This window comes from Abramis brama (assembly GCF_963993115.1).
Source record: "Abramis brama genome assembly, chromosome: 8".
In the NCBI taxonomy this organism is placed as follows: domain Eukaryota; kingdom Metazoa; phylum Chordata; class Actinopteri; order Cypriniformes; family Leuciscidae; genus Abramis; species Abramis brama.
The window spans coordinates 23,780,689-24,069,046 of record NC_139970.1 but is presented as its reverse complement, the minus strand read 5'-3'; the positions used below and the strand labels follow the sequence as shown (position 1 = coordinate 24,069,046).

Sequence of the window (288,358 nt, the reverse complement as noted above, 5' to 3'; positions counted from 1 at the left end):
AGGGCAGGTCTGATGTGGTTAGCAGATGCATGTGCGTTATTGCAGAGCGGGGATTTGGACATTCTCCATATACTACGCTATAAATATCCTCCTGACGTTTATTACTCTCACAAGACTTCAGGTGCTAAAACACTTGGACACTAGTCAATTTTTCGTCCTGTTTTAGATTCTTAAATTGAAATTAAAACGTTATATTCCAATTTAAAACAAAAGAAAAGATTAATGACAGTGATAAATTCGCATCAATAAGTACTCAAATAGTGGGCCACAGGAAGTTTTTTTTTTTTAGCTTTTTTAATAAAACAGAGTAGAACGTTGTTGTTAATTTAATACAGCATACCAAAATGTGAGACAGATGCAAGAACGTGTCTTATGTGAAGGGCTCTGACTCACCCAAACTAGCTGTCTGTCCATTTTTATTTTACATATTTAAAAAAAGTAAAATTATTATACAGTAGCATATCAGTTTATATATCAGCTTTTTATTACAGAAAATATGTCATCTATGTCTAAATGTGCAGTCACATTTTCACAGGTGAAAGAAAGAGGGAACAGATGCAACCTGTCACGTTTTGGGTTTTGTTTCTTGTTCTTGTCATTGTCATGTTTCTGTGTCTTGTCATGTGATTCCATTTGTCATGTGATCCTGCCATGTGTCTTGTCATTAGGCTTGTTCGACTTCATGCAGCTCTGCGCAGACTGATCAGCGGCTGACTTGAAGCAGTGCATGCCGGTTAGAAATTGTCCGACTTGATACAGCGCCGACGCCACGTGACTGTGACGTATGCCATCAAAGTACCGCGAGAGCGATTCGAGAGTAGCCGGAGAACTCAGCCAGCGCAGCTTCTCAAGAGCGGCTGCACTGGGCTGCACGAGCTCTGATGACGACACAGCGGTTCCACGATTGGCCGGATTCCCCGAATGACAACGATCACGTGTGTTTCGTGTTTATTCGAACACCTTTAGTTCCTCTAAAGCTCACAAATCAGTTTTTTATAACAGTAAACACTCTTTTCATGTAGTTGCGATGTTATATTCTGCCATGTTTATCAAATTAAAAAAAAAAAAAAAAAAAAACGTAGACTCCACTTCATTGATAGTAGCTTATGTTGAACTTTATTCTTGTTCAAACAGACGCTGTATGAAGCAGTACATACAGTATTGAATGAAAATGTCTCTGAAACAAATAAATATTGCATTTATTTCACTTCAGCTGTGGTAAAGTATGCAAACACCACGTGAGCGGTCACTACGGGAACCAGAAAGTGTCCAACTTCACGTCTCCGTTTGCAGCTCCTCCCCGCCTGCACGCGGCTACTCTCGCCGATCGGTTACATCCAGCCGCAGCCGATGTCGAACACACCTATTGGTTAATCGACTGATCATTGTTCACAGGTGTTCATTGTCTTGTAATTAGTCTGTGATGATTTAGTCCACTGGAGGCAAGTTGAAGTGAGAACCCAAATGCAATTTATTGACAAAACGTGATCAAACATAAAACAAAGGCATGATGAGGCATGAAACTCAGAACAAGAACAAGAACAAGAACAAGAACAAGAACAAGAACAAGAACAAGAACAAGAACAAGAACAAGAACAAGAACAAGAACAAGAACAAGAACAAGAATAAGAACAAGAACAAGAACAAGAACATCGACAGGAAACAATCAATACTCGACAAAGACACAGGGCAAACATGAGGGCTTAAATATACAGACTAATTACAAGACAAGGAGCACCTGTGAACAATGATCAGACGATTAACCAATGACAAGACACATGGCAGGATCACATGACAAACAGGGAATCACATGACAAGACACAGAAACATGACAATGACAAGAACAAGAAACAAAACCCAAAATGTGGCACAACCAAATACCATGAATGAAGAAATGACAATGAAATTAACATCCAAAGTTATTCCGCCGGCTAGCAAATGAGCCAACCGTAAATAATGATTTTTATTTTTCATTACATTGCATTGTAGCGTTTACAAAACTGGCTTATTAGACACCTGAGTAAATAGAATGAGCGCCTCATCAGTTGTGGATCTTCAGTTTTATTTTGTTGCTGTTACGAACACCCACCCACACTAAGTTCACTGTCAGACCAAAAGGCTTTCTATATTGGACTGTCCTGCAAATTCATGTGTCAAATTTCACCAAACTTAACACTAAGTTTAACGCTACTAGAACCCAATGCAAAAACCATTGCGAAATTTGCATAGGGAAGTTTCTTTGCCACTGGAAATCCATCAGGAAAAATACTTCATTGTGGCAATTTCCATTAAAATTGCAAAATTTCACATTAAATGTGACCGCATTGTGATCTTTTTTAGTAAATCATTGCCATTGTTAATGAAATCCAGCATTGCTGGTCACCAGCATAAGGTATGTTTTTCATGCTGGGACCAGCATGGGATGCTGGTTGCTGGTTTTTTTGGTCACCAGCTAGACCAGCACTATACCAGCTCTAACCAGCATAAACCAGCCTGGACCAACATGGAATTCATGCAGGTTTATGTTGGATTTTCAGCTCTGTATACAGAGGCCTTTTTTTGCTGCTCTGATCATTGGCAAAAGTTGTATTTTCAGGTGGGCTGACATCTGTATCCAGGTGGTCTGCATGTGCTCAGGCTTTCTTAGAAACACATTCTTTTAAACAGGCTTCAGGCGTGACACCTCTGTCATCGGATGACTTTTATAAATTGTTTCATTTGTAGGCAGAGGGTGATGGTGGGAAACGTGGGTGATGGAGAAAGTGCCAAAAATGAATACATTCCATGCTATGCATTTTTTTTCTTCACGCTCGTTTTACTTCTTCTCCATTATCCTAAAGCTGCATGAAAAACAAAGTTCATGTGGTCAAGCACTGGGAATGTAAGCAGTTTGTTAGGTTAGTGGACTTTCTGGCCTGTCTGAATGGGGACACAGTTGATTAGAGGTTTGAATTGTATCGCAGCTGAAAATGAACTGAGACCACACGGAACCGACACGTAATTTTTGCTCGTACACGTTCTCGGGGGAGCCCTTACTAATACCTCTAGGTAATTTGGAGCAGCTGTCCACAGCTGGGTCGGCAAAAAAGAGAGACAAGAGAGATAGAAGAGGCAGATCTGGTGGGTTTTGTTTTCTGTGTCACTGCTATTTATCATGTACAAAGATATTACGCTATTTCAGTCTGTGTACAGATAGAAGAGAGTGTATATAACATTGAGATGACCAAATCATTGTACTCTACACCAATGATACACTGGTGTAAAGTACAATGATTTGGTCATCTCAATGTTATGATAATTAATCCACCATAGAGAGTCTGACATTTAACTAGTGTGTGACATGATTACAGTGAGTGAAATATTGTGAAAACACTAGTGCAGATGGTAAACTTTTTGCAAGAGAATATTGAATAGGACTTTCTGAGTCAGGCTAAGGATGTTAAAATATTTCTGAATGAAATGAAAACACAGGAAATATGAGGTAGAAACAAGTGGTTTGTTCAGACCTTCTGTCACCAGTGCACAAACAGTACAGTACCAGACTTCATTACTAGAGGCAGTGTTTAGGGGTAACTAACTAAAAGTAATGGCACTACTTAACGTTGAAAAGTCCGATTCATCATAGTGAAATGGATCATTCAAACCGTTCATGAACGGATTCAAAATATATACCGAAGAGTCTCTGTGTAGTGTGTTTAGTGAAATGTTTAGTAAACATTTGCTTTTCAGTCATGTTTTCTACTCAGAATAGAACTAGAATAAACACTAATATACCATTCAAAAGTTTGGGGTCAGTAAGATTTTTTATTTTTTTAAATGAATTAATACTTTTTATTCAGCAAGGGCACATTAAATTAAACACAATAAAGTGCCAGGTAAAGAAATGTATAATGTTGCTAATAATGTTAATAATGTAATTTATAATTTATATTTTAAATAAATGATGTTCTTTTTAACTCTCTATTCATCAAAGTATCCTGAGAAAAATGAATAACTGTTTCCACAAAAATATCAAGCAGCACAACTGTTTTTAACACTGATGAGAATAAGAAATGTTTCTTGAGCAGCAAGTCAGCATATTAGAATGATTTCTGAAGGATCATGTGACCCTGAAGACTGGAGTAGCCTAATTATGCTGAAAATTCAGATTTGCCAACACAGAAATAAATTACATTAATTATATTACAACAGAAAACTGTTATCTTACATTGTAATACTATGAATCATAATATATATGTTACCGGCAAAGTGTGTAATCCGGCATTCTATAGAATGCCTAGGTAATGTATAGAATTAGGTAATGTATTTTTTGCAAAAAACATCAGGAATTCTATACATTGCCTAGGCATTCTATACAATACCGGGATTTCACACTTTGCCGGTAACATATATATATATATATATATATATATATATATATATATATATATATATATATATATATATATATATATATATATATATATATATATATATATATTGTTTTCACTGTATTTGTGATCAAATAAATGCAGCCTTGTTGAGCATAAAAGACATCTTTCAAAAACATAAAAAAATATTACGACCCCAAACTTTTGAACAGTAATTAATGTATATATGCATTCTAGTAGCATTTGTGTTACTTTTTTCAGTTCAATTCTGTCACCCTAATTGGCATTGTTACTTTATTCAAAACCCCTCTTAATTGCATAGATATTTTAAAAAGATACTGCCCCTTAAGTAACTTATAGCTAACTGTTTAAAAGAGTAAATTATACGTAACTAAGCAAGCTACATTTTTACAGTAGCTCAACATGCACTATAGGTGATTTTCGTTGAATGTTGTGGCCTTTTAAGGTCAACATCAATCAAAATGTTCCCTTGATTACTTAAATGTGGCTCTGTTACTTAAATGTGCAATTTTACCCCACTAATGTCATTCTCCTTCTTAACTGCAGCATGTTGGAGAAGCTGAACTTCAGCCAGGCAACAGTTCTGCATGCATAGGACTCAGTATTGTGATGAGGGTGGGATTTAGGGTGGATGCCAGGGCCTGAGAGGGTCCAAAATGTAACAGACACCATAGGGTTTATGAGACTTGACGCACATCTCCAGTTGGATTTGGCCTCCGAGGTGCATGGCTGAAATTGAACTAGTGTTCTGAGAAGTGTCTTTCTAAGTCATCTTACTTTAGAATAAACACCGCTTAAGGATTATAAATAGACCTGGTCCATCTATTTATTTCATTCAGTGCCTGAAAGGGCTCAGTCTTATGGTCAGGTTTCAGATGGTTGAGAGGGGGGCGAATGGAACAGATATACAACCGCAAATGTGTGTGTAGGTGTGTGTGCGTATGTTAAACAGAGTTCAAGAGAGAGTCCTCAGTGCATGCACATCAGAAACTCAAGGTCATGGTTAATGCTTTTTTCCCTCTGGTGATCTCCCAGTGGATCAGGTATAGATGATCCCAGTCATATTTCATGTGTCACACACTTAAAAAGGGGAAAGTAGTCATTCGTCAGCATGGACGGCAGCTGCTGCCAGTCTACAAAACAACTTGTGTAAGCGGTCGCAAACAACAGCATCAAAGATCCTGCTGTCATAATAGTTGCTTCATTTGGCATAGTTCACCAAAATAAATGATGGTAACATTCTGTCATCATTCACTCAAATTCATGTCATTCCAAACCTGTATAACATGAGATATTTTGAAGAATTAATTAATTTGACTATTATTTATATATTTTTCTATTTTTATTTACATATAAATCTTTTGTTAATATTACAGTTTTCATATTAATTTTACTTTTAATAATGTGCTTCTGTCATTTTTAATTTTTTTATTTAAAAAATAGGCTACTTAAGTTTTAGTCATTTTAAAACTTATTTCCGTTAGTTGCCAAGGCATTTAAGTTTTTCATCTAATATTTATATTTTATTTCATTACAGCTTTATTTCAATTAATGAAAATTATTTTTAATAGTTTTAATTTTACTTTTTAATAGTTTTAGTTTCACTTTTAAATACAATTTTTAATAGTTTGTTTTACTTAGTTTTACACAATGAATTCACATTCATTGTGTGTGCAACAACAATTAAAACCAGTGTTAACAACAGCACAGGTTTCAATTGTTGTTGCACACACAATGAATGTCAATGGGGTCCAGAACAACAGAATTGGACCCCACTGACTTTCATTATATGTACAAAAAGACATTCTTCAGAATATTTTCTGCTGTGTTCAGTAGAAGAAAGAAGGAGTAAATAATGATTTTGAACTGTCCCTTTTAACATTGGAAGAGTGATCACAGTTCAGCTCTGTTGATCTTCTAGAAATATCTTGAATACTAGAAGATCTCTACGTTTCTTCTGATTTTTCAGAGTTCCAGAGTTCACTGCAGGGTAGAGAGGAGTCAATGTTGAGTTTATGGTCATGAAACAAACACAGGACAAGATGAAGAGAGGGTGATGGGCACTCTGGAGAAAGAGAACAGGAGAAAGCGGAAGCAACATTTAAAGGGCAAAAGGAATAGGTAATAATTTTAAATGCTTATCTAGGGAATAAGATATAACGATCTGAGCAGATCCACCATTCCCTGCTCGAACCGACCCCCTTTCCATCCCCTCCCAGAGCACGCTAGCCTCCCTCCATGAGGGGCGATGACGTCAGGCCCAGTATTTCACGGCCAGACACGGGCGATGACACAGGCAATTTGGCCTGTGAGTTCTCTCCTGTCTCGGACATGGTGTTACGATTACACGCTTCACTGAGGGTCCAACATGCCAAGGAAGGGGGGGGGGGGGGGGGGGGGGTGCTTTTAAACTAACTTTTATAGAGTACAGCTCTATCGATATCTCTCCTCATAAAAATACAGGGTGACTGATAGATGAGGCGAAACCTGGTCAGGTCAGCTGGAATGCCAGAGAGGTGCCCACAATACCTTACAGAGAGAGTTCGGCATCATTTCCTGTTTACAAAAGTGGTTCTTGGGTGGTTTTTGAGTTTGATCATGTAAGGTGGATGACAATAATTGAAACGGACAATTTTTTACTGGCAGTTTAAGTTTCATGGGCTCAGTGGGTGAAAAAGTGTGCCGGTTTGTGCCCTGTGCTCTACTGAATCACTCCACCATTCAGAGAGGATGTTGGAGGATGCAATTGTTGTTGCTGACCGGAGGATATGAAATACAATAAATACAGACGTAATATGGCACTATTATATAAACTATTCTGGACCATACCAGGTTTTGCTTTTGAACAAACCCCTAAAGGCTTGACCTGTACCATGAACGTACTATATGACACTCAACAGTTTTGACTGTCAACTGATTTTAATTTGAAACCAAATTTTCTATCAGTGAGATTGATAACTCAGTCGGACTGAAACTCCTTTGTGTAAACACCTTAATTGATCAATTAAGCTTGATCTGAATGAGATTTTAATCTGTAGACCTGAAATAATCAATAAGAAAAAATTAAGAATGTAAATGCTTGAAACTGGCTATTTTCTCAATCTGATTTAAAAAAAAAAAATACCTTGCTCACAAGCGTATGTGCTGTGATGCAAATGTTTATATGTGAATCTGATTGCAAAGTTCAGAGTTCATATAAACAGATAATCTGAAATCTGATTGGATTAATTCAGATTGATGATTCAGATTACTATTTTATTTTATCCCAATCGTTGATTGATTGTTACAGTTAAATTGTGTTGGTAAGTAAATCCAGCAAAATTTAACTGTTCTCTAAAATGCAGAAAGCACAAACATTGTACAATGGGGTCCACAATTCTGAGACCACTAGGGGAAATGCTTTAAATTTGTATTTTTAAAAAAAAAATTTTTTTTTCAAATTTTCATTACAGCTTTTATCACCAACATAAACAATTGAGTGAAAATGTTTTTGTTTTTTAAATCTGAATAAAAAAATAAAAAAAATCCCTCTTTTGATATAATATAATTCCACAAGTTTGTCAAACCTGATGATCATGTGATCCAGCATGATTTGAGAATGAGCATCTCTTGAGCTTCAATGGAAGAACATTGGGAATTTACATGATCAGCGTCACTTTATTGTATTAGTGACCTGAACATTTAAAATATTTTTAATCCTTTACATTTGAAATTTTCCATGTTTAAATGCAATATGTTTCCATGTTTAAATGCAAAAAACAGAGATTTTCAGACTTTTGAATTCCATTGTGTCTCCTAGTGTTTTAAAAAAACTGAATTGAAAAACACATTCATCTTGACTATCATGACATAAGCATACACTGACACAATTGCTGTCTTAAGCAATATTTCCATCTCACTCAATTCCAACCACAGCCAGGCTCATCCTGTAAGTGTTGCGCATTTTTTTCTGGTTGCATTATGGATCTTTTAGCACTAGTCAGTCAGATCCCCTGGAGATGGAAGAAGTACTAGTGTTAGACATGTCTAATTTTACTTGCTTCTGTTGTTCTCTCTCTCTCTCTCTCTCTCTCTCTCTCTCTCTCTCTCTCTCTCCTACTCATCACTCTGGGATAGAGGATTAATGTGTTGATGTACATTAACTCCTGGGCCAGATGGTTTCTTTCATCACCTTTTTCTTTGCTTGCTCAGAGCTCAGTGCTCTCTCTCTCTCTCTCTCTCTCTCTCTCTCTCTCTCTCTCTCTCTCCCTCTCTCTCTCTCTCTCTCCAATCTACTTGTGGTGAGAAAGCAAAACAAACTCAAGGTGCGTTAACACCTGACCATGAATCTTCATCTCGTGAAAGACAGCGTGGGTAGCTCTGTTGTTTGAGTTACTGTAACTGCCTCTTGGATCCTTAAGGAGGTATCGTTAAATGCCTGTTCCTTTATAAAACAACTGCCCTGACTCATTTCTATAGCATTTTTATATAGGACATTTTATATACATTTATGCATTTTTATAGCATAAATACTTTAATGAGTTGAACTTTTAGAGCACTTGTGTGATACTAGTATCACAGTATATGTAGTTTTTGGATTTGCTTGATAAACCAAGTGTGTAAAACCATACACACAAACCATAACTTGTGTGTTAGTAGCAGCAGTGATCACCCTGTAGCTCTCACCTGGTTTCCCACCGAAGTTTCAGTGATCACTAAAATCCCAAGGTATTTCTCAAAAAGTTTACTCACACTCTTGCAAACTGTTATAACTCAAACTTTCTAACTTGTAGGTTTTAAATAAACACTAAAAGAGTTTAGATCTTAGTGGTGGTGATGTTAAAGGTATAGTTCTCCCAAAAATTTAAATTCTGTTATTTACTCATGTCGTTTCAAACACAAATGAAGATATTTTAATGAAATCTGAGAGATTTTCTGTCCCTCCATTGATTGACAGTCCACTCAACTACAAATGATGCTTCGGAAAGTTCATAAAGAGATTGTAAAACTTATCCATTTGAATTGAGCTCAAGCATGCTTACTTGACGTGCAAAAAACAATGAGGTTCATTCTCATGTTACGCAGCACATTTGAGCTTCCGCAAGAACAAATGCGGTTTGTTCATACATATCAAGCAAATACGGTTGAGTTTCTGTTTATGTTCGCTGATCTGTAAATAAAATCCTAATTTCAATCTGTTTGTCATATAAAGCAATCCAGTCTGTTCGGAAAATTTGGACTAAACTGTTCGATTCATATGGATTAGTGTAACCACTCGTGTATTCACCGTGTATACATTGTCCTGCTGTAACCACTGAAACCTTTTGGCCAACGGCAGTCTATGATGTCATGAGTGGAGCACCTGCGAGTATAAGAGGGCGCCTGCAAAATACGTCATCAGTTTTTTTTTTCTTCAGGAGCCGTTTCCTTTAACACGTGGACAGCCAGATCTAAACGTGGCGAGCAGATCTAAGAGTTTTCGTCAGTGTGTTCCTCCATGTTGGCGCTTCCTTACACCAGAGGAATCACACAAGCTCTTTATTATCTGTCTCGGCCCAGAGCATCCACATGCAGATCTCGAGGGAACTGGATGTGACCACTGTGACACATTTTAAATTATCAGTTGACAAACTGATGACTGATCATGTTCTATGTTCAGTCTCATTTGTGCTTGATTATAACATGTATGACAGTGACGATATACATCGTCCTGCTGTCACCGTGGCCAGCTGTCGTGCTCAGTCTTCTGAAGGGTTGAGCACGCCTTTTGAAGCTTCCCTCTTTTTTGTAAAGGGTTGCTTCTGTAATGCCCTGAATGGGACAAGTGCTCCTGCAGTCTAGGGTCGATGCAGGGTGAATAGGGTTGGAGTTATTATTATTCTACAACTTGGTTTACTCTCTTCTTGACATCAGTTGGCTTAGCTTCCCTTCATGGGGATACACAGGTGCTCCACTTCTGGACAAATGTTTTTGGGGGCGAGGATTTGGGGCTTTCCAGGAGGAGAATAAGGTTGAAGCCTGTAATGTTGGCCCAAAAGCTAGCATTTTGCCAGCTCCCTTTTTATATCTGTTCTAGTGTTTTATAGGATAGAGCAAGGAGGTTAGGACTGGAATATAATATCCTTCCTTCCTCTCTCGTTTGTTTAATTTTTTTTCTCTCTAGGAAAGGATGCTGCTCTCCTATGGAAACTCTAAGAGCAATTTTGTAATTAAATCAGGCGTAAGCCACAGAAGCATCCTCCTCAGAGACCTAGATTATATTTGCTTTCATGGTGGTTAGCCGAAGTGATGTGTAGTAGGCACATGACTTGATGCCCTGCACTTATTCACCCTCCTTCCCCAGGAGTAAGGAGTAGTCTTCTCCTTGTATGGACAGCAATAGGAAGGTTGTAGCCTGGTGGCTAATTGCTAAGGCTTTGGCTCCTTGTAAGCTCGCTTCATGGTGTATGGGCTCCCTCCCTTCATCTGAAACACCCCTTAGAGTGGAGCAGGACACAGTAAATGGAACCATATGGATGAGCTCATAGATTTCATTTGTTTTTTTATTTGAGCTATTTCATATAGAGCTATTTTCCCCCAGTCATGTTGGGGTCTTAAAGTAGAATGTACTGTAAGCTCCCCTGTGGTCCCCTCTGAGTTTTTGAGTCTGGATGCTAGAGTTGTAGGCATCCTATTCAATGCCTTACTCTTGTTTCTCTTAGGCTCCTACTTGAAGGGCAGCAGCAATAAGGTGGTAGCCTGTAGACTAGTTAGCAGGCTCCCTTTCTTACCTCTTAGGGTAGAGCAAGAATAACAGAACTAGAAGGGGTGACTCACGTGTTTCCTTCACATGTTTCTTTTACTTCCCTCTTCATTAGTTGGAGCGTTAAAGAGGGATATCATTCCCCTTTGGGAGGGTGCTCTCTAGGTAGAGTGCATTTACCTTAGTCAGGGTATGAGCTGCACTTCCCCTGTTGTCTGGGGTCTTTAAGTAGGGCATGGCTCACTTGCGGCCTCATTCGGGTATAGAGCCTGGGTAGTGAGAATAATTAGTCCTATGCTCTCATGTTCCTCCTTCCCTAAGTTGGAGTAGCGAATGGCTCCCCCTTGGAAGAGCGGCATTATTAATAGTTAGGGTTGAAAGCTTCTTGTAAATATGTTGCCTATCGTTGCGCTGCTCTGACAATATCCTTTAGAGTACAGCAGGATAGACGGAATAGCAATTAATCCGATTCAGTCTGTTCCTTCCTAACAATGGTTGTATCCTGAAGTAGGACTTTGCGCTCCCCTGTAGTGGGTATCGCTCCTGACTCTGGTCGATCTATACTTAGAGGACCTGACAAGTTAGTGCGGCCGGCCTATGGCCTCCTCGCATGTTATAAAAGCACTTGCTCAATTAGTGCTTGTAAGTCTGAGAACAGGACCCTGAGATGACTTGGACAGGGTTGAGCTCTCTCCCCTATGTCTCTAGGGTAGGCAAGTTTTAGCTCTCCTGCAGTTTCCTTGGGGGTTAAGTTGAGTTGGCAAGAGTCCTTCCTCTATGCTTCTTGTGTATTTCATCTCTTTTTTGATGAAGCGAGAGCCTTCCACTACGGTGGATCAAAGGTTGTAGGTTAGTACTCCCTTTTGACAAGGTACTCCCTGAGGGCTTTGTCAATATACTGACATAGCTAGCGTCAGAAGCTTGCTCTTTGGGCATTTAGGTTTTTACCTGCCGTGCGAGGGAGGGAGGAAGGTTATAAGGCTGGGACTTCCCTTGCATTAGAGCATTGAAGCTGAAAATTTCTCTTGTTTTTGTGGCTCCACTAAGAAGTCTATGGCTCACAATTTTGCGCCTGGGTTTTGGCGTGCCTTGACTCTATCTGATTGACCTGTAGAGTCAGATTATTTTATGCCCACTATGGTTTACATACTCGGCGGGCCTCGTGAGGCAGGCACCTCCTCAGCATGGTGGAGTGGGTATTTGTTCCCCATAGCATCAACTCCAGATGCCGCGTCAAAGTTCCACTTCGAAAGGGAACGTCTCAGGTTACGATTGTTAACCTTGTTCCCTGAGAAAGGGAATGAGATGTGGCATCTCATTACCATGCATTGGGTTACTTGCCTGTGTCCTTCAGACAAAAGAGTTGATGACGTATTTTGCAGGCACCCTCTTATTCCAGCCCGTTCTCATCCTAGGGCGTCATATATTGACGCTTTTGACATTTCGTCGACATCGAACGCACATGGCACCCTTTAGCGTCAATATGAGACGCAGATAGAAATGGGCCAGAAGGCGCCTCCTAGTGGTCTAACCCTAACCCTACACTAGACCTAAACCTACCCATAACCGAACAAAGCTCTGTGCGTGTCATATTGACGCTAAAGGGTGCCATGTGCGTTCGATGTCGACGCAATGTCAAAAGTCAGTATATGACGCCCAAGGATGAGAATGCATTGCTTATTCTCACGTTCATGACGTCATAGACTACCGTCGGCCAACAGATTTTGTTCAGACAACGGTCACACTGAGGGCATTCCCCATAGCATTGACTCCAGACACAGCGTGTTGTTCCACTTCTCAGGGAACCAGGGTTACAGTAATAACCTGAGATGTTTTTCTTATCTTATCTCAAAATCTTTCAAAATCTACTATAAATAAATATTTCAGGTCATAGGGTGACAAAAAGGTTTGGGAAGGATATAATTATGTCAAGAATGGCAGTTACATTTTATTTGTGATTTCACTAGACCGGAAAGCAGGATGAGTAATACAGGTAATTGCAGGAGCTTTGCCTGTGCTGTTCTAGGTTAACATGTTGCCTCTTTGCTTCTATCTATCCAAGAAAGGAGAAATATGTTTCCAAACTTGCATTGGAGGAAGCAACTTTTGCTGATGTGATATATGAGGCACTTTCTCCCTGTCCATTCCAGCCCTGTAGGAGGCAGTTTCATCTCTCTCTGCTGGGGAGCTCAGATTTATGGAGCTGAAACTGTATGCCTGTATATATGCTTTTCAGCCTGTGCTCCCTCTCTATCAACATCAATGTAGTTTATATAAGGAAGCGAATCATATTTATTTCTTGAAGCAGTTCATTCAGCATGGACACATCGGGCAGTTGTCCAAGCAGGCGGGCCGCCTTTTACAGGCCGTATCTGTATTTCTCAATGGTTTACAGCGAGATTTCTCTATTTGTGTAACATTACCGACTGGGTGCCTCATTTGAACTCCGGATGTCTCACTGGCAGTATGGGATGGAAAAGCTGGCCAGCAAACATGATCATTGCAAGCGGCTCTGATCACCCAAACATATCTCTCTCTCCTGCGGTGCATCTGTTTCTGGCTGCATGCTTCTCTTGCAGCACTCACCCTCCTGTTGTTTAGTCATAAACGAATATAATATCTTTAGCATGCCCCGGGGCCGGGGGGCTACTGCCTCTCAAGGCTGCCGGTCGAGGATGTGTCTAACTGCATCCGTAAACAGACACCCGGCTGAGCGCACATCCTCGGTCCGGCATTGGCAATGTAAACACACTGGCACTGAACGCACTCACAGTGAAATGAGAACAGTACATAATCCCGCACACATGAGAGCAATCAAAAAATGTGTTTCTAACTAGTCGGCACTCACCTTCTCCCGCCCTTTTCCTTGTTCTATCCGTCACTGCTCCCCAAAGCTGTACATGAAATCCTTCACTCAATATCCATACTGTAACGCTTCGATTCTCAATTCGCTAATGTACGGTGGTACTCAATTCTGAACATGAAACCCATGGATAACAGGGTCCATCTGTAGCATACTTTGTGTGTGTGTGTGTGCTGGAGTGATTGTGAGTGCAGAATGTAAAGACATTGTTCTAGGCCTAATAAATCAAAAGGATTGCAATGCATTGCAACATCTAGAAGACATTTTTGATGTTGATGCAATGTATGTATCTGTGTGAGAATGAAAAGTATGTGGGATTTCTGTCTATAAGTGTGTCTTTTTGACCTGTTCACCACCCCTGCTGTGTGTGCATGGTATCCTCCCTCAATTTATCACTGTGCAATCCCCTGGGGAAATGAGAGGCAGGGAGCAGCTCCCTTGGTGCAGGGGAGATATACGGCTAGCTCTGCCCAGGCAGACAGCTTCCTCTTCTGACATATGGACAGAGGCAGGGGCCCCAGAGCCAGCCTGGACCGTCCACACAACCATATCCTACGTGGACCAGGCATTCACCTTTCAATTACTGGAAATTAAAGTCATTTCAAAATAAAGAAAACTTGTCTAAACCTGAGTAAGGCACGCTTTAAACCTGTGATAATGGATTAAATTAAATTAAAAATTCATTTTAAATTAAAGTGCAGGCAATATTTGCATACTTAAGTGCATAATTGCCAGTGTTATTTTAGTATTATTTAATATAGTATTTATTCATATTTAAAATTAGCTTTTTATTTTAATTTTAGGAATTTCATTTCATTTTGTCATTTTATTAGTTTTTATTTCATTTTATTAATTTTATTTAGCTTTAATTTAAACTCCTGTTTTAGTTTTAGTAATTTTAGTACTTCAACTTAAAATTATATTTATTTCAGTTAGTTGCCAACATTTCTAATTTTTACGTTTTTTTATCTAATATTTATATTTTATCTCAGCTTTATTTTAGTTTGTAATTTATTTAAATTTCTAATTGTTTTAGTTAACACAGCCAGCACTGATATTTGCATACTCCAAATTTACAAAAAATATATTATTTTGTTTATCACAGATGATATACTGTATATGTATATATATATATATATATATATATATATATTCCCTAAAATCAAAGGGAAATAAGGGAATAACACTGATGTAGAAGCACCTACCCCTAAACCTGACAGAAGCTGTAAACTTGTCCCTTAAATCTGACTGGTTGGTTGGAAAGTTATTTCAGTACCAACAAAGGTGTTGATCCAGGAACATGTTGTACTTGGTGAAATCACGTTCACAGCATCTGCACCTGAGTGATCTGTCAGTGTTTTGTTTCTCTCGGTGTCCCACCTCTCTCCTGTACCTCCCCCACACACTCTGTTGGTTCTCCTGTCCTGAGTTACTGCTTGTTTGATCACTTCTCTTGCCTTCCTGTCGCTCTCATTAATCTTGTACAGGAAGAGAAGACAAACTGCTCCAAGATCATGACGGTAACCTCACTGCTTTTCCCAGCTTTAGGTAATGGAGAGAATCATATACAGGTGTGAAGTGAATCTCTTTTATCCATCCACCTTCACTCCCTTAATAATGCTTCAAACCAATTACTGGGAAGAAATGCAAAGGTAAATGAAAAAAGGGAACAGGGAAAAAAGTTAAAGGTGATGTTTGTATAATGTTAAATTCTATGTTCAATACTTAGAAAAAAAGAAATCACCATTTTACACTTTTCGGTCTGATTTTTAAATATTTTCAAAGAAGTCTCTTATACTCACAAAGGCTGCATTTATTTGATCAAAAGTACAGTAATTTTGTGAAATATTATTACAATTTAAAATAACTGTTTTCTTTTTCAATGTATTTTAAAATGTAATTTACTCCTGTAATGGCAAAGCTGAATTTTCAGCATAATTACTTATTAGTCTTCAGTGTCACATGATCCTTCTGAAATCATTCTAATATGCTGCTCAAGAAACGTTTATTATTATTAGCAATGTTGAAAGCAGTTGCCCTGCTTAATATTTTCTTAGCAAACATGATGCATTATAAATACCTTTACTGTCATTTCAATTTAATACATCTTTGGTAAATAAAAATATTACTTTATTTCATTAAAAAAAACCTTACTGACCCCAAACATTTGAACAATAGTGTAAATATTTGCAGTGTATCTATTGATTGCAAAATGGCTGAGAAAGATGCCATTTGACTGCATAATGATGCACATCTTGCACAAGCCCCACATTCAGTATAAACATTGGATTTATAATTTGGGAAACCCTACAGTATTTGGAAAAGGTCATGCTATAGTGGTGTGAAAACTATACACCTCACCTTTAAAAGAACAAAGAATGACTGAACAAGAACGTTTTAGAGAGAAAGACCCCTGTGTAATGGTAAGGCGCCGTGATATGACATATCTGGCTGCAGATTCTTCTACGCTGCGGGCTGCTAATGATCTCTTAAATGTGAGCGGGAGAACTCTAGGGTGGTTACTGATGGTCACAGACCTGTCCGAGAGCATGGGGAACACATATTACTGATGATAGTCCCCTCACACCAGAAAGGCTCCAGATCACTTATGGGAGTCTGGGATTCTGGAGAATCCAGCATTCAGAATATGCTCGATGAGTATGGCAGAAATCATGACTTTTGGCCAGTCCAATACTGATGTCGAATGTCAGAATATAAAATGAGGCTCACGCAGAGTAATTTATTTCACATGCAGCCATTATTCCGAGATCATACTTTAAGTACAGTATTCACGAACACACACCCTTTGAAAGCTAATTAAACTCCCAGCTGTTTCATTCATTTCAGTAGGGTTTCCTTTTCTCCTCAGATTTCAGTATAATTTTAGCACTTAGCCACATTTGAACATATTTATTTAAATTCTAAATTATGCAACAAATGGTAGATTGTAGTGTAATTGTTTTAGAAAGGAAATTAAATGTCAAACATGAAATGTGTTAGAGCAGTTTTAGTAGCCTACATTTTTAATAGATTAATCTAATGGGCAAAAATCCCATTTCTATAATTTTACACACCGTATACAGGCAGTGTTCCTGTTGAGAGGGAAGAATGTTGGCAAAGCGAAACGTACAAGGGCTTATGATTGTTTTCTTTTGTGACATGCTGATCTCCTCCATTTAGTCTCATGTAAAAGCAGTCTAAGTTATGAATGGGTCACATTATCTGTGTGATACCGTTTATAATCATCATTCAAAGTGGAAGAGGGAATATGATACTCAATGCAAGCATTTTTTTTGGGGGGGGGTCACAGATACAGTACAGTTTTGGCAGGCCTGGATTAACTAATGCACTGTATGTGTACTGATTTATGGGAAACAGAAAGCGATGATGCCTCTCTCATATTCATGTGTCCACAATGCCCTGCACTGGGCTGCTTTTATGTGCCAGAGTGGGCAACTGTTGACCAGCTGTTTGAAGAAGTTGCAGTTGTGTCTAGCACTCACTGGCATCCCTCTGCCACAAAGAGACACCTGTAGATGCATCATGCAACAGATATTTGCACACACGGTGCACACGGGAAGTGTATAGAGGCAGGGTGTATAAAAATGCCAGCTCTGTAAATCATGTGTGCCGGTTCATTGATCATTAGTGGTTGGAACTTCAGTTGATTTGTGAATATCCTTGTGCACATGGGAACTTCATACAGTAAGATCTCACAGAGGGGAGATTTATATCCCCAGTCTGCCAGTTGGGGAACATGATTAACCAAAATTCCTTTATCCTTTGCCAGTCTCTCAGTCCCTCGCTTTCCCTATGTTTCAATTTTCTGTGTTTTATAGGCATGCCATATAATGGTTCGTTGTGTAATAGCATATTGGAAAAGTAGAATTGTGTGTAATAATAGTTAAGAAAGAAAACAATATAAATAATATACAGTAATAATGTCAATAAATGTTATTGTTATGAACTGCTCCGAGACAGGAAGGTTGAGGATCCAAATGCAGTTTATTAACGTAAATCAAAATCGTAATCAGAATCCAGGCAAAGGTCATACACAGGCAGGCAATCCAAACAAACAGACAAATCCAGAGGGTGAGGCAGGAACGGGAAAACCAGGACACGGGCAGAGATCAAGAACCAGGAACAATGACAACAAAGGACACGCTCAGAAATGCAGTGGAATAACGTACAAGACTTCGCAGGGAATGATGAGGTGAACCAGGCTTATATGGGGTGAACTAAACAATATAATGAGACACAGGTGAATGTGATAATCAGGGATGATGAGTCCGGGCAGTGAATTATGGGAAATGTAGTTGTGAGTGAATAATGATGTGGAGTGCCCTCAGGTGGTTCTCAAGGGCACTCCAGCTGATGACCGTTACAGTTATAATAGTTACTGATAGTGTAAAAAATTAGTAATGCATCATAAAACTATAACTATCTCTAAATATGTATATATTGAAAAGAACTTTAAAAAGTACTTATATGTTTTTGCAATATTCTAATTCTACTATAACTGATAGTAATAAAATATAAATAATATTCAATTTTAAAATAATTTTAAACAATATTAAATATTATAGTATGTTATATACAATGTTTATACATTTTAAATTTATAATGATACATATTTTAGTTTCTATGTAAGGAAGAGTTGTGTACAAAATGTGAAAAAAGTATTTTATTGGCAATGTTCTATGAGTGTGTTTAATACATAGAACACATGAAAAAAAAAATCTGAAAATGAAAAACAAAATAATGAGAAATATACGGTGGCCAAGAGAGCTCAAATCGCTGCAACTGAAGAAAACACATGCAAATAGAAAAACACCTGCAAATTAAGAAAAAACACACAACACACAACACACGTGTGCTCCAAATACTCACAACACAACCAAATACAGAAACGTGCTGCAAAAGTTCAAAACACAACCAAATACAGAAACGCGCTGCAAATAGAACAGACCACAATGGAAATGTTTCCAGGGGACCCCAATAAGTGATGAACCCAGTTGGGACATGCTTATCGCTCGTGAGTATCCCCAGAGCCCGTCTACGGAGAGCCTGGCCACTCCCTATTAAGTCCTATTGTACCGAATTTTGGTTGTAGTTCCAGCAGAGTTCCACTGGGGGCGATCACCCATGAGTGCAAAATGAATGGGAGTCTATGGGGCTAGACGGCTAAATTTGTCTCTTTCACCCGATTGCCATTGAGAAATCTCAGATTTCATTGAAGGTTTTGCAAGTTCAACATGGGTTATAGGTCGAAAGTTGAATGAACGAGTACTTATGTCCTTTCGATTTCTTACAGGTTGAGTTGTTGTTGCCCATAACACGCTAGCATTCTGCTAATGAACGCTAATTGGTCAGTGAAGGACTGATTACGACCAGAGATACCGCTTGATGGCATCGTGGCATCCGAAGCGGGACCAGAAACAAACGAAACAAAAACTCTTCTAGCATGTGTATTTACCTGTGTCAGCTGTGTTGTTGATGCCTCGAGAGAAAAGAAAGTGCAGAGCGCGAAAGCACCAAAGTGACTGAAGGATTGCCGTAAAGCAGTATCTCTGGTCGTACGATGTGTATGACGTCATTAACACTTTAAAAGACTTTTTAAAGCAAATAAGTGACTTGAAAAAATCGAACACCCAGCAATGTGTAATTTCTTTGCATCTCCTTTCGAATACAACATTCAAATTACTAGACAAAAAATTATATCCTGAGAAAAGTGGATTTTGAGGGGTATAGCGCATAGAGCTCCATTCATTCTGCACTCGTCCTGTGAGCGCCCTCATATGGAACCAGAGTGGAACTGCAACCAGTTTAGAAGCCGGAAGTGTACTGAGAGTGAAACTTCTCCCCTTATTAGACATTCTCTGGTATCCCTATGCCCTACTCCCTACTCCCTTCGAAGGGTAGACGGCAGAGCCCTTGAAGTGGGACTTTGGAGTGAGCAGGGCACTCGTGTGCCATTATGTAGCTGTTTGGATCGCACTTGGCGAAGGGAGCAACGAAAGAAAATGTAATTTCCACATTATTTTCACCTGGGATGTTCCCATGACAACGCAAAATTAAATATGCATTATATATCTGTGTGTGAGTGTCTCAACTTTAAAACTTGCCATCTCATCTTTGGACCCTGCATTACCTAACATTTCTTATGAAACTTATTTAAACATAGCATGACAAAATGTGTACAATGTAACTGATGTATAGAATAATATCTTACCCTCGTTTTATTATTTTTTTTAGCTTTGATTGTTAACTCTTCTTTTCTCATGACATTGAACATATTGTTAATACATTTTGTATATTGTATACAAAGTTATATGTCATAAACATTTCATCTCTGTATGTTTTGCACTCAAAAAAAAAAGAGTAGACTTTGAGTGCATGTTCCAGCCGGGTTTGTCACTTATTGGGGTCCTCTGGAAACATTTCCATTGTGGTCTGTTCTATTTGCAGCGCGTTTCTGTATTTGGTTGTGTTTTGAGTATTTGGAGCACGTGTTATAAAACTGATGATGTTTTCATAATTTGTGGGTGTTTTTTCTATTTGCTTGTGTTTTCTTCAGATGCAGCGCGTTGAGCTCTCTCGGCCACCGTAGTAATACAATTAGTAATAACAAATACTTTTTTTTTTAAAAGGGATAAATAATTGGATGACATGGATTCCATTTACAGTCTTCAAAGTTAAACTGTTAGATGGTGGTCTGACTCTGAATTCAGCAAAATGAAATGTATATATTTCCTTTTGTCTAATTCTAGCAGACAACTCACTTTCTCATTTTCCGGAGAAGGTACGTCAGGCAGGAATGCCTTAGCAGGTAAAGATCTACCTGTGTAATGTTTGTTATTATTAAATTATTTGAAATGATTCAGTTACAAAATTATTAAAATATGTGGTTATATGTCTCACATATAAATCTCAGGTTTTCCTGCTGCTTTCTTACCTTCAAAAAACTCTATCCATCTCAGTTCTGCCCATCTTCTCCCTGTTCATTTCCTCTCCAGCAGTTCTAGGTGTAGTTGTCTGGCAGTCTGATGTAGTCTTGCCACCATCACCTGCTGAATCCCTCTCTTCGTGTTCCCCAGCCCCCACAGGTTGAGTTACACCAGATGTGGAGCCTTGCTGTTGGGAAGGCTAATTGTTTTCCACTGCTACAATCTCATTGGAGTTTTTTTTCACATGTTCATAAATGCATTTAACATTAGTTTTCGGTCTTCTTTTTCAGACGTCCCAGGCCACAGTCATGTCTAGTGAGGAGAGCAGAGCTGAGAGAGGAATGACTTGCTCATTGAAGTACATGGAACATTTTCCTCTGCCAGCTTCAACCACTGGAGTGGAGCAAAGCCATAACCATGATAGATTGTCCCCATGTGAGCATGTGTGGGTTTGCGCAGGTTTGTACCTGTTTGTTTGTGAATATAGTGTCTATTTACACACACAAACACACTCTGTGCCTGGCTGAATGTGTGTCTGTGACAATTTCAGACAATTTGTGCAGCAGGGTGTATAGCTCTTCGCTTTGCTGAATGTGTGTATGTGAGCTTCGGTCTCTCGGGCCAGGCCATAACAGTGATGGATGGTCCGTGTGTGTGGAGGCCGTTATTATTTGTTATGTGAGCGGGTGTGTGTGACAGCCGTTGTGGGCCGTACACCTGCTGTGCGAGCTGAGAGGCCGAGCGGGAAGAACAGCTGTACGCATTGATTTAGCAGCTCACTCCACAGTCTGCAGGAACAAATCATGCAACAGCTAATAAAACCTGCCTTTATGATCATGGCCCAACTGCCCCCAAAACAACTGGCTACATCATGTGTTTCTCTAACACCCGCTATTGCTCAAAATTAAACCCTGGACTAAGGTGTCACTTCTGGCCTCGGCAGGTTTAAATGTCTGAGCTAGCGAGTTTTTGAAGTGGATGTGAAACCAAATGCAGATTTTTTTTATTATTTTTTTCACTTTTTGGAAAAAAAGTGTAACATTGTAGGTTGTGAAAGCAAGGTATTATATTTTACCTGTAGGGCTATCAATTGATTTAAAAAAAAAAAATCACATGACATGCTAATGAAATTATTTGCATATATCAATATTTGCTGAGAAAATTCTCTAAATGAAAATTTCATTCAGTTAAAATATTACATTATTACATTATTGTGGCAGATATTAAATAGGCCAGATGGTTATAAATTGGGGTCGCGAGAAAACTTTGAGAGACAAAAAAAGATTTTACAAAATTTGTTTTAGGGCTGTCAAAGTTAACGTGCACTTTAAGGGATAGTTCGCCCACAAATGAAAATTTGCTGTCAATTTGCTTACCCTCAGGACATCCAAGATGTAGGTGTCTTTTTTTCTTTAGTAGAAATGTAAAGAAGATTTTTAGCTGAAACCGTGGTCCTTGGTGATTCATAATATAATGCAAGTCAATGCCTTTGAGAGTCAAAAAACATAAAGGCAAAACAAAATCAATACTGGTGGTGTCTTGATTTGTGAAGGATCATGTGACACTGAAGACTAAAGTAATGGCTGCTGAAAATTCAGCTTTGCCATCGCAGGAATAATTACATTTTAAAATATATTATAACAGAAACCAGTTAAATTGTAATAATATTTCACAGTAGTACTGTTTTTACTGTATCTGTGATCAAATAAATGCAGCCTTTGTGAGATTAAGAGACTTTAAAAAAAAAAAAAAAAAAAATTAAACGTAATGTTTCCAAACTTTTGACTGGTAGATATATTTTATTACATATTTTGATGGTAGTTAAAAGTATTTCAAATTATTATTAATAATATATTTTTTATATAATTTTTTTTTGCAAATTGTAAATAAAAAGTATTAATAATTTCTTGACAATTTCATAAACACATAAAAGTAATTATTTATTTATTTATTTATTTTTTACATTTCTTTATAAATGGCATCAAAAAGTTTTGAAAACACCTGGAATACTGTATGCATTGTTGGCACTAGGCACTACAAATATTCACTATATTGTTTTATTTCTATATCATTAAACATAAGCCTTTTACTGGCTTCTAATCCACAGCCATACATTTTACCATTGAGTTTGTCCGTGTGCCCAACACGTTTTTGCGTGAAGTTTCTGGTAGTTTTTAAGTGTTTGGTCTTTACAAACATAGACATCTTTGGCTGTTGCATTGTGTCTTGCACCATGAGTGACTTTTTTCAAATGCGCTGTCAAATTTAAAACAGTTCAAAGCATCTCAAAACTTCTTCACTCTGTTCTATTCAGTCAAGAGCCGTCCAGCTGTTTGAACAGTGCGTGAACGGCTCCTTGCTCACTTTCTGCTGCCAACTCTCAGTGACTGTCCTGTTGGCAAGTGTCCTGTTGGTCAAGGGGCATAACTTATTTTTTTTTATTTTTTTTTTTATTAATTATTAAATTATTTGATATTATTATATCAGAAGGTTCATGTGCTGGTGTCGTCTCAAGAGTGTTGGCATTCCTGAAGGAGATTAGCTTTCTGATCCAGGCCTGTGTGTCTTTACACAGCTGTATGTTTGCTGTCTGGCCTGTGTTAGGCTGTGTCCCATAACAGTGCCCCCATTGTTAGTAACGGGAGCTATGGTGTGTAGACAGACAGAGAAAGGGGGACCAGCCGAATACCAGAAGATTGGACATGGCTCCTGTTTCAGTGAAATCGACATCTGACACACACACAAACACAAACTAGAATGACACATATACAATATATGGCCAATCAGTATGTTGACACCCAAAACACCACAGCCACAGCCTCAAAATGATGGGTGTTATTTGAGACGTATGCGACTAAAATACGCGGTTATATATCTCACACACGGAGATTCACAGCAAAAATTCCTTTCTAGATATTTTAAGGCCAATTCACCAATGAAGTCCAGGCATGAACATAAACAACCAAACATGTACAAACATTTTTTCAGCAGCCATTTGCTCCTCTATCCACACAGTATCTACAGCCTGGTGACAACTGGCCCATGGAGTGCTGGTGTGATGCTGTCATAGCTGGAGAGTCGGCCACCTGTTAAATGGCTGGGGTGCTACACTGTCAGAAGAACTGGAATATTTGACGCACAGGGTGCTACACTGTTATAAGAACCGTAATATTAAGCAAGCTGGGCGCGATGTTGTGATAGCCACTGGAACATTGTTAAAGAAATCACATGTTAAGCCCAGATGCTTTGGTCTGGGCTTAAGACCCCTGGTGCTTTGGTGTGAACGTGTGGACTGGCTGTGGCTTATTGTGCTCGACCAGTGGCTTGTTAGTAGTTGGTTATGTCTGGGTGATATAAATTATATATAGAATGATATATTGATGATATTAAAGTATACTATCAGATTAAATGAAAGTGATTAAATGATCAGGCACATTTCTGCTTCAGGGGTTGTTATTGTGATTTTTTTTTTTTTTTAAGGTGGTGGGGGTGGTGGTGTGTGTGTGTGTGGGGGGGGGGGCGTTTTTATGTATTTTGACTAAATTACATAAAATCAAATCAATCTATTGAATAATGAGCATACATTTATGAATAGTAAAAACTGTTCTTACAGTGCCTTCATTCACCTCAAACTAATGCTTGTCAGTGATTTTTGCAAAAATTGTGTGAACATCACTGAGCGTTGACAATTAGTATACGCTGAATTATGTAATGCAGTAAAATCGACAATAAATGACAATAATTGTTGCATGGATCTAATGAAATAAACTTAATTAACTAAAACCAAAATGAAACTAAAATGAAACTAAAAGATAAAAACAAATTAAAAACCTTTTGTTACTTGAAATAAAATAACCTTTGATTTATATATATATATATATATATATATATATATATATATACACTCACCTAAATGATTATTAGGAACACCATACTAATACTGTGTTTGACCCCCTTTCGCCTTCAGAACTGCCTTAATTCTACGTGGCATTGATTCAACAAAGTGCTGAAAGCATTCTTTAGAAATGTTGATAGGATAGCATCTTGCAGTTGATGGAGATTTGTGGGATGCACATCCAGGGCACGAAGCTCTCGTTCCACCACATCCCAAAGATGCTCTATTGGGTTGAGATCTGGTGACTGTGGGGGCCATTTTAGTACAGTGAACTCATTGTCATGTTCAAGAAAACAATTTGAAATGATTTGAGCTTTATGACATGGTGCATTATCCTGCTGGAAGTAGCCATCAGAGGATGGGTACATGGTGGTCATAAAGGGATGGACATGGTCAGAAACAATGCTCAGGTAGGCCGTGGCATTTAAACGATGCCCAATTGGCACTAAGGGGCCTAAAGTGTGCCAAGAAAACATCCCCCACACCATTACACCACCACCACCACCAACAGCCGGCACAGTGGTAACAAGGCATGATGGATCCATGTTCTCATTCTGTTTACGCCAAATTCTCACTCTACCATCTGAGTGTCTCAACAGAAATCGAGACTCATCAGACCAGGCAACATTTTTCCAGTCTTCAACTGTCCAATTTTGGTGAGCTCGTGCAAATTGTAGCCTCTTTTTCCTATTTGTAGTGGAGGTGAGTGGTACCCGGTGGGGTCTTCTGCTGTTGTAGCCCATCCGCCTCAAGGTTGTGCGTGTTGTGGCTTCACAAATGCTTTGCTGCATACCTCGGTTGTAACGAGTGGTTATTTCAGTCAAAGTTGCTCTTCTATCAGCTTGAATCAGTCGGCCCATTCTCCTCTGACCTCTAGCATCAACAAGGCATTTTTGCCCACAGGACTGCCGCATACTGGATGTTTTTCCCTTTTCACACCATTCTTTGTAAACCCTAGAAATGGTTGTGCGTGAAAATCCCAGTAACTGAGCAGATTGTGAAATACTCAGACCGGCCCGTCTGGCACCAACAACCATGCCACGCTCAAAATTGCTTAAATCACCTTTCTTTCCCATTCTGACATTCAGTTTGGAGTTCAGGAGATTGTCTTGACCAGGACCACACCCCTAAATGCATTGAAGCAACTGCCATGTGATTGGTTGATTAGATAATTGCATTAATGAGAAATTGAACAGGTGTTCCTAATAATCCTTTAGGTGAGTGTATATATATATATATATATATATTATTATTATTATTATTATTATTATTATTATTATTATTATTATTATTATTATTATTATTTATTTTTATTTATTCTTATTTTATTTAAGGCTAGTTGCCAAGACAGCATTTCTCATTTTCATTTAGTTTAGCATGATGTTGTCACAGGTTGCAGGAAGGCAGACAAAGAAGATCATTTCCAATACAATGTTTTAATAATAATAATAATAACAAAGACAGGTAAATAGGCTGAGCAACACACACTTACAAATAAAAATAAAAGTAAATAGATATAAAATAAATAAAATAAATTTTATATAAAAATATGTATAGACGTATTAAAAACTAATAAAATTGACAAAAACAAAACAAAATTACCGAAACTTTAAAATTAAGACAGAAATGTAAAAATAACTTATTCAAATTATTAATAAAAACTAGAATCTCAATGATACTTATATAATAATGGCTCTGATACATAAATTTGGTAATGATCATTTCTTATAAACAGGCTTTTTTCCTGTGGATTTGAATTATATTTATCAATCATTCATTTATTCAATTTAAAATGAGTTTCAAAGGCCAATAAAAGGCTGAATACTTCATGGAAAAAAGATGGTAGATATACTGACTGTAATGTAATGTAACAAGCCTTTTAAATCCCCTACAATATTTGAGGTGGCAGTTATGAAATGTGAATGAAGAATTTGAGTAAAACTGCAGTGCTGAGAGATTGACTTTGACAACTCAGTCTCACACACTCCGGCTGCCTATGATATCTGTTTCAGGAGTCCCGCAGGAAAGTTAGGAACCGATATGCTAAAATAATCATCCGTCCTTCTGTGTGTGTGTGTGTGTGTGTGTGTGTGTGTGTGTGTGTGTGTGTGTGTGTGTGTGTGTGTTAGAGTGGATTGTGTGAATGTATGTATATATTTTTAGAGGATATATGCTACGGCATGAGCATTGGCACACGTGTATTTCTGTGTATTCTGATCACTCTCAGTGTGTGTGTGTGTGTGTGTGTGTGTGTGTTAGAGTGGATTGTGTGAATGTATGTATATATTTTTAGAGGATATATGCTACGGCATGAGCATTGGCACACATGTGTATTTCTGTGTATTCTGATTACTCTCAGTGTGTGTGTGTGTGTGTGTGTGTGTGTGTGTGTGTGTGTGTGTGTGTGTGTGAGTGTGATAGAGTGGATTGTGTTAATGTATGTAAATATTTTTAGAGGATATATGCTACGGCATGAGCATTGGCACACATGTGTATTTCTGTGTATTCTGATCACTCTCAGTGTGTGTGTGTGTGTGTGTGTGTGTGTGTGTGTGTGTGTGTGTGTGTGTGTGTGTGTGTGTGTGTGTGTGTGTGTGTGTGTTGGCCTGCTATCCTTATGTTTTTTCCATAGACAGATCTGGAAAGGAAAACCTAACATTTCAAGAAGACCTACAGCTGCAGCATTTCATCACATTTTTATTACAGGTGCATATACAAATTACTAGCCACTGTTAAAGCAACGGACCTGAACATGATTAAAGCTACTCCTCACACGCCTCCCTGCATGATACTGTGACCTCTCCCATAATGCACTTTACAATATTTCTAAATCCTCTGTGAACAGGGTCCTGCAAGACAAAAAAAAAGGTATTTTAGCAAAGTATAAATTATAAGGAACCACAGTTTGCAAGTGTGGGTATCTGCAGGTTGGAGTAATGGGTGTGCCGAAAGGTAGGGGGTGTGGAGAAAGGTCTTTATCATTGGTCGCGAAAGCTGTCTGTCTGTCTCTTCAGTTTTTTTGTTGTTGTTGTTGTTGTTGTTATTGTTATTGTTGTTGTTGTTGTGATGATTCGATTATGTTGTGTCATACAACAAATTGATTATGTATTGCCTCACAAGACAAATATTGCCCAGATTGACTTTATTTCTTTCAGACATCTACAGTTCTGTTTGAGAATTAACAGAGGTTAAGATGTTGATGATTTATTGTTTCATTTGAAGTTACCATGATGGTGATCAGTGACTGCTTTAGTTGGGCTCTTGACCCTTGACTTTCTAACATTAGTTTATCTCTGGCTCCTGTAACTGTCGGTTATGTGTTGATGATGACGACATAATCATCATGTAGTGGCCTGATTCACTGAGCTCATATAGAGTCTTATCTTTGATTATATGGGTCATTAATTTTACATGATGGATTGTAGTAGCCCTATGATTCTACAGCATGTGATCCATCAGTGTTATGATAATCTGAAGAATTTAAATTGTGCACAATAAAGGTTTGAACTACTGCATCTTTCAGACACACACAGACATCAAGATTCAGCATATGAATCTCAAAAACGGTGATGATAAATGTTCAGTGCATGATGGGAGCCATCAATCAAATCTCATCAATATCTCCCAGCATGCATTGCAGCATAACTAAATTATGCTGAATTGCCTTAGTATTTTCTTTTATTATTATTATCTGCTTTTATTTTTGCTGTTGTTTTTGTTGCAACTTTTGGCTTTTTTGTGATGTTCAGAGTTTTATCTGATTATTCTGTTGACTGTCACCGTTGTTGAGATTAATACGCTGATTCTTGATGTCTGTGTTGGTCTAAATCGTACAGTAGTTCAAAACCTTTTTTGTACACCATGTGTTTTTAAAGTTCTTCAGATTATCTGTTTGTCACTGCTAGCTCGCATGCGGTATGGTCACAGAGCTATTGTACTCAGACGTGGGCACAAATACATCAAAAACTATTTTGTTACAAACTACAAATACTGGCTCATGAAATGTAACAAAATAAAATACAAAATACTGATGTGAAAAATGTATTTAAATAAAATACAAGTAATTAGTATTTTGAAAATACAAAAATACTCCCACAATAATCTTAAAGGGTTAGTTCACCCAAAAATGAAAATTCTGTCAGTAATTACACACCCTCATGTTGTTCCAACCCCGTAAGACCTTCGTTCATCTTCGGAACACAAATTAAGATATTTTTGATTAAATCTGAGAGCTGGATCACTCCTCCATAGGCATAAGGCATTATAACTTGCCGGCCCAGAAAATGTATTAAAGACATCGTTAATATAGTCCAAGTGACTACAATGGCTCAATCTTAAGTTTATAAAGCGACGAGAATACTTTTTATTATTATTATTAAAATTATTATTATTATTATTATTTTCAATAAAACATAAACGTCTAAACGTTCTCAATAATAACTTTTATGACAAATTGGTTTGTGATACAATATTTTTAAATTACAGGCAACCAAGATTTTTTTTTTTAATACCATAAACTGAAGTTAAACCTAAACTATTACTAACGTATTTTTTTACAGTAAAGCACTTGCAACCAGCTGTCAGTTTTTTACCGTAAACTTTAGTTCAGTGCCGTAAAACCTAAAATATTTCTACTGTATTTTTTACGCTAAAGTATTGGCTACTACAGCTGCCAGTTTTTTACCATAATCTTTAGATCACTGCCGTAAAACCTAAAATATTCCTACCATATTTCGCTTACAACCAGCTGCCAGTTTTTTGTTTTTTTTACCGAAAATTTTAGTTCAGTGATGTAAAATATAAAAATTGCTGCCGCATTTTTTACGGTAAGGTACCGTAAATGCAATGGTAAGTGTTTTTTTTTTTACAGTGTACTTCCAAAATCTGTACATTTAACAGTATTTTACTGAAATGTCCCGTGATAGTTATTACAGTTTTTCACTGTATAGCCTATATTAAGGGGACATACTGTTAAGCAATTAACATGTCTTTTCCATTGCTTTTTTACAGTTTTTTACCGTTACAATTCTGAACATTTTTTACACTCCCGGTCATTTGGCTGCAACATTGAAGGAATAAATATTTGAATTATAAGTGCCATTTCTGCACTTGAAAATAATGATAACAGACTATTTCAGAAGTGAACAGCATCTCTTGTGGCCGCTCCATGTATTTGCACAGTAATATAAAAAGTCAGGACCTGGGGGCCGATTCATACTTGTACCCAGGGCTCCTTAGGAACAGCCTTTAAATTATATGAAAGGAAAGGGCTGCCAGACAGAAAATTAAGGAGGAAAAAACTTTTCAAGTTGAAATATTCACTGGACACAACTTCTGGGCCCCAGACGTCCCTTTACGGCTCTCAGTCCCCTGCTCTCAGAATGAGTTTCCGCTCCATTTTTCCTACATCAAGGAACTGTCTGCACCCCAGTCCTTCTTACCCCCACAGCCCTCTCGATAGTTTAATTATTGCACAGCAATGTCAGCGGATCCATTTTAGGTCTCCGATTTACTGCAGGCTTCTCACTGATGTATTGAGCCCCAGTCACAGGTATGAAGGCTCGGCCTGTCGGCATCCAATGAACACTCGGGGATCCGGTGGGGGGCTCCATTTGTGAAAGCCATCATCCTGCTTTACGCCTGTGACCTTCACATGTCCAAATGCTGTAAATATCCCAGTGGCCTTTGCAGAAATGCACACAGGCCGCTAACCCAGCTCACAGAGCCCCCATAGTGTTTGAATATAATTAAACCTTAAAAGAAGGCCGCATGTCTGACCTCCTGTAATTATGGCCCTGTGTGATTTTTCACACCTTCACCTGTTGAGTCAGATTGATTTGACTGGCAGTATTTCACGTAAAAACTGAGGTAGGTCAAGAGTATGAAACAAATGATTCCTTGGTGTATCCTCTTTTTAAAATGTGATACTGTATGTATTACAATGGATGTGATACCAAAAACACAGAACTCTGTTAAAGCCATCACTGCCTCATTCTCTGTCTTCTCTAGATAGGCAGCGTTACAGCAGCAGTGGGGAAAGTCACGGCTTTGGGTTACATGAGTTGCTGTGGTCCTGAGCAAGAATGGCAATTTAAAGAGCTCTGTGAGTGCGGGTCCCTGAGAGCACTTCATCAAGACCCTGGACCCGGAGGAAGTGGACTTGACTGTCAGTTACTGCACAGGAAAGGACCCAGTGTAAGTTTTACAAGTGTGTGTCTCTATATAATTCTTCCGCTTGCTTTGTCAACCTCACACGTTCTGTTTCAGTTCTGTCTTTTTTTAAGGTGAACCTTTAATTTAAATGGAAAGAAAAAAAATTGCTGCATAAAATGAATAAGAAATGTTTTCTGCATAATTAAATGTAAGCAAATTAGTGACATTGAGCATGTGAAACTTTCTGTACAAAAGGTCAGATTTCCTTGCCTCTTGTGCTTCCACCACCAAATATTGTGACATTTTGAAATATAATACTAATAATAGTAGTGTTTTCTCAAACTGCAGATAATTAATTTGTAATACTTTAACTAAAAAATATAAACATTTTTAGTAATGGTTTGAGATAATTTGACTACATTTGTATGAATATATAAAATATACAAAAAATGTTTTAAACATTTACTGTATAATGTATTTTATAATGAATTTATCTGGATATTCATTTTATGAAAATGGCATCAAATTGACACCAGTGTCCTCAGGATCCAAAGGTAAAATCTGCAAATACACACATAAATCTGCAGTTTACTGCTCTGCTGCATGTCACGTACACATTATTTTAAACCATATTCTGCTTGTTCTTTTATCATTAATATGCATGCAGGTTAATTAATTGAGAAATCACATTTAATATTTGTCGTTTAAAAAAAATATTTGTCCATTTACAGTAAGTAAAATACTGTATATCATTTCCCTTATCTAAGATAGCACTTAAGATAGCCTTACCTGAAGATAGCATGGACATATTATGCATCAACTTCCCATCTGCATTGCACTTTCATTCTAGAATACTCTAATATCCAGCATACGCACCTCCACAGATACACTTTAAATATATATGGCAGTTATGTTAAATCTGTGTGTGGCATGTCCTACACATGTTGAAACATTTGCAGAGAAGGGTAAAATTTTGTGTGTTCATGACCGCCAGGTTTCTGTCAGGATTCATATCACTCCACAGCCTTTAGTGCCACGCGTCTGTCCAGGGGTGAATACGTCTCTCACCAGCACATCTGGCCAGCAGGAGAAGCCTACCAGAAAGTCCCTTCTACACACACATGCATGACCAGACAGAATATTTTGAAAACATACTATTAATTCATTACGCATTTAGAGAATGTCATATTTTACTTGGGACAGAGGTTAAGTGTGTATTTGTCATACAAATCTATCTAATAGTTTGAATGTGTTTTGACTTATCAAATTTCCCTAGGCCTATATAGGAGAATGAGTTTTTGTTGGGAGTGATTATAATATATGTATATATAATTATGTGGACTTTTAAATAGATCCTAAATAGATTTGTAAATATATCCTAATTAGAGGGAAAAGTCTCCTTTGTTTCACCATGTAATGGGTTTAAACTTGTTTGACCTATGACCTCTAAAACATGGGCTCACTTCAGGCTGTGTTTGAATGCTGAGACTGACAGGAAACGTAAATCATTTAAAGCTGATGAAAGCGGTGTGCTTTTGCCACTGAAAGGTTTGGAATGCTCTTAGACTTCTTACGAATGAAGAGAAGGAAATTACACATTACGCAAGATCACACAAACAAAATAGTTGTTCCAAATATCAGAGCAACACACAGGTAGTTTCATTAGCCTACTGAATGAATTAGTGTTTACGAACTAATTGGTTTAGTGACCAATTCAATGACTCACTCCTAAAGACAGTCAACTTGTTTCAGTATAGAATGAATCAGAATTTGAAACAAATCAATTGACTTAATGATTTAATTACTCCTAAAGACTGTGGCTGCATCCGAAATCACATACTCTCCTCTAAAAAAGTATATTCTATATAGTGTGAATGTGTGTAGTATGAATGATATACTCCATTCATCATGTTGTCATTATCATGTGACCATGGTATACCATGTGACCATGGTATACCATTATACCATGGTATTAACACTTCAGAATCTCGCCGGAAGTAGTAAGCCATCCAGATACTTTTTGCCTACTCTTTGATGTGTACTGTGAATTGAGTTATTCTACTCATCACAAACTGTTTTTCACTTATTGTATATGCTATTTCGGATGTAGCCAGTCACTCGTTTCAATCGACTGAATATTTAAATGACTCACTCAATCAGTTGTCGCCACCTACTGGCGTATGGATGTAAACACTGACACTGAAAAATCCGCACCACTAATGCACAATCCGCACCACTAATGCACAGACTATAACTAACACTGACAAGTGATACAGAGTTACAAACAGTGAAAAGTGCCTGTGCTGTTAAATATCAGCACTCTTGGAATATTATTTAATTTTTAATTAAAGGAGCAGAATAGATCTATTTCACGGCAGGGATGTAGTGGAGGCTAAACGCACGTAAACGCCGTTTACGCACCTCCAAAGTGCGTTTATCCACCTCTAAATTTCACGTTATTTGAGCGAACTTTGTTTTTCCAGTGCGTTATCGCCGATCGGTAGGCCTACATGATTCGAGCATTTGAGCCGTTAACGACAGAGCAGAACGCGTAGCACAAACACGGAGCAGAGAGCGCAGTGCGCCGACACACACGGAACAAAGAGAACGGCGCACACACGTAGCAGAAAACACACGCTCGTGAAGTTACTAAACAAGCTGCGCGAGAATGAAACTTGATCGCAGCCGCAACAGGAAATCATTAAAACAATGCAAAAAAGGGATTTTTTTAATTTCATTACAGGCAGCTGGTTTAATGTAGGGAGCATGTCAAAACCCAACTGTACAAGAGATTCAGAGGGAGTCAAGCCTGCACCAGGTTTAAGACTTTTCCCTCTACAGGGAAACACTGATCCACATTTTTCTGATAGACCAAAAAATTTATCAATTAATCGAGGAAATATTCAACAGATTAATCGACTATGAAAATAATCCCAAATCACTAATCATTATGCACAAGTGCATTGCATTGGAAGCCCTGGATATAAGCCTCCCTCTCGATCTCATAAATATTTTTGATCTCTCTGTTTTGTCATTTAGTAAACTTTATAGATTTCAACCATATTATTCCTTTTTGAGTCTCTTTAACAAGAACTTAGATTAATGTATGAATTGAATAGTGATTGTGTGACCTATGATGAGGGAACAACCAGTGATACCCATCAAATGATAGCCTATAGCAATGTCATCAGGATACACGTCGTGGTCCACCAGAATTTATAATTTGCCCACCTCTTTTTTTACCACTACACCACTGTTTCACTGATTGACAATTTTACAACCTGCAAAAATTAAGAACCACTGTGTTTCATGGGAACTAAGACTAATCAGTTGATTAACTCACATGCAGCCACCAGGCTACACTGTTCCGTCTGCGTGTGTATGCATGATCAGGACAGAATTTGATTACACTAGCTTGGCAAGTGAATTTGGAAATGCAGATTTGGCAAACAAGCTGTATATAAGGTGGCAGGTTGGAGAGGGGAAAGTTGCTGATGAAAACTAGGTGGGGGGAGAGCAAGGGTTGAGTATTAGTGTTTGAACTGAACTGGTAAGTTACATAAAAAAAATAAATAAAAAAAAATCTTCTCTGTATTTCTCTTCTATAGCTTGCTTTCTAAAGTTGTCAGATAAACCTGGCATCGTATATTATGAATGTTGTTGGCTCATTGATGAAGGATAAACTCTCTTGGATGAACGCGTCTGCTAAATACATAAATGTAAAAAACAAATCCATTTGAGTTATAAATTGACATGCCACACAATTAATAAGTTTCCCTTTTGAGAAGAATGGTGATGTTTAGCTCTGAATCTGCTCTGATCTCCTCTAATCTGAGACGTAGAGCTCTTTTAGTGTGAACAATGCATTCTGTTTTTGAACATTGTCACCCTTGCCATCACCTACTTGCAGTCCAATTTATTATATTTAGCTCCACGTCTCCTGCACCACTCTGCACCACATCTTCATCTGTCTTCGTTGGCCTGTCAGGCTCCTGCAGACAACCTTGGGTGTGAGGTAAACTTTCTGATAAGCTGTGAAAAATGTTGTTACATGTTAATGATTGATGCTGCAGAAAGATGACGGATGAGCGTCCAACCCCTCAACCTCTCTCACTCTTGTGATAAACCATGTGTCTCATCTGGTTGTACTATCATTAAAAGGGGTTAAAATGAGGAATCACATTTTCCTTGATCATTTAAGAGAGAAGGGTCAAAAGGTTTTGGCATTATAAGTAGGCCTTATGAGAAAAAAATAAATAATAGAAAAAGTTTGGTACGATTTTTTTAATTACCATTAAAATGATTTCGAAGCTGTTAAGGTACAAATCTTGCATAGTGTGCCTTTAATGTAAGAACTCTCTTCTCCTTCTCTGAAAGAGACAGCAGCCTGGCTAATAACTCACACACACTGATGTGTGGACAGGCAGACAGATGGAAAAGATGATCAAAAGAACTCCAGAACACAGATGAGGGTGTAGTTGTTTCATTCCAATAAGAGTTATTTATTTTGGTTGTTCTTTTTGAGTCATGACACAACTGAAAGCAGTTAATGTTGGCATGTATGAGCACAATAAACTCTTTTTTTAGTGTAAATGTGCATTAAACAGGTTTAGTGTTTCTTGTTTAATCTGTTTCTGCTTTGGGCATGTGCAGTAATGTTTCTTAGGAAAAACTGATGATGGTTAAAGTGTGATGTTGGATGTTGTTGGTTTAAAGCAGAGGTTTAATGTCTGTGTAGGCTTGACCTGAGTTAACTGTGCATTATGGGAGTGTGTATATGTACGGTTATGAACTGAGTCCTGAGGTGGTTTGTTTTCCCAGCTGTTAGGAGGGAAAGCCCAGTCCCATGTGACCTGTGTTTCTCCAGCTGTTCTCAGATCAGCCGCCTCAGCTGGGACCAGAGCAGGACCTCGATAAAAGGCTGTCTCTCACATGACTCAGTTTGTTTCTCTGATATTTAAACTCACATTCTCCTCGATTTTTGTCGCAGGATCTGATGGTTTACTCTAAGATTTCCTGAAGGAAGGAGAAAAAGTTTTGCTTTATTGACACTGTTTACACAACTATTTTCTTAATAAGCATTTTGTCGTATTTTAAACATTAAACGGTTAAACATTTTTTGCAAGGACATAAAAAATGGGCCAAACAGTAAAGTCATTTATAATGTTACAAAAGATTTTGTATTACAAATAAATGCTGTTCTTTTAAACTTTCTATTCATGTAAGATGGAAAAAAATCTATCACAGTGTCAGTTTCATCAGCATCAGCATAAAATAATGATTTCTGAAAGGATCATGTGATTTGCAGCTTTGCATCACAGGAATAAATGTTTTAAAACATATTAAAATAAATGAATATTCAATATAATATTCAAATCAAATTATTTTAAATTGTAATAATATTTTGTTTTTATCTTTAATGGTAAGCATTAGAGACTTCTTTCAAAAAATATTACTGACTCCAAACTTTTGAATACTGTATCTTGTTTTAAGAATGGTAAACTAGACAAAATATTCATTAATAAAATGATATTTTGCAGTGTTAATAATGACAACAGATGAAAAGTTAAGGATAATGTAGCACAAAATGGTTAAGGACATGCAGGAAAAAGCACCAGAAAAAGAGTATCATAAAAGTGTTATGACAAACATTGTACCCTTGAAAGTGTACCCATGAGGTTTTGACTGCTGTATGGAATATAAGTCCTCTGGTCTTAAAGGGTTAACATATTAGTGCGGACAGTCCCAGCTGGTCAGACACGTCTGTCAGCACAGCTATTACAATCCTTTCTGCCAAGGGAAGGGGAGCAGGGCCAGTGACCTTGGAACCAACTGAACATCATTTTCTGCCTGCCACCCAACACATTACTTTTAGAATTCGCTTGTGGACATATGTTTATGAATGTGTATTTGGATTTAATGTGAGCATGACTTATCCAGTGCTTGAACTCTTCAATGTCATGATAACACAAGTTCTTGTTCAGGAGAATGGTTTTCTGCTTTGACCCCTTAAACTTCATACAATGTGATAATGCAACAATGAGTCATATGCTGAGTGCAAATATGTGATGTCAGTGAGAGACCCTGAGAAGTCAAGGAGAGTGTTAATTTTACTACTCAACAAAGAAGCTTTGTGTCCTTTAGTTTAAAGCCCCATGTGGAGATTCAGGGAGATCTCATTTTTCTATTGTGAGTGATAATGAGGGCTTGCTCACTGCAATGCAGAAAGACCCATTGGCTAGGGTTAGTATGAGATCCATGGTCTACTTTTTTCCTGAAAGGGTCAAGAGGTTGGGCAGAGTAGACATGAATTCACTCATCTCGCGCTGCATGTTTGTCTGTGCTTTCAGCTCGAGAGGACAATAGAAAAACACACATGGATCTTCTCTCAAAGCATTGAGGAAGGTGAAGGTAGGGGAGAAGTGAAAGATGCGACCACGGCCCAGCGGCCCAGGATGGTATGGATTTCTAGGTTCTGGGTACAGCGTTTCCTTTTGATGTTGAGCCTCTAAAGGAGGTAGTGAGAGATGAAGTTGCTCGCTGAGCCGAAGTCGATGAGAGCTTGTGCTGGAACAGTAGTACTTGGAGTTATGATGTGTTCTGTGGTACGGGTGAGAGGAGCAATCTTAGGTGGAAGTTGGATGGTACTCACTGTTGGGCGTGGGGGTCGAATGGGACAGTTAGACATGATATGTCCTTCTCCCCCACAGTACAGACAAAGATGGTTCGATAATCTTCTTTGACGCTCCACATGAGTAAGATGGTAAGAGTCGACCTGCATTGGTTCTGGTGTTGGAAGGGCGACTGATGGTACCGAAGGCGGAGGACGCAGAGCGGGTTGGGGCAGTGAGCACGCTGAGAGGCATTGGGAGACTCGAATGGTCTTCTGGATGAAATTCTCTAATCCCATACTATCATCGTGGATTACCATATATTGACGAACATCGGTATTTAGACATGACGAAAGGCGGTGAGGAGGGCAGTCTCATTCCATCCACTTGCGGCTGCGAGAGTACGAAATTGTAATGAATAGGAACTGACCGATTGATTACCTTGACAAAGTTGAAAGAGTTGAACATGTACAGAGAGGGCGGATGTGGTTTCGCCGAAGTCTTCCTTGAAGTGAAGCAGGAAGGCAGACAATGAACTCGTGACTGGAGCGCTAGCTTGTCATAACGATTGAGCCAGGGACGTGCGGTCAGGGTAGGCAGGGTAGGCAGTGCCTCACCAAAGGAAATGTTGACATTACATTTATTAATTCCAAGAACTTTATTAATTCACCACATTATTAATTGCATTTATTTTATTCCAAATATTAATTTTTGTAACAAAAATTTTCAGGAATACACATATAATATACTCATTTTGCCATTGTTTGCTCCTAAAACCATTGTTTCATGCAGGAAATTCAAGGCCATGACCATTGAGGCAGAGGTTAGCAGTGCCTCTTTGGTCCATAGAACGTAGTTTACGTAGGTTTGCGCATGCGCAGTCAGTTCTCATGCTGTCTTGAATTATCAACATTGAGGCAGAGACCGAGCTTGCTTCATGTCACGTGATCCACTCGCTCTCACTCAATCCGCACTTCCCGATCTAGCGGCGCCTAGCGTTGGCTGTCAACAGGCCCGGGGTGGGTAATCGGGAGAATTCCCGGTGGGCCGCTTCACTTTTGGGCCGGTCGAGGATTTTTGTTTTTTCACATTTGTCACGTTAGTTACATTAGGCTACACACGTTCCGCATTCTGACACCGCAGCGCGCAGCCTCTGCATAGGTTGTACCATGTGAGGGAGTTCTCCCCTCCCCTCCTATAGAGTTGGTTGGGTCCATAGCCCGTCTTTTCCAAAACGTTTTCTCAGGAAGGCTACCGCGGCACCGCCGGCGCCTACCGATAGCTGGGCCGGCCCGGTAGCTACGCATCAGGGAGGATGGATGGATGGGAGGAAGAGGCCAGGAGGTATGGAAGCTTGTTTCCGCCACAGAATAAAACATTTTAAAAGATAATTGCGACTTTTTATCTCACAATTGCGAGTTTACATCTCGCAATTCTGTCATTATTTCTCAGAATTGCGTGAAATAAAGTCGCAATTGCGTGTTATAAAGTCAGAATTGCGAGATATAAAGTCAGAATTGCGAGATATAAAGTCAGAATTGCGTGAAATAAAGTCGCAATTGCATGTTATAAAGTCAGAATTGCAAGATATAAAGTCAGAATTGTGTGAAATAAAGTCGCAATTGCTTCTTATAAAGTCTAAGTGAATTATTATTTAACCTTTACATTATTTTTTGAACCATGGCATTAATACAAACTGCACAATAGTGACTAGGCTGCTTGTCGGTTCGCTGACACCGCGCCGCCTCCCTCTCTTACTGTGTCCCGCACAAAACATTTGTTTGTTGTATAATATATATCTATCATAAGATAGATGTGTCAATTAATTTGATTATTAGATTTGATTGTGCATTAGCCTCACATATGACTGCTGTATGCAGGCAGCGATGTGATGATGCCTGATATGAACTTGGGTTGCTTCATTAACTGAATGAATATGAACATATGCCACATTGATAGGTCACAGCCTACCCATGACAAGATTTCACCGCACGTTACTGGATTGAGCCCACTGAAGGGCACGTCCGGTGAGAAGGGAAATCACAAAGGTGACGCGTGCTCGATCAGTGGAAACTGGTGAAGACTTAGCTGACAGTAATGATGTATCTTTTTGCAGGTAGATGAAGAACGGGACTTCAGGTAAGTGTTTCGAATGAAGGAATCTCAGGTGAGTAGTTTGTGGCGTAAGTCATAGACGAGACCAGACACTGAGGAGAGGGGATCGGTGGAAGATAAAGGGTGAGTGATGATGAGGTGCAGGTGATCAAAATTCAGGTGATAGTGATCGAGTGGGCGGAGTGCAGTGATCTGGTGCTGATGGTTGGATTGGTGGTTCCGTTGACTCTGTGACAGTACTGTACATTTTTAATTTTCCATATTTTTATTTAAGATATTTCTTAGCAACTCAGTGAATTCAAATTGAATGATTTTACTCAGTTAGCCTATAGGAATTAAGTGATCTAACTCATGGATTTAGTGAATAATTAATTACAATAAATATTAATTGTAAAAATAATAACACTAGTATCATGCCACTCTGGGCCTTCTGTGCCAATTCTGTTGGTTGGGGGCTAATTTTACTTTTCACTTCAAAATAAAAACAAAATTGTTTTACTCCACAAATCTAAAAACACAAAAAGACAAAAACTTTGGTCATTGTGATATAATGTCACGGAGCACTTATTTTCTAGTGAAACAAAATTAGATCAATCAACCTCAAAAACCTGTTTATCTCACAATGTGGCTTTATATTTCACAATGTGACTATTTATTAAACTCACAATTACATTTTTATTTTTTACTCTCTAAAAGGCTACAGGCTTCCTGAGAGAAGACATGAGATGAAGGAGACTTGAGCGCTAAGGTGCCAACAGACAAGTGATGGACAGACGTGCCAGGGTTTAGAAAGATCCAACAAGTGGAGAGCTCATCACTTTCTCCTACTGCCTCAGCTCATGTCTCCAAGAGCACATCCAATCCCTTCATCTATATTTAACTCAAGGTCTTGAGAACTGTGAGAGCCTGGCCTGTCAGACCTCCTGTCACCATGCTCCACTCTTTTCACCAATACTTCTCATGAGCTGCTGGCTTCACACATTCTCACTCTTTATAGACTTTTTCGACTGTAGAAACTTATCAACAGGTATATATGCAAGCATCTCCAGCTTTTAGAGGTCTGTGGTTCTGCTCCAATACAAACTGCCACATAAATCAGGTGCTGTGCACAGGCATTGCGGGCCTGGCATGCTAAGTGAGTGTTTGAGTGAAGGTGAACAAGTGTGGGTAGTCACCATGTATCTGGCATGTTTCTGAGACAAACAGTACTATCGTGCGTTGCTCCATTAACATTTTTGCCATGGTGTTCCTCTTGAAGGTAAGTTTACACCACACTGGTTCAATAACAAGCTGGCAGAGAGGCTTAACATCTGAATAGTGTGGTACAAGATGTGCTTCTAGAATTAAAGTCATCATGAGAACATGTTTTAACCATGGTGCCTTGTTGCTGTTCCCATCCCTCAAATGACACAACGTTTTAACTGATTCAGGCCTCTATCCAAAAGACTATGTTGCCAATCATGGTTTAATGAATGAATGGTTTGAGGAAAACCAGTGCTTCAGATCCATAGTTATCAGCTGTGGCTTCAGTTTTTATGTGAAGTCATCATTGTCCTGAAATGGATGGAGGTTTTAAAACGTATTTAGAGATCAAGCTCAATGACTCGGTTAAGCCTTGGTCCTGGCTACCAGGTCATAAAAATGGCTCACCTCTGATCCAAAACGTGACAGAATGACAACACGCTGGAGGCCTCTGGTAATAAAATTGGCTCAAGTGTGATCCTGGCTATGGCATCTTAGTCTTAGCATCTCTGATCTGACAAGTTATCAGCAAGACTTTGCCTGCCAGGCTAATAAACATTACACTGGGATCTGTACATCACATGCTAATACCAGCTGAAAGGGTTTTGCACTTGGAAATAAGTTTATCAGCAATTTGCAATAAAGTTGTTTGCTACTGCTTTACATTTTGCAAAATGAATTGTTTCAGTGGCATATTTCAGTGGCAAAAATGTCATAACAATATGAATTTGGAAAATGTTTATACAATTTTCAGGAAAAGTTTAAATTCATTAATCATTTCATCTTAAAATTTATTGTGTTATAAGATTAAAGTAAAAAGTCATTTAAACATTTTTAAAAAAATATATTTTTAGAGACTTTTTTTTTTGCATGTTGGTTGGACCACATGACTTTGGTCTGGCAGACAAACATTTTTCAAATATTAATAAGCAGTGAAACATAATGTAAAGGTAATAAAAGATAAAGTCAAACTAAGGTTTTCTTGTCAAGAAGTTTTTTTTTTTTGGTTATAATATCAGAACACTCCAACTCAACCTGACATGAATTGACCCCAGAAATATCTAAATTAATTTTAATTCTGAAATTACAAACATGCTGATTATAGAAGAGGTGTATTCAAGTCAATATGAACTGCGTATTTTTTTATATGATATTATGACAAAATAATAGATAGAACAAAAAACTGTTATAGTAAACAAAGTGTGACATTAAGTTAAGAATAGAATGAAAGAGATGAAAATACATTAATGGCATGATCTTGATATCTGGAGTAGATCTTTTCTCACTAGTATCATATGACTGGACTCAGCTCTTTTGGTGTTTCTCTTTTTGGTTGGCATGGATGTGAGATTAGTTTCCAGCTGTCCTAGTGAACCTTATCGCACTTCAATATTCTGGTTTGTCAGAGAATGAAATAACTTTTCTGTCCCCGGAGGCAGAGTGAGAGCGGCTGGGACCACCTGACACTGGATCACCCCCATGGAATCCTGGGAATGGTGGTGTTCATTCTGTGGTGCCACACCACAGGAGATCTGGCATCCCTGAATTGTGTTTATTTGTTGGCACCCTGTCGTGAAAACCTTCCCATCAACTGCATATTAATCTTGTCAGCAAATCTCTAAAGGTCTTTCTTCCTTTGCATCCACACCTCTCCCAGCTCAAGCTTCTGATGAATTTATGGCCCTCTCCTCACCTCCTCACTCGCCTCAGCCTCGCTCCTGTTCTCCTCCAGTTTCTCTGCTCCTTTCCTTTCCGGTCCATATACATGTCCTCTACACACACATGCATAAATATACAGGGATCTTTGGTGACATGTAGCCATCGTAGAAGGTCACTAGGAGCTCCAGTGAAGAGAAACCTCTCAATCCTCCTGAGCACAGGCCCTTCTTTTGACTGAAGCAACGGCCACAACCATGATCTGACTGAATACTCCTACTAGAAAGTAATCACCACTGTAAACTGTTAAAAAAAATAATTGGTTTGAGTAGAGCAAACTTAAATTAAACATTAGTTCAATCAAATTAACTTTTATGAGTATTTAGAACTTTCTTTTTCTTTTGAGTTCACAAAACTGACACATTTTATGTAATCTGTATTGTTTCATTGTTTTGAGTTTTATGAACTTGTTTCTTTTAATTTAGACAAACTTTACTGAATTTACTAAATTTAACTGAAGCTGGGCTTTGTATTTCCTAATGTGCTTTGCCACGACACTCATTCAGCAATTACTATGTTGATGCTATCAAACCATTGTGGTACCATTTAGCAAGTTAGCATTTATTGAATTAGTTAAAGCTAGCCAAGTTTCCACTACTAAAAATATTAAGTTGAGATGATCATTTTAAGTTAAATGCATTATCTTATTAAAATATATTTCAAGTTGAGCAATTCAAATGTATGAGTTCAAAATAAAGAGCTGCAAGTTCTGCTTACTTAAACTTTGAATTTCTTAACTTAAAATGATGAAAAGTCTGCACATTCCATTTGGATTTGAGTCATTTAAGATTTGATTTGATAATATTTGGTTATGGACATTTGGTAATGGCCATTGTGTTTCCTTTTTTTTAAATAATACATTTAATATAATATATATATATATATATATACAGTATATATACAGTATATATATATATATACATATATATTATATATATTTTTTTTAATATTTTCTTATTTTACTCTGTCAAAATTTGACCATAAGAGAACATACAATTGAGGCCAAATTCTTGTATGTAAAGCATACCCATAAACCTCTTACAGTAGCTTCAAAACCTTTTGAAATCGGGTCAGTATATAAATTAGGACGTACACTAAAGGTGTCCAGTTCAACTCTGCACTTTTTCTGTTGCTTCCCATCCCATCAAATTATCAGGTGCTTAATATTTGTGTTTTACAGGCTTTAGGCTGAACATGTGTGTTGAGAATCAGGTTACAGGGGCAGTCTTGTGTTTTAGGGGTCCAGAGAGACCTATAGTCAGAATGAGAGCCGAGCATGTCCCCAGTACAGCGCAGTTACCACAAACACAAGACTGCCAGAGAAAACTGCGCTGACATCATCATAACAACAGTTAATCCTTGTTTTATTTTCAGAAAAGAGATCTTTGAATGATAAGCTTGAGTATTAGTTTCTCTATGATGATGCAGAATTGACAATGACCATATATGGCGACCCAGCAGACATATTTTCAGTCATGGCTAAAACAAATGATACATAAACACCTGCGGTGTAACACACACCCTTTGGAACACTATAGTAACAGTCTGGGGAGTTCGTGTGCCATACTGAAGCCCAAATGTCAGGCAGGGACCAGGGTTACAGAAGACCTTTAATGCCTGCTCACCCTAGATCCAAGCAGCTTAGATTTACTGAGATGTTGAAACATGGGAAGAAGATCTGGGCCTATCGGAATACAGCAGACTGAGCGAAAGAGAGAGGGAAGAAGGATCTGTCACAGTAATGAAGCAGTCTACACTTCTTAAAAAAAGAGGGTCAGGGTGCTTCAAAATGTCTGGGGTCATAACTCACACCAGGCTCTGAAAATAATAAAACACAAGACTGGATTTATAACAATTTATAGATCCTAGTCCAGTATGTTTACATTCTTTGCTTGCTATATTGAGAGAAACACTGCTCTGGAAAAGCACTGACTTTCAAAAAACTTGCAATATCATACAACTGTCACATGATCATCATTCTAATAAGCTGATTTGCTGCTCAATAAACATTTCTTATTATTATGAATGTTGAAAACAATTGTGCTGTTTAATACTTTTGTGGAAACCTTTTTTTCAGAATTCTTTGATGAAGTTCAAAATATCAGCATTTATTTGAAATGGAAACCTTTTTAACATTATAATGCCTTTACTGAGACTTTTGATTAATTGAATGTGTCTTTGCTAAATATAAAAATATTAATTTCTTTCAAAAATAATAACAAATCTTACAGACCCCAAACTGTTGAACAGTGGTGTACTCTGGTCTGCATCTCCATGAACACAAAGAAGAAGAGCTGTTATAATAAATATCAACAGTCTCAGGACGCTGTTCGGCCAGTCAGAGGAGGACTGGAAATAACAACTGTATAAATTCCATACTGGCACTGTGTAAGGGACTCAAAGCCATGGCTTCCTCCCTATCAGCTATCAGGACCTCAGCGAAGTGTGATCTTACATCCCTATGAGCATGAAGCTTAAGAGAGTGTGAGCCCCTTCAGTGTGGAAAGAGGGATCTCATTGTATAAATATTACACTGTATGCTGGTGTAATAATACGATTCAAAATGCATTTGAAATTAAATACTAGGTGCCACAATAAATATAAGACTCCATACTGTAAAATGTTCAATGATAGATTTAAACCATTTTCTGTTTTGTGGGGCATTGTAATAACGGCCATGGTGATGTAACTGAAGCGCACATAATATTTTATTGCCTAGAGAGATTTATGGCCCTGTGGCACTTTGGCCAGATAAAATGTAACTCAAGACACCAAAAAAAAAAACTTTTTCAGACTTCGCTCACTTTTGTCGACCCGAAAAGATTTTCTTCTCAACCAATTCTGGAGAAGATCTCTGGAGATCAGGTCTGGCTCTGTTTAGCCCGCGCTAAAAAGGTTATCTGTAGCGTACGAAGGTGCTAAGCAGAGATCTTTCAGTGCGATCGCGCCTCGGGGAGCGTCTGTATGTGTGTGCGTTCCGCTTGTTTGTGCAGAACTTCAGATGGGGATCACTCTTAATGGTTTTATTGAATTAATCACATGAGTGGGAGACCAAGCTTGGCCAGAGGCTGCAGGAGGCCCGGCGTCCTGCCCATCTCGGTGATGGCAGCCCATCGGAATGGCTTGTTGCTCCGCACACAGAGAGCGGGGGCCACTCTTTAACTTAATTAAATGCTAATATGAAGCAGTCAGTGCGTCTGCCTTTGTTGTACGGGGGTGTTGGGACGGATCTGGGCCTCTTAGTGTGTGCTGAAGCTGCTGAGATGTTATTAGTGCAGGATTACACCAAACCCCCAGGCTCTCAGAAGGGAGATGGTGGTGGAGGGGGTCCTGTGATGTGGGACCGGTTGAGGTGTGATCACTGGCCAAAAGATTAGAGCGAGATCTACATCTCAATCCTGTTGTGCTGACAGATGGAAGCGAAGCGGTGCGGAACCTTGAAGGCTCTCTGGTATAGGATGGTGGCAACGCTCCTTGACTTATTTTTTGTGCTGTGGTGAATGAAATATGAGAAAAATTAAACATTTTAGGCGAGCCGATGTGTTTATATCTCTTGTTATACCTTCACATCAGAAATGTGGGATCTTTAGTGCTAATTTGAGAAAGTTTTATTGCTTAGTCTATAAAAATGAAGGCATATGTTTGATGATTGACAGGTCACTCTGCGGTATGGGTGGTCTTTGCGGAGCTAGCGTGGGGGAAGGGATGGTTATGACAGCTTGCATGCCTTCAAGACATTTTTATTTTGTCCTCCTTTAAAAAAGAAAAACTTAAAAAGGGATTGACCATACCCATGTCAGGCATGAATATCGCATCCCCGTAGGCATTTCTGACATGTGGGGCTCCGAGTCCACATGTTCCCAGTAAAAAGAAAAACCATATAGTCTCTGATGAATACAACCTTTCACTGACTTTTTTTGTGTATAATTCTCTTTTTACGGCTCATTTTTGACTTGGTTTACTTTCAATTCTTCACAGACTGCAAAAATATATCAAGTCTCGATGCCAAAGGAACTTCACAGACGTACTTTAAACGTCCAACTGATGTGAGCCTCACAAATACAACAGTCTAAATACAGACTCTTAGCTGTGATCGCTGTTGTCCTCGCACACACACCGTCTGGTGGTCTTAGACGTCCATCGCGCAGGGATGTTTACATACCAGACCCTGGTGACCTTTACAAACATCCATTAATTGGAGATAATCACATCTGTTTCCAAAAGAGAGAAACAGCATACAAAATCTAAGCAGAGCAGTGGACAAAACAAAGAGATCCCTAGGACAGGAGATCCCATCATCCCCACTGATCCTCTGCTCGAAATCACGGATGTTGGATTTTCCTACCCACACCTGTTGCCAGACAGCTGAACCCAATGATATGCAGGGAAGGCCGGGGCTAGTTGTCACACTCTGTACTCCAGTAGGTTTGTTTCTGAGGGGCAGTTTCTGTATAGACACAAAGGGCTTGGCTATTAAGATTTACCTTTTGAATACTAAGAAAGTTGTCATAATTGTCAACCTAATAACCTAGAGGTTCTCAACTTTTTTGACTCCAAGGCCCTACATTTGGACAAGTATTAGGGATAATGATTTTCAAAAATATTTATTACTCACATTTTTTTTTTTTTTTTTTTGAGGGGGTGAGTTAACATAAGAAAGATCATAAGATGTCAGATCCGATTGCCTTTGAGATGATTGGGGCGACCCGAGATAGAATCCCGGATCGTGATCCTTTGTGATCCCACACCGCTCTCACTTTTGCACTGTAAAAAGTGATCAGTTGACTTAACTTAAAAAAAAAGTGAGGAAACCCGTTATACTTAAATTATTAAGTAATAAACTTTATGCGTAATTGAAAAAATTCGGTTATGTGAACTTGACAATTCTACATAACAATTATGTTAAATTACGCATGAAGTTTATTTATAATTTTAAGGCAATGGGTTTCCTCACTTTTTACAGCATGCCTATTTCGATAACAGCAAAAATGCCAAAAAAGGATAAATATCTTGATTTTTAGTTGTCTAGTTTAGTTTGTCTTATTTTAACCACTTTTAAGTCATAATGATGACCCCTTGGAAGTTTGCTGAGGCCCCCTGGTTGAGAACCTCTGTAGGCTATTCATGAAACAACAAATAGAAGGGAAATTAATTTTGGCCAATTAATAATATTAAAACAAATTTTATCAAAATGGTTTTGAAATAGAAACCACCATATAAATCTCATTGCTAAAATAAATAAAAAATGTGTGACAACTAGCCCCAATGTCCTTTTTGTTATACTTCAAAAATGCAGTATGTAGACTATAAATTTTCTGTAGACATGTCTTAAAAACCAAAGCAAGCACAACGGGTGAATAACACATGGGTGTGACAGCCTCTGTTGCATTCAACCATTTTATATTAGTTGGGAAGAAAGTCGGGTCCTTTTTCACCATGTGTCGGTTTGCGCGTCCGCTGTGTGTGCATCTATGACTGAAGTTACATTGACATCTGAAACAACATTTACTCACGTCAAGATCACTTCAGCTTCCTCTGACTAGCTCCGGCAGCTACTCCTGAATATTTGGATAAGATTGACATTCATAGTGTGTGTACCTGACTTGAAGAGATAAAATAAGCTATTACCATGAGTAAGACCACTACTGTGCTTTTCAAAGTTACTTTCTGTATATTTTACTTTTGAAAGCACATAATCACTATGAACCAATCGATTTTTTTTAGCAAAGCAGTGATCATTGTCAATACGCATGGGACGGAAAACTTTTACCGTCAAACGGAAGGTCACTTTGCTTGTGTAATGCAGATTTATGACTGGATATATTTAGATAATAATGTAGGCTAGATCAAACTTTGACAAACATGTCAAGGGCGTTTTTCATTCATCACCCCTACTATATGTGCATCGTAAATCTGAAAGATGTGTGCCATTAAAAGTGTTTTGGGAACAAATCTTGACATTGTGTCCATAATTGATTTGTATTTATTTTCCTTGTTTAATTGGACAAATTAACTGCATTCCTCTGCCACAGTATAGGAGCATTATTGTTGGGGAAGGATAAACAGACGGTGGTCCAGAACGGATTGTAAAAGACTAGGATAAACAGTGAACACTGAGGAAAGGATTGAATGTCTGTTTATAGGGAGTATTATGAAGTGCATGACTCTGAAATGACTAATTACATCAGCTGTGTGGATTTCTGGGGAGAGCTCTTAAAACTGTCTCTCGCTCTGTGGGTTCATGGTTGTAATGGGGTTCACATAGCATAGCAATGGGGCGCTTTCAAAAGCTCAATCGGTCTCCACACCTTTGGCGAATCAATGTGTAGTGGCTCAGAAAGGAGAACAAACAGGACCATCTGACACAAACATACCATTCTGAAACTGGATCTTGGTTGTTTTATCTCAATTTAAAATTAAATACTCTGGACCACAGGTCAACTGTTATTGCTTGAAATCATTTTCATAGGAGTGAATTCAGTGGTGACTGTTTGAATTGACTTTCAGCTTTGAGATGTGCATGCCAGCTGGGACTGATAGAAGAAAAATGTGAGAGAATGAATAAAATATGAGCAAGGTAAACAGACAGAGAAATATGTGTATGCAATTCACTGCACTGTTCTGTTTGCACCAGTTTGCTCTAGCAAAATGGAGGTTGATAATCAGATTTATGGTGATCTATCTAGCCTTTACTTTCACTAAAATGTTTGCAATTAATTACAAGTGATAAATCAGTTAATTTTGCGAACTATTTAACACGTTTCTAAGAAGCCAAATTGAGCACAAACATTATAACACCAAGTATTGCTCAATGAGCAGTGATGTAGCCTTTTTATGTTGATGTAAAAAACAAAAACACTTCCATCTACCCACTCAGTAAAACAATATCTCTTATCTTGAGATTTGTGAGAAAACATTGAGATGGACAGTCACTTTTTTCTTTTCTTTTTTTTTTTTGGTCAGAAAAACGTTTTTGGAAAAGCAATGCTGCCACCCAGTGGTCATTCAAGTTATAGTAATTAATAAAACACAAAACATTTTAATGCTAGCATTAGCCCAGTGGCTCCCAATCTTTTTTCCTTGAAGCACTGATTACTGAAAGGTTACCAGCCAAACACACGTACACGTCTCATGCCTAAACCATAAATCTCACTACTATGTTGCCCTACTCTTTTGTCCAATATCAAATGTCACAGTTATCTCTAATGTTTTTGTACATTTACACTGTTATTGTTTATTTATGTTGTACTGTTTGTAATGTTTACATATAAAGAGATATACTGTAAATCAAGAGATATAGCCAACCTGTACATCAGAATGACTCAAAACAGTCACCCACTCATTTTTTTTTAACTTTGAGTTACAGTCATTATTTTTTATTAAGGAGTGATACAATCACTGATCTCCAGTCAAAGTAATAAAGAGGAAAAATATGTTATGAGGTGAAAAGGGGGCAGTAGATGCTTTAAATCAGCCAGATGACTCAAGGATTGGGGAATTGTGGAGATGTCAGGAACATTTCATACACACTCTTTTCATGCTGTGGATGTTATGAGCGCTCTGTTATTGCTATGAAAAATATCAACCACAATATAAAACAAAATTATTTCTGGACTCAACTGTATAGAAATTGGTTCAGGCCTAGACCACTATTATTCTGTTGTGCTTACAACTAAAGCAGGAGGTTAAAAGGTTATGAGTTCAGACATCTGAGAGAGGGCCTGATGTCTCCAACATGCTAAATATTGAGTCATTATCAGTGATGGCCATGTTTAAATTAATTAGCTTTTCCATAAAAACACGGCTGTGTTTGATTAGTATGTCCTCTTCGATGAGGATTAACACAGAACGTGTTCTCAGGCGTTTAACTTTAAACTTTTTCTGAGGAATTTTTAATATTGGTAGGTGTGACATTTATAGCTTTGAGACCCAGACCGGTCCCATAAAATGCTGCAAGCCTTTTTACGGCTTTATAAATATACACTTCATTTGCTTTTTTCATTACTGTTAGATTGAACAAGTCTGAAAAATGGTGTCTTGAGGGATTTGTTTCATTATTTCCAAGACACTGATGATTAGGATGTTAACACACAGCAGGAACGCGAGGTGTGAGAGGTGGGTGAAAATCGCTGTTAAGACCGAGGAGCACTAAATAAGAGTGAAATTTGTTGCTGAAACCAGCGCCATCAGTTTCCAGGTGGTGAATTATGAATCCCACATACGTATGAGCTTGTAACTGTAAATTCAGGCCAGGTTATGAGCTCAGTAAAGTCAGTGTGGATCTCCCACCAGCTAAAAAAAACAAAAACAAAAAAAACACCACAGCCTAGCCAATACAGAAAGATTGAACTAATTTAATTATTTCTTCACTATTGACAGCTCTTGTGTTTTTATAGGCTTGCAGTGATCAGTGAGTGAGAATCTGTCTTGATGACTCACTTCCTTATCTTTTCCACCACATTAAGCATAACAGAAAACATATGGCCATTAATGTTGGGTGAATCAGGTTAATCTGGGACAGTGGGTAAAGGTGGAGCACCTAAGACTATATTCCCATCACAATACAAAAAGTTTACCAAAAATGTCCCGGAATACCCTAATTTAATCTTGACCTCAACAATTCATGTAAGGAACTATCATGATTCATATGCGGTCCTTGCCTTTAAAACGTCCTTTATGAAATGAACTGAATGCCAGTGCATCATATCATGTGCATGAAAGATTTCACAATAAAACAGCTGTGAAACGCCTCCTATTGTTCTTTTTTGGTTACACTTTATTTAAAGTGTCCATGTAACAGTGTAATCATATATTTAAGTAAAGCAATAATAATAATTAACTACATGTACTTACTATAGGGTTAAGGTGTGGTTTAGAGTTAGTTGCATTTAACTATGCTTATTTTATAGTACTTATATAGTAACTACATATAACGTGCAATAGGGACACTGTAAAATGACTGTAACCAGGTTTTAATTTAATCTTGTTTTTTGTTATTATCCTGTAAAAACATCTAAAATCCTTAAACTAGGTTACATTTACAATGTTGTTGTTACATTTACAAACATGTTTTCATAGAATGTGTTGTATGTTTTTCTTGTTTTAACAAAAATACGTTTTTTTAATTTGGATTTTTTAAAGAACACAACAGCCTCTGTGAATTAATTTGCGGAGAAATTCAACTTTATGGACTTTAGTTAGGCAGGTACAAATGACACATGAACTTATAAAAACATTAGCATGATGTTTCTTCAGGATTGTAAAAGCACAAAGCAATGGAGTCTGTTATAACAGTTGAAAAACGTCGGTTTTGTCATTGTTTCATGTGATTGTAAGAACGGCTCTTTCGCGTTTCCTCCTCTTTCTCCTCTTCTCTATAAAACGCTCTGTGGCATCAGCAAAGAACATCACGTCCTCTTTGCTCTCCATCTCACGCTGCAGGAACTGAAGACCGGCGCTGTTGAAACCCAGGACATCCTGAAAACACGGAAAAGCAAGAACACACATGCTTAAACAATCTGAGAGGTGTGTCAGGGTACTGTTCACTGGCACTGAGAGCGGGACTCACCCTGATCTCTCGCACTTTAGAGATCGTGTTGGCCCGTAACTCGTCTATGACTGACAGCAGCATCTGATTACTGGTGATCTGACCAAAATTGACTCTAGGATAATGGTAAATGAGAGAACTGTTAGTCAGGAGCAAAATCACATGGGCCTAGGAAAAAAAACTATGTTAATTGAGAGGACAAATCAACTTGAATAAATGTAAATGAAATTTAAATAAACAGTAATGTGTTAATGCAATATCTACAGATGAGTACCTGAGCAGGAAGAAGAGGCAGCGGCACACTAGCTCCACCTCCAGGCCCTGCTGTACGTAACCGTTGAAGAGCTGCAGCAGATCCGGGACATAGGGAAACGGCAGCACCAGCAGAGACAACTCCAGCTCACTATCAACACAGAGAGAGAGAGAGAGAGAGAGAATAACAGACTGACCCATGAAACATAACGGTACATAACAGATGGGAAAAAAATGCATGCGTTTTGTGTTAGAGTGCTTTTGACTGGGCTGATGAAGACCTCTTACCTGGACCGAACCTTCTTCATCACTTCCAGAACATATCGAGAGGGCTGCAGATATAAACAAAAATCATTGAAAATATGAAATATGAGTGATGAATCTTGCATTTTAAGAACATTTTCAATTTAAAAATAAATTCAGTTCTTTACTGTGATGTAATATTAAAAAGAAACCACTGATATCAAAATCATGTTGTTAAAATGATGTTATGGTCAATAACCGATAAATATATAATATTAAAATTCTCTTATGTAAAACAATAAATAAATACATGAATAAAAAAAAAGTACAAGATCTTATTTTATTTGCTGCAAGTGAATTCAGACATCACAACATCCAACAGTGTTATCAAGTTATCCGATATATACCTTTAAAAACAATAATATCGACTATTATCAAAAATGATATGACCAAATACGACAACCAAACAAAACACACACTCACAGAGATATTTCCAAAAGCCACAAGGATGGGGTTCATTTTAGGGGGTGGTAACTGAAAAAAAGCAACAAATAAATAAAGTAATTCACCTGCATCATTAGATTAAAATCCACATTTTATGATACTTTCAAGTTCCAGTCTTAATTATGTGCAGAATAAAAGAGAACTTAAATCCAATATTTAGTTTAATCTCTTAATGGAATTTGAGTGTGCTTTTCTCTAGAAAACATCATACCTCCTTCCCTGCTGCTTCACAAGCGTCTCTGTGCTCCTCCAGCTTTTTACTTTCCTCTCTATAGAGCTCAACGGCCTCCATTATTCGCTCAGCCTATAGAAACAGAACACGACTGTCATTTCTCCATTACTGTATTTAAAGGAGAGGAGCTCTTTATCTGTACAGTTCTGCAGACTCACAGCTTTCACTGTCTCAATGGTCTTCTTCCCAGCAGGCTCTGCTTCTCCTTTAGTCTCTCCAGGAACCTGCGAGATACACAAGGAAACACTGAGACCCGGCAGAAACTTAGGAGACATAACTGATCTCTAGGAGAACCACTTACCACGGGTTCACCACCTTTAGCCAACGACTCCTCATATTCTGCTTCCCTCTCCTGAGAAGAAAAATAGTAGAAAAATATTCTAATGTTATGTACAGAGTTTATTTTTTACATATGTACTTTTAAATGCTGATACACTTGGGTTTTTCAGGGGAACAAAAATACCAATGAAGTTTCTTCTGCTGTGCAGTAACCATACAATTGTTTTAGAAGAACCAGTGAGCATTTTACAGCATTAGGTGAAAGCATTAGGTCTCTGTGAAAGCGGCTCCAAATTATATTTTAAATACTACATATATCTATAAATTAGCATGTAGCAATATCTATTTTTAAAAATCTAGTGATCTACACCAAGTTTGTGATCGGTCTTAAGTCTCTTATCCTCACCAAAGCTGCATTTATTTGATCAAAAATATATAGAAAAATACAGTACAAACAGTAATATTATGAAATATTATTAGTTTAAAATAACTTTCTATTTTAATATATTTTAAAATGTCATTTATTCCTGTGATGCAAAGCTGAATTTTCAGTAGCCGTTACTCCAGTCTAACATGCTGATTTGGTGCTCAACAGTCCTTTCTTATTATGTTGAAAACAATTGCTTAATATTTCAGAAATTTTTGATGAATAGACAGTTCAAAAGAACAAAGTTTATTTGAAATAGAAATCTTTTGTAACATTATGAACATCTTTACTGTAATCTTTTGAGCAATTTAATGCGTCCTTGCTGATTAAAAAAATTATCAATTTCTGTCCGAAAAATCTTACTGACTCATTTAAAAATGACTTCAGCTAATTAGATTTTTAGGTCTTGATGGACCCAAATCAAAAGATAATATTATTCTTAACAAATTAATAATACATCTGGAATCAAATTATGTAACCCTAAAAGTTATAAACAAGATTAAAATCAGTAAAACATTAAAAATATAACTTGTTTGAAGTTTCTGTAAAATAGCTGAAAATATCTTGCACGCTTATGAAAAGCCACTGCATATCAGAAGCATTCTATATTAATGCACTACTTGAAGCTGACAGAAGTCTACCAGAGCTGTGAAGGTAGATCTTAAGATCATTATTTAATTCAGTGTGACATTTTGTTGAAAAACCAAGCACTCACCATTTCCTTCTCCTCCTCCAGGATGATGGGCTCCCTCGTTCTCTCCCACAGCCTGATGGACTTATCATGAGACGAGGAGACGATGTGGTCTCCATTGGGGCTGATGGCCAAGCACCAGACCTCACGATGATGACCCTGAGGAACATATACAGGGGGTCACGGGTATGAGAGGCTCTGTAATAATACAACAGTTCCAATACATCTTTGTCTGTGATTACATTGATTAGGGCTTAAGCAAAAGCAGACTGCGGCTTACGTAATGCAATCAGCCTCTGCTGCATATTGAGCGGACTCTTATTATAACTCTAATCCTTTCAATATAACAGCTACTTCCACCTCAGCGACCTTTGGAAAACTCATTTCGGCTATGGAAAAATGCCTATTGAACGCGGTCCAACTATCAGAGAAGGTCACCTCCAATGTCTGGATGTGCTCAAACTTGTCAGCGTCCCACTGCTTGATCCTTCTGTCCTTTCCCGCGGTGAAGAACAGATGGGTTTTAGGGACAAACTGAAGAAACATGACACTATAGAAGAAAAAACAACAGGGAAAAAAAACAGTGGATGACAAATAATGACCATCTGGGCTGATGTCATCCTGAGACTACAGCTCACAATCGCTGGAGAGTCGTCAACAGCATAGGTAGGTGACACCTGACCGAACACTGAAATCACTGTACTTGTCATCAACCGGTATCATAACTTTCACTAATATAACTGAAAAGCGTATAGGTAATGTGACAGGGAACAGACTGCGCCAGCAATGTGTCACTATACGAGCTGCAGAGTTTTTATTACCTGTCGTCATGTGCAAACATAGAGCGATGACAGTCTCCGAAATCCAAACCCCAGATCTTCACGTTTCTGTCTGCTGAGCCAGTGGCTATTAAAGCGCTGTCCTGCAAAACACGCACAGCAAGCCACAAACAACATTTGAGCACAATTACGCCATCCATCAAAAATGACTTGCGGGATGTGTAGTGTTAGTCAGTGCACTCACATGAGAAATGTCCAGGCACAGAACGGGCAGCTTGTGTCCATACAGCGACAGGAAAAACTAGAAGAAGTTGAGACAGAGGGCAAATATCTTATTAAGCACAGCTCACAGCCTTTCACTGTCTCGCCGTCCCGTTGTTTCGGTTAGAGTTGCTGAACAGTATGCATAATGACATCATATTACATTAGTGGCCTTTGGTTAGTTTATATTGTGCTGACATTTCTAAGACACTGTGGCCCCATTTAGCGGTTGGTATTATGAGTGTAGAATTGGAATTCAATTGCCTTTACTCAAAACAAAAGTTGAATTGAATTGACAGGAAGTGGAATTTACCGAATTGCAATTTCACAGGTAATGACAATGTCCTGACTCTATGGTCCATAAAATTAAAATCATTTTATTAAATATTTTATTTATGAGATATAAATTCAAATGAAAAGACATTTTAAACATCTTTTGCCACGAGTATGAGCATAGATGAATGAGGTAGTGGGTATAAAGCAATAATTTACTTTGAAAAAAAACAATACAGAAAAGTTTTTAGAAAAGAATTGCTATATTAATAATTATTTTATAGAAGAGTGTAATATAATTATAATAATAATTAAAATATAAAATAATTAAATAAAATTGTATCTATCCATCTGTTAATTTATCTATTCTTCCATCTATCCGTCCATCCATTTATCCATCAGGCCTATAAAAGCTTTTAAAATACGTTTTAAAACCATCAACATTCAGTGATGTATCATTGACAGCACAAACACATGAACTGAAATCAAATTACAATCAAATGCCAAGCATTCGGCTTGAAGCGTCTCCAATTCTCGTTTTTTGGGAGATTGAAATTTAACTATATTTTGGAGGAATTTTTTTTTCCACCACTTGATCAAAATGACATAGTGGGTGATGTAAGAGGCCATCAAATCAGAGACCCTTTCGTCCATGTAATCCAATCACAAGTAGCTCTGGAAATGCATTTGAGACATACAGTATGTAGTTACTAGGTGAAAATGGCAGTCTGTCTCAGCTAACGTGGTGAGATCCCCCGAGGTGGATGTTAATATAGTGTCAGTATCTTTACTGGTGGTGAAATGTAATCCCTCAGTAAATGTAATTAAAGTTTAACAGCAGTCTTTTGTTGGATACCGTTCAATCGTACGAATTTAACACAAGAGATGCCACGTTTTGCTGTGAAGTATTGTAATGCTATACCGGTGTTCTTGTGGTTTACCTTTAGTGTGTCCGTGTAAAAGATCTTGACCGTACAGTCGAGAAGAGAGACAGCCAGCAGTCTCTGGTCAGGACTGTAGCGCACACACAACACGTCCTCATCTAACTGCAGGGTGCGCGTATGCTTCACCGTCAGTTTCCTGTGGATTACACAAAACAATAATACATTAAAGCCAAGAAGAGAAACTTGGATGAGAGCCGTGATTTGTGATCACAGATAATAAACTCACTTGCTCATTCCTGAGTCCTGATCCTTTATGAGCTCAAAGTCCCAGAATTTCACAGTCTTGTCAGCACCCCCAGTTACAATCCCTCTCTGTATAAACACACACAAACCAATTGAAAAAAGCAGAATATGTTCACATAAAGCTGAAATCCTCAGGAAGTCACTGTGCTGTTTTATAGGGATGAGAAGTTAGTCCATTGAGAGATCGATATTATACCTGGTCTGGAGAGAGACACATGGACCAAAGAGCTCCATCATGAGCGTCAGTCGTCTCTAGAAGGCTTCCTGAAGCCAGGTCGAAAATCTGAATCTTCCCGCTCTGACAGAGGACAAATAAGGAACGAAATAAGGGATAAGCTACACAAGAAAAATTACAAATTACAAAAGAACGAGTTTTTGTAATAAAGGTCAGTATATACTGACTAAATGTTTTGCAGCAGAAAATTCAGGATCTTGTCTTAAAGGTCCCGTTTTATGCCCCTTTTCACAAGAGGTAAAATAAGTCTCTGATGTCCCCAGAGTGTGTATGTGAAGTTTTAGCTCAAAATACCCAACAGATCATTTTGGATCTCTTTAAACTTTCATTGATTGGCGTTAGAGAAGTAAATATTTAAATACCTTCGTTCCTAAGATAATCTGTCTGTCTCCAGGAACAAATAACGAGCAGAGAGCATATTCACATCCCATGGTACGAATGACCTGTAAGGTGGACCTGACAGAAGAAGATACTTCTGGTTAAGATTTTTGTCAATATCTATAAACCTATGCAAAAACGTAAAATATTTGACTTCATCACCTGTTCCACACTTTGACGGTCTCTCCAGAGGCGGAGAGGACGGCTATGTTATCTGAGCTGAAGGCCAGCGTTCTGACATCTGTACGATGACCACTCAGTGTGAGCCGAGAGGTTTTTGTGCCAGTAGGACTCTTCTCTTTGGTCTTCAGCGTATATGTCTCCACTGTGTTATTCTGCAGAAGAAGAGCAACCTTCATCTCTCCGTTAGGAACCATAAGGCAGTCCATTGATCTGCAGATGAAAAAAACATTACTATTATTACTTTAAAACACGTACAAAGTGCAACTATGCTTGCATCTAGGAGTACTCTCTGACCTGATCTTGGAAGACGCTTTTATGTTTGCCAGTTTTTGGATCTCATCACTCAACTTTCTCTCCACTACAGGCTTAGGTACATCCTCTTCTTCTTCTTCTTGAGAGCTGCAGAACATAACAGTTAATCAAAATACTATTCTTTAATTATTAGTAATGTATTAAGCAGAACTGAAGAAGAACTCAGTGACAGCTTCACATTGCAAAACAGAGGTCTCGCATACGTTGCTTTTTTCTTGGCTTTCTTTAGTTTTCTCTCCATTTTTTTCTTGACCTGCTCCTCCGTTAGTACAGTAAAGACTTCAAGTGTAGCATCCAGGCCCTGCGGAGATTTAAAAAAAAGTTATCATATGATACAGACTCAGGCCCGTACATTTTCATTTTAAAAATCTTTTTCTCTCCGTTTTGGCCTTCCGCCCACACTAAGACGATTTATTCCTGCAAAAACAGAGCTTTGTGAAAACACTTTCCCAAGTGGATAAATTTGAAAATGCCGTTTTCTTATTGTAGTGTGGACTGTGAAAATATTTGGAAGCATTGGAAAACAATGACGCATGTTTAGTCGTGACGCATATCGAACCGATAGATGTGCCTGTTATGTGCTAATCACTTTCACACTGTTGCTAAAGATATGTTACTTTGTACACTCTTCATATCACAGTCCTGCAAAGATGACAGAAATTTACTCGCAATTGCTGCCCTGCAGCAAAACAAGACTGCAGGTTTGCGTTTTAGACCAAACATATAATGGTGAATGGTGAGATATTTGCTAAATAAAATTATCCTGCCTGAAGAATAGCGTGTTTATGTCTGCTCTGTCTGTATCATCTCAGTGAGCTTTTATGAGGGTTTACGCATGAGCTATAAGGTGAAATTAGCGTTTTTCGATGTTTCAGTGTGGATGAGAAACTTTTGGAAAATGCTTGAAAACGCTAGTGTGGACAGAGAACATTTTGGAACGAAAACGCCATTATAAAATGTATCCGGATTAATGTAGACGTAGCCTCAATTCCTCATCGCTGAATATCTGTAAAGCTTTCCTACCTATAAACTACTCATACTCCGAAGAAGTTAAGCTACATTGCAAGCTGCTAACAAAACAGCAAACTAGATCTTCATATCTATCTTGATAATATCTCCATCTATAAATATAACACTACAAGATGTTAATTTAATTCTACGAATAGCTGTTATTATCTGGCACATAAATAACAAGCAACTCAATTAGGGTTATAGCAACAACTTAAATAGGTGAATTTACACTATAAACTATATAAACTAGAAACACCCTAATCTACAGCAGAATTAAAACATTTCTCCACAAAAAAAGACGCAAATGCTGCACAGGGCCCTGTGCGCAGAGACTCAAATGAATCATTGAAATATATTATGAATAGATTTATTTACGCACAATCCAAACAAGCATATTCACTAAAATAATCAAGACATCCCAGCACTACATATGAATCTGTGAATAACTTTTGTTTAAAAAAACTGATTCATGTGAGAGTTTGAATAGAACTAGAACTATAGAATTTAAATGTTTGCCTAATTATTGCGTAGCTGTGAAATTTACTATGAAACATACTTACATGGCATGCTAGCACATTAGCCTTGGCATCTGTGACCAAGGATACAACCCTGTCTCTGGCTTCCCTCAGAATAGAACCGACTTTCTTACAGCTGACTATCCGCTGTAGACAGAAAGCAGATATTTGGTAAACATATGAAAGAAACCATTTTAAACTATGTCATGTCAAGTCACTGGCATCCACTGAATACATGAACTGAATAGAAGAAACATTACTTCTTCTGGCTCTTCATCAAGTCCTTCCTCATCTTCCTCCTCATCCATAAGAGGAGTTCTGACTTTCTTTTCCTGTGGTTCCCCCACTTCTTTACACTGTGAAGACACTTTTGATGTTATTCAGAACACATTAAAATTAGATCAGAGTCAATTCTCTACACAAGACAAAAGATCACATTCAAGACTGTGCTGGAATGTAATTCAGCCTACATACACTGTAACCCAGCATGAGTGATATCTCTTTACCTCCTCGATGTACTGAATGTCCCAGGCTCTGAGCTCACTGTCAGCAGACCCTGTAAGCAACCTATTCTCCTGATTCAACAGGACCATTCCCCAAACCTACAGAGATCGGATAAGGTTGCACTGTATTACAACACTAACAGACAGTGTTGGAGATTTATTCTCCAAAAGTGAAGTAAGAAAACACCTTATGAGCAATTACACCGGCTTTAGGAGTCCAAAGCGGCTAAAAAGTTCATTTAGTGTGTTGTGTTAATTATTTCAGAAATATTGAGAAAGTCTCAACAGTGTACAGTGATCTTAATTACCTCACTGCGATGTCCCACCATGGTCTTGAAACAATGCTGTGTGTCCAAGTCCCACCACTTTACAAAACTGTCCTTGGAGCTGAGGAAACATGACACACACAGAATCAGATCAGGAGCTACACCAGCTCATTACTGCGTCTCCGCCCTGAGACCGATCCACACACTTTAGTAACAATCATTCATCTCAGCAAACAAAGCAGTAGGCTATTAAAATGTTTATTTTCCAGAAAATAGTTGCACCAGGTCAAAATTGTTGAGGGGGAAAAAAACACAGATAAGTTAAAGGGCACCTATTATGACTCTTTTCACAATATGTAAAATAAGTCTCTGATGTCCCCAGAGTGTGTATGTGAAGTTTTAGCTCAAAATACCCAACAGATCATTTTTTACAGCATGTTTAAATTGTAATTTTTTGGGACTCAGAAAAACGCGCTGTTTTAGTGTGTGCCCTTTAAATGCAAATTAACTGCTGCTGCACGGCACAGGGGGCGGAGCCTCACGAGCTCGCGCTTCAGTCAGGACAATCTCATCTGATAATATCAGAACAGAAACTCTCAGTTGCGGTGTTCATTTCGACTCGGAGTCGGACAATAATGCCCACAGAGCCAGAGAATATATGCTGTATGGACATAGAACAGGTATAGTTTAGTTTAATTATGGTTATAACTTATTTGTCATCTGCTTTTATCCACTAATACAAGCCTGCTGTAGCAAAACCCGTCCGAATGATGACCAAAATATACTGACGAGTTCAGTGAAGTTTATTGTACATCACACAAAAGATGAGCGTTAGTTTTACTCCAGAGAATCTCTGTAAGAGCTGAATAAACATAGTATAAGAAGTGCGCATTAAAGTCTTATCCATAAACTCTCTCTCTCCCTTTCATTATCAACAACATACACAGCGAAGTACACAAAACACTCGTTACAACTAACAGTAAACAAATATACACACCTTTTCAGTGGGTGCTTAATAAACTGGTAAACCTTATATCGTAAAATGACTCGATGAGCTGTCATAAAGAGCGCGCTCGCACTTTCATTTCTTCCGTGTCCAGTCACGTTAGGCCTGTTGCTCCGGAGAGTGTAAGCTTGATCACAAACAGTACAGATCCATCCTCGAGTAACAACGGGAGTAAATGAAGACTGCTATGTTCATTCTTACATCCATCAACAACACACCTCAATCGCTTAGGAGACATTCTTGTCTACAGCTGCTCAAGCATCGAACAATGGCGGACTCTGTGTCCAGCTCACTCAGGGCGGGTCTAGGCTCAAACTGAAGTGTCACTCAACAGTCATGGGAGGGGCCTGCTCAATTCTACGTCACATTGCGCCGAATCTTAGAACAGCTCATTCTGAGACAGTGCTTATGATTTACTGAGATTGTAAAAAAACCACTGGGTGGATTTTTATCATTCTAGGGTGGTTTTGCTCACACACTGCCAACACACATTTATGTTCAAACACCATGTAAAAGTGAATTTTGCATAATAGGTGCCCTTTAAATCAACATATACGTAAGCAATAAGGTACTATTAGATAAGGTACAGTAGATAAAATGCTATGTCTACTGTAAATGCAGGTACACTCGTTTACTCGATCTCTCACAATAGTTCGCGCAAAGCAGCATGGGGCGTAGGAATAATGTCGATAAGCTTCAATGAACAATATCAATGAGAACATATGTTTACGTTGCTAAGAGTGGTTGCTAGGGGTGTTGTGTAGCGATACATAGAAACGTTGGGTGAAGCGGTCATAGTCGTCTTTTATCGTGAATAAAGCACAGCTATTGACCAATCAGAATCAAGGACTGGAACTAACCGTTTTTATAAGCCATATTTTGTTATTACATTTAAGAATAATGTAAAATATTGGTATATAAAACAAAACATTTACAAATATTATAAACACTATAAAGGTTTTTAGTTCCCCTCACTCCACAACAAATCCTTTCAATTTTACAGTATTTATTTAGAAATTTAGTGATATAAGTATATATTCATTATAAACAACTTTTATAATAAATGCAAAGCATTACATTTACTTAAAGCAAATCTGAAACTACAGGTGTGTGTGAATTGGTAAATGTGCTATAGCTCTGTTTTGCAGGTCAAGGTTAATTGATATAATAATATATATAACATTCATGTCCATCACACAATAATATAAAGTTGCAAGTATTTTCAAGTGTTGAATTCATTCAAATGAAATGTAAAGGCTGATTATGATTTACCTTGTAATCAGCAGATTTTTGTTCTCCAAGAACAAAACTTGCGTGACTGCATCTTTGTGTCCTTTGAGTCTGTACAGACCGCACTCATTGATGATATCCCACACAATCACATCTGTGTCCTGCAACACAACATAGAAATTGACTTTAGTTCATGCAAAAATGTATGTGGTCAACAACCAAAAATTGTAGTCTTACTCTTGAGCCGGTGACAAGACGAGCACCCAGTGCATCATATTTAATGACCGAGACAGCTGATTTGTGTCCACTGAAGGAGATGTTGCTTTCACCGTTCAGCAGACTAAAGATGCGCACACCTCCATCCTCATAACCCACCGCTATGTGGACACCATCAGGAGAGGGACACAAGTACGTCACCTCATGCTTTTTACCTTCAAGTATAAGAACCTGAGAAATTAAAGGGGAGAGAAGGTGAGTACAACATTCAGAAGTTTATATAAACTGATAAGTCAATGTACTAAGTGATCTTTTAAAACATACCTTCTCAGCTTTGCGGACATCCCATATGAAGACATGTTCACAGGCTCCCACAGCAACATATCGACCTTTCTCACCCCCCTTGAGGGTCACAAACACGATGTTGGCCTTCTGACTGCCAATCACCCCGAATACAGCACTTGCCACATAGCGCAAGTACTGCTTAGTTAAACCCATGGCAAACCAGAGGCTGTAGACACAAAATAACAGTAGGGGATTCGGGTGAGATTTGTCACTACCTTAATCTAGCAAACTGTGCACAATTTGTCATGAAACACATATTTAGAAAAGGTCCGTCATACTGCGGCTCCATATCAAATTAAAATTTCTACATGGCAGGATAAATTAGTTTTATATCAAAGCAAATACATTTCATAATTGTTTGCTAATGTATGTAATGAATGTAGCAATCAGTGTAATAAATCTGTAACATACAAAAACATTTACATTATTTGTCTCAATATTAGCCAAGCCATGAATTTTCCCCCAAAATGGTAGTGTGTATCAGATGTTTCTCCTCCAAATACTATTATATTAAGCTTGTTGAACACTTATATTATTATATTGAACTTGTGGTGGCCAAAATAAATCTTTAGATTTCTATGTTGTAATCATTATGATCACAACTTGTAATAATTGCTAAGCGAGCTCACTGTTTATGCCTAAAATGAATACATATTAACTGACTGCATGAGTTATATTATCTTTGAACAGTTTGAAATACGGACGTTACTTGGACACAGTCACCTCTGATAACAAATAACCCTAAACTGTAATGTAGAAACATGCATTTTCTGTAAACCGGCTTTGAACCCGCGTATTGTGAAAAGCGCCATACGAATAATTATAAATTTATATGAAATTACATGGGGCAAGTGCCACTTCACTACTTTAATTAAATCATAGTTTTCATCTCGATGGCAGCATACATTAGTTTGACCTTATATCAACAGAGCTGTGGTTGTGACGTTGTCCAATGGTTTGGATCTTCGGCTGCACCAAATGAGGCTCATGCGCCTTCAAAAAGCTGCGATTGCCAGTTATAGTAAATTAATTAAACTAACAATCTATAAACGGAAGAAAGCTTAAACTAAAAAGTGAGCAACTATAACTAACACCACGTTTCAGGTCCATGCGACGACGAACACAGTCGGCAACGTGAACCACATGCAGTTCGTTCAATATATTCAGATATTAATATATGCTGATATTAGAAAGTTACAAAATAAGCCACTGTGTATATAAAATGTACTTACATGCTATATCAATTAGATGTCCTTTATGAAAATATTACTTCTGTGGATGTGTGGAGAACATGCTTCCAGTCGCAAGTGTGACATCCAGTAAAGACAAAAGTGGTAGATTACCGAGCAGAACTACGATGTCACTTCACAAAATGTTTCAGGAATTTACGTTTTTATGGACATTTATGTCATACTAAAATATATTAATAAATTAAATATTATAATCATTATTTCCACACCTTATGTGTTTTATTTATAAGTTCTTCTTATGAATTATGTGCACAATATCGATTACTTCGGTCTGTGAAGTCATGTTGCAGTCCATGAGGCGTACCAATGTGCTTATAAATTTTTTTTTAAATAATTTGTTTATTCATTATACTTTATTATGCTTATTTTAATTTTGTAGAACAGTAGAACGTCGATTAAAAGTAGATTAAAATCGATGATACAGTCTTGGACAGGTCTGTGCAACATGACGACTGTCCCTGCTGCAATTCCGGAAGTGATGAATTTTGTCCTCGTGAATCAGCTGATCAGGAAACTCGCTGAATGTTGCAAACACGATGTGTTAACCACAAGCAGCCAAAATCACATTTTAACAATGGTCTATTTAAAAGCGGAAGCACAGGAGGATGACAGTGGTAACCAGCTCAGTCTTTAACGGATTCATTTGAGCTAACGTGGTTTTGTTTTTGCAGTAGGCAGGACTGAATAGCTTCACCAGTGGACATCTGGTAGGTATCTGGTCATTGTGATTGATGGTGGTTGTAATTTGTTGCATTTTCATCAAGTCGATATGGTTAGAATTAGTATGAGGTGTTTGTTCCCCCTTTCTATCCTCCTTAAAGCAACATTGTGCTGCGTGGTTTGTATGTGCTTATTGCAGTCGAGTTGAGACTCTATTTGAACACCTAGCTTTGTTGTTGTCGATGGAATCTAATTTGGGGACTCGACCTTTATGCAGCTCATTTGCGTTGAATGTCTTATCTGTTCCTGGATTCCTGTCTGTCTTCACTGATAGAGCCTCTCTTTGTGCTTGAAACGTTCATAAACACTAACGTTACACTTCTCTCACTGCAGCTGCTACACCAGCCACAGAAATTATTGCTGACTACTTTTGCAACTTTTGTCACATTTTGAAAGATTGAAATGGCATTTCTTTTAAAGGTACAATATGTAGTTTTTTTGCTTTAAAAATAGCAAAAATCACTATATCTATGTTATATATTTTTTTTAGTCGTGTACTTACATTATCCCGACTGTTTCCAACAACTCTCAAACCAGGAGAAATTTGTACTGTAACTCTGTAATTTGGAAGAAAATTGCAATATCTTAAGTTCTTTGTAATGCCGAGTCATTTTGTGTTAAAATCTGGAATGTATATCTAGGTTTGAAAAACACAACACAACACTTTAACTGTACTGGTTCTCAGGAGGCCAGGGCCCACTAGGGGGCCTCAGCAAACTTCTGAGATGACTTAAAATGATTTAAATGGGTTATTTTAAAATAGCCAAACTAAAACTAAATGCTTACAAATTCTACATAACATTTAATAAACTTTTAACTTAACCTAAAGTGATTTCACAGCTTTTCTGTGCCTGAAATTTAATGAAGTCAGTCACTGCAACCACTCACTTACATGTTTAAACTGATGCTGATGCTGACTTCTCTGTGTCTTTCAGTTTCAAATTTGTCAGTGAAGCAACATCATGGATCCCTTGGGAGCTCGTTCCCAGTTTGTGGAGGTCCAGAGCCTCTACACATGGGACCAGTCTCAGGGAGTCCAAGATGAGGTGGATGGAGAAAACCACTTAAGGGAGGAGGAAGACAAGCTGACAAATCATGTCAACTCCTTAACGTCCCCTTTCCCCTTCAGACAAGACATCAACAGCAAGATTGTACTATTGTGAGTGTTGTTTACACTGCTATTGATATTCCTCACACCGTGTGTTTTTCTCCACAAACCTCTGCAGTTATTGCTTAATAGTTTTTTTTTTGTTTTGCTGTAATTCCAGCCTTAGCCCTGAAAGCCAAAGCATCAAACTCTTTTCTTTTGTTATCTTAGTTTAATAGATTAATAATTGAATAATTTAGAGCTACCCCTTTTTTTTTTCTCCACCCACTGTGCTCTTTGCATTAGTTATTTGCACCAGATCTTTACTGCTTTAGTCATTCCCTCGTGCGCACAAATCCCCTTTATAGCTCAGTCACATGCGGCCATCTGAGAAGTCCTTCTTGCTCTGCTGTCTGACAGATGTAGCTGTGTTAGGGCAGGATCAAATTCATAGTTTCTCTTTTTTAAGAAAGGGGAAATTTTTTGCACGTAACTTCTCTATGAAGTCTATGAACCAGTCCTTCTGGAAGTTCAGGCAGGAAAAGAATTCAGCAGTGCACATTGTTTTGTGCTTGCAGGATTTGTTCATAGTGACTTTATCCTTTCATTCATTGGATTTCCATGCAACTGCAAAGCATTATTTTTGTTGTTGTTGTTTGTTCATTTTTCTATTGAAAACAAAATGGTACAATAATAACACTTAGTAACGTTATAAAAAACAATGTTATTTATCAGTGTTGTTAGTATTATTTATACCCTTTTAGTATTTATTAAAGCTGCAGTCTGTAACTTTTTGGGGTTAAAAATTATCCAAAATAATTGTTTGAGCAAGTACATAACCAGCCAGTGTTTGAAACTATCTGCTTGCCTTAGCTCGATTCAAAATGGTAAGCTTGTAATAATGTTTTTAATTCCAGTGGTACTGGTGGATTTCCGTGGGAAATTCGAGCATGTCTGCGTCATTACGTCACGTCTGTGTACATAAAGAAGGTGTCTCGGCTAGTAGGCTATGTTGCGTGTGAGGATGTTGAAGATGGAGATTTATAGCCTGTTCTCACAGCACTTGATATAATTAAACTTATCAATTTGATGGCGGACCAGAAAGGTTCAAACAACAATCACCAGTGACAACTGGAGATTCACCCATTGTAAAATGCAAAAGACTTCGGAGTGGCTACAGAAAAAAAAGAGACTGCAACCGGGCCCATGCGAAAACAAGGATAAATATCGGAAGGGCATTAAATGTAGTCACGCAATGCTGATGTTGTTAACATTAACAATTTGAGAACAAAGTATAATTTGCACGGTTTGACGTGATATGATAAGCGATCGTTAGATTTAATCAGCGCGATTTACTGCAATGCTTTTTTTTTTCTTAGTTGGTCAGAACAAAAGTGGATGTTACTTGTTCAGACGACATATTACGGTGAAAATTCTTATGTTGGTCATACTTCCAAAAAGTAGAATCTGTGATTGCGAATGACAGTATCCACACCGGAGCGGTGACTGACAGCCGCACATTCTCCTCAAAACATTGGATTCATCCGCGCTGTGCCGTGCCGAGGCACAACCCACGTAAAGTTGATAATTCCGTGAATAACTGCAGATTTCGAACAGTGGTGACGACAAAGAGGAAAAACTACGGACTGCAGCTTTAATATTTTGAGCTTTTACTTTTAATTTTAAAGTATTAGTAATTTTATGATAATTTGTCATTTTTAGTTGTTCAGTTTTTTTAAATAATCTTGTTTCATTTAGTTTCCAGGGTATCATTTCTACTTTCTAATTTCTTTCCCCGGTTTCACAGATAAGGCTTAAGTCTAGTCCCAGACTAAAATGTATGTTTGAGCTGTTTTATTTGAAAGCAACTTGCACTGACATATCTTAAAATATGTCAGTACCATTGTTTTGTCTCAAGATGCACACCAGTAATGTTTTTTTTCCTAAGGCACGTTTATAAAAGCTACTTAAATGTCCTAATTAAACTAATGACTAATCCCAGCTTAATCTAAGCTCTGTTTGTGAAACCGGGCCTTAAGTTGAATTTTTTACATTTCAAAGTCTCTACATTTTTCATTTAATTTCAGCTCTATTTCAATAACCAAAAATGATTTTTAATGGTTTTAGAGTAGTTTACATTATATAACAAAACATTTTTTTGATGATATATATATTCGCTATATTTGTACTCATAGATTTTTCTCACCTTAAATGATTTTCTGGAGGTTCTTCTGTATGTGATATGTTGGGTTATATCATCCCCTCATTTTACAGTAATGGAGATGTGGCATTTTTAAACTGCACTGCAATCGTCAATACCAGCAATGAGACCCTAACGGACAAGAACCCTGTATCAGACAGTATCCACAGATATGCCGGACCTGAACTACGAGATGAACTACTCAAACTGAAAGGTAGAGGGCGCTACTTGTCTAGCAGATGAAGAACTGTTACATGTCATGCATCTAAATTTGATCTAACTATGATCTTAAAGGTATAGCGGAGGATCTTTCCGAATTTTAGATGAGACCCGCCCTCTCCACTTTTTGAAAAGTTTGATTGATTCACCAGAATGATTGACAATTAGGAGGACCAATAGTATAGGCATTCCACCCGGAAGTAAAAAAATCCTCCGCTATACCTTTAAACTTTTAATAATAAGTGATGTTTGTTAAACAGTTTTGGGACAGATCTTATCTAATAATTTTGTTGGAGTGTAAATGATATGGCTGTGCTAATATTTGTCTAGGATGTCGGACCGGTGAGGCAAAAATGACAGAGGGTTTCAACTTGGCTGCACGCTTTATAGTTCACACAGTTGGACCCAAATATAAAGCCAAGTACCGGACAGCTGCAGAGAGTTCTCTATACAGCTGTTACAGAAACGTCATGCAGTTTGCCAAGTAAGCTGCTTCATTGCAACACAATGACTTTTTTGATTCAAATGTCAGTCTGCTTACACAGACTGGATATTCTGACCTGATTATAATAAGTAAATGTGTTTAGTTTTCTGTCAGTCACTCTCTAAGATAAACACTAAAACAGTTCAGATACAGTCATTTTAGGATAAGCTTATCTTGAGTGGTGTAGCAGTTCCCATGGCAATAAGGCGTTTATGAAAATTCAATACCTGACGATTAAAAGAATAAACCTTCTGTGCTTGTGGAAGGAAAGGAAATGATCTAAGATCTAAGATTTAGATTCCAGCTCTGAGTACGTAAGATTTGGGGATTTTGAGCTCACCCTTGGGCCTTAGCTAAACGCCATTCATCTATTGTTTGGGAGTGAATGTGTGTGTCAAGTTTAACAGAAGGTGTTGATGACAGTAATGCTTGATTATGCAAACTACATGTCATCAAAGACACTGCGGTCTGCTGCTATATGGAAAACCTTTTTTTTTTTAACCAACTAACTGACTGATGAAGTCAATAGAACATATTTTTGTGTATGTTGATTGTGTTTCTGTCGCAGGGAACATGCCATGGTGTCTGTGGGTTTGTGTGTGGTCAGCACAGTCAAAAGGGCATATCCACTGGAGGACGCCACACATATAGCTTTAAGTAATTTACTTTTACTTGTCTTGTATTATATAAAGTAAGTACATCACATGTCCAAGAAATTCAGAAGGATCTTATCAAAATGTGTTTTTCCCAACATTTATGTTTCCAGGGACTGTTCGTAGATTTCTAGAGAACCATGGTGAAAACATTGAGACAGTGGTGTTTGCTGTTTCGGATGTTGAGGAGGTGTGTGCCGTTTCATTTTCACTGTTACGCAACAGAGTCCATCCTTTAATTCTCAACTGTGCTCTCTCATATTATTATGACATTTTTATTTCAAGACCAACTTATGTTGTGTTTGTGGGTGAAACTGCTGTGAGCTGAGTGTGAACTACAGCATAATGCAGTAGAGTTTCATGTCCCTTTTCAACAGCTGCTAAATGAAAAAAAAGTTCCTGCTTGTTTAGTATGTGCATGTATGATTGATTGACTCTGGATGTGTTTGTAATTGATTATGTTTTCCAGCCAGTGTACAGGAAGTTAATGCCGTTGTATTACCCACGCTCAAAGAAAGAGGAGAGAATCGCTCTGCCTCTCCTCCCTGCCGACATTGGCAATTCTGAGGGAGAGCCCGTGGTCCTAGAGAGACAGATCCGCATTGCTGAAAAGCCTGGAAATCTAGAGGGTGAGCTCAAATAATTGTTCGATGTAACATATTTTTAGATCTTTCAGATAAAATCTTTTTAATTTTTGAAAGAAGTCTCTTCTGCTCACCAAGGCTGTATTAATTTGATCAATTACAAAGTTTGGTGAACTTTGACCTTCGAATTCAGATCACGTGAAGACGTGACCAATAAAAGATCGATTAAGCCAAGGCTCATCTCGGCTGAATTAAAAACACACATTTTTGCAGTAAAGTACAGTAGATTGTATATTTTAATTTGTTTGATTTATTATTATTTGTTATGTTGAATTTATGTGATCATGGCTTTACTCGAGTCTTCAGTGTAACATGATCTTCCAGAAATAATTCTAATTTGATGATTTGGTGCTCAAGAAACATTTCTTATCATCAATGTTGAAACCATTAATATTAACATGTAATATTTTTGTGGAAACAGTGTTAAATGTTTTCAGGATTCTTTGAATGTAAAGTTTAAAAGAACAGCATTTGTTTGAAATACTAGAAATATTTTGTAATATTATACATTTCTTTACTCTAAATGTCTGTAATGGAAATGTCTCTATAATACTGTCACTTCCAGTATTATATTGCATCCTTAATAAAAATGATCTATTTATTATTATTATCTTACTGACCCAAACTTTTAAATGGTTGTGTATATTTCTTCAGACCAGTAGGAATACATGTTTGCCAAAAAGTTTGGAGAACATTCATCTGGACGACATGCATTTCTCAGAAACACTGTGTAATGTAAAGGATTTTTTTTTTTTTTTGCTGTTGCACAGAATATATTCTGCAGTAATTTATTTAATTTACAGCATGGAAAAACAATTGTCTCCCAATAGTGTGATAGATTAATGATTATAGGCAGCATGCAGCAGATAAAGCTGTTGAATGAGAGATTTTTTCCTTCCTGGCTATTCATCTTGTTCTGTTGTGGGTGTTTCATGAGTTCAGATCAGCTGGAACAGCCTCTTTGTCCCACAACAGGTGCTCTGACTATAGCAGAATCTTCTGCTTTCTGACAGGCCCAGTGTGGATACAGCTACAGTCAAGTGTGTGCGTGTATAGGCACCAATGTTAACATGCCTATATGAGAATGAGTGTATGTTTGGCTTGCTTGCCATAGCACTCCGAACACAAGTGTATATTTATTTGTTAGTGGGAGATTAAACATGTATATCTGTTGGCTTGCCATTATTTCAAGCCTATATCATGTGGACTGTGAGGCAGCTGTGTCAAGGTGATCAAGTCTCACTAGAGCTGTTGATCCAACTCAAACAGGCCACATAAGCCAGGTCCCATGTCAATAAACACTGCACTTTCCTGCCTGTCTTAGAATGCTTTAAACCAGGACATGGAAAGGCAGCCCGAGGTCTGTTAGCTTTTTCTAAGTTCATTTAATATTCTGCTTTATCAGTCTCGCTACTATATGTTTGCTTGAACTACTCAGAATGGCAGCAAGTTCTTATCTGAACAAACATAATCGCTTAACCAAACTTACCTCTGCATACTGAAGTGGCACAACAGCTTCCAGACTTCCTTGTTAATATGAAGTTTAGGGTGAATTGTGTTCCTTCTGTGCCACTGTGACACTGTGCCATCACAAGTGCCAACTTGATGAAAAGTTTCAAAGTGCTATTGCTCAGCTAGATATTAAGTCCAACACTAAACTCGCACCATTGGTTGAGCCACTGTTTCAGGCTTGTTGGGTTACTCAAACAAACAGAAACAGAACAATGTCTTTAAAGGTCCACAGTGTTTACACTTTATTTTAAAAACCTGATTCATTTATCTTCTGTATTAAATTTTTGAATGATAACTGTTTTCCTAGACACTTAACCTACAAAGCTGTTGGTTTAATGTCTCTTGCATCACTCCGTATTCTCTTATTCGCACATAACACAAGAGGTATAATGCTTACTTAGCTGGTCATTATAGCAAAATAAATCCCACATGGTGATCAGGAACCTGACCCAATCATTAAGCCCCTTACTCAACATACTTGGGAATGGAATACCACAAGGTTCGGTGTTGGGCCCTTTCTAAGGCAGATTATGTGCAGTACAGAAAGTTTAGTATGCTACTAAACTTTGTCACATCTGTTTTATCATGATTTATTTTATAAATGTCCTTTTACTTATTGCTATCTTGGGTTGGGCCAAACGTTTTTCATTTTTTTTTACGAGGATAAGAAGTGTTTGTTCTTATGCAGTCTTTCTGAAATACATTAAAGGACACATTTTTAATGTTTGTAAGCCAGCTTTGCCACACCCTTTCACTGATCTGACTGATCTCTTCAAACTCTTGTCCTCATACATGCCCTTTCATCATTGTGATGCAGGTCTGCTTGTCATTCTTAGAGTAATATTAAAGACAGCAGGTGACTTGGCCTTCACTAATGCAGCCCAGCTCTTATGGATTAGTCTATGAAGCCATGTAGAGGTCTCAAAGCATGCCTCAAAACCACCACACATTTCCCTAATCTGCCTTCTCCAGTTTTTCTTTTTCTGCCCAGTTCCCTTAATGCCTATTTAATTTTTTCTGTCTTTATGCTTTCTGTTATTCATGTTCTTATTACCCTCGCAAAAAGCTGTGCTGTATACCACGGAGCAGTGATGGATTCAGATGGTAATGCCATGATATTCATTGCTTTCTTCATTTACCATGGTGTTTACACTATAGTCCAATTTTCATCTTCCTTTCCTTCATTTGCTGTGCTATGGATATATTTCTATTTAATTGTTTACAATTTCCTTTTTTGATTAGATCATTGTCTGTCACAAAGTTTAATGTCACATTGCGGTGACGTGCTCCTGAAATCCAAATAAATTTCAGCTAGAAGCCAGCATTGGTGCTCTCTGGTTCAGTGAGGCAGATGATAAAAGGACCATAGGCTGCATTACAAAAACAAAATCTTATTCTTTCCTTCAACATACTGTAATGATTCTGGCCAAAGATAATCTTCAGGAGACATCTGTGTCTAATAAGTCCTGATGATGTCTCACTGTAGGTTTGCTAGCAGCTTACTGTTTGGCTGTGATCCTCTTATTTACTTGTTAGTGTCTCTACCATTCTGTCAAAGATGTTTCTTTAATTTCTGGCTAAAGAAATAAAGACTGACATGTGACCATGTGGTTGAGCTGAGGAAATAAGAAAAGTTTAGTTTGTTGTTCAGACTGGACTTTCTTTTCAAGTCTGTTCAGATATGTCTAAGGTTGGCCTGTATTGGAGATTTGGCATACACATGTAAACAAGAATAACAGATGAGGATTATTTTTATGTTTTGCCTGGCTGTGCATCACACACACACCACTGGCTTCCCGAGCTCTAATTGAGGGTGGGAGGCCATTCTGGTGCAATGTTCCACATTACAGTGCTCATTGAACCTGGTAATGTTCATTCCAAGTGTGTGAGATTTTTTGTGTGTGTTTATCACAGCAAATGCATTTGTGCTTCAGCACACTTTTATGGCGCATTGGTTTTGCTTTTCTTTTAATATCCAGAACTTTGTGTTGTGCACGAATACATGGTAATATTCGTGTAATACTGATATTAATCTAATTTCTGCAGATGACTCCGGGGATGATTCACTAGAATCCGACCTGGGGCTGGTAGGAAGTCATGCATTTGCTCGTATGGAAGGGGATGTGGATAAGCAGCGTAAACTCATCCTTCAGGGCCAAATTTCAGAAGCAGCTCAGCAGAAACAGCACCAAAGGAAGTAAGATGTCTTGTTGTCGCATTATAATGTTGCCTTTTACAACAACATATTTAACAAAACCCCTTACAAATATTGACCATATTAGGTTCTATGAAAATACTGTAGTTATTAACAGTACTTTACAGAAGTAGGGATGGGTGGTATGATGTGTTAAACATTTAAGATACATATTTGTTTTAATGCAAAAAACCCTGATATAAAATTATTCAAAATGTGATTGGTCATACTACCCACCCCTAGTAAGAAGCTTTTAAAAGCCTTCCTGTCATCATGTTTAATTACTTTTTTAATGAGTCACCACAGTTTTGCTGTACTACCCACAGTGAAACTTATCATGGCAAATGTTTGAGACACTGAAAGCTTGGCAGAACCAACAGCATCCTAAAAACTGTCTGCCATGTTTAGCTATATATACAAACTAAGGAAGCATTTATGTTTCATTAGACATATTTATATTAGATAACTATATACTCGTATGTTTGTTATTTGTACATCACTGCAAATTTCCTAGATGTGACGTCTTAGTTTTGGGTGTCTTTACAGCTATAACCGCTGGCTTTGCAGAGCTCGTGCAGAGGACCTCTCAGACATAGCAGCATTAAAGGCACTATATCAGACCGGTCAGTCTTTCTCTCTTTGAGTGTCTTATGTTTTAATTATGTGTGTTTTAATTGTAAAGCTGTCATTTTAACACAATAACTTAAGTACATTCAATTAAATGAATAAATAACATTGATAAATCAACTAATTTAATCATGCCCTCTGACCCATACGTACATTTCATAATAAGGGATTTTCTCAAAAGCAAAGCATGTTTTTTTATTATTTTGTAATTCATGCAAGGTTTTAAAAGGTGCATTTTTGAGTTTCTTAAAATTAAACATTTAGTTAAAGCTGCAGTCCGTAGTTTTTCCTCTGTCGCCATCTCTGTTCAACATCTGCAATTGTAGTTATTCGCGGAATTATCAACTTTACGTGGGTTGTGCCTCGGCACGGCACAGCGCGGATGAATCCAATGTTTTGAGGAGAATGTGTGGCTGTCAGTCACCGCTCCGGTGTGGATACTGTCATTCGGAATCACAGATCCTTCTTTTTAGAAGTATGACCAACATAAGAATTTTCACCGGAAAATGTCATCTGAACAAGTAACATCCACTTTTGTTCTGACCAACTAAGAAAAAAAAAAAGCATTGCAGTAAATCGCGCTGATTAAATCTAACGATCGCTCATCAAATCACGTCAAACCGTGCAAATTATACTTTGTTCTCAAATTGTTAATGTTAACAACATCAGCATTGCGTGACTACATTTAATGCCCTTCCGATATTCATCCTTGTTTTCGCATGGGCCCGGTTGCAGTCTCTTTTTTTTTCTGTAGCCACTCCGAAGTCTTTTGCATTTTACAATGGGTGAATCTCCAGTTGTCACTGGTGATTGTTGTTTAAATGTTTCTGGATCCGCCATCAAATTGCTAAGTTTAATTATATCAAGTGCTGTGAGAAAAGGCTATAAATCTCCATCTCCAACATCCTCACACGCAACATAGCCTCGAATTTCCCGCGGAAATCCACCAGTACCACTGGAATTAAAAACATTATTACAAGCTTACCATTTTGAATCGAGCTAAGGCAAGCAGATAGTTTCAAACACTGGCTGGTTATGTACTTGCTCAAATTATTTTGGATAATTTTTAACCCAAAAAAGTTAGACTGCAGCTTTAAATGGCATATCAATTAATTTGATTAAAATATTTAATCGTTTTACAGGCCTAGTTCATGTATGTCGGTGTTATTGTAGTAGTATGATATGGTCTTTGTTTGGTCACATGTTCTCTTTGTGTTGCTATATCTTTATGCATGTGGACTTTGTGTTCTCTCCATCTGTGTTTGCACTCTGGGCAGGAAACCTTTGTTCTGCCTCATTGAGCTCAACATCAGGGGTTCTGTAATCCATTTCTCTCGTTTCACAATTTCAGGATAAAAAATAACCACCAAAGTAACGGTTTCTGTGTTGATAAATATTCATCATCATCTATTTTTGTTGCTTACCTCAGATAGTGTCAAAGCTGACTTTCTGAGTTCAAAACTTCATGTGAAGTTTACCACAGACTGTTTGTCTTGCTAAATTTCTTCTTTTAAACTGCAGAGCAGTACTTCCTATATAACTGAATATCTAAATCACACTGACTTACTTGCCCAAAGGGGGGCAGACTTTCTCCAGCTGTACATCTAAACATGCATGTTCACTGTGTCATGTGAGGATGGACTATAATAAAACATCTGGCTATGCACATCCTGATGTTTCTCATAATAAAATGCAAAACATTGATTTCAATATATACATAACTCTTTCAGTTCTGCAGGATGAGTTCGTTAAACAGGGTGAGGCTGAAATGTCTAACGCATTTCTTCAGATATGCTGCATATGAGAATGCTGTCAGCAGAGGGAACAAACTAGGAAGCTGTGTCCCTCCTGACCATCTGCCCAGCCTTTGAGGCTCATTTAGGGTTAGGGACTCAGACACCTTTTACAATGGCTGTGAGGAAACATCCTTTTATAATATAGCTCTGTCATGAATCATGATGCATTTTTCTCATTTTCAGGTATTGATATGTGTGGTAGAACGGTCATGGTTATTGTCGGCAGGAATATTCCAGTTACGCTTATTGATATGGAGAAGGTAAAAGAGAAAATTATATATTGATATTTTGATTTTAATTTAAGACTTCTTTTTTCCCAGTTTAATTTAAGATTGTCTAATTAAATATTTACTACACTATAAATGCAGATGTGAAAAATTAGACTGCACATTTTAAAATGTTTATTTAAAGGATTAGTTCAAAAATATATTTTTTAAATCCTGTAATTTTTTTACTCACACTTCTATCAGACCTTTTTCTATGGAACACAAAATGAGAAATTGAAATGACATGTAGTCGAGTGAACTATTACTTAAAGTAAATCTTGTGAACATGGAATTTTTGTTGCTAAATCTGACATAATTATTGTGACAGTTTTTTACATTTGGTATTCCAAATTATATTGTGGCAGTTTCTCTGCATTGTTATGCTCTGTTTATACTATGGACACTACATACATAACCATATTTTGCAGACAAAAGTGAGCTAAATCTGACAAAAAGCCAGAAATTAGCTAAATCTAAGAAAACCACCTCCTGAGGATTTACTCTTAAAAACGGTGTTAAAAATAGATAGAATATAATTTGAAAAAGAAAAATGCAGAAAGATTTCTGTTGGGGTTAAGATCAGGGTGTGGATTAGGGTTAGGTTATAGAATAATATTTATTACTATATAAAGACAATGGAAGTCTGTGCAAAGTCCCCATTTACATAGGGTGTTAACGTGTGTGTTTGTGTTAGGCTTTGCTGTATTTCATCCACGTGATGGACCATATCACAGTGAAGGAGTATGTGATGGTGTATTTCCACACACTCACCGGTGAACACAACCACCTGGACACGGACTTTCTCAAGAAGCTCTATGACATTGTGGATGCCAAGTAAGAGTTATTTCTGTTCCATTTGAGATACTACAAACCACCCACGTTTCCTGCTCTCTACGAACTTAAAAAGTTTTCGAGATGACTTGACCCAGTTTTTGGCTGAGGTATTCTTTGAAACCATAACTCACAGACTCCCATGGAAAAGCTAATCACAGTTTCATATAAATTCTGGCTTGGTGACTTTGTTTTTATGAGCATCTTGTGCCAGACAGTAATGTCTCCTCATACCCCAAAACACCACATATGTTGTGGTAATTATAAGGTAATGTCTATATCTTGGGCTTCCTGTTCGATGAATGTCATGAAGATTTATACACAGACGCTCAACCCTTTTGTTGATTGTTACCAGCTTGGAAAGAAGTTCGAAGTAAATCCACACAACGCTGAGTCATGTTTTATCTGCTGTTTCTCTGAATTATCACTCTAATTTGGTGCTCAAATGTGGTGAGTTGATTGGTTTCACTAAGGAACGTGAAATAATATTCCTTTTGCTCAGAGCACTTTGGGAAATTTTGAGGGGGATTCTGGTTATCAAGGTTAGAACACTGAGAGCGATTGCAATGACTTTGACACCTTGTAAATCTGAGGTCTCAATGTTCTCCTCTCACCCATCGAGTGAGCATGGATGTAACACGACGGAATGGCGATTGTTCTTTTAGTCGAACAGACCTCATGATTGCGGTTTTCCTGGCTTAGCAGAGGAGTTTGAGTCTTTGTTGAAAGTCAAAACTGTGGGAGGTGATTGGTAGGTCAGGCATTCGTCATTTATTTGGGGGGACACTCTCAGCATGCAGGCAGAGGAAACCACAGTCTTGAAATAAAAAGCAGAAGTGCTCTCCAACTCCAGTCCCTCACACTTTCCGTACATGGTGGAGATCAGCGTGACTCATAACTCTGAGAGCCAGGCCAGTTTGACTTGTCATTTATAATGAGGTATCAGCAGAGCAGCGCAGATCATCATTGTATTATTTATATTTACAAGATATTGGTCTAAGAAAGTGTTTTACAGTCATAATTCATGAGCAAGAGTGATGAGGTTCTGTAAGCAATCACGGCCATATTTATAGCTGAGCTAGTCGGTGATGCTATCACTCCCTTGACCCCCTGCTCATGGGTTTTGGACTGGGTGGGCCATGTCCATCGTGGGAAAGGGTAAAGGTTGACAGACACGTCCCTCGCACTTTTCGAACACCCCTCCGATTTTGGCTGTCCATATCTCTATCCATCTGTGTGTTTTGGACAACGGCGTGCGGCTTGGACGTGGCTGCCCCACTGGACTTGATTCACCAACTTTTGCTCCTTCCTAAAAAATGCACTTTAGCTCTCTTTCTAATGGATTTATTGTTTTTGTTAAGGCTGTAATCCTTTCAAAGCCCAGTGCGCCAGAGGAATTCACTATTTGTGTAGTAAAAAGTAATTGATTGGATGTGTTGATAATGTTTCTAAAACCAGGTTTTCCTTTGTGTTTTCAGGTTTAAGAAAAACCTAAGGGCTTTCTACTTCGTTCACCCGACGTTCCGCTCCAAGGTAATTGTAATCAATTCATCAACTTGGATGTAAGTCCATTAAAGGCAGCACTAGATGTTCATCTCATTTTGAGCTTTTCTTTCCAAGCTTGTACGGGCCTATGGTCTGATTCACGGCAGTCAACTCCACATGTTTCGCATTGACTAAGAAAGACTGTTATGTGCCTGTGTGTAACTGAATCTGTTGAAAAGCGTTTTTGAGACCACATTGAGATTCATGATGTGTCTGCACTAAGTGTTCCATAGTGTTCCACAGAACCTATTCAGGTAATTGAAGTGCTTATGATGCACGTTGATTCTGCCAGGCTTTGCTTTCATTTGTGAAATTATTCAGCAATTATGCTTTGTGCACTCCAAATGTAGAGGAACCTCGGCAATTAAGTGTCAAATAATTGTTTAATTTAAAACGCATCCATTTCAGTCAGAGAATGCTCAAGCCTTGAAACAATTCCAGGTGTGAAATGTGTTCAAGCCTTATGGATGAGTCATTGGAGTAAATGCTGAAAACACAGACTACAGCAACAGCTTTAGGAGCTGCAGATTTTGCACTTAGCAATTAAACATAATTTTTTTGCACAACTTCACTAATTTTGTAATTGTCCATTTTAAAATGGTTTATTGTCTGTCATTTTCCTGTAGAGTTACATTTGAGGAAAAATGTATGAGGTGAATAAATTATTATAAATTATATTTGTTACAAAAGATTTGCATTTCAAATAAATGCTGTTCTTTTGAACTTTCTATTCATCAGTGAATCAAAGAATACAGAAATTAAAGAATTTAAAATTGTAATTTATTTATTTTACTCTTACTGTTTTTTTTATTACAGCCTTGGTGAGCAAAACTTTCTCTATACACACTATATATATATATATGTTCATATAAGTTTGACCTCCTGAGACTGACAATTAACCTTTTTTGCAGGTTAAGCAACACTTTTAATTGCCCATTTGTTACAAAAGAATAAGGGGGAAAAAGTGTCCTATTTTGTACCCTTTAGTTCCATCTCTGTCCATCTAAGGCTTTTATTTTGTGATTCCCATCAGGTCTCTACGTGGTTCTTCACGACTTTTAGTGTGTCAGGTCTTAAAGAGAAAGTCCATCACATAGAGAACCTGCAGCAGCTCTTCACCTGCATCCTTCCTGAGCAGATTGACATCCCTCCTTTTGTCATGGAGTATGACACACGGGTGAGTATTCAGTTCTTTCACACACACCTCAGTCTGATCCTCAAAAACCTTTACCACACTACAATTGTCCATTGAGGATGAACAGTTACACTTAGAAAAAGAGTTGTGTACATAATCTATCTGACCTTTACTTTCTCTATTTAATCTGTACAATTTAATTGATTTAATCTTCACAACAATGTTAAACTGCGTTTATGTTCCAAGTCTTCTGAAGCTATATAATAGCTTTGTGTGAGGAACAGACTGAAATTGAATTATGTTTGAGACCCATCTGCATGTTGGTAGCTTATGAAACGAACAGTGGCACGCTCCTTCCATGCGTAGTGCTAAGGTCTACTCCTTGGGCAAGAGTGATTAACCCTTAAGCGTCCCATACTAGGGTAACAGTTGTATATACATGGTATTGTAATTAGATCAGTTACTTTTATCGATACCTCCAGGAGGCGTTGGCTAAAGGTCAGTCAAGTCTAATAATAACAGAATTACATCTTGCTGTTTTTGAATCTCTAACAAATGATCACTCAGCACTAGATCTGCATGATTAATCGTTAAAAGAGTGTTATCTCGATTCAAACACCTACGCGATCCTAGTCCTAAATGATTTGGCTCAATTAAACCTTAAACCGAAGCCATTTTGATCACAGCGGAACATTCAAATCTGTGTTAACGCTGCCACTGATCCAGAGAGAGTAGTTGTCATGTATAGGTATGAAACAGCTTCTCAAAAAGTCATCAGCTTTCTCTGTCAACTCTTTGATACTGAGTTCATGGAGCGCATGCACATGAAAGTGTGACATCAGTAGCGAACAGCTAATCACATGCCTTGAAACTGCAATATACTTCTCGCAAGAGAATCTGTAAAATTATTTTCTCTCTTCTAAATTAATGTACACAGCAAGAAAAAAATATCTTGCTATATCAGTGCAAGTGAAAGTTGTGAAGTTTACATAGTTGATAATATACAGCCTAGGTTAGGTATGCAGAGACTCGGACATGTAAGCTCACATGTAGTAATTTTTAAAGCTTTATCTGCCGATTCCAAATCTTATTTATATTACATATTATCTGTATATCATTTTGTTCATTTAAACTAAATATTTGATAATAATTATTAAAATAAAATTGTTCATGTGTAATGGATAAGGGGTATAATAATTATATTAATAAAATAATTATAATAAATAATCATTGCTAAAAGCTGCCAGACAATTTTGTATTTAAAAATCTTTAACTATGTAGTGACCTTTAATTCGCCGCAAGAGTAGCTGGGGGAGTGACTTTATTGCATCAGAGATGTGTAACTTTGCTCTCAGCTAATTTGTCCAATTTCAGTTTGAGATCTCTTACCCAGAACATAACCTGGCCCGGAGCAGGTTAGCCGTGGACTTTAAGTTACTATGGTGATGAACATCGATAAAAGCAGAGCCACTTTCATGGTACCTACAGTGGGGGAAATAATTATTTGATCCCCTGCTGATTTTGTAAGTTCACCCACTTACAAAGAAATGAAGGGTCTATAATTTTTATGGTAGGTTTATTTTAATGGATAGAGACAGAATATCAGCCAAAAAATCCAGAAAAAACACTATATAATTATATAAAGGTTAGAAATTGATTTGCATTTCAGTGAGTGAAATCAGTATTTGATCCCCAAGCAAAACATAATTTAGTACAGAAAGTAGAAGATACAGATTCTGTGGACAGGTTAATTTTATGTACATAACGAGCTGACATTAGGAGTACTTTCTTAAAGTGACAGGACTTATCTGTGTTCCACATGAGCACATAACCAATCTGTGGGAGGCAGAAATCTTGCTGGTTGATAGGGGATCAAATACTTACTTCACTCGATCAAATGCTAGTTTACAACCTTTATATAATGTTTTTCTGGATTTTTTGGTTGATATTCTGTCTCTATCCGTTAAAATAAACCTACCATAAAAATTATAGACCCTTCTTTTCTTTGTAAGTGGGCGAACTTACAAAATCAGCAGGGGATCAAATAATTATTGCAAACTAAACTGACAGATCCGCTGCAGGCTTGGGTGTTTTTCCCTCCGTCTTCTAAAAGAATAGCTTTTTGTTCATGGTCCAGTTTGTTTTAAATTTCTTGTTGCCAGTTCTGTAGAACCGTTTAGCAAACAGTACTAGGCGCCAAGCCTAGTTGCAGCTAGGACACCGAACACTGGACGAAAGTTATTCTGTACTTCCGTGCTTAAATTCACGGTGGCAAAATCAGTGAAATATAAAGTGGTGTTTATGCACAAGTACAATAACAACGAGTTGGACAAATATCATGTAATTTAATGGAAAAAATGTGAGTGGCGCGGCAGGATTTTGAGCATGTCGTAGCTGGAAGCCGCCGGTGTGCGCACACTCATAGAAATAATGTGATCAAATTTTAGGACAGCTAATCTGTCAGACCCCCTTTAATAATCTCCAGTACTCAAATATTGTAGGACAGCTGTATAGTTAAGTAAATGTTAAACTGGTTTTAAAGTCAGTTGTCTATTAAGTTCTGTTTATTGTGGGAGGTTTCGTAACTATATCAACCCCTTCTCCATTGCCGCATTTTGCCAGAAATTCGAAATACTTGGTATAAACACTTGGGTAAGGGTGACGGATAAGACGTTTGTTGCAACGCTATTAAAGAAATCCCTTGCCTCAGGGATTTTAGTCAGACTACTTCAGAGGTATCATGCAACCGGGTCCAGAACTTTAACCCTCGTCCTCTCCTCCCGTAACTGTAACAAATCCTTCCCTTGCAGCCGGGTCAAAATTACCCGAAGCCCTAAAATTATAAATTTATTGTAAATGTGTTCAAATCTAACCACTTCGTGTCTGTGCGCAGTCTGCATTGTGACTGTCGATTTTAAATTGAAATCATAAAAAAAAACATGAAAACCCTTAGAACACAAAAAACTTTATGTTTTTTAATTTATTTTCAGCATACATACACTAAGCCAAACAGGACATTCTAGAATCGCACACAACCACTACGTTCCTCATGCCAGAGTCTGGAAAAATAGCCAAGGAAGCTGGCATGGCGCTAAAACACTTACCAACCAACCATATCTTTTAAAGTATCGTTTAATTATGTTTTAAGTCTGAATTATGTATTCATGAATTGGAGTGAAATTTCCAGTGCCCATTGCTTGTTGAAGAGGGACTAGTATAATCCTGGATAAATAATTTTTATTATTTAGGGTCACCTATTCCTTTAAGATAGTTCAACTTTTCATAAAATGGCGTTTTTAATTATTTAAGTCTCTGGCAACTTTTGCAGAGAACCGGCTCTTCTCTGTAATACAAATTCTCCCCACAATCTCACATCAACAATCATCCAGGGATCATGTGTTTCTATTTGAGAAAATGCATGTATAACCTCATGAAGGCTTCTTCATTTCTGTTTGTAGTGTGTGGTTTTGCATTTCAAGTCAAATACATTTTTAATAGCCCTATGTACTAGTACAATGAAGTTCTTGCTTGAATGCTTTTCCACAGACTGTATACAAATCAAATACAATATCCAATACTACTAAATACAGTGAGCTAATAAAAGTCAGTCCAAAGTCAAAAAGGTTCTGATGCATTTAAACACATCTTTAGGAAAATTATTCAGCTTAAACATGGTAATCGAAATGCACAACTTGTGACCCATTTTAGGCGCAATTTTACGCAAATTCTTTAAACAAGTTTCCCTGTATGACATGTTCTTTAAATGCAGCCTTTAGCACAGCTTTATTTTTGCTCAAGCTGCTATATAAAAATATTTACTTTTTTTAAGGCCTTAATGAGGTCCTTTTTGTTTTGAAATGGATTGCGTTTGGCTTGTGGAAAGGACATGCTAAAATAAGTCCCTAAGTATGGGTGGAGGAAAGTCTTTTCCTTCAGACTGAAAGAGGCCTCAGCCATGAGAAACTCAGCCGTCTGCGTGCTTTGCTGCCGCTCGCTCCGACTCAAAGGAACACATCACATTTTATTTCTTAAGATTACTCTTCAACATCTTATGTGGGATCGGCTGGCATATTTAAGGAAACGTGGAAACCAAAAAATCTAAGTTAGTTAACTCTGGAATATCGAGAAGACAAATTATGTCAGTAGTCATCTGGCATTGCAAAATCTCATTACTATTATTACGTGTCACTTAGCATGTTTTTCCCTCGACGTGGAAAACATTGTGGTCAGGTTTAAATTTTGCATTACCTTTGTTACCTCAGTTGAATCCAAGCAAATTGCTCACACTAATGTAATAAAAATATTTGCGTGCATTGATTCGATCCATCTGGACTGGACTGGATTATTTAGTTGATTTTTCAAGTCATTCCTTAGCTCTTAGTTTAGCAGTTTCAACTACTCCACATCATTTTATTTTATATTTGACTTTACCACACAGATATCTCATTTAAAACTCTGTGACCCTAAGAGTAGAAATGCCATCTGAAAAACTAAATTATATATCACTGTATGGTCATATAAGATTTTTCCATTCTGTATTTTAGATGTTGTTTTTTGTCCGTTTGTTTTGTTCCTGGGTTTAAAGGGCAGTGGATTAAAAGTAAATGAAAGCGAGAAGGAAGACACAAAGGTGAGGCAGCTGTGAAGAATCGATCATGCCACTAATGCGTTAAATGGATGGTCTTTCTCATGCCAGGTGCGTGTCGCACTGTATTTATCCGTTCGCTGAGCAAGAGTGCAGGCGCACAGACTTGATTAGGAAAAAATGTTTTCCTGCAGGCTGTGTGTGTATTTGATTTGCATGTCAGAAAGACATTTTGTACTTGCGCTTTAGTATGTTAATTCAGTCTCGATGACTCGATGCGGGGGCCTTAATAAGTATGTTGGGTTTTTGTTTTCATCCTGTGTTTGTAAATGTCAATTCAAAGTTTAGATCTTCAGATGATTCCAGAGAAATCATCTGTATCCTTGAACACAGTTAGATATGTAGCCCAATAGGGAATATTCCACATAATGTTTCTGTTGAAAGAAACTGAAGGCTTTAAATCTTTCCTCATACAGTTTTAATTGTAGCCTCACTTGGACGCTGGGGTTTTTCTTATTTCTGGAAACTGTGACTTTGGAGACTTTCTAGTGGTTATTTTCTTTAGGGAATATTCATGGCCATTTTATGAATGAATATGTGGGTCATTAGAATGGATAAACTCATTTTCTCTTAATGCGTCTTATTTTATGCCGGTATTGCGTTTGTTTTTAGTCTCCATGCCTTAGCCTTGGATTCACTCCTGGACTAGCTTGCTTAAGTGTTTCCTGTCATTCTTTGATTACCCGGGAAGTAAATGGGCAGGAGGGGAAATGGTAGAATGAGTAAGCTTTTAATGCCAATTTCACTCCGCTTTCTCTCTCTGCCCATATGAATAGATGCAGTTCCATGGAAAGTCCAGCCACAATCACCTCAAATAACCCTGTCAACTTTCCATAAAGCATTGAAAGGCTCCTGAAGGGGTTTTATTTTGGACTCTCACCTCTTTACTGTGTTGGGTAGTAGCGGGCTGTGTAATCTGGATTACATAATCAAATTGCAAAAAGTCTTGTAATTGCATGAAATCATTGTATCACAGGTATTGTTATGGATAGCATGATTGTATATTGATTATAATCAGACAACAGCAATAAAATAGTTTGGTAACACTTAACAGTAAGTTTCCATTTGTTAACTAGTTAACATGAACTAGTTAACATGGTGACTCGGGGTCATGGTGCTAAGGACCCTAGGATGAAATGACTTCAAACCATACCTTTAAATTTCATCATTTACTAATATATTGTGAAAAGCAAAACTTTTGTCTTGTTAATATTATTTAATAGATGAAGAAAGACAATTCAGTCCACACACTGAAATTGCAGCTCCAAAGAGTTTAAAAGGCGCAGCGTTTCGTTAAACTCATTGGAACTGCAATTTCAACTTAAATTGGTACATAAAGCACTTGAATATAATTTTTGCACGTTCTGATGAAACTCAGAAATTCTTTTTTTAATTTTATTTCTTTTTTTATTTCTTTGAGGCTCTTTGTCATAGAATATGTTCAATTTGTCAAATTAAAATGAGGCAAGATTTTTCTTGTGTGTGAATTTGAATAAATTAAAAAATCTGATTTAATTACCCCAAAAAAGTATAATGTGAAACATTAAGTTGCTTAATTTTATCTGTGTGAATTGTCAAAAGTACAAAATCAGATTTCAAAAGTGAGAGAAACCCTGCGCTGAGCGATTCTGGAGCTGGAGAAAACACAAACGCTCCAACTACCTCCTCATTTGAGCTAAAATCACACTGGTTTTTAATTTTTTTTTTTTTTTTTGAATTATTAGTAATTGCCTGTGCTCTTTGCAGAATCTCCTTTTGCATTCATTTGACCTGAAGGCCTAAAGCACTTCTGCTAGATTGACCTCACATCTTCAGGTTGTGAATCATCTGCTGTGCTCTGAGTCATACAGTAGAATTATTAATTCCCAGCACATCACTTTCCTGTGATTCCATGTGCTCTTTTGGCTATTGGAATCCTTGCATACATTCTTCTCCAGAATATCCACAACCCTTACCAAATACCTGCATAAAAATTTGCCTACTGGATATTTGTATTTCTATGGTAAATGCTACCTCTTGGGTTTGATAGTGCAGCTAGATTTAAATATCATATTTGTGCCAACAGGCTCTCTAGGAGGTGTGTCTTGAGCTTATGCTGTGTTAATAAGAAACCTCTCTCCGATTTGCCTTTTGGCTTTTTGGAGCGCATCAGTGCCTCTCAGCCAGACCCTGACCAAACGTAACCTTTACTACTGTTTATCTTCATTTGACTGTGCTCAGGAATATCCTCTCTGCTCTTCCAGGTTAACAGCCCCTATTACTCGGCTCAGTCCTCAGGCCTGTGATGGTGGTCAGATAAACCCAGCACTGAGGAGTTAGACTGAACCAGCCTCTTTTCACCGGGCAGACACTCAACCCGATGAACCCGAACTCAAGATCGAGTGCGTCTCTGCCGTTCCTGACTTGCTACATTTTCTCAGTGACAGTGAGAGACCAATGATCAATAATGCTGTATAAACACAACCTTCCGTGAAACCTGCTGAACGTGCCACAGACTTGTACCAAACCTAAATGTAATTGAAGGAACCTCTGGCTTGACCGAAGCTGTTCTTGGACAAGGTGTGGGTGTGTGTGGTGTGTGGAAGAAGAGACTGAATTTGACAAACGTACGAAACCAATATTTTGTACCAATGTGAAACACATACCAGTGCCTGCGTGAATAATGGCTGGAAATAGCAGAAACAATTCTGGTTTTAATTTCTCATGTCCCATCCAATAATTTAAAAGCTTCATAATTTGCCATCTGAAGAGTTGTGTAGATTCAGATCATTCCATGTCTGCACAGTCACCAGAAGGAGCGGCATTTTGCTTTTATCTTGAGTCTCTCTTTTTTTCAGTCGCAAGCACTTTTATGGCTATTAAACATACTTCACTACAGATTCTTGAGCTTTGACTACAAGCAACTTGTCCTCTTGTGTGAACAGATGTGATATCAGAAAGATTGCTTTGTGAAGCTCTACATCCAGGTTGGCCTGTTGAGATTTCAGTTACCCTATTAATAACAGTGCTTTTCTTCTGTTCCTGACAATATGGTACATCAGTGTTCTGGCGGGTTCACCTTAGGTACACTAAAAACGCTAGTATTTGGTGAAGCTGTTTTTCATGCATGACCAAAGGAATCTCGTAGCCTGAGAGCTGATCTAAGTAAAGCATTGTAAATAGGTATTTGTAGATACTGCAGATGCTGTCTGCTACTATTAATTCTGGTTTGTTTTAGTCAACCCTTACACAGCCCTCAGTGATTAATGTGCTAAATTTTGTACCGTTTTAAATTAAGTATGACGTATGAATCATGATTATGAAGAGAGCACTATTTGAATAAATGGAATATCAAAATGTGTTGTTATCATTAATTTTGAATGGGTGTCTTTATTGAATTATTTTCTGTAAAATGCATGATCAGTGTATTTTTAGATTGAAAGATGAAGTATGAAAATGGGTTTCAAATAAAAGCAGCCTTTTGTTTTCTAATGATGAAAGTGTTTTTCTTTGATGCTATATTTAAAACTGTAACTAATTTTATTTATTTTTTCATGTAAAAAAAAAAAGAGAGAGAGTGGTTAGTTTTATCATTTCTGTCAAATTGGGCTATTTTTAAAATAATTGCATAATCTCCCAGAATGCATCAGTTGTGCAAAAAAAAAACAAAAAAAAATCTAATTAATACACAAAAGATCATAGCTATCATTTTATTAAACACATGGGGACTATAAGATTTCAGACTTGGTAACGTTTTTTAATAGAAATGATATTGTTAAAGCTCTTTTTGTAACATTACAGTTTGTGTATGTTGGTTTAAGGCAAACAAAACTCTTACTTTGCAATTTCAAAGACTTGCATGGGATGCAAAATAATTTTTGTGGGATGAGGGGAAGCGGTGGTTTTGTCAGAAACCTTTGTTCACATGCAACAGATATTAATACTAAATGTTTTTGATGCATGATGTCCACTATAACCTGGATGGATCTTTAAAAAACATTTTTAACCATTCAAGCCAGGACGTGATGTTACATCCAAACCAGCAGGGGAAATAATATTATTTTTAATTTATGACACAATAAATTGAATATGACTGATGACAGTGAAGCACCTGGAGGTGTTACTATAATGGGTTACTCTTTTAATATTCATTATATTCTTGTTTTGAACAAAAAAAAAAAAAACTACCTCTATTACAGGATTTAATTACTACAAATTACTACTACAACCTTGAGATTACTACGTCACCTTTGCATTTCTGGCCACGTCAGTTCCTTCCCCAATCTTGTGTCTGGTCTAGTGGACAGCCCTTCTCAAGTCCATCCATATATCCTCGGTCGGATTGGTCAAATAGCGCATTGTACGCTTCAGTCATGCTGTTTGTTTTTAATCATGTAAGCACTGCTGGTAAAGCAGCAGTCCAGCAGAGAGCCAGTGTCTCTCTCTGTGTGGCACATGTGGTGAGGAAAATGAGTAAGTCTTTAACAGCTCTCACCATGTCTGAGGGGGTCAACGAAGCTGCTCTGAACTGTAACACCTGGACAAGATTGCTTTGGCTTTATACTGTGACTCAGAATGAGTATGACAACAACATCAGGAATCAGCAGGGGTATCTGGGAAATGGAGACATGACACTGTGCTTCTCATCATCATTGGCTGGTCTGCAGCCTCACATGAGCTGTCCTTAAATAACCCTCCTTATAGCAGTCCTTTTGTAAAATGCATTAATATATATTCATAAATTCAAGTAATTCAGCTAAACTCAGCAACAACAAAAAAAAGAGAAACATCCTTTTTTCAGGATATTGTATTTCAAAGGTAATTTTGTAAAATCTAAATCACAGATCTTTTTTGGAAAGTGTTTTTCATGCTTGGACATGATGCATCTGTGGACTAGTCTGTGAGACACTTACAGTTTACACACACTATAACAGTAATGTTATGTCTCAGTTTTTTAATCTTTTTATGCACATACAAATAATTACATGTTAAGATATTATAGACATAAAAGCAATTGAAAGTGAGTTTAGATTTATTCTACATTCTGTTCACAGTGTGTTTCAATCATCAGTTGTTTTGGAAGCCTGCCTAAAATGATAAAGGGGAAATTTAAAAAGATCTCATTACTCCTCTTTATGGCGTTTAAAACCTGTATGACTTGCTTTCTTCTGTGATGAAAAAAAGCTGTTATGAAGAATGTTGGTCTCCAAATAGTTTTGGTTCCCATTGACTTCAATTGTATTGTTTGTCTATACACGGAAGTCAGTGGGAACCATGGTAACCAACATTCTTCAAAATATCTTATTTTATGTCCTGCCGAATAGAACTATCCATTTAAATAGCATAGCTCTTTGAATGTAAATTATGATCTCATGGTTCTTTTCTTTATCACAATGTTTGCTGACGTCCACATTTATTAATGCACAACAAAAGCGATGCGATCCAGATTTAAATACACTGAAACGATCAAATGAAACTGATTGATTGCCAGCAGAGTCAGCAGAGTAATTAATATAGTGAATGAAGTCAGCAGAGTAATTAATATAGTGAATGAACATAGATCAGATACTAGGTCTGTTTGTTTTATCAGTGCTGGAACTGAAAATATATCATTGATTAGCGCAGAGCATCTGCTTATTGTACTGCTGTCGAAGAGGGCAGGAGCGGGTCACTGCTGCGAGTTTCACTGCTGCTCAGTGGGGGGCAGCAGTAGGCCTACACATAATTAAGCCTAGCCTACTACATTTCTGGTTTGTTGCCTCATAATGTAGCATATTACATTGTTTATCCACACGGATCCATTTATTGTAAAGTTCTGACTATAAATGTTTCTGGGAGAAGACTGGTCACGCAAGGAACGTTTTGGCGCGAAGATGTTTATTTGAAATGCGAGAGCAATATGAGGAAACTTCATGAAAGTGATGATGACAAAAGCAAACAGTAAGTCATTTTTACTGACTGACATTTATAAGGGGTCTAACTAAGGTTGTAACAGCACAAAAGCTAGGCAAAAAATTTTTTGTTTTGTTTTGTTTTCTTTCCATGCCTGCAGCACGATGAAGAGCTCATACTGTCAGTTCAAAAGTCTATGCAGGAAGTGGCTGCATGCAGGAATCTGTCGAGTAATTTATCAGTAGGCCTACTGTATTTAGTTGACAGAAATAGGCTTTATGTTTAATGTTAAAGCAAATTATACATTTAGTATTTTTTGGTTTACAATCAACAGCTTGCATTCTTACACTTTTCTCAAATTTTATCTTTTTTTTCTTCTCTCATTAAAATAGTCAAGGGGTTTGACAAAATTAATTATAAAAAAAACAAACAAAAAAAAATGAATATTGCCAATTTTGTTCTGACTATATAACCTCATAAACACTGCATGTAGGAGAGACCAGGGTCAGTTGTCACACTTTTAATCCAGTGAATACCCTGATATATTTTTAAGTTTATTTTTGAAAGTCAGTTTTGGCACATATCTTGAAGTCTTGACAGCAACTGAATATTTCCACTGTTAATGCCAAGGGAAAAAGATAAAGGTTACTGACCATATGGTAAGTTATCACTGACTGAACTAATAAAAAGCCTATACATGGCTTTTCAGCAAAACACAAACAAATGTAATGACCAATTCATGAAGCAGCACAAATATAAAAGTTAACAAAAAGCATTATATATACAAATGTTGCAAAAAATTACATTTTAAATTTTTTAGTTTGTTTTTGTTTTGTTCTGTTTGTAAACAGTTAACAAATTTTAGAACGATGTTTGAAAGCAACATTAATCTACTGGTCATTTGCATTTGACAAAACTAGCCCTGGCCTCCCCTATAATATACAAAAATTGCAGAAGATTAAGATTAAGAAGTTTATTATTATAGACTATTATTAGTAGATAATGTCACACAGTTGTCAATTTCACAATGTACTTTCACATTATAAAAATTGTCTTCCTGAAGACAATCACATGAAACAGGTGCAAAGTCAGTCTTGCTCAGTTAGTCTTGAAGACAGCTTGGATTTTGTGACTCAGCAGAGACTCTAAAAAAGAGAGAGCGTGTGGGGAACTTGAGGTTGCAGCTCAGGTTCCTGAACACCATCAAACCAGGGGGAGGTGCAGAGGAACTTACTGAGGTGTAATATGATTGTTTCTGAGATGTAATATAATTGTTTCTGAGAAATGCTATACACACAAGGTCAAATACCCAGCTTTAGTTTAGTTTACTCCCCCTTACCCCACCCCACATCTCTCATTCTCTCTGTTTCAGCCACAAGAACATCTGGCAACCCTCCCTCCATCTCTCACCTGTTTCTCAGGACCTTGAGTTCCTATAAATGGCACCTCTTGAAAGATGTTGATGCAGGCAGTTAGTGTTTGAGCAGCCTGCCCATTTCCTGGCCAGGAAAGACAGTTTGCTTAAGCTGCTTGATTTCTCAGAGGATTGATAAGTTTGCTGCTTGCACCAAAAGTATCACGCTGAACCCCCGTGAACCTCTACAGCTTTACAGGAGTGCCATGGGAATCTTTTTTACAGATACAGCTCAACATATCATCACAAAGAGGATGTCAAACACACAATAATGTGTTTATCTTTTCTTTTAACTGCCCCTGACACAATAGTTCATCACAAACATTATATATGAACTACTGTAACTACATACGATTTATAATCTGGGAAACAGACATTTTCATTGTTCCACATACAAATGATAGAACTATTATCTTCCTTTTGCCTCTGAAATGCAGTCTGTCCTGAAAACAACTCTCAACTTAGCAGTTTGATTAATAACTTTGTGGGAGCAAAGTCTCAGTATTCATCTTTTATAGTCTTGTATAACATTTAGGACTAATTAAAAGTTGATTTAACAATAGGCATAAAAGTTATGGAGAAACACATGCTCTCCCCAGCATAACAGAAACATATTTCATACAACACAAAAATGCTGCACTCTGCATGAATGCCCCTTATGCAGAAAGACTGATTATTTAAAGCAGGGAACTTTCTCTCGGCCATATGCCTCTTATAAATGATAGGACTGAAGAGAATGGAGAGGGAGGATTCTCTAGATATTGTACCGTACTGCTGTAAAGATTGTGCTGTGTGCTGTGCTTTCATTGTTTCCCTCTACATGTTTCTATCAGCACTGTTCCAGAAATCAGTCATTGTTGGCCAGCCATTTTCACTCATTATTGTTTTCCCAGTGGCCTCCAGTAACAGAACATTGGAACTTTGGCTGCGTCCAAAATCGCACACTCTCCTCAGTAGGTACTTATTTTGAATAAGTACTCCACAACCGCTAAAAAAAGTATGTTGTATAGTATGAATGTAATCTGGACATTCTACATTTGCTATGCTCTCATCATCATGTGATATACCAGCGCCAGTTACGTCGCTTCACTGTCATTCATAAATCCTCTCCCTTTGCCTCATAGGATTGTAAAGGAGTTCAGAATCTCACAGTTCAGAATCTCGCCAGAAATAGTAGGTCATCCGCGTACGTTTTGAGACGTGATATACTGTGTTTCGCCTACTATATATTTGGGAAGTATGCGATTTTAGATGCAGCCTAGTGTGAACTGTCCTGAGCCCTTACACACACCTGCATGTTTTTACCTTTCATTTTGAGTGCGTGGAATATGGGAGAGCTCCAGATGTTACCACGGGAACTGTAAAAACAATTCCTCCCACAACATTGTGTTAACGCGCACAATTAAATGCAACCATAGAAATGTTACTTAATAGGTTAACTTAATAGGTTACTTATTGTAATTAATGGGATTATTATTATTTCCACGAATTAGATCTTCGCTTTCATTGAAACCTATAGGTTGTGTGAAATCATAACATTTTATTTCACAATGTTTCTATGACGTATCTTCAATTAAAATATCGGCAATTAATATAACGTAAATATTTATATGCTTGTACATAAGTCAGAGAATAATTTTACCTTTCAGATAAATCTCTTTTACTGGTATTCTGAATTGTCTGTCATCGGTTATTCAAGTATTCGTATAAATTGTCAAATAAAATAAAAAATTGAAATGAAAGAGTTGATGAAAGTTGCCACTTTTAAAAATATATTAAAATTAAGAAGTATATCAAAAATAATGTATATAATTTAATTTAAGCAATCTTATCCCTTTTAATATTTGACATTTTGTGCTTTTTATTTCCTATATATTTAAACAAATTATTATACAATTCGTAATTAAATGCCATTAGAATGCCTAATTAATACTAACAGCGAAGCATTTATCAGTATGCTTGTTGAAACGTAACGCAAGAGAAGAAACCGGTTAGGGAATTTCACTACACACCTAGATAAGTTTTAACAAACCTCAAAACCCTTGTGCTACATTTGTCAAGTTTCTTGTTAACCAGTACAAACCTAAAGGTAAATGGAGACATGTTAAAGAATAGGAGGTAAACATGACTTTTCAAAGTTTCATTTAGCACATAATGTATAAGAAAAAGTGCAACCAAACCTTTTAATTTTTCGCCCGCTGTGACTGATATAGATCAGGACTATGTATATCAGCCACAGAGAGCAGCTCCAGCCTGCAGCAGAGACTGCTGATTCATACTTGTGCTTTTAAGGGCAGTGGAGCAACACAGCAGAGATGAACACCACATGGGCCAAAGAGCCCTTGGGAATAAACACCTCAGTGAACACCGATCATTCAAACACTTGAAACTATCAGTCTCCACTATTACGAGCAAACATTGTAATAAAGTGTCCCTCCATCTCAAACAGCAAATCTAAGTAAAATTCTCTTAATTTCTTTCGCAAGTTTTTAGATGCATATTTCACATATGGAATTAAGTTAAGTCTACTTACACCATGTACTGTATTAAATTACTTGGATGTTCTGACAACATACCTACATAAGTAATGTGATACCCACTCGAACACAGATCTTACAATACTTGGTACACAATAACGATCACATCCGTTGGATCATTTTTGATTATGAATAGAGAAGAAAATGAACTCCAGATGTCACAAAAAAAAAAAAAGCATGTTACTAAACCTAACAAAAACGATAAAACATTCTACCTTATTCATGCCCCAGTGCATGATGGGAACACTAGTATCAGAAAGTTGAGCAGGTTTTACTTGATTTTTATAACAGCATTTACGCTTTAATTTCCTTAAGCTTAAATTAGTTAGTTCAGGCAAGCATTTAAAAACCAACTTATTCAGGTAGACTTTACATTTGTAGAACAATTTTACAGAAAACGTTTTACTTTCAAAGAAAAGAGCATGAGAAAGAATGGGCTTTCAATACTTTATTTTTTCCCATTGATACACATTTTCCTTATTCTCAATTCCATCCAAAGGAAAATTATAGTGAGGTAAAAGTGCTTTGAAACAAAACGGCATAATGAATCTACATCATTAAATCACCACGCCGACATCAGAGAGCCGACATAACTACTTCAAAATAATAGTGCGACTTCTTCCATTTTTCACTTTTTTTTAAACTCACAATCATTAGCATCTTTACAGACAAACAAGACAAATAAAACAAAAAAAGTAAACAAAATGTGCTGAAATCCACAACTCCACTTGCAACATTGCAAAAGGGCTTCAAAAAGGCCTCAATCATCAAGACTTGCACTTTAGACAAGCATATCCAAATCCTATAAACCTCCCCTGCACACACAGTTACAGAAGCATTCAGAGCGGTTACAAAAGCTCCAACACCTTTGTCTAATGAATAAAGGTTAACACTGGGGAATATGGAATTACAGCAGACAGAGGGGACAAAGAAAATAAAAAGAACAATATGAATTCAATACACACAAAAGCATGTTTTCCCATTTTCAACACTCCCTTTCCATGAAACACACTTTACACAGACTTCAAACAGGAAATGAACCAAGCCTCATCACACCATGCCTTATCTAAGTGAAGTGCATCTGCACAAGATAAAGATTAAAAAAATAAATACCATGTTTCTTTTTGAATTTTTTTTTTTTCTGTGACTGTAATGCACATGATCAGTAAAGGACAGATTAAGGTGAGAATTATGTTGGCCAACAACTACAGATCATACAAGTGCCCTTTATACATCCAAAAAAAAAAAAAAAAAAGAGGAGGAAACCAGTTCTGAAACAGAAGTACTTGTTCCTGGTGCGCTGACATTTTACTTAATATCTCAGTTGTAAGACAAAGCATTTCAAACAGTTCAACTTTTACTTTCGCTGAACAGTTGTTGCCATCAAGACTGTAGCCCTTTATGTCCCTGAGACGACAAAAAAAGAAAAAGAAAAGAAAGACACCTTATAGCTTGTGTGTTCACAGGGCTTGAGTATGACAAGGCCTGTAAAGTGCATTTATTGAAATGGGTATTTTAATGATTTGGCCTTAAGATTTTTAAAGCGCTGTGTAGTGCACAGTACTTGCTTTGGTTAGGAGGATGAAGAAAAGACATTAAAATTACAGAACTGGAATGACTAGACAACTACACTCAGAAAAAGCAAGGTGTGACATGACTTAAGGTATAATTGGGACTAAATAAAAAAAAAAAAAAAAAACTTTGCATTCTTAGTTGTCCATGTCATTCATCCTCCTTCACCTTTATTAACCAAATTGTTTTGAAACCAGAAGATTGAGCTACAAGGTCTTTACTTGCAAGTCATAAGCTAAACCCAAATGGGTGACCACAAAAAAAAAAAAAAAAAAGCACGTGCTGTGTTGCTGGTTCAAACATTGGTCCAAAGTCTGCATGTCCCAAAATTATACGAAGGTGTAGGGGCCCAAAAAAAAAAAAAAAAACATCATAGGAGTAAAAACCATTCCAGCTTAATACACTTTGGGGTGTGACCCACTGAAAGGGAGGCTGTGTGACCCTTCTCATTACCCTAGAAGTCTGTGACGGCTGATAAGAGAAGGAACGTGGCTCTCATGGTTATCTTGTGCATGTGCTTGTACAAGCTGAAGCAGCAGGAGCTGAGGCGCGTGAGCAGAGACGAAGAGGGAACCTGAGGGGCAGGGGACAGCTGTCAGCCATTACGTAAGAGCAGCCAACGGAGTACTAGACTTCTCTGAATGGATGACTGTCGAAAGAGGAACTACACATGGGCATGATTGGGGGGGGGTGTGGGGACAGTAATAGGCAGTCACAATTTAATACTGTCTAACTTACAAAAAGCATGGAATTGATTTTACCCAACTGACACTTGCAATGTTCCTTGAAGCCATTACGTCAAATTCACTGACAAAGGACCAAGACAGGAGACACTGAAGCCCAATAAAGATCAAGAGCAGCAACCCCAGCAAAAATCGATTAGATCCAAACCTGGAAAGAAATCCACACCAATGTGTTTTTACATCCATTTGACTGAGCATTGGTCTATCCCCCGGTTACAGCGGTGAACCCTCCCACACCTCAACTATCAGAAGAGGCCTTGTGACATACCAGCATTCACATATACAGTGTCATCTACAGTGACGCAAATCAGAAGCACAGGAAAGACATTCGCCCCACTAGAAATTCCATCCCATATGCTGTCCATTCAAGGCAAATCCCGAGAGGGAAGGGACAATTTTAGAGCGCCGTGACACCATTTGGCTGGGCTGTTAGCTGGAGGTCTTGTTACACACAGCAATGCTAAGTCTGCTAATGGCTGCAAAAAGCTCAGGAGGACCCATCGTCCAACAGTTGATCCTTGTATGGACAACCATGACCTCTCTGTCCCATTTAAACATGTACACAATGTTAATGAGATATGAAGGGAAGATTAAACCACTAGATCCAAGGAGCCTTATTAATCTAGTTCATTAAAATGACTTTTTACGGCTCTCTAGCTATGGGAAGAGGACAAATTCTCTTTGTACACGCTGAAAACGATTTCAATTTCTCACCCTGGATGTAACTAGCAAGACCGAACAAGTTTACAAACTGCACAATTTCTCCAATGTACAGTGGAACACAATTCATCTGTATGCATTCACACAGCAAACTGAAGCGCATTGCTATGAATACTTCAACATGATTCTGCTAACATTTCTATTCATGAGAACAAAAAGAACTTTAGCTGCCCACTAGTGTACCAAAAAAAACAATCAAAATCTCCTGATAACTTGAGACCTAAAATACCTATTTCACCTGTGCTCACATTTTTCATCTTTTTCTCTCAATTTTATATCATTTTTTTTTCTCTGAATTTCTAAGAACATTTTTTATTTTTTTGGCCTTTATATTTTGTATCACAGGAAAAATATAATTTTGCCCCAATGTGCATTTCCTTCACTTTTAGGGTTACAATATATTAAGGCACTGTGGGAATTGTTTCTTTTCAACATGGAAAAAAAAAAAATGAATCTCTCAGAGCAAGGACAGCGACGAGAGCAAACAAATCTGAAACTTTAGAATATTAAGGTAAAAAAAAGAAAAAAAAAGAAAAGTAATTCATTCGCTAAAATATATCACTTTGAATCAAAAACATCTTGGCACCTCTGCAGAGAAGGAATTAAAAGAAAGAAAGAAAAAAAAAAGAAGAGGAAAGGAAACACTTGTCATTTTAAAGATCCTTTATGCCTACAGAGGGAAACATCCCTTATGGCCAAAAATCCAGCTTTTCTAGCCAACTCATGGATTTTGTTGAACAAGAATCATGTCTTAGTTACAAGGCAACCAAGTTGGAATGGACTGGTTACAAGAGGCCACATAGTAGTTGTTGAAGTTCAGGTCTCTGACGTACGGAGCCGGCTGGTAGTAACAGGTGACGTTGGACGCATCAGGTATGGCATTCTGCTCGGCGAGCACCCGAAACGCCGTCAGCGAGATGAGGTTGAGTGTCTGCCGCCTCTCGTGTCCCATGAGACACACGGTGCTCTCGTTCACAACCCGCCGCAGGATCATGAGGTAGTTGTACTTGTTCTTCTCCTCACCGACAAAGTGACTTTGCAGATAAGCCTCCAGTTTGCGCTGTTGCTCACCAATGTCGGGAAAGTCAATGAAGAAACGGGAGCACATATAACGCTCCAGGGCCTTAAATTCATCTTCGTCCGTAGGCCTGAAGTCCCTCACCAGGAGGTTGCAGTATTTGAGCAAACCACCTCCACGGATCTCCTCTGGCCGTTTGGTGGCAATCATCTTGTTCCTGAGGTGGTCCAGAGCCATGGCAAAGTCACCGTACACGCTCTCCCCGACCACGGTAGGGTGGAAGTGCCGAGACATGGCGTTTTCTGAGAAGTCATAGTACGACAGAACAGAGTCCAAAATGATCTGGAAGGAGTCCACGCTGAACTCGAACTGTCTCCGGATTGAATCCACAAACTTAAGTTCCACATTGCGGCCATTGTTATTGGACAGCGAGATGAGGGACCAGCGGTCCTGCTCAGTGTAGACTTTGACCAGCTTCTGGACGTAGGCCTCTTTCAGAGTCATAGGAGTGATCTTCTCTTTGTTTACCCCCTCGGGCAGAAAGTCTAACAAAGTGCTTAGAACCACATCTTTGATGAGCTGGAACTCCTCTTCCCGAGGAAGGTCTACCCTGAAGATGACGTCCAGGTCTTTGTAGCTCCAGCCAATGTCCTTTACCAGCACGTGGCTAGCAGTGGAGCCATTCAGACGCACATCTTTGACTGTAATGCCACTCAGCTCCAGACGGTTCCTCACCATCTGTACGATATCCTTTAGCCGGACCTCCAGGGTGGGAAAGTTGCCACGTCCGTGGACGGGCACAACCTCTGTCAGCACGTCGTTCAAACGGCACACTTGCTCCCAGGTAAGCACACTTTGCGACTCACTTTCGCTGCTGGATGAGGCTGAGGCCATGTTTGCCATCTATGCAGTTTCCTAGGACAAGTGCAAAAACAATTTCACTGATTTTCAATTTTCAAAAATCTCTTTATCTAGATAGTTAATATTTAGTTGGAATAATAAGCCCAAAGGGAAGTTAAGGAACTTTATTTATTTATTTATTTATTTATATATATATATATATATATATATATATATATATATATATATATATTTATATTTATATTTATATATATATATATAAAATATATAAATGGTCTAACAGAAAAGCTAACAATGATTCTCAGGCTTTCCAGAAGGCCAAACAGAACTGAAGCATTTATAATGGGTGACACTCAGCTGCTCCTCAACTAATTCATCAGGATTCCAATTAAAAAAAAAAAATAAAAAAAATCCAAACAAATCCCAAAAAAAGGATTAATAATTCATGCACACTGATTAACTTGACGAAATTTATGCAATTCATAAATTATGAATATGACTGACAGGGTTGAGCCAAACAACAAAGAATGTGAACAATATTCCCATCGTAATTTTAAAACAATCAGAAGAATTCTCTCAAATATACAAAATGGAATAAAATAAAATTACAAAAATTGGTACCAGTTTTTGTTATATGGTCCCTACAGGATACAATAATGTAACCGTGTTTTGTCTTAATCGTTAAATATTTTTTTTTTTTAATTCCCATTGATGTCTTACAGGGAATTGTATTCTGTTTGGTAACCACAATTGCCTTGAAAACAAAATGGCTTTAAAATGTACATGTTTTTCCATTTTGTTTTATGTTGGAATAATATAAGAAAATGCCCGCTTGGTTCCTTTTGGATTGATTCCAATTTACAAAAGGGAAATTACAAGAAGATGTTTTGATACATGGCACTCGAACTCACGACAATATAAACTTTAGTCATAACTACATGCAACGTAAGCAAGTAAAACATGCGTACTACAATGTTCGAAATACAACGCATACTTGCAAGATTCAAAACGAGCTATTTACTCAAGAGTATGATGCATAAATGAAAACCAATCGTTTGATACAAAGCGCACGTGAGATCGAAAGATCCACAATGTGCGCGAGGTCAGCGTTCAAACCAACCAAACCAATATACCTGCAATTTATCTGAAAGTAAAGTAAAGTAAATCTCCCGATTGCATCCAAATCACACAGATCCAACGCGCTTATGAAGTATAAATATAAAAAACGTCGCACCTACTGTTCTCAAGAAATCCACCTGAAGTTCTCAGCAACGTGGTCGGCACAAAGTAGTGGATGTCAAATAAGGTTTATTAGCAGCAGCAGCTCCATCCATCTGTTCAGTCGTCAAACGCCAGAGCTTCAGTTCTGAAGAGCACACACATGCGCGCTCTCTTATAACTGCCTACAAAACAACCTGACTCTCCGCACCTCCACTGCGCACTATTTTTTCTGAAGCCATGCCATCATCACGTGGGTCAAACATACACATATTTATTTTCTATAACAATCAGATAATCTAAATAAATAACAATCTGTATTGAACTTACCAATACTCCAGTGCCGAGCTCCGCACTACAAGGCATCAATGGACTAAGGCTCTATATGGAATTCAAAAACATACGGCGTTCTATTCGCTTGTATCAATGCGCCAGCCGAAGCCTGTGATTGGCTGAAGAGTTTTTTTTTTGTTGCCAGGCGACCACAGGCACATGTTGAATTTGACGTCCGGGTTTGGCAGAGTAGCTGAGGCTTGAGTAGCAAGTAGGCTAGTTCACGTTTGACAGTAACATGAGGTTTGGGGTTTGATCAAATAATTCAAATCGTTGTTTTCCACAGGTGCCTTAGATAAGCTGGGCTGTCAGGAATATTTAAAGCTCAGCTACTTTTTGTCAGAGTGAAAATTATAAAATAATTTGCTAATGTCTCATGAGACATGTTTTTGATAAATCTACCTGACTTTTTTTCTCTAAAGCCTAGAAATATTCAAGAATGTCGACAGGTAGACTATAACTGGAAATTTTCACATAGCCTATATAGTGATTATAAATAACCTACTAGTTAGCATAGGGCTAACCTAACCTATCCCTCACACACAACTGCTTATATTAGTAGAGTCAGTACCAGCAGAGTAACTTACAAGCAAAGCAACTGATGTGCCTTTATCATTTTGAGGACCATTTCAAAAGCATGTATGCACTATATTTGTGAGGACATTTTTTTTTAATTTGGCCCTTACAAACATAACCCACCCACACACATGCTCTTTTGTAGGTGGTGCTTTTCATAACTGTGAGAAAAACAGACACTAATTAATATTTGCCTGAAAAGCTGGATCTAAGTGACACTCCAACAGACAGACACTGAGTGGTCCATACAGAATGAGTCACGTTGTGGTGAGTGTCAGTGAAATTGTGGATGGTGAGTTTGAGGGAGTAAAACAGAATAAGTGGGTGTAAAAGCACAACTGGAGAAACCCTGTAGGAAAGTAGTGCAACATCATCACATACAGCATATCGCTGATGCCTCTGAGTAAATCATCAGACTAGTGCAGCCTCCAGTGGAAATACGAGGGAGGGATTTTCCTGTCTGTTTGCTTCCTTCTAAATCTTTTTTCTTTTTTAATTATGATGAGGGTATAAATGACATGAGAAAGCAAAACAGGAAATAACTGCTCAATCGCATATGAGGAAACTCCAGTTTTGTGTGCGGGGTCTGAATCACAATCAGTTTTGTGAATGACTGAGAACAACGAGAGAACGAGAGAGGAATGGAGAGAGAATTAGAAACTGGATCTGAGGGACTGTCCTAACAGTTTTGTGGTAATCTATCATGACGTCAATAGTGCGGACTTGCACTTAATTATACAAGATAAGGAAAAAACACAAACAAAATGCTATTTACTGTGCCACTTACATTTATGATGGGAGTGTCATTCCCAAGCTGATTCATACACACACAGCAATGAAAATCAAAGATTGTTATAGAGAACCATCGCACCATATCTTACCCAGTCGATTAAATGTTGACAGCAATGAAAACAATGCAAAGTTTTATCTTAGCTTATAGCTTTTACTTCATACACTCACTCTTAAAAATAAAAGTTCTTTATTGGCATCTGTGGTTCCATTGCACAAAATGTTCTTTACAGTGAGAAAAGGTTCTTTATATGTTTTAAATGGTCTTCACACTAAGAACAATAAAATGGTTATTTTAAGAATATTATTATTAAGGTTATTTTATTTCTTCTATGGTATTGCTGTGAAAACCCCCTTTTGAAACCATTATTTTTAAGCGTGTATAAAGGTGTTCAAATCCACAATTATGCTTCCGAAAAGGTTGATGCATTTGCATTCAGAGGATGAGGCATGAACAATGCGCTACGTAAGAGAACTAAAGTATGTCGATCACATGTGGGTTATTACTGCCCAAACAGGTTAGTGAACCTTTTTTTAGTAAGACTTTTTGACAACTGAAAAAAAGGACATGAGTCATAACTCCAAGTTATTCTAGATGACTTGGCTCACAGGAAGCTTCATCACAAAAGTTTTCACACTTGGAGCTCAGAAATAAACAGTGTCGGTAAAGGTTAATGCATCAAAACCATATATGCTTCTGAATTTCTGAGATCATGATCTGTCATTCCTTTGTTGGATTTGCTAAAAGCACGAGAACACACAGCCATCAAACAAAGATTTCTTTCAGCATCATCAAACAAACAGCACCAAATGTCACATTCAAAGCCTTTGAGAAACATCTAACGATACATGGAGTCTTATGAGGCTAAGCAAGCATTTTCCTTCCCAGGTGGATTTATAGAATAAATAAACATCACAGTGAGGGCTGAATCGAACAGAAATTAAGCAGTGTTTTGTTCAAAGGTGAATGTCATTTAGTTTGTGAGGAGGGGCAATGCCACCTGCTGCAGCTGGGACCAGAGCCAAGTGGAAATGACTCACTGTCCATGCTACGGATGGTTAACCGGCGGCCATTAACACATTAAACACACTGAAGGAGGCGCGCACACGCACATACTGCCCATTAACACATTAAACTCTCCACTACGTATGCGGACGTCCACGCAATTGTTTTTTTCCCCTCTGTCTATCTGCTCACATAGTGACTCATAGTGACATTCATAATCCTCTCCTTCCCGTGACATCAGCAACCCTCTGGGATCTATTGATTAAAATTCAGAGGTCCTGAGATACAAAAACACGATGCAAGAGGTCTCATGTGTCCTCAGGAGAGGGGTTCGGTTAATACTGGAGGGACTGGAGAACTGGCTCTCAATTGCTGGACAAATTCATCTGTCAGCTGAGAAGCTAGTTATAGGGAAAGTTCACCCGAAATTGAAAATTCTGTCATCACATAACTCACCCTGGGTGACTTTCTTTCTTCTGTGGAATATGAAAGAAGACATTTTGAAGAATGGTGATAACCAAACAGTTTTGATGACCAACACAGAGACATTTCTCAGAATATATATATATATATATATTGTGTTCCACAGAAGTCACACAGGTTTGGAACAACATGAGGGTGAAAAAATAATGACATAATTTGCAGTTTTGGGGGAACTATCCTTTTAAATATGGCAGATCATTTTCTGTATTAATTTATTCAAAAATAGAATAAATGCAATTCATAAATAAACAATACCCAATATGAAATATGAATTTCCTGTAAAAGAAACCCTTTTTAAGTAGTTTGGCATAATTTTTATCATAACGTATAAAAAACGTATAAAAACATATAAAAAAAGAACTATGGACTCTACAACAAGCATGGACTCTACAACAGTGTCCTGTGGTGTCTGGCACCAAGACATTAGGTCGCAAGGTGGAGATGCCGTGGATTGAACTTGGTCCAGCACATCCCACAGATGCTCAAATGGATTGAGATCTGGGGAATTTGGAGGCCAGGACAACACCTTGAACTCTTCATCATGTTCCTCAAATCGTTCCTGAACAATGTGTGGCAGGGTGCATTATCCCACTTCCACCAGGGAACACCACAGTCATGAAGGGTGTAACTGGTTTGCATCAATGTTTAGGTAGGGGGCACGTGTCAAATTTTACGTCCACATGAATGGCCGGACTCAGAGTTTCCCAGCAGAACATTGCCCAGAGCATCACTCTCCCTCCACCGGCTTCTCGTCGTCCCAGAGTGTATCCTGGTATCATCACTTCCCCATGTAAACAGCACAAAAGCACACGGACGTCCACGTGATGTAAAAGAAAACAGGACTCATCGGACCAGGTGACCTTCTCCTCTGCTCCGAGGTCCAGTTCTGACACTCGAGTGCTCATTGTCGGCACATTCGCCGGTGGACAGGGGTCATCATAGGCACTCTGATTGGCCTGTGGCTACGCAGCAGAGTGTGATGCAGTGTGTGTTGTGACACATTCCTCCCTTAACCATCATTAACATTTTATCAGACCAGACGGGATAGCCTTCGTTGCCCTCATGCATCGATGAGCCTTGGGCGCCCAACATCCTGTCGCCGCTTTGTGGTTTGTCAGTCCTCGGACCACTGTTGGTAAATTCTCACCACTTCTGACAAAAAGCAACCCACAAACCTTTCCATTTCAGAGATACTCTGACCTGTGGCCTTGTTAGGAGATTATCAGCGATATTCACTGTGACATGTTTTGGCTCATCAGTGTATAGTAACAGTGTTGATGAGGTCAGATCAGGCATGATAACAAACATCATCTTGCCTATACCATAATTCAGAAACAAACTCGGCACAAATGACATGATTTTGGTTATATTATTTCCCTTAAAAAAAAGAAAACTATGCTTTTTCAGCAAGGGGTTTGCAAACTCACTGACTTTTCTTCTGAAAGTCAAATCTCTCTTTTCTCCAGTGGTACTAGCTGTCAGCACACCCTCTCTCTGCGCATGTAATCGGTTTGCTATCATTAATAGAAGTTGCCAACTGACCTACCTGGTTCACAGTGACCTTGGCGCTTTTTTGTTGCTGCGCACACTTGCAACATGCCAGTTTCTCCAAGCTTATCACTCACTGTTTTCCACAGAGACTTTGTGGCCTAAGATGACCCTAAATTACACTGAACACATTTTGGTGTAAGATTTACTTTGAAACAATATTCACTCAGACGTTGCAAGTAAATTCCACAAATAATTACAAAGAAATGGCAAGTAAAACTTGCTCCAATAATCTTTATTGACAACTTTGAAAAATATATTTGTAGTCTCTAAAGTTTATATGGATGGTGAAGACCACTCTGTTCATAAAATTCACCATTGCTTCGGCTGAAGCACGAGATGCCTGATTCATGCAAACTCAATAATGTATTGTAATATTGTATATGCAAAAACAAGCATTTCCACCAGTGGTCTCAGAGTTTCGGACACACACTGTATGCGTGGAAAGAGAAATCAGTCATCGTTCAGCATCTGTCGAGCAGATGATACAGAGGGGTCACATGATGTCAGATTGAAAGAGGGCAAATGACACCCAGCTCATGACCTCTGCTTCCTTTTTTTGCCCCCCATCCATCCCGTCCTGTCACGCTGCGGTCAGACCAGACAGCTCAATGACAGAGGACAGCAAAAAAAAAAAAAAAAAAAAAATGGAAATCCCTCATTTTTTTGCCCTCAAATCTGCTGCTTCTGCTAAACAGAGAAAACAACAACAAACACACATGTGTGAATACTGTTTGCAATGGGGATGACCTGTATACTGAGAGCAGGGGTAATGTGCCAGGACCAGTTCACCACGACCTGTAATATCAATGTGTGCTGCCAAGAGCAAAGGAGCATAAGGCCTTAAAACAAATAGATAGCACATTTATCAATGTTACTGAAATAATGGAAATGTACATACTGTATGTATGTGTTATATGTGTATGTATGTACTATATGTGTTAGAAGAATAATATAACAACAAAGGCAATTTACAGCATTTACAAATCCATAAGGTTCCCACAGCTTTAGGTATTGGAATGTACATGATGCTTACATTACATTATTAAATGTACAAAATATATACTGTTAGTTCTAATGCAGTAAATAATATCACATAGAAACTGTAGTGTTTCCATTCAAACATTTACACTACTGTTCAAAAGTTTGGGGTTACTTAAAGGTTTGTTAATGTTTTTGAAAGAAGTCTCTTCTGCTCATCAAGGCTCCATTTATTTGTTCAGAAGTACAATAAAAACTGGCATTGTGAAATATTTATAACTGAACATTTTGAAAATGTAATTTATTCCTGCGATTGTAAAGCTGTACTTTCAGCATCATTACTCCAGTCTTCAGTGTCAAATGATCCTTCCGAAACCATTCTAATATGTTGATTTGCTGCTCAATAAACACTCATCAATTGTAAAAACTAAAACTGTGATGCGTTTGTCAGGTTTCTTTTATGAATAAAGTTAAAAAAATCATTTATTTGAAATAGAAATCTTCTGTAAATTTGTCATTACGGTCACTTTTGATCAATTTAATGAATCCTTACTCGATAAAATTAATTCCTTTAGAGAAAAAAGACTGACCCATACTTTTGATCAATAGTGTTTATCTCTTACAAATGTCTCAAATTGGACAAAGCTCATCCTACGGTTTGAATATGGCTCAATGGAGGATTCAGCGTTCAGTCCTATGTGAGCATAAATATGAAAATTATATTCACTACAGAAACATCCATGGTTTTTCTGTCATTTAAAGAAGTTTAGTGATTTTTAGGTCTGGTAATTCTGATTTTCAATTTTCTTGATACATATCCTGATCTTCTATGATTGTGGGAAATGTCTGATCCTCCTGAACTATGCCCTCCACTGTAAGTGTGCAAGTGTCTTTTTTATGAGTCAGTAAGAAAAGACTTGACAATAAAAGCTTTTGTTTTATTCCATTCACTTTTTGTAACATCTTTATTGAATTTGTGTGGTATTTTAAACATATTTACAGTTATTTTTTTTGTTCAGTAAAAATACAAATACAGAACACAGCATTTTCGAAACCCACCCAGCAGCACCAGGGAAGAGTGTTGGCCTGGGCTTCACTCACCATTAGTCAAAGTCATGTTACCGGGGAAAAAAAGAAAATGGGACACCACTTCTGCCATCTAGAGGTGAGGAGAGGACGCGGTTTAAAAACTGAAGAACTGAAACGACAGGATATAAAGAGAAAGACCCTTCGATGACACCCAGTGGTGCTCAAGTCTTTTTGAAAGACTGATTCTCAAACAGATTCTTCACAACCTAAGATGAAAAAATAATTAACTTTTCCTTCTCCGATCAACTACATGAAATATTCTGTGGATGTGCCATTTCACACGATAAAAGATTACAACAAACAAACATGAGTCGGAGTGCATAAGGCTGAGCACGTCTTCCAAACAGACTGAATCAATATTCATTAAAGGTCAGATAAGACAAACACTTTTTTTTAAATAAATAAAAAACTTCAATATGATTAGCTGTTTGATCAAACTTGAGTGAATCATCTGAGATCAGGAATCTGTTTCTGTCTGCCACCACCGGTTCTCAATGTTTACAGCCCAGGAACCGAAACATTCATGGAACAAGTCATGTTAAAACTCACATGAAATATTCAGAGATATGCATTTGACTTTAAAGAACAGAAACAGGAATGACAAAAAAAGGTCTTTGACCTCAGTTTAGTATTACCAAGTCTAAAACATCCTACATCATGGGCTTTGTTGTTATGCAACTGTATTCAAAATCTTTGCACTGGTTTTTGTGTTTCATTTACTCTGGGTTTCTTGTACAGGGCACACACAGTGTATTTTCTGAACTCTAAACCCCATATTTATATATATATATAAAAATCTCTATCTCGTTGGCTACGATTAGTGGTAAAACTGCTGTTGAAAAAATCTGGTCTGGTCTAACAGAGCGACACCGTCGACAAATGAAAACAAATGGTGATGGCCGTGAGAATTAGCATCTAAAGCACTGCGACTTCTCACAAGTTACAGCTGCTGCTGCTTCAAGTGTTACTGATTCAATGTATGGCAAAACCCATCCATGTTTCAGAAAGCAGTATGAATGAAACTGAGCATTCAGAAAGGATGAAAAGAAAGAGGAATGGAGAGACACAGAAAAGCGCAGGTTTCTGGAATGACGGTGGTGACTGTCTCACAGGCAGCATCTGTTCGATAGCAGCACGTGTCTGTTTTCACCCGCTAACCTTAACAGAGACATCGGAGAAATCCTGGAGAAAAGAACATCCCTGGGTGCCTGTGGCCTAAATTCAACCTCAGCTGGAGAAAGATTTCACAGGTGGTCAAACCCAACATCTGCTGTCTCCAGGAGCCAAGCTCAGAAAGTGAAAGGATCTGGTCCGGGAACAATTTATCCACCATTTCGAAGTGATTTCGCGCTGAGCTGATGACATGAAACACCGCCAAATTGGAGGGAAAAAAAAGAACGAACTTGTTAAAATCCTTCCCTGGTGAGAAATGCACATCCATTTCAGAAGGTCTTTATGTCCGCAAATGTGTATACAGTGTGTGTCAGACCAGCGGCCACAAGAGAGAGACGCACATGATCAATCCGGCAGTCTGTCCTTCGGAGAATATATGAGAGACAGAGATAAAGAGAGTTCGGTCTCCTCCGTTCACTGAAGTCCCATGATTCACAGTCCAGGAGGAGACAGTGGTTGGTGGGTACAGTTCTCTCCTCTCCTTTGCACTAGCAGCTGCTGTCTTTCACAAGGAGGGAGGCGTATAGAAAAAGGGGCGAGTGAGGGGGAGAGCGCCCCCCCGGTGCGTCCGCTCTACCGCTGGGTCTCGCTGCCAGGCAGGGTGATGTTGCCCAGGTGCAGGACGGGCAGAGGGTGGGCCTCCGTGTTGAACACCCAGTTCTCAAGAGGCAGCAGCTCATCGCCGGAGAAAAGCAGATATAGATACCTACAAAAACACACACATGCAGGGATCATAGAATTAACCTGATACCGTTCCAAACTAGGTCACAGATCTGATGTATCCCGTTCAAAAGACATTTGTGAGAAACTGCAGTGTCTCAATGGCACCAGCAGGTTGCAGTAATGACTGGCTGTCTTTTCCACTCCAATTTCCTCTGCAAATCCTACTTGGTTTAGCTGATAGTCACTGCTTTTCACAGTGCTATCATCTGTATGTTGCATAGTTATGTTGACCATTATAGTAGCATCTGATCATTATTACATTGTTTAATGTACAATAATAATGTGTATTTGCATTATGTGCATCAGTAAATGGAACGACTTTTACTTGAGCGTTTCAGCCAGGAAGAAGCTTTGCTGGACGTCATCGTAGGTGGGGTTGGAGGAGTAGACGTCTTTAACACCAGAGAAACCTCCGCTTACTCGACAGTATTTATCTATAGCCTGCAGAAAAGAAGAAGAAAGTTATATTCAGAAAGAATAAACACACACACACACCATTATACACTACTATCCAAAAGTTTGGGGTCGGTAAGTTTTTTTTTTTTTTTATTCATCATTTATCTATTAATAAAACGTATCAAGGTTTCCACAAAAATACCATGGAAGTCAATGGGGACCAGAAACTTTGGTTACCCATGTTCTTCAAAATATCTTCCTTTGTGTTCAGCAGAAGAGAAATTCATACAGGTTTGGAACAACTTGAGGCTGAGTAAATGATGACAGAATTTTCATTTTTGGGTGAACAATCCCTTTAAGATACATTAAAGTAGAAAACAGTTATTTTAAACTGTAATAATATTTCACAATTTTACAGTTTTTACTGTATTACTGTATATTACTGTATACAAAATTAATGCAGCCTTGGTGGACAAAATAGACTTTTTCCCTACCAACCCCAAACATTTGAACGGTGCTGTTTTTACCATTTTTTTTACTCAATTTTTACATGCGTCACAATTGATTTTTTTTCTTGCATATTTGTGACAAACAGTAAAGTTTGTTAAAACATCATGTTTTTGTTCTTAATGTTCATTTTGTTGGCTTAATGTGAGAAATCTTTTCACATACGTGATGTTCTTGAGGCAAAAAGAAAATGTAAGCATCTTAGATGAACATTTCATGGTAAAGTTTGTTAACGCTTGAGTCATGACTAGGTCTTTGATTTCTTAAAACTGTGAGCATCAGACTATTGTTCTCAAATTCAATTAAACTATGTAATATCTTGCCGTTTCTAATAAAGTTACCAGGCAATTGGTGAGTAACCAAGGCGGGATCATGTCTATGTTCCCACAGCCCTATGTTCCCACAAATGGCCTAACCCTGACCCCACCCCTAAACCTACCCGTAACTGGGGTTTAGACAAATCGTAAAAAAAAAAAATTCTTAGAAATGTGGGAACATAGGGCTGTGGGAACATAGGGCTGACCCCACCAAGGCTAGGTCAGTTCCACATGTACTTTTTCCTGTGCATTAGCTCAGAAAGATTGTCTAAACAGTATGTGAGTATCAAGTGAAACCTTGTCCTAATCCCCACTTTGTGACTGCAAATCAAATCAATACACGACTGTTTACTCACAGTAATGACAAGCCAGAAATAGAACTTAAAAAGCTGCTCTTTTTCTCCAAGAACCAATAATGCTCTATTAGCGTTGCTTTAGCCTCTGCAGGCAGGAGTGATGCAAGCCATCTGTGCCAGGAAAATACGGCATGATGTGCTCACCTACATGGAGCAGATCTTTCTGAAACAGCTGCTACACTGAGGACTCACCTCACACTGTTACAACACAACAGCAGCTGGCCTGATCCAGACTCACATTAACCCATTCAACAGAGATTCAGCTCAGCTCCCTTTCCTCGATTTTCCATATAGATTACCTTTGAATCTTTGAAAACATTAATTTAATAATACTTTTAAATATAATCATTAGCAAAAATAACTTTTCATACTGTACTTTGCAATGCTGTGATGCCTAAATTAAATTGCAGCATTTAAAACAACTGATTTTAAGTTTTAATTGGTTATCAGCCATAAAAGGAAAACAATTGTCCATTAATTCCTATAATCATTCCTAGACAGAATGACATTATTTCCCCCATAAAACAACATCTCTGCATAAACTGCAGCAGTTCAATTAAACCAATTGTCAAGCCGACGACATTAAACCAAAGCCATTTGTTTAACTTCCAACTGGCCATCTTGCAAAGATATGGTGAGAACTGGGAAAAATCCTAACTGATCCTAGAGACGCTCACCAAATAGATCAAAACATCACCATTTATCTAACCAAAGAAAAGTGCCAGGATCGCAAGAAGAGACATTGAGACCCTTAAAAGAAAGAGCCGGAGAGAGAAAATGATAAAATTAGAAGAGAAAAAGAGGCAATAGCAACAAAGGAACTTTGGTGATCGGGAACAAGTGAGCTTTATTCTGCTCTCTTTGATAGAAATGGGGATAGTGACAATGAGGGAGAGGAGGAGAGAGAGCCCAGGCATCCAGTGGCTCATCAAAAGAAGCCCAAATGCAGAGAAACAGTACTGTAACGGCAGAACAATGACACCCAATCAGAGAGAAAACAGTGACGCTCCATTCTCAAGAACACTTTGAAACTGCTCTAAAAACACAAACACACTTCCCTAAAAACACAGCCTAGGTCTCACTGGCATTATAATAACATCAGTAGAAAGGGAGGGATGCATCTAAAAAATACAGATGGGGAGGTACAGGACTAATACGAGCAGCAAAAAGATGCCACAGATAGAGCGACTGGGACTACAGATGGATATCAAAGCGATGAGATATGGGTTTAGATACTGAGGAACATCCTGTGCCAGACACTCAGCCTGTCCTTATTCTGTCTCTGATATGCGGCTGAACTCTGATGGCTGGAGATACCAGCCCGGTGAGAAGGGAGTCAAACTTTTTTCCGAACAGTTTCTTTGTGCTGCAGAATTTTGCATAGGCACCACAAAAAATGTTTTGTTCTCTTACTGGGTTACACTGATATTAAAATTCGAACTGACACAAGACGATTATTTTTTTCATGTTTTGGATGATTAACAATGCTGTACAAGCTAAAAAGTTCAATAGTTATTGTCAACGTTGAATCACTGTCGTAATGCTTATTCAATACAGGCATCCCAACATTATAAATGCAGTGTAGGAAACATGGATAACTATTTTATTTTGAGATTCGACTTAAAGTCTGTAAAATAGAAATGTAACCTTTATTATAGTATAGCACAAAACTTATCTTAAAGGGTTTTCTGTAATCTAGTACTATCCCTTTAAATTGCAGTTATATAATGGCAAAAGTATGCTGGTTTGAGAATATGTGAAATAAGCAATAGGTCGATGGTTCTGGAGTTCAAATATTGTTTTAATGAAGTTGCGAAGATTATACATAACCTAAATGCACAGTAAACATCGAAGTTAAGTACGATGAAGGTGAAGAAATTGAAAGGGAGAGTGAAGAATCTATTTTTAAGAGTTATTTTTAGTTTTTTGCTAATGAAACTTGAAATTCCTTCACAGCGCTATACTGTTAACAAACACACCGACATCCACACCGATGAGAGCGCCGATTATGTAAATATGTGCTGCACGCTTTCCTCTCAATAACAAAATAAACACAAAGTAACAGCGGTGGTAAGAAAGCATCTGATCATAGTGATGTGGATATGTTTGCAAAAGCTCTGCAATTCAGCACTATCCAGTCAAGTCAAGTCACGTTTATTTATAGCCTACTACTTTAAAGCTACGCATATCATAACTGTAACTGTTATCTATAGGCCTACAGTAATTGAGGCATTCATTTAAGAAATTCATTACAAAAGACTTATTACATGGCTTGGTTGAATTCCAATGTAGAATGGGGTCTGTTATTTCTTGATAACAGACGCTGCGAAGTATAACACACCGTTGCCATGAAAAACAGAGCGTTGCTATGGACGCGGAACGGACTATTGTCTTTAGCTGAAGCAATACAATCGTTTTTAAATCAATAAACTCCTTTTTAAATCAATATTTTGTGTCAAATTATTTATTTATTTTGTAGGTAGCCATGTAATAAGCGGGATAATGTATAGCGAGGCGGTTGTTATAGCGAATAACAACCCCTTCAGGATGATTCAAGACGCCTCCGCTTCGCGTCGGGGTCCAGTTCAGCCTGTCGGGGTTGTTATTCGCTATAACAACTGCCTCGCTATACATTATCCCTTACGTATAGTACAGAGAAATGTAATGTCGGAGTGGTGGAATATCAATACACAGCCCTATTAACCCTAACAGCAATACATTTAATATCGGTCAATTACCGATATGGTCCTGATGTATTGTGCATCAGTATTCTGTGTTACTGTTATAGATACGGAAGCATCATGAAAGGTAGAGGGATGTGCTGACCTGCGCTGCTTCCCAGCCCCACTGCCTGTATTTGGGGTCGTGGGTAAATCTCCACATGTACCAGTACGTCTCGATGACCTCAGGCCTCAGGATGTAGTACTTCTCGTTCTGTCTCACAGCCACGGCCTCCAGCCCGCTGTCGAACTTAAAGGCCTCTGGACCGAGCTTCAGTACTGCAAACAATAAAAGGTTTACGAGTTCAGCACTATTAGTTGAATCTTAGGCCCTCATGCTATAAATGTAAAAACTATCTGTCTGAGAGCTTGTGGCTGAGATGCAATCAATCACAGTCTCTCAGTCAAGTTGTGTGAAATAGAAATGACACACTCTAAAAATAACCTGTAGTGTTACCATGGCAACACACCATGCTACAAATTAGATTTGAAGGCCAAAGATCTGATGCAGGTTTTTTTTAACACTCTTCAAACTTCCCCCTCTTATTCACTAACCAGTGCGATCGTAGCTTTCGTGGCAGGTGTGAGCAATCTCTGCTCCGAGCTGCAGATAGTGCCCAGCTTTATCATCCGGCGACCCATCAGCCCCCAGGGCAAACATGCCCCCAGCAAAGCAAGTCAGGTGACCCATCTTACGCTCCAAGTGGCCATTTTTCCACTCCCCGATGAAAGTAAGACCGCCGTTGGACTTACGGATGAGGTGGCGCTCGATAGCCTGCAGAAAGAGAGAGAAAGAGAGAATGAACAGAGAACACGCACAACACAAGAACACAAGTTGTCATGGCAACCAGCAGCCCTCACCTCGATGGCATCGTCGTAGGTCTTGCGTGCCTCTGTGTCGGTTTTGTCAGACATTAGCCAGGCCTTCAACAGGTATTCATAGAAACTATCACCCAATCCACCTACAGACGTGTGATCTGCAGAGCAAGAGAGAGAAACCAGGATAAACCAAGGAGAGCTGAGACTAGCTTTTCACGGTATTCACTTTCACTAAAATGTGAGGTCTGCAAGATTTTTAATGAGAAAGAAATTCATTATTCAGCAAGGACATATTAAATAGATTAAAAGTGACAGAAATATTTGGGATAAGGTAAAAGAATAATAATGTAAAAGCAATTACTATTTCAAATAAATGCTGTTCTTTTGAAATTTCTAGTCAAATAATGCTGAAAATACAGAAATATTAAGCAGCACAACTGTTTCCAACTAAAAATACTAATAAGAAATGTTTCTTGAGCACTAAATCAGAGTATTAGAATGATTTCTGAAGGATCATGTGACACAATGAAGACTGTAATGATGATGCTGAAAATTCAGCTTTTCCATCACAGGAATAAAATAAATGGATTTATTTTATAATACAGTTGCTTTAAATTGTTATAATATTTTACAATAATACAGTTTTTACTGTATTATTGAATAAGAAACTTAAAAAAAAAACTTCCATCCCCAAACTTTTGAATGGAAGTGTAAAAGTTTTAAAGAAATCAAAAGAAAACAATACTGATGGCACATCCTGCAGATTTCTGTGAAATTTAAATGCGCTCTAGATTGAGAATGTTCCTCCCCCAAATACCTGCACAGTGACATTTTAGGCCAAATTAAAAGGAATGAGGTGGAAAAAATAAGATGATAAAATGTCCTGTAGCTTGTTGCTAATGGTAATTATAAAAAAAGCTGAGACTGCTCACGACATTTGCATATCGTTGCCCTATTATTCATTTTACTGCTTCTATTGCTCTCTTCATTTGTAAGTCACATTGGATAAAAGCATCTGCTAAATGAATAAATGTAATGTAAATGTAAATCTTCACAACACAAATGAAAATCATTTTAAGGAAATCTGAGAGCTTTCTGTCCCTCCATAAACAGCCTACACAACTACCACTTTCAAGCCCCAGAAAGATAGGGAAGATCAAAAGTAATCCATGTGACTCCAGTGGTTTAACCTCAATTGTATGAAGCAACGTGAGTGCTTTGTTTGCACACAAAAAAATCATATACCACTTCATTTACAAACTATTGATCTCAAATGCGCGCATATTTTGAAAAAGTGGTCAATTATTATTATTATTTTTTTTGCACAAACAAAGCACTCGCATCGCTTCATAAAATTAAGGTTAAATCACATGGATTACTTTTATGATGTCTTTTCTAACTTTCTGGGGCTTGGAAGTGGTAGTTGCGTAGACTGTCAATGGAAGGACAGAAAGCTCTCAGATTTCTTAAAAAAAAGATCGAACGAAAGTCCTACGGGTTTGAAACGACAAGTGTGTGAGTAATTAATGATAGAATTTTCAGTTTTGAGTGAACTAACCCTTTAAGCTTAGAGTAAAGGGAGTTGACAAAACAAAACTAGCCTAATTAGATACAACTAAACTCTTAATTTTGTGAAAACGCATTAAACTTGAGGAAAGAAAAGCCAATTGTGGTTATTCAACTTGCTCAGTTTTGGTTACTGTCTGTTCAAAGCTCAGTCTTTTAATGTGCCTGAATGCTGCTATAAAAGTGTATTCAGGCTTGACGCGGACTCTCATTACAATAAAAATGCGCTGAAGTGAGCATGTTTTCGCTGGCGTTTATTCAGTGTGGACACACACCAGCACACACCTAATCACTTATAAACACAGCCAGTGAGTGCGTGTTCCACTTTGACAGCTAATGACTGCAGAGTGTTTGACAGGCTGGGAGTCATTTGTGCTGGTAATGGCTTGTAATGGGCACCTACCACAGAACATGTAAACAATCTATGTTGACTTGTCGGAAGGAACTGTTGAAATTAAGACAGGTATATTGAAGACATGGACAAAAACAGAATATTAAAAAAGAGGCACTAGGTTATTTATTCTGATATTAAACTATGGTGCATTTGACAGCAAACACAGATTGAGTTTATCTATCTTTCTATCTATGTTATATATTTCTATGTCTGTCTGTCTGTCTGTCTAATACAGTATTTGTCTATGTCTGTCTGTACATCTATCTATCTATCTATCTATCACAGTATTTGTCTATGTCTGTCTATCTGTCCATACAGTATATCTGTTATATATTTATCCATCCATCCATCCATCCATGTTATCTATTCATCCATGTTATCCATCCAGTGCAGTATTTGTCAGTTATCTATCCATAGTATCCATCCATACATCCATCTAATACAGTATTTATCTATGTCTGTCTGTCCGTCCATATATACCCGTTATGCATCTATCCATCCATGTATCTATCCATCCATCCAAGTTATCTATCCATGTCATCCATCCACCCATCCATCCGTTATCAATCCATCCATGTTATGACAGCAAACAGATTGAGATTGATTGTTATATCTATTTCTATGTCTGTATGCATGTATGCATGTCTGTATCTATCTGACTCTGTCTGTTAATACAGTATTTGTCTATGACCGTCTGTCTGTCTGTCCGTCCATAAATCTATTTTATATCCATCCATCAATGTTATCTATTCATCCATCCATCCATAGTATTTGTCTAAGTTATCTATCCATGGTATCCATCCATACATCCATCTAATAAAGTATTATATGTCTGTCTGTCCATATATCTGTTATATATACATCCATCCATGTATATATCTATCCATCCATCAAAGTTATTTATCTATCCATATTATCCATCCATACATCCATGTTATCCATCCATGCATCCATGTTATCCATCCATGCATCCATGTTATCCATCCATGCATCCATGTTATCCATCCATCCATCCTCTATCTCTCGGAGTGCCAAGATTCACACAAAAGCTGGTTAACCCATCCAGGGAACAGACAGGATTCAGGACACACATTCTCAAAAGAAGAACAGGAAGTGTGATGTGTGCAAGAGGCAGATGAGTGTATACTGTACACTTGCTGTTTATAGTGTCATGGAAGCAAGGGTGTAACTTTGGTTTGAGAAGTGTGTGTGTGTGTGGGGGGGGGGGGGACACACACAAGATGGGGGAAAATATTTTTGCACTTCATTTTATAGATGAATCATTTTATAAAGTCAAAAATGTTCACCATTAATGTCTTGTGTGTAAATAAAATGTAAATACCGGTAATGTGAGACTCAATTTCCACTGTAATGTAGAAACAACATGCAAGTGAACTTAAAACAATCCTCACATAAACCCAAAAATAAATTTAATATTTACCTGTGCCCTTCCTGTCTAACAGGTATGAAATGTACAGAAATTGAATAAGGTCATCAAACAGTCCGCACTATAGATTAATCCTTAGTAAAGCTACAAAAGTTCTTTAGTCAAGAGCAGTGAGTGATTTTCTCTGTTCCCTTTGTTCTTTGGTTAACTTTACTGACAGACAGAATTAGTGGCTTTTTCTCTTGCTCATTTAAGACTATTTAACTAATTTAAGACTGCTTTTCTGTTATGAGGATACTCGACAAAACGGACATTTTGGCATAAATGTGTGTTATTGTTCGTTCAAGCGCGAAAGAGAACTGCCCAGCAAAACTGATTCTGGCGCAGTGTCTGTGTGTTTGATACTGGCGCGAGTCTTTCTGTGCGTCAGGACATTCACAGACAGCGCGATACCTGCTCATTATAACTTTCAGTGAGGTATTTTTAGTGTGTGCAAGCGACGTTCCTGGACGCGGCTGCGCGCATTGACACAGGCAGGGTCTCTGTGTCCTGCTCGGTCCTGCTCCTCCGTGGTGATGACGCCGTGCGGTTAAAAAAAAAATCATAAACTAATTTGAAAGTTGGGGGGACACGAACAGGATTTTGAAAAGTGCAAAGGAAATTATGCCCGTGCATGTAAGAATGAGAAAGGAGCCCATTAGCACTGTCACAGCTCATAGCTGCCAGGGCTAGCGAGCTGTTCTGCATTCAGCCTGCTGGGAGAGACCTAGCGTTCAGGAGATGAGCTGCCAAAAACCATTATGAAAGGTCTTTAGAGGAGACTGGGGGTGGAGAACAGATGCAGAGGTGATGGTTTTACACGAGAGAGGTGTGAACACACAAGTGACATGGCTAAAAATTGCATCTGCAATAGCTGATTCAGAGTGAGAGCTAAATAAATCAACGAGACAGCAACGAGGCAGGAGGCTGAAGCACTTTATGAGAGATCCTTTACAGAGACATTGAGACAAAGTTAAAGATGTATTTTATGCTAATGGATGCGAGGGACTGGCCTGGAAGAGGCGAGACGTAGAAGCTGAGATGAATTATTCAACAGGAGAGAAAAAAAATTACAGGGAAAAAGGAATGGGGGGGGGGGGAAACTGAAGAGAAAGTGAGAGAGAACTGTCCAATCACAGACCACTTTTAAGTAACTCTTACCAGCCCGTTACGCACAGGAGGTGAGAAATGTTGGAATACTGAAAAAATGCAAAGCCGCCGACATAATACTGGAGGTAGTTCACAAACTGTTGCTATGTGGTTGCCAAGGTATTCTGTGGTTGCTAGGGCACGGCTTACTGAGCTAATTCAAAAGAGCCGATGTGTATATGATATACCAGTCCCCAGATATGGCCACCTTAAATTGATACTTCAGGGATTTTTAGGCAAAAAAGCACAAGTTTAATTGCTTACAAAAGTAATATGACACCTTTCCTCAACACATAGTGGATTTATTTAATTTACACCCTTAGGACAAACAGTGCTGAGTTGGGTGTCAAATATAATAACAACTAATATTTAACATTAGAGATTTGTTCTAGTGATGCTTGCCTTTGCAAGAAATGCTTATAACACAATCTGGCTAGAGCTAGAAAAATTGTGAAGTATAAGAAAATAAAGTTCAGACAGGATGTGTTGACTATGAGAACCTTGACAGGTTGAAAACAACAGAGAGAAGAAAAGCTGCTCAGAGACAGCAAAAGGAATAGAGAAAAAAGGTACAGAGAAAGGGAAAGGGCAGAGGCGAATGTGTACGAGTAGCAGAGAAAAGAATTTGGTAGAAATCATAAGAAATATGAAAAAAGAACAAACACTATCATCGATTAAGATGATGAATAATACATAGATGGTGCAGGCTGATGTGCAGTGAGACGGAAAAAAATAAAAGTTGTGGAAGTGGAAAGACTGATTGAAGCAGAGACGTTTCAGACTCAAACTCCCAAAAATCCCAGTCAGACTCTCATAAACCATCTGGGCCTTTATTTCACAGTCTTTTCTGGCACTGCTGCCATTCATCGAATGCCTGGATTTTCACTTCTGCCAATCAAACGCAACTCCCTAACGGCCTCCACTGAAAAGTAAATGCAGTCAAAGTCTTTGAATAAAAAAAAAACAACAGGGTGGATCTGAGTAACAATCAAAGATCCAGGCAGGAAATCTCTACAGAGAGGCTTCGCCCGACAGCGAGCGGACAGGTCATGGACAGAGAATGATGGGCTGAAGACGAGATGTGGATCTAAAACCTAAAGGCCCCTGGAGCTGAAGTTGTACAGACAGAGAGAGAGAGTTATAATGTTAAAAGAATGGTTCACACAAAAATGATTGTTCTGTCATCATTTACTCACCCATATGACTTTCTTTCTTGTGTGGAACACAACAGATGATGTTTAGCACAATGTCCAAGCTGCTTGTTTTCAGTACCTGGCTATACATGATTCATCCATTCAGTTTAATTGTATAGAAAATACAAAATGAGTCAAAAAATTCGAAAACATTTTGTGTTCCACACAGGAAACAAAGCCATATAGGTTTGGAATAAAATGAGGGAGAATAAATGATGAGATGATATTCATTTTTGGGTGAACCGTCCCTTTAAGAGCCCATGGGGCAGATGCAGTGTGGGAGGGGGAATGGTACTCTCTTCTGTATTGGCCTGTCACTCACACTGAGTTTTCATTTAGAAAATAGATCTCTAGTGCACCTTAATTACATTTTACCCCTTTGGACAGACACACACACACACGCTTTACTGGAATTTAGTGTGTGTGCGCGTGTTTAGCCTTAAGACGCAGGGCACTAATTAAACCCTCATCTCTCCCAGTAATTAAGAGTTGGTTAAAACACAGTGGAGTGTTTTCACTACACATAATTACTAATTATATATAAATAAAGAAACTTCCTCACATCCCATCTTTATTAAAGCTCACTGATCAGTGAGGAGATGAGGATAAGCTGCTATTCTGTCATCATTCATATTTATAGAATAATAAACCCTGGCAGAGGGATTATGAAAATCATCTGTGTCTATAAACACACTTCATAGGGTGATATTTTGGATCCTCCGTTTGATTTGAATCACTTCAGACGATTATTGCAGTAATACGAATACCGAAACAGGACTCAGTAATAAGGATAACCTGCTGGGCCAAAGCCACTGTGAGCGTCTCAGATTGGAGCGATGTCACGTCACTATATATTAGATTTGTTAATCATATCAAGATTAATACTTTTATTCAGCATGGGGGCATTAAATTATTCAAAAGTGACAGTAAAGACATTTATAATGTTAGAAGAGGTTTATATTTAAAATATTTGCTGTTCTTTTTAACTTACTATTCATCAAAGAATCTTAAAAAAATAATAAAAAAATCATGCATCAGTTTTCACAAAAATATTAAGCAGCAAAACTGTTTTCAACATTGATGATAATAAATTTTTCTTGACACTGAAGATTGGAGAAATGGCCACTGAAAATTCAGCTTTGACATCACAGCAATAAATTTCATTCTAAAATATATTCAAATAGAAAATAATAACAAATTGTAATAATTTCACAATATTTCTATTTTTACTGTATGATCAAATAAATGCAGATCAAATAAATGCAGCCTTGATCAGCAAAGAGACTTCCAAAAACAAAGTCCCACAGTGGTGAAAATCCAGATTTTAATGTTTATATGTCTATGTGGTGTTTTTAATATGCTTTAAGACAAACCATGTGCAAATTCATAAGTCAGCACCATTGCTGAGTATTTTCTCCTTAAAACTGCAGTGAAAAAAAGACAGTCTCAAAAACGCGGTTTGAAATCTTAGCGTTTTTTGTCACAAACTACAGTGAGGAAAATAAGTATTTGAACACCCTGCTATTTTGCAAGTTCTCCCACTTAGAAATTATGGAGGGGTATGAAATTGTCATCGTAGGTGCATGTCCACTGTGAGAGACATAATCTAAAAAAAAAATCCAGAAATCACAATGTATGATTTTTTAACTATTTATTTGTATGATACAGCTGCAAATAAGTATTTGAACACCTGAGAAAATCAATGTTAATATTTGGTACAGTAGCCTTTGTTTGCAATTAGAGGTCAAACGTTTCCTGTAGTTTTTCACCAGGTTTGCACACACTGCAGGAGGGATTTTGGCCCACTCCTCCACACAGATCTTCTCTAGATCAGTCAGGTTTCTGGGCTGTCGCTGAGAAACACGGAGTTTGAGCTCCCTCCAAAGATTCTCTATTGGGTTTAGGTCTGGAGACTGGCTAGGCCACGCCAGAACCTTGATATGCTTCTTACAGAGCCACTCCTTGGTTATCCTGGCTGTGTGCTTCGGGTCATTGTCATGTTGGAAGACCCAGCCTCGACCCATCTTCAATGCTCTAACTGAGGGAAGGAGGTTGTTCCCCAAAATCTCGCAATACATGGCCCCGGTCATCCTCTCCTTAATACAGTGCAGTCGCCCTGTCCCATGTGCAGAAAAAAAAACCCAAAGCATGATGCTACCACCCCCATGCTTCACAGTAGGGATGGTGTTCTTGGGATGGTACTCATCATTCTTCTTCCTCCAAACACGTTTAGTGGAATTATGACCAAAAAGTTCTATTTTGGTCTCATCTGACCACATGACTTTCTCCCATGACTCCTCTGGATCATCCAAATGGTCATTGGCAAACTTAAGACGGACCTTGACATGTGCTGGTTTAAGCAGGGGAACCTTCGTGCCATGCATGATTTCAAACCATGACGTCTTAGTGTATTACCAACAGTAACCTTGGAAACGGTGGTCCCAGCTCTTTTCAGGTCATTGACCAGCTCCTCCCGTGTAGTTCTGGGCTGATTTCTCACCTTTCTTAGGATCATTGAGACCCCACGAGGTGAGATCTTGCATGGAGCCCCAGTCCGAGGGAGATTGACAGTCATGTTTAGCTTCTTCCATTTTCTAATGATTGCTCCAACAGTGGACCTTTTTTCACCAAGCTGCTTGGCAATTTCCCCGTAGCCCTTTCCAGCCTTGTGGAGGTGTACAATTTTGTCTCTAGTGTCTTTGGACAGCTCTTTGGTCTTGGCCATGTTAGTAGTTGGATTCTTACTGATTGTATGGGGTGGACAGGTGGTTTTATGCAGCTAACGACCTCAAACAGGTGCATCTAATTTAGGATAATAAATGGAGTGGAGGTGGACATTTTAAAGGCAGACTAACAGGTCTTTGAGGGTCAGAATTCTAGCTGATAGACAGGTGTTCAAATACTTATTTGCAGCTGTATCATACAAATAAATAGTTAAAAAATCATATATTGTGATTTCTGGATTTTTTTTTTTAGATTATGTCTCTCACAGTGGACATGCACCTACGATGACAATTTCAGACCCCTCCATGATTTCCAAGTGGGAGAACTTGCAAAATAGCAGGGTGTTCAAATACTTATTTTCCTCACTGTATGTTGTAACCAATCACGTCAACAAATGGATATCTGAGCTAGTGCGAGTGAGTGGAGACGGGGCTAATTTGCATATTCATAGAACCACGTATACTAAATGAGCCAAGGGTGTAGAGTTACATTCAAGCTATTTTAAGGCATGACAGGTTTTTTCTTTTCTTTGAGGAAAAAACTTTTAAATACTGTATGTAATTTTGGTGATCAAAGATGAGTTTTAAGGGATAAAATTATTGACTACAGGGGGACTTTAAGAAAATTGTACCAACCCCAAACGTTTGAACAGTAGTGTATATCTAAAAGGAAGAGTCAAATAGCTGGTTAACAGAGTTTTTGTTGAAGTCTCAAGACTGACCTGTGATATTATTGGCAGCATCAGTAAGAATGGGTTGAAAAATACAAACTAATCAGTATTGTTTTGCAATTAATGGAATCATTTTTCCAACAAAATGCTTTTTATGAATGAATGTACAGCTGCAATTGATATTGCTTAATATCAAAAACAGTATTTTTTTGCAAACAAAATGTAACCCTTTTATGAATGTCTTTCTGGTACTAGTTAAATGTTACAAATATACAGTAAATAAAATATTGTTTTGTGATGGGGTCAGCTGAAAATTTTAAAGTAAAAATTGAGCCTGATGAGGACAACAACAATATAAATATATTGGATATACTTTGAGTCTAGTATATCAGTTTACTTAACTTACAAAGCATTTCCAAACAATAGGCAGCAACATGTTAAATCTAAGGCAGCACTGTATGTAGCATTCATGGAGAATGCAATCCCAGAACATGGCGCATTTAGAAAAACTAAATTCATCTAAGATATTGGAAAGAGTCCAAGGAAATGTTGATATCTTTTATTCGGTGCTGCTAGGACATTCTTCCATCTACTTAAAAATGCAAGATTTCAGCCAACAGTTGTGTGTGCCATGTATTTTTTCATTTATCATAGCATCAAGTTCACGTTGTGGGTGTTTGGAAACCTCTTCATTTCATAGAGTGTGGGAATTCATACAAAGCCTTTTCTAGAGTGGAAAGAGAGATTTTCTTGTGAAGCACACAGGATGTTAGTGGGAGGTACTCACGCTGGCCCCAGCGTCCTGTACGAGGATTCAGGTAGTTGGGGTAAAGCCCATTGGGTCTGTCCATCTTAGCCAGCAGCTTCCGTATGTGCATCACCTAAACCAGAACATAGTTCACAACAGGACACAAACACAAGGGCTGAACAGTTAAACAACACTCAAAGCCAGTCGTACCTTCTGATAGTAGGCAGGGTTTCCTGTCAGATATGTCAGGTGCACAAACTCCATGTGCAGCGTCCCAAACTCTGCTAGAATACTGCTTCCAGCTGACGCCCAGCCCCAGTTACGACCCACTCCACTGAAAAAGGCAAAACCCATGACATTTATGTACAGTAAGTACCTTACTAGCCTGAAGCAAACATCCACCTTTATACCTTTACAGCGTGTAGACAATGAAGAATTACGGTGAGCTAATTTGAGTCAACTGCTTCATTCCTGCTTCAAACTAATTCACTGCCGCCCATCACTCCTCTGTCAAGACCAATATCCTGTGTTCTACTTGTACTTCTCATTTCCATTTAGAATGTATCCACACCATTCACTTAGACTGTGTGTGTGTAGACTGTGAAAGGCTGCTCTATATGAATGGGGATTAATAAAACACAGCGTTGTTCTTTCCCTCAGGATTAAAAACACCCAAAGCGCAGTGGTTTTTGTCTGTTCTTGAGCAATTTCTTCTAAACACCCAATTAATTCACAAAAAGCGTGTCAGGCAGGATTTGACCTCCCTCCCTCCTCAAACACACGCAGAAAGAAAAAAACCTTAATGTACATTCACAATGCGCTCTACAGATTTAATTTAGCAATTTTCATTTCATTCTAATGAAATTATGTGGAAAGTCGAGTTAAACAGGAGGAAAGCCACAGGGACTTTCACAGACATAAAAGGTCTGACAGCTTTCCATTATGTGGCAGTCACTATCAGGACAATGAGTGGAGGCAGCATGGGAAAAAAATGAGGCAGCATCAAAGAGAGCAAAAAAAAAAGGGGGAGAGAAAGGATGTCGGAGTGAAAGGCAAGGTGTGTATAGAACATACCTCTTCAAATTGACCATGGCCCAGGGGATGCCTGTTGGGGTGTTGAAGGCAGGAAGCAGCTTTTCTGCCAGCTGGACAGCTTTCACCTTAAAAACCTGAAAGAGTCAGAGAGAGAAATAAATTATGAACCACAAGGGAGACAAAGCACACAGGTGGATAGAAAGAGTCAAGTCAGCTCTAGGGGAGATGTATAATTATAAAAAACTTTGAGGGTGAATCACACAAAAACAGGTCAGGGTCTTTTTTCTTTTGATTCCGGGGTGAAATAAACAATTATTTTTTACACAATTCCATAATGAAAATGTAGCTTATTCAGGAACATTAAGATTCTTTGACCTTTATTGTTTATGACAATTAAACAAAGAATTATCTTTATCATAATATTTTGACTATGTAATTCCGATTATTCTCAAAAGTGATTATAAATCCTGCTAAATAAAAGTTTTATTAAATTCAGTAGACAAATACTTCCATACCTACATACCCTACTACATATAATTAACAATTTAAATAATAATAATAATAATACTTTTCAGCAAGGATGCATTAAATTGTTTAGAAAAAAGTGACTAAAATATTATTATTATTATTTTTTTTTTTACTTTATTCATCAGAAATAATGAACAAAATGTATCATGTCCACAAAAATATTAAGCAGCACAACTGTTTTCAAAATTGTTTCTTATAATGATGCTGAATGATGCTAAAAATTCAGCTTTGCCATCACAGGAATAAATTATAAATATATTAAAATAGAAAACAGTTATATTTCACAATATTACAGTATTTACTGTATTTTTGATCAAGTACATACAGCCCTGGTGAGCAGAACAGACTTCTTTCAAAAACATTAAAAAGTCTTACCAACCCCAAACTATTGAACAGTTATGTATATTGACACAAATGAACAATGCAAAAAAAAAAAAAAAAAAAAACTAATAATTCTGAAACAGGCTTCGTTTTCATCTATCAAAACAATATTATTATTTTTTTTTTAGGTGAAATATGACCAAGACATGGTTTGTTGATTGGTTTTGTGAGATTCACGCCGTAGACAACTAACGCCACAGACTCTGGCTGCAGGGACAAAATCTGTCCACAAGCTCAACAGATGGGAACCGACTATACTGCCTCATACAAAGAGAGAGAAAGAGGAGAACACACATTTGAGACAGAATAAATACCCAATGAACACCACACCCAAAAGTGTTTACTCACTGACTGTCAGAGGGGAGATGATGCACAATGAGGCAGCATCAAAGAGAGCTAAACAAAAAAAGAAAAGAAAAAAAGGGGGATAGAAAGGATGTAGGAGTGAAAGGCAAGGTGTGTGAACACCACACCTGAATGTGTTTACTCACTGACTGTCAGAGGGGAGATGATGCACTGGGGTTGTTTGCCCTTGTCATAAATTTCATAATCTGAGCTGATATAACCTTTGCGAAAAGCTGTTGTTTAACATCATCAACAACTACTGCTGCTGCAGATGGACACATTCAAAGCAAAGCCTATTCTTGACAGCATGATTAGAAAACTTGTTTTTGGTGTGGCATAGTGGAATCAGAGCTGGTTAATGGAAGGCTGCTACTGTAGATCTAACCCTGCAACGAAGAGTCCATTACAGGGGTAGTTCACCCCAAAATTAAAATTCTGTCATTAATTACTTGCCCTCGTGTCGTTCCAAACACGCAAGACTTTCGTTCATCTTCGGAACACAAATGAAGATCTTTTTGATGAAATCTGAGAGCTTTCTGTCCCTCCGTTGACAGCTACGCAACTGACACATTGACGCTTTAAAAAGTTCATAAAGAGATCGTAAAACTAATCCAATATGAATTGAGCATTTTAGTCCAAATTTTCTGAAGAGACACGATCACTTTACATGATGAACATTGAATGTAGGCTTTTATTCACATATAAACATTGATCAGCGAACATAAAAAGCAGCTCAACCGAACCTTGCTTGACCCGCGAGAACAAACCTCATTGATTCTTACAGAAGCTCAAACGTGCTGCGTAACACGAGAATGAACCTCATTGGTTCTTGCATGTCAAGCGAACATGCTTGAGCTTCCGTTTACCACGACTGATGTGTGTTAATGAATGTTTATATGTGAATAAAAGCCTAAATTCGATCTGTTCATCATAAAATGATCGAGTCTCTTCAGAAAATGTAGACTAAACGGCTCAATTAACATGGATTAGTTTTACGATCTCTTTCTTTCTTTCTCCAGCATAGACACAGAAAGAATGACTTCACCCTTCCAACAGCGCAGATATTATTTGAGGAGTAGATATATTAAAATATAAAATTTTTCCCCAGCAGTGGCCATCATAATTTCAGCGAGACCGTCTGACTACAGCTCAGCAATCAGTAAAACTCAGAAAAAAATTTTCTTGTGCTGATGACTCACCGGCAGACTTCTCCTGTGCGGTTGATCATGTTTTTAGGACGAAAGATAAAATGAAGTCGCAGCAGAGAAAAGACCTCTGGTTCTCAGACAAACTTGCACAGCTGCCCGAGCCACTGCTGAGGTTTTTATTTCCAGCCTGTCTGAAGGATGTTTATGTGGAGTCTATTAAAATGCACTGCAATTCACTAGAATAGATGTGTGAGGAGTGTACACAGCCTTTCAGATATTTCTGACACACACACACAAGCAAAGAAGATGACAGAAATACCACAATGCGGTGTTGTTTACCAAAGAAAACTTGCTAAATAAAACCATTTTTGAGAAAAACAAGCCTGGGGACAAAGTAAAAAAAAGGTTTTATTTCCACCTAGATTTGTTTAAGTTTTAAAAATAAGTCTTGTATGCTGAACAAAGCAGGTGCAAATGGTCACTCAGAGGATGGAGGAAATGAAGGAGAACAAGAAAATGGTGAGAGAGTAGAGAAACTGTGAGTAAGACACAAGACAGAGAGAGAAGCTAATTTAGGCTGAATGAGTGCTTCCCTCAGGATTACTGGTTGGAGCGGTGTGTGTGTGTGCGTGTGTGTGCGCGTGTGTGTGTATAATTCCCAGAATGCAGATTCCAAAGCTGAAGCCTAATCTGGTTGATGCAGATCATAAGCGCCAGAGATGATCCTGTTATTACACATATGAGGATATGAGCATGGACATTCCCCATGATACTGCTTCTGCTCTCTGTACACAAACACACACACACGCACAAATACATACACTATGGCGCCCTCAGCCTGAAATGTTCCTTAAACGTCTAACGGAAGCATATAAAGAGATTATGGGGAACACATTGGAAATGGAGGGAACGAGTGTTTGTACAGTGGATTCCCCAGGGGTTCAGGGTTAAAGCTGGATTTCTGCCCTCACTCTTGCTCTGGGTCTCGGTGTGTTTGTGCATCTGCAGCCTTTTATGAAAAACCTTCTGCCTGGTGTTTATTCTATCTGTCGTCATGGCAGCACTATTGGGAACTGCCAATCAAGGCAGACACAAACATCACCAATCTGACGCAAGCACAGCCAATCAGAGCATCAGCATCACAGCACCGCAGACGTCGTCTAATGCAGAAATTAGGCTGTTGTCTGTGAGAATGTTAATGCGCATTTAGTCAAAAGCTTCTTATCGCCTCAAAGCAAATAGCGACAGTACATTTCTACATTTACAATTCAAACACATTTTCTGCCTTTATTTAAAATGATTCCTCCTGGTTTATAAATAAACTGTGTGGCTATAGAAGAGACAAATGTAAGAGATGCACAACAGAGTCTACAAAGAGAAACAGTCAGAATGCACAAGATGTCGAAAAGAGACAAACATCATTAAAGAAGCTCCTCATGATTGAACTACATATGATGCCGCTTTCAGGAGATTCCTCAGACCCATTAATCACCAATTTAATGTCTACACAGCTGGATTTGTTGCGTCAATTAATGAATCTCACATATTTCACCCCAAAACAAAAAGAAAACAACAAATTATATCTTTGTCTATAAAGTCTTTTTGTGTTAAGCATACTATTATTTAAGCTTTCTAGTAATTGAAAAAAGTCTTCTCACTACAATATATGACATTTAAAAAGTAAAATTTCATAGAATGTATTGGTAGTTTACTGTATTGTTTATTATTTTAATACAATCACTGTCAAAATCAAAATCATCTGAACAGAATAATTTTCATTACAATATTACAGTACTGAAAAAGAATAAACAACTATTTCCCCAAAATCTCATTACCGTAATGCATTAGAATGTTAACTTTTAAGCTTTTTTTACATTTCCATTATTCTCAATGGTGATTCGCATTAGACTTATTATGGGGAAAAAGAGATTTTTGTTTGATGAATTTCTAAATCAGCATAAAAGCAGTATAACTATGCTCACCATGATGTATACAATTAAATAACTTCTTAAACATTACAAGTAACAGGAAAATGTTTCCCCATTACAGTAAAAAGATACTGGGGAAATGTACTTAAAGGAAAAGTTCACTTAAAGGGATACTTCACCGATTAGCAGTAAGCTTTGTATCAGTAGAAACCCGGTAGTATTTTCGAATGAGCGTGCTTCCCTCCCTCATGTCCCCCTGAGACGAGAGATTTCTGTATTGCGTGTCTGGAAAAAAACCTCCGATGATGCAAAAGTCGTCATTTTGCATCATCGGAGGCTTTTTTGGCCAGAGGCTAGAGACTACAAGCCAGTAGTAGGAGCTCGTTCCGCATGTTTTCAACCCACCCATAGGGGGTGGGATCTCACGATAAAACGGCGTCTTTTCAGTTTTGAGACAACTAGTAGCCTAGTTGTATGATTTCTTCCGATACTGCCCTCTGTAACCAGTAGGCGTGGCTTGGGAGTGGCCTCGTAGGGCAGCGAAGCAAGTGCATTCTGGGAGTTGTCGTCTTTCATCAACATGAGCCAAAAATACATTTTACAGCTTTTCCCAGTCTAGAAGGCACCAACTTCTAAAATAATTTCACATTTCTACTACATAAATAACCCAATTTAAAATACACATTCATCTTTCCAGCGGTGAAATATCCCTTTAAAAATTAAAATTCTGTCATCATTTATTCACCCTCAAGTTGTTTCAAACCTGTATGAGTTTGTTTCTTCTGCTAAACACAAAAGAAGATATTTTGAAGAACGTCGGTAACAGTTAATGAACCCCATTGACTTCCATAGTATTGTTTTTCCTACTATGGAAGTTAATTGTCTGGTTACCGACATTCTTCAAAATATCTTCCTTTTGTGTTCAGCAGAAGAAAGAAATTCATACAGGTTTGAAACAACTTGAGGGTGAGTAAATGATGACAGAATTTATTTTTAAGTGAACTATTGTTTTAACTATTAGCAAAAACACAACGCAAAACCTCTTAATGCTAAATTTATTTTTTCACCGTTGCTTTTGATTTTGGGATGAAATAACACCACTTTTTGAGAGATTGACCAATTATTTCGTCTCAGTTCTCAGCTGGCCCAGCATACAACGTGTCTCATTTCACATCGATGAGTGTGGCAAACAAAACCGCCGCTGGGATGTCAAAATAAACACTAACACCGGTGGTCTAGATGTACAAAGCCAAAAAAATCTTTATATAACCACTTGTTAGGCACTCAATGATGTTAACTTTCTGGCAGTTTCCAGAGTGTTTTTGGACACATTCTCATCTACAGACCAAGCAATCCAGCTGCAAACCAGAGGCTCCTAGAAAACCAAATATGTTTATAAGGAAATGCCAGTCTAGAAGGCTCACTTATTTGTATTCCAAGAAGAGATTTGATAGGTGATGGCATGACCAAAGTCTGTAGCACATCAAACACACAGATGAGTAGTTGACAAACATCTTCTCATCCATCAAATTCCCTAAGTTCTTAAATCTCTGTCCTCATCTTGCCTCTGCTGGGCCCGGGGCTGCGGTTGTGTTCTGCCTTTGATGAGATCTGTGTTTGACAACAGAAGAGTCTGCTGCTCCCTAATGTGACACCGCATATTCTCCACCACTGTGAAGGATATACAACCACAGGACAGTGCATCAACATAGAGAGTGATGGGGAGGTGCGAGAGGGAGAAGGAAAGATAACTGCTGCATAATGCCTGGAGCAAACTCCATTTGCTCACACCGACTCTGCTGTAATAAATGTGCAAATCAAGACAAAGAACCAATATTTGCCTGTGTTCTTCACTTACAGCCTTTGATCCTATTAGGCTTGAAGAAATGCTAAGATAGAAAACCTCCGTCAACACTGTGTTTAACGAAACCTGCTGATTTAGTACAGAAATTGGTCTGTCAAACACACCGTAATTGAACCATCTCAGAAAGGACTGCCAAAATGTCAGTATCTGCAGGGGCAAAAGGTGAAAAAATTATATTTGATTCTTGCACAAAAATCTGCATTTCATTTGTCTTTTAAAGATAAGAAGAAACACGCTGTCTAGATCCACTAGAAAATTACTGTTAGACATGAGACCAGAAATAAGTCATCCAAAATTGCTGGCTTGCTGGTGAGTTACCTGGAAAAACTTATGAGGGTCTTAACCACAGAAGGGAAAAAAAGATCTATAAAAACACATATTCCAAGAAGCATTTAGAAAGAGTTATTCAAAAATGTTATTGAGCCAGCCACGGCAATATAAGCGATGATATTTTTTCTCCATTGCAGATGCGGGTTTATTAAACAGCATGTGGGTACATTTTTGCAAAATATTGCATGGCTTGTAACACGTTTCAAGGCAGTTGAAATGTCCAAAGTGAAACGTGTAAAAGTGAACAAAATCTTTATTAATCAGTAATCTGCCCAGTAATTGTAATTTTTGTTCAAAAAATAATTTAAGTTGTTGGTGTTTTACTGCCTCTAGTATTCATTTCAGCTGGAAACTGCAGTGAATTGTATGCATATGTATGTTTTGCAGAAAGAGTCAGGTAAGCAAGTAAAGTTTATTCATATAGTACCTTTCACAGAAGTATTTCATGACAAGACATGTATTTCCGATGATCCTGGGTTGAATATAACTATACCACTAACTACTTTTGAATGGCTGTCAATTAAAAAGAGTTTGGCATCATGGTACAGCATGTACCAAACTCTGCCATCAGATGCAGGGGTGAGAGGAGCTGAGGAACAAGGGAGGGGGACTGAGAAAGAGAGATGACAGAAAATGATAAAATAAAAAACAAGAGGATCAAAAGACAGTGGAAGAGAGGACAGAGGGACAGCAGAGTAAACATCATCCATCACTGCATAGGGGTTCTGCTAGAGCCGGCTGACAAGCTAAAGAGATAGAGATGGAGGGGGGGAGGGGGGGGGGGGGAGAGAGAGAGAGAGAGAGAGAGAGAGAGAGAGAGAGAGAGAGAGAAAATGTGGTCTTGCACAGGAGATATAACCTCCAGAGTTAATAAAGTACAGAATCAGAATTCAGATCAAATTCTCTTCTCGAGAAACACCAGCTGGACATCAGTCCAGTACACAACTCTCTTTACTCCTGACTCTCTTTCATTCCCTCTACCCTCAGCGGCTTTCTCCATCGTGTCTGATCAAAAATCTCTTATTAAAGAGGCATGGCTTTTCAGTTTTCGACACACTGCCTTCAGTCGCTGCTTCTAGCATCTGCTCCATGCTGCCTACACCACACAGAGGACTATATAGACACTCTGCCTGCACCAAGGCGATCTAGAGAATAATACCTAGAGAAAGTTATCATTAGCCCTCCAAAGTTAACTTCTTGGCTCTTGCATGATCCCCTGAAAGAAAGCAATTTTAAATCAGCCATCTTTGCTCATGGGTGCTTTTGAATGATCATCAATGGAGAAAGACGCTCTGGTTCCCATAATGCTGAAGATCTACCAAGAGAGTAGGCACATCTTTACGAAAAAAAGTGACTCAAAAACGACTGTAAGAAATGAAAGCTCCAGATTAAAGGTAGTTCTGGGTGCTAGCAATGATCATTTTCATATTATGGCCGATAAATGACCAAGATTAAAATGATATACTATTTTGTCTAATTACTAAATTAAGAATAAAACATTAAAATGTATAAGATTTATAATTAAAAATATAAATATTATATATATTTATTGTGCATCTGGACAAAAAAGTAACTCAAAAACTACTGTAAAGAAAGGACCAAAAGTAAAAACTCAAAACAAAACAAAATTAAATTGTATCTGTTCAGCACTGATTTTGTTTAAGCTATACCGACATTTCAGTATTTCTAATGCTTGCTTTGATTCTGATCTCTGTAAACAAAATCTCTGTATATCTCATATATAAATGCACTGTTAATCCTGATTTAATGATTTAAGATTTAATGACTCTTCTTCTCTCTGTGTTTGCCAGTGGCAGTACAAACACTAGTAATTTTGACACTCTGACTCCAACATTCGGCACAAGCTGTATTGCATGTCTATGACAGCACATATGAGGGAAACGGAGTGTTGAACATAGTGTGACTGTGCTGAAACTGAGGCCTGACACCCAGGCATGTCCAAACACTACTGACAGAACAAAAGGTCAATGGGGAAGACTTTGTATGCAAGTGTGGTGAGTTTCACGTCCAGTATCTAAACTCATCTAATGAAGTGTGTGGAGTGGCAGTGAGGTCGTGCCGCATGGCTGCGGTTTAATTCCTTTGCATTTTCACCTTCAGACTAAAAGGAGGAGAACATTGTGATATGCAGTGGCAGAGATATGCTACCCAGTGACGGGGGAAAGAGAGAGAGTATTTGTGCTCTTCTCCATTAATGTCCATGGGCAGATAAGACAGAAGGGAAGCGTTAATTAACATGGGCTTGAGAGAGGGACATTTATTTCCCCTGAAAAAGCGGTTCATAGTTCTCTGATCCAACATCACTGCCCTTAGATGAACTCTCTGTCCAGAACTTCATCTATGTGGAGGCCTGTACACAATCCCATCATACAAAAGAACTACAGAACGGAACAGCACAGACAGAGAAGAAACACACAAAAATCAATAAGAAGTGATAACAACGTACCTCCTGTCCGGAGAGGTAGTATGCAGCCAGAAGCCCTCCAATGAAGCGGATGTTGACCTCAAAGACAGAGACTTCTGCATTCTGTAGAAACAGAGGGGACAATAAGAGTAAGGGCGAAATAGTGATTGCCCACTTTTTCAGGGTCCTTGAATCACAAAGTATTTCAAAAAAAAAATATTAAAGAGACTAAATGAAACCAACCGGCTCTGAAATAATTCATAAACTTTAATTTTGGGGAAACTATAACAATAAAAACCTTCAAAAAGACATGACTGCATATTTTACTTATCTTTATTAAGGCATCCTATGAACCATTGCAAATTATAACAAATAAAACGATGACAATAGAAAACTATTGACATCAGTACAATATAAACAATCTTAAAAGTCAAATATACTACCATTCGAAAGTTTGATGTCGGTAAGATTTTATGGTTTTGAAAGTCTCTATTTGAATATATTTTAAAATGTAATGAATTTCTGTGATAGCAAAGCTGAATTTTCAGCATCATTACATTATTCAGTGTCACATGATCTTTCAGAAATCATTCTAATATGGTGCTCAAACATTTCTTATCAAATGTTGAAAACAGTTTTGCTGCTTAATATTTTTGTGGAAACGTGACTTTTTGTCAGGATTCTTGATAAATAGTAAGTTGAAAAGAACAGCATTTATTTGAAGTATAAATATTTTGTAACATCATATATGTTGATCACTTTTGATCAACTTAATCCCTCCTTGTTGAATAAAAATTAAATTGTAAAAATAAAGTACCGATTCCAAACATTTGAACTGTAATGTACGTATAAAATACAATATATTTGTGCAAAAATAGTGCAAAATATTCAAATATATAATCAGTTTGATATAAGATTAGGCTAGTATTTTTAAAAACAATCTTTCTGAAGAAAATGAATGTGATTTTTACTTTCAGAAGCCACCCACTATACATGATAAGGTAACACTTTATTTTACAGTGTCTTTGTTAAATATGTTACATGTACTTACCATACTAATAACAGTAACTTATGCATAATTACATGCAAATAGCCCTCAACCAAATCCTAATCCTACCCTAACCCTATAGTAAGTACATGTAGTTACTTAATATTACTCAGTACTTAAATATATAATTACACTGTGACAAAGACACCTTAAAATAAAGTGTAACCCATGATAATTTAAACAAACATATAAGCAGCTTCATTAATCTGCATGAATTATCTACTATACACAACAGCCATGCAGCACTATTAAATTAACTTGAATTCTACATTAAAGCTGATTCAATCTCTCAGTGAGACGGAAATGAATGCTGGAGCATATAGCGTTTCAACCTATATTTAGAGAAAATTAGCAAGAAGCAGCTATTTTCATTCACACAAAGATCGCACCACAAACAGCAACTAATCACTCACACTCACAAGTCTAGTAACAAATAACAAAATAAAATTTCACCCAATGCAGAAAATAAATCAAAACACAGTGAAGTTCAATGGCATGGTTGTACAAACTCCCAAAATCCTGTTTTAGCCATCTCACAATCCCATAATCCACAGCACCTAAAAACAGCTCCTGTTTTTGTATACTGCTTATGAAATACAAGCAGGTTTTCTAGTTTGTAACATAATGCTTCTAAAGCATCTTATATTGACTAGGTTTTACACTAATTTGATAAGACAAGAACATGCTTTAACCAACCCTTTCACTTAGCATTCATTTAGCATGTCTATTAATTTTGACAAAAGTGAACGTGCACCAGATTAATTCAGATATGACCGTTCCCTGACCAAGGTCCATTAATTCAGTTTTTGGTTTAACAGCTGCGATTAATGCTGATGACAGACAGCCTCATCCATCACCACAAGAGAAGCAGAGAGAGGGAGAGAGAGAGACACAGGCATTTCTTTCTTCTGTGGAACACAAAAGAAAAAAGTTTTTTTTTTGCACATATAATGAAATTCAATGGGGTCCAATAATTTTATGATTTTCATTGATATACAAAAAACGCTGAAACGTTTAGAACGACATCAGGGTGAGAACATTTTCTCTTCATTTTTTTCCCTTCGTTTTTGGGCGAACTATTCATTTAATTATAAAATGGACAACACTTTATAATAAGACCCAATTGATTTAAATAATTTAAACCTATTTCATAAATTCACAAATAATACATTAGGTATCATGAACTAACAATAAACAGTAAAAAATATTTTTTAAACAATTGATTTCTGTGTTAAGATATTTTTAAAATGTAATTGTAAAAGCTGAATTTTCAGCATCATTACTTCAGTGTCACATGATCCTTCAGAAATCATTCTAATATGCTGATTTGCTGCTCAATCAATGTTGAAAATGGTTGTACTGCTTAATATCTTTGTGGAACCTATATTTCACATGTTTCCCTTCCTCACCCATCTTTTGCAGTTTATTCCCCTCCTCCCAAAAAATCCTTCCAGCACCTCCATCCCACTGTGACACGCTGAGCCCTCAACGGCCAGACCCAACGGTCCAAGCGTGAGTCATCCCTCAAAGTGCACATGCTTCATAAGATACACTTGTCCAAAAGTAACAGTGAGGAGGGGAGACAGAAGAAATGAGGCCACTGCTCGAAAAGCCCAAAAGATGAACTAAACACCCCGAGGAGATTCCAGGCGCTGTAAGTCCTGCTAAGAGAAAGGCGGCAGAGGGGAGACGGAAGAAAAATGGCACGACACATGGAGACCAGAGAGATTGATAAAGTTGAGAAGAGCATACAGATTCTCCATATCTGATGGAAAAACAACTGATAGGGAGAGAAACTGGAGAAATCCCATTAATGGGTTAGAATGTGAATGCAGACAGAGAAAGAGAGAGAGAGCAGGAGACACAGGGGCCCCCTGGGGCCAGTCACTGGCCCCGCTCCTTCTCTGACGTCTCTTTTGTCTGCCATTTTTTTTTCTCAACATCACCGGCTAATTCGGGAGGCAGAGCACCGGAGGTTCACATTGTTTCCATGGCGCCAGTCTTGTCTCCTGGATACGGTGATGTGTCACATCAACTCTTTTCTCACCACACGTTTTCCACAAAGTGCCACCAATCTGATCAAAACCTGAAAGATTCACACACGCTGAGGACTGAAGTCTTTGAGGAGTTATGGGGTTTCGAACGACTGTTAATACAGCTGTGTCAGTCTGCTGCCAAAGTATACGGCTCACCACTGTGAAATAACAGTGTCCTGAGATATCACTGTGTCTATAAACAAAAACAGACTCGCTCTGCCCCAAACCTACAAAGACAAGTGCTGTTGGTGATCTTGCGTGTGTGTTCATGTCCGAGTCTTGGCCACTTACCACACTGAAATCCAGGTTTTGCTCGATCCACTCCTGGCCGTCCTTAAACTCGTTGTGGAGGCCCATTATGTAAAGGGTATCCAGGGCATCTACTATAGTGGCTCCCATCTGGGAATTACCTGCGAAGAAGAGGATGTGAAATATTTACTGAATACATACGCACCACACTAATTAAAATGGAAACAAACTTAAAGTTACATAATAAGGCCCATCTGATGCAAGCAATATTCATTTGCATTAGTGTGAAGCTAAAGGCAGAGCATTTTGAGGAAAAACAAAGCAGTGGATACACTACCATTAAAAAGAGGTCAGTAAGATTTTTTATTTATTTTTTAAAGAAATTAATCATTTTATTCAGCAAGAATGCATTAAATTGGATCAGAATCACAGTAAATACATATTTAGGGTCATTTCTGTGAAATGAACAGTGAAAAAAAAAATAAAAAATTGTCTGGTGATAAAAATACAAAAATGAAGAAGAAAGCCAAAATATTAAAATGTCATGGATGAACATTTACTGAGTAATACACAGTTTTGTAGAGGGGGGTCAAATTGACAAACCTGAATTACAGAGGGGAAAGACTGCACCATCATTATTTTAGACGGGCTCCAAACCTCAGGTGAAAATTGTCATTTTGTCCCCCCTCTACAAAACTGGATTATTCAGTAAATATTCATCCATGACATTTAATATTTTGGCTTTCATCACAATTTATATTTGTCTTTCTTCAGATTTTTTTTTTTAACAAAATCAAAAATTTGAGCTGGGGATGTTTCCGAAATTTGGTTGATTTGACATGGAATGACCCTATAATTACAAAAGATTTCCATTTCAAATAAATGCTGTTCATTGAGCTTTCTATTCATCAAACAATCCTGGAAAAAATGTATCACTGTTACTCCAAAATAACTGTTTTCAACACTAATATACTGATTTGCTACTCAAGAAACGTTTCTTTTCATTATCAGAGTGATTTCTGAAGGATCATGTAGGATCACAGAAGTAATGATGCTGAAAATTCGACTTTGACATCACAAGAATAAATCACATTTTAAAGTATATTAAAATATATTAAATATAAAACAGTTTATTTTAAATTGTAATAATTTTTCACAATATTACCGTTTTTATGCATTTTGATTAAACTGAGAAACGTCCTGCTTGAGTCGTCCTTGCGATGGAGGTTCAGGTTGAATAACTAGTCATTCGAGTGTTTCATGATCGGACTCACGCTCGCATTGATATGGTAAAATCAACGTCATTGTTCGTTACTGTGTTCAGTTTAGGGTGTAGGAAGCCTCAGAGCTAACGTTGTTATGGCAATGGGCGTTTTGGTTTTCGACGCGCGCTGTACTCTGTAGACCAATCACAACAGATTGAGCTGTCTGGCCAATCAGAGCAGAGTAGCTTGTAGAAAGGAAGGATTTAGAGAGATTGATTTATCTGACGAGTCGTATGAGAATCACTGAAAAATGTGGTGATGTGCAAATGTATATTATGAGAAAATGAAAGTTTTTTGACCTTTGATGCATGTAAACCTGTTGTAGGAGACTCCAAAAAAACATTAGGAAACTTTAAAATAGCATAATAGGGGCACTTTAAAGTGGAGCTGCGCAGACCAATCGGTGTATGACACCAATAATCTTCCCTTCTAGTCAGTTGTTAACCCCTGCGAATGGATCATTAAGACAGTCTGATTTGTGAACTGGACCAACTTCTTCATTTGAAAAGATCTAATTCAAATGAAGGATTCAGACATCACTACTATGATGAAGTGCTAGAGCAGATCTCAAGATTTAGCAGAAACTTTACATTGTATTTCTGTTTTAATATTTTCAAATCCGTGGAAAGCCCCTGTAAAACTATCCCATCCTGATAAAGAGCCCCGTTTAAAGTTCAAGATCAGATTTCAGCAATCTTGTTATTCCACAAATAAAACTAATTTCAAGAGTGGAAAACTGATGAGACATGTTGTGTGGCATCTCTCTCTCTCTCTCTGTCTGTAGAACCGCAGAGTTATCATCATCATTATTATTGTCAGGAACTCTAAATCACTCTAAAAATACACAGCAGCCCTCAGCCTCTTAGCTCTTCTAATCTGTCTAGACTGCTGCTTCAGTTTGTCCAGAGGCACCCCAAATGGTCGCAGCCCTTCAAAAACCACAAACACTTTTGCTTTTCATCCCTCTTTTTACAAGACTTAAAGCCCCGTCCTCTAACATCATTAAAGAATAGGTTATACTTAAATTTACTGCCTTCCTCTTTATCGCCCTTTCCATTTTCTTTTTTGTTTTTCTACACCTTTTCGTTTTACTATGGAACAGTCACCAAAGATGTATCAGTCCCTCATTTGCAAGGTCGCCAAAATAACCCAAATAAAATGAAATTAATCAAAGAAAACAAAAAGGTTGCAAAAAAAAAATAGATAACACAAAACCCACTGAACTGGCTGCACATTCATCCCTCACCACCTCATTTACACTCCCATAAATACACTGCCCATCTTGACAAAAATCCACACTCTCTGGCTCTCTCAGGCCTCATCATACTGAATGAATCTTGATTGCCATTTACACAAAGCTGGCATTCTGGATGCCAGACTTTGCTGGTGTAAATCAAATTGGACTCAATAAAGTTACTTGGGGAATTCCAATGGTAATCAAACCAGGCTTCTCTCTCTGTTTCCTACAAGCCATCTTTTCATCCCACGCTCCCCCACTTAGTGTCATCCTTGCCAGTTTAATTTGGTGACAGATTGCAAGTTGTTCTAATATGAACACGCAAGTGGTAACCGGCATGATGATTTCATTGTTCAGATTGTGTTTTTCTTCAGATTCTTCATCTTGAGAGAGAACCATTGGAGAGGTTTTCAGTGGTGGAGAGGTTTATGTAGTAAAATGCAGGGGTGTGTTTGTGACTCTGGGTACTTATACCAAAAAAAAAAGAAAAAAAGAGGAGGAAGAGTTTTACTTCGTTGCATCTCCAAGCCAAAGACATGAGTCAGAAGGCTTTTTCCCTCTATCCGTCTCATCTCAAAGATATATCAAGGGAATGCAGTGGGGGAGAGAGCCAAACCCCATCCATATCTAACAGTTTAGTGCTCACCATTTCTGCTGCCACTGATTCTCCCTGGACCCTGAACGCAACATCTGCTGTGCTCATCAACAAACTGAGTGTGTGCAAGAGAGAACAGTAGAAAGAAAAGAGAGAGTAATGTACAAGAGACATTAGACCACACAGATGGAGTTGTTGGAGATTTTTATCTTATATATACACACACACACACTACCATTAAAAAGATTTTGGTGGGTAAGAATTTTTGGTCACACTTTATAGATTAGGGTACAATTCACACTATTAACTACCACTTTTGTCTCCTACTCCTAATTACTGCTTATTAACAGTTAATAAGATAATTGTTAAGTTAAGGTATTGGGTAGGATTAGGGATGTAGAATATGTTCATGCAGAATAAGGCATTAATATGTGCTTTATAAGTACTAATAAACAGTCAATATACTAGTATATGCATGCTAATAAGAAACTAGTTAATAGTGAGAATTGGACCCTAAACTAAAGTGTTGCCGAATTTTTTTTTATGTCTTTGAAAAAAGCTTGTGCTAACCAAGGCTACATTTATTTGATAATCCAGAAAAACAGTATTATAACTTAAAGTAATCACTTTCCATTTTAATATATTTAAAAAATGTCTTGTAAAAAAAATATAAAATATGATTATATAAAATGGCATATTTTCAGTAGCCATTACTCCAGTCTTCAGTCACATGATTCTTCAGAAATCATTCTAATATGCTGATTTTGTGTTTAAGAAATATTTCTTAATATTAGAAATGTTGAATACAGTTGTGCTGCTTAATATTTTTCTGGAAACCGTGAAACATTTCTTTCAAGATTATTTGATAAACAGATATTACTCAAATATTGTGTAACCATATAAATGATGATTAATCATTTAAACTTCTGATCAATGTATTGTGTCTTCGCTGAATAAAACTATTAACTCATCAAAAAAAAAAAAAAAAAAATCTTTCTGACCCCAAACTTTTGAACAGCAGAGATACAGGCTAAAAAATAAAGATCTATAAGAAGATTGTAATATTGCCTGACCAGATTATTTAAAGCACTTTTAAATTGCTTCAGATCAGACCAGAAAGACCTACAATTAAAATCCACAAATCAAACAGCTCCAATTTTAACCTAAGCATTAGTAAGGCATGTATACTTTGTAGGTTTGAACTAAACACCATAAAGACTAATTGCCTTGTGGCTATATTCTGTATGCAACAGCATCTCTCTCAAGGAATGTTTTATGATCACCAATTTGTACTCCATAAAGTGCATTGAGACCAAGCGCAAAAAGAAAAAAAACATTTCCAGTGCAATTTCCACAAATGGGGCATGAGGCCAAAAGCAATGCTGAACTCTAGATAACAGCCAATTAGTGAGCTGGTGAACACGGCCGCTGTGATAGGCTGTTAAGATGCATCTTGATATGAGTAACCAATGAAAGGTTTCAATGTTTTGCGGGGTCAAGTAATCACGCTCCTGGTGAAAAATGCTGAGTATACAGATGCAGAAAGGCTAAAAGGCACATCAAAATTCAATGTTTACGTAACATCCTGTTGGTGGAATGAAAAAAAAAATTAAATCTGAAGCAGTGGTTTTATTTATAAATATCCTATTTTTACAAGTCAGTTTTTACCAAGAAATAAGCATCATAGTGATGATATATATTTGCTTGGTTGTTTTTAAAGCTCACTTGATTTTGTTCCAGAAGTGGCATTGATTCTAGTAGTGGCATTCTTAAAAGCCTGTCTTCATATAAAAACACTGCCCAGCAGTTGCCTTCAGTGTCGGAGGTTCTTCATCACATTATGACATGCGTGTTAGATATTACCGACTGCTTCAGGGTGGACAACTTGCCTTTTTCCCAAGAAACGTAACTTTGCTGATGCTCTTGAAACGAAAATCCAACATTAATTTCAAGCTCCAGTGCAGTTAACGCTAAGGATATTAGATGAACCTTTTAAGGTCACAAACTTATTTCTGCATTTCCTCCCCCCCGAGAAATCTGACAAGCACAAGGAGAAAGGATCTGAAGCAGAACATGAAACATACTGTATATTCTGACCAGATAAAACGCTGCACTGTCAGAAGTGATCACCTTCAATCATCAGACTGGCCCACTAGAGCTCACGTCCACAGACATGCTGCATGTTGTCTGGGGGCATGTACATTTGCTGGAAGCTTTCGGCTGCGTTTTTCCATCATTTCTGCATTTACTTTTATTTCGTACAGTCTTAGCCATTACTTATCCGTACAGGCTCAGATTGCAAACCCACTGAAGCATGACTGGAAATGTGGGTGCTGCAAAATGAAACTACAGGCGGATCTTAGCTAGTGGAAAGAAGTAGCGGGATTCTGTAAATATTGAGAGAACGCAACACTGGAAAGCTCGAGTGTGCGTACTGTGAATTTGCCATGGATGAGGAATTCTTTTGAAGTTTGGTTTATTGGAAATGAAAACAAAATCACATATATTTGAACTGTGCGGTTTCCTGAGGATTATTTTCTCTTGTATTAATCCCTTTCCAATTTTCATTGTGATTTTAAAATTACAATGCTTAATACCACCGGCCTCAATTTGCCGAGACGTGGCCGCAAAATGTCACACGCTGATATTAAAAGAAAAGTTCACTGAAAATCATATTTAGATTCTCACCCCAATTAAGTGTGTCAGTGAAAGAATGAAATCACGTTTGCCTCATCAAGTGTCAAGGTCACCATTAAAGCTAAAGAATAGCTGTGATACAGTAAAATGCTAAAGCTTATTATTATCAGTGCTTATATTCTTATTTCACACATAAATACACACAGTTAGTTTTTTTTTAATGGGTTTTGAGTTTTAATGTTTGCTTATGCTCACCTAGGATGCATTTGATTAAATACAGTGAAAACAGTAATATAATGAAATATTATTACAATTCAAAATAACTTTTCTACTAATATATTTTAAAATGTCATTTATTCCTCTAATGGCAAAGCTGAATTACTACAGTCTTCAGTGACACATGATCATTCAGAAATCATTCAAAAATGCTGATTTGATGCTCTAGAAACTTTTCTTTTTAGTATTTTTGTGGAAACATTTGTCAGGATTCTTTGATGAATAGAAAGTTTAAAAGAACAGCATTTATTTTAAATAGGATTTTAAGTTTTAAATGGTAGTTATAGTAAAAATATATGGCATTTCTACCCACTCAGCAGCAGCGGATGACAAAGGATAAAAAAAAAAAAAAAAAAACCTACAGAATAAAACATGGTATATGGATTTTTTTTTGTATAAAGCTGGCTGTACAGCATTTACTTTTCTCAGTAGTTCTTGACTGTTGCTTGTTAGATTGTATGAAGAGGCATCTTGGGTAAAAGCAAAGGCGGACAGACCAACATCAATGGTCTTTTATGCCAGACAGTAAGCTAGCTAGGAATCTCATGACTGACAGTGTAGACTGGCCATTTTAAGTCAGCAGATCACGGCTATCATGCTGTCCTCATTTACATGTGAAACTGAAATAATACTGCAGAAACCTTGCACTAATGACAGCAGTCTAAAGCCTGGCCTGGAGTCAGATGTGCCTGGCAAAAGCCTGCTTGATTCTTCACTAGACAGCTGCCAGAACGCTCACACTGCAGGACTGTGAGCCACAATTAAGGACACAGGACTTCAAAGGTCAAGATAAAACTCTAAGGCACTTAATGAGAATCTCACGCTAAGAGTTACAAGATGATTTTCCTCCATGACCAAAATATATTTTACGACTTAAAGAGCACCTTATCATGGAATTTCGAAATGTACCTTTCATGTAGTGTGTAACATAGATCTAAGTGAACAAAAACATCCTGCAAAGTTTTAAATATGAAAGCGCACCTTATAAAAAGTTATTGTCTTTCAAAAGTAAGAGTCGACTCTGAGTCATTTTTATGAATCGTTAGAAGACCGAAGCTTTTTCTCTGACTAGATGACGTCAACTTGTCAAGTTATTTGAATACGATACACCCACTTATTGCGCTCCAAGACGCCAGTGAAAACGTCATGGCAACGAGACGCTGTGTTCTGAAGTGCGACTCAAAAACAAACTTTTTTCATCTGCCCAAGGAGGAGCATTTGAAGACTAAGTGGCTACAATTCATATACAACTACACCACAGAAGTATAGTCCGAGCCTTGTGCTTTGTTCGCGCCATTTTGAAGATGATTGCTTTACCAACTTAAATGCAATCAAACTTGGATTCGCGAGCTGGCTGATATTGAAGGAAGGTTCAGTTCCAAGTGTATTTGCATCAGCTTCCTCCTCCGTATCACAACCTGTAAGTGTTATTAATAATTGTTGCTTTTATGTTTTATGTAGCATGCTTAATAATTATTTTGTTTGTTGTGTAAGCACCGTTTAGCTTCTAGGTCTTCAATGACAATTGTATTGAGATATGTGAAGTGTTTGTCGTTGTTTTCGGAGTTGTCTTAAATAATAGAGTAATACCTCGTAGTACTGCATTTTTTTTTTTTTTTTTTTAAACGTTATGTTTATGCATTGGGCTAACGCAAACAAAGACTGATTGTGCTTTTACAATATGAACTCTGGGCTATGCTCGCTAACATAACATTAAATTCCTTATCTTATTTTTAATTTTTTACTACAAACTACAAAGCAGTGCACTATAATCATTATTATAACACAATTTAATTGATAAAAGAATCATTGTACGCCGTGTTAAACAATTTAAGTATTATCTCTGTAAACACTGCTAACATTTGACTGGGTCATTGGACCAATCACCGCAGATTAGCGTCACGTAAAGGCGGGGTTTTGAAAAGTGATTCACTAAACGAATCATTTGAGAATCGCGGTCAAAACAGGTAAAAATAAATGCATATTATAAGAAAACTAAAGTGTTTTTTGTCATTGCATGCGTGCAAAACTGTTGTTGGGGACTTCTAAAACAATATTAGGAACATTTTAAATGCCATAATAGGTGCTCTTTAAGTCTAAAAAGTAAAATGCAAAATAAAAATAAAATACCAGCCAGGGTAAGAAAATTGACTTGACTGCATTAATGTATCAAAGCAAAAATGTTGGCCTCCAAAAGATTCATTTACCTTTTGATGCAATTAAAAAACTCACAGCCTTGATTTAATTTTCTTTTTCTTTTTTACAGTAATCTGGTGCCGCCATGTGCGCTTTTCACACTGTAACTCACACACACATACAATCACAGTCCATGTACAGGTGCTCTGGTCAAAATAACACATCGGCACTCAAGTCACGTACATTCAGCTCTCAAGGGCACACTAGTGTCTGTCTGTCTCTCATGATCTCTTAATGAATAACTATACAGACATTTCAACAGCTTATTTCCATCACAGTGTCTCCTTTTTCACCAAACCTCTGCCTCCATCCTGCGCTCTTCTATCTCTGCTCTGTTTGTAATTTGGTGTTTGCTGTGCTTGCTGTCAGTCACTGGTAAGTGGCTGATGAATATTTACTGAGTCACAGCACTTTGATGAATGGCTGTAGTTGTGATGCCGAGGGAGAGGAGTGATCCCTGTTTCTCAGACACGCAGACTCTTGCACCATTTTAATGCTGCAGAGACTCATGGGGCACACCATTATCCGGGTAGTGCAGCAATAACAGGGTCTGTATCTTGTTGGAGAGTAACCGATTTAAAAAAAAAAAATAGCGAACAGCATTTTTCAGTAGAAATACTGCAGCTCAGACCAGAGCAGCTTATCCAGTTAACAGCAATTAGTTGAATGAGAAAAATAATAATAATTTGAATCACTGCGCCCACGCCTGCAATGCATTTTACACGTTTTTTCGAAATACTATTATTATATACATTCACAAATATTATATTTAATCAAATAGGGCCATTTAAGAGTATGTTTTTGATTCAGTTATTCTTATTATTATTATTAATAAATGACTATATAGTGCTTATGTGCCAAATAATTACTGTTCTGAATTATTGCAAAAAATAATTACAAAGTTGTTCAATGGAGTGTACAATAAAGTAAAATACAGCAAAATAAAATGAAAAAAAGGCATTTTTTTTGTACTGTATAGCTACTTGTTCGTATTAACTGCTTTGAAACGGTCAAGCTACAAGTTTCCCAACACTGCTGTGTCATGACTTTAGTTCCACTTTTTCTCCTTTTCAAACTCCATTTTCCATTTCATTTCCAACTCTTTTTAGTGCTTTGTTTCTAGGTCTCCTCTAACATGTCAAGGGCTTGCGAGCATTCCTGGTGGACTGCACAGAACCGAATTTGTGCGAATTCCCACCTGTGCTTGGCATCTTCTCATCTATTAAAAGTTTAATCCCAGCAGAACCCTGGTAGAGCGGGAAAAGCAGCAGGAATTGAGCTGGAATCAGTCAGTCAGTTGGGAGGATTTGCAGCATTTTCTTTGTGCCAGCTGGAAACATGCTAACTCAAAGTAATCCTCGTAACACTAAACAAAGAACAATACTTAAGTCACTTCAGAACAGTGCTATGGGCATGATATTGCTGTGTGTGCAAAAGTACATATTTTCAAAAACAACTCGTTGGAAGTTTGCCTGAACATCTAGTCGACTACTAGGTCTTTAAAAACAAAACCTGTAAAACTAGGGTTTCCTGACAGGTAAAATAAAAAAGAACATAAATCTAGATGAACTAGTCAATTGGTGGTGGTTGAGGAGATTCCCCCTTCCATGTGAAAAGCACTTTGAGTACCCAGAAAAGCGCTATATAAATGAAACAATGAATCCCTATGAATTCCCTTGAAGCTGCAGAAAGCGGTGGTCTTTAAAAATTCAGCTATGAAAGCAGACATCATGCAAGATGTGTAGGCTATATACACGTATGATTTATGGTACTACGCTTTGAGTGTGACACATGCAGCCCTACCTTTTGCGCATACTAATTTATGCAGGGTGAGTTCTGTTCTCAAAGAATCCATCACCTCAAACTCGGATGGCAGAGCTGGCATGACCTAACTTACTGAATGTGTTTGCTGTCTGCTGTCTGCAGGATGTGGTGTTTGTGGTTTTTGAATATTGTATATTTTAAAAACTGATTACATTTGTATTTTATACATATATTTATCTCCACAAAATGAACAAATTCCCTCTTAAAGTACAGTCACATTTCAACGATTAAATAAGCCTTAGCTATAAAAGTTACATCTGCATTGTTTGTAGAAATGATGCCATTCATGAATGATTCATTCTGAACACAGATGGATGAATGCATTACAGGCTTTAGCAGAAATGCGTGAGACATTTAAAAGAAAATCGCATTACTAACTGTCTTGTACTGTGCATCCATCAGCATTTAGCACATGCTTGGGATGTATTCGCGCACAACTGGCATCCTTTGCACGGTGATGAGAAAAGCCCAAACCCCAGTGTTAAACTGCTTTGTCTCTGCATTGCAGGAGAGAGTGGTGCTTGGCACCTGCCTGAGCCGAGCCGAGCCGCGCCGCGCCGCAGTCGTATATGAAGTCACCACGGAGAAGGCAACATGCCCCAGGGCTCATCCTGATTCACTCATTACATCATTACCAACACAGTGGGTCATGTACTGACGGGTCTCTAGACAAAACTCATACACGCACACGCCACGAGCACTAAACTCACATGCTGAGAAGCTGTGTGTACTTCCCCATGCTCTCCACAGTCAAACAGAAAATCACACGCATCATTAAGAAAATATTAACCACCTAGGGAACGCAATTCGTTGGGCAGTACCGAGATGCATATATAATTGGAGATTTCAGCGAGGCTGGTGGCTGATGGGAATTAAGCAAATTAGGTCATAAATACCAAAAACGAAAGGAAAAGTCAAAAGAGCCAGTCGACTGAGGCAATACTCTCTCAGTCCAATCCCTTGTCTTGACACAACTCCCTTAGATAGCCGTTTTCCCTCCCCCTCTTTCATTCTCATTGTCCACTCCTCCACAACCTGAATATTGAGGATGCACCGATATGAAAATTTTGGCCGATATCGATAATTATTTACATTTGAAAGCCGATATAACCGAATATAAACCGATATATTGGCCAATAAATCACATTTTTGAGAGCCTGATTACAAAAACAAAAGTCTCACCATTATGTCCCAAGCACACAATAATAATGTTCTCATTATAATTTTATGTAGCCTGTATGACAAACTTGTGCTGTATTTTCCTTTTTCTCGAAGTTATTCCAATCATATTTCAAGCAAATCAAAACCATCATGGCGAACAGTGCGCATCTGAAGGAAATAATCCATTATTTATCGGCTTTAATATATTGGCCAAATTTTCTTATTGGGCCGATAACGATACCATAAAACATGAACATATTGGGCAATACCGATATGGCGGCAGATTTATCGTGCATTCCTACTGAATATGATTACAATTTTATCCAGTTTACACAATTTATTTTACAAAAATATTTTACCTTGTGCATGCGTATGATACGGTGCTCAAAAGGTCGTTGAAATCCTGGAAATATCATTTAATAAGCTGTAATTTCCCGGCCTTTAACATTGTTATAGTGAATACATATTAGTTATGCTCAGCTCTGAAATATTTAATCAGCAATATTTTCTCTTCCCAAATAGCATCTTACAATTACAAATAGTTGTAATTGTCATGGAAATTCACTGTCCAATTCACTGTTGTTGAAAAGTCAACAACATTATCAAAACTCTAATAGCAATATAAGTGCCCTAAGAGAAAAGCTTTGTTTACTGCGTCAATTAGGTACCATAATATTTGCTGAGAGTACAATTGCAATTGTATTTATTTTACTAACACAAATTACAGAGTGAAACTTTTAAAATATTAAAAGACACTTACTGTGAGCTAAAGGGTTGTTTGTTTTGTTTTTGTTGAAGCCATCAGTCTGCATTAGTTTAGCTATTTTTTTAAAATAGATGTGGAAAACTACATTTCTCATGATTCTGCAATAAAATCTCCACCAATCTGAGAATTGCAAAACAAGCAAATCGTGCCCACTCTCATTAAGCACTGTAAATGACATGTAAATCTCCTTATGCTCACAGACTTTTTACATATTTGTATATATGCATATTTGCAATTAATTTAAAATATATTCTTTCTACATATATAATCAACATTTAAAATCAATGGTTTCATATTTCTCCATTTTTATTTTGATTATGTCGTTCAGTGCTTCTTGGGACTGTAATTCCTTTCCTCATTAAAGCCATTAAGTACACCTTGGTCTTTTTACTTTTTTTTTGATTAAAATCAAAGATTGTAATGTTGTGAGTCACACTGGTTAGTTTGGTTCATGGCTTATAACTCATAAACAAAGACTTTTTAAATCCCTATGGGAAAAATACTTTTGGAAGCAAAGCTGCTGAAAAAGTGGAAGTACAATGATTTTTGGTGGATTATCATCCCTGCAAAACAAAAAGCTAAGGACACACACACACACACACACACACACACACACACACACACACACACACACACACACACACACACACACACACACACACACACACACACACACACACACACACACACACACACACACACACACACACACACACACACACACACACACACACACACGACCAGTTATGCAGCCCACCTCTAACATTAGAGCATCTAGTGGCTGAAACGCCTGCTAGCGACCAAAATCACCATAAGTGTGAACATCGCTTAAAGGGATAGTTCACCCAAAAATGAAAATTGTTCATCCATTGTATTTTTTTTCCTACTATGGAAGTCAATGGCTACAGTCAACTGTTTGATTACCCACATTTTGTGTTCAACATTATGGTGAGTAAATAATGATAAAATATTCATTTTTGTGTGTACTCTCTCTTTAAGCCCCACCCCTTTCAACCAGTCAGGGAGAACCGCTGAGCTCTCATTTTATAACACGGCTCCTCATGGATTGTGCTCTTTTATTCCTGGGAACAGATATGAGGGACAAAAACAACCCAGTTAATGACAATGGTCCAAGCACAAGACTCAAGGCAAGTGTCCTTAGCTGATTAGCTGCAGGCTGGAGGGTATTGATCAACCAGAGCGCTGATTAAAGACTAAGTAGTCTGGATGCTCTGCCTCTTATCAGCCAGCATACGCATTCTGACCTCAGCTAGCCCTGCCGTTACTATGGCAACAACACTGGACGTCGGGATGACGGAGAACACAATGGCCCGTCTCCAGCTGCGGGTCTGGAGGGCTGTGCCCAGACTAAAACTGTCTAGATTCAGCCTTTCCGCTCTCTCTCTCTCTTCACACATCAGGATAAGACTTCCTGCTCAATGTGGGTTCATTCTGAGGTTAAGCCTAATGAGTTCATTCGGCCATTTCATGGTGGAAAGAAATGAAAACACAAAGCTTGACCACTTAAGAAAAAAAAAAAAAAAAAGAAAAGAAAAAAAAAACACCTCTTCATTGTCTGCTAAAAACCTTTTAATGGTTTAACTACAATAGACTACAATAAAAAATGTGTTATTTATTGAACCTAAATGCTGGATTCAGCCTGTTGGGTCATTTTATTGGGTTATTTTATTTAATTTTTTACTATTTTTACCCAGGTTCTGGGTAGCTAGGTAGCTTTTGTGCAACTCAGCTAGGTCAATTTTACTGACAATACACTGGGTCAATGTAACCCAATGGTGGGTCTGTGCAAACCAGTTAAAACTGGATCAATTTGTCAACAGAGGGTTTGTGTTCTGTTCTGAGAAAAAAACAATTTCATGAATGAAATTAAGGTTTGTATTACATTGTTTTTCTATCAGATTAAAGAAAAATGTATGCAGTCGCACACTGTAACTTATTTGTTTACATGTACGTCGCAGCTAACGTCTGCTGGGAAAGCTAGCCTTCTACAAACGCAAAATACACTGGATCTACACTCCGGGCGAATGACACGGCAGGCACCATATGAAAGTTTCACCTCCCGCCAAACGAATCGTGCGCATAGGCCTGACACACAACTCGATATCGCCGACATCTCATGTAACAAAGTTGCAATGCACAGCTGCAATATTGTCATCGAATAAACTGGAATAGAAATATAGCCTGATTATACCAGTTTCCTTTCCACAGATTCTCCAAGGCTGCTCCAGCCATTTCCCTTTCTAAATGTTTTTGAGTATTTTATGATTGTCAAAGAATGAATTGTCATTGAATAAAAACTATTTTATATGAACTGTCCTTGTCCTAGACTATATACAACAGATTTTATAGTGTATTATTATTTAAAGGTCCCCTATTATGCAAAATTCACTTTTGCATGCTGTTTGGACATAAATGTGTGTTGGCAGTGTGTGTACACAACCAGCCAATAGTGATAAAACTCACTCCTTTTTTATTAATCCCCATAAATCATCAGCAGTGTCTCCCAACGACGTGTTTTCAGAATGCTGTTTTAGTGACGTCACTAAGCACAGGCCCCGCCCACGAGTGTTGACAGACACTGCCGTTTCAACATAGACCCGCCCTGATCGAGTTCACAGCCATAGATGAGAATGTCTCCCAAGCGTTGTAGGTGTTGTGTGGCTGGATGTATTAATCCACATAGCTCTCTCCATTTACTCCCGAAATCTGAGGCAGCCGCTGAAGACGAGGTGAAATTATTTTGTTTTTAAAGAAAATGCTCCCTCAACTCTACTGAAATTCATTTATGTACTTGCGCACTTCTTATAACTTACTGTGTTTACTCAGCTCTTACGGTGATTTTCTGAAGTAAAACTGACGCTTCATCTAAGTACAATAAACTTTATTAAACTCATCAGTATATGTTTGATCATCATTCGGACCTGGTCCGAAACAGCAGACTTGTAGGCTATTAATAGTGGATACATACAAGCAGATGACAAATACGTTATAATAACCGTAATTAAACTACTAAACTATACCTGTTCCATCTCTATACAGCACTCTGACTCTAGGCATTATTGTCCGACTCGAAATGAACACCGTTACTGAGAGTTTCTGATATTATCATCATTCCGTGAGATGAGATTGTCCTGAGAGACTGAGCGCGAGCTCATGAAGCTCCGCCCCCTGTGCCGTGCAGCAGCAGCTTATTTGCATTTAAAGGGCACACACTAAAACAGCGCGTTTTTCTGAGTCCCAAAAAATGACAATTTAAACATGCTGTAAAAAATGATCTGTTGGGTATTTTGAGCTAAAACTTCACATACACACTCTGGGGACATCAGAGACTTATTTTACATCTTGTGAAAAGGGGCATAATACGGGACCTTTAAAATAGCTTTCAATATTAGTTTGCGTGACCCAGCACAGTTTAAAAAAATAACCCAAAAAATGGGTTAATGTATAAATCCCAACAAGCTGGGTCAAAATAACCAATTTTGGGGGCAAGTAAGTTTTTTTTATATATTTTTTTATATATACTTTAATTCAGCTAGGATTCATTAAATTGACGATTGAGACAATGTTACAAAAGCTTTCCATTTTCAAATAAATGTTCTTTTGAACTTTCTATTCATCATAGAATCTTGAAAATGCATCAGTTTCCACAAAAATATTAAGCAGCACAACTATTTTCAACAGATGATAATAAAAGTCTCTTCAGCAGCAAATCAGCATATTAGAATGATTTCTGAAGGATCATGCAACACCGAAGACTGGAGTAATGATGCTGAAAATTCAGCTTTGACAATAGAAAAGATTATTTTAAGATTAAAGCTATTTTCATAAAGCCTATGTCAGAACAGCATGTGAATGAGGCTTTAAAACACGTGAAAATAATAAACTTTGATGATGACAAAGAACTGCAATGTCACGTAAGTGTAACGTATCTACTGGTATATACTGTACACCCAAAAATCACAGCTGCATTTTAAATGTGTGATGTGGATGTACGTTGCATTGCACATTATGTTGGGACGGCGGCGCCAGAACTGCTCCTGACAGAATATACACTGTAGCACGATCTCTCGATCTCTCTTCAAAGGCAGATCAAAGGGAGACATTTTAATATTTCACAATCTAAAATCGTAATATCGCACACCTCTATTTTAAATTGTAATATTTCACAACATTACTGTTTTTACTGTATTTTTTATCAAATACCTGCATAAGAGACTTAAAACATTGTCGTCAAGTACATAAAAAATCTTTACAGACTCCAAAGTTTTGAATGGTAGTGTAAAACAACTCCATGTTAAACATTCAATCGTAAAACATCAGAAACAGAGCAACAGGCACTCGCTCCGCCGTGCGAGCATACATTGACGTGTGCTTATTTATAGAATTGTGTTATCGCATGCGTAACGGTGGGAGTTGGGTTAAGCAATCTGACCCTGGGGTCCAGACTGAGAATATTCCTTGCAAACAGGGTGTTTGTTTACAGATCAAAGTGCATACCATCAGCGATCTGTCCAGAGAGTGCCTTCAAGCATTAGAGTCTCAGCTTTTATGGGTCAAATGTTTTTACACACACACACAAAAAAAAAAAAAAAAAAAAAAAAAAAATCGATGGATGTCTATCAGTGGGTCGATATGGGCGAGTCCCTGTCCCACCGCAACAGTAAACCACTGGAATGGTTAGAGTCCTTTTGACCATAACATCAGATGTACAATCAAGAGGACAAAGGCCTAGTGTGGAATCACAAACGAACAGTATTCTTAAACAAGTTTTAAACACAAAAAGGCCCTACTGTTATGTCCAAAGTATTTCAATTGTGCAAAAAAGAATTTCACTTGTGACTAGACTATCTTTAAAGGTATAGATCACCCAAAAACTCTCTGGTCATCATTTACTCACCCTCATATCATTCCAAACCTGTATTAATTTCTTTCTTCTAATCCATACAAAGAAAGTCAATGGGGTCCAATGTTGTTGTTTTGGATCCCTCTGACCTTTCACTGTATTGTCCATACAACCAGAACCAGAAACATATAACCAGAAAAGGTTCTTCAAAATATCTTTTTGTGTTCAACAGAAAAAAGTTTGAGTTTAGAACAACATGAAGGTGAGTAAATGAGTTGGGTGAACTATCCCTTTAAAGGAATATAAAATATATATTTTAAGGTCATGTCCACCAAGCACAGGTCAGACAGGTATATTAGCGATAAATGAACTGACAGATACTCAACAAATTGGATAAAAACTATAACCTTTTATTGCAAAAAACTATCATATTCCTCACAAAAGCCTTGCAGATTATGCATAATAACGGGAACGTTGCTCACAGCGATTAATTCATTAATTTGTTACAGTTATATAGCGCTTTTCTGGGTACTCAAAGCGCTTTACATATGGAAGGGGGGAATCTCCTCAACCACCACCAATGTGCAGCATCCACCTGGATGATGCGACGGCAGCCATATTGCGCCAGAACGCCCACCACACACCAGCTTATAGACCACAGGGTGAGCACCCCCTACTGGCCTCACTAACTCCCCCTCCAGCAGCAACCTAGTTTTCCCAGTAGGTCTCCTATCCAGGTACTGACCAGGCTCAACCATGCTTGGGGTTGGGCTACAGGGTGATATGGCTGCTGAAATCCATGAAGTCAAACAGTAATTAAATCCAACAGTAATTGTTTTGACATTTATTGTTGAAGGTGCTGGATGTGTTACAAAAGCAGTGCTTTGACAGAGTAGCAGCAGTATTTTAAAGGAGTGGGGTTTAGAAACACAACCTCTTGCAGAGCATTTTAGCTAGCTCTGAAAAATTTTAGTGGACAATAAATGCATCAAGACCATTGAAAGGCTGGGTTTTAGCATGCTGCGTCATCGGTGTTACTAAAATCACCACCGCTTAAAATATTACAGCTAAACTACTAAGAAAAAAATCTAGATATAACTCGCTGCACTAACCAGTTATTTATTTATTGAACGATCCATCCAAATCCAACCCTTATGCTGTCAGATTGATAAAATACATCAGCAAATATCCTAGATGTGGGGTGGGCAGTTTAAATTCAGTCAACAGAATGTGGCATTATGAAACTGTCAGCAGCATCAGCTCACTCATTAATAATGGCTCCATATATAGTTTAGGCAGCTTTTCGGTTTCAGGCTAGCCAAAAAAAACAAAATGTCAGCTCGAAAAGCAGCCTCAACTACTTATATAGCCTTTTTATATTTAAATATTATATTAAGTATATTATGCACTGTATATTTTATATATTTATACTATGGGGCTGTTAAATGCTTGATTCTAATTGATTAACATAGGTGTGCAATTATTTTCCAGTAAACAATGCTAAAGTAGTTCCACATATAGTGCAGACACATGGAAACATGTCAAACTTGTCAGCGCTGCCCCGCGACTATCAGTAAAATAGTTCAGCAGCTGAAAGGCTACATGGCATTTCTTAGTAACAAGGTAGTAAAGTCACTGTTCTTGAAACAGTTCAACTTTCATTTTCGATCACTATAATAACTGCATTGGTCTGCATACCAATGGCTCAAGCTTTCACCACTAGAACTAAAAAGATATTTTGTAATTAGCAATGGAGGCTTGTTGGGATGAGTAAGAAATTAGTTATACGCACAAGACTGTTTTAAGGACAAAAACCTGACAAATGTATTGAAATAAAACATCTGAACAAAGTTGAGGAGTTGTAACCATAGCAAAAGCGGAATAAATGAATCTGGGCCATTTAATTATCCGAAAAATAATGCATGCTTCACAATGTGGTTGTATTACCACTTCAGGTGTGCACTATTTTTCGAATAAATTTAACGGCCTGTCGTCAATTATTTCTTACATGTACACACACTATTCTGTTTGAAGCTAGCCAAAAAAGAAAACAAAGAAAAAAGAATTTCCTCCTCATATGAATATGTGGACCAACACCATTAAATTAAGATGGGATAAAGTAATCAAAAGATCCCGACCAGGCAGACACAGCAACATCGGCTAAACCAATGGCATGAGAGCCACACAACTTATATAAACAATCTGTCTCTTGAAGACAGGACTTCAGATGAAACAAAGCACACCGTGTTCTGCCAAAAGATGTGAGGATGAAGAATGAGTTTCAACAGGGAATCTGAGAGAGAAACTTCTGGAAAAGAAGAGCAAAGTCATCCAAAAGTGTTCCATCAGTCTCTCTCCAAAATATACCCAAGTATGTTGACCAATACATGCCCAGCTGAGGAGATCATTCCACATGTGAGGATAGAAACAGATAGACTTATTAAATATGCAAGTGAAGTGTGAAAGACACTTCAGCACACCGCACTGCAGCATGAGGCGCTCCCTTGTTCTTCCACACTCTCTCTCCACCTCAAATCTTTGTTCTTCTTCAAAAGCTCCCTCTTATTTTGTTTAAAACGCAGCACTACCTCATGAGTCTCATTGGTCTCTCAGAGAAAGAACAAATAAAAAGTTTCAGAGAAAGGCTGAGGTCGATTTGCAAGGCTAAATATAACAATATTAAATGGAATTGACAAAATATTTAAGTAATGGTATTAATACATATTTCATTATAAATAAACAATATAATTTTTTTTAATTAATGCATATATTTAATTAATTTATATTTATAAAAAAATTTAAAGTTTAAAAATGAATAGGTCCTATCAGCAACATCCCAACTTGGCGTATTAAGAATGTGCAGTCACAGGTCTTTCAATGCAGCTCATCCTATCAGGATACAGTGTCAGAACTATTTATTTAATACTATTGTTTTTTTTTCCTGCATACACGGCAATGGTTACATCAGCAGCAGAGTAAGAAGCAAACAGGATGAATTGTGTTTTCATGATCTTTGTTTGCCTTTCATGATCTTGAGGCATGCTCACATGTACACACACAGCTCCGATTCAGTCCCACTAGTTGAATCTTCTTACGCTCTGGAGCTGAGAGCCAGTTATAAACACACCCAAACAAACAGACAAATGATTAGGGAGGGCGATCTGCGCAAGCACGTCTTATCTGTTGAGGGTGTAAGTTATAGACGGCACACAAAAGTGGATGTAGATGGAATTGTGTGTGTCTGTCCTTACCACAATGAACCAAATCATTCCGCAAGAGCAGTCATTTACATGTAAATGAGACTCCAACATGCATCCTTACTTACCGAAGATATTGGTGGAATGTCCTTTCTTGGCGAGGGGTTTGAGCTCGTTGTGGCCCCAGCCATATTGCCTGTAGCTGTCCCACGCATGTTTCATCATCTAGGACACAGAAATGACGAGAAGTTAGCCATACCCACAAACACAAAAAAACATGGTGGATATCTGCATTACAGAACCCACATCCATCTGATTGATTCATCTACAGCCACCTGCATTCATGATTCGTAAACCTTTTAAAAATATCGGAAGGAAACAACTGCATTGTTCAATGCAAAATGTAGTAACATGAAAGCCAAAAAAGCTGTTTGGTCTGATAACGAACAACACGTTTTAACAGGGTGGAATAATACAGGGATGCACAAAGGCCTTTGATGTATAAGATGAAGCATTGCATCAGAGATGTCCTGTTACCCAGAAGCCCCCGCTGTGACCGTGTCTGCTGTGTTGTCATTTCCCTTTCAGGTCACTGGCCAGCAGCACCCTGTCAATGTATCTTCACTCTATGCATGTGTGTTTTCCTTTTTTCCCTCCTACTGGGGAAAGATGAATGGACACAGTGTGTGTCTGCGTCTCTAAGCGTGTCTTTGTCTCAGCTGAGGCTCTAGGCGTGCTCTCTCTGAGCTCTCGCTCACATCCATTAAACGGCTGGCTGAGATTCAGCTCCGAGCCACTCCACATTTAGACATGTCTTCAAACATTACCACTTGGAGGAATCCTTCCTCCAAAAAGCAGAACACTTGTGACAAGGATGATAAGGTGCTCACGCACCAAGGCAAACGAATTAAATTATAGTTCTGCTCCAAAAGCTAGTGAGCCGCATTGATGTCTACAGCTTGCAGTAGCCTATATAGAATGTTGCCTCCTGAAGCCCAAATTATACTTTGGTTTTTACACACATCCTAGGGTATGTGTATGTGTACATTTCATTATCAGCACTTGCGTGAAGGACATTAAGAGATTCTAACAACTCTGATAAAAACGGTCTTTATACTTGTTTAAATTTGACACAAGACAAAGATTAAACTTAATAGTGTGAATGTGTTCGTGGACAATACCGAGTGGAGAATACTTTGAAAGGCTGTGTTCGGCTGTCCGCATATGCCAAGTTTTCAGGTCAAAAACTGAAGAATACATTTGGTCGTTCATATAAGAAAATATTTCTTGCACTAAAAATGTTGCATCCCATATAATGTACTATACACTTGTACACTTACACTCTAAGTGTATACATTTCAGCAGGGTTAGAAGTTTTTTAGTAGGAAGCATTTGCCATTGTCAGGATGAAAGGAATGATTTTTCAAATGTGTCTGATGTGTTGCCACTTGTTTAGGTTGTATATTTAAAACAAATATATCCGAATGCGATAAGCATCAGAAAATTAATTCTTTTAAGCAGCATCTTAAAATTCAATCATGCCACAAGATACTGAAAGTACAGTGAGACGTCCAGACCGCAAAAAGATATGAACAAATCCTGTTCTCAGATGGAACCTCATAAATTTCCAATTAGGAACGTCCTATGAATAGCGTGAAACGCATAGGGAGTAATTTGAAAATTCATTCCAAAAGAGTTTGACTTTAGCATGTTGCTATGCTAATAACTCCATAATCCAAGTATAAAAAAAGCACATACAAATATTGGGTTGAATTTGGCCAAAACAAGATTGTTGCCTACTGTTTAAAATGGCCTTAGCATAGGAGAGCATGCCTTAAAATGCTGTCGCATAGGCAGCTCACTAGGGTTTGGCACGGAGCTTATGAACACAGATGCAGCAGATGCCTCTGGAGTTCGTCTGACTGTCAAGTGTTGTTGTAGGCTGCCATCCCGAGCACAAGCCATGATTTTTCTTCGCTGTTCTCAGCCTAAAAAGCAGAAACCCAGGAGGAAGCCAAGGCAATGAAAAGAAGTCAATAATTTCATTTTGTTCCCTGCTTTCAATCTTTCCATGTCACGCTGTGCGCACAACAGATTATGAATTACCACAATGCAGTCTTTCCACTATGTTTCCAACAATCCGAAGGCTGGAGGCTGATTAGACTGATTGTTAAACCCCCTTTAATGTAGACAAATTAAAGCCTAAGATCAGCCCAAGCCTAAAATACAAATGAGTAAGGAGATGGAGAGCTATGAGTCTACATATCTCTCTTTCCCTTTCCTCTAAATTCCCACTTGATCATGCATAACTTCCAACCTCCCTCTCATGTTTTATTCAAGGGCTGTTCAGGGTCGTTCTGCCTGTCAATTAACAGTTGTTTTGACTAAGTGGAGGCCTTGTGAAGCGTTGAGAGCAGATCCTATCCGACACGAAGAAAACTTAAACTGCCGGTTAAATTAAGCCCAGGCTTTTAACCACCCCATGAAGATGTGTCTACAGGGACGCAAGCGCATGAGAGATAAAAAAAAAGTGAGACTGTCACAAGTGTGATAATTCTGCGAAAATGAGCATTCTGTCATTATTTACCCTTTATCTCAATCAAAATTTGCTGTTGTTTATTTTGTGAAATACATTTTTGATGAAACTGCACACCGCTCTTTTCCATAGAACAATTCATAAAGAAAATTCACAAATAGAAAAAAAAAACTCTTTAAAAACTCTTCTGACTCTTCAGAAGCTATTTGAAAGATTCATGTAAGAAACACACAACATTTAAACCATTATTCAAAATCAGATCAATCAGCTCAAAAGTAAAAAAAAAAGCTCAAAAGAACCATTCATTCACTGATCCGGTTCCCGGGTTCAATGCACTGACTCAATTCTTGAGTAAATAAGGTACAGTATAACTTCAGAAGACAAAGCATACAGTACAACACAAGATTTATGGACCAATTTTTTGGTGTCTCATTTTTGGAGCTTAACGGATGTGTGGCTGCTAACTTTTAGATGGAAAACAGCTGTCAATATTCTTTAAAACAAAAAAAAGTCTCCTTTTGTGTTTCACTGGAGAGAAAAAACAAGGGTTTTGAACGAGTATTGTAAATAATACAGTTTTTGAGTGAACTATTACTTCAATATGTTTTCAAATAATTAAAAAATTTAGAAAATATAACCATATAATTTGTGTAAATTAAGATTCAAAAAAGGTCATCTTGCATTTTCACATTTGAAAACAAAAGACCAAGCAGCACTGCCCATTAATTTATTACAATATTCAATAATATTTTTGTGCGTTGAAGGTGGATGATTTTAAAATACTTGTGGTCATTTGTCCAAAGTAACAGAGAGTGCAGTAGAGAAGTGAAGAAGAGTGTGCAGGGAGGGAGGAGTGGGTGGAAAAGAGAGTCAGGAGTGATTTGTGAAAGAAGGGTACCTACAAGTGTGAAAGGGAAAGTTCACAAGACTGTAGTGAGGCCAGCTATGTTGTATGGGTTGGAGGCAGTGACACTGACAAAAGGACAGGAGGCAGCTCAAAGATGCTGCAATTTTCATTGGGAGTGACAAGGATGGACAGGATTAGAAACGAGCATATAAGAGGAACAGCACAGGTAGGACAGTTTGGAGACAAAGAGAGAGGCACGAGACTAAGATGGTTTGGGCATGTGCAGAGGAGATTTTTTGAGGTATGTTGGGAGTAGAGTGTCTAGGATTGAGCCGCTGGGTGGGAGGAGAAAAGAAAGACCAAAGAGGAGGTTAATGGCTGTGGTGATGGAGGACATGCGGGTGGGGTGGTTGGTGGAGATGCAGAGGACAGAGAAAAATGGAGACGGATGATCCGCTGTGTTGACCCCTAATCGGAGAAGCCGAAAGAAGACAATTATTTTGTGTCGCTTCACCCTCAAAGGAAATAAATACACAATAGTAAGGGACAAGAGAGATTGAGAGAGAAACAAATAAGTAGTGTAATGTAAAATGACAGCGCTTCAGTTATTTAAATTTTAGAAAGGCATTATGACCTTTCATTCACTACTCCACAACATTCCTCCATGGATTGTGTGTTCATTCGGTGTCTCACATGCAGCGCTGAAGACAGGTTTCTGAAAAATGAGGTTCCTGTAAATGAAGGCTGCACCGAATCACTGCGTTTGAAAGCGCATTTAGTCTTAATTAAAGTCCAAAATGAGCGCCAGTTTCAGCAGTATTGTCTGTGCTGTGGTCAACACTGAGTAAACACCGAAAAACCTCTTTGTAGGCCTCATGGGACAACACTAAGCTCATTTCACAACACCGTTCAAACCACACTTTCACTCTATGGGACTCTCTCGTCTATGGGCCTTGTGCTTTACAATTTCCTGATGTTATGTTCTAAAAGCTATCTGTATTCATCAAGTGGTTCTGTAGTTTACTCTGTAAATTCAGTATTCTGTGCACCTGCACAAAGCGACTAATTGATTTACTGGATCGGTCCCTATGGATCAGCAGTCGTGTTCATATCAATTCCAGAGCAGACAGATACGATCATCTCCACCCTCCCATCAATCGAACACAGCACAATGTAGAGAGAACAAAGAGAGCGATAGATGAGCCTTGTCGGCGCTTTCTGCTCAACTGCTTGAGTGATGGGGCCGGCCTATTGTGTATTTCAATTACCATCCGGCTGCCAGCACACTTGTTTGAACAGTGATCAGTGCTCATATCAGCTATGCAGGTGGATTGGTTATGTCCATCAAGCACTGCCTTAAGACTCCATGAAAGTCAGAGTGTAAGACAAATTAGATTGCATGTTCTCAAAAACTGTAAGTGGTTACAATGCATCACCCTCTTTCCCGAGGGCACAGTCACCTTTCTCGAAGCCGTTTGCTGCTTTCAGGCACTCTAATATGATTTTTCTTCTCATTAGCATTGGCCTTTTATTTTGGAGTGCATGATTGCCAGGGAACAACAAAAGCACTTGGGCATGTTACAAGGGGTATGCTGATGGTTTTTCCACTGCACGCTGGGATTGAAGCGTGAGAGGGAGATCCTTTTAGAGCATATCACACTGTCTGGAAGGATTCCTAAAGCAAAGACAATGCCAATGATGGAGCAAAGGGTGGAGAGAGAGAGACTATAATAGGCTTCCAAAGAAAGTCAGAAAAATTTGAACAAAAGGAGGAAAAAGGAAACAAAAGACAAAGGCAGACAAACATTTGGTAGAAAGAGGCGAGTGTGAGAACCAGTCATTTCAGCATGGATGAGCTTACTCTTAGGCCACTAATCACACTTGTGCTATTAGTGCAGTCTACGAATGTGCAAACTATGCATTTACAAAACTGACTCTTTAGTGAACTGCCTGCATGTTCAGTTGGCTAATCAGTCTTAAAGGAATAGTTCACCCCAAAATAAAATTGTCATCATTTATTCGTCCTCATGTCGTTCCAAACCTGTATGACTTACTTTCTTCTGGGGAACAGCAATCAATCAAAGTCAATGGGGTCCAATGTTTTCAATCTTCTTTTGTGTTCCATAGAAGAAAGTTATCCATATACTATGGTTAGAATGAAATCAAACTAATGGTTTCCTACCTGAGGAGAGTCAAAGTGCAAAAGGTAGGCACAGAAACTTACATGCTTTAAGGTCATATGGATGCAAAAAAACTGCTCCAAACTAGAGGCATAACAATATATCGGTATTGTTTGTTGAAAAATATTGATATAATTTTAATGCTACACATACAATATTATCATAAATAATCCAATTGTAGTGTCACTCTAGCGAGACACTCTACTCATACTCAAATAAAATTCACTCGCCAACGTGGGAGTGTTTTGGATTCTATAAAAAGACGGAGTGTTAGACACCCCAGTCTGCAGGAAGTGCCAATCAACAGTAAGTTCTTTTTATGCTTTTGTACAAAGTTATGATTAAAACTCTCTCTCTGACTCCCTACAATCGTATTTTGAGTGCAATTTATTTCACAAAATAAATTTAAAGATAAATTTGACTAATAGCATAATTTTTTTTCAACATTTCTATGGATATCGTAATATTATCGTAAATTCTTTTGGCCATAATAATCATGTAGTGAAATATGGGTATGGCATCAGGTATGGGAAGGGGTTTTAGATTAAGGATGGTGGCTTCAAGGACAAAATATTGGGGACGACTGTTCTAAAAAAAAAAAAAAAAAATGCATAGGAGTCACATTTTTCCTAATGAAAAATCTAATAATCACTGCTGAGGACGGTGAAATTTCACCAGGTCAGCTAATTACTGCGGGCTTAGTAAAATATAGCATTCAGAATCAGTAGAGCGTGCGCTCACACACACACACACACACACACAAGTGCCCTCCAATGTTCCCTCTAGGGGGAGCTGCATTAATTAGCATTAACCCCCACCAGGCACATGCAATTCATTCATAGATCACTCTTTGCTCTACAGCAAACCAACAGAGACGAGCAACTGTGAAATTCTGCAGCGAGGTCAAAAAAGAACAGCCGCTCTGAAAGTATCAGGCAGCAGAGCTGCAATTACCAGTTGCCTCCGGTGAAGGCCTGAGTCCCTGTGATTGATTTAGACTCCACCCATTTTGCCACAGAGCTGCAGGTTGACGTTACAGCGCTATAACCGGTCCACCAGGACAGACAGGATCATATCTGACAGAGTCTCACTGCAGTAAATGTGACGACGCAATACTAGGTGATAAATTGACTTTAAGAACATTCTGACACTTAAAAAGATTCAGGACAGTTCTTTTGTTTTGGAGACAGCCTTTAAACATCACACCCAGACACTACTCCGCTCCCTTCTGACATGTCAAATATAACCCATCATTCAACTAACTCAGATATACTGGCTCTTCAGTTGATGTTTAGGTCCTCATCTTGCAAGAAAGATCCTCTCTCTCCACTGTATATGATTTTGTAGTTTAAGAAGAGCTGGATCTAAGCCACAGGTGTCATGGGAATAAAATACATTGATGTTCTGAAGTCAGGTGATTTCTCGTGTAATGTGGCCTCTGATGTTGTGCTAAACAGATGATTACTGGGCTCATCTAAGAGCAGAACACCAGCAGAAAAGCCCAGGAGTTTAGAAGGATCCGCTCCCATGATCTCTGCCAGGGGCGGTTCTAGGATTTGATCATCAGGGAGTTTGGAGTATGAAGGATTTGATCTTCAGCCCTTAGTGAGAATGTGTAGCAAGAGACCATTGCCTAAGTGGTGCCTCTTTGTAAATTTGCACCACTATATTAATATACTATAGTAAGTCAAAAGTACCCGATCAGTACTTAAACTGGTACCAAGTCAATACAAAAACTTTATCAATTATATAATGATACCAGTCTTTCTGCAGTACTGTTCAAATCGGTACAAGTTTAGGCTACTGTTTGACTAACACAAAATTGTCAAGATAACATCTGTTATATTGACACATATCATATGTTAAATATATTTAATATAAATTGAAAACCCTTCGCTTCTCCAAATTCGCATTACCCCTTGATGCTAAAAACAATGAAAACAGTAATATTGAGAAATAATTAGAATTTAAAGTAACGGTTTTCTATTTAAATGTGACGGCAAAGCTGAATTTTCAGTAGCCATAGTTTTCAGTGTCACATGATACTTCAGAAATCGTTCTAATATGCTGATTTGGTGCTTTGGTCTTTTCATTATCAATGTTGAAAACTGTTGTGCTGCTTAATAAAATACAATCCTTTTTGTGCTTTTTGTAGAACTTTTTGTGAATAGACAGTTCCAAAGAACAGCATTCATTTGAAACGGAAATTTCTGTAACAAATGCAAAAGTCTCTTTACTGCCACTCTTGATAAGTTTAATGTATGCATCTTTGCTGAATAAAAGGCTTCCTTTCGCATTCTTAATTCAGTTTACCTTGAAGGATACATCCTTTGTGTAACCATGTCTTCCAATCACCCAAAATCCTTTGATGACAACAATATAAAATAAAATATAACAAGTACTGTATGGCGTCAAGTTGTATCCTATTGTACTGTGTTTGATGATTTCTCTTACTGAACGCTTTCAAATACAGGCCCAATTAATTCCCTCAGTGACCTTGACTGCGGCATAGAGTCTCACCTTCTCTTCATCTCATCTTCAGGGCATATGCACAGCCATGAACCTGCCCTCTGATGCTCTTCGGGTCTCAGTACCCTGCAGCGTAAAGGCTCTCACTGCCAACAATACTAAAAGAAACAGAGCAGCACAGAGCTCCAGATTCTCACAGCAACATGCCACAAACAACATGCGTCAGATAATTGGCCTGGCGGCTAGTAGACAAGCTCTGACATATTACAAGGTGGAGTTCATGTGGGTAATTAGAGTTCAAGTTCAGTTCACATAAACTCCAGATCCTGTTCCCCTTGACCAGCAAAGCCAAAGAATTCATAAAATAAACATACTTTATCTAGGATAGTTCTAAATTCTGTCATCATTTGCCCTCATGTTGATCCAAAAAATATTTAAGAACGTTGATAAGCAAACATTTGTTGGTGTCCATTGACTTCCATTGTATGGAGAGGGGGAATTTTTTTTTTTTTTTTAAATATCTTATTTATAAAAAAAAGTCATTCAGGTTTGGAATGACATGAAGGGGAGTAAACTATACATAATTCCCTCTAATTAAATGTTCTATTTTGTTTCTGAGAAAGTGAGGACTTCTCAGTATATAGTTCACCCAAAAATTTAAATTCTGTAGTCGTCCATAATAGTTCATCACACTAAACGTCACAAGAGTAAGCATGTCAGCTACGTCAGTGACTCACTGTTTGCTTCAAGCCCTGCGGACCACCGTCAGAACAAGCAAAAGAAATAAGCAAAAATACACCGGTACACACACACTCCATAATCCCAGTTATGGCTGTGGAGGAAGGAACTGAGGAGCTTGTGTTGAGGGCCCCTTAGACAAATCAATATGACTGTAAGCTTATCACCGAGTTAATGTAGAGGGAGTATTATAAGTAATTACATTCAGAGAATTGTCAAAATGAGACTTCTGAAAGTGTGTAGAGAGAGAGTTTATGAAAAGATTATAAAAAGCACTGGTCTGGGATGATAAATCCATTTAAAACCCAGAAGATTGAACAAAAAAGGCACTCTTTGAAGACACAAATACATACAAAGAGAACAAGTGAGACACAGAAAGAGCCAGAGTGAAGGAGTGTCGGTTTCACACCACAAGTAAAAGCAGCACATAGCCTATTTCTTTCTCCACCTATGGTATTCACACAGCCTGTGTAAGCAGAGGCTTACATGCGGGAAGAGTTAGAGTTAGAGTTAGTTGGCATGTAGTTGCAAAGTTACTCATAGTTAGTAGAATGTTACTAGAAAGGGACCATCAAAATAAAGTGTTACCAGAAATTGTTAAAAAACAGAAAAAAAGTGAAAAAATAAAAATAAATCAAACCAACAGTGATATGTTATAAATGCGTTTTTGCTGAATGCCGCAGTATATGAGATTGTTTTATAACGTTTCCTTTTCTATTGCTTATAATATAAAGGAAAACACTATAAAACTTCATATACAGTTTACTTTCTTAGTTAAACAGTTATGTCTAATAAATTATTAGACAAAAATGTTTAAAACTAACGAAGACAAAGAGAGTGAGAGCTCCTTTGTCTACAACGAAAGTTAAACTTATGATGATTATTGGTGATGGATATATTTTACACACACTTTTGCAATACAGGCTTTTGTGAAAGCTTTTATTCTATTGGGCTTCAGGAAAACAAACATAACTTTCCATTCAGTATATCTAATTAATATATATAAATTTAGATTATTAAGTTTGTAATAATTCTTAATATCACACTCTTGATAACTTTTTTATAATTCCAAATGTATTCAAGTATAATAATAACTCAACAATTGATTTCCTGTATAGAGACGCAGCTGTTTCGCTACAAAAAAGTGTGATAGTGTGATAATGGGAGGCTGTTTTTGCACTTTTTTCTTTTTTTGCCGAGTGTGAAACAGATCTGGGATTCAAGCTAAATCATCAGGATCTATCATATAAACTCCTTTAACACACACACCACATGCAAAAGCAAACAACAAACACTGACAGGCACAATTAACAATGTACACAGCTAACTTCTTATGCTTCGTATCTTTCTCCACTGAGCTTTGGAAACGTAGCAGCTAATCCACACAAGAAAGATCATTTTGCCACTTTCATTTGATCAGACGAAGCAAAAGAGGTGTGCTACTGTAGCAATGGAGAGAGTGAGGCATTGTGGGAGCATCTTCTCCTGTCAGCTCCAGTCCCTTCATCAGGCTAATCAAAGCTAGCACTGTGCTAATCCAAAAGCAGTTCAGTGAATCACAAACACATACTAAAACAGCTCAGAGGGCAGATTTGTATATAATTTGTATAAAACCATGATGAAAGACAACAGCTTAGACTTTGTGCACTTATGAATCAGGTTACACTGTAACCATTTAGTGTGTAGTATGTGTGAGGTAAAGCTAACGTGTTAACATCATGTGCAGTATAAATGAGGTCAATGTACAGTTGTGTACAGTTATTTAATTATGTCATAATACGGTCTTTAAACTAAGCTTCCACGAAGAAAGCAGTTGCTAGCAAGCGGGAAGTTAAAACTAGCTAGACGGGCATTTAAGGGATACAGTACAGTCATACCACTTATTACACGCCATTTCGCCACATAAATAATTATAGGGATTAAGAGATACTGATTTAAGATGAAACGGTTTTAAAATCTTACCTGTTTGTTGTCTTATCCATTACAGTGTACAAAACAATCGTTGCAAAATGCAGCAGCTGCGTTTGTATGAAACGAGAGAGCGAGTCTACCATACCCGAATGACATAATTAAATAATTGAACACAAAATATTGATTCGAGTTTTAATATTTTATTTGCTCACCAAATGCAAAACTTCTACGAAATAAAAATGTTCATAGCAAGCATATAGATCTGATTTCAGATACCCGGATGAGCCAGTGTTATCAGGTTTTACCGGTTGTTATCAAGGAATAACATACCGCTGGATGGCGCGATTGACCAATCAGAATCAAGTATTCCACAGAGCCATGTAATATCATGTATATAGTGTTTTGAACATGAGAGGGAAATTTATTAATTTGTATGACCAAGGTAAGGTTTGAGCACGCTGTGATTAAAACACTACAGCTCTTTAGTCAAACACAAACACAGCTGCTAGCGTTTAAAACAAGCAATGAGAACGACGTTAAAATAAATGTTCATCAGAACATTTTGGTCCTGTCTTTTTCATATTTCTCTGACAGAAAATGGACAGTTCGTTTTTCAGCAGGCAGTCCATTCACTAACTTTGACAAACTGGCCAATAATGCAAAATTAATTCAATTAAAGGTAAAGGCAAAGGTGGGTTTAGGAAGCTGGAGTGATGCTTATTGAGGTAACAAAGTGCATTTAAATGAAGGCAGGCCACACACACACACACACACACACAGATCCAGAGTAAAAAGAGGGTTAAGGCCCCAAAGTGAGCAGCAGATGGCCCCGCTGTGAGCAGTCCACTAAGAGATATGTTATGATGCTGGATTTCATCCTGCAGAGTGTAAGGTAGAAGAAAAAAGTAAAAGGGATTGTTGATGGATATCTTTTGATGAATGGCAGATGCTTCCTCTATAAACAGCATATTACATACAGTAAAGACTCCACATTCCCAATCTAAAACACATTAACACACAGATAGAGCAGATGGCAGAGCCCTGCATTCCCTCATCCACATCATTCTACAGACCTCTCATTATGGCTGATTATAGACTTTTCACAACTCATCTTGTTTCTTGTTTCACAAAGATCAAACATCATCTTAGGTTAGTAACAAATCACAGGTAGTCATGTTTGTATTACTATATCTATTGACTAGGGATGTGACGGTGAGGAAATTTTCCCACTGGTTAATCGACGTGCGATAACACCAGTAATACCCGTATCGAATTTTTCCCTTTTTTTCCAATGAATTCCTATGGAAGCTCAACTATGCTAGTAGCCTAAAAATCTAGACTCACCCTAGCGGCAGCAAATTTTATTTTGCAGCCAGTAGGGCTGGGCGATATATCGCATGACATTGTTATGCGCATCTCGTCAGTAAAGCCGGTTCCTTGATTAGTAGTAAATCGCCATCACCTGCTTTCAGATGGAGCGGCATTTACTACACAGAGCCGTAGTTCACTGACAAGCTGAGCCATATCGCATTAATTATCGCAGGCGATACGTCCGTGATAATTAATGTAATTAGCCAGTGTCGTCTAGCAACTCTCCGTTGGCTTGCGAGCTGGAAAAAAACAAACTCTAGTCAGGCCAATCACATTGTGTATAGTCGGTTCCGCGTGAATTCCCTGCTTCTTGAAAACAAAGAAGATGGCTGCTGCTGCTGGCGATCAGCGGCCTTTCGAATCGGCTTTGGCCGCAACTCTGGAAGACTTGGAGTTAAGCTTTTCTTTGAGAGAATTCTTAAAAAAGGAAGATGTGTTCAGAGTTTTGCCGACCGGATACGGCAAAAGTTTAATCTATCAACTAGCTCCGCTGGTGGGAAAACGCTCTGGTTGGTTGTAGCACTATCCTATTGCGTGCAGAGGGAATTTGAAAGACAACCGTTTATCCCGCCCCTCGGATTGAGCCCTGCCAGTGGTGTGTTCCCAGACCAAACAACTTGATGTGGGTCTGGCTTGTCAGGCTACTATGCTAGCTCAACTGAACTGAAAACGCACACCCCACTCCAGTGGACACGCACCGTTATGAATGCGCATGCGGCAACACAATCATGTTGATTCATGTCAATAGTTGGCAGTTCATCATCAAACACCATTATGGTATTGATACTGAAAGCACAAGAACAGGGATGCTACAGCTAGCTAAAGAATACCGAATGCGCCGGATATCACAACACCACATTGCGCTTTTGATCAGGAATTGAGTAAGGGCAGGGCTCCAGACTGTGACCAAAGGGTCGCATTTTGCAACCTTTTTTCCTGCCAGTGCGACTAAATTTTGTTAAAAGTCGCACTGGTGCCACCACTATGTTTCCCAACTGATAGGAGCTGCCATTTCTGTTGCATATAAGAAACATCAAAAGGCAAACGAATTGAAAGTGAAACGTAACCACCATGCTACTTGTTTGAGCTGCGCTGCACAGACCGTTTATCAGCTTGGAAGAATAATAGTGCAGAGGGAGATCAGAACTGGTACTCATGGGCCGATCTCGAGTATGCAACACCGTTACTACACAGCGCTGGGAGATCCAGCGAAAAAGCTTTTGAAATCGCCACAAAATTAATAACATCACAGCGAGATCTGAACCACAGATATCAGATCAAACAGCGCTGACGTGGAAACCAGAGAAAACATTGTGTCATGAACGAACGAACAAGTTATAGAAGGCTTTTCAATCCACAAATCACCTAGTCTGGCTATCACCAGACCAAGCTCAATCTTTTAAGACTGAACATTAGTCTGGGGAGTCTGCTCTGTACTTTCACTTCACAAGAGGCGTGATCAACGGGCATAGTTCAAATGACTGTACGCAATTGGATAGTCCTTCAACCAATCAGACCAACGATCCAGGTGACGTACTTTGCAGTGAAAACTCCAGGCAGGAAACAAACGTGACACGTTGATCAGCGGTTTGCAGAAGCAGCAATGGCATCGAATGATGTTTGCAGGTTGTGCAAAAGAATACATGAAAGTGAGTGGGACAAAACTAAAGAAGCCATTGAGCATCGTCGAGAGGTTAAAAGGAATTGGATTGGATTAAACCCGCCAATAGCGCCCCAGGTGGATAAGCCAGTTTGTGATTGGTCCCCGCAAATTTGTAATGGAAGCAAGATAGAAGAATACAGGTTTCCAGCCTGAACTGCAGGGCGAAATCAAATCACCGGCAGATCGGGTTGGGTTTACCCAGTCTACAAATCACCAACATCCACCATGGATTTAATGTAGCAACTAGGGAAGGGTATCGTTAAAGTTTTAACAGTATTACTACTCTTACCAATTCCGCTTATCGATCTGATACTTTAACGGTATTCTTATCGGTTCTTTTTGTGACTTATTAAAACAATAAAACTAATTAAGAACATAATTAACATTGCTTTATAAACTGAAATGTTAAATATCTATAGCAAAAGAAACAGCAATGTTTTGAACAAAGCGAATATAAAACATCTATATACCTTATTAGTGCGGACGTCACAATTATATCACAACGTTAGCTGGAGAACAAAGGGAAAACTGGAGGTGGTGGCCAATAATACAAACCAGCACAGAGTCAGCTACATAATGATCTTAAAATGCCATCTTTTGTGTTGTTGGGTGCCAGAATCGATAGAGTACAGGCTCCGATTTGAAATTTTATTGCATACCTGCTGCCACTGCCAGACAAAAAGAAATGACGACAGCTGTGATTAAACACGATAAAACGAGCGGACTAGACAAAAACGATTATCAAATAATACCTCAGCCATCACATTGAATGTTTAACTTTGTTTGTATTTTGGCCCAGTTCACTCTCATGTAGTTGTACAAATAGTTCTTACTGCCTGCTGAAATAGAAACATATATACAGTACATCTTCATGGCTAACCGTTTAGATAGACACAGGTGAGTCTCCAGCGACAGTGCCAATTCTGTAGCCTCCTCTTAACTTGTGCACAACTATAATGAAAGAAGGGTTTGCACATCATACACTCAATCATTCATCACATAGGCTAGTTATAGGCATCTAAAGATTTATATGCCCTCAGTTTCTCTTTACTATACATGCTTCTCTATCAGGTAAATGTCACAACCAGAGGTAATCCTGTCAGATCATCCATCCATTGAGTGAGCATGTATGGGACGGCCAATCTGGTTCAGTCCATTATAGTTAACTTCTTCAAATAAAACTTGCGAGCTAGCGTTAGTAAAGTGGTTAGCCTCCACCTAAGCGCCGCCCACAAAAACATCACAATGTTTATTTCGTGTTGTGCAGCTCCACGTGAGGCATCTCTCTCTTCTGGATTGAAAACAGCAAAAATGCATCACAGACAAATAATGGTTTAATATTATCGCACATAGAAATGGTTGGGGAGATAGAATTTGCAAGATAACATCTATATATAGCAATAATAAATAGTGTATTTTCTTAATTTATCCAGACTCCAGTGCCAACAGCAGAACCGATAGCTTATCGATCCTGCAGTCTTTCAGAATTAAGCACCGGGGCTCAGGTTTCAGTACCCGTCCCTAGAAGCAACGCTAACTGTAATGGTATTGTAGCAATTTTTTTTATATCATTCATCTCAGGGTTCTAACGACCTTTTGAGAGTGAAATTCAAGCAATTTTCAAGAGCAATTTTCACACTTTTTCCAGCACTTCAAAGCTCTAAATATTATCTAATTGTAATGTTATTTTTAATGATGATTTATAAAACTAAACATTTAAAGATGTAGGAAAATTAACACTTTGTGGCAAACAAGCACTTTTATTTAAAAATACTTTAGGAATTTACCACTATAACCAGTAGATGGCTATATATCGGCCGATATTTGGCACTTTTAAAATATCGGCCGATACGTTTTTCTGATTGGCTGATGTGTTGGAAACGGGACTTATTTTGACAGCGCTCCGGACTTTTATTTTGATGGGCGGCGCTGAGAACACCAGCGCCTAAGAAGAGAACAGCAGCGCCTGATCACACAGCGCTCACTCACATTCTCCATCTTCATTAGTTTACGATCTCTGTCAGTCATATCTAATACTTTGTTAGACAGAACTGGTAAACAAAGAAAGTAAATGGTATGCGAAAAAGTAAAGTGTTGCTTTTATTTATTACAGAAAAGGCAAACAATCAGGCTAAAATACTTTCTCATTTACAGTCAACATTCAGCAAATGCGCATCGACATCATTTAAACAAATCTCTGAATATCTAATAAACATTTAATTTCACAAACCTTGCAGATTTAATCGAATCCAGCTGTGATATCTTGTGAAGTGTGCATTTGTAGCCTGCATAAACGTGTTACTGCGAGTGACGGTCGGTCCGTGCGAAGTGAGTGAATGCAAACAGAAGATCAGCTTCACAGGAGACGCGATCGAAAAACTTTAAATCCTTCATTTTAAAATATGCTGTGCTATAGCCAGTTGTCCACTGTGTCATATTCATATCGTTTTCACTGTGTGCTGTATGTAATATTAGCCTTACCTTGTCTTTATTTGAAAAAATATGATTACCAGTGCGCGCAATATTACCAGATTACTGAGTGCAATATTACAGTGTTTACTTCCTTTTTATTCACATATTCATATATTTTTAAACAATTACTTTATTTGTGAAAAATACTGTAATAGGATTGCAGATTCAAGAAGTTGCCATCTAAAGTATAAGCATATTTATTTTAAAGATTTGTTTTCTAATTTATTTAAAATTGATAAAATATTGATTAAAATAAATATAAAGTATATAATAAAAATATCGGCTTTATATCGGCCATCCTGCTCTCGAAGATATCGGCAATCAAAAAAACAATATCGGTCGACCACTACAACAAATGCTACATTTAATAAGAGTAGAATATTTAACTTTTCCCTATAAAAAATTAGTTTTTTGCACATTACTGTTAATAAAAGTTAATTTTATCTGCATATCAATGCAAGCTCAGTGCTTTACTGTTACATTTCCAATAAACAAACATAATATTATTAGTAACTGCACTTGTTAATGCAAAAACAATAGTAATTTTATGATTAAATTAACTTTATGATTAATTTCCCCCAGTGCTACCAAATCTGGTGCTGGTGCCACCATTTGTAGAACTTGGTGGCATTGGTGATACAGCTCTCAAGTGTTAGTCTGGAGCCCTGAAGGGGGGTAATATTCTGCAGGTGGATAGGATCTTGCATGACACCAGAGCAGCATTTCATAACATAGGTTAACATTGGTTCCTTTCAAAACTACAAGTGTTAAAAGTGACTTTAACCTGGGATTTACAAACGTTAGCCCATGGTTAAATGCCTGGTAAAAAGCTCTAAGGCAACAGTCATCTCACCTTTACACTTAAGGACACCAATTACTCTTAGACCATAACCATCACTAACATCAGCACATACTTATGTGGGGACAAAACAATCAGTCTCCAAAGTACTGAAACAAAAGAAAAACATTTAGTTCCAGGTTTAGAAGCTCATTAAAGACAAGTAGCCATTTGAAAGTGAATATAATGGCATACTGCAAGCATTGCTGACTCATCATCTGCAGCCCACAGGCTGTTAAGCTTTATGTAAGAGGTCCTTAAGTGTCACAGCCAACATTAAACATGATCAATATCAAAAGTCAACTAGATCTGAATATCATTTGTGTCCATACCACGAACAGTGCAAAAAAAACAACAACTCAAACCCCAGAGTATGAGAATTGGAACAGTAATGCTTTTGCATTTAGTAAACAACACTAATAGCCATTTTCCAATCTGATTCATTTAGGAACAGAATCTCACACAGTAAGACAAATTGTGTGGTCCATCTGGAAGAGCGAAAATCCAAATCTGCATTACATCAGTAGAAATCTGTCTGTTCCAGTAAGGCACAAATCAACCAGTGGCTATTACTTTCGCAGAGTTATTTCTCATCCAAAACTGCAACCCATTTTCAAAAGCTGATAATTATACCTATGGAGACCTCAGATTCAAATTGCAACAGATTAAATAGGTCAAAACTGTTCAATTTATAAAGCAATGTGAAGTAATTAACTGTGAGGGAGATGATGTCTGTTCATCTCTCACCAAAGCACGACCAAGACTAGGAGTTGCAAAAATTCTGAGTTGGGCTGCTCGAGCTCGACTATGATAAAAATCCTAATCGCAATTGATTTGGTCTATACTGTAATCAAGATTATTTAACACAATCATGAGTGGGCAGTATGACCAAAAAAATTATGCGAGTAATTTATTTCACAATAACAATACATAGCAATAGCATCAAGAAAGCATTATCTTGATTATCGCTTTTTTATAATCTTGGAAAACAAAATCGAAGCTAAAATTTGCTTAAATCGCACAGCCCTAATTCTTAAACCTAGCAAGCACACTATACCCTTTAAAGCATGTAAACACGCACTCCTCTTACCTCTCTGATTTTGTCCCTCTTTTCCTTGGTGTCAGGATCCCCTGGGTCACCATCGTTGACCCCTACCAGTTTGGGCATGGGTACTGGAGGCAGTGGTTTGGGACCGTCTTTCTTTTTCAAGTCCTCAGCTACCTTGGTCTTCTCTGTTTGGATCTCAGCCTTCAGCTCCTCTTTGGATTTGCGGAGCTTTTCCTTGGCTTCCTGCAGTGCCCGCTCATGATCTGCCCGGATCTTGTCACGAAGACTCTCCTCTTCCTCCCTGCAGATGCACAATATATAAGAGATGATTTAATTACAGTTTATTGTTACTAATATAGGAGGTGGAACATTTCTATTTCCATTTCTACATTTATATTATATCATTTATTATTTTCATATTATATAAATTGTTAATGTATTTATAGGCTACATAAATGTCATACATGTAACGCAATGTATACTATGTATTATACTGCCCGGCGTTAACAATTTAGTTCAAGTTTAGGTCAATAAGATTTATTTTAATATTTTTCTTAAAAAGAAATGAATGAAGTGGATATTCAACACTATAATCTGTGTACAGGGGCAGGCGTGGCCTAACGGTTAGAGAGTCAGACTTGTAACCCGAAAGTTCGATCGGCAGGGAAATGTAGGTGGGGGAGTGAAGGAACAGCGCTCTCTTCCACCCTCAATATTCACGACTGAGGTGCCCTTGAGCACCTAACCCCCAATCGCTCCCCGGGTGCCGCATCAAAAATGGCTTGGTGTTCACTACTTACCACTACTAATGTGTGTGTATTAACTTGGATGGGTTAAATGCAGAGGACAATTTCAGAGTATGGGTGACAATACTTCACGTCACGTCACTTTATACGTACTTCACCCAGGAGTACACTAACAACAAACAGCTCAAAACCTGATTTATAATCAAACAATTGGAATTAATTTAATTAAAGTTTTTCGCAATAAAATTGTATTAACAGAAACAATGTGTTACAACAATATTATTGTTTTGTTTAGTATGTATTAGTTAAGAGCAATGGGGTGGAGTGTGGGAGAATGCACAGGAGACTCATATAGTATAAGCTACAAGGTAACATAACGCCCCACACACACACACACAGAAGAATAAGGGTGGAGACAGAAGATTTTTAGGTCTTGTGAATCAATGAAGCACACCAGACTAAAGAAAGAGCAGAAGGGGATTGCAAGGAAAAGAGGTCAGATGGATACAGTGACACAGACAGTGATATGCCGGGGCGACGCAGGTTATCTCAGACTGGTTCGTTCATTGTTACGGCCTGGAAACGTTCGCCAGGTGACAACGAGACGTTTTGTCGTTCTTCCCCACCCAGTCTTGCTGTCTCCTGGTATCTGCTAAACTATAATGGCTTAACAATCATTTGAATGCATTACAATATCCAATATTTTGCATATACAATATTTGCATCAAAGTGCTCAATTAGCTTAAGAAATACATGCGACGGACACTAACGTTGTCGAACCAGAGGATAAAAGCTGCAATTACAGTAAAGTGAGTGCTGATGTGAGCATTTCTAATGCGGGGGTTAAATGGCTAGTCTGCAAACAGGGACGTGTGCGAGTTGGAAATATGTGGGCACTAATGGCTTCTTACAAGGGACATGAGAGCAAAGGGCCTCACTAATGACAGTAAACACCAATAAAACTCTGCATTGCATTAGAGTGCAGACATCTATAGTCTACGGTAACACTCCATTATAATGGATTCACCTACAAATCTCAGCCTGCAACCCTTCGCTCTCACTCACATTATTCTATTGGCTTTTTTGGGGGGCCTGCAGTCTCTCTCTCTCTTTGAAAGGCTTTCTCAAAGCTGAATCTAGGTGATTTCATGGAAGGCTCATAATGTCAAACATACAATTAGAAGCATGTCAAAATTTGTTTGAATCAATTACTCCAACTGAGACAAAGTCAGTCCAGGGCAAATCAAAGTGTGGCTGAATTAACATGTTTAGTTAAATCCATTGCGTACGCTACTACTTTTCATCAGTAATTCCATTATTTACAGGCATTATGTGAACCCACCTACATCATTCCAACAAGCTCTAGGTGGAATATTCTTTGAAATGTAATGTCATTATATAAGCTCCCTGTAAGAGAGTTAACATCAAGAAAGAAACACCATTTTGACATATTTAATCTATAATGAATGATTAATTAATCTAACTATTGATGCATGAATACAGGGATTGTCTGAAAATGTTTGTTTTTTTTAAACCATACTTTTTGATATCATTACTGTACTGTTGCTTCTACTGCTCTCCTCATGTGTAAGTCGCTTTGGATAGAAGTGTCTGCTAAATGATTAAATGTAAATGTAAATGGATATATCAAGATGGTGTTGTATAATGGATGTTAGATAGCACTGCCATGCCAACAGAACACTAGTAAATTCAGCAGAGCTTGCCATTGTGAACAGATAAGCGCTTATTATATTACACCCACCATGAGCAGGTGTTAAGATGCTCAGCTTCCATCAGTTTTGTGCGCTCAACACTATCTACCATCAACCTACCCACACATCCACCTTCAAACCTCAGCTTCTTCACAAGTCAAAGCTTATCGTGGAAGTAAACCAAACACGGTCTATAGCAGAATGAGTCCAGAAGCACTTTTGGATCCGTTATCCCCACATGTGTGGCTCTAGGTATAAAACAGGTTTTCATTCTGGTACAGCAGATTAATTCTGTACGCCTCAGGAGACCCAATCTATCTCAGACAGACCCATTCCTCAGCCCCATCATTAGGCTTTGATCAGGATTCATTTTCTGCCTTGCTCACATATAGAGACAGAAAAGAGATAAAGACAGAGAGAAATGCAAAGAGAATGAAGAAACACCTATAGAAATCTGAAGCATCAAGGACAGCTTGAAGTATTCAGCTGTGTTACTGAGGAATAAGAGGAACACACTGCTTAACTCGCCAACTGATAATATGTGCTTTTCATTAGTATTTAGTGTAGTACAGTGCTTGCAAATGTTTATGTGAACGTACTTGCACACGATTCCCTTGAGAACTGAGCTCATTTTCAACGAAATACCACCAACACCTGTGAAGCCACGTGGCTGCTGGCCCATTTCGCAGAAACTAGAAAATAAGGTCAGCAACTCATATTTCCAATACAGAGTTCAGGAAGGGCCTTCTTCCTTACCATCCCCACCATCCATCGCTTTCTAGCCCCATCTTGCCTTTCAAGAGTTGAAAGATACAACGCTGTGTGGTGGTTTCTTTCTGTATCACTCTCAGCCTGAAGCTGCTCTGGGGAATAACAGCCTCCTGGTATCAAATGATGCATACAGGTCTGACTACAGCCTTTAAGTGGACAGCACTTGAGCGAAGCGGAGCCTCTCTTTATTCCTTCCTACATTTTTCATGTCTCTTTTTAAAAACAAATCTCTCATCTGACTTCCGTTCCTGTCCTATTTGATGTAAAGCTGCCTCATGAGGATGGACAGCTGTGTGCAATGGACTGTCATTTTTAATTACTTCAGTCATGAAAAACAAACCAGGAGCCATATCAACCATGATTTGTAATTTTGCCATCTTGACTCATTTTATCAGACACAAATTTAGACATTTGTACAAAAAATTGGATTAAAGATTCTAACTTTTTTACTTTTGAGATAAATCGATGCCACTCAATGAATTAAATGTGCAACCGTGAGGTCATGTGAAAAAGTAGCATACTGGTATTTGAAATGTTCATCTTAGCATAGATGTACATATGAAAGTACATATGAAAGCGCTATATAAATGCCTCATTCTATTCTATTCTATTCTATTCTATTCTATTCTATTCGTAGGCAGTATAGTTCAGTAGTTTTATAGATTTAATACATCCCAGAAAAATTAATACAACACAAACACATTAACAAATGTTTTAATATTAACAAATGTCATATGTAGTGACAATGCACCAATGATCTGGTAGGGCAAGTAGTATTCTCACTTTTATACACTAAATATGTTGTAGTTGATTCTGTTCCTCTTGATCCTAAAGGCCCCAATATACTTCAAACGAAATCGAAGAACGAACTTATGTGACGTAATTTCTAACAAAATCAGGCCAAAACGAACTTCGTTTGGGGTTTGTTTTGGGAGTTCGAAACATAATAGGTAGGTGTGTGCGGAGGCTCTGCCTTCTTTCACATGGAAATCTTTTCCGCTTCATTTCTCCAGTCCGTAGAGGTCAGACGTCCGTGAGTGAAAACATGAAAACACTGGAGAGCTGCTTTACAGTGGAAAATGGAGTTGTACTTCTGATGAAATGAGACACTGACACTGTTTTTCATGTTTAATATGGTAAAGCTGCTTGATTTTAAGCAATCTATTGTATAAAGTGCTGTATAAATAAACGTGATGTGGCTTTACCAGAATGCCGAATTGCAGAGCTCGTGCAAACATATCCATGTTGCTATGATCAGATGCTTTACAAGGCTATGCTTTGATAAAAAAAATGCTTGCGGTTTTCTCAATTTTGTTGTGCGTTTATTTTGTCATTGAGAGAGGAAAGCGCTTAGCACATTTACATATTCATCAGATGTTCACTAGCAGTATATCGCTGGTCAGGCATTTCGAACTTTGTATTACCCCAAGGCGAATAACTTTGCTGTGGGGGCCTTATTTTAACCAATGATTTACCTCAGAAAGATGATCTGCAATGTTTTCGCTTCGTCACAAAAGCTGCCCCCTTTCTTAGCATTTTTCTATCACCACTAACTACAATGAAACTAAATTGTTTTCTGCAATAATAACGTCATTATCACTTTTTTTGAGGAGCACATCATCATCTGTCTGTTTCTCTGCTCTAATAGAAACAAGACTCTAATAAAGTGCCTGAGCTCAGACACTTCAAATGAATCTTCCTCTTACTAAAGCTTTGGCAGGAGCAGGCAAATCTTTCACTCAGATTGAATCTCCAACATGCCATCAAACGTAGCTCATCCAATTTAAACAGTATCAGGACAAAAATTGAAAAATAAACTGTCAGGTTTAGGAGAAAGGGTCTGGTTTAGCTCAAGCCGAGCACTTTCTCGCTTTTAAAGGAGCCTTAAGCTTCATGTCAGGTTGGCAGGTGTGAGCGCTAACTCAATTAGCGCGAGTCACAGGGCATCTGTTACATCAGCCCACCACAGTGACACACTTACTCAGAGAACATGAGCTTAAAATGAAGTTAGAAATGGGAGACTTTTATCTGCACATTGGGAATGGGTTCTCGAATATAGGCGAACATGTTTGATGCATTTTCTCCTTTTGCAGCCATTTTGGGTCCATATTTTTGGCAAATTGGACAACCACACGTTTGTTTTTTTGTTATCCAAAGTAATCCCAAACAGCAAATTTTAACTTCTTTTTTGGCGGGGGATAGAGATTAGAGATAACAGCCTGACATGTTCTCCACTGTATGTGTGTGGGTGGAGCAAGTTGAGAGTCTAAGCAATCAAATGGAAAGAAGTTGCGTATCCACAGGTGAGACTCTCCGTCTGGTTTAATTTTTTCCCAATACCGAAGAGAAGCAAATGTTCACGATATGGCAATCGGACGTGATATACCGTCATACCGCTACAACCCTACTAGTATTAAGATGAGTTTTGGTCACAAGTAGACGAGGGAGACACATTCCCATTTACACCTGTTTTGATCCATCTCTTTTGTCCACTTTCAACAAATTCTGTTTTGATTTCTTTGAGGGGAAAGTCTTTGGGCGGGTAAATGTTTCAGATCTTTTGATCTAATGGATGAAATAAGCTTGCACAATGTACTATGAACACAAAAGGAGACGACGAAAAACATTTGTAGAGAAGCAGTGAGTGACCATGTTACCAGTGCGTGTTAGCAATCAATGTTGAGAGAACATTGTTGCTTGGTTTGTTTTTTGTCTTTAAATCAAACTTGGGTCTTCAGCCGACAAAGTTTAAATCTTGTCTGGCTAGCGCGCTTCGCATAATGTTTACGCATTAAGTCAGTAGGCAGAGAGTAGGTGGTCTTTTGTGGCTGTTCGAACACATTCGACCACATGAGCGTCTACACTTTTGGCGCTTTTCCACTACACAGTACCAGCTCGCCTCGACTCGGCTCTGTTTGGTTTTCCACTGTGTAAATGTTGTACCTGTACCTGCTTCCAGGTACTTTTTTTCGTACCACCTCCGGCGAGGTTCTAAGCGAGCTGAGGCGATACTAAAATGTGACGTGAAAACACGGCAGACTGCTGATTGGTCAGAGAATCGTCACTATTCACTGCGTCATCATTGCACGCGCCAGACGGAGTATCCTGAATAAAAAACAGCAAAAACAAAAACATCCAAAAACAGCATACACTCGATTTCCTCCATTGTCCTGTGTGTGCGGGTAGCGGGTGTGTCTCGCGCATCGCGCGTAAAAGATTAAAGATGCTCTAGGTAACTTTCTAACCTTAACTGAACAGCTTTGGAGTCAGTGGAATGGTTATATTACTTATTTCGAGTTGAATGGTGGTGGTTTTGCACCCCCCTGGTGCCCGAGAGCGGAAAAAACTCACTTGCAACTTTGGGCCGGCGGGTCGGCGTCAGGAAGTATCGCGTGATATCAGGTCTCGCGATGTAACGAATTGCTTGACGGCACTGCACACGTACACGCCCCCATTCAAGCACCGGCTAGCTATAAGCAAAGGGCAACGATAGATTGAGTTATGGCTGAGGCTGTAAAAAAGATGCAGAAAGCTAGGAAATCTTTGTCGGAGGACCAACGAAAGAGGAAACGGGAGACTGACCGAGCAAGTCAGACTCGAGTAAATATCGGCTTTTTCAGAATGGTGAGAACTGAGAGAAACAGAAGCCTGCAAAACGGATGCTGATCCTGCTGTTGCACTTGTAAGTATCTTTGGAATAAACTGTGTTTAATATTTAAATTTCAAGTAATTGCGACCTCAGGATGTTTGCTATTGTCTGTAAAGGTTTTTATTATGATCGCTGTCTGTTACGGGCTTACTAGTACGCTAGATACTATAACTTTGATGTTAGCATTGTCATTAGCAAACACGTTTGATTTCTGTAGTTGTTTGGCCGTTCCTCTGTCGGTTTTATTTGTGTAACTTACACTTTTATTTTATGTCACTAAGTCAACGCGTCTGATAATAGGCAATAAACATGTTGCACATATCATGATCGAGCTAGAAAAAACGTTCTGATGTTTTCTTAGACAAGCAAAGGTAAACCGTCATTCTACCAGATTAACTTATAGACCTTACTAATATAACTTTAGACAAATATTAGCCTCCGATAGATAGATAGATATATATATATATATTTATGCTCATGCCCATTCTCCCAAAAACAAACAAACACCAAAGCAGTAGTTCGCCTCGTTCATATCGTTCGTTCCCGGTAAAAATAATAGTATGCATGACAACACAATAAAAAAAAAAAAAAAAAAAAAAAAAAAAAAAAATCGCCATCAGTTGGAAAGAAAATATTGCTTTACTTGCCTCGGTAGACCTAACTGGTTTTGAAATAGCCTGTTCCTCTGCTCAGCTGGGTTGACAGCTGATCAGCTGGGTTGCTCATGGCGAGGGGGGGGAGGGACAACAGTTCGTTTTTATGACAAAGTGTTTGAAAGCATTTACTACCAGACACTAGGGGGAGCTACGTAGAGAAAAAACACTCAGACTTGCCTGGTGTCCCTTTAAGTCACGGCAGTTTCCTGCGGCGTCGCTATGACGACCAGGTACTATTGTGGAGGTACTATCTGCAATGGAAAACGGAGCGAAAAGCGAGCCGAGCCGGTACTGGTAATGGAAAAGCGCCATTAGATAGCAATCCGGTCAAATGTGTTTTCGTCAAAAGTGGAGAAGCTCAAAGCGTTTCAGACCGTTTAACCTTTATTTAGCGTTGTGCACTCGTGATCCGATCGACCAAAACGCATCTTAATACCAGGTGTAAACAGGGCCTCTGTCTCTCACTAGCAAATACACATGCAGTATGTCTGACTGCACTTCAACTCTACCTTTGGGACGACAGCGCAAAAAAAACAAAAAATATGCATTAACGTTAACATTTCATCAGCTCAGCAGGTTTATTTTCTAGTGTACTTAAGAGGCTCTGTTCAATCCAGCTGGTAAAATTGAGATGGTCCTCAGTCACACTAATGCCTCGCTGAGACAGAGTCAGCATTTGCCACATGAAATGTGCCACACATTTCCATAAATGAAAGCTTGAATGACCACAAAAAATCAAACACACAAGCTGCATTTAAATTCAATTTAAGTTTCTATCACTGAGGATCGTATTGCAAAAAATGTGGGGGAAAACTGCTATGATATTAAAGCTTTGACATTTTGATAACTCATCTTATATTGCACAGGAAAAGTCATGTGACTTTCATACAACGTTAGATTGCAACTACATTTTCAAAGATACATACAATCTTTTTTTCTTTTTTTTTGGAAGTTGCATGCAAACCTCAGACAGGATAAACCTAGACAAGATTTTAAGCCATGGCTTGGTTCTTAAGACAGAGTACACACAGCAGCTCAATGGTGAAAGTAGAAACAACACATAGAGGCCCCTGTAACAACAAAGAAGCAGAAAGCGCTTTCTTTCACCGAAGTTCACTTAAACTCTCAATGAATTGTGGTCCACACAGCTGAAGAAAGAAACAGAGCTGAACCACTGACTGTGTGGCTACAACCATCTCAGGCGGAAAAAAAGCCTTTTATAATTGTGGAAGTATTGCTAGGGGGAAAAGGAGATGATAAATACATCAATTGCGGAATGCGATTTTCATAGAAAACAGTGAAGGGCTTCTTTGCCTTGCGGTTAATAACATACACTTTTCTTAAATGATCTTGGAAAGTTTTTGAATTTCAAACCTAATAAAAAAGCATTCCCAAAGATTTCTGACTCTAAATCACTGTTTGCTGCTATGGATTGGGGTATGAAAAAGCTTAGAGATCGAAGGGCCATTAAAGAAAGCACAGACAATCTGTGAATAGTCTGTTCGCACAGCTCACACCTACATGTGTGCTTGGCCTGAATAGTGCATTTATAGCTTTTTCCTCCTGCCATGAAATAGTGGTATGAGCTTTCCAATTACAATGTGCATATTAAGATTAAAGGGTTAGTTCAGCCAAAAATTCTGTCATTAATTACTCACCCTCATGTCGTTCCAAACCCGTAAGAATTTTTTTCATCTTCGGAACAACAAATGAAGATATTTTTGATGGGATCTTTCCATCCCTCTATAGACGGCTAAGCAACTACCACTTTGACGACTCAAAAAGTTAATCCATATGAATTGAGCGGTTTAGTCAAAACTTTCTGAAGAGACTCGATCGCTTTATATGATAAACAGATTGAATTTAAGCTTTTATTCACATTAAACGTTCATCAATTCACAGATCCGTTATGGTAAACGGAAGCTCAAGCATGTTTGCTTTACATGCGAGAGCCAATGAGGTTCATTCCCGTGTTAAGCAGCAAATTTAAGCTTTCACAAGAACCAATGAGGTTTGTTCTCGCACATCAAGCAGGTTCAGTTAAAGCTGCAGTCAGCAAGATTTTTTTGATCATATTCACTGAAACCGACACTATGCTCCGACAGAACAACATAAATCAGCCAGTTTTATTAAAAAAAACGCGCTTCTACCTCCACCTAGAGCCTGTTATTTGTTTTGCAAAAATCCACCACTCCCAGTTCTTCTGAAATCAGCGCAGGGCTGTGTGAGATCTGACTGTCAATCACAGTTTGTGCACACGCCACAGATCCCACCCTCGTGCACGTTACAATATCACATGCACGCCTGAAGTTCGCAGGTGTGTTGGATTGTACGAAGCGTGATGGCGGAGAGAAAATCTACTAACAAGCTTCCAATTGACCCTTCGCTAAGCCACGCCCGAAAACCGCCACTGGCCAATCGTGGCTTAGCAACCGTAACTAGGCGCGGGAGGTCTGGCAAGCTTTCGAGCGAGGGAAACATGCCGAAGCGTTGTGCGTATGGATTGTGCAAATCTGATACCCGGTATCCTAAAAGTTTGGACGGGGTGGTGGATTTTGTTCCCTTCCTGAAACCTAAAACCCAAGGGGAGAAATGCCGGGCGTCATCTTCATTTATATAGCGCTTTTAACAATGTAGATTGTTCCAAAGCAGCTTTACATTGATAATAGGAAATTAAAAGTAAAGTGTTTTGGCTTTATAGCAGCTCTAGAATAAAGTTATTGTCCAGCTCGTGGATCAAGTGTGATTAAAGGCAAGACGGAGGCTCACTGACATAACTTGCGTTACTTAAAAATATATTTCAGCATTTTGTTAATCGACGGCCGCCCTACCCCAATCCGATCGCGACTCTCCTTGTGTTAGTTCTAGTAACGTAAAAGTAAAAGGTAGTTAGTAAAAGGAGGGAACATCAGGGGGCTTGCCGGAGATCTCCAAGGAAAAGGTTGGTATGCAAACTTAATCAGTTCATAACAGTAACGTTAGTCACTTATGTGACCCACGGCGTGTGAGCACTGAGCAGTAGCCTGGCGCACTAAAAATATAAGCGGGAGAATGTTGTCATTGCAAAGTGGTCAGGCTAATGTCTTGTGTTTATTCCACAATACTTATGGATAAGCTGTTTGATTTATAAATATTAGATTTTCAAATTTCACTCACCCTGCTGTGCACGAACATAGCTGTTCCCATTTGAATGGTCAGCGTATGAGGCGGCTGCTGCTTGCGCTGGGCTGGGACCTATAACTGTTAGGCTTTATAGCTTCAATTTTGATGAAATTATTCTCTAATCGGTTGCATATTATGTTGTGGATATATCCCTCGAATGCATACTGCAGTCCCTTTTGTCTTGCTCTCTCAGATATTTCACCTGTTCGCCAAAAATGACTAATTATCTCCTTGGGAATGTCTGAAACCGCTGCATACATACTGTAATAGACGTGCCAGGTGCAAAAGCTTGACAGGCGTAGCAACAGTAACTAAGGAGGGCGGGGCTTAGCGAAGGGTCAATTCTTCGGTTAACAACCAGAGCTAGAAGGTCCAAAACAACCAAGGAAAAGAAAATGATGCTTCGATGCTGAAGAGACGGGCGCGTTCACAGAAAATCTGGTGCACACGCACTGAAGAGCACAAACTCGATTGGAGGGTGCCCGGTGGTAGTGGGGGAGGGGCATGAGAGTTGTAAACATTCAACATTTTGGCTAAGTCCCCTGAATCTGCCAGACTTGCCGACTGCAGCTTTAAGCTTCTGTTTATGTTCGCTGATCAATGTTTATATGTGAATAAAAGCCTAAGTTAACTCTGTTAATCATTTAAAGAGATCGAGACTCTTCAGAAAATTTGGACTAAAATGCTCAATTCATATGGATTCATTTTACAATCTCTTTATGAACTTTTTAAAGCGTCAATGTGTCAGTTGCGCAGCTGTCTATGGAGAGTACAAAAAGCTCTCAGATTTCATTAAAAAAATCTTAATTTGTGTTCCGAAGATGAACGAAAGACTTATGGGTTTGGAACGACATGAGGCAGTGCAATTAATGGTATAATTTTCATTTTTGGATGAACTATCCCTTTAATAATATTAAAAGAAAGCAAAAATCTCAAAGAATCCTTTTTGCTTTCATAATCTTTCATTGACTTTTTTGCTGCCGCATAGAAGCGGTTCAGTTTGTTTTCCGAATAAAGCGTCACAGTGAAGATGTTATACCACCTATACATAGAGACACAAAAACACACGGCGATGTTGAGGAGATCTCACCTGTGCCGATGCTCGTCGTGAGCTCCCACGCCATGTATGCCCTGTCTGCTGCTGTGCCTCGCCTCCTTCTCTGACTCGATGTGTGGTATCAACACGTCCTCCAAGCCAAAGTCAAAGCGCTTGTGTTTGGAGTTGTCCGGGAGGAAGAAAAACGCTCCAAAGCACAAGGTGATGAAGGCACTGAGGATGAGGAGGAGGATGAACTTCTCAGAGAGCCGTAAGGTGGCTCTGTGATGGGGGAATGAGGAGGCACCTGGCGAGAGGGTAGGTATCCTACGTCCCGAGAGTGGCAATAGAGCCGGCGTGGTCATATTTTGATGATGAACTGGAATATGGTGGGATAAGTGTCAAGGTTGTTTTTGTGTAAGCCACACTATTATCTCATTGCGGTAAAAGGGAGATTTACTGCCGAATGTCTTCTTATCATAGAAATTTAGTTGTCCTGTAGATCACAACTGATTCCACTTGCTCTGAAAACAAACACATATTCAGAAACTGACTGTCATAAGGGATTCAACAGAAGCTTGCCATTCAAATTAACTTCAGTTTCCATGGCAATTATGTTAAGCAGCAGAAAGGACATGAGTATAAATTTTATTAAACAACAGGTAGCTCCAGGAATCTAATTTGATTCCTCTGTTCTAGACTAGTAGTCACTAGTGATTAGAAGTAATTTGGTCTATTATTTGTGCAATATATTTGTGCCCTTCAAGTGTAGTCGGAAATATCGTAATTAAGAGTTACGAGCATATGAATGACCGAGCAAAGTTGCATTTACAAGTGGGAAACTCTATTCTAGGTGATACACAAGTTGTGACATTGAAAGGGGAGTGACGATTTGAAACATTGCAGAGACACTGATATATAACATAAATAATAGTATGTAATATACAATCTATACACAGAGATCTGTGAGCAGAAAGCAAGTCTGTAGAAAATGGTGTCAAATCACTCATGGTCTGCTCATCACTTTCATGGTCTGCTTCACATTTAATTGTGATACCATAGATAAGTCAGTGATTTCTTTTTGGGTTTATTCACAATTTTATTTTTTTATTTTTTTGGCTGCCATGTTATGTTTCCACCCTGAATCAGTGATGTCTTAATAACAAAAGGCAGATTTGGAGGTATGAGTTTCCCATGTGCACTTTAAGGTAGCAATAGATAGTAAGATTGGTATGCTAATACTAGTGTGCCGTTTTGGCCTTGCATACTGACTACAACATTTGGTTTGAAACTTACTACGACAGTATGTAGTAAAAAGTATGTGCTTTATATTAAGAATTTGGGTTATATGAATGAAATTCAGATGTTGTACATCCGCCATTTTGTCATGTGACCTACCAACATCAGTTGTATCACTTCACTGCCATTCACAACGCCGCTCTCATGGCCTCATGGGATAGTAAAGTGTTCATCAGATGCAAATTTCACCAAAAGTAGTAGGTCGTTTGGGCAATTTAATTTACAGTTTTATAAATTTGGACATACTAATCTCACATACTGTTTTTCACCAACTATAGGGAAGTAGACTGATTTAGAAGCAGAGAGATGCTTTCTGAGCCAGGAGGGGAATTCTGTGCCGCTCCACTCCACTCAAATACGCTGATCTAGGCCAGCTTTTAGTCTGTTTTGCATAGTGACGTGTTTTGGCTAATTTCGGTACTATTTTTGTTGGCGAAAAAGAAATATACCAACTTATCAGTCACATTTTGTCTGAACGCAAGTTACTTAAGATATTAATTAATCTATACTCTATAAAATTACACAACCAATTGTGCTGTTTTATGGAATAAGAGCAATGTTGTAAATGTGATTACCTGCAGTGCTGTGTGTAACACTCTAGCTCGTGATACATTGCTTAATTATAAGGATTAAATACTTTTTCCCTACTATTACGCCACCCATTAATTACTTACATGGGCTTTTGGTTCACACTTACAAATGGTCTACATTAGACAATGAGGGCGCAAGCATACATTATGGTCCAAAACTACTTTAAATATTGTTTATTAGATGGTCTTGTTTGGATAATCATGCAGCTCCACATTCATGTCAAACACAGATAGACTACAGTCAAACAAGCAAAGACGAGTAACCATTCAAATGAGATCAGCATTATATCAAAACAACAATCATCGGAATGAACATGCACCAAATATATCAAATTCGGCATACAGACAGTACTATCAGACTTTGAGCATGACAATGTGACACCTGTACAAGTGCTCGTGCTTCATTACAGCGCCACATCAAGCGTTTCGTGCTCAAAACGCAGGTCTTATCTTTAACATCAGCCAGGATTTGTATTAGGCTACTATTTGATTAATACTCTTACATATATATAGGTTAAATGTGTGCACATACCGTGAGGGTCTTTTTATCATTCTGATCCATGATCCTCGCTTTGATCCAAACGCTTCTCGGTGTCAAGTCGTTATCTTCACGATAAACGGCGAGTTCGCCCTCACCGCCCGAAAGGCGTATTTATCTCAAACTAGCAATACGTTTTCGATAGCGAAAAAAGCAGTTTTGATATGACAAAATAGTAACGCAACCTAGGAGAACATAAAGAAAACCCGCCGACCGGATAGTGAACACAATGTTACAGCTCTAAGAGCTTTCCTTCAGCGTGTTAACGATAAAAGTTCCCGTCACATCATCATGAGCTTCAAACGGTAAATATCGCGGAGCGCGCGGACAGTGTTTCAGCACAGGCCTGATCCGCTTGATGCCGTGGCAGCGTCTCTGAACTGGAGAGCGATATCGAAAGCCGATACAATATTGAAAGTAAACCACGGGTGTATCGCAATCGCTGGGGGATCCTCTCTACATAATGCCCTATTTTAATAAAATATCAAGCCGGCCTGCGCTGGACGTGTGCTGCGCCTTTTTCATCCAGTAAAGGCATTCAGCTGGCAGCCGTGTAGAGGACTGATCCCGTCCTGCAGCTGCTGCATCACCTTGTCGGTGCCTCGGGATAAATCGGCGCCATAGACCGTAAATCCACAATTAATGCCTGAAAGTTGCCAGACTCACGTTTATGCCCCTGCTTCTATGCACTGAAACATTCGCAAATGCCACCACCGCCTCCCTTATGTCTTCATTCCTCCTTATTTCTGTAGCCGTGTGCGCCGCCAGGCTCTAATATCCAGGATGTTGTTACTGCAACAGCTACTCCTCCTCTCAGTCCTCCAACATCCAGTCAGCTGCCGTTTGGTAAAGCCAGGGAGCGTCGCTCAAGTACGAGTCTCTCTTGGCAACGCAAAATGATTAGCGGTAGACTGTGGACGGTAGAGAAAATAGAGCATTTATAGTAGTAGTTTTTCACAGTTCCTAAAGTAGATTGGTATTACTCTTCTTCTGTTTTTGGTCTACTTTAATATTTTAATTTTTTTGTCTGCTTTATCTTTGTTTTTCTGTTTCTGTATGCGTATGTTCATGTTCAATTTGCTGTTTATGAAACATATGCACGACTAGATTTTAGTTGCATGCATATTATAATTATTTAAATAATGATAAATAAATTATTAATAATTATAAATACAAATATTAAAAAAGAATAGTCAAAAATAAAAACCTTGATTTTAAAAAGATTCCTTTATGTAATGTCAAAATAATCAAGTATGTTGTTTTATGACATTAAATTACAATTACATTAATAAGTAATCAGATGAATTACATTTAGCTTATCATATATGTTAAACTTTAGAGATGATGCAATCGTATAAATTATTTACATAGGCTAATCAGAGGTGGACAAAGTACACAACTTCCTTACTTGAGTGAAAGTACAGATACTACTGGTCAAATATTACTCCGTTACAAGTAAAAGTTGTAAAGACAGAAGCCGTTTCTCAATATGCGTTCTTGTCTGTACTTGTGTTCTTGTGGACTTGTGAAACGTCATCAGTCGCTGCCCAAGTACTGTTCCAATTCAAAGTTCACATCTAGCCAAGTCCAGTTCAAATCCCCGGATGTGTTCTTGATCCGCCCCTTTTACCGAGGATGCACCGAGAAGTGACTTGTGCGAACTTGAGACAGCCAGGTATCCCAGAATGCATCTCACACCAACCAACAAGCGTCAATAGCAGAGGAGAAACCCCGCGTAATTTAAAAATACTGCTGTAATTGTGTCACAAAATGTAGTTTTAAGAGTATTTCAGGCGAGAATGTAGTTGTTTAAAGATCAAATCTTTGGTTTATTTATAAAGATAGCGCCTATTTGAAAATTTGATCTGACGTTTTCGGAGTTGTGAGAACCAGGCAATCGGACGCTCGGCGCTCATGTAGGCCTACCCCGCCGAGAACAGCCTTTCCTCGGCTAGTGCTGCTGACTTGCCGCTGGCTCGGATGTCTCTAGTCTAGTGGTTTAACATGAGATATAAATCGTCTTGTGTATATCTAACGGGCGATTTATTTATTTATTTTATTTGTCTCATTAATCTATAATTTGTTCCCTGGCAAAACGTTAAGCTGAGGGCAAAGTGAAGTTTCATAGCTTTATTTAGTCTATTTAACTTTAACGTTGTAGCCTAGAGAGCTGACTTTTGTTTGACTGAATCGTTTGCTTTATTATTGTATAGCTTCTTATACCTTTTAGGCTACTTATACTTGATCATTAAAACTGACATTTAACAAAAAAAGGTTATGTCATTTTATTTTATATATTTAAAACATATAAAATATTTTATTATAGCCTACATGTTGCCTAGCCTGACTACGTCAGACTTCCTACTTCCGCTCAATTTCATTTCGCTCAGTCTGATACAGTAATAGCTTTCCGTTTTTCTCCGGTCTGAAAAAAGCCGGGCCAATCAACGAACAGAGGGCGGGCTGAGAGCCGTGACGTAGATGCTGATTGTACCGTGGATGCATAGATTTACTTCACATAATCTGCAAAAGTCGTTCACAGCCATGTTTACTCCGGTATTTCGCTCGATGGTTTTGTTTTCGCATCATACATGTGTTTACAGTGGAAGTTAGATGCGGCTGAGCATGCGCATAACACACGCCATAACCAAACGTTATGTGATTGGCTTACGGGTAACCAATGATTTTAAACATCAGACAAGCGCCCCCCCCCCCCCCGCGAGAAAGAAAACGCTTTTAGAGTTTGGTATTACCAGGCTACATGTTGCCTACATTCTCTTCACTGTATGTACATATATAATAAAATAAAATGACACAACCCTCTTTTTGCTAAATGTTAGTTTTAATGATCAATATTATAATGTTTTTTATTCATCAAGAGTCAGGGTTGTGCTTTATATTTCGTGTTATAAATATGCAGTGAAGATAATCAATTGCGTTGCCTGAACCACATTTGTGTGGCCATTATGTTTAAGATTTTTTAAAATGAAAATGAAAAGAGGCAGAGTGGTTTATAACATATTTTGTTTTATTTGTAGCCTAGATATACATAAAAAGATAACCGGAGAAGCCAGAGCGAGCTGAGTGACGCTATCAAGTACGCCGCTGTTCCATTTAAGAATTATCGGACTTGCGTCCTCCCGTCCTCGGGAGTTCGTTCTCCTGAGTCGAACTTGTCAAGTCCGAACTACCAAGGACTCAAGTCCGAACTTTGCGTACTTGGTATTGAGAAACGGCTAGAGTTTTTTCACATAGTGTTTTAGCGCAGCGCGTCTGTGTTGCACGTCACCACATAGGCTCACTATACATACAACCGGCACATCCGGAAAAAAAACAAAACAAAACGGCACATCCGGGAACTTAACTGTAAATTTCGTAACCGCCCCTTTTTAGGGGAAAACAAACCAGACTTCCCATAGACTTCAATACAAAATAGCGGCACAAAACAACGTCCGTACACAGCCGGCAGACGTGTATAACTTCAGAAATCACTTAGATGAAATATGTCGAGTAATTATATGTCCACCCTGCCTTCCATAGAGCGTGAACGATACATTTATAAACTTAATTTGGGCAACTTAAAACCATGACCCTACCAGCGTCAAATTGGTCTAACAACCCCACCCAGTGGTCTTACCCGGACATTTACTCGTACCTCATCGAGTCACCAGGTAGCCAGTGAATGATTTTACTTCGGTTTTAAGAAGTAAACATCTTTAAATGTATAATATTATGTCTTTATATTTAGAGTAGCTACTGAGTGCACTTTTCTGTCCAGCCATACAACTAGCCTGATTTAGCTTTCGATAGCATCATCGGTAATTCATGATATTTCCATAACAGCAAGATATTGATGATGATGGCAGGCAGAGATGGGCATAAATACATGGAAATGTATTTAAAATAAAATAAAAATACAAAATACTGTGTGGAAAAATTTAATTAAATACAAATACATAATAGGGTGTGAAAAAAAAAAGTTTAAATACAAATTACATGTTTGTAAGGGTTAGTACACGTCCTCAATCCGATACTGTGTATGGCGCTCGCCGGTTTGTTTTCCCCTAAAAGTGGGCGTGAACCTTTTCAGAGACGTTCTATGACGCTACGCCGGTTGTATGTATTGGCCGACGCTGGTCATGTGTGTGATGCGTGACGTACAACACAGAAGCGCTGCACTAAAACACTACGTGAAAAACTCGAGGTCCAGAGAGAAGGAAATGAATAGTGGAATAAAGTCGTATTCTCGTCGCTTTATAAACTTAAGATTGAGCCACTGTAGTCACTTGGACTATATTAACGATGTCTTTAATACATTTTCTGGGCCAGCAAGTTATAATGTCTTAGAAGCCTTTGGAGGAGTGATCCAGCTCTCAGATTTAATCAAAAATATCTTAATTTGTGTTCCGAAGATGAACGAAGGTCTTACAGGGTTGGAACAACATGAGGGTGAGTAATTACTGACAGAATTTTCATTTTTGGGTGAACTAACCCTTTAAGTACTTAAGTATCAAAAGTAAAAAGTAAATGTCAATGCATTGTTTTATTATTGTTGCATTTTTGTTTGTAATACTTACAATACCTCTGAATCGATGCCTGCATACCTACCCTCATATCAATATCAAATATATAATTTCTAGAAATATCAAATTTATTTCTAGAACACATGCAGTTCCAGTAGTGGGATTGACTGTGAGACTGAACAAGTGCACTCAATAACGTCCACAATGGTTTCGGACACCCAAATGGTTGTCCCCTTAAATAGTGCCCTATTTAAAGTTTTTTGGCTTTTAGTATGAATATGTTAGCCTGTTATCTATAAGCTAGTGTGCTCTAAAACAATGACAAAATTAGCACTTAGAAGACCACCAAACCCAATGTTGAAAATGAAAATCAGGTTGATCTCAGAATCGAGCGTCAGGTTCTGACATCAACCCGACTTTCATTTCCAACCAAAATGCAACCCCTGCAACCAAAATCATCCCCTGACTGACGTTATTACTTTCTACTCAGGCCTTGACAGAATTGTAGTTGAGTAAAAAGTACAATATTTGTCTTTCAAATGTAATGAAGTAAGTAAAATGTAAAAAGTAAAAAGTTTCCAAAAAAAATAATACTCAAGTAAAGTACAGATACTCAAAAGGTGTACTTAAGTACAGTACTCAGGTAAATGTCCTTACTGTCACCTCTGCTTATATTATATGTAAAAAATGTCTTTGTGGAAATGATCTAAATAGCCTATTATTAAATACATGTAAAATTTTGGTGGTGCAATCTTAGGAATGATTTCCATATAATCAAATATATGTTAAAATTAGATTACGCAATCTTAGAAATGATTTTCATTTAATCAAAGATATGTTAAACTTTAGATGATACATTCTTATAAATGATTTCCATATAATCAAATATATGTTAAACTTTAGATTGCGCAATCGATTGTTTTACATTTAATTAAATATATGTTAAACTTTAGATAACACAATCCTAAGAATGATTTACATATAATCAAGTATATGTTTAGAGGACTTATTTTAGAGGACGCAGTCTTGGGGTTGAATATAAAATAGTTTGCGCCCTTATACATCATGGATCCATCAAAGGACATGTTCACATTCTGCTGAGCAGCAGAGAAATGAGGCCATTTAGATCAGCCTGTGACTTAGTCCTTGGGCTGCCATAAGTGTAGTTATTTTCTCTTGATTTAAGGATGATATACCAGACTAACCCACAGCAAGTGTCAGTGCTGACACTGAAAAAAAAAATCATGTGTGAGTCATATTTAAGAAGGCAGTGGCCAAGGGACTAGATCTGCTGTCAGTCAGTTCAAGAGGCACACAGTGTCAAATGACAGATGTCACTGTCAGAAAGAAGGAGTTTCGCTCTGCTGAGTTTCTCAGTTTTCTGTGAGAGTACGACACAGATCACTGGCCAAAAGTAGAATCACCTTAAACCTCAGACCAGAACAAAAAAATACTGGATTAAGAGAAAATAATTCACCTCAAACCTCTGTGAAGGCAAAAAGAGGACAAAGAGACAGGGAAAAGCAGAGGAAACGGATGATTGAAAGGTTTATCTATTACTTTAAGAGCAGAGGTGAGACTGAGACCATCCTCCAGTGGGCCTGCATAATGAGTCAGGATGTGTTCTGAGACTTTGAAGTGAGGAATGGTGAACGATGACAGTTTAAACTCAGCAAGCAAATGAATGGGATACAGCTTCAACCTTGAGAAGTCCAGGCAAGGGCGAGTTGATTGGCTTTGCAGGACCAAAGCGGCTGTCAATTGCATATCCTGTCACCAATAAATGTAGATAAGGGTGACTGTGTCTGACATTCCAGTTAATGAGGCGACACAGCACTGCCTCATAATGCTAAAGAAAATAGGAAGTGAGTGGGGGCAAAAACCATCTCCGTAAAAGAAGTACCCATATCTAGGTTAAACTAATAATGAAACAATAGTCTAACTGTTACACTAAACAATATAATCACATCCGAGTCATATAAAACCAAATAAAACAATTAGGTTCAGGTGAAATACTTAAACTGTTTGCCTTTGACTGAAATTATACATAGAGTGAATGATTCAGTGACTCACTCATAAAGATGGCCCAGTTCCTGAATAAATCAATCACAGAGTCCGAATATGCATACCTCTATAGTGTTCGAAAAACATATTAACCGAGTAGTATTCATAGTATTCATAAAACAGTATGCGAAAAGTACCCGGATGACCTACTTCTTCCAGAGAGATTCTGGGCGAAAGTCCAAACGGTGTTTTTACGCCCTTGAAGGGCACTTCAGGAAGGGGACGCCATTTGTGTTCCAAATGAAAGTGAACACCTGAATTCCTTAATGAAGAGCCCTTCCACAAGTCATACTGTTCTTTGCCAGTTCTTTGCCAAAATAATTTTGATAGCTAAGAACATTGTTACTGTATTATCATACAAATGATGCGCTAAATTGGGTGTGAGGTACATAAATGTATTAAGTATTCCTTTTTATAGCTGACTTGCTCACATTTTATTTTATTTATTTGCAAACATTTGACCACAGCTGTACCTTAGTTCTGATCTTATACAGTTAGTAAAAGACAATGCTGCCTTAACACATGGATTCATTTTATAGTCTATAATCTTAAACATGATCAACTAGTAATGTATTACATATGCTTCATGTCCCCTTCATAAGTTTTTTTTTTTTTTTTAAACTCCCATCTCTTTAATTTTGCAAGTGAGCATATAGCTCTGTTACTAAAAATATATAAGATGCCCAAAGGGGACTAAACACTATGTTATGCAAGTTGTCCTGGAAACCACATTTCTCCTGGTGAATGAATTATTGACAAACTGCTAATGTTAACTAATCCAACTGAATAATTCAGTCGCAACACAGTCCCGGATTCAAAACTCTCTGGCAAGTTATTCTTCCCTTCAGTGCTTTTCTGGGTGCATGTGAAAAAGAAGCTTTTAGCCCGGGTTGTCAAGCTTTGTCACAACAATCTGGTCTCGGCGCTGTGACATGACATGATGCTGACAGTTGAGGAAGAGTTCTCACCTTGCGAGGGATTGATGGGAGATTAGAGATCTGAGACAGACTGTAGTCACATACTAATGAATACGGTAAAAGCAGAGTGTGTACATCAGACAGAACAATTTACAAAAGGGCATGTGGAGGAAAAATAACAAGAGCAAGAGAATGTGCGTTAGACCTCAAGTGTGAATGATAAATGAAGTGTAGACAGAGAGGAGCTCGTAGAGGTAAACACTGCCAAACAAGACAATGTGTTTTAGACAGAGAGATGACAAATGCAATGAGAAGAGGAGGCAGCTGAATGAATGAGTGCATCCAATATCAACAGATATGATAGCGTGCAGCTCTCGAGCCCATGAGGATTACGTAAAGGCGTTCACAGAAAAAGTGCACACCGAGGAATACGAGGTCTCTGGAAAACAGGCAACGAGTTTAATGATGCATGTCATTAATGACATCTTCTGGATGACATAGCAGCCATATTATTATACAACTAGTGATACTGTATATAGGCTACAATGATGAACCAAAAGATTATGACTACCTAATGTGATGTTGGTCCAAAACAGCGACGATCCACTGACCCAGACCCTACAATAGCCCTGAATGTGTCTCTGGGACCAAGATGTTAGCAGCAGATCCTTCAAGTCCTGTAGGTTGCAAGGTGGAGATGCCGTGGATTGAACTTGGTCCAGCACATCCCACAGATGCTCAAATGGATTGAGATCTGGGGAATTTGGAGGCCAGGACAACACCTTGAACTCTTCATCATGTTCCTCAAACCATTCCTGAACAATGTGCAGTGTGGCAGGGTACATTATCCTGCTGAAAGAGGCCAATTCCACCAGGGAACACCACTGTCATGAAGGGTGTAGACCTGGTCTGCAACAATGTTTAGGTAGGGGGCACGTGTCAAATTTATGCCCACATGGCTGGACCCAGAGTTTCCCAGCAGGGGTCATCATAGGCACTCTGATTGGTCTGCGACTGCACAGCAGAGTGTGATGCACTGTATGTTGTCACACATTCCTCTCATAACCATCATTAAAATTTTCTGTGACTTGTGCCTCAGTAGACCTTCTGTGGCTCAAACCAGACAGGATAGCCTTTGTTGCCCTCGTGCATCGATGAGCCTTGGGCGCCCAACACCCTATTGCCTTAAATTATTGTGGTTTGTCAATCCTTGGACCACTGTTGGTAAATTCTCACCACTTCTGACCAGGAGCAACCGACAAACCATGCCGTTTCAGAGATACTCTGACCCAGTTGCCTTGCCATAAGATTTGGACCCTGTGAAAAACACTCTTTCTTCTTTATTCCTGCAGCCAACATGTTGATAACAAGAACTGGTATTTTGCTTACCATCTAACAGACCTTAAAATGTGACCTTATAAGGAAATGATCAACAACATTCATCTTTGACTGGTCATATATATTCCTAACTTAATTTGCTTGATACATTGGCATATACTATGCCTGCACCAGCCAAATAATTTGACCATGTTCTTCACCTACATAAAGATATAATGACACACTTTGCTGCTTCTCTTCTTCAACATTTTTCCATCCAACAGCCATTTAGATTCTATCCAGGTCATGGCATCAGAGTAACAGACCCTCCCCCCCCCAAAGAGGCTTGAATCTGTGATGTGTGCTGTCAAACCCTATGCATGTAGATTAATGCATAGTTACTTTAGCCCCCTAGAATGCCCTAGTGGGCCACAAATGAGATTCTTCTCTGAAATGCAAATTAGATATAACACTACTTCTATATCTGTCAATCCAAAAAAAAAAAATTCTAAATGATAATTGAGATTATGTGTGGGTGACCATGATTTTTCCAACTAGGACATGTGGATCAACATCCTAGATTTGTTTCATCTTTTAGGAATAGGGAAAGGAAAGGGAAAATAATATAGTTTTCTTTATTAATACCCCTAGTTTACATGTATGCGTTTAAAAAAGGTAACCCTACCCTTTTTCCTGTTATATAAATAGGAAAGGGGTAGGGTTACGCAAACTTAGGGTGACCATATGTGTGTGTCTACATATATATATATATATATATATATATAACCTAGGGGTATTAATGATGGGGTATTAAGATGAAAAGACCACTTCTTATGAAAATCCATCATTAGAATAGATAAATCCAAATATTACATTGTACAGTTGTGATAAAAGAGTGTTTGCAGGCTTACAGAACTACTCGTGTCCTTGACTGTGTGAGCTCAGAGATTTCAAAGAGAAAACCGAGGGTTCAAAGCATGCATGTTGTCCTTCTGAATCAGATTGATTGCTACTTTAATCCACTGCTTTGTGTGTGCATGGCATACTGGGAAGAAATATTAGAGGTCATTGACTGATATCTTTCACAGTCTCCTTTTTTCAAAGTGAATAAATATTATGTAATGTATACATTTTATAAATGTATATATTTTGTAATATAATTGTAAAAACATTTTTTTTATATTGTGTGGTCACATTGACACTTAAAATGTAAACGGCATAATGTAGAAATGAAACATTACAAGAATGACATTTATAGATTATGTATTTCAATAATGGTTAGTGTTGCTTTAAAGAGAGAGAGAGAGAGAGAGAGAGAGAGAGAGAGAGAGAGAGAGAGAGAGAGAGAGAGAGAGAGAGAGAGAGAGAGAGAGAGAGAGAGAGAGAGAGAGAGAGAGAGAGAGAGAGAGAGAGAGAGAGAGAGAGAGAGAGAGAGAGAGAGAGAGAGAGAGAGAGAGAGAGAGAGAGAGATTTCCTCACAAAGCACAGCTGCCATCTAGCGTTAGAAAGAGCAATCCAGTATGTTGTTTAACAGATCCACTGAGTTTAATTGTGTTGATGTGTTCAGTTTTAATCCTTTTCTCAAAGTCTGTGCTCAAAATCAGCATAAATGAAAATGGCAAACCAAATAACTGCATTGATTCAAATTATATTTTGCTCAATAAGCAAGGTAAACCACATGGTGGTGAGAACTAAAGTAGGTATTTAAGTAATAAAGACCTTTTTATTTGTCAAGACACGCGTTTTATAGACCTCACTACACAGAATATACACTATGCAAAACAGATCACATTAGCACAAACAAACATACTCACAATCTGAGAGTGGAGAGGTAAGAGTTGTTTAATCCGAGGTACCACTACAGCATATACAAAGGCAGCTAAAATGTAATGGGATGCATATAATAAACGCAGTCTTTGAAATCAAGTCATGCACATGTATAAAAATAAACCATTAAAATAATACAAACCACATTATGTCTATATAAAAGGGTATTATTCAAAGGAAACATGATGATTATGATTAAAAAAAAGAGCATAAAACAATACCACAGACATTAACAAAAATATCCACAGACATTTCTAAAATGTTTTTGTCAAATGCTAATTATGATCAAATTACGGATAAAAAAATATTTACAGTGAACACACACACAAAAAAAACTGGAGCAATTCCAAGAGGGTCCTCTCACCATCGGTGCTCGGGCCCTAAATACAGTAGTTCTGAATATGTAAATATAACACTAGTTATACTTAAGTGTTATACTTAATAATAATAATAATATACACTTAAATATTTATAATACTGATACAAAAGTATTAGTGTTGACACTTTGAAAAACAGAACAGACACAATTTAAGTTGCTGTTTATCTGCCATGATTAAGGGGCACAATAAATATTGGCACTGCTGGAAAGAAAAATCAACACCCAAATTATGGACACCCTAAAAAGTTTAATCTTTCAAAATAATGAGAATTACACTGTATGAATAAAGGCAACACGAAAGGCACAATGTGAATTTGTGCTTTATATGTTGACTGGTTAATGGTTTATGGTACAAATTTGCTGGTTGTCTCAGAGCTCCACAGTCCGGAGATGTCCACGAGGAGAAACGCTGCCCAGGTTATGTAGAATACACTCTGAAGCCTCCACTACGCTTCCACAACATGACCAGTGGGGCTTACCGGGGTGTCCTTTATGACCATGTCCACAACCCTGAAACCCTCCTAAGTGCGCACACACGCACACACACACACACACACACACACACACACACACACACACTCCCTTTAATGTGATTAAATAAATATTATATTAAAAACATTTTTTGTGCTACAGTACCTGGCATGGTCCCTGTGCAGCCACAGCGTGCCTCTTTAGCGCCCCCACTAGAGCAGAAGGAACAGCAATGGAATACGCCACGGTGATGTCTGAACTTCCTCTTCACATTTAGCACGAAAGGTGATCCCTGGAAAACACAGATTGTTGGAATGTCAGTCCCGGCATCACTGATATTCCTTCAAACTGGCCAATAAATGTTGTTGTTATTATTAGACACGTGTTTTGGTTTAACTACACACTTACCTGGACGTGCTGTGCTTTAACACAGACCCACACAGAGTAAAGACCTGCTTCAGCAGGGGTGTAGGACACACCATAGGAGCCATCACTGTTATCCACCACAGACACCTCCACAGAGCTGTAATGCCACAGAGAGGAAAAAGAGGAGTCACAGTCTGAGGTGAGAAAAAAAATGATGAGGACATTGAAGAAATTAATGAAGAACTTTTATTGCAGTGTAGCAGTGACAGTCTGTCAGAATGAACCCCAAACATCCTAAACTCAAATCCTGTTACAGTTTACCACCCCTAATGTAAATGAACTTTATTGTCGGAGTCCTCTCACTTGCTCCCAATTCTACAATTGAATGGATTCTACATTTGCTCAGGATTTTATCCACTCAAATCGTAATGAAACTGTTGACTTTGTTCTACTTCTATATGATAATTAAGCCATTTTTGGAAATGAGCGCGTTCAACCACGTATCTTGGAGTGGAATTTGGGTCGAGGCAGTCTGTCATTTCTTACACTAAATAATGCAACGGTTTGATCTCAGATGCTGATAATGTGCAGTATTTTAACTCAAATTTCTTATTTTATCCTTTATTTGCCTGCAAGCTTTATATTGTGAATTTAAAACACATTCAGTTTATTATTACTATTACAGAAATCTCATTCTTGTTTCCTTTATGCATGACTGACAAATATGCATCACATTAAGTTTATTACTGAAAGTTGATCCTATGTAATCCAAATGTTTGAAAACATTATATGCCATTTAAATACATTAATTTAGGCCTAAATATCAAGTAATAAAAACTGAAATATTATGAAGCAAAAAAAACCTAAACATTAATTTATTCATGAACAAGCTGAATCTCAGAAAAAAAAATATTTAAGATTTTTCCCATTTGATAAAATGGCATTTGCATTGATAGTTATGAGTAGAATCTGTAAGCATTGGCAAATATGATTCAGCCGTAAAGACTTTAGTGACTCTACTGTCACATTTTTAAAAATGTGGTGGTCTTAATTTTCTGTGTACTCACCAGTCCTTCTTGTCCTTGTGCACTATGCTGACCAGCACACGGTCTCCACCGCGGCCCATCTGCTCTCCAGAGGAGTCCCTGCAAACCAGAGTGAACTCGTCCCGCTGGCCTTCACGACCTCGCTCCACACCTGGGAGTTATTCACACACAAGGACAGACACATGTGAGTGGACACAGGCTATTCAATGGAAGCAGTGACGTACATCTGAGTGAAACAAATTCTCCAAAAAAAAAAAAAAAAACTGGCTGTTAATTGGACGAAGGCAGATCTGAATGCGAGGTTGCAGTCGATTGCGAGGAAAGGGGTGGAGATTTAAGCCATATAAATTATAGGATAAGTCTGTAATTTCATCAGAAGATCACAGTTATGATATTTTGATTAAGAATTACGAGGTCAAAAAAAAAAAAAAAGATTAATTTAGAAAATATATTGGGAACATTTTCATTCCATCCCAACTTTAGGAAAGACAACTCTAAAACTTTTAGAAAACAACTGAATTAGATTTATAATGTTTTTTTTTCTTTCTGCGTGTCGCTGTGTGAATGAACGGTGCGGTTTCGTGCTTTTCACCGTTTCATTAAAAAAAAAAAAAAAAAACTACTATGGTCAAATACACACTGAAACTGAAAGATCTTCGCAACAAACCGTCAAAATAAAAGTTCGGTTTAACTTCAAGAAATTATCACAGAAATATGGGCTATCACTACTGCATACTTAAATGTACTTCTCAAAGTAATAATAATAATACAAGTATTTCTAAGGAATATCATAAAACCCAAGATATTTATTCATCCATTTTAAATTTATACAGTTGTTGTGCAGAATCTTATTTGTCAAAAATAATGCAATATTTTGTTATAAATGAATTGTTATATTTTCATTTTATTACATTTTAAAACCTTCGTTTAATTGTTGAAGTTGATATAAATTAGTATTAAATCATAGTTAAAATAAATAACTGAATTTAGGGGAAAATAAAATGGATTTATGGGGCCCTAAATTAAAAGGTAGCTACTAGCTACTCTTTAATTGTGAACAAACACGTTTTCTTTCTCAAGTTCTAACAAATATGTGGAAAGCATTTCCTTTCCCATTAATGGTAAATGAATATTGTGATAAATATCAATATCAAAATACAGGCAAGCAGCAGTATATTATCCTCCTGAGGTGAACCTGCATGTGGCATGCTGGGACAGAGCTGGATAAGTGACCCATTTACACTCTAGGAGCACCAGACCAGACCAGTTCATAAAAAGGTTGAGTTGTTGTCATAGTATCCAGGAATGTTGTCTGCTATTTATCCCAGTGTCATGCCCTAGGCCTTTTGTTGTGTGCACTTGTGTATGTATATCTGTGTGTGGAACAAATGTGGATCTTAAGTCTCTCTTTCAGACTTCAGATCTTGTTAGACAAATTTCATCTGAACTATGGCTTCTGAGGAATGTGCACTGAACCGTCATGTGTTTGACAAAGAGCTTAAGATTCCACAGTAAAGTCACGAAACCAAACTCTACTACAGCATGTTACCACAGTTTCATGAGTAACGTCATTCATGATTCAAAACGGACTGATGACCCAATTCAGGGGGAGAGGAGCTCATAAAAGTACTTACAGTTTTATATCAGATTTCACTTTAAAAGAAGCAGTTAACGAAAATATTTAAATTCTGTCATTTATTTACTCACCCTCATTTCATTTCAAACCTTTATGACACTCTTCTGTGGAACATACATTTTTGAAAAATATTTAATGAATAATAATAATAATAATATAATGAAAGTTAAAAGGAAATGGCATTGTCAAGCTCCAAAATGAAAAAAAAAAAAAAAAAACATAATAAAAGTGGTCCATTTTATATTTAAGTCGTTTAAAGCCAAATGATAGCTTGTGTGAGAAAAATACCAAAATTTCAATCATTATTAAATGGAAATCTTGACATCTTCCCTAGATCTCCTTAGCCACATCTGATTTGTGAATGACTTTTCAATGACTTTTCAATAAATCAGCTGATCCAGTTCACAAAATCTAAAAATATGTTTTCATAAATCAGACTTACCCGTTCAACCTACCTACTGACTATAATCTAGTTGCAGAAGTTAAATTTTATTTTCAATCAGTTCATTACACTTTCATATGGTTTTTATGGTTTTAATGTACTTTAATGGTGTGGTGCTTGTGTGTCATTTCTGAAGCTTGAAAGTATCAGTTCTCATACCTTGTATGGAATTCCAATTGCATGGAAAGAGCGATCAGAACAGTGCAACATTTCTCTGGTGCTTCTTTGAGTAAAGAAAGTCCTAAAGTTTGGGAAAACATTAACAACTGACAATTTCCAGGTGGAAATTTCATTAACAGGTGAACTATTCCTTTAAGGCTGAGGTCTTCCTCTATGTCAGTGGTTCTAAATCTCTTAAACTATATCCTAACCATGCGATATGATTCCAGCGACGAGCACTTTTGTCTCTCCACACCAGGGCTGCGTTTAAGCCAACTTTTTTATGCCCTTCCCCCACTAACTTCTCTCTGTCTCGTTCACTCGGATGTACACTCACCTAAAGGATTATTAGGAACACCTGTTCAATTTCTCATTAATGCAATTATCTAATCAACCAATCACATGGCAGTTCAATGCATTTAGGGGTGTGGTCCTGGTCAAGACAATCTCCTGAACTCCAAACTGAATGTCAGAATGGGAAAGAAAGGTGATTTAATTCAATTGATTTAAAGGTGATTTAATAATCAATTTTGAGCGTGGCATGGTTGTTGGTGCCAGACGGGCCGGTCTGAGTATTTCACAATCTGCTCAGTTACTGGGATTTTCACGCACAACCATTTCTAGGGTTTACAAAGAATGGTGTGAAAAGGGAAAAACATCCAGTATGCGGCAGTCCTGTGGGCGAAAATGCCTTGTTGATGTTAGAGGCCAGAGAAGAATGGGCCGACTGATTCAAGCTGATAGAAGAGCAACTTTGACTGAAATAACCACTCGTTACAACCGAGGTATGCAGCAAAGCATTTGTGAAGCCACAACACGCACAACCTTGAGGCGGATGGGCTACAACAGCAGAAGACCCCACCAGGTACCACTCATCTCCACTACAAATAGGAAAAAGAGGCTACAATTTGCACGAGCTCACCAAAATTGGACAGTTGAAGACTGGAAAAATGTTGCCTGGTCTGAGGAGTCTCGATTTCTGTTGAGACATTCATATGGTAGAGTGAGAATTTGGCGTAAACAGAATGAGAACATGGATCCATCATGCCTTGTTACCACTGTGCCGGCTGGTGGTGGTGGTGTAATGGTGTGGGGGATGTTTTCTTAGCACACTTTAGGCCCCTTACTGCTAATTGGGCATCGTTTAAATGCCACGGCCTACCTGAGCATTGTTTCTGACCATGTCCATCCCTTTATGACCACCATGTACCCATCCTCTGATGGCTACTTCCAGCAGGATAATGCACCATGTCACAAAGCTCGAATCATTTCAAATTGGTTTCTTGAACATGACAATGAGTTCATTGTACTAAAATGGCCCCCACAGTCACCAGATCTCAACCCAATAGAGCATCTTTGGGATGTGGTGGAACGGGAGCTTCGTGCCCTGGATGTGCATCCCACAAATCTCCATCAACTGCAAGATGCTATCCTATCAATATGGGCCAACATTTCTAAAGAATGCTTTCAGCACCTTGTTGAATCAATGCCACGTAGAATTAAGGCAGTTCTGAAGGCGAAAGGGGGTCAAACACAGTATTAGTATGGTGTTCCTAATAATCCTTTAGGTGAGTGTATGTCATTGCTTACGTTGCACGAGTGCCCACTACTGGCGGAACCCTGGCAATGTGTTTAAATGGAAAGCCCTAAGCCACATGTGTCAAACTCCAGTCCTGGAGGGCCACTGTCCTGCAGAGTTTTTCTCCAACCATCTCCAAAAACACCTGCCTGGAAGTTTCTAGTAATCCTGAAGACCTTGATTAGCTGGATCAGGTGTGTTTAATTAGGGTTGAAGCTAAACTCTGCAGGGTTGTAGCCCTCCAGGAACTGAGTTTGACACCCCTGCCCTAAGCCCTTGATCACTTGGAATCTGCTATGGAGCCTGCCAAGCAAATTACTGTTGACGTGTTGCATTGTGGTCAGTGGATCTGCCTAAAGTATACATACGAGTAAAACTGAAGGGTCTGTCTAAATAAACTTCCCTCGTCCACCTGACGAAGCTGATCGCATTTCAAAATGGTGGTGGGGATTCCCCTGAGAGGAAGTGCTTAGGGAAGTTTGCGAGTGTATGTCTAAAAGTGGAGTTAAACGTAGCCCAGACCTACTCTCACCTTCTCCCTGGATAGTGCACTTGCTGGGATCCAAAGTCTTGGCATGTACAACTCCAACCACAGGAAACCCCTCAATCTCCCCTGCACTCTCCTGAGGAAGAAAACAGATGCTGCTGGCATTATCGTGGGCGATCGTCGTTGGGTGTGGGTCGTATCCTGACTCCACAAGGTTCATCAATCTCCTCATAGTAACTCCTTTGGCACTGAGGATTTCGGCGTCTGAACCGCACGTGAGCAGGCGTTCTGCAAAGTCCACTCCACCACGGACGTCAGACAAGGCTTGCTGCAGTTGAGCCTTCTGCAGATGGAGTTGGTTCCTGCGCTGCAATTTCAAGTCCTCCAGTGACCGCAGCAGCGAACAGCAATGTGCCTCCACAGCGTTGGCATAACTCCGAGCAAACGCCCGAATCTCACCCGCCAACGTGTCAGTCCGTGCCCGCAAAGACTCTTGGGATGCGTCCACGCATCTCATTGAATCCTCCAGACGAGCAAGACGAGGCCTCAAGCTCCTGACGACCAAATCCCTGATGCGATCTCCATGGCAACTGATGACTTCATGGGCAGAGCTGCAGTGGTGGTCACGGTGAAAGGTGGCCGCACACTCCAGGCACACAGTGAGGTCACATGGCTCGCAGAAGAGCCGTAACTCCTGACCAGGATGCAGCGAGCACAGGACGGGTCTAGTGAGACGACCCTGGGATTTCAGCTCCTGTAGGCTTTGGATAGAGTGAGAGGAGGTCCTCTTCTGTCTCCTGCAGGGAAGATACACATTAGAGGACTTAGTTTGCATTCAAGTCATGATGGAAAGATCGGATTTATGAGTTGAATGCACATGAACGCCACCACAAATTTGTAATTTCGAGTGGAAATCCCTGGATTTTCTTTAAAGTCCCTGTAAAGGCAATTCTAAAAAAAAATTCTAAACACATTATAAATGTTAGAAATGTATTGCTAAATCATATTACAAAGACTGTGAATTGTGAAGTACTGAATTGTGGAGTTAGACCGTTAAACAGTTTTTCACCATTGCTGTGTTCCGGATTTTTTGGGCGGGGCTAAAACGGGGGCTCGATGACGCACTGAAGCCCCTGAGCTCCTGGACACGCCCCTACTTGATGACGCACTGGAGCCCCTGACGCTGGCCCCTCCCCTAACAATATAGCACATTCACATCAGTTTGCCGATCGCGAGTTACTGTCAGTACTATTAGTTACTACATCCTACAGTTTGCTAGCTAGCTATGCCTTCGTCACGGAAATGCGTATTACCTGGATGCGATCACGTACAAAACAGATCGGTGTCCTTATTTAAATTTCCGAAAAACTATCATATCAACAAGAGGTGGATTAATTTTGTGAAGAGCCACCTTGATGGAGAGTCGAGGATCACCGCCAAAACCCGCCTCTGTACTAGTGATCATTTTACACGGGATAGTTAGTTTTATAAACTTTCGTCGGAGTCAACTGGGATTCACTGATAATCGTTACTGGTGAATGGGGCCGAACTGACTATCTCCCTCGAGATAGTTGTCGGCGATCATCCTCCCGTCGCGCCGACAACTGGTGCCATCGTCGGCAGTGCGTGCCCACCAATGAGTGTAAGTTGCCTTGTGTGCTTATGTTATAATTATAGTAGGTAGTCCAGGCTCGAACATGTATGGCTTTGTAAAACAAATTAAGCTGCTAGGAGTATCCATTCCGGCTGTAGCGGTGACAGACAGTTGAGTGTGGCGACGGTAGCTTTCCCGCGAGTGGGCGTGGTTTCAGCGCAGCCAGCGGACACGCCCCCAGCGTTTGAGAGCAGAGACTACTGCTCATTTTTTCAAGATTTTGATAGCTTATTTTATGTACTTGCCGGCTTTTTTTATCATTCAAATTTGGCTGGGTGGCTAATAACACATTTTTCTGTGGTGTGACAAACTCAGAACACATACTTAATTTTGAATTTATTGGGACTTTAAGCCCAGAGTTTCAGGGCATTACAGAGAGAAAACATGGTAGAATCAAAGAATGAAGCATCTGTATTGACAGTAAATTTGTAATTAGAATGAAATTATTGATTTTTTTCCTCATTTACAATAAAACTAGTAAAGTTGCATACATGTACAAAACACAGTAGTGTTGAACAGTTACGATAGAATATATCTAACATGATTAATCATGGTCACAATTTGTGGTTGCTGAATAAAAGCACTTACACAACCTCTGTGCTACAATACAAAGTATTTTTTAGTTGTTTTAATAGAAAACATTAACAAAATGTATAATTATTGTTAATAATTAATATTAGGAATTTCAGTTTGATTCAGTTTATTACACAAAAACAAAGAAAAACACATTCTTGCATTCTTCATCATTTAGTAGAAGTAAAGTTCTTGCTTTATTTTTTTTGTAGAAAACGTGCATCGTCATCTTGATCCGACCATATTGTTCTGAAAGCACCTGGCATCATAATTATGACTTACCAATTTGTGTAAAACTTCGCAAGAGAACTTGAACACACCATTTTGCAATGGCTGTTTAAATGACAAAGCAGAGAATGCATTTGGGGGTGTTCACACAGGACACATATTTGGGACAGCCATTTTTGACCATTCAAGGTGTAATGTTACATCTGAATAACCATAGGTCTTGACCTTTGACCCTAACCTAAAAGTCTAATCTGGTCATCCTCTTTAAATGTTATGAAATCATACTCTATGAATAATAAGCACATATTATATAGCATTTGTATAGTTTGAATGTAATCCTGATTCATTGTTATGTGACTAGTGTCTGTTGCGTCTGTTACTCCTACCCCGTTGCCTCATGGGATGGTAAAATGTTCATCAGATGCACACTCTAGATTCTTGCCTGAAGTAGTAGGTCATTTTCACCAACTGTTTTATGAATACTGTGAATTCTATGGAAGCTTGTTTCCGCCACAGACAAACAAACTTCCATAGAATTCAGACATACGACTCATATATCACACACGCACTATAGAGAAGTAGGCGGCATTCGCATGGGCAGATATTTTTTTTTTTTTTTTTTTTTTTATAACAACATGTTCAATAGCTGAAGTGGAAGCACAACCTCTGTAATATTTATTATACAGTAGACTGACATATCACGCTGTCAAAATACACCAGTTTGAAAAAGTATTTTAAAAAATAATGATTGTAGGCTACTCAATATTACATTTAGAATGCTTTATATATATTTTGAGAAATGTTGAGAAGTGTTTTTTGTTCATACAATGGAAGTCAATGATAACCAAACTTGTTTGGCTCTCAAAATTTTAAAGAAAGAAATACAGGCTGGAACAACATGAGGGTGAGCAAATAATGACTATTTTCATTTTTGGGGGGTGAACTATCCCTTTAACATCTCCATTTGTGTTCAAGGAATAAAGTGGCTTATGAAACGACATGAGGGTGAATAAATGACTTTATATTTCTTCGCAGTCCGTGATAAACTGACCTGTGGGCCTGACTGCAGAAGTCGCATAGGTTGACACAGCACACCTCACAGCGCTTCCCCGCGTCACTGTCGCTGCACAAGTCGCACAAAACGCTGCTGTCCACTAGCAGTGTCTCCGTGAAAACATCGTCCAGCGCGAGATGATCAGTGGTCAGCCCTTCCACACCCGATGGCGGCAGATTCACCTCTGAATCGCACTCAGGACACAGGATCGTGGACCCAGAGTTGTGCCCGTGCGTGTCATCTTCAGGCGAGCGTCGTTCCCCGTTCACGCGACGCACAGAAAACGGCTCGAGCTGGCGAACGCAGTCCGCGCAGAAAGTGTGCAAGCAAGGCAGGATTTTCGGGTCTCGATACATCCGATTACAAACACCACAGACCGCTCTGGACTTCTTTCCCGTGTCCCCATTGCTTTCTCTCAAGACTGTTTCTCGCTTTTCTTCTTGAACTAATCGCTCTTTGCAAAGTGACATCGTAGTTGTTATTTTTATGAGGGTTTTATTATAACTCGCGCTTATTCAACAACAAATTATGAAGTGACAGCAGTAGTCTGGTTTTGGTAGTATTTCCTAAAAAAACTGCAACTCAGACCAAACTCTCTGAGTTAACTTTTTCGCTCATGTTATTTGAGAACGTGCCTCGCCATCCAATCATGTTATGCGTTCACGTTTGGGGGCGTGGCCTGAAATCTGACCTATTTTAGACAGACCCCATCCAGGGGTGTCAAACTCAGTTCCTGGAGGGCCACAGCCCTGCAGAGTTTAGCTTCAACCCTAATTAAACACACCTGATCAGCTAATCAAGTCCTTCAGGCTTATTTGAAAACTGCAGGTGTGTGTGTGTTGAAGCAGGGTTGGACCAAAACTCTGTAGGGCTGTGGCCCTCCAGGAACTGAGTTTGACAGACAGATCAAACTACAACACTCAAAGGTCAAGATTTGCAGTTCATGCTTTATTTCCTGCTGAAATGTAATTAATTCCTTTACAAAATACCTTTAATTAATCCATTTGCAAAAGTTCTATTAAATATGGGCATTTGTCTCTAGCCTATAATTGTAACGATTACCACTGGAGGCAAGTTGATATGAGAACCCAAGTGCAACTTTAATTCAAAAACATGATCAAACATAAAACAAAGGCATGACGAGGCATGGAACTTGTATCACATACTGTAAACCTGTACATTCTTCTATCCTGCTTCCGTTACAAATTTGCAGGGACCAATCACAAACTGGCTTATCCACCTGGGGCGCTATTGGCGGGTTTAATCCAATCCAATAGAGAGCCTAAGTCCCTCCCCTTCTGGTTGACCACCATGAGACCTTACTTCGGAAAAATATTGTATGTAGTCAATGGCGCGAGACAACAAATATTTCGATCTCGTTTGAATTGTGCCCTGAATTACACATATGATGTTTGTCAATTTAAAAGGTACATTTTAAAGTCAAGAAAGTCACAGTTTGATGTAAAACTGTTGAGGTATAAGACTGTGAAAATACGTAATTACAGAGACTACAAACCCAAAAGGCGCACGTATGACGTCATACCTTTTCTCTGAAGAAAATGAATGAAGCTAACTTTACTGAAGTTTGTCGTCTGTCATTTTTTCTATAGTCTTACATTATAATCGTAATGTTACGCCGTCATGCCTGAGTGTTTTGTACCAGACTGCACACATACGAGCGACGGATCTTGTGACGTACATAGTGCGAGACGAGAGATGTAGTTCATTGAGCGATTTTCACATGAAACTAAATGAAAAGAAACTCGCCATTGACTACCATACATATTTTTTCCGAAGTAAGGTCCCATGAGCCGGAAGCGGAGGGGAGGGACTTAGGCTCTCTATTCCTTTTAACCTCTCGACAATGCTCAATGGCTTCTTTAGTTTAGCAAACAAATCACAATTTTTTTTATTTTGCACAACCTGCAAAAAATCGCTCTACCATTGCTGCTTGTGCAAACCGCTGATCAATGCTCCAAAACAACACTTTGTTGACACATTTCCTGCCTGGAGTTTTCGCTGCAAAGTACGTCACCTGGATCGTTGGTCTGATTGGTTGAAGGACTATCCATTTGCGTACAGAGTCATTTGAACTATGCTCATTGATCACGCCTCTTGTGCAGTGAAAATACATAGCAGACTCCCTAGACCAGGGATGGGCAACTTCGGTCCTGGAGGGCCACTGTCCTACGGAGTTTAGCTCCAACCCTGAAAAAAACACCTGCCTGTAATTTTCTAGTAATCCTGAGGACCTTGATTAGCTTGTTCAGGTGTGTTTGATTAGGGTTGAAGCTATACTCTGTAGGACAGTGGCCCTCCAGGACCGAAGTTGCCCATCCCTGCCCTAGACTGATGTTCAATCTTAAAAGATTGAGCTTGGTCTGGTGATAGCCATACTAACACAGACTAATTACAAGACAAGGAACACCTGTGAACAACGATCAGAAGATTAACCAATGACGAGACACATGGCAGGATCACATGACAAGACACAGAAACATGACATTGACAAGAACAAGAAACAAAACCCAAAACGTGACAATAATAAACCATTGAGACTATATTTGTAATAGCCTAATAACAATGTACAATGTAATACAAGTCCCTGTTTTTGGATGTAGGTTTGACAATATCATTGTATTGGTTATAGTCAGCAATTAAAAAGCAACAGTCTTTTGTTATCGGTACCACTTTACATTAAGGTATCATTAATGTTTCAATAAAATTATAGCAATAGCCTACATTGGTAAAAGTATTTATTCGTCTTTGTTAACAGTTGATAAAAAAATACAAATGTTAATTATTTCATGTTAGCTCAGGTCCATATTAACAGATACAAGTTTTGATTTAATTACTATATTAGTAAATGTTGAAATTAACATTAAATAAGATTTAACATTAAATAACATTAATTCACATTTTCATAGTTATTTTGTGTTAACTAATGCAATGAACAAAGTGGCCTTAAATTGTACATTTTAATCATGAATTAATTAGACATGTTTATTGTGGCCTAATATGAAATAATAAAAGAGATACTGATACAATGTCTCAAAAAATAAAATAAGTGTAATGAAAATCCTTTAAAACTGCTGGGTTGTTTCAACCCAACTTTGGGTCAAATATGGACAGACCCAGCCGTTGGGTTACATTTTTAAATTACATTTTTAACCCATTGTTTGGGTTAGTCCATGTTTGACCCAAAATTGGGTTAAAACAACCCAGCATTTTTTAGAGTGTGGTAATACAAACATTTTTCAAGAAAAGTTTAAGATAATAGTAAAAAGGTATAATAAATAATATCACATATGTCTGCAGATTAGTTGACATTTTGTGAAATAATTCATTGGATTTATCATGTGAAACATGAATTTGGATTTAGATTATATGTCCTTTACACGTTTCTACAAAATCTCATGTAAAATGTTTTTTAAAAAAATACAGTTTGTCTTTTTATTGGGAAATGTCATTATGGTTTAGGATGCGTGTGGTTAATAGATTGAATTTTTTGTATGTACTGTAAGCAACCAACCCCAGAAAACATGTCAGTCTTTGTAACTGATTGGTTTGACCATCTGTCAACCACTGGAGAGACTTGTCTGGGTTACAGAGAGAATAAGGATGACTGTGAACAGAAGTTGTAAGGATGACACTTTTGTAGATGCAGCACTGAAAATGAAGTATGTCTTCTCCGTCACGCTGTTTGCTGAAGAATAATAATCATAAAGAAATGTTGACTTTAAAACAGAAACTCATGATTTGATCAACATACTGCACGTGTCATGCTATTTAATGAGTGACATACATTTTGTTTGTCCATGCTGTCCAGAAAATTGTTTTAACAAATTTGATTTGATGTGCAATGCTCTGTGCAAATATTATCACTATGGGTGAGCCCTTCTTAACAACTAGTCTATACAGTTTTGTTTTGTCAATATCTACGGTTTTACCTGTTACAGTTGCCTCTGAGATAGCTTTCACAAGAGCGTTCTCGATAAGACAGGTGTAGGTGTCATCCACTTTTACTTGGTTTTCGAGGACACTGGTAACTCGCGTGATTCCAGCATTGTTGTTGGTGAAATTGGTGCTGCTGTTTAAAAGCTGCCCACTCTGACTCATCCAGCTAACCTCTGGTTTGGGAAACCATCTATGAGCCTCAGCAAATAGAGAGCCATTTGCCCATCGAGTAAATGTGGGAGCTGTGAAAGCTGCAAAGAAACCGAAATGAGCAGATCAGATATACGCTAAATGTGTGTATAAATATATATCATTTGATGTGCAGTGTAAAGATTATTGAAGTTTGTTTTACAAGAAAATAAGTCTTTCTACTTCAAAATGTCATTTTTAATTCAATGTTACTTGCCATTTCTTTGTGATTAATTGTGAAATTTACTAGCAATTTCCAGTGCATTCAAATATAGTCAGATTGATTCAGTAATTTTAAATAATAATTTAAAACACAACCGTTTAGAATCAGTTTAGAACAAATCATTTAAGTGGCGCGATTCTGCATACGATGGACACTTTATTCCATGAGACCACCGGAGAGGATTTATGAATGACAGTGAAGCGACGTAACTGACAGTAGTAGGTCATGATAATGACAACATGGCGGATGTAGTACGTCCAGATTACATTCATACTATATATAACATACTTTTTAGCGGTTGTGAAGTAATTACTTATTCAAAATAAGTACCTACTCAAGAAAGTATACGATTTCGGATGCAGCCAGACACTAGTTTGGATTTCAGTGAATCAGGGTTTTTAACAAATCATATGAGAGAATGATTCAGTGACTCGCTCATAAAGAGACTCGTGGATCTATAAAGCATGAAGAAATAAGATATGTGGGTTTAAACATTCATTTACTTTGAAATAAATGAATAAAGAATGTATTTACCAGCCACTCTAAGGTTAACGCTGGTAGTCCCTGAGACTTTTGGTGCATTGACAGTGACGCGATACACACCCTCATCCTCCATCTTCACATTTCTCAGCAGAAGGGAAGCGTTGCCAGTTGATATAGCATCTGAGAACAGTTGAGCCCTGTTTTTGAACTGATTGTTCTGCCTCTGGAGCTGGGCTGCTTTGTTTTTGTATTCATAGACCACACCACTGACAGCATCTTTTAGCCAAGTAATTGACACATCACTCAATTGCTCATTGCCACTGTTGCTAAGAAACCTGCAATCCAGGACCACATCCTCCTCAATATTCCCCACAATAGAGGGACTGCTGCTCTCAACGGTACCTTGGGACACTTGAAAATCAAACATACACGAGGTTTAGTTTATACATCAAAAGCCAAATGCACTACTAAAAGTTGTACAAACTATGCAAACCGTTAGAGTTAAATGAATGTTTTACTAACCTGAAAATGCAATAGCCAAAATGAAAATGATGAGTCCTGAAATGGCTACTATCAGAACAATCATACTGCAAAAGACATACATTTGATGAAAAACATTCAGTATTGACTCATTGTAATATAATCTTCAACCTGAAATTGTTTGAAAAAGTAGGGTTTTTTTTCAATTCTTACCTTGCAAAGATGATTTGTCCAATTGAAGCCATTCTGGTAATCTGTTCCTACTTTCAAGCAGTATCTTTGATGAACCGATGTTCCACTCTGTTCATCATCTCTGTCGCTGGCATAATAAATCAACGGGCTAAGATAGACACTTCCTAATCCCCCAGACTAGTTTCAAACTACTTCCACTGAAGGAGATCAGCACCTCCTCCCTCTGTCAATATTACCTCTGAGAGGAGTGTCCTGACACACTTAACATACAGCTTGACAAGAGTAAGTGTGCTCATGAGACGAAATACAAACAGTTGCAAATAGTCAGAAGTCAGACTGGCCAGGGGTGTTCAAAAATCGGCCCAGGGCCACTGTCCTGCAGAGTTTAGCTTCAACTTGCCTCAACACACCTGCCTGGAAGTTTCTATGCTTGATTAAAACCATCATCCTTTAGCTTCCTTGAACCACTTTATAGACAATATTGTTTCATTTAATGACTCAGATATAAGAGTCAAAGTCACAATTGCAAGAGCACATGAGCAAGAGCCAAAGATTTTAACTTAGCGAGACCGAAAGCAATAAACTGTACAAAGTCCCAGAAACCCCACTGATGGCCCTGGTTAGTTCTGTGTGCACATTCAGTTCTGTTTCATTGAGCTCTGTAAATAACCATGAACTGTAATTGGAGTATATTAGCTTACAATAATCAGATTTTTACAGTTTACTTACTGCATGTTTCCGCTACAGAATAAACAATAAATCACAATCCTGATATATTTTGAATTTCAAAATTCTGAGAAAAAAGTTATAAACTTGCAATTGAAAGAAAAAAGTCTGAATTTTGAGAAATAAATTCTCAATTGTGAGAAAAAACCCTCATAAAACTCGCTTTTTTATGATTTTGTGAAATCATACACCAACTGCTGCAGTGTTGGGTGAAACCAGTATCACAGTACCAACACTGAACATCACATGTGTAAAGAAAGTTATTTAGTTTGTTGTTATGTAACTCACAGGACTAAACAATATGTTGCTTCAGTAAAAAAATATTTTACTAAACATTTTCAGAAAACATAACCCATTTAAATTACAGTGAAGTGTTGAATTGAGTTGATTGGACACAACTATTTTACATATAGATTCTTCCTCAGTCGTGTTGTCACAACACAAGGATTTTGTTTTCATTAAAAAATAAACCTTTAATTAAAACTAAGTTAGTTGTGTGGAACCATTGTCCATAATTGAATTGAGTTAGTTTAAAGTATCTTTTTTTTTTGTTTTTGTTTTTTTTGAGTGTAATGTATGTGGAAAAAAACATATTTTGCAATTGTGGTATTGCAACCCAGACATCAGGTGACGCTTTACTGTCTTACTTCACTTTTCACAAAAAAATGTACAGAGAAGCCTGAAACTAGTGGCTGGCTCTCATATGTGACTGGTATTATAAAGAGTTCAGGTTATTATGTTGAAGTCAGTACTGATGTGAAGGTATAACAAATACAAAATGAAAGTGGAGATTGTGTGTATAGTGGATGTTCTGTACCCGTTTCACAGTATGTGTCTAAGTTAATTTTGTTCCGGAACTGCCATCTAGTGGACCTTAAAGAAACTACAGGTTTTTAATAGCAGGAAGTGCAGCTAGGCACATGGCTGATGCATGTTGCTCTGTCTGAGTGTTTTCCCCATGGATAATCCTCATCAATCCTTGCTTTTGGAAGTTTGAAGAGCAATAGTTGTACGTTTTATTTATGTACTTGCTTTGGGTAACTCAAAAGTATATTTTGACATTAATGTAAAGTTATTAGAAAGTGTAATTTAAGCATGTGACATGCTATCTTAAGTTTTCAATGCAAATAGTAAATATTGTAGGAAATACACAAGTAATCTATTTTAATATGCAAATTGTTTGATATCAACAGTATTACTGTAATCTGTATATTATTATTTGTGTTATTTGAAGCTATGTTTAGTCATGAGTCTAATTGGAGATTGTATTTCTTTCTTTTAGTTTCACTCTGATCCATCGTAATGTTGTGACATAAAGATTTAATAAATGCTAGAACTTCAACTTGCATTTCTTTTGATTATAATGGATGGAGTTTAACTTGCTGTCAAACTTCGTAAAGATAATACATGAAGGGAGGACAGTATAGTGGAGCCAGTGATATTCTGTTATGCATAAAGGACCATGAAATTAATTATATAAAATAGCATGAGATCCAGATTTTACCGTTTTTTTTTTATTTGAGCAACTAAAAAAGTTCACGGTTGAACGAGTTGCATAATCAACATATCATGAGCCGTAGATGAAATCCCTCAAGCCCTCATATTGAAACCTTAACACGCTGCATTTTTAAAAAATAGCCCACATTCTCACATCTAATGCCACTTTCAAACTTCCAAAGAGGAACATATATTGATTTTGTGGTTAAAAGACTGTTCAAAAATGTCATGAGAAAGTAATGCAGACATCTTGACTGGCATATATATATATGTGCCTGAAGGACTCCGTCAAGACTTGAGGAGAGAGGAAAAAGGTACAGCATTTGTCTTGAACCTCTGTGTCGGAGCTTCAGCTGATCAACCATGCTGCATTTCTCTAATATTCCAGACAAACTGCGTGTGATGCTGTCAGAGGCTGCGAATCTATTTCTAGTTATTGTAATGATTTACATTTTTCAGTACATCTTTAATTCTCAGTTTTCATGCTCCTGCACAGAAGAGTTTCATTTTATTGTGGTCATTTACATTGCGCTCATTCCTATAATATTGTTTTTTATTTTAAAACTAATTAAACAACCCAGACCAAAAGTTTGTGAGGCCTGTTGCTGTTTTTTTTTACTCAAATCTTCCAGCTTTTTGGAATCGGTCTGTTCTGGGCGGGATTCATCCTTTTGGATGGAGACTTATATCTCTGTATGGTAACCAAATATAATGACACACAGCGTGAACTTCCATGCAAGAAGACTCTCACTCTTCAAGAAATGAGCATTATTACAAAACACAAAAACTGGTCACAGGTAAGTACTCTAATTAGAACAATTAAATTACATTTAGTCGACTTGTATTTAAACATTTAGGAGTTAGATTTCTTCTGAATGTGGGCGTGATATAATTTATTTGTTATACTGTAAGAAAGAAAAAAAGAGTAAAAACAGAAAAGGTAGGCAACTGGCAATTTCCTGCCAGGACATTATCTGTTAAGTTTACAGGTATTTCTTTTAATCTTTAAACATGCATTGCATAATTCAATTCAAATGGGTATAACCTGTGAAAATACAGTTATATTGTGCCCATTTTACAGAGTTTTCTTAGAGTGTATTCTATCAAAGACTTTTTTTACTCCAGTTGATTTTTAAAATGTGGGTTCATTTCTGACACACCTTAAAGTTTTGGTTTTTAAACATTTTGGTTAAAATCATCCTTCAGTTGATTTAATTGTTCATTATGGTTTTATTGTTCTTTCTTTTGCAGTTTTTTGGTTACATCAGCATAGCTGTTGGTTTCTTTGGATGGTGGCTGATATCAAACACCAAGGTTGGAATCTATTGTGACAGATGTTCTTGTCAGTGTTTGAAGGACTGCTGCGACAAGATCAACGAAAGAAAACCATACTACGAGAGGCGGTACGGGGAGCTCCTGTCTGTGGAAACAGATAAACACTTGCATGAAAAATTGCAAGAAATAGCCAGAAAGAGAGCAGAAGGGATATGTTCAAAGCACATTGCTCATATTCAAAAGAGGGAGCTTAGCACAAATAGAACCATACAAATGTCTGAAGATGCTAGGAACGCTTGGTGTGAAATATCTCACCCAGGTTTTTATACATCAGACCTTTCTGATAATCAAAAGCATAATATTTTTTATTAAAGAATCATACACTCACCTAAAGGATTATTAGGGACACCATACTAATACTGTGTTTGACCCCCTTTCGCCTTCAGAACTGCCTTAATTCTACGTGGCATTGATTCAACAAAGTGCTGAAAGCATTCTTTAGAAATGTTGGCCCATATTGATAGGATAGCATCTTGCAGTTGATGGAGATTTGTGGGATGCACATCCAGGGCACGAAGCTCCCGTTCCACCACATCCCAAAGATGCTCTATTGGGTTGAGATCTGGTGACTGTGGGGGCCATTTTAGTACAGTGAACTCATTGTCATGTTCAAGAAACCAATTTGAAATGATTCGAGCTTTGTGACATGGTGCATTATTCTGCTGGAAGTAGCCATCAGAGGATGGGTACATGGTGGTCATAAAGGGATGGACATGGTCAGAAACAATGCTCAGGTAGGCCGTGGCATTTAAACGATGCCCAATTGGCACTAAGGGGCCTAAAGTGTGCCAAGAAAACATCCCCCACACCATTACACCACCACCACCAGCCGGCACAGTGGTAACAAGGCATGATGGATCCATGTTCTCATTCTGTTTACGCCAAATTCTGACTCTACCATCTGAATGTCTCAACAGAAATCGAGACTCCTCAGACCAGGCAACATTTTTCCAGTCTTCAACTGTCCAATTTTGGTGAGCTCGTGCAAATTGTAGCCTCTTTTTCCTATTTGTAGTGGAGATGAGTGGTACCCGGTGGGGTCTTCTGCTGTTGTAGCCCATCCGCCTCAAGGTTGTGCGTGTTGTGGCTTCACAAATGCTTTGCTGCATACCTCGGTTGTAACGAGTGGTTATTTCAGTCAAAGTTGCTCTTCTATCAGCTTGAATCAGTCGGCCCATTCTCCTCTGACCTCTAGCATCAACAAGGCATTTTCGCCCACAGGACTGCCGCATACTGGATGTTTTTCCCTTTTCACACCATTCTTTGTAAACCCTAGAAATGGTTGTGCGTGAAAATCCCAGTAACCGAGCAGATTGTGAAATACTCAGACTGGCCCGTCTGGCACCAACAACCATGCCACGCTCAAAATTGCTTAAATCACCTTTCTTTCCCATTCTGACATTCAGTTTGGAGTTCAGGAGATTGTCTTGACCAGGACCACACCCCTAAATGCATTGAAGCAACTGCCATGTGATTGGTTGATTAGATAATTGCATTAATGAGAAATTGAACAGGTGTTCCTAATCCTTTAGGTGAGTGTTTATCTTGGATATTTTCTGTTCCTGTCCGACCAGGGGTGACAGTGATCGGGCGCTGATGCTGAATAATTGCTAGTAAATACAAATGGCTGTAAAAAGTCAAGTTTATGATTGCAAAGATTTATTATATATTCTAACAATCCTAAGATAATTTTGAGTGGTTTTTTTTTTTTGGTCAAAAAAAGTACACCAGGATTTCTGGTATGGAGCACCAGGGTGTGTGAATGCTTACACAGAATATGAGACATTCTATGACTGTGTGTGCAGCTCCATGAGACACTGCAACAACAACAGGATGTGTATATCTCGTTTTTTTGTACTTTCTGTGCTTCATTAAAAATAATCAAGTTAAATGACTAGTTTCTACTACATTCATTTTATACCTCAAATCCAAACCCAAGTGCAGTGCTAATTTTGACACAAATTTGGATTTGATTTAGTTTTATTGTCTTTTGACTATAATGCAATTTAGTCATGTTTTATTATTATACTCCTGGAGAAAACTATATTATAGTTTAACTATATTAGGTTAATCATATTAACCTGAATGATATTAAGGTTTGAAAATGCAATTCACACAGAGATTTAACTGCTGAGCCTGTGACATATAACATGTCTTTATTTATCTTCAAATTAAATAAAACCACATAAAGAAACAAGAACATGGTCTTTTTTTAAAATTAATGATGCATTCTTCATAACAACTTGCATACAACATTCTTCATTCAGACATATACATCTGATAGCAAACAGTCATTGAAACTATGTTAAATCAACATTCCTTTTTCAACAATAAGTCATTGAATCAACATCGAACTCTGATGTTGATTCTACATCATTTTGCACCCTGTTTTAATATTGAAACAACGTTGAAATCCTGTCCATAGATCAACGGGATTTCAATGGTATTTCAATTATCAGGAATATTGAAACAATGTTGAAATTTCAACTAAACTAAGGATCAACGTGATTTCAATGGAATTTCAATCGTTTTTAAATGTTAATTTTAAATGTAATGCCATAATTTAAATAGCCTGCTTTATCTACAGCCAGTAGTAATAGAACATGTATAAAACACTGAACACACCACACTAAAACAAATTCATTTTTATTAGCCTTTTTATTTAATTATTTGTACTCTTTATTTACACTTCAATGTCCTCTGATGCCGAATATTTTGTCGTCCAGTCCCTCCTGCCCGGTCTGGCGCATAGCGCAGCCACTTTTGCACAGCCTGTGGGTGACGGCGGCTGTCCCCATCTGCTGAGTAGAGCATCTAAAACAGAAAATAAAATCACAATGCAAAAAATTAGCATTTAAGTTAAACAGAACACATATTTAAACACTTGGAACAAATTCAAATTCAATATAGGCTAAATAACTGGATACTTATAACTAAGTAAATAGTAAATGTATTGATTAGAGTTAGGCTACCAGACAAAAGATTTTTCCGGTCGACTAATTGCACATTTATATTAATTTCTGCTTAAATACTGTGTGCATGGAGGAATATAGCATATACGCCCGAGCACATGCGTAAATCTCACCGCAAATATCAGGCAAAAACAGGCTAATAATAATAAATAGGCTATGTCTTTAAAATTAACGAGGCCAGTCGCCAGGCTGTCAGGCGCTGACAGTGTGCGCGCGCTTCCCCGCGCTCAGAAAAGGTGCATGTCAGAACAGAACGCCAGTGAAATGTTTTCCTCAAAAGAAAAAAAAATACTAGAAGAGAACCACAAAATACGTTCGGCAGATTTTGACACATGGTAAAACAAAAATCTATTTCAGTGACCAGCACTGCGTCGGTTACACTAACCATCATGTTAACGATCAGCCTAACAGTATTTGATTAGGTACAATCAGTGGTGTAGTCTAGTTTTTTATAGTGAGTATACTGTAATATATAATATTATATTAAGAGCTACATTTAGCCTTAGATGTTATATGAATATGGTCCCTGAAGCACAGGTTTTATCAGCTGACAATAAAAAATAAAATAAAATAAAAAGAAACATTATAGGCACAAATACAAATTTACTTTTAGAAATGGGGTTTTTGAAAAAAAAAAATGGTGTTATTGTTTTGGCAAGTTTAGGCTACTCTTTAAATTAAAACATGTATGAAAACTTGTGTGATATTCCCTTAAAATATCAGACCTTAGTTTCAGTAGTCATGTCAAAGCAATAACTAAATCAGCATACTATCATCTAAAAAATATTGCAAGAATTAGATACTTTGTTTCCAGACAAGACTCAGAGAAACTTGTTCATGCTTTCATCACCAGCAGGGTGGATTATTGTAATGGACTCCTCACTGGCCTTCCCAAAAAGACCATAAGACAGTTGCAGCTCATACAGAACGCTGCCGCCAGGATTCTGAGCAGAACCAGAAAATATGAACATATCACACCAGTCCTCAGGTCTTTACACTGGCTCCCAGTTAAATTTAGGATTGATTTTAAAGTATTATTACTGGTATATAAATCATTTAATGGCCTAGGACCTCAATACATTGCAGATATGCTCACTGAATATAAACCCAACAGATCACTCAGATCACTAGGATCATATCAGCTAGAAATACCAAGGGTTCACTCTAAGCATGGCGAGTCCGCTTTTAGCTATTATGCCAGCCGCAGCTGGAACCAGCTTCCAGAGGAGATCAGACGTGCTCCTACAGTAGTGACTTTCAAATCCAGACTCAAAACACATCTGTTTAGCTATGCATTTAATGAATGAGCACTGTGCCAATGTTCGTCCGACTGTTTGTACTGTACTGTATTTTATTTTTTATTTTTCTAAACTGTTTTAATTATTCTTATTTCTTTTTATTATTTTAATTTCTTCTATGTAAAGCACTTTGAATTGCCACTGTGTATGAAAAGTGCTATATAAATAAACTTGCCTTGCCTTGCCTTGCCTTGCCTAAAAAAACGTTTTAATAGATTTTATTATTATTATTATTATTTTAAAATTCATTTTTACTTCTTTTTAATTTCTTTGAGTTAGACCGAACTTTTATTTTGGTGGGTTGTAGACATTTGAGTTTCTGTGTGTTTTAATAAACTATTATTATTATTAGGCCTACTTGAAGTATACTCTAGTGTGCAACAGTAATATATTTCTGTTATAATTTCTTCAAGTTATACCGAACTTTTATTTTGACAGGTTGCCGTAAAGACAATACAGTTTCTATGTGTTTGTATGAACGAATGAATGACTTTTATCAAATGAAATGGTGAAATTCTCGTGAAGTGACTCTCATAGCAGCTCTGCGATGAAGTGCACACGTAGTAGCTCATGTCTCAATACAGTGAAACGCTGAGAACACTACGAGCGTGATCACGCGTGCTTCAGTGTGTGTGTGTGTGTGTGTGTGTAGTGGAGCACACATTGAGCGCTCAATCATTCCCAGAGACGCGTAGAACAATTGCAGTCTCTTTTAACTTTAATATTCACAGACACTAGTCCATATCGAGATTTGATTCATTGTACAGCCCTACTTTTGATTTATTCATTCAAAAATAGCCAAATTCGGTGACGTTCTGCTTAGAAAGCTCCATTTGTGACTGGATTCCGCGATTCGGTGTCGCTTCGCAAACACAGACGGGGTGAATTTATGAATGAAAGTGAAAGTTCTGACACAAAACGATGTTACGCATCCTCACGATTTTTTAAGTGGGTATACGGAAATCCTTGGCCTTTTCTAGTGGGTATACGGCGTATAGCCTACCTGCGTATCACGTAGACTACTGTTACAGTAGTAACAGTACTGTCACCACTGGGTACAATTCATTCATATCGAACATTAAGCAAGCTTACCTGTACGCTTGTGCCAAGGGTCCAGAAATGAGCTGTGTCCGGTGCAGTACGTTGGTGTTGATCTCTCGGTCAACCAAATATCGATAGATTTTCAATCACATTTCCCGGTCAACTATATATCGATGCATTTTCAATCATATTTCCCGGTCAACTATATGTCGATGACTTGTCAACAATGCGTCGTTTCCCGGTCAACTATAAATCAATGACTTTTCAACACATTCAGCGATCGCCCGGTAAACCAAATATCAATGCTTAATCAATCATAAAGATAACTATAGATCAATGTTGTTCCAATATTGTTGCCATCAACATTAATAACATCAGGTTTTCATCGATATGGTAATGGTGATTCAACATTTATTTTACATTGAAATTTCAATATCAACCATAATGATGATTCAGATAGAAAAACAATGTTTATTCAATGTTGGCTTGCTGTCTGGGAACCAGCTACAAATCACATACTGATAAAACACTGTAATCTACGTGCCTATTATCATACATGATGGTAGAATTGAGTCACTGGATGTAGTAGGGATAATCTTAAAGAGTCTTATTGGTCGAGGAGTCCGAAGCGGATGACGGCAACCTTGTGTTCTTTTCGTTCTGTAAGAGCGCCTTTTCTGTGGACATTTTATCTTGGTGTACAAAGGCGCGCCGCCTCTTGGTTCTGGCCGAGCACCTCAGCAATGCCTTGACGATCAAGTAGCTCAGTTCAGCCACATTGAGCACAATGCAGATGGCAGAAGATCCCACCATGAAAATGGTGAAGACTGTCTTCTCTGTTGGCCGTGAGATAAAGCAGTCAACTTTATTGGGACAGGGCCACTGCTCACACTTCACAAGACGTGCCATCTGAAACCCATCGTAGACATAATACAATGCGTACATGAATCCGGCCTCGAAAAGGAGCCGGAAGAACAGGCTGGAGGTGTAGGTCCACCACAGCGGCCCAGTGATGGGAAGGCGCCTCTTCTTCAGGCTCTCCAGGTCATCCCCTTTGGCACTGCCAGCACGGTTAGCCAAAAGGCCTTTCTTTACGTTGCGTTTGCGGTACGCCACATGCATAGCCACCAGCAAAGCCGGTGTAGACACAAAGATGAGCTGCAGGCACCAGAAACGGATATGTGAGACTGGAAAGAAGTGGTCGTAGCAGACGTTTTTGCAGCCGGGCTGCTGTGTGTTACAGGTGAAGTCGGACTGCTCATCTCCCCAGACCGTCTCGGCGGCTATTACAAGGATGCTAATGCGGAAGATGAAGAGGACAGACAGCCAGATCTTTCCCAAGCTGGTGGAGTGTTTATTCACCCCTAACAGCTGGGCATAAAGTGTTTCCCAACTCATCCTGTCTACTGTTGCTCTCAGATCCTAAATAAAAAGAAAGAGGAATTTGAATTAACAACTATAAAAAGGCCAACTTTAAATCCTTTCACCATTTGTTTAGGCACGCAAACTGGAGCTGTTTTTAATAGCTTTAAAATAAATAATAAAAAACACACTTTTAAATATTTGAAGGTGTATTAACTTTACATATTGTTTACACAGTTTTATTGACAACTTTTCTGTTAATTTTTGAGTTCAAAATTACATTTTGGATGATAATACTAAATAAAATACACTGAGAATCTAGGACACACTGTTTTGTAATTTGTTAAGCACTTTTTTTTTTTTTTTTTTTTTTTCATTGTAGGCCTGCTGTATATTAACTATAATTCCACGTCTTCAAAAAGACTCAGACTCGCCTATTTTTATTAACATATGCTTATTTATTTAATATCATTAATACAATACTTTATTAATTAGCCTAACACATACTACATTCAGTTCAAAAGTTCCGTTCAAAGTTTTCACACATTTGGCATTTGGTTATATTTGGTCGAGCTTAAAGGGATAGTTCACACAAAAATGAAAATTCTATCATCATTTACTCACCCTCAAGTTGTTCCAAACCCATATAAATGCCTTTGTTCTGCTGGTCACAACAGAAGATATTTTGAAGAATGTTGGTAACCAAACAGTTGTGCAACTTGTAGGGCACCATTGACTTCCATAGCATTTTCCCCTCCATATGTCGGAAGTCAATGGGGCCCATCAACTGTTGAGTTACCTATTTTCTTCAAAATATCTTCTTTTGTGTTCAGTAGAAGAAGAAAAAAAAAGAAAAGAAAAAAAAACTCATACATATTTGGAACAACTTGAGGGTGAGTAAATGATGACAGGATTTTCATTTTTGGGTGAACTATCCCTTTGACACGTCAAAATTATCACATAAAATGATCACCTAAATATATCAGTGAGGATTATGGCAGTTTCTCAAAAGTTTACCTGTTAGCATACAAGATGATTCAGACCAAATCCATATGATATATATCCGTCCAGGTGAGTAAAAATGAGTCAATTCACTTGCGGAGTAAATTCACTTGCGGAGTGTCTTTGTAGTCTTGAGAGTGAGATGAAGTGATTGACTGAGGACAGTGAGCGCATATTTACTCTCTCTCTCTCTCTTTAGTACACCTGACGTCGGGCGGAGCCACCGCATTCATTGGATGCTTCTTGAGCTCGCAAGAGACAAAACTAGAATCCTCCATCTCTACGGAATGCGTCGCGCGCTTGCACAGCTCAACCAGAGCGTGCAGATGTGCGATTATCTTCTGCGGCCAGTTTAGAAACTTTCACACGGTAAATGTTTATACATTTTTCAGGCCATGTGTAAACAACCTATAATCGTATAGAAACATACCTGTCAACACTCCCGTTTTTCCCGGAAGTCTCCCGTATTTCACACCCATCTCCCGCCCCCTCCCGTTTTGTTATTTCTCCCGTGAAACTCCCGTTATTTGTATGGCCCAAACGTCGTTATATGAATAATCACATCAATATATTATTCCAAGGTTGTCCAGTTGCCAGATCTTGTATGAAACCCATCCTACTCGCGCAAACAACACATACAAATTTCAACCCATTTGTGAGCTCAACCTGGCAACCAACCCAGTTGTACCGTCGATATACAGTGAGGAAAATAAGTATTTGAACACCCTGCTATTTTGCAAGTTCTCCCACTTAGAAATCATGGAGGGGTCTGAAATTGTCATCGTAGGTGCATGTCCACTGTGTCTGTGAGAGACATAATCTAAAAAAAAAAATCCAGAAATCACAATGTATGATTTTTTAACTATTTATTTGTATGATACAGCTGCAAATAAGTATTTGAACACCTGTCTATCAGCTAGAATTCTGACCCTCAAAGACCTGTTAGTCTGCCTTTAAAATGTCCACCTCCACTCCATTTATTATCCTAAATTAGATTTACCTGTTTGAGGTCGTTAGCTGCATAAAGACACCTGTCCACCCCATACAATCAGTAAGAATCCAACTACTAACATGGCCAAGACCAAAGAGCTGTCCAAAGACACTAGAGACAAAATTGTACATCTCCACAAGGCTGGAAAGGGCTACGGGGAAATTGCCAAGCAGCTTGGTGAAAAAAGGTCCACTGTTGGAGCAATCATTAGAAAATGGAAGAAGCTAAACATGACTACGGGGAAATTGCCAAGCAGCTTGGTGAAAAAAGGTCCACTGTTGGAGCAATCATTAGAAAATGGAAGAAGCTAAACATGACTGTCAATCTCCCTCGGACTGGGGCTCCATGCAAGATCTCACCTCGTGGGGTCTCAATGATCCTAAGAAAGGTGAGAAATCAGCCCAGAACTACACGGGAGGAGCTGGTCAATGACCTGGAAAGAGCTGGGACCACCATTTCCAAGGTTACTGTTGGTAATACACTAAGACGTCATGGTTTGAAATCATGCATGGCACGGAAGGTTCCCCTGCTTAAACCAGCACATGTCAAGACCCGCCTTAAGTTTGCCAATGACCATTTGGATGATCCAGAGGAGTCATGGGAGAAAGTCATGTGGTCAGATGAGACCAAAATAGAACTTTTTGGTCATAATTCCACTAAACGTGTTTGGAGGAAGAAGAATGATGAGTACCATCCCAAGAACACCATCCCTACTGTGAAGCATGGGGGTGGTAGCATCATGCTTTGGGGGTGTTTTTCTGCACATGGGACAGGGCGACTGCACTGTATTAAGGAGAGGATGACCGGGGCCATGTATTGCGAGATTTTGGGGAACAACCTCTTTCCCTCTGTTAGAGCATTGAAGATGGGTCGAGGCTGGGTCTTCCAACATGACAATGACCCGAAGCACACAGCCAGGATAACCAAGGAGTGGCTCTGTAAGAAGCATATCAAGGTTCTGGCGTGGCCTAGCCAGTCTCCAGACCTAAACCCAATAGAGAATCTTTGGAGGGAGCTCAAACTCCGTGTTTCTCAGCGACAGCCCAGAAACCTGACTGATCTAGAGAAGATCTGTGTGGAGGAGTGGGCCAAAATCCTTCCTGCAGTGTGTGCAAACCTGGTGAAAAACTACAGGAAACGTTTGACCTCTGTAATTGCAAACAAAGGCTACTGTACCAAATATTAACATTGATTTTCTCAGGTGTTCAAATACTTATTTGCAGCTGTATCATACAAATAAATAGTTAAAAAATCATATATTGTGATTTCTGGATTTTTTTTTTAGATTATGTCTCTCACAGTGGACATGCACCTACGATGACAATTTCAGACCCCTCCATGATTTCTAAGTGGGAGAACTTGCAAAATAGCAGGGTGTTCAAATACTTATTTTCCTCACTGTATGCGCAGGCAGTAGACGCGGGAAGTTGAATAAGCGTTACTGGTAGAAATGGGAAAAGACTCAGTGGTAAGTAAATATTTAACGCAATTAACGCAGCATCCGTTTTTTTCTGTCATCATTTGGCTGTATGGCGTTACATTATATGATGCGCTTTTATTCTTGCTAATGCTTTTAAACCATTCATGCCATATCTTACTTATTTTATAAAACTTTAAAAGCGGAAAGCGCATCACTCATTCCTGGGAATGCATTTGAGATCGCAGCCTGACCTTGACGGAAATAAATATTCTATGCCAAAAGTACCAGAGAAAAAGTCTCAGCTGTGCTCAGATTTGTAAACCGTACAGTTGCTTTGGTTTTTCAATCCGTACCCGTTTCGCCCCGTGGCTCAAAAGAGACACAACAAAAATAGGGACACCCGAGAAAGCCCAAATAGAATGCAAAATGTATGAACAAAATAGAACTATACAGAAAAAAAAACTACTGTTCACGTAATGTGAACAAATTCATAATCCGTGCACGCTTTCGCAATCGTTGTTTTGTAAATCCTTCTTTCGCAATAGCCTAGTTGTTTGTAATATTCAGTTCCTGTGAAAAATTGTGAAATACTGTTCCAATAGGTGAAGCTACACATGCTGATTGATTACATAACAATATTTGGATATATTCAGTTCCAGTGAAAATCTGTTCCAGTTAATGAAGTAGCCTAGGCTACACATGGTGAAATAAATATTCTACGCCAAAAGTACCATGGGCGTCAGTTTGGTTTGAAATGTGCTGGGGACAGAGACGCATTCGGAAGTGCATTTTCAGAAGTGCTGGGTACAATGACGCATTCGTTTTTTTTTCTCTCTTTCGCGCAGGTTATGTTTTGAAAGACGATGTCCTGTAGCTCAGGCACGGCCCCACTTTTCAACAGGCCCACCCAAAACTTTCAAAAAACAAACAAACTTTTACTATATTCTAATTTTGTCAATAATTATAAAAAATCGCCAATAAGCTCATAATTTGTGCTAAAATAGTGTTTAGTTTTAAAAAAACATTTTAAAAAGCTGGTTATATTTTGATGTTTCTGCGCAAGTTCAGCAGACAGTGAGGTTCGGGTTTGTTCCGATCAGAGCTCGTGAGTGGAGAGCGCATTTCTGAATATTCCGCTCCGCTCGTTCATTCCGCAGGGTCGCTCGCTCAACCCAGATGTCCTGTTGCCTGGTTCGAAAATATGTGGAATAAGGGCTGCTTCCGACTAAGTTTTTTTCTAGTCGACTAGTAGGCTAGTTGTTCATTTAAGTCATTCGTGGACAAATCGCCCCTTTATATTAATTGAATTACTTATATAGCCTACACTACAGTATAATGAGCGTTTACATAATAGGCTATAGCCGCACTACCGCACGCATCAAGCTTGCCACAAAGAACCAGTAAAAGTAATGATTATGAATGCGTCTAAATGTGTCTAAATACGCTGTGAATGTGAATGTGCATTAGGCCTATACGCTGAGTTTCGGTTCATTTATGAGACGAACTCCAGTTCACTCGCCGGCGCCTCCATGTCCTGATTCTGCTATATTTACTCTCACTTAAACCAGGCAATTGGTGCATGAAACATTGATTACAATTAAGATATAATTAATACAAAACGAAATTCAATTTAAAGAAAGGCAGCTGTTCTGTTTGAGGTCTCTGTGAAAGTTTTAAAGCAGTCTTTTAGTGCCGCTTTCAGAGCGCTCACGTCTGTAAATGAGAACTGACACGTTGTTTTTTCCCTCATAAATGCGAACACGAAAAATAAAATAAAATGAATATTATAATGTTTTTTGTTGGGTCAGACAATGATTACCAAATTTCACTCTCATATTGCTCCTCATAACCACTGAAAACGGTAAAAAAAAAAATCGAACCAAAAGTCAAATTAATATGGACGGAAGTTAAAAGTGGTGGGTACAAAATGACTCATGACGAAATCTACCCACCGTCCCCACCGAAATCGACGCCTGTACCAGAGAAAAAGTCTCAGCTGTGCTCAGATTTGTAAACCGTACAGTTGCTTTGGTTTTTCAATCCGTATCCATTTCGCCCCATGCTCAAAAGAGACACAACACAGGTCCGTAGGCAGCCTATTGAAAGGGGGGGTTCTTTTTTTCAAAAAGTGGACCTTTTTGCAGTTTTTCTCCTCCTTTTGTATTTAATTATGAGGTTCAAATACTTCATTTTGGTGACCTTTTATGCACTAATTTGTGCTGGATTAGCTTGTCTGCTGGTATCTTAACGAGCACGCTTTTTGATGCACCTAAAATATTTACTGCATTGTTGTCAAATTGCTTCCTCATGGAACACCTTTGTCAGTCCATACACAGTTCATAAGTTTAAAGACCACACTAACAACAGAATAGATTTAATGAACTTTACTGAAATATTAATAATAATTCTTCTCATCATCATTTCTTGACTCTCTGTCAATGCCTCTTTGCTTGTTGCTGTATTTGTCTTGACACTTATGGATTTAGTACACTGGTCAGTTCCAATCATATTGCACAGCCAATATCACTGAATATCCCACTATGTTTTATTATTATAATTACGCTACGTTTATATGGCTATTATATTGTAGACTATTGAGTGGATAAAATATAGAAATCCTTTTAATTAAAAAAAAAAAAAAAAAAAAAAAAAAAATATATATATATATATATATATATAACCCCAGGGGCGGAGCCAGACGATGTAAACATTCGGGGCTCAGCCCAAACCTAGGGGGGTCCGGGGGCATACTCCCCCGGGGAGATTTTTTTCCCATTTACGTCAGCTAAATGCACTATTTTTCAGGCTGTTTTAGATAATAGAATGCCTAAAAATCTATACACTGTCTGGGAAAATGATGATAGTTACTCAGTAAAAAAAAAAAAAAAAAAAAAAAAACACCCAGTAGAGCCTACAACCTATTTTGTATTTAATTGATCTCCAGCTGTAGTGAATCCAAAACACCAAAAATGTTAAGGATGACTCATTTTCACCCCTGGCAACTAAAAAGAGGCAACCATTATCTGACTATTTACAAAATGTATGAACAAAATAGAACTATACAGAAAAAAAACTACTGTTCACGTAATGTGAACAAATTCATAATCCGTGCACGCTTTCGCAATCGTTGTAAATCGTTCTTTCGCCGTAGGCTAGTAATATTCCGTTCCTGTGAAAAATTGTGAAATACTGTTCCAATAGGTGAAGTTACACATGCTGATTGATTGATTACATAATATTTGGATGTAATATTGAGTTCCAGTGAAAATCTGTTCCAGTTAATGGAGTAGGCCTACACATGGTGATGTGTAATATTCAGTAGCCTACTTGTAAACTGCACCCGCTGGAACAGTTTCTTACAGTAACTAAATATTACACAACATCACCTGTTCAGTTTTGCTAACTGTAGCCTACTCACAGATTTGTGGCCTATACCTTATTTTAGAAATCTGTTTTTCTGTATATTTATTTGTTGTGTATTGTTTAGATGAATACAACTGTCTTAACTGAATTTTTCGATGATTTGGCGATGGGGTGTGTAATGTATAGATGACATGGGTCTCCTGTATTTTGGTATTTATGCACTAATTTGTGCTGGATTAGCTTGTCTGCTGGTATCTTAACGAGCACGCTTTTTGATGCACCTAAAATATTTACTGCATTGTTGTCAAATTGCTTCCTCATGGAACACCTTTGTCAGTCCATACACAGTTCATAAGTTTAAAGACCACACTAACAACAGAATAGATTTAATGAACTTTACTGAAATATTAATAATAATTCTTCTCATCATCATTTCTTGACTCTCAATGCCTCTTTGCTTGTTGCTGTATTTGTCTTGACACTTATGGATTTAGTACACTGGTCAGTTCCAATCATATTGCACAGCCAATATCACTGAATATCCCACTATGTTTTATTATTATAATTACGCTACGTTTATATGGCTATTATATTGTAGACTATTGAGTGGATCAAATATAGAAATCCTTTTAATCAAAAAAAATAAAAAATAAAAATAAAAAATAAAATATATATATATATATATATATATATATATATATATATATATATATATATATATATATTTTTTTTTTTTTTTTTTTTTGATTCTCCCCCGGGGAGATTTTTTTCCCATTTACGTCAGCTAAATGCACTATTTTTCAGGCTGTTTTAGATAATAGAATGCCTAAAAATCTATACACTGTCTGGGAAAATGATGATAGTTACTCAGTAAAAAAAACAAAACAAACAAACAAAAAAAACACCCAGTAGAGCCTACAACCTATTTTGTATTTAATTGATCTCCAGCTGTAGTGAATCCAAAACACCAAAAATGTTAAGGATGACTCATTTTCACCCCTGGCAACTAAAAAGAGGCAACCATTATCTGACTATTTTTAAGTTAGCCTACAAAATGTATGAACAAAATAAACTATACAGAAAAAAAACTACTGTTCACGTAATGTGAACAAATTCATAATCCGTGCACGCTTTCGCAATCGTTGTAAATCGTTCTTTCGCCGTAGGCTAGTAATATTCCGTTCCTGTGAAAAATTGTGAAATACTGTTCCTATAGGTGAAGTTACACATGCTGATTGATTGATTACATAATATTTGGATGTAATATTGAGTTCCAGTGAAAATCTGTTCCAGTTAATGGAGTAGGCCTACACATGGTGATGTGTAATATTCAGTACTTGTAAACTCCACCCGCTGGAACAGTTTCTTACAGTAACTAAATATTACACAACATCACCTGTTCAGTTTTGCTAACTGTAGCCTACTCACAGATTTGTGGCCTATACCTTATTTTAGAAATCTGTTTTTCTGTATATTTATTTGTTGTGTATTGTTTAGATGAATACAACTGTCTTAACTGAATTTTTCGATGATTTGGCGATGGGGTGTGTAATGTATAGATGACATGGGTCTCCTGTATTTTGGTACCCAAATGCTGACAGGTATGTATAGAAATTGCTTTTTAACTGCAGACTTTAGCAACGTTCAGTGGCCGTTCAGTATATAAACGTTCAGTAGCCTATATTATAAAATAATGATAATAAAAATGATGAATCGAAATATAATACTAATTATTATAAAAAGATTATTAATAGCCTACACTTAATAATAATAATATCATTGAGCAAGAGTGTTGAGAACAAAAATGGGACGTTTTAATTTTTGTATCACTCCGCGTTCAATGCGTTGATTGGTAATATTCGAACGTTGATTCTGTGGAACTACCGTATTTTCGTTGGCGGAGTAAAATTATATAATTAAGTAGCCCACTTAAGAAAAAAATAATATCCAATAAAATCACCTGCGGCCGAATCAAAGCAGTGCTAATGCTCAGTAGCCTATGAGACATTTACATTTTTGAAAGTTGTATGAGACATGCAGCAAGTGTCTGCCAACTTATGCCCCGATAGGTAATCACGAAAGGTCAATAGATTTTCGTCAGTTTTTGTGATTCAAAAATGTTTTTTTTTATTTCAATATCACATCGTTTTCGTCAATGAAAAAATGTCCTTAACGAATATTACAAGTGCATGTTCAGTTTTTACTATCACTAACTATTTGGTTATATAATTATACTGTAACATGAAAAAAACAACAACATACACTTCACAAAAATTATGCTTTTATCCAACTCTATTAAAACCACAAAATAAACCAAGCATAAAATTGTCATCTTGATATATTTGCATTTCAAATTCATATTTTGGAAAAATACACTTCTACGAAAAAGTATTTGGACTAAAAAATTATTTAATCCAAACTTAAATGCTGAATCTGAATGCCTTTGCATTATATATATATATATATATATATATATATATATACATCAAACCAAATGTAATTTATCTTAAAGACAGCATAACCACACTTTTCAAGCAAATCATTTCACAGAATTTTATATCGTCACCTTCCTAAAATAATTGCCTAAGTCATTTTTTGACAAAAATGATTTTTTTGCATAAGTCATCTCCTCATGATGCTGGCCACCTCTGGTAAAATCCCCACATCCTCAGTTGAACAGATCATGCAGTTCTACCCCTGTGGTGTAATGGCCTATGTCAAGAGTGTGACTTAGGCCGTTTTATTTGGCCTAAGTCAAAAGATTTTACAAGCAATTTTAAAATTTTAAAAGGCAATTTTACAAGCTTTTCAAGATGGGAGCTGCATCAAGAAGAACGAACCTCTGAAGTTAATTTTCATTTTTTTTGTGTTTTCTGAGAAACCTGAAAAATGACTTAGGCAATTATTTTAGGAAGGTGACGATATTCAATTATTGGTTCCGTTTTTGTATTTTCTGAGAAACCTGAAAAAATGACTTAGGCAATTATTTTAGGAAGGTGACGATATTTCAAATGAACAGTGCACAATGTTTGACATCATAGTGTGTCATAATGTAATGAACTTTGCTCTGATAAGACATAAGTGTGAACTTGAAGAGAAATTACTTCATACATCCACTAAAAATCACTTTGAGACCAGCATATATTGGCAAATGACACTTGGTTTTACATTTTCAATCCAATGCAAAGAAATTCAGACATTTTAAGTGTGACACAATTATCCAAATATATTGTTGAGACCACTTTAAAGCTATACCAGTAAAAAAATGTTTTTCAATATTAAAGGGATAGTTCACCCAAAAATCAGCGAATATAAACAGAAGCTCAGTCATTCTTGACATGCGAGAACAACCTTTATTGATTCTTGTGGATCTCAAACATGCAGGCGTATCACGAGAGAATGAACTTCACTGATTTTCGGGAGTCAAGCAAGCATGCTTGACCTTATTTGACCAAATCTGAATGTAAATAAATGACAAATTAATCTGATCATCATATACAGCGATCGTGTCTCTTTGTACTCAATTCATTTGGATTTATTTTACAATCTTTTTATGCACACTTAGACTTTCAATGGAGGGACAGAAATCTCTCAGATTTAATAAAAAATGTCTTCATTTGTGTCCTGAAGATGAATGAAAGTTTTGTTGATCTGGAATGACTTGAGAGTGAGTAAATGACAGAATTTAAATTTTTGGGTGAACAAACCTTTTAAACAAACAGCAACTGTGAATGAAGGGGAAGTGTGTGTCCAGTTTCTACATGACTGATACACACACACATCTCTCCAGAACAGGTTTGAGAGGGGAATATGGATGTGGAGAATCACAGCCCAGCAGCTGACGTGTAGATGATTCCCAATCCCGGCCGATCTCCAGCCTGCTGCACACACACGGATACTGTCTGTCAGTCCGACAGGCCCAGTCCACGGCCCTCTTCACTGCCTCCCAGTGCATCGGCCTGAATGGAGAAGAGCACAAAGTTATGGATCAAATATACAAGAGTGAATCACTATGAGGACGCGTGCTCGTACCTGGGCTCCTGAGACTCTTTCAGCCGGAGGAGAGACTCGAGCAACCGTCCCACTGCCAGCTTCTTCACCCGGATCAGCTGCAGCACCAGCAGAGTCGCCACCAGTCTCAGAATTTCAGCATGAGCCTTCACACCTGACAGACAAAACATGTGACTGATTAACTGATTCTGACAGACAAACTGTGTCTGAAAAATTAAGAAGATTCGATTTAAAAAATCTTATACCAAAGGAACGGATGCCTTTCTCCTGAAGGAAGACATTGGCAAAAAAGTCTACGTCCAGGTTGAGGAAGCTGCTCAGTCTCTCAGTGCACTCCCAGTATCCATCCTATATCCAAACACAATACATAAGTTCATATTCCCTTGACTTACACATTTACATACTGTATATAATCTAGTGCATTAAATCACATGTTAACACCTCATGTTGAAGCTCAAACAGCTTATTCCAGGCCACAGTGTCAGGCTTGCTGATTTGTTTTCCCAGAAGCAATGATTTCTTCCGTCTTTGAATAGACGGACTGTACTGCCAGTACAAGTCGTTCCAGCCAGTACTGTCTTTGGTTTCAACATAATAAGAAATGAGACATACATTTGACATGTTTTTACTCCATCTGAACATTGATCAAATAGGGAAACTCATCAATGTGATTCAACTTACCAGGTACAGAAAACGCAGACCTTTTTTGTTGTTGCTGAGATGCTCCAAAGCTAAAGACTGAAAAAGCAGAACTCTCCCAGTCTAGAGGCTTAATTGTCTCTCGCAGAATGGCAGGAGCGCTACTGTATGCAAAGGCATTTGGCACACCAATGGCAGGCTTACAGGTTTTAGGTTGACCAAAGGAAACAGAAGCAGGAAGAGGGGGAGCCAGCAAGCCCCTGTCACTCATGGAAAAAGATACAGACTTCTTGGCAGAAGCAGGAGGAGGTGGTCTGGGACCTCTGCAGTAAGACAAGGGCTTCGACATACGGCGACGAGAGCCACAAAGGGAATCCCTAAAAGAAGGCACTGAGGTGTCAAGACTGGTAGCAGGAGGAAGACTGCCAGTCGTGGAGAAAAGTGAGGACAACGTGGGAGCAGGAGGAAGACGGCTGTGAGTCATGGAGAGAGATTCCATTGACCTATAGGATAGAGGGGGTTCTTGAAGGAGTTCATGATGAGAAGCACGCATTGGGGCACCAAACATGCCAGGGGAAGTACGCATTGGGGCACCAAACATGCCAGGGGAAGTACGCATTGGGGCACCAAACCTGCCAGGGGAAGTACGCATTGGGGCACCAAACATGCCAGGGGAAGTACGCATTGGGGCACCAAGCCTGCCAGGGGAAGGGGGAAGCTTTAGAGCACCTGCCTCAATATTAGGAGAGGGATGCATGTCAAAAGAAGATTCATCCAATGTTAAGGCTTCAATACGACCAGGGCTACTGAAACAAGTAAATTTTGTCTTTAGATAAGGTTGAAAAACATGAGAAAGAGAGCCAGAGAATGACTCATGGGCAGGGGGAGCTGCAGGTGGTGCTTCTAGATCACCATACGTTGGTTCATAGCCATCCCCCTCATCAGATTCAGTACAATCAAAATCCAGAAGACTAGATTTGTAGATGCTACTGGACCATTCCTTTGATTTCACCTGAAAAAAAAAAATGCACTGTTCTAAATACTGAATGATGACATCCTTAATCACTACATTATGTGACAAGAGCTGTAATAGACTGTTTTGTTTGTACCCATATGTCATCTTCCTCGGCACCAATACTATGCTGAGCCATGAGCTTCTCTTCAGTCCAGACCATATATGGCAAAATGTCCACATCCTCTTCTGATATGAGTTTAGGAATATCTGTCAATCCAGTGTCAAGCTCATTCTGGTCCTACAAAGAGCAAATGAGGACATACAAGTCAATTCTTTCATAGACTTTCATTAACTTCTTATCAACAACACTGATGTATCAGATAATATTGGATATATTTTCATTATCAGTATCTGCTATAAACCCAGCCATTAGGGAGGCACAAGCCAGTGCACTCTTAGTGCCGGTCCCAAGCCCGGATAAATGGGGAGGGTTGCGTTAGGAAGGGCATCCAGCGTAAAACATGTGCCAAATCAAATATGCGGGTCATGAATAAGAATTTCATACCGGATCGGTCGAGGCCCGGGTTAACAACGACCGCCACAGGTATCGTTAGCCATCAGGGTACCGGTGGAAATTGGGCTACTGTTGGCCGAAGGAGGAGGAGGAGAGGAGGACGACGTCTACAGAGGCGACAGGAAGAGGAGAAGTGTAGGAGAGTGGAGGTTCGGGTTGGTACTTTAAATGTTGGCACTATGACTGGTAAAGGGAGAGAGTTAGCTGATATGATGGAGAGGAGAAGGGTAGATATGTTGTGTGTTCAGGAGACCAAGTGGAAAGGGAGTAAGGCCAGAAACATTGGAGGTGGGTTTAAACTGTTCTATCATGGTGTGGATGGAAAGAGAAATGGTGTAGGGGTGATTCTGAAGGAAGAGTACAGTAAGAGTGTAGTGGAGGCGAAGAGAGTTTCTGATAGGGTGATGATCGTGAAGGTGGAAGTTGAAGGGATGATGATAAATGTCATCAGTGCCTATGCTCCACAAGTCGGCTGTGAGATGGAGGAGAAGGAAAGATTCTGGAGTGAATTAGATGAAGTGGTAGATGGTGTACCTAGAAATGAACGATTGGTGATTGGGGCAGACTTTAATGGACATGTAGGTGAGGGGAGCAGAGGTGATGAGAAGGTTATGGGTAGGTATGGCCTAAAGGAGAGAAATGTGGAAGGGCAGATGGTGGTAGATTTTGCTAAAAGGATGGAAATGGCAGTGGTGAATACGTATTTTAAGAAGAAGGAGGATCATAGGGTGACCTATAAGAGTGGAGGAAGGTGCACACAGGTGGACTATGTTCTATGTAGGAGATGCAACCTGAAGGAGATTGGAGACTGTAAGGTGTTGGCAGGGGACAGTGTAGCTAGACAGCATCGGATGGTGGTCTGTAGGATGGTTTTGGAGGCGAAGAAGAAGAGGAGGAGAGTAAGGACTGAAAGAAGAATAAGATGGTGGAAACTGAAGGAGGAAGACTGTAGTGTGAGGTTCAGGGAAGAGGTCAGACAGAGGCTCGGTGGTGGTGAAGAGGTGCTGGATGATTGGGAAACTACCGCAGAAGTGACGAGGGAGGCAGCTAGAAAGGTACTTGGTGTGACATCTGGAAATAGAAAGGAAGACAAGGAGACGTGGTGGTGGAATGAGGAAGTGCAGGGGAGCATAAGGGGAAAGAGGTTAGCAAAACAGAAGTGGGATCGACAGGGTGATGAGAAAAGTAGGCAGGAGTACAAGGAGATGCGGCAACAGGTAAAGAGGGATGTGGCGAAAGCCAAGGAAAAGGCATACGAGGAGCTGTATGAGAGGTTGAACACTAAGGAAGGAGAAAAGGATTTGTACCGATTGGCCAGGCAGAGAGATCGAGCTGGGAAGGATGTGTTGCAAGTTAGAGCAATAAAGGATGGTGATGGAAATGTGTTGACTAGTGAGGAGAGTTTGTTGAGAAGATGGAGGGAGTATTTTGAGCAGCTGATGAACGAGGAAAATGAGAGAGAGAGAAGGTTCGATGATGTGGTGTTAGTAAAGCAGGAAGTGGATAGGATTAGTAAGGAGGAAGTGAGAGCAGCGATTAAGAGGATGAAGAGTGGAAAGTCGGTTGGACCAGATGACATACCGGTAGAAACATGGAGATGTTTAGGAGAGATGGCAGTGGAGTTTTTAACCAGATTGTTTAACAAGATTTTGGAAGGTGAGAGGATGCCTGAGGAATGGAGAAGGAGTGTGCTGGTTCCAATCTTTAAGCATAAGGGAGATGTGCAGAACTGCAGTAACTACAGGGGAATTAAGTTGATCAGTCACACCATGAAGTTATGGGAAAGAGTAGTGGAAGCCAGGCTGAGAGAAGAGGTGACCATCTGTGAGCAACAGTATGGTTTCATGCCGAGGAAGAGCACCACAGATGCCTTATTTGCTTTGAGAATGTTGATGGAGAAGTATAGAGAAGGACAGAAGGAGCTGCATTGTGTATTTGTGGATTTAGAGAAAGCGTACGACAGAGTGCCAAGAGAGGAGTTGTGGTATTGTATGAGGAAGTCAGGTGTGTCAGAGAAGTATGTGAGGGTGGTGCAGGACATGTATGAGGACAGTGTGACTGCAGTGAAGTGTGCAGTAGGAACGACAGACTGGTTCAAGGTGAAGGTTGGACTGCATCAAGGATCGGCCCTGTGCCCTTTCCTGTTTGCAGTGGTGATGGACAGGTTGACGGACGAGGTCAGACAGGAGTCTCCCTGGACTATGATGTTTGTGGATGATATTGTGATTTGTGGTGAGAGTAGTGAGCAGGTTGAGAAGAGCCTGGAGAGGTGGAGGTACGTGCTGGAGAGGAGGGGAATGAAAGTCAGTAGGAGTAAGAGTACATGTGCGTAAATGAGAGGGAGGGCAGTGGAGTGGTGCGGTTACAGGGAGAAGAGGTGAAGAAGGTGGAGGAGTTCAGGTACCTGGGGTCAACAGTGCAAAGTAATGGAGAGTGTGTTAGGGAAGTGAAGAAAAGAGTGCAGGCAGGGTGGAGTGGGTGGAGAAGAGTGACAGGAGTGATTTGTGATAGTAGAGTATCTGCAAGAATGAAAGGAAAAGTTTATAGGACTGTGGTGAGACCTGCGATGCTGTATGGATTAGAGACAGTGGCATTGAGTAAAAGGCAGGAGGCGGAGCTGGAGGTAGCAGAGCTGAAGATGTTAAGGTTTTCGTTGGGAGTGACGAGGATGGACAAGATTAGAAATGAGTTCATTAGAGGGACAGCGCATGTTGGACGTTTTGGTGACAAGGTGAGGGAGACGAGATTGAGATGGTTTGGACGTGCAGAGGAGGGACATGAATTATATTGGTAGGAGAATGCTGAGGATGGAGCCACCAGGAAGGAGGAAAAGAGGAAGACCAAGGAGGAGGTTCATGGATGTGGTGAGGGAAGACATGCAGGTAGTTGGGGTAAAAGAGGCAGATGTAGAGGACAGGGTGGTATGGAAACGGATGATCCGCTGTGGCGACCCCTAATGGGAGCAGCCGAAAGAAAAAGAAGAAGTAGTATCTGCTATAAATGGACATTTAGTGTCGCAAGTCAGAAAATGCAATTCTCAATGTGTAGAGATGTTTTTTGTTAATTATTTATTAACTCTTAGAAAAGCCAGGTACAAGGAGAAGCTGCCTAAAACACATGCAATAACCCTAATTTGAATAATTAAAAGATTTGACATTAATGTGTGAGAAATTTGTATTATTTAAAATTGCTTATTCATTAAGAAAAGGTAGAAGATGTTTGCTATTGATGTTATTTTAGTCACCATTTTTACTCTGTAATGATTTGCTATATCTTCCCGAAGTGTTTCCTTTAAGATAGAAAGAAAGATGGGGCAGCATAGTTTTTTGTTGTTGTTGTTGTTGTATGTTTCTCTTGATTTTGGAAGAAATTTTCAGTAAATAATTGAAACTTGAACAAAGACCCAATTTTTTCTGCCAAAAATGACAATACATGTTTATTGCTACACATTTAAAATATGTATTTTTTTTATTTGATAGATTTATTAGATTTAAGTTTAAGTGAATTTTTAATCAATATTATGCAAAAAAAAAAAAAAAAGTCATTAATTGAGACTGAGATGTTTAGAATAATTATACCCTCTCTTCGATGGCAACAAAGCTTGTGAACTGGGACAAGATGGAGAACTCTTTACTGAGCTCTATGATGTAGGACTTCAGCTCTGCTTTCTTCCCCTGATAGAGAGATACAAGACAGCAAGTCAAGTTCTTCTGTTAGCACATTTGCCAGTTCTATTAAAAACAGCAACAATCAGTAAAATATTGTACCTCATGTTCTGCTTCACTGTTGCCTAGAATGCCATCTTCATAGTCTCTGATGATCGCTCTTGCTGTTAACTTGTGAAGGAACTACACACACACACACACCTGATCAAAAATTGATGATATTTCAGATTATATAAAGTATTTAAGATGTTCACTCACAGTTCCTTTTGTCTTTTGTAGTTCTGTGGTGGAAACCATTGTTTTGATCTCCTGCCCACTCAAATCACCAAACAGTGTGGCCTAAAAGGGTGAATATTACACAATACAAATGAAATTTACAGCAGAAATTAACATACCTACATGAAGAACAATATTTAATTACTTTCATTTATAGTATGCAACAATATAACTATACTGACAAATTCATCGTCAATATTTACCTACATACTGTATATTTTAAAATATTTTAATATAATATAATATTAACAACCATCTGCAACACAGTCAGATCAGCTGGTAAAAAGCGCAGGTCTACCTGAGTGCAGTGCGGCACAAAGCCGTATATGAGAGTGTGACAGTCACTGAAGAGGCCGTGAAGCTGTGAGGGGGCTTGAACAGGAGGAGGCGCTGTGGGATTAAACTGCTGCCACTTCACTGCCACTGATCTGCAGCCTGGAGACTCCATACGCTGAACCTGAGCACGCACCTGAAATTACCAGCAAATCTGGTGAACTCAAACATCAGAGCGGCCCATGTTGAACTGATAATGTTCCCTTTTTCTAAATAAAAACAACAATACAATAAACTTCACCTTCTCTGCCCAAGTGTGTTTCATCTTTGTGTCAAAAAATTCACATGTTCCTCCCCCTGCTTGAGCCAAAGCTCTGAGCATATGACGATTAGCTGTTAAGCTAGACAAACACAAACACAAACTGTAGGTTCAGAAATGAATTGAAGTGTTAAAGAGATTTGTGTTGAACTCTTCAAAGGCAGACCTGAGTCCACAGGTGAAGAGGCGCGTGTGGCAGGAGTTTTCTCGGACCAGCTGTAGGGTCAGAGGCTGGTTCTGAACATGTCCATCAGAGAGCAGAAGGATGTTCCTCACGCCCCGGCTGGGAGACAGAAGACTCAGGCTCTGGAGAGGCCGCCACAGCTCAGTGCCGCCACCAACGCCACTACAGGACTGAAGAGACCACACATGCAATGACATGAACTTTAGTGATTAAAGGGTAACTCTCGCCAAAATTGAACCTAGGCTCTTTTTGTTAATCTACCCGAGTCAAACTTTCATGTAAAAGCTTAATTAAAATGGAAACGCCACTTTTAAGATTGACCGTATTTTCGTTTTAGGTCAAAATGCCTTTTGAATGGGAGTGCATGGGGCACTTTTATGATAGCATCAAAATCGCTATTTTTGAAACACTAAGGAGGCTCGACACAGCATGAAACTGGAGATCGACTTCTTTTGACTGACAAAATTTCAGCCAACGGAAACACTAACTGATAAAGTGAGTCGTACAAAACCTTTCTTTTTGGTAAACTTTGTGTACATAAACAATGAAGTCATAAACAATGAAGTCAATGCTCGAGTTCATGTGTAGAGCCCCTAGTGATACTTCGAGCACAGTTGTATGTTGTGTCGAGTCTTCTTAGTGTTTTAAAAATAGCTTTGCTATCATAGAAGTGCCCCATGCACTCCCATTCAAAAGGCATTTTGACCAAAAACAAAAATATGGTCAATCTTAAAAGTGGCGTTTCCATTTTAATTAAGCTTTTATATGAAAGTTTGACTCGGGTAGATTAACAAAAAGAGCCTAGGTTCAATTTTGGCGAGAGTTACCCTTTAACCAAGGGCTCAAGGTTTAGCTGGTTAGTGTGGTACAGTTACACCCTGCTGGATGATGCTGTAACTACAACATTATGGTGGCAAAACATCTCGCTCTAATTGGAACTGAGTGTCCATGAGCAACAACTGCAAAGCTGAAATGAAGTGAAGATGATGCATAATGTGAATCGAATTATGTCTCCTGATGGAAGAAGTCAAAAAACCTGAAGAATATCTCAATATGCCCACTTTCAAAGCACAGAAACACTTATCTTTAACCATTTTTAAACATTACTCACCATTATAAATTTTCTGGCTGGTTCAGTTGCTTCATCTAAAGGCACTGGTGCAGGAAAAGCTTCCTTGTAATCTTAAAAACACACATTTTAAGATTAACACTGTGTGAATGAAGTACCAGCATATAATGTTCTTCACCCATAATACTTCACTGTGAATTACAATAATAATAGGGAAATAAAAGTGTCTACATTACAAGATGATCACTAGAACAACGGCAGACTGTTTTAGGGAGCACTAACCAGTGCTGAAAGAGATGATGTTGATCTTCAGTGAGCGGTCCAGAGATTTAAGGACTTGAAGGGCAATCCTGCGGGTGTTCAGCATGGCGTCTCCCCGCATGGACTTGGACGAGTCCAGTAGAATGACCACATCGCTCACACTGGACGGATCTCCAGAGCTGGAAACCCCGCTTGACTTAAAGTCTGGATAAAACACCAGCATGCAGGCCTGCAGGGATCAGAGAGTGTCAGAGAACAACCTGTGTGTGTTTTTTAGATCAGGCCATGTGAAAGAAAAAGAGGCATTTTTATCTGCAATATGAATCAGATGTGACTGATTATTTCATTACCTGACTATATTTATCCGGATGGTTCTCGACCCACATCCTGGGCATGTGGATATTAGAAAGACTGAAGGACACCTGTAACCCTTCAGATCCAAGAGTCTGTCCCGGTAACGTGCTGACCACTGCCTTACAGTCGGTCATCTGAACGGGAAAAACACTGATACTGTTAATAATACTGTTCATAACCAAATATGTTTTATTTCCTTTGGAGAACACAACAAGTATCTAGTAAGACAATCCACAAAAATAAGTAAAATAACCTTGGTTCTGATGCGGTGTGAAGAGCTCAAGTTGATGATCTCGTAAGGCATTTCAATGGACATAGAGAGAGAAAACTCCCTGAAGAAAGAGGGAACGAATGAAAGAGAGTGTGATATTATAAAGACACCGTGGTTTGCTAAATTAAATAATTGGATTTAATATTGTAAATCATCAGCAGATGCATTTAGATTTTTAGTGAATCATTACTCTCACCCGTCTGACTGAAGCTCCGTCACACCAATCTTTTCAACAGTTGCCTGAAATACAACACAACTCTCAGTCAAAACACTGTAACTAACAGCAGCCCATACTGTAGTTTAGACCAATCGTGTCGTACCTGAGTTGTCAGATTAAGGGCGGCGCTCTGTTGCCATGGTGCCACGCTGCCAGCCAGTGAGAAGACTATAGAGCCTGATCTCACCACCAGCTCAGTGATGAACGTCACCTTGATCAAAACTGTGGCTCCGGGAGGAAGGTTCCCCACGCTGATAGTAAATACATCCTGCCTCACATAAACACATGACCTTTAAGAAGCCTTGAGAAGTGATATATTATCACTCATGCATCAGAGAAAGAAACAGTAGTAAGTAACTCACAGGTGCATCCTGGTCCATCAGGTAGGCTCCATGGCCTTTCTCTATGGCTTGCTTGTACTCCTTACGAGCCTGCTCTTTTTCCTTTACCTACAGGACAAAGAAAGACATTGAAAACTGATGAGAAAGCAGAAATGAAGAGCAAAAGCTGTATTCGACAGATTCTGAATGACTTGCACCTTTCCAACAACGTGTTTTCCATTGATAAAGGCTTCAAATCCACACACTGCTGCCGTCTCCTCTAGTGGAAAGACGTACTTTGCTTCAATGGGAACAGCACTCTTGTTTGTGTAGGTCTGAAAAATGATGACCTGATGACAGAACAGAGAAGGTTTTGGTTATGGTTACAGTTTGAAATTGTCATTATAATTTTGCTATGGTTCTTTCTTTCATTTATTTTGTTAATCCTATTGGATTTTTCTTTGAAGTTCTTGATCACTATTTCATGTCTTTGTTCCCTATTGCACTCTTTGTTCCCTACTATAAATGTGTCCATTGCTGTTTTGTTTTCATCTGCCTTAAAATTTAACAACAAATTTTGACCACCCCACATTTGCTGTCAGCCTCTTCATCACTAATTAAAATGTTCATATTTTTAATCATCATATTTTCTGATATTTCACTTATTCTATTCATCCTTTATTCTGACTTTTTATATTTCATTCCATTGTTGAACACACGATTGACCTTGGCAGTGAGAGAAAACAGTGATGCTTTGATTGAAACACACACACACACACACAACTGCTTTGTATCGCTCATACACTCGCAGTCCAGCAGTAGCGCCAACTGTAGTATCACACCTGACACAGCAGGTCCATCAGCTTGCACCTCACATTGACAGCCTGAAGAGGAATTTTCTGACCATTGCTGTCCAGCAAACCTGCAGTCATCTCCTCCAGAGGGTTTTTAGTGGACTCCAAACCCTCACTGTCATCACTGGACACTAAAGAAACACATTAAACAAAACCAGTGATCAATTTCACAAATCCAAATCAGAGCATTCAGCTTTACAGAGCATCAGATGTCCCTGAAGAATGATAAAGAACTCAAACTTGGGTCACCCAAAGCGCTATTGCACAGAAGGACATTGTTCTACATGTCCTATTCACTGGACGTTACTCACAGACATCAGACGTGTCAGTGAGCTGTGTGAGCTCCACAACTGTGTTGATATGAGGCTGGAACTCTTTTAACTCGTCTCCCTCCAGAGTGTACTGAACCACATACTTCAGTCTGATCTGCTCTGTGTTATAGACAACAAACTCATCATCCTGTCAAATAGAAACCAGCACACACAAACACAAGAATCACATTAGATCCCAAAAACATGAGCAGAATAATTGAGTACAGAGAAAATGACTAGCACCTCAAATTCAGAGAGTCTGTTGGGTGTGCGGCGGACTCCATGTACACTGTGGCAGCCGTCAGGGGCGCAGGTCAAAGTGGTGTCTTTCTTCAGCAGGTCTTTGCAGCGACCCAACGCCACTTCACACACCAGCAGCAGCCGAGAGCCATCAGTTACACTGGGCTTGGAGTATTTCACACTAGTGCTTTAACACAGAGCAGAAACTTACTGACTGGCTAAAGTCTTCAGTTGTCATGAAAGTGGAGTATTTACAAATCTGTCATATTAAAAGATGCCTGAATAATGCAAAAGACCACTGACTTTAGAGAGTCACTGAAGTAGATTCCTCCTCCAAGATTCCCGATATCCGTCCTCTCAATTCCATGCTGTTCGACTCCAACCCTGGGCAGCAGCAGACCTCTACATAGAATATTCCATTAAAAAAATATATATTTAATTAATTACATGATAAAACAAATAAGCAATCAAATGAATGACAATGAATTGCATTAACACTTGCTGAGAAAATCCCCAAAATGAACAAAAGACATTACATGATTATTGCAGAAGAATAAATAAATTGAATAGACATTACATTAAGTGATTTCTGTCAATTTATAGACAGATATTAGAGTTTTTTTCAGAGTTTATCAGGGTTGGTCTACATTGTTATTAGTAATGCTCATTTCCTCTATTTTTTAGATAAATTTGCCATCATTTATTAATCATTTAATAAATGTATTAAAACTGTTTTTTAAACTGGTTAATTTAATCTTATTACATTTAATGCAAATCTCAACAACAATGTCCATTTTTGTACATTATTATTTCTAAATTCACTTACTATCAGCCATATCAATCATTATGGTTCAACCAAACCGACTGTATCTGTCTTCACTTGCTCTACCACAGTATATGGTCTGTCATAAACAGGTTTGTGTGGTTTTGTCACTGTGTGTAAGTATGATTATTTTTTAAAGAATATGCTCTTACCGTGACAGTATTCCAACAAAACTACTGGGACTAGTGGAGTGAAGAAGAGGCTTAATGTTGCCTAAATCCTCCCAAAACATTTGAAGCTCCACCCCTCTGCTTACACGCAGTATCTGCTGAATCTGAACAGGCCTGTAGTGGATACAAGATTAACACCATCATAATATATTCATGTTTGAACTTCAGACCACAATCGTCACAATCAAGTTTACCTTTCCTGAAGCAGTTGAGAGACAACATGAAACTCAGGGTTTTGTGGTGGAACAACCTCAATACTGCACCTCAGAGCTCGATACTTTCCCAGAGACGAGGGCGAGGGGCTTCCCAGAGTGGCTTCACTCACATTCAGAATGTCTCTTATCAGCTGAGGACGACAGAAGAGTTTAAAGTACCATTCTGCACTGTGTGTGGAGTTAAAAATCCATATCGAAGAATCTACCAAAATCCCCAAATATGAAGGAATCTATATAACCATGTACTATATTTGCATACATGTTACCTGACAAAGATCAAGTTTCTGAGACACAAGCTTGTGTTTGGAAGGAGGGTCGATCATTCTGAGGGGTAGAAGAGTGTTGACCTCCTCTAGCAGGGCCTTGACTTCATCCTCTTTCTGAGTCTTTTGTGCCTGCAGTAACAATCCCTCCACCCTGCTCACCTGCAACAGCACAGAGACATTAAACACACAACATTCCTGTGAGCTTCATGATTGGATGTGTGTGTGTGTGATTATCTAAGGCTCATTCTCACATCATTAAGGCTGATTTTGGAGACAGGGACTGTCAGGATGTTACTAAGGGAACCGAGAGCTTCGGTCCAAACCAGCTCCACAAAGACGCCAACTTCCTGTGATAATGAGCTGCAGTTCAGCTTCTCCTCCAACAGAAGCTGCAAATCAAAAGAGTGAACTGATTTTACACTCATCGGACACGTTATATATGCACATACTGTACAGTATCAACTGAATAAAATAGATCTTCATAGAGCGGTTTCTGTCTAACCTGCTGCAGGCTGTAGGACGCCAAGCGTTCAACCTCAGGAGGAAGTGTGTGAGTCCTTGTGAATCCCTGTGTCTCCATCTCCTTCATCAGCAGCAGATACGCTTCCACAGCATCCTCAGACGTCACGCAGTACACAAGCTTGTCCTGCACCACTGCGCTCTACAGTGAGAGAGTGTCAAGACATGTCAAGAGTTCATTACCTCTCTCACAGTATATGAGTCCTATGATAACAACATCTAAACAGTTTAAACTGTGTTCGAGATGACCAAACCTCGGCTTCACGCAAGATTGAGGACAACACACGATACTGCTGGCCTTTTCGTCCTCTGGCACTCTGCAGCTCCAAAACAGACAAAGTCTTGGGTTTGACCTGCAACACAGACATGAAAACACCTTCAAACTCAGGCAGTGATGGAGGCTACAAGAATCACTTCAGGAATGTGTTAAACTGGTCATCATACATTTATCATTATTTTATACTATTTATCTGTCTGATTTCATTAAGTTGTGGAAGTTCAGAATGAGTTGTTTCTGCAGGTTAGAGTGAATAAATGGTCTACTTTGAGTTCTGAACAATACATTGTGTTTTACATAGTACGTGACCTCTTTTAATTCATAGATCAATGTAAATAAATTTTTTCTCACTCACCCTCTCAAAAACTGAATACTTGGCCACTTGAAAATATGAAGGAAATTCAGGCAGCTCATGGTCGCCGCCTCTGTAAACTCTGCATTGGGTAAATGAAAAGATGCAGTCAGGTAAACTAGCACATCTAAATAAATTATGTGAAAAATGTAGAACAATAAAGAAACTTTATTATAAATAAATACTTTAAACTTTATTAAAATTCTCAAGAACTGAAAGTGACAAAAAACAAGAGCATACCTGAACCTGCCAAGACTGGGTCTGCCCTTCTCAATCTTTGAGAGTTCAGACTGACCTTTGAATTCCTCTTTTTCTTGTATCGGGGTCGACACTTTTCCCTCTTTATGGTGAAAAACAACTTTATGTCAACAGAGCCACAAAAATGTATGTTTAAATCTCACTTAATAATCTTATAACCTAAAAACAATGTCAAATACATTTTCAGGAATCTCCTACCTGGACGAGAGATGAATTCAGAGGTGGGACAAGCCAGCTGTGGGGCCAAATCATGCTCCATCAAAGGCAGGAGATGCCCTTCATCCAGACAGCTCCACACATACTGCGTCCCAACCACTGGGATCCGGAGCTTCTGGATGCTGCGCTGCCGGTTACTGCTCAGGTCATTCACACTGCTGGTGACTACAAAAGAGCACTGGAGAAGAGAAAGCAGGTCAGAAGACACACTACAGCTCTTTAGTGACTTTTAGTAGAAACATTGCACACTTTGGTGTCACTTTTACATATTTTAAGTTGCCATGTTACTGTTGTACGAACTAACATAAAATTAGCCTATAGAGAGTACTTCATTTGAACCCACTGGTACTGTTCGGTCGTTTTAGACCTAAAAATGACCAAGAGTGCAAAATAAACACAATAGGCAGAGTAATATCAAAAACTTGACTTGACTGTTTACTAGTTGAGCCAGAAGATTCAACTAAGAGGTTGAAAAATCAGTGCCAGATGGATCAAACATACTGAGATTTTATCAAATTTTTTATTTTTGAATTAATTATAGGTAAAACGCTTTCTCTGTGTTCAGGTTTGACTGTAATGATAACGCACAAACTGACAATTTTATTTTCAATTTCAAATAAAAAAAAGATAAACTAGCCTAATTAATGTAAGTAATTATGTCTGAAAACCCTGTTCAAAGAAAGGGAATTGCACAGGCCTGTGTATTTATTTATATATGGGCCATTCTATAGAATTGGTGCAAACTGCTGTCCGACAACCAAAAAACACATTTAAAAAGCATTTAAGTATTCAAATTTTAGATGTTTACTAAGATCCTTCTATTATCTATTGAATCCCACAATAACATTTAAAATACAAGTAAGCTTAATATACATAGAATCATCATTTATTGGGTACGTTCAATTGGGAGGTGGCTGTCCCGAACCCTAACCCCTAAATTTAAACTTGTGAAAATGATATTGAAATATTTTTTTCAAATTTTTTCCATTGTTGTTTTTACAAATATCTTTTTGATTTCTTTTAAAAATTTAAGTAAAAAAAACAAAACATTTATTTTATTTTTTATTTTTAAATAATGAAACTTTATGTAAAAAAATATGCCCCGCATTTTCATGTCACTACCAAAACACTATGTGTGTTTTAGTCCATTGGCTGAGACTGATTTTAACCACACCCCTACATTTTTGATCAGGAAATATTCTTGTGTGCCTCTCTCTCATAGTCTCTCTTTCATTATAGATAGGTACCATCATTTTGAGGGAAATGTGTTCAAAAGTCTGAAAATCTGTGTGTAACTTTAAGGGATGTCACTATCAAACACCTTTTTTCTGCAATTAAGCCAATTTTTTGGGTGTAATTCCATACAATTTAGTTTTTATGTGTGTACAACTGTTCAGAACTGTGCTAGGTAACCATGTGCTGGTTATCATCTTTGAACTGGGTTTAAAAATATCTTAAATTGTCACTACCGAAACAGTCATTAACGAAACATATGGTGAAATTTCGGTTGTGACATCATGTTTTTTTTAGTGTTATTCGATAAAATTTAGTTTTTGTGTGTGTACAACTGTTCAGAACTGTGCTAGGTAACCTTGTGCTGGTTATCATCTTTGAATAGGCTCAAAAAAGTATCTTAAATTGTCACTACCGAAACAGTCATGACTGAAACATGCCATCATTGTTTTGGTAGTGACAAAAGGGAACACATAATCATTTATTTGGGGAAATAAACAACATTTTCGTCCAGTTATGCAAATCATTAGTATCTTAGTATGTTTTAGTAGTGTTTTAGTATGCGAATTAAAATTCTGTAATATGATGTGGTCGCTACCAAAACATTACTGTCACTACCTAAAATGTGCCGTCACGACCGAAACATGGATGTTTTGTCTAAAATAAAGTATACTGAATTATCAACTAAGATGTTATGGTTCAATTGTATATTCAAACTAATGAATCCTTAACTTTGAAATCAGTATACTTCCGGTTTCTGGACTGGCTGCAGTAACACGTCTCTGTCCATGCGGGGGCGCTCGCAGGCGAGTGCAGAATGAATGGAGGTCTATTGCGAAATACCCCTCAAAATCCACTTTTCTCAGGATATAATTTTTTGTCTAGTAATTTGAATGTTGTATTCGAAAGGAGATGCAAAGAAATTACACATTGCTGGAGGTTAGATTTTTTAGAGTCACTTATTTGCTTTAAAAAGTCTTTTAAAATGTCAATGACGTCATACACATCGTACGACCAGACATACAGCTTTAAGGCAATCCTTCAGTCACTTTGGTGCTTTCGCGCTCTGCACTTTCTTTTCACTCGAGGCATCGACAACACAGCTGACACAGGTAAATACACGTGCTAGAAGAGTTTTTGTTTTGTTTGTTTCTGGTCCCGCTTCGGATGCCACGATGCCATCAAGCGGTATCTCTGGTCGTAATCAGTCCTTCACTGACCAATCAGCGTTCATTAGCAGAATGCTAGCGTGTTATGGGCAACAACAACTCAACCTGTAAGAAATCGAAAGGACATAAGTACTCGTTCATTCAACTTTCGACCTATAACCCATGTTGAACTTGCAAAACCTACAATAAAATCTGAGATTTCTCAACGGCAATCGGGTGAAAGATACACATTTAGCCGTATAGCCCCATAAACTCCCATTCAGTCTGCACTCGCCCGCGATCACCTCCAGTGGAATTCTAATGGAACTGCAACCAAGATCTATACAATGGGGCTAATAGGGAGTGCCAAGGCTCTCCGTAGACGGGCTCTGGTATGATTGATTTAATGCCTTTTACAAAGAAAAATTGGGTTCAAAATACAACAAATCTTATAAATTACACTTGAAATATTGTTATTTATTTACCTGTGAAAACCTTTTTTTTTTTTTAAATGTGAAAAATATATTTACAAGGTAGATGTAAACAAAATATTAATAGGTCAATATAAGCCTTCTTATTAAATTATTTCGGTAGTGAAAAATTTGGGGAGAGGAAAAATATTCCAAAACTTTCTGAAAATACAATATGATAATTAACTGCACAAATACTAGAAATGTGTACTTTGGAAACTATACAATTTGCATACATACAACATTTGTGGAACAAGACACCTTTTTTTCAAGATGTTTCCAACTCTGACTTTGAACCAATTCTGCAGAATGACCCATATAGAGCTAAACAGGAATCCAGTGGTTAAACCACATAGTGCTTTTCTATATTTCTTTCCACCACACGGCACCAATCTAGATTTTCAATGTCGTTGTTAACTTCAACGTTAACAGTACAAGAGGGATAAACAAATCAAACGTCTGTAAATTGTGTAAACGTCCTTTAAAAAAATAACTAAAAAAAATCTAAATCTAACATTTGTGTAAACAAACTCTGTTTACTGTTGTAAAAATGTAACTGTTTTGATGACAGAAAAAATATAGTTTAGTTAGAAAGAGTATAAAAATGAGCAGAACCTCTTTGTTGATGACATAAGAGATGTTTCCTCCATTATCCAGAAGAGCCAATCTCAGCTTTTTCTTCTCTTTAAAAGGCACATTCTTCACATCTAACACTACAGTACAGTTTTCAAACACTGTCATGATGCCACTGAGAAAATATAAACAAAGAAAATCTATCAATCTATCATACGAACACTATAAAATATATGTACTTTATGCATCAACACAAACATGTTCAAATAAACAGAATATTTATTTACAAATGATGCATACTACACATACCTAAAACAAGTTAATTGATCTTTCTCTTGAAGTAATTAAACATTCAGGCAATAATCAAAATCGCAGTATGATAGATATCACTTCATTAGAAGACGGAAGAGCATCTTACCGTGGAGAAGTTTATACCCTATTTAAAGAAAATACAATTAAAGTCTTTAATTCTTTAATTTAAAAGAAGACGTAAACAATCTGCATGTGAAGTTCGTTACATTACTTCCTGACTCGTACAGTATGTCACCCCCTATAAAAACATTAGACGGGCTCCATCCAGTGGTCGAAACTCAGTTCCTTATGAGGCGCCGTGTAGGATTAAGGTGATGATACACAGGGCAACTTTTTGAGCAATGTTGCTGGGCAATCTTGCTGAGCGATTGTTGCTTGGGCACTTTACCATTGAAAATGGGAAATAAATTTATATCTGGATAATATAGATCGGTTGTGGGCCCTGTGTCTCATCTGGTTGCCCGATGACGGCAACATTGCCCAGGTGTATCATCACCTTTAGGCTGTAACAGCATAGCTACGCGGTGAGTTTTCGTGTGTGTGTGTGACTGTATCGCTGCAATATGTTTGAAGTGAACATTCATATATTCAAGTGATGCACGGCGCCTCATAGCTCTTTTTCATCACTTGTGTTTTCCTGCTTTAGAAATGATAAATACACCTAATTAAAATAAAAAAGGCACAATGTCGGAAAAATACCATTTGAGGAGTTTCTTCTATTAAAGTACAGATAATTAATTTATAGAATATTATTAATTAAATCGGGTGACAAGACAAAGTCTATTTTTTATTTTTATTTTACATTGTAAGAGCAGAATAAAAAGTCAAGAATCCCTAGAACATCAATTGATGGAGTTCTTGCCACCTATGAAGGACTAAAAATGACAGAACGAAAAATAAATAAATAAATAAATAAAAGTAGAAATAAATAAATAAATGCAGAAATAATAGTGAAAATAAATACATTTTAGTAATATAAACGGCTATTTCTGTATTTTTACATGTATTTATTTATTTATTTATGCATTTCTATATGTATTTATTTATGTATTTATACATTTATTTATATATTTATGTATTTATATATTTATTTATTTATATATTTATATATGTATTTATTTATACATTTATTTATTCCTACATTTATTTATTTCTGTATTTCCACATTTCTACATTTATTTATTTCTGTATTTCCACATTTCTACATTTATTTATTTCTGTATTTCCACATTTCTACATTTATTTTTCCCTGCGCATGTATGCTAATTGACCAATGGCTAAGCCACGCCCCCAAACGCGATGAGCCAATCACAGTACGCATAGCTAACCCAATACACTCGGACATTCTCTGCTTGCTTCCTCGTCCATTGCAATGCATTGCGGTTATCGGTTTTCATTCGTTTTTATGTTTTTTCTTGTCATTTTGGCTTTAAGCAGCGTGTGTGTGTGATTTTGGTTGGGTGACAGTTGTAGGTTACAGTTTGACAAGAGTTTACAGTTTGACAAAAGCACAATGTTGTGTTTTACACAAATATAAGTAGGCTAAACACTTTGCAGTTTTAATTATGTCCTGTATGAACAAAATGGAGTATGTTTTTATGTTTCCACTGTTCGATCGCGCCCGCTCTCTGACACACACACACACACACAGAGAGACACACAAACACACACACACATTCCAGCAATGCAATCTTGACATCGCAGCCTGTTCATTATTCTGCGCTCACACCAAACGCGAATAGAGCGTCAAATTCGCGCGTATCCGCGTCTAGTTCGACGCTTGAACATTTTGAATCCAAAGCGAATAGGACACGCGTATAAAGCGAGCGTTTGAAGCGAAATAGCACCAAACTATAACGTTTACACTGTGAACTGTAAATCTTTGTTCTGGAGCTGAAGCTTATCGACCTTCTCAACTATAAAATTATTAATATAACCCTCCAATGCATATTTAAGGCCCTTTTGGTGACATCGAGATGATATATAATCTTTCTGTCTCCAAAAAATCATCAATTGACTCCTGTGAAATGTCTCCTACTGTGACAGCTGCCAAAAGCGCCTGTTACCGAATGTTGACTGTTTGTCCGAGTGAGTGGAGGGGGCGTGGCTTAGCCATAGGTCAATTAGCATACATGCGCAGGGAAAAATAAATGTAGAAATGTGGAAATACAGAAATAAATAAATGTAGAAATGTGGAAATACAGAAATAAATAAATGTAGAAATGTGGAAATACAGAAATAAATAAATGTAGGAATAAATAAATGTATAAATAAATACATATATAAATATATAAATAAATAAATATATAAATACATAAATATATAAATAAATGTATAAATACATAAATAAATACATATAAAAATGCATACATAAATAAATAAATACATGTAAAAATACAGAAATAGCCATTTATAATACCAAAATGTATTTATTTTCACTATTATTTCTGCATTTATTTATTTATTTCTACTTTTATTTATTTATTTATTTATTTTTCGTTCTGTCATTTTTAGTCCTTCATATGCCACAGCTTTGACAGCCTTTCACTGAGTGATACATTATTTTACTGATGGATAAAAATAGGCAGAGCAAAACAGAAAAAATACAACCCAATAAGAATGTTTTGCACAATTAGTTGACATATATTTGAAATTACCTAATTATTATTATTTATTTTTTTTTAAACGCAAAGGGCTAATTATAAGTGGCTTGATGAGTAATTCCCAAGGAATAAAGATTTGATTCTTTTAATAATCATCCATAGTCCATTAGGATAGATGATTATTACACAGAAAAGGAGGCAACAGCTTTTCTGTGACTGTGCAGGTCCTTGAGGCACCAACGTTTACGGTAACAAACAATATATTTATTTTCATTCACTTAAAAGAAAGACAGCACAAGCTTCAACAAAACATTTGGCAAATAGAATTTTGTTTAATTTTAAATGATAAATCAACATACTGCTTAATGATCATGGATAATGTGATGAACTACATTAGTGGTTGCTCCGCTAGGACATCAGTGCGAACTTGAGGAGAAATTACTAAATAGATCCACTAAAAATCACTACTATAAAAAAATTTTAGTTCTAAAAAAAAGCTTGCAAACACTTGATATTTTAGAATACAATGAAATTCAGACATTTTACATCAATATTTTGAGTTAGTCTTATAGTTCAATAGTGTCTAAATTGTTAAGGCCACTTAAAGGCTAGAAAGTTTTGTTTGCAATAAGCAATCAGCAAGTAAAGCAGCAACTGTAACTGAAGGGGGAAGTGTGTTTCAAGTTTCTACATGACTGATACACACACACGTCTCTCCAGAACAGGTTTGAGAGGGGAATATGGGTGTGGAGAATCACAGCCCAGCAGCTGACGTGTAGATGATTCCCAATCCCGGCCGATCTCCAGCCTGCTGCACACACACGGATACTGTCTGTCAGTCCGACAGGCCCAGTCCACGGCCCTCTTCACTGCCTCCCAGTGCATCGGCCTGAATGGAGAAGAGCACAAAGTTATGGATCAAATATACAAGAGTGAATCACTATGAGGACGCGTGCTCGTACCTGGGCTCCTGAGACTCTTTCAGCCGGAGGAGAGACTCGAGCAACCGTCCCACTGCCAGCTTCTTCACCCGGATCAGCTGCAGCACCAGCAGAGTCGCCACCAGTCTCAGAATTTCAGCATGAGCCTTCACACCTGACAGACAAAACATGTGACTGATTAACTGATTCTGACAGACAAACTGTGTCTGAAAAATTAAGAAGTTTCGTTTTAAAAAATCTTATACCAAAGGAACGGATGCCTTTCTCCTGAAGGAAGACATTGGCAAAAAAGTCTACGTCCAGGTTGAGGAAGCTGCTCAGTCTCTCAGTGCACTCCCAGTATCCATCCTATATCCAAACACAATACATAAGTTCATATTCCCTTGACTTATACATTTACATACCATATATAATCTAGTGCATTAAATCATGTGTAAAAACCTCATGTTGAAGCTCAAACAGCTCATTCCAGGCCACGGTGTCAGGCTTGCTTGTTTTATCTGCCGTGACCGACAGATTCAAGATGTCATGAGGTTTTGTAAATTGCTGAGTGCTTAGTTGAAAACCAGGAGCAGCCCTTCTTGTAGCTTCATGAGACAAAGGATAGAAATATGAGACAATGATATAAAATTGAAACAAAGGATAAAAAGATTTTTTTACTTCACATCAACATTGAAACCTCATCAGTGTGAGCCAACTTACATTGTGCAAAAGTCATAGTGTCTAGTGACTGTAGTAGTCTTTGCCGTTTTGGAAGTTGCACTTTTTGTGCTGCTGGTTGCATTAGTTGTGTTTGCTCTTGATGAGATGCTTCATAAAGTCCGGAGGATGAGGAACCAAAAAGGCCTAAAGGCTCATTCGTACTTTGGAAACCACCAAAGCCACTATATGCAGGGAGAGAGCGCGGCGCAGACATTGTAGGATAACCAAAGACAGCGCGGCCAGAAGCCTTGCCACAAAAAGATGCATCCACCCTGCTAAAAAAAGTAGGAGGAGGAGTAGGACTGGGTGACAAGTACTGCTTAGATGCAAGATGAATAGGAGGACCTTCAAAGAGAGGAAGAGTTGAGGCGTCACACTGGATCTCTGAGAGACAGTGAAGGTCAGGAGATTCCCTCGTTGAAAAAGATGCGCTCGGCCTGCCAAAATGAGGATGAGGAGGAGGAGGAGGAGGAGGAGGAGTAGGGCTGTGAGACAAGTTCTGCTTAGATGCAAGATGAGGAGGAATAGGAGGACCTTCAAAGAGAGGAGTTGAGATGCCATGATAGATCACTGGGAGACTGCGAAGGGCAGGAGTTTCACTCGTTGAAAAAGATGTGCTCACCCTGCCAGAAAGAGGAGCAGGAGGAGTCAGGCTGGAAGACAAGAACAGATTAGATGCAAGACTGAGATGAGAAGGAGGACCTGCAAAGAGAGGAGGAGTTGAGCCTTCAAGCTCAAATGAAATGCTGGGGAATGCCCCAGCACGAGGAAGGGCATTAGTTTCACTCGTGGGGAGAAAGGAATCAAGGCTGCAATCAATGGAGAGAGAGTCCGCTGATGCAGAATCATGAAGGGGAGGAGGCGGGGAGGAGGCAAGCCTGGAGATACGACGGGAAGTTGGAGGGGGAGGAAAAAGCCTGTCACTCATGGAGCCAGATTGGAACAAGGTACTACCAGAAGGACGAGGAGAAATCCAGCGAGGTTGCATTGACTTTTTAAGAATTTGATGATGAGGGAGAGCACCCATTGAGGCACCTACGGGAGCCTGTGATGAGGTTGTGTGAGGCTCACTTTCATCAGAACTAGACGAACAACTTAACATTCTTGCTGAGCGTCTGCAATGGAGAATGCTACCTTCAAAACGTGAAGGACGCCAGCTGCTACTGGAGTGACGAGTGAGAGCTGCAGATGCTTCCATTTCAAAATCCTCAGGAGGATCTGCATAGTCACACTCAATTTCATCATCATAAAATGCAGCTTGTTTACAGAGCTGATCAGGAGATGTGGAGCCGCTACTACTCCATTCCTCTGAATCCATCTAAAAAATAAAAATAAATAATAAATAAATAAAAATAAATATTTAGAAGAAAAAAAATATTGATTAATACCTTGATTATAATCACTCATTACATATACATTGAAGCAGCAGTGGATTCCAATCCACCCCCTTCAATATATATATATATATATATATATATATATATATATATATATATATATATATTATATTCTTATCAGTTCTTGCTTTCCAAGGGAACTGAACCCATGACCTTGGCGTTGCAAGCGCCAACGCTCTACTGTTTGAGCTACAGGAAAGCCACTACTTTGCATTTATACTACTACATTACATACTACATTATACTACATTGCATGACAACAGCTGTAATAGACCATTTTGTTGTTACCCATACATGATCAACACATCTAATACGCCCATCCATGAGCTTCTCTTCAGTCCAGCCCATATATGGCAAAATATCCACATCCTCTTCTGATATGAGTTTAGGAATATCTGTCAGTCCAGTTTCAAGCTCATTCTGGTCCTACAAAGAGCAATTGAGATCACAAAAGTCATTTTAGTTTAACTCTAATATATCACACTTTAGCAGAAGTTGACTTCTTATATCAGAGAATTTTTGGTATATTTTCATTATCAATATTTGGTATATTTTCATTATATAGCATCGGCAATAAATTTTGCCGCTGGGCCATTTAGTGACCCAAGTCTGAAAATGCGATTCACAATGTGCACTTTCACATTTTATTGACCTTTTATTTTTCAACTTTTATTTTCACCTTTTATTTTTATTAAAACACAACGATTATAGTAGGCAAGTATAAGGTAAAGTTGCCTAAAAACACATGCAAGAAACATAATTTGAATAGCTATACGATTAGACATTAAAAGCATAAATGCTTGAGAAAATTGTATTATTTAAAATTGTCTATGCATTAAGAAAAGGTAGAAGATGTTACTTAGGTACTATATGTTATTGTACATTTGTTTGGTCACCCTTTTTGCTCTGTAATGGTTTGCTCTGTTTTGCTATTGAACAGTCTTTACGAATAGGTGTTTTACGAATTCTGAATTTACGAATAGGTGGTAATACACTATTCGTAAAGACGGTTCAATAGTAAAACAGAGCAAACCATTACAGAGTAAAAAGGGTGACCAAACAAAAAGACGGAGCAACATAGTTTTTGATTTTTCTGTTTGTTTCTCTTGATCTTGAAACTGAAACTTGAACAAAGACACAATTCTTTGCCTGAAAGAATAATGAAAGATTATTTCTACACATTTAAAATCTTGTTTTTACAGATAATGTAATTTTTTTAAATGAATTTAAAAAAGCCATTTATTGTTACAATATGTTTAGAATGAATGATCTGAACACATAACCCCTACATTATCAGTAATCATACCCTCTCTTCGATGGCGACAAAGCTTGTGAACTGGGACAAGATGGAGAACTCTTTACTGAGCTCAATGATGTAGGACTTCAGCTCTGCTTTCTTCCCCTGATAGAGAGATACAAGACAGCAAGTCAAGTTCTTCTGTTAGCACATTTGCCAGTTCTATTAAAAACAGCAACAATCAGTAAAATATTGTACCTCATGTTCTGCTTCACTGTTGCCTAGAATGCCATCTTCATAGTCTCTGATGATCGCTCTTGCTGTTAACTTGTGAAGGAACTACACACACACACACACACACACACACGATCAAAAACTGATGATATTTCAGATTATATGAAGTATTTAAGATGTTCACTCACAGTTCCTTTTGTCTTTTGTAGTTCTGTGGTGGAAACCATTGTTTTGATCTCCTGCCCACTCAAATCACCAAACAGTGTGGCCTAAAGTGTAAATATTACACAATACAAATGAAATTTACAGCAGAAACCATATACATACCTATATGAAGAACAATATTTAATTACTTTCATTTATAGTATGCATCAATATAACTATACTGACGAATTCATCGTCAATATTTACCTACATACTGTATATTTTAAAATATTTTAATATCAAAAATGGCATACAAAATCTTCATGAACATGATAATGCAAACAAACTGTTGATTCAGGGCTTTGAATGTATTTTATGAAACAGTTGGAAATAATTCATCATCAAACTCTAACTATAATAGTAAAAAAAATACTAAAATTATAGCTACATTTGTAATGTTTCTTAATTTTACAGTTTTAGCAAAATCTTTTGGATATACTGTGAATTTTACAATATATTACTCAGTCCTAACTACAATAAACAACAACCATCTGCAACACAGTCAGATCAGCTGGTAAAAAGCGCAGGTCTACCTGAGTGCAGTGCGGCACAAAGCCGTATATGAGAGTGTGACAGTCACTGAAGAGGCCGTGAAGCTGTGAGGGGGCTTGAACAGGAGGAGGCGCTGTGGGATTAAACTGCTGCCACTTCACTGCCACTGATCTGCAGCCTGGAGACTCCATACGCTGAACCTGAGCGCGCACCTGAAATTACCAGCAAATCTGGTGAACTCAAGCCTCAGAGCGGCCCATGTTGAACTGATAATGTTCCCTTTTTCTAAATAAAAACAACAATACAATAAACTGCGTGATTCACCTTCTCTGCCCAAGTGTGTTTCATCTTTGTGTCAAAAAATTCACATGTTCCTCCCCCTGCTTGAGCCAAAGCTCTGAGCATATGACGATTAGCTGTCAAGCTAGACAAACACAAACACAAACTGTAGGTTCAGAAATGAATTGAAGTGTTAAAGAGATTTGTGTTGAACTCTTCAAAGGCAGACCTGAGTCCACAGGTGAAGAGGCGCGTGTGGCAGGAGTTTTCTCGGACCAGCTGTAGGGTCAGAGGCTGGTTCTGAACATGTCCATCAGAGAGCAGAAGGATGTTCCTCACGCCCCGGCTGGGAGACAGAAGGCTCAGGCTCTGGAGAGGCCGCCACAGCTCAGTGCCGCCACCAACGCCACTACAGGACTGAAGAGACCACACATGCAATGACATGAACTTTAGTGATTAAAGGGTAACTCTTGCCAAAATTGAATCTACGCTCTTTTTGTTAACCTACCCGTGTAAAAGCATAATTAGAATTGGAAGCTCATGTGTAGAGCCCCTAGTGATACTTCAAGCACAGTTGTATGTTGTGTCGAGTCTTCTTAGTGTTTTAAAAATAGCTATGCTATCATAGAAGTGCCCCATGCACTCCCATTCAAAAGGCATTTTGACCTAAAACAAAAATACGGTCAATCTTAAAAATGGCGTTTCCATTTTAATTAAGCTTTTACATGAAAGTTTGACTCGGGTAGATTAACAAAAAGAGCCTAGGTTCAATTTTGGCGAGAGTTACCCTTTAACCAAGGGCTCAAGGTTTAGCTGGTTAGTGTGGTACAGTTACACCCTGCTGGATGATGCTGTAACTACAACATTATGGTGGCAAAACATCTCGCTCTAATTGGAACTGAGTGTCCATGAGCAACAACTGAAAAGCTGAAATGAAGTGAAGATGATGCATAATGTGAATCGAATTATGTCTCCTGATGGAAGAAGTAAAAAAACCTAAAGAATATCTCAATATGCCCACTTTCAAAGCACAGAAACACTCATCTTTAACCATTTTTAAACATTACTCACCATTATAAATTTTCTGGCTGGTTCAGTTGCTTCATCTAAAGGCACTGGTGCAGGAAAAGCTTCCTTGTAATCTTAAAAACACACATTTTAAGATTAACACTGTGTGAATGAAGTACCAGCATATAATGTTCTTCACCCATAATACTTCACTGTGAATTACAAGAATAATAGGGAAATAAAAATGTCTACATTACAAGATGATCGCTAGAACAACAGCAGATTGTTTCAGTGAGCACTAACCAGTGCTGAAAGAGATGATGTTGATCTTCAGTGAGCGGTCCAGAGATTTAAGGACTTGAAGGGCAATCCTGCGGGCGTTCAGCATGGCGTCTCCCCGCATGGACTTGGACGAGTCCAGTAGAATGACCACATCGCTCACACTGGACGGATCTCCAGAGCTGGAAACCCCGCTTGACTTAAAGTCTGGATAAAACACCAGCATGCAGGCCTGCAGGGATCAGAGAGTGTCAGAGAACGACCTTTTCTGTGTGTTTTATAGATCAGGCCATGTGAAAGAAAAAGAGGAATTTTTATCTGCAATATGAATCAGATGTGACTGATTATTTCATTACCTGACTATATTTATCCGGATGGTTCTCGACCCACATCCTGGGCATGTGGATATTAGAAAGACTGAAGGACACCTGTAACCCTTCAGATCCAAGAGTCTGTCCCGGTAACGTGCTGACCACTGCCTTACAGTCGGTCATCTGAACGGGAAAAACACTGATACTGTTAATAATACTGTTCATAACCAAATATGTTTTATTTCCTTTGGAGAACACAACAAGTATCTAGTAAGACAATCCACAAAAATAAGTAAAATTAACCTTGGTTCTGATGCGGTGTGAAGAACTCAAGTTGATGATCTCGTAAGGCATTTCAATGGACATAGACAAAGAAAACTCCCTGAAGAAAGAGGGAACGAATGAAAGAGAGTGTGATATTATAAAAACAACGTGGTTTGCTAAATTAAATAATTGGATTTAATATTGTAAATCATCAGCAGATCCATTTAGATTTTTAGTGAATCATTACTCTCACCCGTCAGACTGAAGCTCCGTCACACCAATCTTTTCAACAGTTGCCTGAAATACAACACAACTCTCAGTCAAAACACTGTAACTAACAGCAGCCCATACTGTAGTTTAACTACAGTGACTAAAGACCAATCGTGTCGTACCTGAGTTGTCAGATTAAGGGCGGCGCTCTGTTGCCATGGTGCCACGCTGCCAGCCAGTGAGAAGACTATAAAGCCTGATCTCACCACCAGCTCAGTGATGAACGTCACCTTGATCAAAACTGTGGCTCCGGGAGGAAGGTTCCCCACGCTGATAGTAAATACATCCTGCCTCACATAAACACATGACCTTAAAGAAGCCTTCTGATATATTATCACTCATGCATCAGAGAAAGAAACAGTAGTAAGTAACTCACAGGTGCATCCTGGTCCATCAGGTAGGCTCCATGGCCTTTCTCTATGGCTTGCTTGTACTCCTTACGAGCCTGCTCTTTTTCCTTTACCTACAGGACAAAGAAAGACATTAAAACTGATGAGAAAGCAGAAATGAAGAGCAAAAGCTACATTCGACAGATTCTGAATGACTTGCACCTTTCCAACAACGTGTTTTCCATTGATAAAGGCTTCAAATCCACACACTGCTGCCGTCTCCTCTAGTGGAAAGACGTACTTTGCTTCAATGGGAACAGCACTCTTGTTTGTGTAGGTCTGAAAAATGATGACCTGATGACAGAACAGAGAAAGTTTTGGTTATGGTTACAGTTTGAAATTGTCATTATAATTTTGCTATGGTTCTTTCTTTCTTTTATTTTGTTAATCCTATTGGATTTTACTTTGAAGTTCTTGATCACCATGTCATGTCTTTGTTCCCTATTGCACTCTTTGTTCCCTACTATAAATGTGCCCATTGCTGTTTTGTTTTCATCTGCCTTAAAATTTAACAACAAATTTTGACCACCCCACATTTGCTGTCAGCCTCTTCATCACTAATTAAAATGTTCATATTTTTAATCATCATATTTTCTGATATTTCACTTATTCTATTTATCCTTTATTCTGACTTTTTATATTTCATAACATTGTTGAACACACTATTGACCTTGGCAGTGAGAGAAAACAGTGATGCTTTGATTGAAACACACACACACACACACACACACACACACACACACACACACACACACACACACACACACACACACACACACACACACACACACACACACACACACACAACTGCTTTGTATCGCTCATACACTCGCAGTCCAGCAGTAGCGCCAACTGTAGTATATCACACCTGACACAGCAGGTCCATCAGCTTGCACCTCACATTGACAGCCTGAAGAGGAATTTTCTGACCATTGCTGTCCAGCAAACCTGCAGTCATCTCCTCCAGAGGGTTTTTAGTGGACTCCAAACCCTCACTGTCATCACTGGACACTAAAGAAACACATTAAACAAAACCAATGATCAATTTCACAAATCCAAATCAGAGACTTCAGGTTTACAAAGCATCAGATGTCCCTGAAGAATGATTTTCTCTCCACCATGTCAAAGTTCACTGTTATTATAAAGGGCTGTTCTGTGGGACTCAAACTTGGGTCACCCAAAGCGCTGTAGCGCAATATATTGGAGTGCTGCACACAAGAATATGGGTTCCGCCATCATGTAATTTGATTACATTTTTAATGGATTTGACAGATCTACAACAGATTCCTCCACATATAAAAGCTCTTTCTACATGTCCTATTCACTGAACGTTACTCACAGACATCAGACGTGTCAGTGAGCTGTGTGAGCTCCACAACTGTGTTGATATGAGGCTGGAACTCTTTTAACTCGTCTCCCTCCAGAGTGTACTGAACCACATACTTCAGTCTGATCTGCTCTGTGTTATAGACAACAAACTCATCATCCTGTCAAATAGAAACCAGCACACACAAACACAAGAATCACATTAGATCCCAAAAACATGAGCAGAATAATTGAGTACAGAGAAAATGACTAGCACCTCAAATTCAGAGAGTCTGTTGGGTGTGCGGCGGACTCCATGTACACTGTGGCAGCCGTCAGGGGCGCAGGTCAAAGTGGTGTCTTTCTTCAGCAGGTCTTTGCAGCGACCCAACGCCACTTCACACACCAGCAGCAGCCGAGAGCCGTCAGTTACACTGGGCTTGGAGTATTTCACACTAGTGCTTTAACACAGAGCAGAAACTTACTGACTGGCTTCCAATTGAACCAACTGAAGTCTTCAATTGTCATGAAAGTGGAGTATTTACAAATCTGTCATATTAAAAGATGCCTGAATAATGCAAAAGACCACTGACTTTAGAGAGTCACTGAAGTAGATTCCTCCTCCAAGATTCCCGATATCCGTCCTCTCAATTCCATGCTGTTCGACTCCAACCCTGGGCAGCAGCAGACCTCTACATAGAATATTCCATAAAAAAAATTTTTTTTTAATTAATTACATGATAAAACAAATAAGCAATCAAATGAATGACAATGAATTGCATTAACACTTGCTGAAAAAATCCCAAAAATGAACAAAAGACATTACATGATTATTGCAGAAGAATAAATAAATTGAATAGACATTACAATAAGTGATTTCTGTCAATTTATAGACAGATATTAGAGGTTTTTTCAGAGTTTATCAGGGTTGGTCTACATTGTTATTAGTAATGCTCATTTCCTCTATTTTTACGTTTAGATAAATTTGCCATCATTTATTAATAATTTAATAACATTTAATAAATGTATTAAAACTGGTTTTTAAACAGCATTTAAACTGGTTAAAATAAATGGTTAAATTTAATCTTATTACATTTAATGCAAATCACAACAACAATGTCCATTTTTGTACATTATTATTTCTAAATTCACTTACTATCAGCCATATCAAGAATCATGGTTCAACCAAACCGACTGTATGTGTCTTCACTTGCTCCACCACAGTATATGGTCTGTCATAAACAGGTTTGTGTGGTTTTGTCACTGTGTGTAAGTATGATTATTTTTTAAAGAATATGCTCTTACCGTGACAGTATTCCAACAAAACTACTGGGACTAGTGGAGTGAAGGAGAGGCTTAATGTTGCCTAAATCCTCCCAAAACATTTGAAGCTCCACCCCTCTGCTTACACGCAGTATCTGCTGAATCTGAACAGGCCTGTAGTGGATACAAGATTAACACCATCATAATATATTCATGTTTGAACTTCAGACCACAATCGTCACAATCAAGTTTACCTTTCCTGAAGCAGTTGAGAGACAACATGAAACTCAGGGTTTTGTGGTGGAACAACCTCAATACTGCACCTCAGAGCTCGATACTTTCCCAGAGACGAGGGCGAGGGGCTTCCCAGAGTGGCTTCACTCACATTCAGAATGTCTCTTATCAGCTGAGGACGACAGAAGAGTTTAAAGTACCATTCTGCACTGTGTGTGGAGTTAAAAATCCATATCGAAGAATCTACCAAAATCCCCAAATATGAAGGAATCTATATAACCATGTACTATATTTGCATACATGTTACCTGACAAAGATCAAGTTTTTGAGACACAAGCTTGTGTTTGGAAGGAGGGTCGATCATTCTGAGGGGTAGAAGAGTGTTGACCTCCTCTAGCAGGGCCTTGACTTCATCCTCTTTCTGAGTCTTTTGTGCCTGCAGTAACAATCCCTCCACCCTGCTCACCTGCAACAGCACAGAGACATTAAACACACAACATTCCTGTGAGCTTCATGATTGGATGTGTGTGTGTGATTATCTAAGGCTCATTCTCACATCATTAAGGCTGATTTTGGAGACAGGGACTGTCAGGATGTTACTAAGGGAACCGAGAGCTTCGGTCCAAACCAGCTCCACAAAGACGCCAACTTCCTGTGATAATGAGCTGCAGTTCAGCTTCTCCTCCAACAGAAGCTGCAAATCAAAAGAGTGAACTGATTTTACACTCATCGGACACGTTATATATGCACATACTGTACAGTATCAACTGAATAAAATAGATCTTCATAGAGCGGTTTCTGTCTAACCTGCTGCAGGCTGTAGGACGCCAAGCGTTCAACCTCAGGAGGAAGTGTGTGAGTCCTTGTGAATCCCTGTGTCTCCATCTCCTTCATCAGCAGCAGATACGCTTCCACAGCATCCTCAGACGTCACGCAGTACACAAGCTTGTCCTGCACCACTGCGCTCTACAGTGAGAGAGTGTCAAGACATGTCAAGAGTTCATTACCTCTCTCACAGTATATGAGTCCTATGATAACAACATCTAAACAGTTTAAACTGTGTTCGAGATGACCAAACCTCAGCTTCACGCAAGATTGAGGACAACACACGATACTGCTGGCCTTTTCGTCCTCTGGCACTCTGCAGCTCCAAAACAGACAAAGTCTTGGGTTTGACCTGCAACACAGACATGAAAACACCTTCAAACTCAGGTAGTGATGGAGGCTACAAGAATCACTTCAGGAATGCGTTAAACTGGTCATCATACATTTTATTACTATTTTAATTTCCCCCCGAGATCCACTTATTATGTTTGTCAAATTTATGACCTATGGGTGTTGTGTGCAAGTATTTATCTGTCTGACTTCAGAAAGTTGTGGAAGTTGAAAGTAAGTAATTTTTGCAGTGTATTTTGAATAAATGGTCTACTTTGAGTTCTGAAATGTACAGTGTGTTTTTCATAATACACTAACTCTTTTAATTAAAAGATTAAGGGAAAATCAGGAACATTTTTTAATGATGTGACACACTATGACACTCACTCACCCTCTCAAAAACTGAATACTTGGCCACTTGAAAATATGAAGGAAATTCAGGCAGCTCATGGTCGCCGCCTCTGTAAACTCTGCATTGGGTAAATGAAAAGATGCAGTCAGGTAAACTAGCACATCTAAATAAATGATGTGAAAATTGTAGAACAATAAAGAAACTTTTTAATAACACTCAAGGACTGACGGTGACAAAAAACAAGAGCATACCTGAACCTGCCGAGACTGGGTCCGCCCTTCTCAAGAGCCACAGTCTCAGTCTTTGGGAGTTCAGACTGACCTTTGAACTCCTCTTTATCTTGTATCTGGGTCGACACTTTTCCCTCTTTATGGTGAAAAACAACAGTATGTCAACAGCTCCACAAAAACGCATGGTTTAATCTCATTTACTCAATACCTAAATATATCAAATATATTTCTCAACAAAAATGTACTGCAACAGAAGAGTACAAAAACAGAACAAAACACACCCACATTAAGCAAACACAACTAATCTGGCTGTGACACTCCCATCCATTCTGTTCCTCCATTTTGTTTACACATCTCATGTGACTTGACACAAACATCTGATATCTATTCTAACCAAAGAAAGAAAATCTGAGAATTCAGTAAATTAGGTTAATGAAACTTCTACCTGGACGAGAGATGAATTCAGAGGTGGGACAAGCCAGCTGTGGGGCCAAATCATGCTCCATCAAAGGCAGGAGATGCCCTTCATTCAGACAGCTCCACACATACTGCGTCCCAACCACTGGGATCCGGAGCTTCTGGATGCTGCGCTGCCGGTTACTGCTCAAGTCATTCACACTGCTGGTGACTACAAAAGAGCACTGGAGAAGAGAAAGCAGGTCAGAAGACACACTGCAGCTCTTTAGTAGTGCTCACTTAATTATTTTAAACTCTAGAGGCACTATTTTAAGCATTATAAAGCATTTGGGAAGTTCCCATTCCCATGTTATTTGTGGGATACGAACCTCTTTGTTGATGACATAAGATATGTTTCCTCCATTTTCCAGAAGAGCCAATCTCAGCTTATTCTTCTCTTTATAAGGCACATTCTTCACATCTAACACTACAGTACAGTTTTCAAACACTGTCATGATGCCTGTGTCTGAACATGCCAAGAAAAGCGACAGGAAAGAAAGCCTGCAGTAAATCACACAATAAAAATAGCGTCTGTGTCCGACTCCTTGCGTATCAAGACACTATCAACATAAACATATTCGACCTGGACTATTTATTTAACAAATCAGACATTATAATTCTTGTATTCACATACACATAGTTATGATATTTCCCTTGATATAAAGTTAAACAGTCGGCAATAGTCTGCTACATCTAGTGCTGTCATGCCAGCAGACAGAAGAACTTACCGTGAAGTCAGAGTCGAGTTTAGATACGTTTAGATTTTAAAAAAAAATACCATTAAAGAAAGAGTAAACAATCTCCCGTGTAAGGGAAGGTCAGAGAAGTGTTTCGGCTTCCTGACTCATATTCCTGTAAAGACACGCCTCCCTGCTATAAAAACACAAGGCTCCATCCAGTGGTTGAAACGGTCCTTACAGAGATTATATTGTACAGTTTCCTAAAACACACGCATAGAGGGGCGCTGCATCTCTCCAATCTTACTATTGTTGTGGGTTAAATCATAACTGTCCCTCCCTTTCCTCTGCCACATCCACTGAGAAGACGGAGCAGCGGATATCAGGAAGCCGTGTTATGTTTGTTGATCTACTGAGATTTGTATCAGTCCGCGCGGTGCTTTACAGCTCTTGTATGGGTTCCGTTAAGCGTATATGCAGAAATGACTCGACACACGTTTTTTTCAACTTATGTACTCAGAAATGTACCCGTCAGGACAGCTGTCATAGTCCTGGCCATGCTTATCTTTTTCAAATATGTGTTCACGTGCCCTTGCACAACTCGCGAGATAACTCTCCTGCACTGCTGGCTCTACCTGTGTCTGCCAATAGGCATACTGTTCTTTATTATGACCCTCATGAACGCTCAGCTCCTGAAGATGTGCAGATGTTACGTTTGCAGATGTTGCGTCAGAAGCCAGAGCAGATGTTGTAAGAGTGAGTGCTGCGATACCTTTGAATGCTGCTGTTGTTCTGGGGGTTACTGTTATCATCCAGAACGCTGTGGACAGGAAGGATGGTATTACTGTGGCATTATATGGAAGCATCTATTCAATGTCTTTTATGCGGGATCGCTGTGGATTGTCGTTGCATTTATTGACGGGGATTGGTACGTTTGCATGCGGACCGTTAATGCGAACGGTACCGGGGAGCAAATTGCGTGCAAGGATCTACCAACTCCAGGAGAAGCAGAGACTCTAAGAAAATTTGACAGTGAATCACGGGTAAATTTGATCTGTGTTATTTATGATATTGTTATCCCTCATATTTGATCACACAGTTAACAATTTTGGTTCTCAAAACTTAAGTTTTTGGTAAAAACAAGAAGAAAAAAATAAAATTTCTTTAATATTTCCCAGTTTTTCCATCTAATTTTTATCCCAGATCCCAAATAGCACATGTATGTCTGCAAGATGTCTGTTAAAGATCACTTCATCTGGAAAGCATCTGCTGTTTACTAACATCTGATAGACATCTTTAAGATGTCAGTTTAACATACATTCTAAATCATTACATCTTAAAGACATCTTCTAAACGTCTATTTGACATCTGACAGGAAACGTCCGATAGACGTATTGCAGATGAGCAAACACTCTAAAAAAATCCAGATGTAAACACGCACATCAAATAGACGTCTCCGTGATGTATGTGATGTACGTGTGCTTATAGCAATACGTATCATCTGCAATACGTCTATAGGACGTTTCCTGTCAGATGTCAAATAGACGTTTAGAAGATGTCTTTAAGATGTAATGATTTAGAATGTATGTTAAACTAACAGCTTAAAGATGTCTATCAGATGTTAGTAAACAGCAGATGCTTTCCAGATGAAGTGATCTTTAACAGACATCTTGCAGACGTAGGCCTACGTGTGCTATCTGGGATATAATATTTTATTTCAGCTTTATTTTCAGTTACCGAAAACTATTTTTAACAGATTTAGTTATAGTTAACATTAACAATAACAATAACAACACACTGGATTGAATCTGCTGCAGAATTGAAAGTGTTCTCACTACCAATTGGTTGAGCATGTTTTCTTAAAAAAAAAAAGAGAAGGTTAATCTGTTCACCATGCCCTCGGAAACTATATTATTTACAAAATAAATTATTACCTTTCTAAAATTAATGAAAATGATCATACGTTAAAGGATTTCACTGCTGCTAACATCCTGAAATGATCCTGGTATGATAGTGTATTGTAAAGTTGATTTAAAAAGTTTTTTTTTTTACACTAAATGTGTTCTACCAAATGGTAGAGAGGCCTGTTAAATGGTTAAATAGATTGTGACCTTGACCTATGCCATTTTTTTCAATTTTTCTCCTTCTAGGTAATTGGCCTAATTCTTATTCTTGGCCTTTCATTTTTGTTGACGATAAGCTCATCTCTCATGACCCGATGGAAGCCATATTATAAATCGATCTATGAGGTTTATCTGGAGCGGGAGACTTCAGCCATTCTGGAGGAGAGACTACATGAAAAAGCAGTGGACAGAGCCAGACATGTCAGTGATATTTCACTGAGAAACATTGAGAATCCACACATGAACACCACTCAGGGCGATGCTCGTCATGTTCAGTATCAGCCGTTAGGGAACACTGAAAAAGACGTGTGGCATCAAATATCAGACCCGGCCCTACATTTAACAGAGTTTCCATAGGCAATTTCAGTTTTGTGCCTACTACCTGCATCTTGCCAAAGTAATGGTGTATCACTGGTTTTCACATTTATTTGCATATTATAATAACACATTTTAACTGTGGTGTTATTTTATGTTAAATACTGAGACACAAGCAAACTTACACAATATTACATTCTATATTGCAAAAAAAGTGCTATACATACATAGAGGTTTAATAGAACTCTAAATAAAGTACAGAGGTACGAGTAGGTTATTGTGTGAGGATACACAACCATGTGGAAATTTGGGGTCAGTAAGATTTTCTTTTGAAAGAAATTATACTTTTATTAAGCATGGATGCATTACATTGGTCAACAACAAAATTTGTAAATACGTTTGTATTGTTACAGAAGATTTCTATTTCAAATAATGCTGTTCTATTGAATTTTCATCAAAGAATCCAGACAATAATGTATCACAGTTTCGACAAAAAAATGTTAAGCAGCAACTGTTTTCAACATTGATAATAATAAGTGTTTCTTGAGCAGCAAATCAGCATATTAGAATGATTTCTGAAGGATCATGTGACACTGAAGACTGGAGTAATGATGCAGAAAATTACATAAAATATATTAAAATAGAAAACCGCTATTTAAATTTAAATTTTTACTTTATTTTTGATCAAATAAGTCTAGTCTTCGTGAGCATAAGAGACTTCTTTCAAAAACTTCTTACCGACTCCATATTGTGCTGTTAGCCTCAGAATGTTTTGGTTTTTATAGGGTGAATGAAAATGCATTTGCTATGCAGTTATTGTTACAATAAGTATTTCAGATCCAATGCACAAGAACCAAAAAAGACCCCAAAAGTAACTCATGACTATGTACTTTTTTTTGTATGATGTATGAGAAACTCTCAGACTAAACAACAACAAAAAGGACCAAAACATAAAAACAGTATGAATTTTTTTTTTTTTTTGCTAAACTTTTTACCATTTTTTAAACTTTTTACTGTATTGAAGACCTCTGAAATAGATCATTTTTGCCTAGCCTCAGTAAATTGACTGGGACTCCAGTAGTTATTTCTCTGTTTGTCTGTTATTTTATTATTACTAAAGTTATTATTTTTAAGTAGGCTATGTGTGGGGGCAGCAACTTGAAGAAATGTTTTTAGATATAATGGTAGTTGAGGCAAGTGATTTTCTATAGGCTAATTGATTCTATGAATAAAATAATAATAAAAATCCTCAGCTATATAAATGTGGATGTTATTTCTTTGTGAACTAAGATTCACTTCTCTCTTTACAATAATATTATCAACTTAATGGGTTAAAAGGTGAGACTGTTTGGCACATTACTCTTGTGCATGACTTTTAACTGTTGAAACAAAAGCTTGTGTCCTCTTTCTACAAATATAGGTGAAGGTAAGTTTGTTAAATGTACACTATGCAACTTTTTTTTATTAACAAAACTTAAATAATGAGTGAATACATCATCAACCATTCCCAAATGTGTTTTTATCTTACCCTGATTCACTATGGTAATCCTATTATAAGAGATTATATTCTAGACCTGACGGGATGGTCTCGTCATATCAGTAAATGGAGAAAAGTTGCTCCGGCTACTTTGACACGTGTAATGGTGTGGGAGTAGCATAGGTTAGTTTTCACAATGAGTGAGAAAGGTTAAAATGGAGCACCATAAATCTTGAACCTCTGGAGAATCACCCATTTAAAATGGAGAGTCTGAGGAGGAGAGTCTGCTGGCAAAAAGAACGTGACAGAGCTTGTAATATAATGAGAGTCAACACTGTCTTGGCTATTCAGAGATGGCGAGAACTGAGTGATGTGAAATTTTGTAAAGGCGATTCAGAGATGCCGTTTTTATTACTCAAAATGTAAGGTATTTTATTGAACAGATAAATTGCATAGCTCTCTAACATAATTCATTGTAAAGCATTACAATGCTGTGTGCGCTGTGTGAACATGATGGTTTTTGTAGTTCTAGACTAAATGTGAGCAGTGAGCGTGCATTTACTCACCTCACTTGCACAAAAACAGATTTAGTATTCCTCAATATGAATAAAAACTGTGAAATGCAAACTCAGAATATTATGCTAATCTGCGATACTCAAATATGTTAAATAATACAAATGTGTATTTAAACTCACTTTATTAACTCTGCTACTGACCTTCGATGATCAAATTCAACCATGCTAATAAGCAAAAATGACTTTATTCAAACATCACATTGTGGTTTGTTTTTATCAGAGGTGTAAAATCCAGGGGTCAGAAAGTAAAAGTCCTGCCATATGTTTATACCACCTATGAACTCAGCCAGCTGATTTCACTAATTAGTTCTATCTCCTGGCTGAAAAACTGTACTAATTAGCAAATCTAGGTGATTGGAACAAAATACTGAGGAGGACTTTTACTTTCTGAACCTGGTTTTTATTGGTGATCTTTCTTCTGCTGCATTTGTTTAAATGGTTTAAACAATTGTTTGAGCTGCGCCCTCTATTTTACATGCGCAAATTTGCATTTCCTTCAGCCTTAGGCTTATTCATTTAACTTTTGGTGTGAAAGGGCCTTTACATTTGCCAAAAATATAACTTTTTTGTCAAAAAAGAAACAAGCTAACCAGGCCCAGATGAGAAAAAGTAATGCAAAAGTAACGTAACACATTACTTTCCATAAAAAAGTAACTAATGCAATTAGTTACTTTTTAGGGAGTATTGCAATATTGTAACGCATTACTTTTAAAAGTAACTTTCCCTAACACTGGTTGTAGCACTGTGCTGGAATTTATTTTTCAAGGAAGTGCTGTCTGTTAATGGGGATAGCTGCAGTAACATCTTCAGCTAGTCAGCTTGAGATCCTTTTATATCTCTTAAGCCTAGTAGTGAATGTTTTATGATCAGTCGGATAACCATATTCATCCGCAGTCACACAGAGCCAAAGCACATCCAAAACAATGTTTTTCCACAAAATGCATGCAGTTTAAAATATAGGGGTAATTGTAGGCTTTATTGTTGTTGTGGTATTATCAACAGACAACTAGAACTTCAACGGCATGTGTTTATATAGCATTTTATGAACTACAATTACATGCGTCATATATGAATTAACTTTTTGAATATTTGTTATCCCAGCCCATGAATGTTTTAATATTGTCATATGTGCCAAGGTGGATGTCAGATTTTTTATTTCCACATGAGGTTCCTCCTCACTATTGTTAGGGCAGAATTGTATTCATATATTCTGTTTAGTTTTAAAAAGCACACTGAAGTAGTTAGTTATGCATGTGTCTTGAGAAGCCACAGCTGTTCAGTTGCAGTAATTTTGTGACTGACTGATTTGTGGGCCTTGTCTGTTTTGATATATGGTGTAAATCTCAAGGCCATGAGTATGAGGTTGCTGTTTAAAGGTGGGGTATGTGATTCTCTTTTTTGTCCATTTTTTCAAAATCACTTGAAATCCTATTCCTAACCCACTTACAGCCACTGAGTTAGAAGCACTGAAATGAAAATTAAGCAATTTAATCATCTGTGGAACGGGCAGGACTCGAAAAACTCCAGCCAATCATTTCCAAGACCACCTAGAATCATTGGACAGTAAGTTCGTCAATCAAACGGTCGTACCATACCCCCCCCCTCCATCCCCCTCCCTCCCCTCCCCTCCCCATCCCCCTCCCTCCCCTCCCTCCCCTCCCCTCCCCTCCCTCCCCTTCCCTCCCTCCCCCTCTCCCTCCCCCTCTCCCTCTCCCTCCCCCTCTCCCTCTCCCTCTCCCTCTCCCTCTCCCTCTCCCTCTCCCTCCCTCTCCCTCTCCCTCTCCCTCTCCCAGGGCCAGCGTTGGAGGAAAGAAGGTAGGATCATTTGAGTTGTGTATTTTCAAAATCTGCCAGCCGTTTTGCAAATCCCATACCCTACCTTTAAAGTCCTGCAGAATAAGCTGTGAACTATCACCATTGTGCCCTTGACTCCAAGTTTCTCCAAAGGAAATGATTAGTCACTTTGCTCTGTGGTTTGTTTGTCTGTTGACATGAATATTGGTTTAAATTTGCATAATCTAACTTTAATACATTTTCAGCTCACAATGCTAAACATGGGTTAGATGGTGTTATTTACATGTTAAAACTGAAAATATTTTTTTCTGCTTTTTCAAAATACTGTAAATCAAATCAGCAACTGTGCCTGGGAGAATGTCACTGAGGTGCAGTGCTTCAAAGGAACACTCTTCTGTTCTGCATAACGAAGACTCTGTGATCTCAAATAATGACATGACTCAGAGAACATCATGCTGCTTTTTGTGTTTCATTGTGTTCCTTTTCCGAGAAATGTGTCATCCATTACTTTTGTGCATCTTGACATTAATGGCAAAGTGTCCATGTCAAATCTCTCAGTTTCTCCACATGATCTGAAATTGTATGATGTCAAGCAGAAAACTGGTCAGAAAAAAATGTGATGTAATGATTGACAAATATTCTCCTGAACCTTCCTTCTTGAACACTAGAGGGAGGCATTTGCCCTCATAAGAAATGTTTCTGCTGGTGACTCGTCAGCTCTTATTTACTCGTATTTAAAAATGCATTCTGTCTTATTCTATTTTGTGAAACGTTTTAACCTCAAAGGATAAATATTAAGTTTGAGAAATGTTGTATGTTTAAAATGAAACTCCATTTCATTAGAAATACAGTTTTATTTTATGTCAACTATTAGCCTACTCACATGATCTTGGTAACACTGCTATTATCTTTCGCACACGGAACAATCACAACAAAAACAAAGCCTTTAAACCCCTTGTGTTGATGGTGTATTTATGTTGCTAGTCTCATCTTTAACTAGTCTGATTGTTCTGAGAGTAGCCTACCTGTCCTTTGAATTCCTTACTTTTCGCCCTATATTTTGTATTGACCTTTGAATTTTTCTCTTGATTGGCATAATATGAATAATATGTACCCTTTACGGTACCAGCTTTTATGGGTAAATATGTCCCTTTGAGTGTACTGCCAGTGACAAGCTGTTGGGTAATTTTTCCCCCTGAGTGTAGTTTCATATAGACTTCATCGTGAATTTCCACAATATGCAATTAATATCGTGTACTTGTGTGAAAGTATGTAATTTGCAGGTTTTCTTTCAATTACATTTTCAAGGATGTCTTAAAACTCTGATAATACTGAAGGCTTATTTTTAAAGGCACACATCGGAAATGTTCTATTTTCTGAGACAGCATAGGAAATGTGGGCTTCTGGTTCAGTTCTACACAGCTGTGATTGAATCTGTCCTCTCAACCTTTCTGCTCGTCTGGTGGTTTGGCTCTGCATCATCACACTCTAAGAGGAAATAATTGGTTGCCAGCTCTCCTCACTCACAGACATAAGCATCAACAGTAGGACGAAAATGAATGTGGGGAAAATCATAATCTTCCCATCCTACCATATAGCCATTTTCTTTTACAGTGTCTCTCCTCACAACAGAAAACAGTTATGCCCTGAAAACTAGGACAAATCGACACCTGCACTTCTTCTTTCCCCAGGCCAGAGCTCCTGCCAACATGGACAATTCCCTCAGCATTCCTTTGTAACCCAACAAACCTTCTTTATTCCCTTTCCAACTTCCAGTAATTTACCATCTAGAAGCATTTTTTGTACTTATATTTTGTTGGGCCCTTAAGCCATACCATAAAATACAGTATATGAACGACAGACTGACCATTCTATTTTTAAAGAAATGTAGCACAAACTCACTCTCCAAACAAAATATTTCACAAAAGTTAGGTTTTAAATGATAAAACAACTTAAAATGACAACCAAATGTTAATTTTGGTCAAATAAATGTATGGATGAATAAACTGATAGATAAATAAATAAATAAATAAAGTATTTTGGACACATTCCTGCTGTTAACTTGAGGGAACAAACTTTATACTTTAACTAAAATTACCTTGGTACCAGTTGCAAAAATGGCTACACTTTCTTTCTTATGTAATACCGTTTCATTGTCCAACATTTTTGGGGCCGATATGTATGTCTATGAGAAGTTTCAACTGAATAGCTATACATGTTAAAGCGATATGCTTATTTTGAATATCTCTTACAGTTCAGATGCAAAATTGCTGGTTACTATTTTTGTTTCGTTAATGAAAGTAGTTCCAAATAAACTATTACGCATCTCAGATCAACACAGTATAGGCTGTTTCATTGATTTTGTTTCTGACTGAATCCGTGTGTTTAAAGTTTTTGAACGAATCTATTAAGTGAATAATTCAATGACTCACTTGTAAAAACAGTCATTTGTTGCCTTCCTGAATGAATCAGTGTCTTGAATGCATTGGCTGAATGAATGATTCAAATGACTCACTCATTAAGACAGTGACTTGTCGCCACTGAAAAATCTCCACAACTAATTCTCAGACTGACAGTCTGTCTGGAACAAACACAGAAAGGCAAGTCAGCACAGAAATTGAACGCTTTTTTCTCTCTGTTAGTTCACCTCTCACCTGTTCACCTTTGTTATTTTGTCACGTCACATCCCCAGAGGCTGAAGCTATGCAGTCTGTACTGGACACAGAAATAAACAGTTCCGCTTTCGAGTTTTTGGGTCAGAGTCGTTCGTTCATCTTGTGTCAGCCAACTCTTTATTACCAGTGTTATGGAAAAGAACCATGACAGAAATTCACTAATTTATAAATTGTAAGATTAAAACACATTATGGCTTTACAAGTAGTAAACAAGTGTTGACTGCTGGTGGTCTTTACATCCAGGAGCCCACCAATTTTCCTCAGTTTGTGACTTGACAGAAAACAAATAAAAGAAAAAAAATTTGCCCATCTTCACAACCAGTAAATGATCATGAGTTTTCCTCAGTCATCTGCCTCCTCTTTGTTTAGGCCTATTCCCTCAGAGCTCTTTCCCGAATTTTCTTTATCACCTCCCACAACTCTAAATACATCTCCACTGACATTTTGATAAGTTCTTCTTCTCTCTCAGCTGAAATTGCACTTTCATAGGTTGAAAATGGACATTCAGTCATCCATAAACTGTATGTATTTGTTTTGTGAGAAAGCCCTAGATGCATTTTCACATGGCTAATGTCCATATCCTCCTAATGGCCTTTATGATGGCTTGGATCTGATTTAAGAGCCATGTGTTTCATATTTATGGAGAGAAAATGAGATACAGGGAGAGACATAGAGGCAAATGATGAGGGGTGAACAATCTTTCCTTATTTCCCGTATTTTCTTACAGTCTCCTTAATGGCGCATTCAGCAATTTAGTACTAATTTGAACATGCATTAAAACACACATTACAAAATAAATTATATTTCGTCATCTGAATGATGTACACTGAAGACTGTACTCATAATAGTTTTCTATAAAATGTGTTTTGCAGGTTGCCCACCCTGAATGTATTCATCATATTTAACCCTTTGATGCACAACATGGGTCTAAAAAGACCCGACTGAGTTTTCATTTTCTATATCTTTGCAAGAAATTAATTTCATCATTCAGTATTCCAGGTATTCCTCAATTAACTTGTTGTAGATCATTAATCCTAATTGAAATTTTTCATTTCTTTCTTTTCAAATAAAAATCGTTTTTGTATCGCAACCCTTCTAATGCGCAACATGGGTCTAAAAAGACCCGTATTCATTTCCTATGTTATTTCAGTGATGGCTGAGTGTTTCTTTGCTGAATCTTTAAAATATATGTATTTTATCATTTGTTATTCCAGGTATTCATTAAATATCTTGTTTTTGATTTCCACAAATCATTATGTTTATGTTTCCTTTCTAAAGGCCTGGTTCACACCGGACGCCGAAGCGACGCGGAAGCGGCGCGGAACGGAGGCCGCTTCCTTTCGGCGCCCATGTTAACCTATGGTGTCGTTCACACCAGACGCGGAGCGCCGCGGCCGGCCCGCGCCGTGAAGCGCCAGTTTCGGCGTCTGGTCTATTTTTTTGCGCGAGCCGCGAGTGATCCGCGTCAATTCCGGCAGGAAGTCACACCAAGAAACACGAGACAATCCGGTCAATTGTCAAAATATAAGAAATTTTCAAAAATTAAAATACCGCGAGTGACAAATGCGATCATATTTGTGTATCTAAACAGACTAGAAAGATGAAAACAAACAAAGAAAAAACACAACAAAATAGATTTAATAAATATGAAGAGAGGATGTATATTTCAACGGTATATCTACACTACTACTGTCTACCATATTCTCTCTCTGGCTGCGTGTGTGTCTCGACAACGGATTAATAAAAGAAGTGTACAAACTTCTTGGTTACAGAAACATGGTATATTCATTTTATGAGGTTATTTACCCATGATGTAAAAAATAGCTCTGAATAAACAACAACTGAGCAGAAGCGCTTGTCGACCGCCGCGGAGAATACGCGTCTGGTGAACAGGCAGGCGCCGGACCGCGCGTGATTTTCCGTTCCGCGTCGCTTCGGCGTACTACGGAGCCCGGGAAGTCACCTGTAGGGGAAAAAAAAACAATCCGTGGCGATCGACGGTTTGGCAATCCGTCCGCTCAGTTTATAAACCGTACTCACGAATTCTCAAACTGTTCCCTCGGTTTAACAAATCGTGCCCACGGATTAATAAACCGTACCCACGAGTTTCTAATCCGCGCTCTCAGATTTGTAAACCGTGCCTTCAGTTTTTGCAATCTGTAGCCTACCCACAAATTCATAAACTGTGCCCACGCTTTCGCAATCCGTTCCCACGGGTTTGTAAACTGTACTCACAGATTTGTGACTCGCCCTCATTTTAGAAGAACACGTTGTTAACGAATCCTATTGTATATTGTTTTATTGAATATTAATGGAATACATCAAATTGACATACGTCTGAATGCTTACAGTGATTCTCAATTGTAGAGGGTATGGGTGGATTATTTTCTAACCTGTATTATGACTGATATTTGACGAATTGCTTTGTTCATTTTTTTGTAAGTTTTGGACAAAAGCATCTTTTAAATATATAGCCTAAAATGTAATAATAATAATAATAATTATTATTATTATTTAAGTTATAAATGAACTATAAACGAGTTAACTTAGTAATACAGTAATATGTTTGTCATCAAATAATTTATCAATGTTTTGTTATTATAGGCTATAACCTAACCTTTTACAGTTTTGGATAAAATAGGCCTACATTTTTTGCATAATTTTTGCTTAAAAATAAAGCATTCATAAATTATTTTATGATAAACATATTACTGTCTAGTGAACTCATTTATAGTTATTAACTCAAATAATAATAATAATTATTATTATTATTATAATTATTCATATTATTACATTTTAGGCTACATATTTTGTCCAAAACTTACAAAAAAATGAACAAAGCAATTCGTCAAATATCAGTCATAATACAGGTTAGAAAATAATAATAAAGTGCTAAGATTATATCACAAATAAACAAAAGATTTTGATGCACGTCATTCATATTAAATCGTATATTCCACCCATACCCGCTACAATTGACAATCACTTTAAGCATGCAGACAGAGGTGGACAAAGTACACAACTTCCTTACTTGAGTGAAAGTACAGATACTACTGGTCAAATATTACTCCGTTACAAGTAAAAGTTGTAAAGACCGATTCTCACTTAAGTAAAAGTACAGAAGTACTCGTTTTTAAAAGTACTTAAGTATCAAAAGTAAAAAGTAAATGTCAATGCATTGTTTTATTATTGTTGCATTGTTGAATGTAATACTTACAGTACCTTATGCCTCTGAATCTATGCCTGCCCTCATATCAATATCACATTTATTTCTAGAACACAGTTCCAGTAGTGGGATTGAATATGAGATTGAATAAGTGCACTCAATAAAGTCTACAATGGTTTCGGACACCCAAATGGCTGTTCCCTCAAATAGTGCCCTTGGCTTAGTTTTTTGGCTTTGACGTCAACCCAACTTTCATTTCCAACCAAAATCCAACGTCTGTCCGACGTCGGGTTCTGACGTAAATCTGACGTCGGGTTTTGACGTCAACCCGACTTTCATTTCCAAACCAAAATCATCCCCTGACTGACGTTACTACTTTCTACTCAAGGACCTTGACAGAAACGGAGTGGAGTAAAAAGTACGATATTTGTCTTTCAAATGTAGTGAAGTTAAAGTAAAAAGTTTCCAGAAAAGATAATACTCAAGTAAATTACAGATACTCAAAAAGTGTACTTAAGTACAGTACTCAAGTAAATGTACTTTGTTACTGTCCACCTCTGCATGCAGACGTATGTCAAATTGATGTATTCCACTTAATATTCAATAAAACACTATACAATAAGATTCGTTAACAACGTGTTCTTCTAAAATGAGGGCGAGTCACAAATCCGTGGGTACAGTTTACAAACCCGTGGGAACGGATTACGAAAGCGTGGGCACGGTTTATGAATTTGTGGGTACAGATTACAAAAACTGAAGGCACGGTTTACAAATCTGAGAGCACGGATTAGATACTCGTGGGTACGGTTTATTAATCCGTGGGCACGATTTGTTAAACCGAGGGAACAGTTTGAGAATTCGTGAGTACGGTTTATAAACTGAGCGGACGGATTGCCAAACCGTCGCCATGGATTGTTTTTTTTTCTCCCACAGGTGACTTCCCGGGCTCTGTACTACGCTGTAGTGTCCGGTGTGAACCATGAACAAACACAGTTTTTGTATTTCTACATTTTTTTTTTACATACATGGGTCTAAAAATACCCGTATTCATTTCCTATGTTATTTCAGTAATGGGTGAGTGTTTCTTTGCTGAATCTTTAAAATATATGTTTTTTTTTTTGTTTTGTTTTTTTCTTATTCCAGGTATTCATTAAATATTTTGTTTTTGATTTCCACAAATCATTATGTTAATGTTTCCTTTCTTACTTTATAAACAAACATTTTTTTTTATTTCTACATCAATTTTACATACATGGGTCAAAAATGACCCATATAGAAACCTTTGATATTTGCACATTTTTGCAAGTAGGAACATTTACTGCAGAATACTATTCACCTGCCACACATTTCACAACTCAACACGGCTGCTTTTGTATATTTGATGCAAGTCTTATTTTATTTTAACCACAGAAAATATTTTATATTTTGTAAAAGATGGACATAATATTTGAATATTAGCCTATGGTTACCTTGACCTTGTAATCCTAGTGAGAAATTACTTGTGAGAAGGAGAAACATGTCCAATACTATTAGCTAGCTAGCTGGTGACATATTCTAGCTAACTAATGTTAGCTACACTGTATTTTAAAGCTTATTTACATGTAGAAGGCCTAACAGTTCATAATCCTTCATATGCTGACATGATTCAATGTTTTAAGAGTTTAGGTGTCATTTGTCATTTGTGAGGCATGTAAGCACAAAGATGGCAATTTGAGATGCCGCTGTACCAGTGTGATTTTATTTAGTTTGTTGTATTTTCTTTTATTTAATCACATTCACCACAATTCAATACAGTTACACAGTTCAATTTCAGTGTTATCAGTTATCTGTGATACTGTATGTGAATGCTATGTGAGACAAAGTGGCAAATAAACATTTCAAGTGTTAAATGTGTTGTCTAAATGACTGCTAAAATGATTAATTTGACAAAATGTTGTCTTTATTCTTTTGTTTTATCATGCTTGATAAGTAAATTTGATATAGTAACACAAAACCTAGAAAAAATTAAAATAATAATTTTTGGTAATTGAAAACAAGAAATTTTTAATATTTATAAATCATGGAATTTATAGATCATGGAATATTAAATGCTTAAATAAATTGATCTCAAAAGATAAAAAAATAAAAATAAAAAAAAAGTCCAGCCATGCATGAAATAACATAGGAAATGAATACGGGTCTTTTTAGACCCATGTTGTGCATTAGAAGGGGTTTCCATAGCTTGCACATCAAAGGGTTAAATGATGTGGCCCACAGGGTTTCACTAAACATTTGAAAGAATTCTCAGTTCTGAAAGATTCCAAGTTCCAAGATTTGAAACAAAGATAAACAATGACATAACAAAGCCTTGTTTGCCAAAATCCCATGATGTGGCAAGATTGTTATGCACTTCGGACCACAAATTCGAAACATAATATTCAAAAATGTTTCAAAGCTTCATGAAGCAGTGCGAACACGCCCATCACTACCAAAGACTCTACTAGATTAGGTTAAAAACCCATTATTTTTCACATATTTTACAATATTGCAGCACCTCTTTTCCCACTCTGTCAGTAACGCTTTGTTTAGTTCCTGTCTGTATAAAGCCCCTCCTTCTAAAAAAGCTACATTTTCTCTGATTGGTCAGCTGGACCAGTGTGTTATGTTCGGTCAACCGCTTCCATCTTGTTTTGGAAATTTCATGCCCCTTACCATAAAAACGAGTTTTAACACTCTACTAACACAACTCAACCAGGCCTCACTCCTTTTTTCTTCTTCTTCTTTTTTGCATATGCCTTGGGTGGGAATTATTTAAATTAGGAATATTGTGACATAACTCAAGACTACAATCGAGGGGTTTCAGAGAGATCAGAAACAGTGCTTCCCTTTGGAGTGGACTTGTGCTTTGTAACTTTGTAGACCTTTTTCATGGCCAAACAGCAACATTACACACTAAGGAATATTGAGCATGTAAAAAAGCATAATAGGTCCATAATAAAAAAAATAAAAAAAGCATAATAAAAAAATAAAAAAATTACAAAAGAAAAAAAACAGGTGCATAAAAACAAGACAATGTTATTGCAAGTATATTTAAAAAATGCACAATAAGGTTCAAGCTATGAGGCCCCTCAAATTCCTTCAGTGTGCTGTTGAAAGAACATGATGTGAAGTGTGAATTTAATTTAACACAGATCAATATACAACATGTGGTTCAAAAGCTGTTAATTAGAAAGAATAGCTAGATGTCTGTGTTTGTCTGTATGTTAAACCAACCCCGATCTATCCATCCCCGTTTTTTCCACTACAGGATCCCACACTGTTTGTGGGTGAGCAGTGCAAAGTTTAGGAACATGTTATTGTGTGTTTGATCATTGAAGATCCTGATGGAGTGTTGATGGAGTGCCAGGTGACCCCTCAGCACCGTACGTTAAACTCATCCTCTCTGCGAGACTCATTAGCATCACCTTTACCCAGAGGTTGGCCTAATGGCCTGCACAGCAGTTTACACACATTACTGTATACATTTAGCACAAGCAAATTAGCTTTAGTGTTTGAGTAACAATATCACAATGCTTGTGTTTGTGCAGTGAATGAAAACACTGCTTTGGGTGCCATTTAATTGAGGTATTTGGTTTAATGTTTTTTTTCTTTGTCCTTGTGAAATATCTATTATTTTCTTGGCAAGGGAATGAAATGTGCATGCCCAGGGAAATGTTGCTTTTCTTTTGTGTCTGTCGTTAACCACAGGGAACAGCTCTTTTAATCCACCTTTGTTGAAGACAGAAGGGACTGAGATGAATAAAATTGAAACTGACTCTGGCATAAATAAATGAAAGCTCATCTGGGTCTGGGTGCAACACAGGCTGAAAGGAAAAAGACCGGATTCTGTTTGCTGTTCTATCTCAATAAATAGCTAATCTGTCATTGGAGACTATGAACATAGAGATCATATTAACAAATCCATATCATCTAACAGATCTAGATATTATTTGAATTCACAATACAGGACCTGTGAAGCTGAATTATGTTTATATAAATATTTAATGGCAAACATTTGTTGATGTTTAAATACTTTTCCAACTTAAAATTCAGAGACAAGTTCAAGTAATTCAAAGTTTGATTCACTTCTGTGGCACTGTTCTGTTTGTTCGAGCATTTCAAGACCCAACCATTCATTTTTTCCCATATGTATTTTAAAAAAGTTTTCATTTTAGAATGTTATAAGCCATGAACCAAACCAACCAGTTACGAGGTGAATCCCAACATTTCAAATTTTGATGTAAAAAAAAAAAAAAGAAGCATTTTAAAAAGACAAAGGTATTTGTTTGGTAAATGGTAAATGTTCATATATGCACATTTTGAAATAAATTAAATATATTTTATATATTATATATTATTTATACTATATTATTTGTACTATATATTATTTATATATTATACTGTATAGGCCTATTTATTTAAAAGTATTAAAGTAGTTTTAGGAGACTGACTCTAAAAATAAGACTACTGGTACGATGCTGTGTGTGAATATAAAAAAAATAATAATTAAG

General features: G+C 38.1%; 9 protein-coding genes across 15 annotated transcripts; 1 reads left to right on the top strand and 8 right to left on the bottom strand.

Moving 5' to 3' along the window:
• Positions 1-51,819: 51,819 nt before the first annotated feature.
• Positions 51,820-64,856, bottom strand: wdr3 (WD repeat domain 3). Its single transcript, XM_084123405.1, has 27 exons — positions 64,762-64,856; positions 63,509-63,695; positions 63,206-63,415; positions 63,011-63,129; positions 60,775-60,853; positions 60,470-60,565; positions 60,224-60,319; positions 60,009-60,110; positions 58,641-58,738; positions 58,420-58,524; positions 58,105-58,335; positions 57,927-58,020; positions 57,526-57,627; positions 57,313-57,398; positions 57,084-57,222; positions 55,853-55,909; positions 55,651-55,751; positions 55,268-55,379; positions 54,854-54,988; positions 53,734-53,784; positions 53,591-53,656; positions 53,412-53,504; positions 53,180-53,230; positions 52,742-52,785; positions 52,476-52,604; positions 52,223-52,316; positions 51,820-52,131 (listed from the first exon to the last, which is right to left on the bottom strand). Exons 2-27 carry the CDS (start codon positions 63,680-63,682, stop codon positions 51,976-51,978), a joined length of 2,820 nt encoding a protein of 939 aa, XP_083979531.1. The 5' UTR covers positions 63,683-63,695; positions 64,762-64,856; the 3' UTR covers positions 51,820-51,975.
• Positions 64,857-65,272: 416 nt separating this feature from the next.
• On the top strand, positions 65,273-88,808 carry gdap2 (ganglioside induced differentiation associated protein 2). Its single transcript, XM_084121862.1, has 14 exons — positions 65,273-65,486; positions 66,435-66,658; positions 68,861-69,000; positions 69,336-69,489; positions 70,058-70,146; positions 70,256-70,332; positions 70,612-70,771; positions 74,345-74,495; positions 75,039-75,115; positions 77,099-77,175; positions 77,876-78,015; positions 79,491-79,545; positions 80,591-80,734; positions 87,581-88,808. The coding sequence occupies exons 2-14, from the start codon at positions 66,462-66,464 to the stop codon at positions 87,620-87,622; spliced, it is 1,503 nt and encodes a 500-aa protein (XP_083977988.1). The 5' UTR covers positions 65,273-65,486; positions 66,435-66,461; the 3' UTR covers positions 87,623-88,808.
• Positions 88,809-95,592: 6,784 nt separating this feature from the next.
• On the bottom strand, positions 95,593-101,639 carry tent5c (terminal nucleotidyltransferase 5C). 2 transcript variants are annotated; one of them, XM_084122675.1, is made up of 3 exons: positions 101,622-101,639; positions 101,312-101,439; positions 95,593-100,127 (listed from the first exon to the last, which is right to left on the bottom strand). In XM_084122675.1, exon 3 carries the CDS (start codon positions 100,113-100,115, stop codon positions 98,946-98,948), a length of 1,170 nt encoding a protein of 389 aa, XP_083978801.1. In that variant the 5' UTR covers positions 100,116-100,127; positions 101,312-101,439; positions 101,622-101,639; the 3' UTR covers positions 95,593-98,945. The 2 variants fall into 2 exon arrangements, with proteins under 2 accessions (XP_083978801.1, XP_083978800.1); XM_084122674.1 differs by having other exon boundaries at positions 101,308-101,439; positions 101,622-101,638.
• Positions 101,640-107,953: 6,314 nt separating this feature from the next.
• On the bottom strand, positions 107,954-191,363 carry man1a2 (mannosidase, alpha, class 1A, member 2). Of its 2 annotated transcripts, none has more exons than XM_084123091.1 (14): positions 190,539-191,363; positions 188,172-188,641; positions 176,428-176,686; positions 158,441-158,537; positions 138,337-138,455; positions 135,004-135,084; positions 126,052-126,146; positions 125,188-125,311; positions 125,017-125,110; positions 115,150-115,265; positions 114,844-115,063; positions 114,395-114,567; positions 110,318-110,433; positions 107,954-109,975 (listed from the first exon to the last, which is right to left on the bottom strand). In XM_084123091.1, exons 2-14 carry the CDS (start codon positions 188,480-188,482, stop codon positions 109,843-109,845), a joined length of 1,938 nt encoding a protein of 645 aa, XP_083979217.1. In that variant the 5' UTR covers positions 188,483-188,641; positions 190,539-191,363; the 3' UTR covers positions 107,954-109,842. The 2 variants fall into 2 exon arrangements, with proteins under 2 accessions (XP_083979217.1, XP_083979218.1); XM_084123092.1 differs by having other exon boundaries at positions 191,211-191,351.
• Positions 191,364-201,189: 9,826 nt separating this feature from the next.
• On the bottom strand, positions 201,190-211,873 carry trim45 (tripartite motif containing 45). Its single transcript, XM_084122950.1, has 6 exons — positions 211,264-211,873; positions 207,803-208,554; positions 203,476-203,605; positions 202,451-202,565; positions 202,208-202,334; positions 201,190-202,092 (listed from the first exon to the last, which is right to left on the bottom strand). Exons 1-6 carry the CDS (start codon positions 211,734-211,736, stop codon positions 201,941-201,943), a joined length of 1,749 nt encoding a protein of 582 aa, XP_083979076.1. The 5' UTR covers positions 211,737-211,873; the 3' UTR covers positions 201,190-201,940.
• A 2,133-nt stretch (positions 211,874-214,006) lies between these two features.
• vtcn1 (V-set domain containing T cell activation inhibitor 1) lies at positions 214,007-216,843 on the bottom strand (the record flags this gene model as incomplete). Its single annotated transcript, XM_084123477.1, has 5 exons — positions 214,007-214,972; positions 215,217-215,474; positions 216,170-216,529; positions 216,641-216,705; positions 216,812-216,843. 5 exons carry the CDS (start codon positions 216,841-216,843, stop codon positions 214,845-214,847), a joined length of 843 nt encoding a protein of 280 aa, XP_083979603.1. The 3' UTR covers positions 214,007-214,844.
• Positions 216,844-225,935: 9,092 nt separating this feature from the next.
• On the bottom strand, positions 225,936-228,165 carry LOC311088890 (gap junction beta-2 protein-like). Its single transcript, XM_084123262.1, has 2 exons — positions 228,039-228,165; positions 225,936-227,081 (listed from the first exon to the last, which is right to left on the bottom strand). Exon 2 carries the CDS (start codon positions 227,055-227,057, stop codon positions 226,257-226,259), a length of 801 nt encoding a protein of 266 aa, XP_083979388.1. The 5' UTR covers positions 227,058-227,081; positions 228,039-228,165; the 3' UTR covers positions 225,936-226,256.
• Positions 228,166-237,345: 9,180 nt separating this feature from the next.
• LOC311088505 (protein mono-ADP-ribosyltransferase PARP4-like) lies at positions 237,346-255,650 on the bottom strand. Its single transcript, XM_084122673.1, has 35 exons — positions 255,529-255,650; positions 255,153-255,285; positions 251,669-251,864; positions 251,453-251,552; positions 251,216-251,294; positions 250,838-250,936; positions 250,567-250,725; positions 250,316-250,453; positions 250,065-250,223; positions 249,778-249,929; positions 249,566-249,697; positions 248,894-248,992; positions 248,594-248,777; positions 248,351-248,498; positions 248,028-248,170; positions 247,404-247,535; positions 247,228-247,314; positions 246,969-247,133; positions 246,845-246,888; positions 246,631-246,709; positions 246,374-246,511; positions 246,045-246,252; positions 245,805-245,875; positions 244,676-244,863; positions 244,492-244,591; positions 244,216-244,386; positions 243,900-243,980; positions 243,744-243,824; positions 243,555-243,650; positions 239,557-239,700; positions 238,490-239,459; positions 238,250-238,386; positions 238,054-238,156; positions 237,830-237,962; positions 237,346-237,756 (listed from the first exon to the last, which is right to left on the bottom strand). The coding sequence occupies exons 2-35, from the start codon at positions 255,276-255,278 to the stop codon at positions 237,555-237,557; spliced, it is 5,244 nt and encodes a 1,747-aa protein (XP_083978799.1). The 5' UTR covers positions 255,279-255,285; positions 255,529-255,650; the 3' UTR covers positions 237,346-237,554.
• Positions 255,651-258,267: 2,617 nt separating this feature from the next.
• LOC311088504 (protein mono-ADP-ribosyltransferase PARP4-like) lies at positions 258,268-271,897 on the bottom strand. Of its 5 annotated transcripts, none has more exons than XM_084122668.1 (35): positions 271,756-271,897; positions 271,357-271,528; positions 271,017-271,212; positions 270,593-270,707; positions 270,381-270,459; positions 269,913-270,011; positions 269,642-269,800; positions 269,391-269,528; positions 269,142-269,300; positions 268,855-269,006; positions 268,643-268,774; positions 267,931-268,029; positions 267,615-267,798; positions 267,372-267,519; positions 266,901-267,043; positions 266,195-266,326; positions 266,020-266,106; positions 265,766-265,930; positions 265,627-265,670; positions 265,413-265,491; positions 265,155-265,292; positions 264,823-265,030; positions 264,583-264,653; positions 263,741-263,928; positions 263,557-263,656; positions 263,274-263,444; positions 262,725-262,805; positions 262,561-262,641; positions 262,372-262,467; positions 261,354-261,491; positions 259,669-260,986; positions 259,408-259,553; positions 259,212-259,314; positions 258,988-259,120; positions 258,268-258,914 (listed from the first exon to the last, which is right to left on the bottom strand). In XM_084122668.1, exons 2-35 carry the CDS (start codon positions 271,480-271,482, stop codon positions 258,713-258,715), a joined length of 5,610 nt encoding a protein of 1,869 aa, XP_083978794.1. In that variant the 5' UTR covers positions 271,483-271,528; positions 271,756-271,897; the 3' UTR covers positions 258,268-258,712. The 5 variants fall into 5 exon arrangements, with proteins under 5 accessions (XP_083978794.1, XP_083978796.1, XP_083978797.1 ...); XM_084122670.1 differs by having other exon boundaries at positions 261,360-261,491; positions 271,756-271,883; XM_084122671.1 differs by having other exon boundaries at positions 261,360-261,491; positions 271,357-271,493; positions 271,756-271,883.
• Between the last annotated feature and the right edge of the window lie 16,461 nt (positions 271,898-288,358).

What these genes read in the sequence shown, in the direction of transcription:
- wdr3 (XM_084123405.1), bottom strand. Translation starts at nt 63,682, where the DNA reads ATGGGTTTAACTAAGCAGTACTTGCGCTATGTGGCAAGTGCTGTATTC. An exon ending in TTTACACGGACACACTAAAG is followed by an intron (nt 55,910 to 57,083) that starts GTAAACCACAAG and finishes AACTTCTTCTAG; the next exon opens with TTTTTCCTGTCGCTGTATGG. An exon ending in CTAAAGTGCGAGAGATCAGG is followed by an intron (nt 52,132 to 52,222) that starts GTGAGTCCCGCT and finishes CCGTGTTTTCAG; the next exon opens with GATGTCCTGGGTTTCAACAG.
- gdap2 (XM_084121862.1), top strand. Translation starts at nt 66,462, where the DNA reads ATGGATCCCTTGGGAGCTCGTTCCCAGTTTGTGGAGGTCCAGAGCCTC. An exon ending in CGCTTATTGATATGGAGAAG is followed by an intron (nt 77,176 to 77,875) that starts GTAAAAGAGAAA and finishes TGTTTGTGTTAG; the next exon opens with GCTTTGCTGTATTTCATCCA. An exon ending in ACCCGACGTTCCGCTCCAAG is followed by an intron (nt 79,546 to 80,590) that starts GTAATTGTAATC and finishes GATTCCCATCAG; the next exon opens with GTCTCTACGTGGTTCTTCAC.
- tent5c (XM_084122675.1), bottom strand. Translation starts at nt 100,115, where the DNA reads ATGGCAAACATGGCCTCAGCCTCATCCAGCAGCGAAAGTGAGTCGCAA.
- man1a2 (XM_084123091.1), bottom strand. Translation starts at nt 188,482, where the DNA reads ATGACCACGCCGGCTCTATTGCCACTCTCGGGACGTAGGATACCTACC. An exon ending in TACAGGACGCTGGGGCCAGC is followed by an intron (nt 115,266 to 125,016) that starts GTGAGTACCTCC and finishes CTTGCTCTGCAG; the next exon opens with ATCACACGTCTGTAGGTGGA. An exon ending in CCTACGACGATGCCATCGAG is followed by an intron (nt 115,064 to 115,149) that starts GTGAGGGCTGCT and finishes CTCTTTCTGCAG; the next exon opens with GCTATCGAGCGCCACCTCAT.
- trim45 (XM_084122950.1), bottom strand. Translation starts at nt 211,736, where the DNA reads ATGTCACTTTGCAAAGAGCGATTAGTTCAAGAAGAAAAGCGAGAAACA. An exon ending in TTCTGCAGTCAGGCCCACAG is followed by an intron (nt 208,555 to 211,263) that starts GTCAGTTTATCA and finishes TCTTCCCTGCAG; the next exon opens with GAGACAGAAGAGGACCTCCT. An exon ending in CTGCACAGGGACCATGCCAG is followed by an intron (nt 202,093 to 202,207) that starts GTACTGTAGCAC and finishes GTGCGCACTTAG; the next exon opens with GAGGGTTTCAGGGTTGTGGA.
- LOC311088890 (XM_084123262.1), bottom strand. Translation starts at nt 227,057, where the DNA reads ATGAGTTGGGAAACACTTTATGCCCAGCTGTTAGGGGTGAATAAACAC.
- LOC311088505 (XM_084122673.1), bottom strand. Translation starts at nt 255,278, where the DNA reads ATGACAGTGTTTGAAAACTGTACTGTAGTGTTAGATGTGAAGAATGTG. An exon ending in TGAATTCATCTCTCGTCCAG is followed by an intron (nt 251,553 to 251,668) that starts GTAGGAGATTCC and finishes TTCACCATAAAG; the next exon opens with AGGGAAAAGTGTCGACCCCG. An exon ending in TTGTGCCGCACTGCACTCAG is followed by an intron (nt 243,981 to 244,215) that starts GTAGACCTGCGC and finishes TCACCCTTTTAG; the next exon opens with GCCACACTGTTTGGTGATTT.
- LOC311088504 (XM_084122668.1), bottom strand. Translation starts at nt 271,482, where the DNA reads ATGACAGTGTTTGAAAACTGTACTGTAGTGTTAGATGTGAAGAATGTG. An exon ending in CAATCTTGCGTGAAGCTGAG is followed by an intron (nt 269,801 to 269,912) that starts GTTTGGTCATCT and finishes CTCTCACTGTAG; the next exon opens with AGCGCAGTGGTGCAGGACAA. An exon ending in ATCCGGATAAATATAGTCAG is followed by an intron (nt 265,031 to 265,154) that starts GTAATGAAATAA and finishes TGATCCCTGCAG; the next exon opens with GCCTGCATGCTGGTGTTTTA.